The sequence below is a fragment of the Alosa sapidissima genome, chromosome 6 (assembly GCF_018492685.1).
Source record: "Alosa sapidissima isolate fAloSap1 chromosome 6, fAloSap1.pri, whole genome shotgun sequence".
Classification (NCBI taxonomy): Eukaryota; Metazoa; Chordata; class Actinopteri; order Clupeiformes; family Clupeidae; genus Alosa; species Alosa sapidissima.
The window spans coordinates 3,316,588-3,604,945 of record NC_055962.1 but is presented as its reverse complement, the minus strand read 5'-3'; the positions used below and the strand labels follow the sequence as shown (position 1 = coordinate 3,604,945).

At 43.2% G+C, this 288,358-nt stretch overlaps 7 protein-coding genes and 1 long non-coding RNA gene across 14 annotated transcripts; 4 read left to right on the top strand and 4 right to left on the bottom strand.

The window, feature by feature from the left end:
• Positions 1 to 68,919: 68,919 nt before the first annotated feature.
• Positions 68,920 to 95,191, bottom strand: LOC121711776. Its single transcript, XR_006032432.1, has 3 exons — positions 95,181 to 95,191; positions 84,966 to 84,975; positions 68,920 to 69,069 (listed from the first exon to the last, which is right to left on the bottom strand). It is a non-coding gene; the product is annotated as an uncharacterized LOC121711776 (long non-coding RNA).
• Positions 95,192 to 113,721: 18,530 nt separating this feature from the next.
• map3k7 (mitogen-activated protein kinase kinase kinase 7) lies at positions 113,722 to 129,561 on the top strand. Of its 2 annotated transcripts, XM_042095147.1 has the most exons (17): positions 113,722 to 114,476; positions 114,818 to 114,928; positions 115,100 to 115,165; positions 115,283 to 115,328; positions 115,891 to 116,029; positions 116,807 to 116,931; positions 118,899 to 119,027; positions 119,614 to 119,744; positions 119,833 to 119,914; positions 120,624 to 120,742; positions 121,567 to 121,702; positions 122,725 to 122,805; positions 125,278 to 125,342; positions 125,800 to 125,860; positions 126,365 to 126,426; positions 127,086 to 127,201; positions 127,435 to 129,561. In XM_042095147.1, the coding sequence occupies exons 1-17, from the start codon at positions 114,390 to 114,392 to the stop codon at positions 127,613 to 127,615; spliced, it is 1,737 nt and encodes a 578-aa protein (XP_041951081.1). In that variant the 5' UTR covers positions 113,722 to 114,389; the 3' UTR covers positions 127,616 to 129,561. The 2 variants fall into 2 exon arrangements, with proteins under 2 accessions (XP_041951081.1, XP_041951082.1); XM_042095148.1 differs by lacking the exon at positions 122,725 to 122,805 and having other exon boundaries at positions 113,723 to 114,476.
• Positions 129,562 to 136,922: 7,361 nt separating this feature from the next.
• Positions 136,923 to 205,518, top strand: bach2b (BTB and CNC homology 1, basic leucine zipper transcription factor 2b). Of its 3 annotated transcripts, none has more exons than XM_042095463.1 (5): positions 136,923 to 137,244; positions 181,354 to 181,608; positions 191,194 to 192,801; positions 198,518 to 198,724; positions 200,149 to 205,518. In XM_042095463.1, the coding sequence occupies exons 2-5, from the start codon at positions 181,366 to 181,368 to the stop codon at positions 200,719 to 200,721; spliced, it is 2,631 nt and encodes an 876-aa protein (XP_041951397.1). In that variant the 5' UTR covers positions 136,923 to 137,244; positions 181,354 to 181,365; the 3' UTR covers positions 200,722 to 205,518. The 3 variants fall into 3 exon arrangements, with proteins under 3 accessions (XP_041951397.1, XP_041951395.1, XP_041951396.1); XM_042095461.1 differs by lacking the exon at positions 136,923 to 137,244 and adding an exon at positions 149,436 to 149,537; XM_042095462.1 differs by lacking the exon at positions 136,923 to 137,244 and adding an exon at positions 180,396 to 180,459.
• Positions 205,519 to 207,481: 1,963 nt separating this feature from the next.
• Positions 207,482 to 208,970, bottom strand: gja10b (gap junction protein alpha 10 b). Its single transcript, XM_042095464.1, has 2 exons — positions 207,603 to 208,970; positions 207,482 to 207,520 (listed from the first exon to the last, which is right to left on the bottom strand). The coding sequence occupies exons 1-2, from the start codon at positions 208,968 to 208,970 to the stop codon at positions 207,482 to 207,484; spliced, it is 1,407 nt and encodes a 468-aa protein (XP_041951398.1).
• Positions 208,971 to 209,970: 1,000 nt separating this feature from the next.
• casp8ap2 (caspase 8 associated protein 2) lies at positions 209,971 to 220,380 on the bottom strand. Its single transcript, XM_042095662.1, has 10 exons — positions 220,245 to 220,380; positions 219,429 to 219,572; positions 219,045 to 219,140; positions 218,787 to 218,893; positions 218,229 to 218,303; positions 217,257 to 217,372; positions 214,470 to 217,108; positions 211,345 to 213,907; positions 211,079 to 211,178; positions 209,971 to 210,939 (listed from the first exon to the last, which is right to left on the bottom strand). Exons 2-10 carry the CDS (start codon positions 219,472 to 219,474, stop codon positions 210,877 to 210,879), a joined length of 5,805 nt encoding a protein of 1,934 aa, XP_041951596.1. The 5' UTR covers positions 219,475 to 219,572; positions 220,245 to 220,380; the 3' UTR covers positions 209,971 to 210,876.
• Positions 220,381 to 220,940: 560 nt separating this feature from the next.
• Positions 220,941 to 262,971, top strand: mdn1 (midasin AAA ATPase 1). Its single transcript, XM_042094236.1, has 100 exons — positions 220,941 to 221,223; positions 221,623 to 221,849; positions 221,965 to 222,189; positions 222,306 to 222,413; positions 222,813 to 223,005; positions 223,113 to 223,322; positions 223,946 to 224,077; positions 224,168 to 224,271; positions 224,378 to 224,492; positions 224,584 to 224,777; positions 227,948 to 228,029; positions 228,305 to 228,400; positions 228,486 to 228,598; positions 228,882 to 229,030; positions 229,210 to 229,270; positions 229,393 to 229,604; positions 229,794 to 229,894; positions 230,093 to 230,237; positions 230,389 to 230,485; positions 230,597 to 230,710; positions 230,854 to 231,001; positions 231,128 to 231,235; positions 231,331 to 231,482; positions 231,840 to 232,018; positions 232,128 to 232,336; positions 232,423 to 232,569; positions 232,668 to 232,809; positions 232,913 to 233,047; positions 233,334 to 233,472; positions 233,866 to 234,123; positions 234,414 to 234,552; positions 234,725 to 234,854; positions 235,053 to 235,313; positions 235,822 to 236,019; positions 236,279 to 236,487; positions 236,747 to 236,869; positions 237,208 to 237,405; positions 237,516 to 237,623; positions 238,113 to 238,301; positions 238,422 to 238,511; positions 238,604 to 238,867; positions 239,081 to 239,345; positions 239,469 to 239,628; positions 239,909 to 240,025; positions 240,337 to 240,545; positions 240,709 to 240,857; positions 241,423 to 241,622; positions 242,224 to 242,447; positions 242,705 to 242,818; positions 242,956 to 243,085; positions 243,177 to 243,283; positions 243,588 to 243,721; positions 244,021 to 244,181; positions 244,350 to 244,470; positions 244,565 to 244,778; positions 245,147 to 245,384; positions 245,588 to 245,711; positions 245,888 to 246,052; positions 246,218 to 246,432; positions 246,734 to 247,121; positions 247,288 to 247,400; positions 247,656 to 248,328; positions 248,423 to 248,584; positions 248,726 to 249,014; positions 249,137 to 249,375; positions 249,557 to 249,652; positions 249,788 to 249,882; positions 249,993 to 250,117; positions 250,253 to 250,411; positions 250,521 to 250,630; positions 250,730 to 250,803; positions 250,901 to 251,084; positions 251,307 to 251,460; positions 251,598 to 251,744; positions 251,827 to 251,953; positions 252,106 to 252,211; positions 252,599 to 252,714; positions 252,837 to 253,259; positions 253,429 to 253,652; positions 253,885 to 254,022; positions 254,358 to 254,536; positions 254,657 to 254,818; positions 255,028 to 255,304; positions 255,398 to 255,585; positions 255,688 to 255,819; positions 255,933 to 256,074; positions 256,173 to 256,480; positions 256,658 to 256,819; positions 256,962 to 257,063; positions 257,270 to 257,468; positions 258,044 to 258,208; positions 258,310 to 258,467; positions 258,648 to 258,737; positions 258,965 to 259,080; positions 259,823 to 259,997; positions 260,103 to 260,176; positions 260,482 to 260,596; positions 260,708 to 260,774; positions 261,238 to 261,380; positions 261,613 to 262,971. The coding sequence occupies exons 1-100, from the start codon at positions 221,125 to 221,127 to the stop codon at positions 261,796 to 261,798; spliced, it is 16,632 nt and encodes a 5,543-aa protein (XP_041950170.1). The 5' UTR covers positions 220,941 to 221,124; the 3' UTR covers positions 261,799 to 262,971.
• Positions 262,972 to 263,049: 78 nt separating this feature from the next.
• On the top strand, positions 263,050 to 264,047 carry lyrm2 (LYR motif containing 2). Its single transcript, XM_042094241.1, has 3 exons — positions 263,050 to 263,188; positions 263,471 to 263,611; positions 263,692 to 264,047. Exons 1-3 carry the CDS (start codon positions 263,144 to 263,146, stop codon positions 263,770 to 263,772), a joined length of 267 nt encoding a protein of 88 aa, XP_041950175.1. The 5' UTR covers positions 263,050 to 263,143; the 3' UTR covers positions 263,773 to 264,047.
• A 221-nt stretch (positions 264,048 to 264,268) lies between these two features.
• ankrd6b (ankyrin repeat domain 6b) lies at positions 264,269 to 287,497 on the bottom strand. Of its 4 annotated transcripts, none has more exons than XM_042094239.1 (16): positions 287,374 to 287,497; positions 274,745 to 275,034; positions 272,042 to 272,140; positions 270,810 to 270,908; positions 270,466 to 270,564; positions 270,225 to 270,323; positions 269,788 to 269,886; positions 269,273 to 269,371; positions 268,905 to 268,982; positions 268,499 to 268,603; positions 267,969 to 268,103; positions 267,564 to 267,737; positions 267,289 to 267,441; positions 266,915 to 267,028; positions 266,510 to 266,798; positions 264,269 to 266,191 (listed from the first exon to the last, which is right to left on the bottom strand). In XM_042094239.1, the coding sequence occupies exons 2-16, from the start codon at positions 274,868 to 274,870 to the stop codon at positions 265,593 to 265,595; spliced, it is 2,367 nt and encodes a 788-aa protein (XP_041950173.1). In that variant the 5' UTR covers positions 274,871 to 275,034; positions 287,374 to 287,497; the 3' UTR covers positions 264,269 to 265,592. The 4 variants fall into 4 exon arrangements, with proteins under 4 accessions (XP_041950173.1, XP_041950174.1, XP_041950171.1 ...); XM_042094240.1 differs by lacking the exon at positions 287,374 to 287,497 and adding an exon at positions 282,670 to 282,854; XM_042094237.1 differs by lacking the exons at positions 274,745 to 275,034; positions 287,374 to 287,497 and adding an exon at positions 271,434 to 271,786.
• Between the last annotated feature and the right edge of the window lie 861 nt (positions 287,498 to 288,358).

Here is a 288,358-nt window from a genome sequence, read left to right as displayed (position 1 = left end):
CGCCATACTCTGTCACTCCACGCCCAATTATTTTAATCCTCTGATTGCTTCACCGAGTGCCTGCTCAAAGGGCCTACATAAGCAGATAATGTCTGGAGAGTTGGAGGTGTCTGGAAATTCGCCGTGCTCAGCTGACGCTGCGGCCACATGCCTGGGCTTCCTGCCTTCGGGCTGAACCAAGCTGGCTGCCTGCAGGCCTGAACTGAGTCGCGCTTCCTAAAATAAAATGTCTGGGGATTTGGAGATGCGGTTGTCAGCACTCCGAGCGACTGGACTCCTCTGGTCTGGGAACGGCAGATTACAGGGCTGTGCGATCCCTCATTTGCAGAGCCAGTCAACTTAAGGCTTTATGAGATTTATGCTTCAGAAGTGGCACAGCAGCATCTCAGGTTTAACAGGGTTATTTGTAATGAAGAGGTCTAAAAGGTAGCAAGGACTAAGTTTTACACTTGCACTAACATGTTCTACTACACAATCTTCAACCAAAACATACCAACAATAGTGTCATCTTTTGCCAAAATCATACATTATTGTAACAAAGACATTAACGAAGTTAGTACCATAGCGATAGTGACACTGAGCAGGTAGACACCGGTGTCATTTTATTTTTAAAAATAATTTACTTTTACTCTCCAAACTATTTTCATGAGCACATAGACTTTAAAAGCAGTTACAGCATGAGCTATGGCTGCTGGAACATTTGTTAATGGCCTGTGATCCAGTCATCTGAAGCCCTCCTATTACAGTATTCAGAGCTTTACCTGAGGCAGCCACAAGACATGATGCTATCTTATTCCTTTAGCATGTGCAAGAATCTGCTTTTTCATCACAGTTTGCTGAGATTTGCAGAGAACATGCAGCGATTCATTATATACATTTGTCCCTTCACAATAGAGGAGTGAACACACATCTTTTCAGATCAAAGAAGATCCATCTTATCAGGTCTGTGGCAGACATGGAAGTGGAAACACAGTCAGGCATACATATTTTTTTCTGACATAATAGATAAACAATTCACCCATTCTAAAATGACATAACATGTTCTGACATGTTCAGAAATACTAATGATTGAGGGAAATACTTGCTACCCTTAGGGCCATTTATGTGACAGTCCTATGTAGAAGACACAATTGGTGTATTAGCAGTTTCTCTCAGGGAGAATTAGCAGTCTGCAGTTAGCTGAGAACTTAACAGTACTGCAAAAGAGGATTTGGCACGTTGTGTGTGTGTGTGTGTGTGTGTGTTTTCTTTAACAAACACATCCATGTTATGTTGCCTGATCAACTCAGACTGCTCTTCTCACCTTACTCAATATACCATGACACTGAATTTGTAATATATGGATACAGAACTGGCTTCATGGAGATAGCTGCAACAGGCGAACCAACTCTATGAAATTGATGTGCAGCTCATCGGTGGTGATAGGCAGCAACAACAGCACAATATTCCAATCAAAGCACAGAATCAGTGCCGAAGTGGATAATTAAAGGCGCTATAAGTGATGTTGGGCAACGTCAATTCTGTTGACGTTCAAACAAAGAGAGCTAACTCCCTCCCTCCCGTGCAACTGAAACTCTCCTAAACGTGCATCTCGTCGGTTATTGGCTGAAACACTGTTTGTTATGTGTTGTGGTGCAAGTTTCACGAGTTTTTTTGTTGCCGTTTGTGGAGCCTGTCTACAGAGACCGTGTTTTTTTTTTACGGTGTGTTCAGGGGACAGGCAGCTAGCCAGATAGTGAGGAGATAGTGAGTTTGCTGTATGTGACAAAAACATTTTTAGCCTAAAAAATGCATGACATCACTTAGAGCACATTAAAGGAATTATCCGGAGTAAAATGCACTTTAGATCAATTTACGGATGATTGGGAGTACATACGTTGAGTTGACATCAAAATCATGTCATTCGGATGTGTTTTGAGAAAGTTTGATTTTACCGTTTTTAGTCAAAACTCGTTAGCCTGGAAGTGACCCGGGCATGTCATTTTGCCGCTACAAAACGCTATTTTTATACCTCTCAATCAATAGGACGCAATGCAACAGGCAGCCATGCAAGTGGTGCCTTCACCTGACTTGACTTGACTTGACTTGTTTAAAATGGTCACTAGTGTCACTGTCTGTAGCATCCTTGTAGTGGATGTAGTAGATTAGCACTACAATTATTCTCACTTCCCGTTCACAGTGTGCCTGTTGAGTTCAAAGTGAAAGCATATGTGGGCTGGAGGGGCAGCAGGTGGTCTCACATATTTAGACTTGGGCTTTGGCCTGCATATTGAAGCACCTTGAGATTGCACAACATGAACAGATGTTGAGCTGTCTGCAGCAACACAGATTTCACCTCTGCATCTTCATTTACAGTATTTGTGCTGTAATAGAAACAGCCATGTCTAATGTTAGCCATCGAGCCACCTTATCTAAAGCTAGCCATCAAAGAAAAGTGAGTAAAGCTTCATCATAATAAGATGTTTCAATAAACCATTCACAAGGTGTTACTAAATGGTTAATTCAGTATATTATTCGGTAACATTAATATAATACTTACAAACAAATTATTACAAATTACAAGTAAGATTTATTGAGTTGTTTTTCAGCCCCCGAATCTGAACCATTTGTGAGCTCAAAGTGGGGCCACACATGTTTGAGCCAACACAGAAGAGAGAAAAACAGGTTGCTGCATAGAAAGTTGCCATCAATGATGAGCAACAGTAAATTCATTTGGAATTCAATTAGTTGAAAACCCTGTGTTTTCACACCTTCCTTTGGTTGCCACCTCCCCCCCCCCCCCACACACACACACACACCTCAGAATCCATCTGACAGGCTTTGGTGACTTATAGTCCCTTATAGTTCCTTAGTCCCTCATAAACCTTTCTTGAGCACATGGTTCACATCAGTGCACGTTCTGCCAGCTTGACAATCTCCCATGTCTCTGATTACTGAAAAGACTGATTGTGAATCTTTGGAGTTTAGAGGTCATGAATACACCTGAGCAGTGTTTCAGTCCCACAGACAATAGGAGTGATGAGAGGTAGGCCATTAGCTACCCCAGCCTCTGGTGCAGATCTCTGCTCTCTGATTGCTTTTTACAAAATCCATCTGAAGATGCTGCAGATGTCACCACCGTCACTAAAATGCTATTACCACTGCCTATGGACATGCTGTCAGCCATAAATATGATAGGAATTAAGTGATTAGAAATCAAGGCGCAGACTCAGGGTGTTACCGGAACAATTTGTCATTTCCAGCCAACGTGTCATTAATCTGGGAATTCTCTGTGTGAACTCACAGTGCTTCTCCGGAGGGAGACGAAAAGTAAGAAAAATAAAGGGAAACATTGGCAGGACACCCGAATCATCTGCCGCCACCCCCCCCCCCCCCCCCACAATCTGCCTGATGTTGGAGAGCAGAAAAACAGAGGATTACGCTGGACTGATAAGATCAGAGTCACTTAGTTTAACTGATAAATGTTATTATTATTATCAGAGACATCTTTTCGCAGCAGATTGAATGAAATAAGGTGGGTAGAAAAGAGGGTGACATTGAAAACCCCTCTCGCTGTCAGCCACCCCTCCTCACCCCCCCGCTTTTCATCTCCACCACTTAAACACACAATGACACTGAGGTAAATTATCGACTGTGTTCAAGATATTGTTCAAAAGTAAGTTGTTAATCACAAATGCCGTATTTGCCTTGCCTCAACTCTCCTCTGTGGCAAGTCATGTCTGAATGCGACCACAGGGGGATTCTATGAAGTTGTTTTCAATTACAAGGCAATAATAAAACATAGAATCAAGAAGGGCATACAATCGTCCCAGCTACTGTTCCTACGAATTAAACATCTTTAATTCATCATTTAATCCTCTCAGCTATTTGATTCTGCCTTTTCAACTTAATTTGTTCAAAACTCTATTAATTTCAGAATTCTCAGCCCTCTAAGAAATATGGTCCTCAGGCACCCAGCGCAAAGAGATTTGTCAGCTTGGCATGTCTGCTCTGTTTAATGTTTGTCCCACTTTCTTGTTCAACCACTACAGCCTAAAGGTGAGAGTGAGTCTGTCCAGTCATATGAATGAAGTTGAGATGCTTTTTTCTCTCTTTGAAGTCTGGATTATTTTTTTAAGGAAGACTTTAAACTTGGCCTGTACCTTCAAGGTTTAGAAGACGTCGGTTGGTGTGGTCTGTCTGGTGTCACTCTATAATTTAACAGCTGTCCTAGAGGAGCATGACCCCTTTGGTGTCCTCTCCCACAGTGAATCGACCTTCCTTTGACTCTCCAGCCAGCTGACCATGGACTGCTGAACTCCCTCTGTGCTGTCCGATGTCTCTGACCTCTGCTGTGAGATCACTTTTGGAGAGGATGGAGATTCAAGGTAAGAAATGCCTGATAGTGTGTGAGACATAATATATACTTTGTTTTACTATTGTTTGGTGTATAGTGGCATGCATATGCATCAAATAAAAAAAAACGGAAATATATTATTAACTTGAACATATGGTGCATCACACATGGACTGTATACTGTACATCTGTAGGAAGCGCCTTAAGGCCAATTCACACGATTGACAGATTTCACAACGAAACAAAACTGTTGCAGAGGCTACTTGCAGTGAATTAAACATCACCAGCTGTTACAAACCATCTCAAAAGATTTGGCATGTATTATTGCGGTGACAGTGATCTCTTCAAGTAAGAGTTGTTCCTAGATTAACGTTCTAATGTTGTTCCTGGAATAACAACTCTTTAACCAATCACTGCAATGTGATGTCATGTCTTCAATGTGAGCCTTCTCCTGCACCTAATGCCATTTTGAAATTTCCCTCCAGTAGTCCTTGCATAGTTTTGTGTAAAATAGTAGTAAAATAAAAAAGCAATGAGGAAAATCTCAGATATTAAACATATGCACGTTAGATTTTAGATTTAGCTGACTTGATTCCATGTTTATCTGTGCTAATGTTAGCTGCTAGGCTAGGGACCATACTTCTTGATAACAAAATAGTTTCTTAATATTCATTGAATATAGGCAATACATAAGCTTTTAAAAATATATATATTTTGAGGGGACCCAGTAGGTGAAGTAGCTTTGAAACTCATATAAGCAATCGTGCTACGCTAATTTGTGCTAGCTGCTAGGCTAGGGACCATATATTTAGGCTAATGAATTAGCTTTATAATAGGCTATAAAAATCAGCCAGTAGCTAGTAGGTGTGCACATTTTCAAAATGTGATTTCCGCCCCTGAATGTCACTGTTAAAATCACCGGAAAAGTGCTTCTAATTGACTTCACTTGTCTCCGTCGAAGTCCATGGGGTCACTGTGTCCATTTCTTTATGGTAATAAGCGGGATAATGTATAGAACGTTATGTAAACATTAGTGCTGTTGCAAGTTGTTACACTGGTGTGAACCCCCCGTTTCTTTAGAACGTGTGTTGCAGCAAGTTGCTGATATAAAGAATGGGTTACACTTTACTTGACAGTATCGACATAAGAGTGACATGACACTGTCATGAACGTGTCATAAACAAGTCATAAACGTTTATGACATAACGCTTCTGTCATTAAGTGTCATTCGTTTTTTGTCATAACAAGGCCTAAAACATCAGGAAGCTATAACTTAACGTCAGGTGAGATATATATTGGAATAAAGGGTAAAACTCAGATGCTGCCAAATGATTTCTTGCCTGCAGTCCTAGTCCTTTTATGTAGAATGCATAATTACATCAGGGGCTAGGACTGTGAAAGTCACAATGGCTACCAAGGGGATAATAAATGTGTTGACCTGGAGATTTAGGTTGGCCCTCATCTGGGAAGATCATCCTCTGCTCTCCAGTCTCTTATTTCCCTGTAAGATAATAAATCCATGCAGGCTTCAGCTCTAGGCTCAAAGGCAAAGTAAAAGTGGTGGCATTGTGGACTTTGGTCTGATGATCCTACCCGTGACTAATGATCACTTTTTAACAGCCTTAGACAAAAGGGTTTGGCCCTCTCCTGGACTGCATATAAAACACACTCTTCATCATTACTCTCTGTGTAGGGCGATTCTATATGAATTGTAATGTCTAGTCAATGTTTTAAGCATTCTTTTTTTTTTTACAGAAATTACATTATGGCATTCTATGGAAAATAGTGCAATGTATGGCATAGTTATTTTACCCATATCCTGGTAACTTCAGCTTTTTCAGAGAATAAGGATGTCTTACGAATGCACCATGAGGCTTCAGGGGTGGATAGACATGTATTTACCTGGAGGAAAACAGCGGGTAAGCACTAGCAGACAGTATAGCTGACAGGACAACTGCATTTCGATGGCATGTTGCAACTCAATTCCAGTAGCCCAGCAGGCCTCAGCCTGTGATGATCCGTGCTTGATCCTTGTGAGCATCTGTCTCTTGGATTGGGCAGTAGTATCACCGTCATGAGAGCATGCTTCTGAACTTTACATACCCCGCAACCCCCATCCAGTTGGACAGTGTCAGGCGCAGAAGAGGGATGACCTTCACAGAGGTGAGGTTTGATCTGCTGTAAACCTATTTTCAGTCATTTATCAGCGTGTGCACCTGGCAGACGTATGTTGCCTTAGGTTTGTTCTATGTTTTTTAAAAAAAATGTGTGAGCTGTACACACATAATATATGACCAGCGGGCCTGTGAGGCAGACAAAAAGAGACTCCATGAGGAATAGCCATAAACAATGTATATCGTCACATGCCTGGGTCCTTAAGGAACAACAAATACTCCCTTAAATTGGTCTCTAGTTCTCTTCATCGTATGCTGATTTGTACAGCCCTTTGTGCTGAGTGGTGTGTGATTTGTACAGCCCTTTGTGCTGAGTGCTGAGTAAAAATGAACAGTGTGTTCATTGACATTGACATTCACAGACTGTTTTCAAATGTTGGTAACACTACATTAAAGAGGCCCTATGCAACAATTTTAGCAAAAATGACCTTAATTATGCAGGTTGAGAGTCGTTCTGATGGTTCTACAACACTTTTTGGGTCGTTTGGTGGGTGCTTCGTCTCCCCCTAGTGCTTCTCTGCGGAAAAAACGAATATGTAAATTTCTGGTCGCGGTCCGAACACATCCGGATGTAACTTGGCAGAAATACTCGAAAATGTAGTCAAATTGTAGTTTCTAAGAAGACTGCAAAACGGACTCAGACTTGGCTTTGTTGCTGTTGAAATTGTAAGTAGCTTACCCTTGGGTGAACTGTGATTTGATAGACTCTTGAACAATGTGTTTGCTCGACCGTTTTATTGTGAGCCCTATGTGTTTAGCTTGGTTTATTGATGGCTAGTTCGTTAGCTAGTGGGGGTTTAGCGTAGCAGTCACTTGCTACCGAAGCTGCAGGGGGAGCTATGTCGTGAAAAATGCGAGCCCAAATCAGGCGAAAACCCAGAAACAGCGAAGGAATAACCAGACCTGCATAGGTCTTCTTTAAGGAAAATAACAATAATAAACAATAATGTTATATCAATGCAATATCAATGATCAATAGCCTAATGAAAATAAACAAATACCATAATATAAAAACTGTAACTCATAAGAACCATTTAATCAATTAAGTTTATGCTGAACAGATATGTCTTTAGACCCCTCTTGAAAGACCACAGGAATGGAGAGCACTGGGCAACTCATTCCACCAACGAGGAAACACTGAAGAAAAGAGTCTTGAATTTGACCTAGCGTTTATCAGGGGCGTGCAGAGACCTTTGAAGGGGCAGGGGCTCAAATTTAAAAAATGGCACATGGAACAAAATTTTCAGAAAACGTGTTAACTTTATTTAAAACTTTGCAAAGTAGTCTAATGTACTGATAAACATTTTATACATTTTCATATTTATTCATTATGTATCAAGAAGAATGGGTGTAAATAGCAGACAGAGCTGTAACACATTTTTCTCATTTCTCTCCTTGGTTCTGAAAATTCATGTAATGTAGGCCTACTGTAGCCAGGGCACAGACAGATAGGTTTTTTCAGTTTTCATTAGGCTATTGTCTACACAGAGATCATAGGCTATAAGGCTACATCTTATTGATTAAATTCAACGCTAATTTTAATAGCCTAGAAATCTAGACGCACACTGGCAGCAAATATGTTATTGCCTAGTCTGGCTTCTCAGGCTATCATTTTAATGTTTATCACAGTGAACTACCACCATTAGCAAGCTGGTGTCTTGCAGATTCACGTGCTGTGCGTGTGGCCACTGAGTGAAATGACGCGTAATGTAGCCTACTGTAAACAGAGAACGACGTGTGGAGTTGGGTTAGTTAAACAACTACAGTAGCCTATGTCGTCGGCTTATGACGATTTAGAAAAGGTTTGCCTACCCTGTTTTATGAACTAGGTCTACTAACCTAAGCTACTATAACATAGTAACCTAAACAGAATATGTTATGAACGTTCAGCCTTAGATTTTCGAAGCTGCCAGGTTATTGAAATGTATGGACCATGACATGGTTAAAACGGGTTTGATAGCCTACTTCATTAAACATGAAACAACTTTAAACATTTTATTCTCTATCTCTTAGCTGAATACTATTGCATGTTCAGATAGATAACTGCCAAGTGACCTTACCGTGCTCCCAAACGTTTCCTGCAGCACTGTGCCTGCATGCACCTTCTAAGAGTTCACTGAATGACGTCACGGATTGGTGGCCGCAAGGCATTTCAATTAACACAGAACATTTTTATTTTTGTAAATTTCTAAATTCACAAACTATTAATGAGACATTTTAGCGAATATTCACGTTGGAACTAGCGGAAGTACTACACATTTAAAAAAATAAAAAACGGGTCAAAAGGGCACTTGGACATCAAAGGGGCAAAAGGGCAGGTGCTAGATCCCCTGTAGCCCCCCTTCTCTGCACATGCCTGGCGTTTATGGCTGGTCGTAGGGTGACCACCTGCTAATAATCCCAAGGGGGGACAAGAGGTATGTTTCTGAGGGACAATGTGGGACACTGCCTGGCGCGGCCGTGCCCCCAGCTCACGGGCAGACTGACTGATAGTGGTTTACCCATTTCTAGCACATAACACCGTACATGGTATATTAATAATGCCCTCCCCTAAACATGTGTAATTGCTGATGTATCATGAATAGGCCAACCAATGTGTATTTTTTTTCTAAATAAAGATTCATAATACTTTGAACATTCAGTGAATTGACAGATGCACTTCCACTTCCACTTACGATTTACTTTAGCTAGGCCTATTTCATTTTATTTATTTCTCATTACAATTTATTCACTTTAAATAAATTATAATGTAAAGAAGGAGCTGTAAAAAACGATAAGGGGGAGGAAGGATGGTGAACTTGCATGTTAGTAAAGGCAGGCGCAGGGAAAAAAACTGTTCAGTGTTCTGGGTAGCCTAACATTTCAGCCACCACTTGGCCTAACGTAGGCTACCGCAGTGGATAACGTTAACGTTAGTGAAGGTAACGGTAACGTTAAACCTCTTTCAAGTAGGCCTATGGCTAATGAAATCTCTGATAACATCAATCCACAGCAATGAAATGTATGCTTTGAGTGGTAATGATAGGTAGATGTTTGGTAGCCTATTTGTAGGTCCTTATGATTTCCAGTGAATATAAACATCATTCAAACACTGCTCAAGTAGCTAAATTAAATGTGTGTAATTGGTCGCGTATGTAACTCTTCTCGACTTAGGCCTATACTTTGTTAAATTTAACATCCCCACAATTTAAATGAGAAAACCATGTTAACAAATTACCTTTGACGGACTTTACACCTAGGGAGAGGGGGGTGTAATTTAAATCATAACTTGTGTTACCAGAGCCCGTCTACGGATTCTCTGGTGCTACGTTTGAAACTATTCAATTTGGTGCAACCCGATACATTTTAGTAGCTCGTAAACTTCAACGTGCCAGTTTACGTTAGAATTGAGCTAAGATGGAACTTACGTGCAACCGGCTGCAGGATATAGAGCGACCAAATTTTTTTTGAGCAAGCATTGATTATGCTTGACACAGTCTCAATTTGCGGGACGCATGAATATGGCTTCAAACGCTGTGCGCACACGCTACGCGGGACGGGTGGTCACCCTAGCTGGTCGACACTACAAACGCTCATTAGAAGAGCACAGTGTCCTATAGGACAAGGTGAGAGATTTGTACTTACTGTACATGTTCCTAAAACAAGTATTTTGTTGTCACTGGAAATGGGAAAGAAACTAGATAATGTAAAGTGTAAAGGGAACCAATAGTTTGGATGGATCTGCACATGCATTTCACCCTACCTTCATCTGATAATTACAGTAATCTAAATCAGCAAGAGTCAGTACATTTAAAAAAAAAAAAAAAAAACCTTGGCATTGCACACAACCCAGGCAAGTTCCTGATACTGTAGCATTTCTGCACTGAATTACATCACCTTCTTCAGAGGTAGAAACTTAATTGGAATGTGCTGAGCTGACAAAATTATTTCTACCATCACCCCCTTCACACAGTGCAGCTGGACCAACAGGTGGTGACTCTAAGCTGCAGACACCTGTACTGCATTAGCTGCACATGAATTATGCCAGCCTGTCTGAGAAAGCTCGCCTGCCGTGGGGATTCAACTCCACCCAACGGCAAACACGGACGGTCTGCACTCAGGCACGGCAAACAGAAGAGTCTGCTGCTGATCTGCCCTCGGCCTCCTGCCACCACCCAACACAATATGGCACTGTGGAGCTCAAAATAGCCAGTGATCAGCACAAGGATGCGCCAGATAGCATTGCTTATTGAGACGTCCCTGAGCACGTTAACAGTTGTTGGTGGGGTTAGTATGTCGTCTTTTATGCTGACCAATCAAAACACACAGGGCTCTTAGAGACCCCTGTTGAAGCACAGTGCTCTTGCACACACCCCTTCAGAAGGAGTAAGCATGTTTACTATGCATCTGTGTAGAGCCTCTGTTGCACAGGGCTGTACACTCTAGGCCTCCTACACACACAGAGCTGCAATTTATGGCTGGGTATGTTGAGTTAAATGGATGGAATTTTGTGTGTCTTTTTTGCCTGAGAGGAGGGAAATGAATGGAGAAAAGTGGAGAGTCCCACAGCGCCTGTATAAATTAGTCTCTGCCTATAAATGAACAGTGGAGGAGAGGGGGGAAGTGGATTTGATTTAGTGACCTCTCTCACACACACAAACGCGCATGCACACACACACACACACACACTGAGCTTGAAGGTGCAGGAGCGTCTGTGGCTGCTCTCTTCCACCCTCTCCCTCTCTCTCTCTCTCTCTGCGGCTCTCAATTGCCCAGCTCATGGTGTGTTGGAGGGTTCAACCTGAGTCTGTATCAGTAATAAGACTAATTAGAGTCCTAGGTGAATATCATTCCAAAATCAGCATTATTATACGGTGATGATGGATGAAGCGAAAGGGTCATATGGTGCTATGGACAGTGGGAGAGTCTAGAGTCTGACGGCAACCAAGCTGAACAAATGGAATGTCTTTACCAAATGAAAGGAACACATGTGGAATTTACTGTGCATTGGACACTGTACAATACACATGATCATGGAAGGTCAGAGAGTACACACATGCCTGACCCACTGTCCCACAAACTACACTGTGGTCTATCTCTGTAAATGATAGAGATATTCAGTGTCAGTCTCACAGCGTCTGGCCTCTGTGGCAGCCTGGCCTTGTGAGGCAGATTAGTGGGTCGACCAATTGGAAGACAGCAGACAGGAACGGGTTGGGGTGGAACAGCCTTTAGAATTGAGTTCTATATGCTGGGAAAGGAGAGTGGGAGTAGAAGGGAAAGCAAATGGCCTGGGCTGAAGGCTATCAGCGGCGCTCTGTCTGGCTTCTCGTGGGGGTGGGCGGGAGACACAGACACAGTCCAGGGTTAGCGCTGTGTAGAGCTCCTTCCAACAAACCTAACCCTCCAGGTTTGGCATGCAGTGTCAACTCACCTCAGTTCCTCTATATGTATGTGTGTGCATGTGTGCATCACCTACAGTATAGTGAAGCAAAGGTTACTGATGTGTAGGGATGACTGGCCTGTTTCCCACATGGGGGAACCCAGATTCAGATGCACTCGATGTCTCATTCTGTAGATGATGAGATCAGAATTCATGCAGTGAAGTTTTCACATTTTTATCTGCAATCTGCCTACTATTGATAAAACTGATATTTGGAGAGATAAGATCATCTCAGATCAGATCATAGTAGCCAAACAGATTGTGTGCTAGTATTTGGTATTTTGCCCATTACACAGTTCTACATAGTATAACCAAAGATCCTTAAAGGAACACGCCACCCAATGTCAGTAGTAATATATGTTCTCAAGGGCGCAAGAGGCATGGGGGACGTGGGGGATATGTCCCCCGCAGTGCTGAAGAGACGGCCGTCACCCCCCTCACTTTTGATAGGTACGCTAAATAAATAATAACCTATAGGGTTTGCGCTATGTAAAACTCCCCATTAACAGCATCACATCACTAACCACAGTGGCTGGGGTCTTTTGCAAAGCACAGCATCTTTATTTGAGACAAGCTGGTAGGCTATTCGAGGCAGGCTTTTTTAATGTCTAACCTGCATTTAGACATGCGTTTCGTTTGGAGCGGCATACCGGTAGGCTATCAAAAGCATAACATTTTCGGTTTGGTTTAGGATTTAATTTACTTTTGGACTGTTGGATTATATTGCTAAATGTTGAGACTGATGGGCACTGAAATCTGGGAGATATTTGATGGTTCACTGTTATGTTTCATGCAAGTGTTGGGATTGTGACACTGAAGTGAAACAAGTGCCGCTGATTATTGAGAGACAAGGCAGCCATTCATTGAATAGGGGTTGTGCTGTAGCTTAATAGAAACCTTTTTGCGTAGCCAAGTAGGGTACAACCGGGACGATTGAAACGGGGGATGAATGAAACATTCCGGTTTTCTCCGAGTGCAACGATGATAGACAGTCATCATTTGGACAAAACATAGAGCATATTAACCTCCGTTGCTCAGCCAAATGCCTTCCTGTTACGTCCTGGTATCACGGAGTTACAGGCGATAAACGATTTTTGATGGTCACAAGTTTACTTCATTAGCGGTTTATTTTTTTAATTATTAAAGAGTGTTTTTCATTTAAATGTTTGACTTCATGCTTATTCAGTAAAGCATTTAGTGCTCTCTCCAATCCAAGACGTTCACATTGCATGTTTGTTTGTAATGGATGCAAAACAGCCTATAATGCTAAATGTCTATGGCGGGACGATTGAAACACCTGTTTCATTTGTCCCGACCAGGCAGTAAACCCCATTTATTCTAAGTCAATGCACACATATCTGTGTTTATACTATATTTTATGCAGGTGAGACATGGAAAAGCAGTTTTAGAAAGATGCAAATATATTTGGGGCTATCAGGTAGGGGGTCGAGTTTTGCCATGTTAACCTATGGAGACTGATGGCCTGTTGGTCATGAAGGACACTTATTTGGATGTGTGGTGGCTTTAACCACGTAAAAACAGAGTAAAATAACATTTTGTACTATAGAAACATTATATAATTCGAAACATGCATTATTCTAGCTATATTAATGGCATAGTGCATGCTATTTCCATAAGCGCGAGATATGCGCTTTACCATGACGGCAATGAGTTGTTAACAGACATGAACCAAGACATATAGCCCAGCAGCAATCTATCTAAAATAACACATACTGGAAGTACCATTCATGACATGTTGTCAAATATTGAAATTGTGGAAAGTTTACATAATTTAAGCTGTATGTTTCATTCGTCCCCCGTGCTGTTTCATTCGTCCCAGCCAGGAGGGACGAATGAAACAAAACGCATGTTCGACTTCTCCTTCAATAACTCTTGAACGGTTTTGTTCAGAGCTGTAAATGCAACTGTATTTGACAGAGGATAGATGTAGGTTGCTAGTGACAAAATATTAACTTTTAGTGTTTTACTATGTCTTTGTAAATTACGTTTAATTAAGAAGTGTTTAATTCGTCCCGGTTCTCTCCTAGCCTAAATTGAGTTATTGTTTAATTATGCATGATTTAGTACTTTTTATTAAATTCGTAGGCTGGAATGCCTTGAGTCGCGCAACAATTGTGTTTAAATGTAGTAGGCTTCAGCCTGGCAATTACCTCAAAAGGGGCGGCAAGAGAGTGAGCTTGAGAACGTGTGTTGAAGACCCATGGTAGGAAAACGACTTTTCTTTGCCAACCGTACTGTAGGCTATTAATCCAACCAACAATATAATAAAATATTAAGAAGAGGAATCATTGACTTAAATCGAAACAATGTCTTCTAGTGCTGGTGGACTGATGGCAATTGTTGGTATAGGCAATTGTTACCCTGTCTTATGGGAACCTGCCTTTATATGTCCGGCTATAGAATCAATCCCGGGCATAATTTGAGGATGTATGGTAGCCTATAGTCTCCTGCTCAACATGACATTAGCTGTTATGTTTATTGATAACAAACTCAACTAGCCTACTGATCAACTCGTTTTCACTAGCCTAACTATAAAATACAAGTCTATACCCAACGTTTTTGTTCTAAGACATTTATTTCAAACATAATTTCAAGACACAATTTGGATACGTCAGTTACCTTGGTGCATAGGCCTACATCCCAGAGAGCAGGCTACCACAGCCCAGAGTGATGGGCCTATAGCGTTCTTACGCGTTCAGTGTGGGGTATAAACAAGCTGAGAATTTAGCGGTGTCACGTCTGCCTGTCACAGACGTGAGGAGCTCTTTGAAGCTTGGGATAATGTGGTACAGTTACTAGAGTAGTAATTAGTAATACTAGAACAGTATTTTTTTTTTTTTTTAATAAATGCTTTGTTTTAATTCTGTTGGAACAAATAGTAGCCTAGGCTAGTAGGCTAGTCAACTTCTGTTGCAATTTTCTGCAACAGGTAACTTGTTAAGCCAATATGTTCTAATATTGCATAAATATTAACTGCAAACACAAAGTGGAGAGTTGATTTGGTTTATACCAGACAATTTAGGTATAGGCCTAACTAGGCTATTTGATCATGTAGTCTATGTTTGGATCATAGGCATGATGATTCATTCATGGCTTCATAAAATATCAACATCCCATGTGGCTTTTAGAGTATTCTACCACTGGCCCAAATAATGTGAAATAAATCTAAAATAAATAAATAAATAAAAGTACAATTGCACATAGCAAGAAGCTGGTCTGAGGGCAGATCTCGTTGTACTCATCTCACAGTTTTGACCATTTTTATCAAAAAATATTTTTGAAAACAATCAATGGTATTATCTTAATATTCTGGCAAGTTTATGGTCGAAAGTGGGCCAGAGGTGGCGAATATCTTGAAATCTGATCTCACTATGGGTTTGTGTTCACAATTTGGTCCCCCTCACTTTCAAAATATCTCCTGCGCCCCTGTATGTTCTTACCTTAACTTTCACGAGTTGAGTCATACCTCTCCCATGTCGGTACGTGCACTCAAACGCTCTGGTGCGCGGCGCGAATGTGTTAGCATGTTGCTATGCTAGCGGGCTCAGACGTAGCTATAGAGGGAGGAAGATAGCAGTAATCAAAAACATCCACGTTTTCCCTACTTAAATACAGTAGCACGAGTAGTTCATAAAAAATGTGTAAGGTCACACAACATGAAACGTGGCGATTTTCCAAGCGAATAAACAGGAGAACTACAATGTGTGGCGCAATAGCACTTGGGAGTACTTCGACGTTAGCGTAGTAATATTAATAGTTAACACCTAATTGTAGATCCTATCCACCACAGAGTTTAGAATCCATGCTTGATCGACCCCTGAGCCTCCCCCTTCCCTCTGAGCGAGAGAGAGAGGCACACACACTAGAGATGGGCTATTATTTGAACCGTAACTGCATAGCAAAACTTATCATCCATCCGCACCAAAGTTTTTTGACCAATTTTCAAAACCGCACCCGCCCGCCATCCGCTGGTTGTTTTAATGTATATGGGTGATGCGGCACTGCTGACGTGAGGCTAGAAAGCTCTTGCCTGTTCTAGAAAGACTGATCCAATGCAGCAAATATATTAAAAGGCTAAAGTCCTACATTGGTTATGTTGTAGCCTATCCCCAGAATATCAGCAGCAAACTCAGTCTCTGTCTCGCAAAACAGTCTCCAAATAAAACGCACATCGGCCTGTAGACTACAATTTTATCATTGTAATAAAAAACACAATTTGGCACATCATTTCAACATGCTGCTATCTGGCCTACTAATTAATGCCTATTGTACTTTATTTTTTGCAAAAAGAAAGAAATTCTTGATAAAATAACAAGTCATTCACATTATAGGCTACTTTACGCACTTTCATGTCAGGGTGACACTATGACAATCCTGTTCTGAAGACTCCCATTCATTTTGACTGCATGGGAAGAGAGCGCGTCTTTTTCAGACAGACAGCGCGATTCATTTTATACTAGCAGGCCGATCGGACAAACTATGGCGCCTCGATATTAAAGAAACGCCGACTCTATTCATTCTGAAAGTCCACCGCACAACAGTGCAATGTGCATGTTCACATTTTTAGTAACACCGCCAAACGTGCTTGCTTGCCTTACACATCTAAGTTTTCCGACTATTTTTCTTACCTTCTTTTTTCCGCTGTGGATGTTATTGAGCTTGTAGAAGTTTTAGCTCTGAACATCTCGCACTGCCATTGCCCAATGTAATTTCTGAGTCATATCACATTCATAATCCAGTGGTTCTCAAACTTTTTCTTTCATTCCCCACTTTGATCAAGGGGGCATTTTCGAGCCCCACCTGTCCATCATCGCTCTAAGAAAGTGCATCAAGCTTAAAATTGTCAAATTTATTGAAATAAAGACAAGTTCTAAATATGTCCTCTTATGTTAAAATTAGCTGGTGCTGCAGATATAATATAAATAAATACATAATGTGCCACTGTAAATTAAACACACATATTTCTGTTTTCCAACAACATATTAGCAAGCACAGGCCAATATTTTACAGCATTGTACAATATATTCAATGAAATACCAACATGCTGCATTAAATGGATCCATAATCCAGTCATACTGAGCACTGCTGGTTGGTAAATATTTTTGAAATAAACTGCAGGGATGTGATGTAGGCCTACTGTTTAATCAGATGTTTCAGCGATTTCACTCAGATTCTCAAAGGCATTAATACTGTTGCGATCGAGGCGCCTGTCCCATACCTCGAGTTTTTTGGTGAATGCAGTAATCTTATCTGCTAGGTGAGGTAGGTGCTTGTCTTTGCCTTGTAACTGGAGATTTAACTCATTGAGCTTTCCAAATATATCACTAAGATAGGCCAGCTTCATCAAGAAATTTTCATTAGTGAACGTGCTTGCAGATTCAAACATGCGCTCTTCCTCCAAGAAGAGGCCGACACGGAGCTCAAACACGCGCGACAGCACTTTACCTCGGGCAAGCCACCTTGCCTCGCGGTGAAACAGTAGGCTACAGCTGTGTGGTCAGCTCCCATCTCCTCGCAAAGTGCGGGGAACAGACGCGCTTTTAAGGGCTGGGTCTTGATGAAATTCACCACTCTCACAACCTTGTTCAAAATGTCATTCAGGGGGTCGTTTCTAGAAAGCATCGTTTGCTAACTTGCGTCGCAACCTTGGTAGTTCGCTCCATCGTTCTTGGATTTGGTGTTTCTAGAAAGGGTAGTTCGAACTCTCAATCGCAAACAAGGACGCAAAGTTTGGTCGTTTGAACTACTGACCCTAGGCAGTCGCACTTGTGCCGTTCCTTGGTAGTTCCTGTTGGTATCCGGAGCGCCCAACCAAAAATCACAACCGCCTAACCAAAAATTGCGAAGTGGATGTTTATCTCGTGACTCAATGATTGGTATATCCTGTAGCTTAATTTTGATTAAGACACTGACTCCCCTACTTGGCTCATTCTTGCTATTTATGTTAATTCAAGTATTGCCTTGCTTTTAGTATTATAATCTTCCCAGACCCTTATAACAGTAGTGATAAATGGTGTAGTGGCTAAAGCAGATGACTTATTATCCCAACGTTGTAGGTTCGATTTTCTTATGATGTGAGATTGTCCTCTTGCTTCTCGCTACCTGCAGGTGAACTAGTGTGACACGTAGATTAAATTGTTTTTGACTGATGTCTTGTACCTATGGTCTCTCGATGTAGAGTAACTATATACATAAATATGTATGGTCAAAACCTACTGTGTATCGTAGGCCTACTCTTACTCAGAGATGAAAAAAAGAGACAGGATGCGAACTCCGGCCGAGCGCGTAGTGCACTGATGCGTTGCCGTTAAGCCACGAGACAATTGATAACTTTTGCGATACCCAGACATTCGTCCAGGCTATATATTTTTTCCAACATAGATATTTAACACAAATAATGGCACATATTGGTCGGCTTCAGTAAAATGTTTTATATACTTGCAATTAATAGGTTTAGATTTTTGCAGATGATAATGACAATGCCAGCATTAATCACTCGGTTTAAATGAGAAAAATGTCAACATAGGCTGTGGCAGAGAATTTCTAGGGGGTGGGGTATTACACGTTGCCACTGTTTCCACCAATGATATCTATCGCTGCATCATCAACAACGTTGTTGGAACTACAGTATTCGAACGTCGGAGGTAGCGAATTGCGACACAGGTACGATGCTTTCTGGAAACAGGTGTAACAATGTCGTTGTTTGGTCGCAAGTTGCGTCGTACCATGGTGGTTGAGCAACGTCGTTGCTAACTTTTCTAGAAACGACCCCCTGGTCGGGACTAAGCTGCCTTGACACGAGCGCCTCCCTATGAATAACACAGTGCGTCCATTGCGCACTGGGTGCTACCTAGGCCTAGGCTACAGATAAAAAAATGAATAAAATACTCCTGTTTTCACGTCAGTTCGCGCCCCACCTGGAATGTCTCTGCGACCCAGTTGTGGGTCGCGACCCACAGTTTGAGAAACGCTGCCATAATCTGTCTCTCTTTCAAATGCCTATTCCCTTAATGGTAGGCTACAATTACTATGTGTTTTATATATAATATTGAAACAAAATAACCCAGTCAGTCTCATCTACGAGATGTATACACACACACACACACATTCACCTCCGTAAATAGAACCAACTTGACGTTGACTTCAACCTGTGCTAGGAAGCACCAAGAAATGATTTGCAATGGCTGACTTAATAGACTGACGATAACGACTGGCTTGTAGCAGACCCAGAACCATATTTGTTTGAACCCGAATACACAGAGGAGAAACTAGCTTTTATGGATCGTGAAAGGCAGAAAAGATGAGTGAGACGGTGAGAGAACATGGGCGAACAGCAACTGGTGGAGAGCCTGTGCTGTCGAGAATGGGATAGTGTTGCCATCGGTAGCGGGGGTCATAGATCTAGAAGACCCTGGCTGTGCCACAGAAAGCGATGCGTTTGCAGCAATGATGTGGTGTAATCCTCCGTTGAGAAATGCTGAGAGCAAACCCTTCACAATGCATGTTATAACCATGATTGTTCACAATCTGTTTTACCACTACCTGCTACTTTGCTAAGTCAGCTCAAACTAACGCCAGCAGGGCAGGTTGTCTCTATTTATGGAAATGCGTGTGTGCGATCAATCATGGATTCTAAACTCTGTGTTGGATAGGATCTACAATTAGGTGTTAATTAATATTACTACGTTAACGTCGAAGTACTCCCAAGTGCTATTGCGCCACACATTGTATTTCTCCTGTTTATTAAAATCGGCACGTTTCATGTTGTGTGACCCTACACATTTTTATCAACTATTCGTGGTACTGTATTTAAGTAGGGAAAACGTGGATGTTTTTGATTACTGCTATCTTCCTCCCTCTATAGCTACGTCTGAGCCCGCTAGCATAGCAACATGCTAACACATTCGCGCCGTGCACCAGAGCGTTTGAGTGCATGTACCGACACGGGAGAGGGATGACTCAACTCGTGAAAGTTAAGGTAAGAACATATATTACTACTGACCGTGGGTGGCGTGTTCCTCTAATATCAACCGTCTCAGGTATAACTATGGGGTAAGCCAACCCAAATCAGATGATCCATTTTAAATTGCAGATCATTCATGGCTTCTTGATATTGTGCACATGGGTTTTCAGGAAAGTATGAGAAGCATAATGTAATATTTTCCCAGGCAAAGGACTATCTGTGAATTTCACCCTTACAAACAACTACCTCTAAAACTACAATCACATCAACAGAATGCTATGAAAGCCAAAGAGAAATGAATTCCACATTAGTGTTATTGACTGTATACGTGGGTAACGCATGGGTGTGTTCAACTAAGTGATTCTAACAAAAGTACATGTATTTCAAGAGTAAGAACATTCTGCAATGAGTAGGACCTTCCCCTGTTTCTCTTCTGGGCCAACACAAAATGAACACAGTTCTTTTGGAATCAATTGGAAACAAATCCAGCCTCAGCACTGCAATTAGGCTGCTGCTGCCTGGTGAGGCACAAAGCACGAACACACATTTCCATCCTTTCAAGGAAAATGTGCTGCATGATTCATCGCTATACCTGTCACTAGTGTAAAACATTTAATCTTTTACCACCTTCCTGACCTGTTTTCAGCAAAATGAAAACCATTGTTTACAGTGAAAAAATGGACTATGCAGCTGAGAGATGTTTCCCTTTTCAAAAAGCAGTTTGCTTTTCGACATTTGAAAACATATGTATGTACTGTATACATTTTCAAAAAGTAATATTTGGAAACTTTGTCCCCAAGAATATACTCAAACACAAAGAATCATCTCATCCACAGTAAGTGTAATCTAAGCATAATTATCCTAAGCATCCTGAGAATATTCCTGAAGACTAAAACATATTACACAATTTTGAAGCCGAGGAAAACCCACATCCAGACAAACCTCAAGCATTTAGCAATACAAACATGTTAAAGCCCAGACTAAGACAAAAAACTCTCTCTCTCTCTCTCTCTCTCTCTCTTACACACACACACACACACACACACACACACACACACTAGCACTGCTTTTGTAATCTATAGAAAAGCCCTTTTTCTCTACACATTACTCTTTTAATCAATAAATATGCAGGAAATTACACAAGTGCTAATCATAGGGAACCAGAGGAGGTGTAACCTTACTCAGACCTTGATTATCCAGTTTGTCTGCATAAAGGCCATAGGCCTGTCTGAAGACTTGCCTGAAGTGGAATGAAAGGTGTGAAACTAATATCTCATCGGCCCAGATCTACTGATTACTTTTTTTTTTAAAGTTCAGCCCCTTTGTTCTTCATCTGAATAAATTTGAATAGTGTATGAGGAGGTTGCGGGTGGTAAGGTGTAAATGTGATATCTTGAGAAGAGTGACACGTTCAAGATGTTCCTGTAAATGACAGCTCCTCGCCTTTCACACTATCAGTCATCAGCCATCACATCCCCCCACCCAGCCGTTCTGCTCTTCCTCTCTCCTTCTAGAACAGGTGAAGTGAACATGGCCTGCTCCTCTCCCAGGCCTTACCTGTTGTTAAAGTGCACTTGGAGTCTTTTTATGATGTCTTTTTACTGACAGATTGGCAGGAATCATTGATGTTACAGGTGTTTTAGATGGGTGAGGCAAAACTAACTTCAGTGTTTGCTGCGAACACCCAGAGGTCAGTCTAAATCTCATTTAAAAATGGGAATGTACAAACAGGCATGCCGAGCCTTGTCTTCCTTTTCCATGCCAGCACTGACCTCCCATTTGCCCTCTGTACATTCGTCGATGATATACTTAACTGAACATAATACTGGAGATACAAAAGATAAATAGCTGTAATCCTGTTCAGCACAGTGCTGTTGTGTGCATCCCTAAATACACAAACATGCCAGTAATCACAGCTTGGATTGGTTGGCCATTGGTCAATAATGGAGTGCATGTGTGCACTGTTATATTTGTGTGGATATCGGGGCTCCAAGACTTCCATAAAGTTGGTGAGATGCCATATTTGCCCATGTTAAATCTGTGCTCACAGAATCTACAGAACAGCGCTCACAGAATCTACAGAAGGAAACCCCTGGCACCTAAAACAAAAAAACTCAGCAATGCTTTTCAACATTTTTTTTTTTTTTCTCTCCAGGACTTCTATGTGTAATCTGACACTACAGTTGATAAATAAATACATTCTTACAGTGTGGTACACTAGGTGAAAATGAAAACAAAATGTACACTAATATTATAATAGTCAGTTTCATCAGTCTCAAGTTTTAGTTATTCCAGTTCCAATTTACAAATGCAATGGAACCTGTTATGAAAAGCATGTAAAATGACTAAGACACCATGTCACTGAGCAATTCACTGAGCCAAAACAAACTGTGGGAAATTATGAAAATAAGCAACCAAAATGGGGGTTCCCATTTTCATGCCATGTAATACCCTTAATTATATCAGCTGTAGTATCTCTAATATACATATGACTTTTAAACTATCTAAAATGGATATCTATTTTTTCCTAAATATATCCATTTTATGGAGAGTGTGACACTATCCATTTCATAGAAATCCATTCACATTTCACAGAAATGTTTTATTAGAGACGGCAAAACTATTTGCATTCTACTGCTTATTCTTTTGGAGATGCAGGAAGAAACACACTAATTATAATAAATTGTGGCCTCTAACAAAGCAAATTGACAGCAAAGCCCAATTCCATTTAGTTGCTTAATCAAAAGGAGAGCAAGGGCATTTGCCAAGGCTTCACACAGCTCTAAACCACTAGGAAGCAAATAGATTAACAACAGGAGGCTATTGAATGATCACAGTGGTCAATCACAGACGTGTATTGTAATTGTCTCTCAAATAAGGTTGTGTTTGGTGAACTGGTGCTTTAAGAAGACATCTTGACAGATTTAGGAGCCGCTGGTGATTCAGCTCAACCATGCCTAGTGTCCTATGGATTTACTGAATTAGTTGCCCCCTGGAAGTTATTGTGCCTTTTTTATTGTCTTCCAGCATATCTGAGAATGAGATGGGAGATGGCAAATAAGCTAATAAATGACCCTTAAGAAAAATGTAGTGGGCAAGCCTGGTTTGATTACAACAATGAACCATATGTCATGCATATGACCTCAGCAGGGTACAACTGAAGCTTTGGCCCTTGAGTTTTATCCACTCAAGTCTAGACAGAGCAACTAAATGGGATTATATAACTTCTCGTAATTCCCTCGTACATTATTTATGTCGGCCCCTAACCATCGCTGCGTTCTTTATGACCTAGACAGAGAGCTTTGGCAGAGTGAGCAAGTGGTGGAGGTCCTTTACAGCGAAGCTCCATCATCTGAAAGAGCCACAGGTTAACTATCTATCTACAGTCTTTCATCTTAATAGCTGTTTTAGTTTTTATTATTTTTCACATCAAATGGAGGCACTATGGAAGTTGTGTTGGTTGAAGTCCAGTTAGATTTTTTTTTTTTTTTTTAAAGCCATACCAACACTTGCGTGAGTCCTGCATAAAAAGCTAACATATCCATGTCATAAACATGTCATGGCAGATGTCACACACTGTCATTAGGATGAATGGCCATCTATGTCCTGGGATGATCATAATTGGTAATTGTCAAAAAAGTATGATGACAGCTTAGGATATGACACATGCGTTATGTAACCTAAACAACAATTACAACAATGTTGCTACTGTCAGATAATGAATATATCAAATTAGTAATTTTAAACAATAACTGATGATATGACAGGGCATCTGCTATAACATGTTTATGACATGGTTATTGCTATATGTCAGTATTGGCAGGATTCAAGTCAGACTTGTCAGCTCCACTGTCATTAAGCGCTGTCAGTAATGTTACTGAAATACAGCAGTTATACGTAGTTCTGTAAGACATGAGGAACCATTCAAGCATGTTACGCAGGAGATCTCTAGAGCTACATGAGGGAGTGTTAAAATACAGCACAGAATATTCCACGGCTTTAATATTGGTATGGCATGTTTGCATTATGTTTCTGTAATTAGTGAGAAAATTAGATTGAGATTGTTTCAAAACTCTACTATGGCTTAACTGGGCCATGAGCCATCTAGTGAGAACCATATGCACTTTGTCAATGCAATAAATTATACTCCACATAGTGATTTAATAAGGACATGGTATGATATCTTGGTGCACCTTGATGAGTAACTGAAACAAAAATGAATTAGTTAATAATCAAAGTCCATTGGTGTCCCTGTGCACAAACCTTTAGTTGAACAGGTGCAGGTGAGGCAGGTAAGTATACAGTAATCCAAGAGTTAAGATCAAGAATCACCGCACCCTGATCACTATTGACTTAATATTTATTTTTTTCGCTCTGTACCTGATGAAGCACTAGGCGAAACGCGTTGTTCGTTCAAAAAATAAATATTAAGTTAATAGTAGGGCTGTCACTTTTGTGAAAAAATCCTGTTCGATTTTTGAGACATAAGTGTGAATTGAATCGATTGTAAAATCGATTTTTTATGTCTAAAGACGTTTCCATTTTCAACGGCAAATATAGGCCAATTCACAAACAACTAACAGGCATTAAAACGAACGTAAAGAGGGCACTTGTAGACGCAAGCCAGCAATATTTCTGATGATTTTCAGTTCGTGGCTGCAGGCTTCAACGTACCTGTGTCTGTGTTTACGATTAGAAATGTCAAACAAATTTCGCCTACGTAGAACTCGATTGCACAGTTTGCATAGCCTACCGCTTTGTTCTTCTCCATAGTTTGATATACCAAAAATCCGAAGTAGGCCTACTTACTGTACACATCAAACTCAAGTTATTAGGGCCTATCACTCGTCTCTCTCATGTAGCACAGGTTGATCGCGTTGTCCTCGCGTTGGCAAAACACGAGCAGCACAGCAGCTGATTGAAACAGCTGTTTTCGGTGCATAAAATTGGTGGGAATTTTCTTTTTAGCTTTCGCAATGCTTACTGCACTTCGGAATTCTTTTATATTCTTATATTCTTGTTTGTGAATTTTGTTACATCTATCCTTTGTATTTGTTTAATTAGTTTAAAATTAATAGTGTACATATTTGGTTAAAATCGATTCCCTATTTTAGTTTTCGAAACTTGTATTGTTTGGTCCAATCGATTGTGCAATCGATTTTCGAACGTAAAGTGACAGCCCTAGTTAATAGTGATCAGTGTGCGGTGATTCTTGATCTTTCACTCTTGAATTTGTTAATACTTTAATATCCCTTCACTTACAATGTAATGTGATATCCTAATGAAAGCTTTTATTACAAAAATGTGTTGCCAGAAGAACATGTTTCAGCATTATGAAACAAGTAATGAACATTGACTAGAACAGACATAACTATAATAAACATGTAACAGGTGTATATGTCTGCAGACATCCACAATATCCCCATTTAAATTAGCAAAATGAGCGAAGTAGCTAAAAGAAAAGTCAACATTGTCTTTTTAAATAGAGCAATACAATACAATAACACTTTTTGCGTGTTTTGTAGTACCTGTAACTTATAAGAATATGAACCTCTTCACGGCTAGAAACAGGAAGTGATATCACTTCAGGAAGTGACCCCCCCCCATCCCCCAAATCATCTGTTTACTCAGCCAATCATTTTACTGTAATCATTACTCTCACGCACAGAAGGCAACTATGTCCGCTCCCCTAATGAATATTTATAACCTAGTGGAAAGCAGTCTACTTTCTTCCCCTCCAGGCTCGACAATTTGGACCTCATCAATATGTATTTCCAAGGACTCCTGGAAAAGGCACTTCAGAGAAACTTCATCAAAGATTCCTTTTGTCTTTTTAACTGGTCTTACACTATAGCCCACACACCCGTTCCTTTTCTGACATCTATCAATAAATCATGCCTCCTGCAGATAGAGCTCTGATGTCTTACTCACGCTACCTGCATTACAGAAGAACTGCTGATACACATGGGATTGTTACAGTCTCAATTGTATCTGGTATACCGTATAAAAGTGAATAGAATAGGAGCATACAAGCAACATGACAAATAAGGTGTTATGAAGCCTGATATCAAGTAGTATCATATTGCCTTTCTTCACAACATAACTTATCACAGTATGAAACTCACAAAAGGAATCAACCTAGTTCTTCTTCAATTAAGTAAACTGTCTTTCCATAAACAGTAACTTTTACGTAATTGTCTACATTTTGTCTAAAAAGGCAGGGAAGACATAGAACAGCGCACAGCAATTTAAAACATAATAATTGCATTAGGCAAAGTCTACTGTTCCAGAAATGAGGTCCTCTGCCAGAAGCAGACATTTACTCAAAACATTGCTCACTTGAACTTACTGAGATAGTAAGATGAATTGAAGGTCACCATGCTTTATTGGGACCTTGGAAGTTAATAATGCATCAGTGAGCAGAGTGGCTGATGGATTGCACACCGGCCTGGGAAAAGCTCCCAGTAGTGCTCCCTAGGTCCAGGCCAGGGGATACTCCCTCCGCCATAACACCTGCAGCTCTCGCCTCAGCTGCACCACAGATGAATAATACAGTCATCTTCTTTACACTCTACAGAGGAACTAGAGGCTCCTTGGACTGCTTCCAAGAGCCAGGGAAGGACACAGGGTAGGGCGGGGTTGTTGTAGCTCCTTTGTTTGCACTTCCATTGTAACCAAAAAACTATTTCACAGCAAGCGCAACAACGGTAGCACTAACATTCATGCAGTGTTAAAATGCAAATAATTCAGAAATGTAAGGTTAGGACCCAAGTGTAATACGGTATCTTCTGAATTTACCTCTGGAAGATAAACAGATTATAGTGACTATCTAAAAGGCATGACCAAGGCTTGACCTTTTACACAGACGGTAAAAATCCAACTGAGGCATGTACCAGAAGAATGCAGCAATCTTCATGACACATTGCTACATTGCTTGTCATGTATTGGAAGTGCGAAAGCATTGCCTTTTGGCTATGCCAGGGTATGAGTCGAGATACCATAAGACACTTTGTAGAAATATGGGTTATATACACCAATCTCTACAAAAGGGATGGACAGCTTAAAAGGGGGGGTGGGGGGGGCTTTATTTGTTTGAAATTCCTGTCAGCTGTAAGCCGACAGAAGACTTCAAACACAGCTCAGTGTCTCTGTGTGTCTGTAAAGAAGGATGCATTGTCTGGATTGCCAGCTAGCTAACGGTGTTCTTGAATCTTTCATGCAATTTCACTGACACTGTGTCAGAGTTGTTTTTGTCCATGAGTTTAGCATTCAACACATTGTTTACAGAAAATGAGTAAATAAGTTAGTTACTACATGTATTTAAATTGATATTACAAGGAGAAATGCCAAAGTTAGTGGTAATTCATGTTAACACTCATTCAACTAATAATTCTCTAAGATCAGTCCCTTCATGGATGGTCTACTGAGAGTGATGAAAGCCAATACAGTTTGACCATTGTACCTTGGAAGAGACTTTAAGACGGATTACAGCACTCTGCTTATCACTGCTGAAGCCCAAAGCATTCTTGGTGTCTCTGTGGGTTTGACAAATGAGAGGGGCCAACCCTCTTATAGCTAGTTTGTCATCACAGACATGAAGAGATCTGAGCTCATCAGATAGAAGTTAAATGTCAGTGTCATGTGGGCTCTGTCTGGAGCATGCACAGAAATGTTTGTGCCATTGAGTACACCAGCTGTGCCACTGACTGCAACAGTCCAATTAACATTCGTCATGAATGTAATGATTTAATGAACATATTTGTGTAAAATGTGAATATATCATTAAGATCAGATGCCTTTTATGTCAGTTTGTTACTTAAGACCATACAGCCTTACAATGAATTTTAGGTATTAAGTCAAACAGACACTGTGATTTTGACAATATTTTGTTGTGAAATCCCCGAATCTGCCCACTTAAATAGAAATAACAATATAACGGTAAAAGACATAGTCCACTCCCAATGGATTCCTGGCATATCCGAATTTTTGTCAGATGTCTTGCACTGTGAGCAGTGGGTTAACATATCGTACAGTATGTGACTGAAACAAATGTAGTGTCTGCCCAGTTTTACAATGTAGGAAGTAGAACTGATGTCATTGTGAATAGAGAACAGCCCTATACTTCCAACCCACACAAAGAAGACATAAAATGTGTCAGAGAAAGGAGGTGATACAGGAAGCAAGATGGTATATGAAGATGTGTTGTATCAGCAATGTCAGCTAGACTATAGAAAACATAACATTCGGAATCAGTTTGTGTTGATCATATTCACTTTCTTCAAATTCAGAGCGAATACATTCTCCATTCATCAATTTGCAGTGCAAACTACATTAAATTGTTCTCAAGAGCTTTTCAATCCCATAGCGCATTAGCTACTGTAAAATCAGAGGATTCAGTCTTTCCCCTGGTGTTTTCAATGCCACCTCTTATAAGATTAGCCAGCCGTGATTTGCCTGTCAAACAGATATCTGAATGTGCACTTGGTAAATATTTTGAATCACTCCTGTCATTTAGTTACATCTGCTCTATAGAAAATATGTCATTGCAACATTGGCAGGATAAATGGGAAGAGAGAGTCTGCTCAGTTCACTGATGTTGAAGCAGTATATCAAAAGCAATGGGTATACTGTGGAGACTGTCTGATCACGTTTTTGTGACGATGTGCACAGAGGACCAGCATCACTTAGCAACAGTATTATAATAGCACATATGTGTGTGTGCTTTACACATTGTGAGGCATATAGGATAACTTAACCACTTATTTCTTATTTCACAACAGCAATTAGTAGGCTAATCATTTGGATGTGGTGTGTGGTACTTGGAACTGTCAGCAGAACTTTTACATAGTAAACTTTTGACTGTCCTGTGACTTTTTGGGTGATATAAAAGTTGGAAATAAAGGTGCTTGCAATGCATAATCCTCCCTTACATCAGCTACGACTTTACAGATGAACTAGATGGGTTTGTTTTTTTGTACAAAACTACATTTTCTGCAGACGTTTGTAAAGAAGATCAGAGTATATACTCAACATATGATCTAGCAGCAGACCGTTTCCCATGCTGAAATACTTGAGCACAAACCCCTGTTTATGCTGGCTAAGCCCTGAGGGTCATGGATGATCAAAAGCACTCAAGATGTAGTAGCACACCATGTAAACAGAGAGCTAACTCTTCTCCTCCATTTACACTGGAACATTTTCTTGATTCACAGCACTTTATTTGAGGCCAGTGATAGACATGCAGGGGCAGTAAATCGTTGTAAATCCTAGCTTGACAGAGTTGGATTTAATTGGCATTTCAAAGCGTAGACATTAACTTTACTTACCCTTTCAACAATATGTCTGGGAACTTTCAGGTGGCTGCAAGTCCTTAAATTGGTGGCAGCTAAGCTGCCACCATTTTGCACCTATAATGAGCATGCCTTTTAGCGCTACGCAATCCTGTCTGGTGAAATTTTGAAATGCATTGAGGTCCAGACTCCAACGGGCGCCACCAGTACTTCAGAGCAGATGAAAAAGTGTAAGGGATCGGATGAATCAATAGTGTTTTCCCACTCCCCGTCAACTCCCATTGTTGATGCCTTTTGGAATGCACACAAAAGGCTGGCAGTGCACAGCGTAAAAATAGCTGGCAACCTGCACAGCAACTGGAGCATCCTGAGGATAATTGTGGGAAGTGGCTGTGGAAGTGACGCCAAGATCAAATGATTAACATCCCAGAATCTGTGGCTCGTGGTGGTGGTATAATTCAAGAGGTGCCTGCTGTTTATGCTTGGGCGCAGCACGACATGAGTTTTAAATATTCTGCTGCCCACCTGTTCAAACTCAGCCAAGTCTTTCTTTTATCACTGTGGCCGAAATAGCAGGAAAGGATAGTGCCTCCGTATTAAAAACGCTTGCAGTGCCACCTCTCCTCTCTTAGTGTTCCACTTTGACCAGATCAGCAAACATTTACATTTCAATTCTACCTGTGTCTGTGTGTGTATATGTGTGTGTGTTATTGTTTTTTTTTTTACTTGTGCATTTCAGACACTATGCAAAGGGGCAGGACATCTTCCATAGCCTTAAATGTAATCTCCTGCCTGATCTCCCTAAGCCCTAAACTCTAATCACCAAGTGAACTATCACCACTCAGAACTTTGTTACTGTATACTTTCCACTCCTCAGTGTAGTCCATGGCTGGAAAGAGGGCTATGACAATGATACAGAACAGAAGACCCTAAGAACATTAGTTTCCCAACTATACATCAGAAATGCAGTAATTGTACAAAGATTCTTTGCAATATGTGTAATTTAGTTTTCAAATCAATATGGGAAAAGCACAGTATTATTCATTTGTCAAAAATATACACACCCTCTCACATAAAGCTATTGGAAAAACAAATGTTTGGGTCTTATTTCAGCTCATTAGGGCCATATCAGTGCATGTCTGAGTTCCATTTTGCAAGGTCTTCCACAGATGGGCTGGACCTGCCTATACAAGCTCCTACTCTATGTGAATAATACCTCAGTGGCTCAGCAGCTCAACAGCCAAGATGAGAGACACATTCCGTGCCGACCTACAGCTTTCCTCAGTGTACAGGAGCTTTGTAAAACATTTAGAGAAGAGCGCCATCAATTATGCATCAAAGTAATTGTTCATCAGTGGAAAGCGAGGCATACATTAACTGCTCGGTATCAGACGCCGCCCGAGAGCAACTCCATCGGAGCGAAGTCAATGCTCATCTTAAGCGGCTCTCTTCCCACGGAACAGAGGAGGGGCTGTCACAGCAACATTTCTCGCCTGAGAGCAAAGTGTTAGTATTTGCACCATGAGTAATGTGACTAGGCCCTCAAAACTCTCAGAGCCACGGTGAGGTGAGAACTTGTTAAGGCTGCATTCCGATGTGACTGGAGAAAAAGGAATATTAATGATTGCATCTCTTGATTGCTCCTTGTTTTCGCCAGAGGCAAGCACAGACACTTTCTCTTTTTGATGTGCAAGGTCTATTGTTCATGTTTCTTTTTTTTCCAACATGGAAAACTCCAGCATGTAAAGCCTATGCTAGGCTATATTCTCTTTATTGTTGCTTCAATAACCAAAATATCTTTATTTTAGTCTGTAAAATATCTTTAGTCACTGAAACAGCTGCTTAATCTAAAGCTGCAGTGGTGTTCATGATGGAATGTGTCTTGCCCCTGGTCAAAGTCTGATGATGCATCGGAGACTGTATGGGTGAGTAGGCCACAGCGTGTCGTGGCTGCAGATGGCCGCACCAGTGTGAGTCCTGGCAGTTGACTGGGCAGTGAGCATGCGTCTGTAGCCACAGTCTGCTCAATAAAGCAAAACCTCCTAAACAATCCAGCACAGGAGCTAAAACCTAGCGGCTCGTTTTAGTGTACTCGGTGAACTCTGTCTTAAAAAAGCGTCAACTTTTTCGCTACTAAACTGTGACCGTCCATTGCACTCTACATAAGTCAATTTCTCAGCAGGGGTCCCAGAACACTACACGCATGCTTTCAGGAATGAGCATCACGCCATTTCAATGATGGAGAAGTATTGACTCGATTTTCCTGTTACATCACCAAAGCACAATCTAAGGGGGATGATTGCATGGATAGACATAATTTTATCCCTGAAACAGTCATCTTTTTAAAGTCTGTAGATGTGGAGGATAAATAATGGGACAAGCAGAAGTCATGCAGTATGTGCAATATGTCAGCTTTATATGTAAATCCTGATACAACATTGCTCTAAATTTTATCTTTGTATTGCTGCACGGAAAGAGGGAAGGTCTTTAACAACGGCTATGCTATAAATGATCTGTCTATTTTCCCATTTTAATAGAATTGTGTAAGAGTCTGTAGATGTTTGTTTGTGTATGTCTGTTTATGCTTTACCTGTGTGTGTGTGTGTGTGTCTGTGTGTGTGTCTGTGTGTGTGGGAGAGAGAGAGAGAGAGAGAGGGAGGGAAGGAGAGAGAGAGGGAGAAAGAGACTTAATGGGTGAGTGTAGAAAAACACGTCTCCTTTGCATCCTTGCAGCTCATGAAATAGGAGAGGTAACGCCGGCTTTGAAGATGTCTCACAGAGAGCGATTCTTCAAACTTGTGGGAGAGGACAGGAGAAAGGGTCTGATCTCCCCTTACACTTCATTTGAGTCATTGAATGCATTCAATGGATATGTAATTGCTAAAATGGCAAGGAATAATAGGATTGCTTAGAAGTAAAATACAAAGTCAGACAATCGTAATTTAATACAGCTTTTGTGAGTGTGAGTGTGTGTGTGTGTGTGTGTGTGTGCACTTTCTCGTATTATATTTCTGCCTTTAAGATGCTCAGTTTCTCTTAGCCTAATATTGATTTGTAAATCAATCTTTTTGCCTCAAGTCCTCATCCATTGTCACTGACATAGAGCCTTTTTGTCAGACAGGCTATTTCATCTGTTCATCATGCAGACGTGTTTCACCAGAAGAGTGTCTTTGGCTATAATGTCTCATAATAAACCCTCACCGAGCTCTCTGAGCTTACATGACAAGGAGATATTTATCTTTTTTATATTTCTTTATTCATAAAATTAATAACTGATAGTTTTCTGAAATTAGACCTTCCAAAAATAAGTCTTATAACTCTTAATTAATTCACTATGGTGCATCATTTTACCATCAATCCAAAAAACCATCACTATGTTGTGTTCAATGAAACCTTTACCCTGGTTGTTATCACTGATTGGTGAACAAGCAATATTTGGAAAAATATGTCATAGTGAAATAGCTTCAATGACATCATGATTTTCATGACCTATACTGACTTATCCTGTGTACCACAACTGTATCAGATCAAAGACCATCTGTCATTAAAAAGGGGGGGGGGGTCCTAGCACAGCACATGTTGTACCACAAAAGTACAAATGGCAGAAGGTAAGAAATGCATTTCTCCTTTTGTACACAAAATGAACAGCACACGAATCAACTCAGTGCACAGTGTTTACATGTGTGTGTGTTTTGTTGGACAAAAGGCATTGTGCTCTTTCCTGATGCTGAAATAAATTCATCCATTTTGTAGTACAGAATAAATTCTGTTTATGGAATAAGGTCTATTACACTTCCACACCGTTCAGCCTGCTTACTTGGCATTGTTTGAACACATTGTAGTAAGGATGTGCAGCAGGCTGCTTGTTGGGATGCTAAAGTGATGAGTGGGATGTTTAACTACAGATGCTCCAAATGAGGAAATATACATTATGAATAAATCCCACCGCATAGCCTAGACAATGACATGCACATCCAACCTATCACGGTTATTTTCCTTTGATGAAACGAGAGAAAACAATGTTTTGAGAAATACATGTTCCCTTATGAACTTTTACTGCATGCTATTGCCACTGTCTGGAAGCACAACATGGTTTGTGTCTTAACACCTAGTCAGTGTTATCCAAACCACCAGATTGACATTAAATCTGCTAAAGGGGGAATTTTCTTTGATTTGTCTTGCTAGCAGAACAATGTAATTGTAAATGCCTTGTGATTTTAGTACTCTTGCATTATGTGGTGCCTATAATACCTATGCCACATTATGTTATTTATTTGTGATTTTAGTACTCTTTCATTATGTCGTGCCTATAATACCTATGCCATATTATGTTATTTATTTGTGATTTTAGTAATCTTGCATTATGTCGTGCCTATAATACCTATGCCATATTATGCTATTTATTTGAGCTAGTTGTTTCTTGTTTCCAAAACAACTTATCTGCCGCATTAACATATGGAACTCATTAAACATGAAATGGTGTTTTCAAAGAGCTTGTCCCCCACCTTTCCCCCATGTTTGGAGATATTTTCTTCACAGCTTGTTTTGCATCCCACGCATATATCCTAAAGCGAATCAGATTGTATCACAACTCGGTTGACTTAATCAACTTTGTGCCAAGTCTCCCTCAGACAGAAAGAATTTGCATTAATTAGACAAGCTTAGTGAGACACCAGACATTTAAAGAGAGTGCTACATTGTGAGTATATCTGAATCACACCTAGATGAAAACACAGTAAACTACTGGTCGGACCGTACTGCTTGTTAATGCCTCTTCTCATACTGTGAGAACTATGATGTAAATAATGACTATCTGAACTATTTGTGACCTCTCTGTGATTGCGTTTCAGTGGAGCGTTTCAGTTCTGCGTAAAAGGGGGAGATGTAGCGCAGTGATAATGGCACTGTGATTTCCTGAGCTTCAGAGACAGTTCAGCCTCTCTCTCCGTGAGCAGCCTGCTCTCTCTCAATCTAGCGCTTCTCAATAATTCATGTGCCTCCTGGCTGAAAGAGAACATACCTTCCAGCTACAAATTATGCACGGCTGAAACAATTAACCACCTGACAGAATGTTGAAGGACTTAATTAAGCATTTAGCATTTTATAGCACCAGCGAAAAGCTGTTCAACTGCTCAGGCTTAAGAAAGAGTTAGTCAGCAAACAGCATATCACCGTTTTTTACACGGCTCCACAACACTATCGACAATGTCCACTGTCACTAGTTCTGCGGAGTAAATAACGTTGAAAGTGATGTTGATAAGAGAAAACGAAAGCATTAGCCAGCTGGATGTGATTTTTATTCCAAATCAGATGAAAAAAGTAGAACACAATATCTTGTGGTGGCATGGGCACCTTTTCTCTCTGCAGTGTGTCTTGTCTTCATCATCCCTTTCAGCAAAACAATGAAACTGTGCTCTAGAGGGCACCTTCATCTCTCCTCATATTTCACAGGTCACACACTCTGTGATTATTCAGAACCTTTCAACCATAAGTCAATAAGTCAATACAGGCAGATAGAGTATTTTGCTATGATCAATATTGCATAACTCCTTTGGGGACAATATGGGGCTTCAATATCTGCAGCAGAATGAATAGCAGCATGTTTGACAACAACGGTGCATAAGAAATGTCAAATATATGAGCAGAGCATCAGTGTCCTATACCCTCCTTAGAAGCCACATACACTGAACCCAGAGAGCCTGTTGTTAGTTCTGTCTGACACAGACAAAAATGTTCAATGTATTCAAATGCTATTCGTGTGTCTATGTGATGTCATGAATGTGTTGGAGGGAGTGCATCTTATATACGATGAAATATATACAATAGTCACTAATGAGCACCAAACCACTTGTTTTCCTGTTCTCCACACATTGGCACCGAATGCTACTGTATGTTGCCAATACCATAAACTGCAACTGCTTCTTTTCTATATGTACTGCTCATATTCAGTGGTCTCTCAGGCATTAAGATCATTCCAGGATGGTGCTTATGGTTTTGGGTGTCACATTATTTCAGAAGAATGGGGAGGTCCCTGGTCCCTGCCTTTTCCTCTGTTCCCTTAAGCTTGTTCTTTTCAGCCTCCTAATAAGGATTGCATATGTGGAGGTCGTGTGGGTCTTGTGACCATGACCATAAAGAGAGCCAAATACTGAACGTGTCAACCGTTTCCACTCAGGATTTCCATTCCAATGGTCAACATGATGGATCTAGCTACTCACACCTGATCTAGAACTGTAGAGTCTCCACATTGTTTTGCAACTGCCAGAAAGTGTTATGCACGGCACGGCTCTGAACCACAACAAGAAACTTTTGTCAGACCCCCCCCTTCCCCCAGGTTTTGCAGGTCACCTCACTGTAAAATCACTAGTGAGACAGACACCTGCGCTGGCACAGGAGGCAGGGACGTGCTGCAGCTCACCACATACTTAGCAGAGAGAGCACATTACTCATGGCCACATGACAGCTTTGCATTATGGCTTTCACTCTGTGTGTGTGCATCACTGAGAGCTCACTTTAAGCTCAAAACATTCCTACATGAGTCCATTTACAGTTTTAGAATATATTATTGAGTTGCTCAGTTTTGGACCACCTTCTGTGCATCTCAGTTTCTCTTTTAATTAATCCCAGTTTAATATTTCTTCCATCATTTCCAAAGTTATTGGCACTGCTGTCCATTTGTAATAATGCCAATTTATCATAATGCATATAATTAAAAGGTCTGTGAAACACACACTGAGACTTGTACTGCAAATGGTAAAGAGCTTATGCATGCCATACTGAAATAACACAATGCCCTTGAACATACAGTAGGTAATTTACTGTTGAAAACATACATTTCTTCTATGCTGTATATGAAACAGACCATAATTATGTGTTCACACACTGCTCTTGTATATACTGCACTATAAAAACTACTTTTCCCATATAGGGAACCACAAACAATTTAGAACTTTTTTTCACAGAAAAATGTATGTATAACCCATAAATATGATATGATATCCTGCAGGGGAACACAGAGGGCTGTGTATCCATTTGAAGAATGTTCTGATATTTCTGTATTTCTCTTCATCATAGAAACTTGCAATGTGCTACTGTGTCGTGCTTGTTTTGCTTATGGGCTGGCTTAGGTGAGCTGTCACTCACTCTTGACTTCTTTCAAATCACACAACAAAATATTAAACAAAGAAAACATATCTTCAAACCCAATATGACTGAAAAGAATGTCATACTGTCGGGTTCCACGCATATTTAGTCCAGGCCTTCTACAGCTGTTGTTGTCACTTAATGTAGAGCTGTGAATGAGATACCAGTGTGGAGCTGCTATCTTTCAAATGAGGGACTGTGTCTCCCTGCGGTCATCTGAAACATTGAAAGGCATGCCTGATTGCACGAGGGAAAACGTTGCATGCTAATTTCACATTTGACCTTGTTGTACCACAAAAAAAGAGGAGAATGTAATGCTTTGTGACAGCTGGCGTGGAAGCAGGACTATAATAATTTGTATCACAGGACTGGAATGGCTGAGGTTTTGACATAAAGCTTCCCAGAAGTCAGTGGCGTCTGCTTACAGAAGTGAGCAGAAACTGGACCATTTGTTCTACACAGAGCACAGAGAATTGTCTGCACACTACAGCCATGCTCTGAGTGCTGATATTTTATGCATTGTGAACACAGGCTATACTCTGAAAAATTCACAAAATTGGCCTCTGTGTGTGTGTGTGTGTGTGTGTGTGTGTGTGTGTGTGTGTGTGTGTGTGTGTGTGTGTGTGTGTGTGTGTGTGTGTGTGTGTGCGTGCAGGCACCCACAAATGAGCGTGGTATCATTAGCTGAGCGTGTGTGAGTCTGTGATAAAGAGCTCTTGTGATAGTAAACCACAATTGCTAACAAGGGCCTACGTTCTGAACATACGGCAGGTTGGGGTAGAATCCTGCCGCCACAGATTTAATTCTCTATGCTGCGGCTGGGAAGCTTGTTGCTCTAAAAGGCCCTAAAGAATAAATTAAGTCATCCTCTGCTGTCTTGCTTCTTCTGTGGTAAGTGTGGTTAGGGAAGCTGAATATTTCACTGATGATGTTTGTTTACATTAAGCGATAATGCAGGGGCCAGGGAACACTTGAGACACACATTCGCACGCTCGAAGCAATTTGGGTGGCATTTACACTGAACACCTCCACTGCCTACTCCCAGCTGAGGAAGGCTGGCACTAAAGAACGACCTCTTAGGCAATTTCTCTGGGGTATTTACACTCGGGAGAGAACTGATGGATGAATTTCAGGCGCGCCTCCCATCCATCCACAGACATGTTGATGTTGTTGCTGTTGCGGGAGAAAGACTCCCTCATTACCCAGGGGAAAGTGGGGGCTTAGCTGCTTGCTCTGCTGTTTCCCACTGTAGTGGCTTCACCTCAACTGTGGCAGATGTTCCAACACTGGAGAAAAGTCCTTCATTCACCTCCACCAGGACAAACTAAACGCATTTGGAGTACATGTATAATAAATGTGAGACTGCGCAGGCTGACCAACATGCGTGCAGGAGGAGAATGGCTTGTGTCAGAGCAACAGCTGCAGCTGATTATTTTCATATCAGGTATTGTTGAGTTGGGCTTGACTGGGCTTGGTGCAGGAAGGCAGGAGGGATGAAGGATTGTTAACTGACCGGGACACTTTGTTCTCCCTCGTCTCCATTTATTCCAGGAATTTCAGTGTTGATTTATGTCACTGTGTTCAGACATTTACAGGGGATCCACAGATCCAAAGCACATTATCTGGACTTCTGCAGATTTCTGCAGCATTCACTCTTTCACGAATCTCTACCCAGGGACATGTTAGTACCTATAGTCCTATGGCCCAGATGTCTTTTTACATGGCTATCCTGGTATTGGCTGCATTCTGATAACACACTGATCAATCACAATCCTATTATTTAGTAGCTTATGAAGGCAGTCTACTTCCAGTTAAGTTTCAGTTATGTCATGTTGCTGATCTGATCAAGAATGGCCAGCAATGAAGAGGAATGACCAGGGCTGTAGTGGAGGCTAAACACAAGTAAACACAGTAATCCACCTCTCAAAATATTTTTTCAATCAATTGCAACTTTTAACATTCAAAAATCACACTGTATTATCCACATTCACAATATGTACACTCACTTGTATTGTTTAAACATTGAACCACCATCATCAAACATCTTCTGAATGCCTTTTTTAAAAATCCAATACCACATGGCGCAGTCCACCTTGCTGTGATCACAGAATTCATAGGACCACTACACCCCTGGGAAGGACTGAAGAATGTATTGGTATTTGTTGGTAGAGAGCCCATCATGAGTGAGGAGGGGGATGGGTCTGGGATGCCAGACATCACTGTTGAGCCTTCTGAAGGAGTCGTGGGCCTAATTCAAAGTTTGCTTTATTAGTGATTTTGTTTTTGATGGTAAATAGACTTGCTTATTGTCTGGCTGCTGTGGGAGATCTCCTACTGTATCTAGCACAAGGAATCCGACACCTCTCCAGCACCTGAAATAAATCCTCCATCATCCACAGCTACAGTGCAAAAATTAGATGATCAAGCTCATAGATTTCAATATGATATGACTGCACTTCACCTCGACAGCTTATTGTAAGCATGTGTATGGCATAAATGGTATTTGAGTGAAATGGAATTGTTAATTGGGATGCCTCATTTGGAATGGAACACTCCGTCCTGCCCTGCTGTGGTAGACCTTGGCATTTTACTTCTTAGATTTTGTACTTACTCCTCTCAATGAAAGCATCTTAATTAAAAAAGCAGTCTTCCATCCAGCAGACCCATAGCCTTGACAAGCAAGTGGAGAGCAAAAGATCGTAGCACATACTTTTGTTTAGCTCATTAATATTTATCAGGAGCTTGAGCGGCAAAACTGAGGAACAAGCAGAAAAGTTTTCCAAAGTTCTCTATGTATTTCTACAGCACTATAATTGGTCCTTAATGAACAGTCTCAATTCTGGCCTTACCTTGATAGGGCCAAGGCAAAATCCCTCTCCCAGCCTCCACCAGCTTTAAAGGCTGGGATAGGGACTGCAGGCCGCTGAACACCCAGTGTCTGTTAATGTATAGGTGAATGAGTCAATGAGTAAGACAAGGAAAGAAGTATGTTGCTGTGTTGTCATAAGAAAACATACAGTTCCATTTGTTACAGTCTTCAAAGGGATTTTAGTAATTTCTGTGTATCTAATCAAACGGTTCTGTTACTTTGCTACAACTACTTAAGCATATTATTCACCCTGCTCTCTGTGCTGGAAAAAATGTTTTGGGGCTGGAGGGTACTTAATATATCCTTATCAGTTTCAGACAGAGTGTCACACTTATGTAAGAGCTTCAGTGTTTCTGAAACTCTCCGAGAGGATTCGGCGGCCTCAGCATGACACTTCAATAAACAGTGTCTTATTCATTATTTATACCGCCTTAGATTCATTTCAGAACTGCTTTGCTCAGTCCTTTTGATGATTCCCTATACTGCTTGCCCTGAGCTTTTGTACTGTTCAGAAGAGAGGAGGACTGGGCTTGTTTTCTGTGAGCGGGTCCCCATAGCTCCAGAACCCACATGCCAGACTTGGGCTTGTAAACCTGTGACTAATAAAGAGATTATGTTTTAAAGGAAAAACTATGATCTGCTAGGGCTACATTTCAACACTCAACATTTCAATAAATATGGATTAACTGATGACTGTTATTCTTCTCAAATTCTCGCTGTTTTTATTTTACACTAGTCTGAAACTTTTTTTCTTGCTCTAGAAAGAAAATATAAAGAGCAGTGAGGCATAATACCATACAAAACTAGAAAATGTAATGCCAGAGGAATTACAATAGTGGATGGAAAGCTGCTGGCTTAATGTTGGTAGGGAGATTTCTGAAAAAAAAAAAACACTGAATCACTTAATCTTTGAGTTCATACAAACCCTCGTACCAAAAAACCTTGTGTGTCAAAGCGTTCTTGAGGTGTTTTTCACATTGACATTTGACCTCCAACATCATTTCACTTCACCTTCGACTCCATACAAACACTCATACCAAATTTCAGGCATGTATGTCAAGGCGTTTTTGAGATATCGTGCTCAGAGTATTCATGGACTTGACCTTTGACCTCCAACATCAACTCACTTAATCTTTGAGTCCATACAAACACTTGTACCAAATTTGAAGCATATGCGTCAAGCCGTTCTGGAGATATAATGCGCTAAGAATGAGATATGTGACTTTTATTTTGACAGACAGGAAACACTTAAACAGGATCTGTAGTTTTAGAGAGCGCCAGATTGTATGCATTAGAAGCTGAGACAGTTGAAATCACAGGTGACACCTGTGCCAGTGTTCTACAATAATTAGCCCGGGAACTTCTCTGGGAGCTTAACAAGCGCAGCTGGCTTTAGGCCATTATGACATCACAGCCATTCAAGTCTATGGGGGAAAATTGAGCTTTTTGACATTTTTAATCCCCTATTTCTCAAAAACTATAAACTTTTAAGAAAATCTGAAAAAGTAACTTGTCCAACTCCAGACTTACAAAACGGTTATTTCAACATGTCTGTACATTAAGCGGTTAGAGTCGCATTCATTCTTGAAAAGGTAAAAAGAAAAAAGGTTATAATAATAACTAGAAAAGCATTTCCTGAAAATATGATGTAAAATATCATACAGAGTAAAAACAAACTATATTGGTTGCTAAGTAGATGAGGTTTAATATAGTTGGAATGACTGAACAGTTAAATAGGTGGATACTTTAAATGGTTAAATTATTTAGGTAGATAGTTGACGATAACTGACAGTTGGAATGGCTCTAATGTTTGCAAATATGTTTACAAAGATAATAATACTAACCAAGTTACTATGCTAACTAGCATGTTAACAATGTTAAAATGTTAACTATGCTAACCATGTGACTTAGCTAACACGCTAACTATGCTAACCATGCTAACTAGCTACAGTGGGTAGGAGTCATAGTTGATGACAAGTGTTGACATAGTTGATGACAAGTTAAAAGTTGTTGATAGACAGCTAGTTTAATAGATAGTTTAATAATAGTTTAAAAGTAGATTGTTTAAAAGTTGAATGTATATAGTTTAAAAGTTCAATGTAGATAGTTTAAAAGTTGTTGATAGACAACTAGTTGAATAGATAGATAGTTTAATGATAGTTTAAAAGTAGACCATTTAAAAGTTGAATGTAAAAAGTTCAGTAGTTTAATGGGTTACATTGTTTAACAGTGGATTATTGTAGTGAGGACTTTTATTTTGAAACAGTTTTGGGCAGAGGAAACAGTTGAATAGGATGTGTAGTCTTAATTGACCCAGATTGTATGCTTAAAGCCTGAGGCTGCAGGTGGCCTGAACACCTGCCATAGGATTCTAATTGCTTAATGGCCGTATTATGATGTCACAATCGGCAATGTTAAGTCTATGGGGATTTTTAAAAAGTTTTTCTTTAATAGTTTAAAAAGTATAAAAGTTTCAAAGTTGAAAAGACATAGCAGCTTGGTCCGTTTGAAGACCTACGTTACAAAGTTTGAACGAAGTTTCTAAGTTAAACTGTTTAAGAGAAATTGCGTACGGAAAAAGTGGTAAGCGGAATAATAATAAGTTATTGTTGTTGTTGCCTTGGAAGAACAGTACAGTGCATTTTCATGCACTATAATAAGAAGAAGTTGTTGTTGTTGCCTAGGAAGAACAGTACAGTGCATTTTCATGCACTGTAATAACACACATAGCATCCAATAGGAAGCGGCTGAAGTGCCCTTGAGCAAGGCACCTAACCCCTCACTGCTTCCCGAGTGCCGCTGTTGTAGCAGGCAGCTCACTGTGTCGGGATTAGTGTGTGCTTCACCTCACTGTGTGTTCACTATGTGCTACTGTAAGTGTGTTTCACTAATTCACAGATTGGGATAAATGCAGAGACCAAATTTCCCTCACGGGATCAAAAGAGTATATATACTTACTTATACTATACCTACAGTTAGGTCCATGAGTATTTGGACAGTGACAGACACAGTTGTTGTCGTTTTGCCTCTGTGCACCACCACAATGGACGAAGAGGTGCTTGAAGTGTAGGTTTTCTAATAAGGGTTGAGCAAAAATGTCACGTTTACCATTTAGGAATTACAACCATTTGTATTTTGTATACAAAATTGTGTTACATACTAATGGACTTAACTATATTATGGGAGAAGTGGGTGGGAATGTGTACATATGTTTATGATCAAAATAGCATTTTTGGTCTGTTTTGACTTTTTCTTTATTGAGCCCAATTAGTAAGACAAATAGTGCACTATTCTGAATGGATGATGAATGACAACTCTATTCTAGTTTTGGGTTCATATACCATTCCTGGACATGTGAATAAAAGCAATAAAATAGCATACTAGGCTAATTCGGACATTATCAATATGTGCATTTTCCAAACCATTCTTAGTTATGACAATGTATCCTTTCTTATAGCCACTACTTTTAGAGAGTCTTAAAGCATTACCTTTTTTTATAAACCCGAGGCCAGTCTTTTCTGGGTGGCTGCCTGTGTTTACTGGCTCTTGGCAGCATCTCTCTGAAGAGGCCTGATGCTGCGATGGGAAGAGAGAGTGTGTGATCAAGGCTAAGAGGAAGGCTGCGGTGCCCACACTACCGCAGTAATCCTGGATCATAGAACCCGGTAAGCATCTCCCACTCAAAGTCAGGATTAAATAGCACTGAGCCAAGCCCTTTGGTAAAACATCAAGTTTTGGGCCTATTCCCCCCTGAGTATGAAGCCAAGATAGGGAAAACAGAGGTCACATCAATGTTAGTCACAACAGCCTTATTGTAAGTCTCCATCATCTCTGGCTCTCACCCATCCCATGCAAAGCAAATGAGTTCTCACATACTTCCTTCAGTGTATTGGTACAAAATACAACATGAGCAAGAAGACTTTTTGATTACATCATCATTTTTGAGAATGCACATGTGAAGGACTAACATTTACTCGAAATGGCAAAATGTTATGTTTTAGTGTGGATCTGAATGCATCACAATCATTACATAGACAGGGAAGAAAATCTAGCTGAAAGTTGTCATGGTCGCCCATTTTGCCCATTTTGGAGTACAACTTTTTGAAGCTTGATTGTGTTTACTATGCGGTTTGAAACTGCCTTGCACAACAGCGCATCTGGCCAAACCATCTATGGTGCAGCTGATAAACACTTTGGCCTAATTAAAACATGAACAAATACCTAATTTAGGCCGCAATTTGTTTCTGTCTGCTTTAAAGTGCCACTTGATGGAGAAGTTTATTAGCTCTCTCCAGTGCACCCAGCTGGAAGTAATTATGTGACTGAGGCCATTCTGTCCTGAGATTTCCCATCCACTGTCTATAGGTCTTAAACTACCTAGGCACACTTCAGATTAATAATTCAACTTGGCCCTCTCTCACCATGTTTTTTTTTTTTTTTCAAATGTTTGAAAAAACTTTGAATGTTTACCTCCCGTACATTGTACAGACAACAAAACTCTACACACTGTGTGGCACAAGCACTTGCCATGCTGATTACAGGAATGTCCAGCACAGCTATGGCTTGTGAACTGAATGTAAAGGTGAAGTTCTTACTATTACCGGTAACTGGTCTCTCACTCACTAATATGGATTTTACTAATACTGATACAAATGTGTGAACTAAATTTGAGTGAAATAAATGTAAATAAATTGTATGCATAGAAGAAGCCTTAGTTCTTTTGGGCTACTTCAAATAATGAAAATAGAGAATGACAATTAGTGTGCGCCATTTATATTTTTGTTGAGTACAGTATAATTGTAATGATGCTAATTATCTCAGCATAAGTAGTGAATAACTAGCGCCAGGCAGCACAGCACAGGGCAGTGGAACATACGCACCATGGAAAGGTTGTTATCACCTTCCACCTTTGATAAAAACCCCTGCCTGAGAATCATTGCTAATTAAGTTTTGAAGCACCCCCATTTAGGTGTCATATTTCTCCTCATTCGTTCCTTCATTTGATGCTCCTTAGTAACTCCAACTCTGAATACCTCTATTTCTGATCTAACACATTGTGATCCCATGTTCATCCATACTGCTCAGTCTCAGATCTCATTGGTTTGGAAACCAAAAAGGTCACTGTTATCTAATGGTTTGTCAAGCCTTAACAGCCTGATCAATAACCTATTTATAACTAATTCATAAACCCTTTTTAAGCGTACCCTTACTGTAAAATGGTAGCAAATATTACAAAAAGAAGAAAACGGACAAAAATATTGTGCAGTCTGAAAGTACAATAGTAAAAAAGTACACAAATCATATTCAACAAGAATTGTGCAATTGAACGATAAAAAGCCTTACCATCACCAACCTAAACACAGCTTTCATGGCAATTCATACACAATTGTCCCAAAACAATAGATCATTCCATTTCTAGTTTACTAACTCAACATTTAACATGGTGTTTCTATGGCGTGTTCCCCCCATTCTTGTATTTTCCTGACAAAGAAGCTGCTTGCTAGCCTGGCTAACACCAAACCAGTGCTCAATTGAGGATTGAGCACTGCCAGCAGTGAAATGAAATGTTATAATCTTACAGAATCCTTTTGGAAGTACAGCAAATACATCTTACGTTTAAACAAAGGTCTTAAATGCAGTTTTTTACTCAAATCCAAAGAAAATACATGTCTCATACTGAGGCAGTCAGCATGACCATTGGCTGTGTACAAAGTAGTACCAACAGTCCTCCTCTGTCTTCCATCATGTATCATGCACCAATAGGGCTACAACAATGAGTTGATTCATCTATTACTTGTCAACTATTGAATTAATCTGCAACTACTTTGGTTTGTGACTGGTCAGGGGCCCCCGGTTTGCCTCTAGTGCCCTTGTTAACAGTTTTGCTCAAAGAGTTACCCTACCGTACTGCTGAGCAGTGGTGCCAAGAATGCTAATGAGTCCTGAACAGGATACTCCCCCAGCTCCCTTTTTGCCTATGTGTCATCCCTGATGTGCCTCTGACAAGGGCTGTCCAAACCACACATGGAAATAGCTGTCACACTGTCTGCAACATGGAAAAATGCACCAAGTGTCGGGAACAAATTCAATTTATGCATTTAGAGTTATCATTATGCACACAAGGATTGGCCAGCCCAGCTCACTGGAAGCTTATGCAGAACTGAAACCAATTCATGCCAGAAAAAGAGTAGAACAGTTCTGGTACAATGACTGCATGACAACTATATAGCCTCCCATGGTATCCAGATGAGCAAAGGAGTTACATCACAATTTGATACTTTTGCATTCTTTAATTTATTGTGTGAGGTGTTCAGATGAAATAGCCACTCATTTGAATTTGCACACAAGGTGCATAGGCCTACACAGGTTTTTATTAAGAAGAGCCTGTTGAATAATGATGCAATGATGAATTCACCTTAAATTATTATTTTGTTTCTGTTTGCATGGACAATTTGCTCTGAACTGTCAACAGCAGCATACAATGGCCTAAATCACTTTCAAAATGGATAAAAACTGAATAACAGGGAAGAACTAGATATGGTGTGAAATATATTGTTAAAACAGATGATGTGCTAATTGGCAACCAACATGATGAGGTTTAATATAGTTGGAATGACTGAACAGTTAAATAGGTGGATAGTTTAAAAGGTTAAATTATTTGCCAGGTAGATGAGGTTTAATATAGTTGGAATGACTGGACAGTTAAATAGGTGGATAGTTTAAAAGGTTAAATTATTTGCTAGGTAGATGAGGTTTAATATTGGAATGACTGGGCAGTTAAATAGGTGGATAGTTTAAATGGTTAAATTATTTGCTAGGTATGAGGTTCAATATAGTTGGAATGACTGAACTAGGTAGATGAGGTTTAATATAGTTGGAATGAGTGAACAGTTAAATAGGTGGATAGTTTAAAAGGTTAAATTATTTGTTAGGTAGATGAGGTTTAATATTGGAATGACTGGGCAGTTAAATAGGTGGATAGTTTAAATGGTTAAATTATTTGCTAGGTAGATGAGGTTCAATATAGTTGGAATGACTGAACTAGGTAGATGAGGTTTAATATAGTTGGAATGACTGAACAGTTAAATAGGTGGATAGTTTAAAAGGTTAAATTATTTGTTAGGTAGATGAGGTTTAATATAGTTGGAATGACTGAACAGTAAATAGGTGGATAGTTTAAATGGTTAAATTATTAAATAGGGAATTATTGTAGTGAGGACTTTTATTTTGAAACAGTTGTGGACAGAGGAAACAGTTGAACAGGATCTTAAGAGAGCCAGATTGTGTGCTTAAAGCCTGAGACAGATGTTGCTGGAGGTGGCCGGAACCATATGGCTCTGGCCGGAACACTTGGCATAGGATTCTAAGTGCCCTATTGTGATGCCATAATCGCCAATGTTAAGTCTATGGAGACATTTTCAGTAGTTTTTAATTAATAGTTCAAAAAGTATAAAAGTTACAAATATGAAAAATATTCCACACCTGTCCTAAGTAAGACCTACGTAACGCAGTTTGAATGAAGTTTCTACGTTAAACGGTTGAAGCCGCATTAAACGCGGAAAAAGCGTTCCCTACTCCCTCATGAGAGCCCTCCGTAGCCCCAAGAGTCACCACAAAACACAATTCACTCCGTAACGGAGGGGGAGTGTGGAGGGTCCGGTATGGAAAAGGCCCAAGATGTCTGCATTCACCTGCAGGAAGTAGATTTGACATTTCCACTGCTGTAATATAACTGAAGGATGAAGGAGATTGTTGACATTTATGGTAATAGAAATACTTGTGGCCCTGCTAGTTTGATCTCATGTTTGGCTCTGTTGACTATGCATCGTTTTTGAACTGTATCAAATGATAATATGGTGGAAGACGAGCCCTCATACTCAGCAGTCTGCTCTTAAGGTGAGGAAAAAAGAGTGACATTCTCCACTCACTAGCAGACAAAGGGTGGGGGATATATAACAGGGAACATGCATGACCTGCTTTGCCCAAAACCTATCATGTCCTTCACATCAAAATATTTCAGAGAGGCACATGGAGAGAGAGGGATCGGAATAGAGAAATAGAGAGAGAGAGCGAGGGAGAGAGAGAGAGAGAGAGAGATGTAACAGGAAATGACACCTTGTCTTTTTTAACAACTTAATTTTTTGTGCACACCTTTATAGATGCATGACTAAATAGGCCTAATGAGGGCCCAATCGGATGGAAAAAAATATTTATTTTAATGTCTGAGACAGTGTATCTTTTAACTTAATCTAAACATCTTCAAGCCAAGTCATAACACCATACAGAAAAACAGCATTTGGTTGTACAAATCTGGTACAAGAAGACTATATTCACACAAGATCGGAAATGGAACTCCAGCCTATTGTTCAGCACCCCACAACATGACACAAACTAATTTAATGTCACTCTCTCCACAGACTATGAAGAGATGTTGCTGAAAGCACAACAGCTGGGATCAAAAAAGTTGATATTTAGCTACAAAGCCCAACTCAACAACAGGCAATTTACCCTCAAAAGGACTTTGCCCCAGGGAAGTTACTTTAAACAGTAGATTATGAAGTAAAAAGTAAATTAATCAAATTATGTTTTTAATAATTAAATTTCAAACAGCTTTGATCCTTAAATAATGATTATATCCTCTAAACAAGTCATGTTTTGTCCAGTGTGCTAAAACATGTGAATGGCTATATTATTCTGAGAAATGTTTTGAACTCAATTAGCTAACCTTATAAAGAGTTGATATACAGCCTGACTGGGACCATTTTTTTTCTTTATTGATGTTTCAGGGAGTCTTGATTGAGGTATCCTTTAAGATTTTCAATCTTTGCCACTTTATTCTCTTCTTGAAATCATTTATCAATGGCAATGGCTTCATTTCATGCAGGTAGGCACTGTAAGCTATGGTGACTGGTTTTGGGGCATCATCAAAGTCTTAGGCCTGAACTACACCAGTTCTGCAAGAGAAGATTTCTATTCGTGGAGCAAAAAAATAGTAGACTGGTCTTTTTTTCCAAACGTATGCTCTGCTATCACGTCTGGTGTAGCCAGCTCTATTGATTATAGTGGAAGCTAATTGCTGTAGCATACGCTCCGTGAATGGAGCGCTTCAGTTACGTGCCCGGTACAGGCTGCCTGTTAACAAGTGAAACTGTTTGCATGATGTGCAGTGCACATAGAAAACTTTTGAGTCTCAATGGCGATGATTCATCCCCAAACCCTTCCATTTGATTTGAGTACGGCAGAATACCCACGGTAATTCCTCTGGACTTCCCAGACTGTCACTTTTATAATCAAAGCCTGCCATACTCCAGACTGAGCAGTCTATTCTTTAGGAACAGTCCACATTCAAGCTCCATTAGCTCCAGGCACTGCCAAACTTCACTCTGGAAATGTGCCCTTGAGAGAGAACAACATAGAGGACATGAAATAGCAGAGGGCTTATGCCTGAAATAAGGTTGAAATCCCGTTCATTTGCGCATGTGCCTTTTGGTGTGATCAGTACATCATCTGTGTACTCCATCCATCTTACCCTACTGGTGTTTCAGAGCCACTCATGAACAATAGAGTGTGGAAGGCATTTACTGTGTGAGCACTAACTGGGTTAAATGGCCTGGTGCAGTTAATGGTGTCATCACTGTGGTAGTCAGATAGAGCAAAGGGCTCTTATGGCAATTATCCTCAGGCACACCAAAAAGCTATCATTTTAGCAGACTGAAAGTTTCAGTCAGGCCAAAAGTGGACTGATACACAATACACTCTACATAGCAATAGGATGGAAACAACAGATTAAATGCACAGTAGCATAAACGGTGCAATATGTAATATATTTAAAAAATAAAAACAAAGGTGGCCATGCAACAATATTAGTCTACCTTACAGGGCTATAGTGTCTAGCTTTGATTTGTGTTGTCGGTTTTGGAATTTCCAGATATTACCATTTTGTTACTGACTTATTAGCACAGCAATGACAATGTTGTGTGGTTATCATGACGAAAGTACCCTCTCATTACCGATCTGTAAAGTGAAGTGCTACCGCTTTTTACAATCAAAACGTCTCACCTGTTTTGTCTCTTACTGTGTCCCTCAGATGAACTGGTTTCTGATTAAACATCTCTAGCTGTGTAAGATCTGGTCAAAGGCATTCTGACAGGACATGTTCTGGTCAAGCTCTATGACTGCTCATATTGTCAAGATGGGGAGGACAGACAGAGAGAAGATGTCAGTGAGAATTCTAGGCCAGGTGTGGCTATGGCACTGGTCTAATGAGACTGCTGACTGACCATGCGTAAATAGTTCTCTAGACTAGAACACTGGACACATAGAAAAAGAATGTACTGTATCAAAAGTAACTTCAGTAGAAAGGGAAAATGAAAATGCTGGATCTCAGATGTGTGCAGAGATACAGTTGAATTAGGTAAGTAGAAATGTTATATCATAGACCATCCATGGCTTAATGATTTGTTTAATAACACTCAAATGGTTTGATTTAGGCTTTGCGGAGCGCTCCAAAGCCAGCAATGGATGTTAAGATTCAATAAATCACTTCAAGTCTTTTCCCCCATTACCATACACATTAGATCTCTAAAGTGGAGAAATGGCTGTTGGATCAAAGGGAAATGGACCTCCCACATCTATTTGATATGTCCATGGGTGCTCAAGCCCTTTAAGTGCACTTATCAAGACTACAATACATTCCCAACATATTCAGAAGCACTATGAATCAGTTCATAAAGTTCATAAATCTGATTTTGTCACATGATCACTCCGATATGTTAGAGGGAAAGCCAAGAGAGTAATTTATTTAACTTCAACAAAATTAATAAAGATATTTCCATCTAAATGCATATTTTACAGTGGCATTATCAAAACTGCTCAGTGACTACAAATGTGGGCTTTGCAATGAGTCTTTCCTCAAGGGCAGAGATGTCAGAGATAAAGATGTCTGCTTTGGAGTAATAAAGTCCTCGGAGGCCTCGTCCTCTCCAAGCGAACGATGAAAATGAGTCAGGGGAGTGAGGAATGTTAATTCTTCCCTTATAAAGAAACCAACATTGCATCAGTCGAGGAATAATTTATCACCGCTACATCTTTCATGCTCCTCACAAGTCCCATTCGCATGAAAATACTAAAGCCCAGACATAAATCTTTAGATGTGGCCTGTCATGATTTCAGCCAGAACTTGTGCCCACTGGCCGCCCTGCTGGCTATTTTGTGTATTGCTCCTGATTTCTGTTGTGTTTTGTATGACCATGTGCTCTGTTATTGGTCATGTGTTGTCTCCCCTATCCTTATTTGGTCTTTGCTTCCTGTCTCTGCTTGTTTCCTCCATGTTCTGTTCTCACCTGATCCCTTTTGTCTGTCAATTCATTAATTGTTTGCTCACCTGTCTTCACTGATTATCTGCTCTGTCATTGGTTATCTACTTAATTCTGTGTATTTGGGTTCTGTGTTGGCTTTGTGTCTTTGTCGGATCGTGATTTCTGTTTCTTCAAGACTAAGTGATTATGTATGTGTCTGAGTAAAGTCTGGATTAATTTAAGTCTTGCTTCACTGGTCGTGCATTTGGGTCCTCCTTCCTGAAATCCTGACAGTGGCCTAATGGAGCCTCCAGAACAGACATGGTGCTGCTCACAATAAAAATACTAATCCCATACAAAACGTGTTGCCATGAGATTCATGAAACCTGTCCTCCTGACAAGAGTTTAGATCTTATTGTGAAAGGCTGAGTTGATTTACTGCAAATCCACATTTGAACTACATGGTTGAAACGTCTGTGTCCAAGCGAAATCTAAGATGTATCCCAAACACACACACTGTGCTGTGGTGTGGTATTGGTGTGCGGGTGCCTGGGAGGAGATGGGCCTCAGACAGCCCTGACTGCTCATGTGTAGTGTCTGATGTCCTGACTCCCTGATGGAGGCTTCCTCTCCCGTGGCAGCAGAGAGTGCGTCCGTGCTGCCACTCCTCCTGGCCCCGTGTCTGAAGAATGGGCTTTTCATGCTCTGCTGTCCCCACACAAGGCAGCTTCACAGCTCCTCCACATCACAGGCAACCAGGCACTTCTCCTCCACACTGCGCTCTCTCAGTCTCTACACTCAAAACTAGCTTTTTTTTACTAATGTCTCACAGGAAACATTTGTAGTGAAAGGGTCAAAATGTAAAAGAAATTCATTTTTGGTCAGTCATTTTAGTACATTAAAATATAATTCACACTCATGTCTACAGAGGAATGTTTTTTGGTCGATTTGTGAGCAGATGGCTGAAGGTTTGTTTTTTCTGTAATGAGTTTGTGGCACCATGAACTTCTGCCGACATGTTTTGACATAGTGCATTTGTAAGTATTAAAGAAGCTAAAAGCTCTATCAAAAGTGTTAAACTCACGGTACTTACTATTTAACATAAGGCATCTTGTGCTGTTTAGTAATTGTGGAGGGAAAGTGAAGTGTAGTTTTGTGCTTATTTTAAGACTGATCATACAAACATATTATTATTCAGCCACAGTTTCCTGGCTGTCAAATGTGGATCCAGCTTTCATATGTTTCAGCTCTGGTAAACAATAACACCAACAAACTGTATCTATAATATACATTTCTTTCTAAATTAGGCTATACACGAGAGCAGTGACATGTTGAGCAGACAGTTCATAATAGTTTTATAAACAAAGGAAATATTCTCCTTGTCTTGTCTCAAATGTGCATTGCCTCATTATTCTGTCCAAAGTTTCAATAATGGATTCACAGAATTGTTGCATGATTTATTATGAATGATATATCTTGACAAGGTCGAGATGAAGAGTTGCCTGTTGATGCTTCCACTGTGCAGTTTAATGTGATCCATCACCATGTTGCCTCAGTATAAAAAATGCAAAACTGAAATACAAAGAAGAAAAATACAAGAAAGACAAACAGAAGGAATAGGCTTTCACTCTGGAAGCTACTTGTCAAATAGATCTGAGTGACAGATTCCAGAGGATAAAGTATCAGAGCGCACATTTCCAGGCAGAACCATTTTGCAAATCTGGCTTATCACCCAGGCATAAAGAGCTGGTGTGATGGTCTGAAGAAGTTTACTTCAGGGAGAAGTTTGATTTGAACTGCAGAGCAATATTTCAGACTAAACTTTCTGTTAAATGTGTATAAAATTACCACATTAGCCCCCCCAATTCTTTATCACATTTGACTTGCAACACATTAAGTTGTCACAAATCCACAAAGCCAAGTCTTTCTGTGGAGTAAAATAACTCTGTTTAGAATCCCATTTTGTGAGACAAGCACAGAAAATTGCATAACCATTACTTCCCCTATTCAGGCCATTTTAGAGGTCTGTCTTATGTAAACTGCCACTTTGGAGCTCCTGGAAAGGGTGCAGTAAATCTCTGACATATGAATTTCTCCCACCCATTCAGGTTGGGGAAGGATGTTCCTGTGAATAAGTCTCACCCAGAAGAGCTTCTCCAGGGCCCCTGTGCTCCGCAGGGCAGACTGATTTGAACAACCTGCCTCCACAGGGTATGGCAGGGTAGGCTGAGGTGACTGCAGTCTGATGAGAGAGGACCGCAAAGATTAAGCTATAGCAGATGGACTAACAGTGGACCGTCCATGACACACAGCATGCCCTGTCCTCCTATTCATTATGAATCAAGATTTTCTACTGGCCTTTCTCTGATCTTTTTTTTCCTCTGACTTTGCTCATTGTCCTGTCCTTTGAACTTTGACCTTGGAACTCGCTCCTCTGAACACATTCTCTTGTCCTTGTCCACCATAAAACAGTCTGCAAGGTGAAAAACACTCTCCAGCGCCTGGTCCAGGGCCCAGAGAGGTGCTGTGTCCTCAGGAGGAGGTAGTGACATCACAGTGCTTCAGTGGGCTTGCTGTAGGTCAGCAGTGACATGAGTTCACTGTGGAGCCATGTTGTGTTGTAGTCATAAAGGGTGATACCTTGGCCTCACTGTGGAGCCATGTTGTGTTGTAGTCATAAAGGGTGATACCTTGGCCTCACTGTGGAGCCATGTTGTGTTGTAGTCATAAAGGGTGATACCTTGGCCTCACTGTGGAGCCATGTACAATAAACAGTAATCTGGAATATATAGAAGCTGTACAGTGTACAAGCTTGTCTTTCGAAATCCTATAAACAGCCAGTAGGAACTTACTTAATGATTGGGGTACACAAATGACTATTACTATGCCATTACCATGTCACAGTACTGTGGTAGGGAGGTAAAGCTGACTGGTGACTTTTATCCAAAGTGGCAGGTTCGAGAATCAACATCATTACAGTGTCAGGGGTATTGGCTGAAATCTTCATGGCAATTGTTTGATACACTTTATTTTGACAATATATAATTAGGAAATTTCATCTCAGATCAAACTTTTGAGTTCTCTGACATCTATTGATTTTTTTAACATTGCTTCAATCAGATCAACCACTAATGTAGATTATAAGTAGTAGTATAATCAAATTGTTATAACATGTTATTTTGGTGTGTAACAACTTGACATTGACATTATGCGACAACAATGTTGACAAAAGCCATTTTCATAACAGCTAAAACCTGAGAGATTTAAAGTATATTTACAAGGAGAATTTTATTTTACATTTTGTATCACATCCAGGTCAAAACCTGGCAACTTACTATTTCCAATACAATATCACTGTTGCATTCATTCAAATACAAACACCAACAAATCTGCATAAATTGATTTCTGACCAAAAACTTTAGACCATTGGAACTTGGCATGGAATGGCACCTACAGGAAAAGAGCACGATACAGTATAGGACGCTCTCACTGACCTGTCTTTCAGGACCTCAGCTAGCATGAGGAAAATACAATAGCCTGGCAATTTGCCTGACAATTTAACAAATACAAAGGTGGCAATTTGTCAGTGCTATTTTTTGAAAACAGGCACACAATTACCCAGACCTTTAAAGGCGCTGAATTTCCACACCCTATTCCATATGTTCCTTGACAAGGTAATCAGTAGCTGGCTTAGCTTCAGACAGGGCAGGTCCAACTCTGTATTAATACCACAGTGTTCAAGGTTGTTTGTTCTGATACAGACGGTCCCTGCACTATTACTCCCTCAGTTCAACACTAGCTATTCGCATGAAAAATGGAGCACAGTCCAAATCTATATAAAAAATAAACAACAAATGACTTGACACTTTCACAGATTGCCATTGTACCTCAAACCAACACATTCTGCCATTTTCAGTGAACATTTGTAAATGCACCAGAGAGGCAGCTCATCAACAGAAGTAAGAGAAAACATTTAATTGCTTGATGAATTTAAAACTTTAGGTCAACTCACCACCAGACCAACACACCAAGTGTGTTTTACTGTAAACTGTAACTTTACTTTTTGTGTATGGCCAGTGGGCACAATTGACCATTACGGCCTTTGAGGGTACATTAATTAAAACACACTTAATCACACTATTCAGAACTCAAGCCTTGGGCTGTCTTTCTCCCTTTCTACATCCTAACCTGCTTTCAGTATTGTAGCACATGCCATTTTAATTTACTGTCAAAGTGATTCGAATTTTTTTTGGAGAAAACCTTGAAATTAGTCAATCATAAGAGCATAACTTATACAGAAAAAAATAGTAAGATGATTTAACATGAACTGAGCCTGAAGTGATTTGAAGTCCACCCAGTCAATCAGTAAGTGTAAGATTTTGAGAAATACCTATAATCTGTTGCGAAACATTTTCCTTGCAACCTTTTTGCCAGGCCCTGCTCTGTATGTATTTCATCTCTCATTATGGGGAAATGAGTTCTAACAGTGCGGACAGGACCCCGACGCAAAGCGGAAGTGTCTTGCTTTGTCCTGAAGGTCCATTCATGTTAATAGAATTTTCTGCAGCATTCTGAAGAGCCGTATAATAAGGGCTGATAATAAACTATGGCCAATCAGAAATGCTTGGGGTAGGAATAGACAGAAGATGTATCAGCGTAGGGGGCTTCATGGAGCAATATTGAGATTCATTGTTCTGGAGTTTCTCAGAGAAATGTGAGCGTTCATGTTTGCTTTTCCTCTAGCCTTTGGGACATTATTGTCATTATCGTCAGGCAGGCTCTGAAAACCAAGGGCAACACTAATGCAGCACAGAAATGCATATATGTTTCTGGGCTCTGTTTCTCAGCAGGATACATCCTTTCAAAGAGTCTCCCCTACAAACAATGCCGGCCCTTGGGCCTGGAGTCCAGGTTAATGGGAACTTGATATCAAGGCAACAGTGCATCGGCCAGCCGTCTCGTAATCAGGTTTCTTGGGATTGCATCTGGACCTTCAAAAGGATAGCCAGGTAGATAGCAATCTTAATCACCTGCTTTAGGAGACAGAGCCCAAGATAAGAGTGGGGATGCTGGATGTCAGATGCTTTTTTACTTGTGTGTGCCTCTACTTCTTGTGAGCTATATTTTGATGAATTGCGGGAATAATGGCATTTATTACATGAGATATTTCATTAATGTCTGATGTCTCATGGTAGGCCAGCTAGGGTCAAACCATAATGGTGTACAGTACATGCATATGGTGTGAGACATGTACAAACCACAGTGGACATGTTGGTTCCTTGGATTCTGTCACTCAATAGGCTGTCCAATTCCTTGTGCAGCCCCTGGTCATCCATCGCCTTGGTAAGTGTGATGCTCTATTCATTACCCTCCAGTGAAGCTCCATTATTCAGCTCTGGGCTCCTTCTCATTCACTCTGGTCCTCTGGTGAATGGCACTTGGCATTGTCAGCCTTCCACAGCTGGAAATCCCACTCCTGGTGCTTTTCACTTGTGTCCTGTGCTGGGAGAGAGATCTGCCCAACTCCACCTGATCAGGAGAATTCCTCTCTGTCTTTCAGCTTCAGCTATTCTCAGATCACTTTCTATCTGAGATATCGCCAGAATTCTAGCCTCCATGTCCATGTTGATGTCAAATATGTTTATTATTACTGGCAGAAACTTGAGCTTCATATAATTTACTCTAAACTGCTTTAGACTTCCCATCATTCACAATCCTCTGTTTTTGAAGAAACGGCCATAGCAGGCAACATGATTACAGCCTCCGATAGCAGCTATCTCTGTTGTCAAACATACCCTGGCTGCTCCTTTCACATGGGCTAGTTTCTCTGTTAGATCCTATTCCCCTTAACCAGCAGAAATCACAGCAGCTCCGACAGAAACATCATCCTTTTTGTCCATTTCCAAATCAAACCATCAATACACAGGGCAGTCCGATAGACCTTCATGAAACCCTCCATGTTGAAAATGGGGCTAGCTAGGGGTAGCTGCATGGTACATGACCAAGTATGTACTGTACTTGAGAGGCAAGCCCAAACACATAGATAGGTTCATGTTACTTAAATAAGAACACTGAGGAAATGTATGCCTCCATAGATAGGCAAATGTAATGTTTGAATGTGTATGGTTATGGTACTTAGCAGACGCCTTTGTCCAAAGTTAGATATAGCCTAAGGATTATATACTGTAGTAGAGACAATCTTTTCTGGGCACGATCCAGACAACATTATGAAGCCAAAGGTGTTCAGTGAACAAGACAAATGTCTTGGTACAACACAATGGCCACCCAAGCGATCTCTATTAATTATTTTGTGACCCATTGGTTTTAAACACACATTTCATGGCAAATGTCACGATGACAAATGTTAACACAGACTGGTTGGTTTGGAAATCAGCCAGGGAGGTCAGCTCAGTATCAAATGGTAGGATCTTCCTGGCAATTTTACTTTCAGTCACTGGTATGAAAGCCTGTTATAAAGACTCCATTTTGTATATCTTATGCCCTATTATTTTGTATATATTTATATCTAAAAATGTAATGATATTGCAGCACAAAGCTGAATTTTTGGGTGTAGATCATTTGCCTTTTATCCGTCTTCCTTCATCCTGTCCTAACCCCTCCTTCTAATTATTTTTGTGAAGGAAACGAGGAACAAATGATAGGAGTATGGAGGAATGAAGGAGAAACAGATATGAGAGATGAGATGTCTAGCTCTCTCTCACGCATCACTTTTAAGAGACATCAATTACTGATGATGCAGTACATCACTTTTTGGCTAGAATAAACAGACACGCAAATTGCAGAGAAGATGAACTGATACCAAAGCCTAAAAATATCATATTAAACATGGACTATTCCCACTTATTGACCCTGATAATGAGGTAATGTTTGATAGTTCTCGAGACATGAATGAATACTTATTTAAATACAATGCGTGCACTGTATTCCCCAACAGTGTTCTAAACTCAATAAAATTGCAGAGCTGTAGGCTACTCAAAGCTGCCATATTGTTCAGACACCACAAACGTTTTAAGTTCACTCAACTAGTTTCCCAGTTATTGATTATTTTGACAAGATTAGCTCTTAGTATATGAGTAGAATTGACCCCCAAACTCATTTCTTTCAAGAGTGGATTGAAATTACGTCTGACGTAATAAAGACATGCAACTTCATTGGTTAGGTTCATATCAGCATGGCAAATAACCTAATAACCTACACAAACCAACATAAACCAATAAAAAAAAATTGTAAATCCCAATGAATGGTGAATGAACTAGTCTAAAATCGATTGTGGCAGTTGTAAGTTGATACACTTTGACAGAAGACTAATTGTTTGCAAGTACTGCTGCGCACCCGGATGTAGGCAGGCAAGCTGCAAGCAATCAGTGAGATGATCCATCAATCATCATCAGGCTGCAAGCCTTAGGCCTATAGCCTCTACACAAAGGTAAGAACGCGCCTTAATGTATTGTAGGTGTACAAAGGGAGACATCTATTCTCAATATCTAGTAAAGTAACTGATTCAGTTAATGTTTGTAAAAGAGGGGGATTTAGACGTAAGGAACAGGTTATTGCTTCTAGATTGAGGATTGGTCACACGTTTTTGAACAGTACCTTATTTATTTTAGGAAAGCACCAGAGCGGCTTGTGTTCATGTCAGGAAGTTGAGACGGTGCAACATGTTTTGATTTTTTGTAGAAAATATGACTGCCAAAGACAAGAACTACTTAGAGAACTGCGAGAAATTGGTTTGGGAGAAGTATCTCTGAAAAGCATTTTAGAAATAGGGTTAAGCGGGAGGGGAAAACGCAGTTTTTTCACATTTTTAAAAGACACTGGACTATACAGTAGGATATAGTGCACTACGGTGCTAGTCCTGTAGGAGACAGCAATGCAACTTTTTGGATGCCAGCTGTCGTAAAACCCCAAAGAAGAAGAAGAAGAAGAAGAAGAATGTAGGTGTACTTTATTTATTTATTTGTGTACCGTCTTCCAGCGGGCAGACCTCAGCTAAAGTGTAGGTTATGTAAGAGAGACCTTTTGCGGGCTAGCTGCATGTTTTTAACCTGGCAATAGCCAGATGAATTTCGCTCCGCCTAGCTCCACTCATCCATCTGGAACCGATCCATTGAAGTGTTGCTTCAGAAGGCTGGGCCTAATCAAAAAATGCTTGCATATGATTGAATAAGCCACTTGTCCGTCATCTATTGACGTGCTACTTCAACCACTCACATCAAAGCCAACCCGTGACGCTAATAACAGACTCACAGTCGCTTCTACGCTATGTCACATCTATGAAACTCCCGCCCTGCGTCCTGATTGGCTAAACCATAAAGTTGGTTGGAGAAATCACTCTCAATGGAAGAGGTCCCAGATGGATGTGAGTGAAGCTAGGCGGAGCTAAGCGGAACGACATTCATCTGGCTAGGGTCAGGTTAGCATGTTTTAGCGAGTTAACTAAAGTTTGTTGTCTGAGCTGTCAGCCAGCCAGCCAGCCAGCCTGTTGCACTACTTTAGTGACAAACAGTATGGTATAGATAGATAGATAGATAGATAGATAGATAGATACTTTATTGATCCCGGATCATACAACATCATAATTACATAACATATGGCAGGGACGCATTTTTTTGTTTTAAATCTTACAGTAATGCTTTTAAATTTGTCTATGTATGTCATTGTCATCTCCACCACACTTTGTCATTTCCATCACAACACATATTTTAAGTTAAACATGTAAAAATAATACAACATACAACATTTCTGGAAAATTAATAAATGTAATATTTTGGCTGATATGTGTAATATTTGGAACAGTAGATGTTATTTTTGCTTGAAAACACACGTTTTGTTGTGTTTTGGAAATGTGTGATTGGGCAGTCGTGGCCTACTGGTTAGGGCTTCGGACTTGTAACCAGAGGGTTGCTGGTTCGAACCCCGACCAGTAGGAACGGCTGAAGTAGTACAGCGGCTAAAGGCCAGATTTTTACCTGAATCGTTCAGTTTTTGCAAAAAGCACGAAACTTGGTACAGTTATAGTACTACCCCTAGTGATCAAAAATTGAAATGGACCCCAACACATAGCGCCCCCTAGTGGCTCCTATCTTGACTTCAAATATGGCCACCAAAATATGCCCTTTTTTCTACATTTATAATGCTATGCAGCTTTTAACACATAATATGACATGTCTATAGCTATCTTTCAGCATTATGAAATACATTATGTGACAATCATGCATAATTAAAATGGCAGACATGTTGGATTTTAAGGAAGTAACCATAAATTCTGACACAGAGTCAAAAACTGTGGTGCATTTAGGCTATGTGTGAAGTTTTAACTGCGTGACTAAACCCTGCACTTGCCTGGGCTCAATCCTTCTAATTTGCCCCCTAGAGGCTGGCACGCTAGCAATGAGCCTAAAACCCATGGATGCTAGCATCTGTCAAGTCTCTTAAAGAAACATATGCTGCTTCGGTCACAGACAGAAAAGCAGTTTCAGTAGAATGACTCTTGAAAACAGACTGCATAGGGTCTAGCAGGTTGTTATGATATAGTAAGTCCAAGACTGATACATATTCCATCTTTATCCTTCTTGACTGATTTTTCACTAGTTTCACATTTGGCTTGGGTCAGTGTCACTACTGGTAGCATAAGCCAGTACCTAGAGCCTACAAAGGTTGCACAGGTATTCCAACTCCTCCAGTTGTAAGTCGCTTTGGTTAAAAATGCGTCAGCCAAATGTAATGTAATGTAGATGTCCAGCATGATGTTTTTTCCCCATTGAGATCTGATGTGTTTCATTTTTTAACCCTTTGCAGACTGTGCCGAACATTCCATTTTTTCATACTCGATGGCCTTATGGCACAAAAAGGCTTATTGTATGATTATGCTACATGACAAAAATACAATATACCCACCACTGTAATCAGGAGAAATAGCCCTTTCAAATGGTATGAAATATAATTAATACGTTTGAGGAGAACATACATAATTTTTAATAAATATCTTTAAAATTCAACCCCAAAAAACACGAAAATATCAGTTTGTCAAGATTAATCTAATTTTTCTCCCAATTTCTATTGTAGATAGAGAAAAACATAGAGTCTATGGGAGATTCACAATTTTGTCCTCTACTCAGTGATAAAAATGTGTCAATGTGTCACCTTTTGTTCAAAAGTTATGATAAATTTATTAGACCTTTGCAGACGGCACGAAACATTCCGTTTTTTCATACTTGATGCCCTTGTGACACAAAAAGGCTTATTGTGTGGCCATGCTACATGACAGAGATTAGATATACCACCATTGTGATCAGGAGAACTAGCCCTTTAAAATGGTACATATCATAGTTAATAAGTTTGAGGGTAACACACATTGTTTTTAAACAAAACCTTCAAAATTCAACATCAAAAAACGTGAAAATATCAATTTGTCAAGATGAATCTTTCTTTTCACCTAATGTCTGTTGTAGATATAGTGTGCAAAGGATAGCCAGTGTTGTGTTCTCCTCAGTGAAAAAAAAAACAGAATCAATTTATCACCTTTGGTTCAGAAGTTATGATTAATTTACTAATAACAGTAACAAGTAGAATTTTTAAAGAGTAGAATGTTTTCATTTCCTGGTTTGGCATCTGATCTAAAAATACAGATATAATGGTCATGTAAAAAAATAAGCTGTTTTACCATCAAAACAAGCTCAATATGGGATGTCTTACTGTACTCTGAAGAGGAAAAATCAATTGTGGGGAGGACAGATAAAGGCTGAAAGACAGACTAGCTGATTGTAACTGCTTCTCCGTGTGCTTCATTCTACTATGAAAACAAGAATATAGAGACACTGTCACATGTGTTAGGTTTACAAAAGGGGAAATAAATCATTTTCACCATTCATCACCAGGAACAACAACTTCAGGTAAATAACATAAACATATGTTTACAAACAATCAGTAACTATTAGAACTACAAGAATGACAAGACAACAGTATAACAAAGATCAACAAATCTTACATGGTGAACAAAACATCAATTCATACTAACATTCACACACATATATATATAAACAATTAAAACGTTAGAAGAAATTCAATACATTTAACAACCATACAGCATATAATTCGATACAATATATAATTATCGATATCATTTGCCCTACACATAAGGTGATACACTAACGCCACATTCACACCAGATCCGTGGTGTGTGCATTGTCACAGCTGTGGCATGGTTGTGTGTGTGTGCATGCGTGTGTGTGTCCATCTAAGCCTAGCAGACGATGGGGTGTAAATGCTATTGGAGTTGGTGTCTCTGTCTGTGTTGGAAGGATAGGCAAAGTGTATGCTTTCTACCTGACATGGGACTTGACCAAACTCAAAATAAAGAAATTGTCAGATAAGAAATATAGAAATTGAATTACAAATCTAACCAAACTATTATCACTATAATCCCTCTCATTATTGTTATAAGCAACACTCTTATCACAACCAGAAATGTGCTTGCGCCCAGATGGACACACACACACACACACAAACATGCTTACCCAGCTGAGGATGATGGAAGATTATCTCCTCCTGTAGCACATCATTGTCTTCTTCTTCATCCAGAAGCTACCCATCCATGTCCCATGTCCATGCCATCGTGGTCCTTGGGGTCATATTTGCCATCAGCAGTCGGCTGCTTTCACCCCAGTTGCACGTACTTCTCTCCCTCCATCTAAAATAACAAAACAAATCACAGGTCTGATAGTGAATAGGTTGTTTAGTTTTATTTTACATTACTTCCACATAATCTTAATCACCACCAACCATGACTCTTTTCACTAAAAGTATTATTGTCACTGGAGGACTCCAATATTGCTTGGAGAGGTAGCATTAGTCTCAGAGCTCACTACAGTAAGTGTTATTGCCTTGGCTAAACCATACATAGCATACCAGCTTACAAGCAAAAATTGATTTATTAACATGAGTCAGGAGATATGACAGAAAACATCTAAACAGCGTATGCATACACATACACACCGTGCATAGGCTACTGCAGTTGCGTAAAGACAAAACACCCCCTTAGAAAACTAGATGTACCGCAGAGCGGTACATAATATGACCGCCGCCCAGTCCAGCACATTTTTTCCACAAAAAGAAATCACGCTGAAAGGCCTATATGATTCTAACTGTCTCACTAAATTACATTATCCACACTCAATTCTCACTGGTATCTGCTAGACAACAAGTACCAAAACATGATTAGTTCATAGATTTCACATGTAAAATTAATTTTATACAACCCCACCTCCATCTTGCCTGTTTATAATTCTTGATTGTTTGTGTTATGTTTATGTTATGTGTGTGTGTGTGTGTGTGTGTGTGTGTGTGTGTGTGTGTGAGTGTGTGTGTGTGTGTGTGTGTGTGTGTGTGCGTGTGTGCTTGTGTTTGTGCCTGTGACATTACTGTGAATGTATGTGTGTGTGTGTGTGTATCTGTTTGTGCACATGTGTGCACATGAAATGGGTTAACATGACCCCTGGAGGCAAACATACGGAAAAAAATGGTCATCCTAGGCCCTACAGTTCTCAAGATATTCACAGAGAACTGTGTCTGCCCTACCATCCTTTCGGGGGGTCCAGTCCAGCGGGGGGGCTACAGATCAAAACGAAAAATGACGGTTCCATGCTATCCATGTGGGGGTACATGCCCACCAAGTTTCGTGTACCCCGGTCTTTCAGTGTCCCGGGAATCCTTGTTGGTGTACGTCACTAAATGTACACATAAATTATTTTATTGTAAGGCCCCCCATGAACGAAAGTACACAAAACTTGGCATGCATTCGGAGGGTGTCATAATGATCCTACACTTTTAATTTTGTGCAGTTTTGACCTTGTCAGCCAGAGATATTGTGATGAAAACACCACATTTTTTGCTTTTTAATTTTTAACTAGGTGGCGCTATACATGAAATAAGTGGTAATGGGATGGGTTGACATGCCCCCTTAAGACCAACATACATAAAAAAGATGGACCTCCTAGGCCCTTCGGTTCTCAAGATATTCACAGAAAACTGTCTCCGGCCACCTACAGGCCAGTTGGTATATAGTAACATAAATTAATTTATTGTGTGGCCCCCCATGAACGGAATTCCACAAAACTTGGCGTGCATACAGAGGGTGTCATAATGATCATACACTTCCAATTTCATGCAGTTTTGACTATGTTAGGTCACAGATACCTTCAATTACAACACCTCATTTTTACTTTTTTGTGTTTAACTAGGTGGCGCTATACATGAAATGAGTGGTTATGGAATGGGTTGACATGGCCCCTTGAGATCAACATACAAAAAAAAATGGTCCTCCTAAACCCCACGGATTTCGAGATATTCACAGAAAACTGTGTCTGCCCTACCCTCCTTTCGGGGGGTCCAGTCAAGCGGGGGGGTTACAGATCAAAACGAAAAACGATGGTTCCATGCTATCCATGTGGGGTTACATGCCCACCAAGTTTCGTGTACCCCGGTCTTTCAGTGTCCTGGGACTCATTGACGGAAATTTGGGCATGCGAAAAAGAGAAAAAAAAAAAAAAAAAAAAAAAAATCTGACTAAACCTATATGACCGCCACTTCGCTGCGCGGCGGTCATAATAATGTGTCGATGAGTAGGCTTGGGTGTATGAGCTCCCATCATAGTTAGCCACCCAAAAACCTCATAATCGTAGCAGCCAACCTTACAGCCTAAAAGCTAAACAATACTAAGACACATTTATAACAAATCTTCAGTCATGTATTGATGAAAACAGCAGTCAATGAATAAAATCCTTACGTTACACCATCGTGATCAACACAGTCTTCACGTCGGTAACGTAACATTAACGTTGTCATTCATGTCAGATGTTTCTATCTAAGTAAGCTAAGCAACTTGGCTACAAACAACTGTAAATTGTGCTATACATATTACGAAGGAATGAAAGGTTTATTTGTCAATAAAATACCGATTAGGTGTACTTGACATAAAGTTGGCAGTCATGAAGTACGGGAGTGAACTTTATCGCGACTACACGTCAAGGACATGTTGCAGCCTCTCCTGATGCTAACGTTACCTAACTTAGCTAGTTTTCTATCAGATGACAAGCAAGCAACATCGTTCAAAATAGAACAAATCGTTAAAGTTTCAGAATTAGTAGGTCTGTAATCTTGGTTGACATATAGTAGCCCCCCAAAAATGACTGAAAATGATGAGTTTACTAAAGATTACGGTGTGCTAAAATACCAGCTGTCATCAGCTGAAGTGAACACACACATGCATTATGTTACGGCCATGCATACAAGGTGTAATTACCAGCAAAAATAACTTTTAAAAACGATTTTGAAGTAATAACATGGATAAACAAGTAATAACAAGTTTAGACGACATCAAGATCAACGATGCATAGTGCTTCCTGCTGTTTTTCCTCTAGTGGAGGGAGACGTCAACTCTTGATTTTTCCTTCACGTAGTAAAAGAAATTCGCGCCACAAATCCCTTAACCAATCATATCGCCAGAAAGCCTATGATGTGACGTTTTTGAGGAAGTTTTCAGTGAGAAAATTGGTTGGGGTATGGCGGAGTTATTAGACTGAACGTCATCGGTACTGGGGTACCGAAATTAGAATGGGCCGTCTGCAAAGGGTTAAAGTGTATAATTTTTTCAGCAGTAAGAGTTAAGGTTTGCTCAGAAAGAGAAGGTAGAAATAGAATTTCTGGCTTATTTTCTTACACGGTGGCCATATTGGAATCTTACCAGATTATATTTGATGCCTCATATATTATTGAGGTTGTGATAAAATGACTTTTCAAACTTTGAAATTGTTTTTGAATGAATCTATTATGAATAACAATAGAGATGGTCTATATTTTCACATTTGGTATCCGCCATATTGGATTTCAAAATGGTCAACATCAGGTTTGTTTGTAAATCATGTCAATAGCTTCCTTGACCCTAAAAGTTAAGTGTTAGAACTTAAGACATTTTTATCTTGCTTAATTTTGAAGTTGTATCAACAATTCTATTAAGAATGGTGGCCATATTTGAATTCAAAATGGTGGCTACTAGGGGGCGCTATGTGTTGGGGTGAGGTCCATTTCAATTTTTGATCACTAGGGGTAGTAGTATAACTGTGCCAAGTTTCATGCTTTCTGCAAAAACTGAACGATTCCGGTGCTTAGCCGCTGTACTAAAGTGCCCTTGAGCAAGGCACCTAACCCCTCACTGCTCCCCGAGCGTGGCTGTAGCAGGCAGCTCACTGCATCGGGATTAGTGTGTGCTTCACCTCACTGTGTGTTCACTGTGTACTGAGTGTGTATTAGGGCAAGTTTCTAGAAAGAGTAAATAATTAACATGCAAAAAGATTTTTACTGAAAGATGTTACATTTTCTAAAAATCACCAGGTCAAAGAGTACCATAGTTGAAGAATAACCCTGCAGCAATAGCATATGTCTTATATTAACGTCAATTCCCGTTTTGTTAACACGGATAGGGCATAAAGAAAAAGGTTTGGTTCCTGTTGGTTGTCAGTTGAGGCCATGGGTCGGTAGGGAATTTTTTCCCCCAGTGGCAGTAAAGGATAGGTAGAAAATCAGTCCCTCCAGGATTTCACGAGGTTTTTTGAGACTGTTTCGACCTAAAATGCCTGGATGGAAGTTGCGGTGTTTTTAGCTGTTTCTTGTGGAGAAATTGCGGGAGGAAGTGAAAATTGCAAAAAAAAAATTTTTTTTTTTTTTTTTTTTTAAATGTAGGGCAATTAAGGTTAGTAAGACCAAAATCACACTGATAATCTTGATGCTTATTAAAAAAAGGATAATCAAAGGTAAACAGTAAGGATTACAGAAAATCAAAGTAGGCCTGCTTTATTTGTGAAAATGCTTTGACTGAGGTAATTCACAAAGCAGTATAACCTTAAATATGACCTAAAGAGATGGCATCATGTCATATGTTTCAATACATTCATATATTTTGTAATTCATATTAAGTTCATATCTTTTTAATAATTCATAGTCTGTGGCCTGCATAATTACTAATAGCCAAGTAAGTATCTAGTAATTTCATATTGATGTAAACTATTTGACTTCGACTTCTGTTTAATGTCATTACATTGGTGGTGTACGTCTAATTGACTGCCTGCCCCTTTAAGGACGTGAGTGTAGCCTAATTACATTTCTGAGTGGATTGGAAGGCTTGCATCTCACTGTGTTCGGCTACGAGTGTAAATCACTTTTTGCATAGTGCATTACGATATGTGGATGCAATTGGGAATGTCTTCTATGTCATTAGTTAAAATAAATGTTAAAAAAAACAACTCGAATGAAATCATTCTTGGATCATAGAAGAGGTACTGTAAATGTCTTGCAATTTTATTAATTTCTATGATTTTGGTAGCACTACTCAAACTAAGCCCACAAGCTAGCAAACATGACATAAGCTAAAAGGACATATCCAGGTAAACATTTGCCAATGGGTTGCATAGCCTACTCAAATGTCAGTAAACCAAGTAGGCCTTAACATAGCCTAGGTAGGTTAGCAACACCAGGTTGAGAGATGCAAGTAAGCAGATCATTAACGTTAGCCTTCTATTTATTGTCATCAAAACTGCAGAGGAACAAACACGTTAGGGCAGTCTTTGGTGTCATATGCAGAAGGTGCAGAAGTAAGTGTGCCATCTGGCTCAATATTCTGCGTGAGGGACTGTTGTGGTAGGTGAAATTTTACGGTAAAACTACGATGATTGGTCAAATTTGCAAAAAAGTTGCGGTGTTTGGACAAAATTGCGAGTGCCTTGGTAAGTGACGAAAACAATCGTCTTCGTGAACAGCTGTGCATAGGCTACTTTGTAAAAGAGAGAATACGCTCATCCATACAAGGGGTAATTAATGTAATTATAGTTCGCCTTTTATTTGTGGATTTATTTAATGTAGCCTAGACTAATTAGTGTTATTTCTTCCCCAAGCTCATAAAATAAATTTGGGTCGCACATAAATTGACAGGGTCGGTCGGAAACCGGAACCCAAGATTTTTTTTTTTTTTATGCCTAGGAGGCCAAGTTGGTATGGTGTCTTGTGTAATTCCGCTGGATTTTCTAGTAAAAAATGATTTTTTTTTTGCATATTTTGCTAGTATAGATTCTGCCTAATTTTTGGGTGCTGATTCTGAACATAATATTTACTTAACTGATTCTTTAGTTTTAAACCTGCTAATTAGCATTTGCGGCCTAAAACTGGCCTCCATAGGCAACATAGAATGGATGAATAGGGTACAAAATTTAACTCCTTGATATTCTTATGAAACTTTACTAGTTGATTGTTTATGTAGAGACAATATTTTTTTGCATTACAAGTTTTCTGAAAATATATGTTTATGCATGTAATTTAACAATATCTCATTAATTATGCACTAATTTGCATACATTTCAATTACATACATCTGAAAATTGGATAGTTAACATTGAATGTAGTCACGTTCAGGTTTGCCTTCAGGACTTTTTCTGGATTCAAAGCCTTAAAAGAATGGCTTGTTCAAGCGCCAGTCCTAGGTTATGCCGATTTCAGTCGTCCCTTTATCTTAGAGATGGATGCATGCCATGCAGGATTGGGGGCAGTTCTGTCACAGGAGAAGGATGGGTTACGGCGACCAATAGCCTATGCTAGCCGGGGCTTTCGGCCAAGTGAGAGGAACATGTCAAATTATAGTGCCATGAAACTCAAACTCCTTGCAGTCAAGTGGGCAATCACAGAAAAAAATGGCAAGTATCTCCTGGGCAACACGTTCACCGTGTACACTGACAACAATCCCCTCCAATACCTGCAGTCAGCGCTCTGGAACATTGCTGGGTTTCTCAGCTTGCCCTCTTTATTACAACATCAAATATTGTCCTGGGACAGCTAATTGCAATGCCGATACCCTTTCTAGGCTTCCCACAAGCCCCCCTGCTTCCCACAAGTCCCCCTGTCGCTTGCCATAGTCAACATGTAAGCCTCGAGTGCACCTATCCAAGACTCTTGGATAACAGAATCTTGTATGGTGGACACCATCCCTGGTCGAACCAGAAGAGACCTGAAAGTCCTGCAAGGGACTGATCCCTGTATTTCCAGATACCTGTGGTTTTGGTGACTGGGACGACCACATACCCGTTAAGACAAGTGGAGTGAACCAAGGGAAGTCCACAGTTGATAAAGCAGTGGTCCCAGATACAGGAAGTGGATGGGACCTTGTACCGAGCGATTCAGGCTTTTACTGCCAAAGGTGTTGCGAGTCGAAGTGCTCACTAGCCTACACAACAACCACGGCCATCTGGGGGTGGACAGGACCACAGATTTGATATGACAGAAGTGCTACTGGCCCCAGATGTGGTATGAGGTGCAAAAGTGGTGTTCTGAGTGTGACAACCCAAGCCAGAACCTTCTTGGGAAATATGTTAGCCACTAAGCCTTTGTAGATAATCTCCATTGACTTTACTCTCTTGGATTGGGCTAGCACAGGACAAGAGAATGTTCTGGTAGTCACAAATGTTTTCTCAAAGTTTACCCAGGCCTTTCCCACCCCTGATCAGAGAGCTTTTACCATAGCTAAGATTCTAACTGAGAGATGGTTCTATGTGTATGGCGTGCCAAGGAGAATCCACTCTGATCAGGGGCGCAGCTTTGAGGGGGAGCTGTTGAAGCACCTGTGTGACACCTACATCATAACAAAGACTAGAACCACCACTTATCATCCAGAAGGGAATGGTCAATGTGAACGTTTCAACAGGACACTTCAAGACTCGCTCGGGACCTTACCCCCTGAAAAGAAGCGTAAATGGCCCCAGTTGCTCCCTCAGCTCCTGTTCGCCTATAATACCACCGTGTACCAGTCCACACAGCACTCCCCATACGAGCTGATGTTCGGTCAGAAGCCACAGTTACCAGTTGACCACAGGGACAGTCCACCAACTGATTGGGTGGTGCAACATCAAGAGTACCTGACTTCTGTCTATGTTAGTGCTAGGAGACACTTAGAAGAGGCTGCGGCATATCGTAGGCATGGTGGTAACACTGTAGTCCTCTTCAAAGTGGTTGTATGCACATCCCACCTCACTGAGGCCAGGGGCAGGACAAAAAAGCTTATCAAGGAAAGAAGAGTAGTTGTCCGCACACTACATCATGACACATAACAATACATTTTGTTCTTCTGGGAGATTGCAGTGTGCGGTCCTGACACTGTACCCATATTACCACCTGGCACTCTAGTCTTTTTCTAGTGGGCGGTGGTAGTGTAGTAGTTAAGGAGCTGGGCTAGCGTGCAGTAGCCTGAAAGTTGTCGGTTCAATTCCCGGCTTTCACTGTTATGCCCTTGTAATATAGCTGACATACAGTATGTAAGTGACTTTGGTCAAGAAGTGTCTGCTAAATATAATGTACATGTAAACTCTTTTGCAAGAACCATTTTCACGGTCACCACAAAATCCAGGATACATGGGTGTCTACCAAGTATGAAATTGTGGAGTGTCTTGATGGAATTGGCACACACTATAAGATCAGGCTGTATGGGGAAGAGGGCCCCCTTAAGACGTTCCACTCATAATACTGCCAGACAGCATTCAAACCCCTTCCACCTCACAGTCTGTTTCACATGAGATCTCTGCCAGTGTAGCAGAAGTACATTTTCTCCCCGTCCCCTTCAGGTCTTGGCAGTAGATAGGTATGCTACCAGGATGGTGAACTTTAAAGCCAGGTGTGTATGCAGAAAGGCTGACCTGCAGCGCTGGTGCACACGCCCACCCGTGGGTGGTGATCATATACGTAGCTTCCTCTCTGGGAGAACACAGCCGGTCATTTGATATTTTCGTGGCATGGGTGTTTGTGGTTGGTGTTGTTGGAAGAACGTGGCTTTATTCTAAATTCTAAGACTTCATTGCTTCTCTCGCATGCCTGGCCTGTTGGCTGTGGATAACCGGTGGCTTTTAAAGAGAGCAAATGCACATGGTTTAGTGTCTGAGCAATGTTTTCCCTTGAGTTATTTTTTTTTTGTATTAGTTCAGGCTGTGAAAGGGCCATCCGTGGTTTGTCTGTTTGTTTGTACCTTATATTCTTTTGTTTGTTAATTTTGCCTACTGTTACTCAACTACCCATGCCTATGACACCTAGTGGTGTACTGTGTTGCCACTATTATAGATTATTTCCAAGACAAATGTATCTTCTCATTGAGTGCCAAAAACGTAAACGTAATATTACGTTTATATATTTTTTTAAAATTACGAAACTAGACACTCTAACACACCTTATATGTGATTTTGGAAACTCTGTGATGAATGGAAATGAAATATATGACTATCGTGAAACTCATGAAAACGCACAATCTGGACATTTTATCTGGACATTTTATCATAACTCGGTTGCCGCTTTGGGTCGAAGCAGTGACGCATGCACGTCAGGTCAAAACCATTTAAGTAGTGATTACTTAAAATGTTTGTTTGTCAAATTATTATGTTTCAGTTCATCAACTTCCTAAAAAAATGAGTGTGAATAACTTCTAGTTTAGAGTAGTAATTACTTAAAATGTTTGTTTGTTGAAATTATTTGTTCATTTTCTCAAAGATTTGGAGTCTTAAAAGCTTGTCTGACTAATGTAACAATAACTTAAAACATCTATTTCTCACATTATTATGACCGCCGCTAGCGAAGCTACCGAAGCGGTCATATAGGGATTGTCAAAGTTTTTTTTTTTTTTTTTTTCCCCCGTCATCTACTTCCTGAATTTTTGGTCAACGATATCCGGGACACCAAACCACCGGGGCACATGAAATTTGGTGGGTATGTAGCCCCACTAGACTTTTACGGTTTCGTCCCCGGGGGCCACTCCCCCCCCCCCCCCCGTGCTGGGCCCCCCGAACCGCAAAAAAAGCAGTTTTTCCTAAATAACTACCTGAACCGTGGCACTGAGGATGAAGAATCTTTTATGGTATGTTGGTCTCAAGGGCCCACGTCAATCTGGCCCATAATCACTCATTTGTGATTTGCACCCTCCCCCCCCCCCCCCCCCCCCCCGGTAAAAAATAAAAATGCAATATTATTCTGCTTTAATCACCCCTATCTTTAGTTAAGATGTTAAGAACTGCACCAAAATGTATGTGTATGATTGACCTGGCATTCTCTGGGGGTATGCCAAGTTTCGTAGAATTTCATCCATAGTGGGGTTTAAAAAAAATTAGGTTTTGTGTACATTTAGTGACTGTACACTCATTGGCCTGTAGATGGAGGTGCACACATATACACATGCACACAGGCACCTACATACTATCGGTATTAGAACGGCCGATACATAATTACAAATTTAGTAGCATTAAAAGAAAGTCAAAATAAATATTCATCATCATCATCATGGCTGCATCGTTGCAGTGAGACGTAATTTTATTGGAAGTTAAAAGTGGGTTGGAAAAACAATGGACGCTTCCTACAAGGACTAGTTTACCGCAGAGAACGTCTAATAAGGATAGGATGATGTTCACATGAAATGTAATTCCCATTTCTTCTTGAAGCCGAAATAAATCTGAGGATGTTTATCGGACATGCTTGGTTTTTACTGCAGGTACGTTAATCTTATAATATCAATAAGGACCTAGGTAATGTTACCGTTAGCGTTGGTTGAGTGATGGAGGCCAATTTGATTGATTGCATTTGTAGAAAACTATGAATGCGGTTATACCAAGCAAATTGATAGCAGCACTGTAATTGTATCTTTCGACTGTCATTTGTTGCACGTGCTACAAAAATCATTCTGTGCAATGGAAGATTTACCAACGTTACACCGGTCTGATACAGTTTTGCCTATACATGCGTGAGACTGAGACGCTTGTTTATTTTGTTTTAAGTGCGTGCAGGGTGTGAGAGGGGAATCGATGTGCTTTGATTCCAGCTTGGTAGCTTGTTGAATACATCACGTGATGCTATACATACAGCCACTCCCTAAAGTGACTGTGGGTGGCTTTTGGCCTGGAGCTGATGTCATCAGACGGTACCCAACCTTCTCGGGGTGTTTCGACCCTTAACCGCTACACCCTCCAGCTGGCGGTTCAGCAGTGGTGGCCAGGTCACTGCCCATCAACTCCAGGCCTCCAGCCCCACTCCTCCCTCTTAAACCACAACCAGCATGAGGCTCTCTGCTGCCTCCCCAATCCTGCGCACAGCTGTCTTCCTCTCCTTGCCAGATATGCCAAGTGCAGTGAGCACAGACCACATTGACTGTGCTGAGAACCCTCTGCACCCGACCTCCACTGGAAACAGCCATGCTTGCCAGCCTTTGTCTTTGCAGTCCATGATGAGGTCCTGGTATTTTAGGCTCTTCCTCTCATGGGCCTCCTCACAGCCTTCCTCCCAAGGCACAGTCAGTTCCACCAGGATGATTTTCTTAGCTTGCTCTGACCAGATGACGTCAGGCCTCATGGTGGTCTGGACGATGGGTGGGAAAGTGAGCTTCATCCCCAGGTCGACTGACATCTCCCACCCCTGTGCCCCCTGGAGGATGTTGGTCCTGGCTCTTTTAACAGAGGATGGCTTTTCTCCTGCCCTGACAAATTGCATTGATGGTACTTGTGGCTTGGTCGGCTGTGGTCTTCTCCTGGCCTGTTCGAAAATGTCAGCCATCACTCGGAGCACTTGGTCATGCCGCCATCTATATCTCCCCTGCGCCAGAGCGATTTGGCACCCTGCTAAAATGTGGGCCAGTGTCCCCCTCTTCCCACACAACTTGCAGAGCGGGTCCTCCCTCAAGCCCCACCTGGCTAGGTTCACTGGTGATGGGAGTGTGTCATAGACCTCAGGAGGAAGCGAACACGGAAATGTTCCAGCCTCCAGAGCTCAGTCCATGTGACCCTCCTGTTTGAGAGGTCCCAACTGGTCCATGTTCCCTGGGTTGCCAGTTCCACAGCCTTAGCCTTCCGTGTCTCTTCCTCCTGGTGACGAACTTCCGCTTGTACCATCTCCCGCCTCTGCTGGACGCTTGCCTTCCTCCACTGTGTGAAGTGAGATGTTCCCAGTCCTTGCCGACCCATGCAGACATTGCCAATGATGTCTCTCAACTCCAGGGAGCTCTCAGCTTGTCTGACTGCAGTGTCTGCTGCCCACTTACGGCCTGTTCGTGTTGTGACCCCTGCGTTGCTTACTTGCTCGTCCTTTGAGTCTCTGAGCATCATTGCCACCCTGCACTTAGCCACCTTGAACTCCTCCACCACAGAGGAAAATGGAAGTTGGAGCTGTCCTGATCGGATGTAGAGCCCAACTGCAGTGAAGCTGGGAGGAATACCCAGCCACCGCCTCAGATTCGGTTCACTTTCCTCTCCACTCCCTCCACTGCAGTCACTGGGATCTGATAGACTGTCAGCAGCCACATAAGCCTTGGTAGGAGCCCATGCTGGTATATCCAGGACTTGAACTTGCCGGGTAAGCCTGACTTGTCAATCCTCCTTAGCCACTCGTCCGCCTGATTTGCAGTGTCAGAGATGTTGTTTCTGTCACTGAGGGTGTCGTCGTACCACTTCCCCAGGCATTTAATGGGGTTCTCCCTGATTGTAGGGATCTGCTCGCCTTGGACATGCAGTTTGAAAGCCTCTGTTAGTTTCCCCCGCCTTATCACCATGTTCCGTGACTTCCTGGGCTTAAAAGCCATTCTCGCCCATGATGCTAAAGCCCCAAGAGTCTTCAGGATCCACCTTGCCTGCACATGCATTGTGGTTGTTATGGTGAGGTCATCCATGAATCCTCTCAGTGGGGGTTGTCTGCTCCCTGCTGCCGTAACTGGTCCCTTGGCCTCTGCTGCTGCTGCTGTAATCAGGAGGTTCATCCCCATGATAAACAGAATGAGGGATACTGTGCATCCTGTTACAATGCCCTTCTCCAGTGGCTGCCATGTGGTGGTGAACTTGGCAGTCTGGAACTGCAGCTTGAATGACCCCAGGTAGCTGTTGATCATCTGCCTGATCTTGTCGGGGATGTGGTACTGCTCCATAGCCTTGTTGATGAGGGAATGGGGCATGGACCCATATGCATTTGCGAGGTCCAGCCAGACAACTGTTAGGTTGCCCTTGCTCCCCCTGGCCTCCTGGATCAGATGGCTGAGGATGGTGGTGTGTTCCAGGCATCCAGAGAACCTTGGAATCCCCCCCTTCTGGATCGAGGTGTTGACGTATCCATTTGCTGTCATGTAGTTAGTTATTCTTCTCGCCAAGACTGAGAAGAAGATCTTGGCTTCTACACTCAGCAGAGAGATGGTGTGGAACTGGCCGATCGCAGAAGAGTCCTTCTCCTTTGGCACAAAGCAGCCCTCTGACACTCTCCAGGTAGTTGGTATGTTGCCCTTTGCCCAGATTGTCCGGAGGAGCTTCCAAAGTCTACGTAGTAGAAGTGGACACTTCTTGTACACTTTGTAAGGCAACCCACTTGGTCCAGGGGCTGATGCTGTCCTTGCCTTTTTCACCACCTCCACTTCCTTCCAGGTTGGTTCTCTGGTCACCAAAGGTTCTGAGGGGGGTGGCACCCTGATGATCTTTGGGTGGCTGCTCAGAAGTTCATACCTCTGTGGGTCACAGTGTGTCAACCTCAGAGCTTCTTCAACCTCCTCTTTAGAGCTGGTGAGTGTTCCTGATCTTGCTTCTCCTAATAAGGCTTTAGTAAACCTATAGGGGTCTTTGATGAACTGTGCCCTCTTTGCCCCCTTCTTCAATCTCTGCTTCCGTGTCTGCTCCGCCCTTCTCAGCCTGCGAAGCCGCTCACGAAGCCCTGATGTTAAGTCTCCAATTCCCTCTTTTTCCCCTTCGGTGGCATTCTTGAACTGCCTGGAGAGTGTCTTTATCTCTCTCAGCAAGCTCTGCATCTCCTTCTCCCTCCGATTTGGTTGCCGGACATTTGGAGCGTTGGTCTTCCTCTCCTCGACACCAAACCGCTCCTTGGCCACATTGTAGGTGATTGCCGTCATCGTTGCCATCTTCTGTTCTAGATAGATAGATAGATAGATAGATAGATACTTTATTGATCCCCAGGGGAAATTCTACCAGAGCAGTTTCAAGAATCTTACACAGATCCTCATCCAGCTGCTGCAACTCCTTGTTGCTGTTCATTTTTGGCCATTTTACTCTGTCTTTTGCAGGTTGAGGTAGCCGGGAGGCATCAGAGTTGACCACTGTGTGGTTCAAAGGCAAAGCCGTTGCCAAGAGATCTCCAGTGCTGTGGGGTGCCTCCTGACTGGGGTTCTCCTGCATCTGACGTGGTGTTGCCACCCTGTGCTGCAACAAAATTGCCTCCACACTTGGGGAGACTCTGGGGGTATTGCTCATTGTGGTCATCCGTAGCTTGATTTGGTGCCCTCTTGCGAGTGCTGTACATAGGGTTGCTAGCCTCATGCAACCATGCCAGGCTTTCCTGGAGGTCAGCTGTCTCTCCAGCGTCACTGATCTTCCTCAGTTGCCATCCAGCCTTTCCTGGACATCACTGGTTGCCCAGAATTTACTTGTTGAATACATCACGAGTCTGTGTAGTCTGTGAAATTAAAAAGCACGTGTGTGTGAAGCAGACATGTGGACTCGAGTCACATGACTTGGACTCGAGTCAGACTCGAGTCGTGATTTTAATGACTTCAGACTCGACTTGATAAAATTAGGCATGACTTGCGACTCGACTTGGACTTGAATACTATTCACTCGAGACTTAACTCGGACTTTGCCTCTTTGACTTGTAATGACTTGACATGTCTCGAGTCAAAAAATACATTTCCTGATCGTGGACCAGTCACCCCAGAGATGCTTTTTACTTCCGCGACGAAAAAAACAAAACACATAGTGGACACAAACAGGCAGAGCACAGTGATGATCAGTCAGTGCTTCTGTTACCACCACGCATCACGCACTGTGTGTAGGGCACCAAGAGACAGAGGAAGGACCAATATTAAATAAATATTATAGCTTTACTGCAAACCGATTTGCATTCTTGTTAGACAACGTTTACAATGTCAAACCAACAGCATGTTACATAAAGATGATCCTTTTCGGGTCCTCTCCATTAAGATCCAACTTCAACGTATGCTAGCCTACTCCATTTAATTGAGAATGCGTTTCAGCGCACGCACGGAAGGGACATTGTTGATGATGATTGATATCTCCTTTTAAATATAAGAAACATATAAAATGAAATCATGAAGGAAACAAAGACGAGATTAGAGGAAATTGCGGATTTATCTGGTTCTCACTAGGCTACTGTTATAAACTGTGAGAGCCAGGGCACTTTGACAAAAGCTGCGCTCACTGTGATTTGGAAAATGGACAAGAATATGAAGAGTTGTCTTTGCCTTTGTGTAATGGAACTGGTGAGTCTTGAAGTCTTCAATAATTCGTTTACATGAAGCACACGAAATGCCGATTGAAACGCATTCCACTCAGCTAGGTGGCTACTGGCTGCAGGCTCATAATTCACTTTTAATTGCAAACAGAAAATGTCTAGCAAGCATCATGTCATTACATGCTTTTATTTCCAAAGGAATGAAAGCTGTTTGTGCCAACTTAATATCATGCTTATCATTGTTAATATTGTGCTATACATGTGGCACAAACAATGTTAGAGTTTGTGGACTAGCTCTGGCCATAGCTATATTTGAATGGAGCTGGTAAAAAAGATCATTAGGAGAACGTGTGGACAGTGGCACACAATGGGCTTAAAGTGACAGTGCACCATTTACAAACGAGTTAAACAGCATCACATGTGTAGTATTTAAGAAATGAATACTTTAAAACAAAATTACTGTGTCATTATTATCATTTAAATAATATAGAAGTGTTTTACTTTTACCTTTGTGTTTTACCTTGTTACTCAGTAATTTTGTGATTTATGCTGTATTTAATAGGCCATATAAGAAGCTTAGTCTTTAGGGAGAAAATTTACTTCATTTCAAAATACGAGATTAATTAGTTTTTTTAATCGTTTGACAGCCCTAACAAAAACGTAAAATATTTAACTGCAGCAATTTACTAATTTAGCAGGCAAATCTGTGGCCTAGCACAGTGAAATGCCATCAGTCAAATTATTACTCATTCTTACAGTGGACGCTGCAATTTGGAAAAACAATATATATTTGCTGCTGTGCTGAGTGTCTTATAGCTAGATTACTCAGGTATGCTCATGCGTATATTTCACAGGTATGCGCATGCATATATCGTAAAAGCTTTCAAGACAGAACCATTGAACATATTTTAATCTGTATTTATAAAAAAAATACTGTAGATTAGATTGATGTGTTAAAATTATGATCGATAGTCTAATAATGGCATTATTAAGTGAAGAGTACCTGATGACTTGTTCAGGACTTGAAAAAGATTGGGACTTGGACTTGGACTCGACTTGGCTTTGATGTGACTTGGACTTGGACTCGACTTGCCCTTGTCTGTATTTACTTGGGACTTGACTTGGACTTGACTGCTAAGACTTGGGACTTACTTGTGACTTGCCAAACAGTGACTTGGTCCCACCTCTGGTGTGAAGTATCCAAACAATGACACCTTCATTTCATTATGGCTGCTTTAGCAACACACCTTAAGCTACTGTGTAGTGGGTCCCATTTAGAAGTGGCTACTTCATCCGCGCTTTCCTTGACTCATGGAGCTGTGTGAATTTTATTACAACTTTTCGCCACGGTATGGCAGTTTAAGTCCGCTTGATACTGTAAGGCGTAAGCCATTGGTTTCCAAAGGAGATTTTATTTGTGTCGCCAGCATAGCCTATTGACAATTTATGTTGTAAATAGGCCTACCTTATAAGCCTACCTGTAGCTTAGGGAAGCTAACAGCTTTCTATTAGGATCTAGTTTGTTAGTTACAGTTTTGTCATAACTCCCTGATGCTTTTTTGCTTTTAGAATAGCCAGAGCGTGGATATCTCAATCGGAAAATTGGACATGGACCTCAGTTACACAATGCAAGGGAACATGAACCAGCCTATATTTGCACGAACAATAACGGACAACAGCTCTTCAACTTTGGCCCGTTAAAATGTGTATGAACAGTCTAGCGACGCATTTCATCAAGGCCCATTTGGACATGTCTGTTATTTGCACCACTGGTTAGATGTAAAACAGCATTTCGTTTCAGACTACTGTTACTTAATTTGTGCATTAACAATAAAGTTTCAGACTACTGTTACTTAATTTGTGCATTGACAATAAAGTATTACATGAACTAAAGATGACTAAAATCTTATGTACAGTAGAAGAAGAAACATTCACAAAATATCCATCCATCCAAAAAAGACCTTTGTTTTTGATAGCTGTTGAAAACGGCATGGAACTGACAGAGATGTTTTTGTTTATAAATAAATAAATAAATAAATAACATTATGCTGATACCTTTTGCTTTTCCCAAATACAATGTAGCCTACAGGTGTAAGTGACCTTTCATCAATCCAGTTGCAATGGATGAACTGTGATGAACTGCCCTACTTATGATTGTTTAGAGATTTTAAAGGTTTTATAACAATGCTACATCTTCTTTGGCTATTCTACAATCTATTCACCTTTTCAGCACCAATAGGCTACTTTCTGTGCAGCCGCACACACACACTCAGGCATGCCAAACAAGCATACACAAAAATTTGAAGAGTGGGGGATGGAGTAAAATATGGAGACAAATTGAAGTGTGATTTATTTTCGCGGAACGGATGTACAGGACTGAGCGGCGGTCATATTTTGTACCGCTATGCGGTACATCTAGTTCTTTTTAATTTTTATCCTTGTCCTTAAAGATTTTGAGCATTAAAAAAGTAGTGATGGGCAAATGAAGCTTTGGTGAACCACTAAACCACAGCAGTGTGAAGCTAGCAACACTAATGAAAAAATCCAATATGGCTGCCACATGTAGATTTTTCAACATAAAAGTCCTTACCCAAACCAGTATATGTAACCAAAAAAATATTGGTTTCCTAAGGAATGTTGAAAAATGTATGTGTGGCGGCCATCTTTTTGCTTTTCAGATAGTGTCGCTAGGTTCACACTGCTGTGATTCAGTGGTTCACCAAAGCTTCATTTGGCCATCACTAAAAAAAGTCTAATTTTAAGTAGAAATTACTTAAAATATTTTTTAACATAGCTAAATATTTTGAGGTAATCAGTTTCATCAAATATTTTGAGTTCATTGAACCTGTTGGGGTTTACAGTGTGAACAAAACAGACATGAACTTTTTTTTTTAAGTCTGCATGGTAGTTCATGATAATTCCAGCATATAAAGATATTTTCTTCTATCTACTAATTTATTGTCACTAATAGATCCCTACGAACTTGTTGGAAACTTAAAGTTGATAGACATGGGAGGGAACTTTTTACAGCTTGGACCAATGATCGCACAATTCCGACTGACAACGCTTCTGCATAAAATGCTCTCACGTATCGGCTCTTTCTCCTCTCTCCTCTCTCCCCTCTCCTCGTTCTCCCCTCCTCTGGTTGCAATTAGAGAAATGAGACATCCTCGATGACGTCAAGCTTTGAACGATTTCCGGGGAATGAGCAGGAGGACCGAGGAGAGAAGCCACATGCAAATAGAGGGATGGGATGCACCTTATGTAAATGTGACAAAGCACTGTCGTGTGACAGCACTTTTAGATTTTGATTCCACTGTGTATATCACACATCTGACATACATAACATGAACTGATGCAAACAAGCACCAGCTCATTCAGGAAACACATTATACTATACTGCTGTTTTCAGCTGTTGATTTGGATTGTTAATACCAGTCTCCACCAATATCTTAATTTTGTAACTAGCAGTACAACTGCTTATTCACGGAAGCGGAGCAGGAAAAAACCTGTGATGTAGACTGGGACACCGATGTACAAAGGAGTTCTTTATCGTTTTGTGTTACCAGCTAATTGTGCTGCTCCTTTAACATGACTTCTTACAAATGAGAAAAGTGTAAGTTGAGCTATATGCAAGAAGATTCATTGTCTCCTCTTAAATGCCCCATTAGGTAGCAGCCAAAGGATTATGTGGGTCCTCATTAGTTAGCCTATTCCTCATTCTGACATGTCATCTCTTATGGGTACGTTCAGTCAAGGTTTAGTGAACTGTGTTTAAACAAGGAGCTTTAAAATGAGGAATAGATTTATGAATAATGCATGCCACCAGCTGTGTTACCTTATTTTTCTTTTGGAGTCATGAGAAAACATCCCAAGTAAAATAATAATAATAATAATAATAATAATAATAATGAAGATGACAATGATATTATTATTATTATTGTTATTGTTATTATTATTATTATTTGTATTATTATTATTATTATTATTATTATTATTATTATTATTATTAAGGGTAACAATTGTTATTATTAAGAGTATCAATTGAGAAAATACAGATGAAGTCACATAATTCTTTCTGCAAAGTCATACATGGTAGGACAACCTGGATGGAGAGAACACAAATAAAAAACAGATGTCTATATAGGAGAGAACAAAACTGACCAGATCACATTTCATTTGTAAACTTGATAATGGGAGCAAGCAGGCAGGTCTGAATCAAATGCTGGAGTTTATGTGCATCATGCACTTTTGATCCATGACAAACTCATTTAGAGTGAGCCAGTGCAGTGGGCAGGAGGAAACCCAGGTACCTTTGTGCTAAATGTAAGTAGTAAACTCGTTGAGAGTAAACATGCAGGACAGCCACAGCACCTTTACACAATGCTGCTGTGACCATGTTTGAGATGCTCAAGGTAGTACTGTACCAGTCCACCAGGACATTAACAAAGCACCTAGCTGCTCTCTAAACCTGACCTAGGTTTTCTGAGCTGTATTAACTGTACAGATGAAATGATATCTGAGCTCCACAGGTCATGAACAGCTCCTCCTCTTCCCTACGCAAGACCAGGGATGTCCACAGCACAGGACTAGTTGCCGGAGCAACCACCTACTTTGGCTGATCTGCCCCTCTTAAGGGGAAATGTATTTTGGCGTTGTTATTGTGGCTAGTTGTTCAAAATTGCTAAGGTTAAAATCACATATTTGCAGAGAACAGGAAAAACAGGTGCGAGCAGTGTAAATAAAAGTATTCTGAATGCTTTTAGTTATTGATGACAAAACCAGATTCAACATATGGAATGAGATAAGGTATGGTTAGTATCAAGATAAAGTAAGCAAGCATGAAACCTTTGTGCAACCATGCCATGGATCAGATGAGAGACATAAAGGGCACTGACCATACTTAGGTCACAGTATCTCATTTCTCCAGTCTGGCAATCACAGTATTTACATATATACCCAATCTATGAGTGCTAAGTATTCAATGAGCATCTCCTGTAATAGAAGAGGACAGCTTTTTCCCCATCTCCACTGAATGATTTGAATACATTTGTAGATATCCCTATTTGAGTCCATCGGGTTCTCCGGGTCTTTGCATTATTCCTGTCATGAATATGGACAGAGGAAACCCATTAATTACAATGATTAAAGTACTGGCTAACTAGATTGAAGTTAAGAAAATTGGGGTCAAACTGTGTTAATTTATTTCTGAGAATTCACATTTAGACTTTTCATACACAAATGATCATAGGGACCCTACTGTGCACGGAGTTTCCAATTCTAAACCTTAATTGTTACACATGAAACCTGTTTAGAAAAGGTGGACAATGACATTTCTTTCTCTTTGGAGAAATTTAGCGGAAAATATGATGCATAAAATATCAATGGCGAGCTGGGAAATGAGAGACTAGAGGCAGCGGAGCTGATAATGTCACTGTGTGATGTCTGTCAGGACAACAAAAGAATGAAACAAACAAGTGGAGAGAGGGCTGATGTGGAGACAGATGACACAGTGGTCTGTGCCAACAGCTTGTGATGTTCTTAATTGTGAGATTTCATAGTCACATTACAAACATGGGATCACAGGCTCTCCAAAGTGCATCTTACAGCCAAAATGATAATTCTTTCCTAACATGGAGAACCAATTATAAAATAACATGCTGTTTTTTTCTCTCTTGTTGTAACCATTTTTTTTTTCAAAGGCTTTATTAACACAAAGCATACACATGTAAGGCGTTCCAGAATCACACCAAAAAGCCTGGCAGACTCTCAGCCATTATGACACCCAAGATGAACCCATGCCCATTAAAGCCGGATTACAGCAACGAGGCCAAGCTTTCATGACTGGGGAATATGACAGAGAGTCGTAGTCTCGATGACATCATCTTCTATTTTTTAATTGCTATCTAGCTCCAGCACTTTTAACATGCTCCAGGCCGGCAGACCCAGGAACCCTGGGAGAAGTCAGAGTTCAGTATAAATAGATGTTACACCATTAAAGTTTAATGATTGAGAAACTTCAGTAGGCCTATTGTCTCTTTGCCTGTGGAGACTTTTGGAAGAGGGAACTCATAAGGAGGCTATAGATAAAAACAATCCTACCGACATACTGACTTTCCAAATCCAAGGATTGCCTGTTTTATAGTGTACATCCTCTGTAGTATAATATTATACCCTAGCAATAAAACTGACATGTAGCCTAAAAAATAAAAGGTTGCTAATTCCTCTGTCTATGTGCTCCATCCGTTTGTCCTCCCAACTGAATCACATTTGTCCCCTCCCACACAACTCAAGTGTCTCAGACATAAAAGACTAAGAGCAGTAATGGCTTACTGGACATCGCTATGCTTGATACCTTCAGCGATGAGCCTATTGAACCTGATATTGCTGAACATAAGTTAACCTTGCTGTCACATGAAAGTATTCCGACCTGCATGAGAGAGAATAAAAAAAGCTGGGAATGTTGAAAAAAAAACCTTGGTCATGCTCAACTGCCATTACCTCAGAGTATCAGAAATAGTGCCATCTCAGGAGTTTGAAGAAAGGCTTTTTCACAAGCCTGTTGTGCAGATTGCTCATTTGATACATTGTCCTTCTGTACTGTTGCGGTAGCTTCCATGAGACGCGTCCCCTAGAGAGGTGGGGCAGAGGCAGAAGTGGGCTATTTATCATTCCCTACCAGATATAGAGCAACCTTGGCAAGGGGTGGTAGAAGAGTTACGTAGCATACTACCCAACATGAAAGTGAGACTTATGTCTCAGTGAAGTTATGTCTCAGTGACACCAGGTACACAGGTCTATCTTTAGTGGGTCTTTAGTGGAGATATTTCAAAAGATCTTTTTGTTTTATTCTGTTGTGTCCTTTGAAACAATGACTGAACATAAGAGGTTGGTAATGCCATTTAAAACTAGATGTAACATATACTGTAGCGGTACAAAATATGACCGCCGCTCAGTCCTGTACATCCACTCAGTGAGAAAAAATCACGCTTGTCAATTTGTCTCCATCTCTCACTCCATCCCCTACTCTTTCAACTTTTGTGTTGCTTGTGTGTGTCTCTGTGTGTGTGTGTGTGTGTGTGTGTGTGTGTGTGTGTGTGCGTGTGTGTGTGTGCGTGCCTGTGTGTGCGTGCCTGTGTGTATGTGTGCGTGCCTGTGTGTATGCATGCGTGCGTGCATATGTGTGTGAGTTTGTGAGTCTGTGTGTTTGTGTGTGTGCATGTGTTTATATGTGTGTGTGTGTGCGTGCGTGCGTGAGAGAGAGACAGTGTGTGTGAGACAGTCATTCCTTGTAGCTCATCATCCTCTACCAGCAATCCTTCGCTCAACACCACCATCTACAGGCCGGTGGGTGTACAGTCACTAAGTGTACACATAAATTCCTCGGCACCACGGTTCAGGTAGCTATTTAGGAAAAACTGCTTTTTTGGAGTATTGGGGGCCCAGTACGAAATTTGCCCACCAAGTTTCATAAGGCAGGGTGTATATCGGTGTGCCAGAAATCGTTGACCAACATTTCAGGAAGTTGATGACTTTGGCAATCCCTATATGATAATTATGTAAAAACTGTCTATAGCAAAGTCCTTTTAGGCAAGTCCCTCCACTCGGCGGCCATTTGACAACGTTTTTTGAGCACTCGTCGGGCATCCATTTCGGCAGAAATGTGCGTGCGCAAGGCTTCACGACACCAATCTTGCTCCAGCGGCAAGATCACAACACATGATTGGCACGATGTCTTCACAACACACCATATGATTGGCTCAATGTATTCACATGTCAACGTTTTGCCGAGGAAGGGGTGGGATATGTGTAGACAACGGCCATATTGGCGTGACAAACTAGCACCATGCATTTCTATGAAGTATTTTTTGAGTGCTGTGTCTCCACATTAGAAAGTCTCTGTCTATAGTGTTTGTCTAGTCATTTTTGAGAGATGGTTGAAGCATGATGCATGTCTATAGCAGTGATTAGAATACAGGATGGTCCAAACTTTTGATATGAGCTTTTTTGTGCCTCCACACCTCTTCCCTTTACACTCCTCAGGAAAATAAGATCAGCTTGTAGAAGTCAAGTGCCTTATTCACCTTTTTCATCTTTTGGAGAAAATATAGAAACTGAAAAACCGAAAACCCCCAAACTAACACTCTGCTCCTCAAAGACCACCCCTTCACCCAGAGCATCTTGATAAACAGTCATATCTGGATGTATTATTTCTCTCTCGTCTTGGTTTTTTAATATTTATTTTGTCTGGCTTGGGTGCAGCCCAACCAAACTAAACTGTTAGTGCTAATGATCTTGTTTCACTAATCACCTTGTTTGATGGAGATAGGAATTATATAATGGAGACAAATTTACTTGCCTGCAATAGGCTGCCCCTTGTTTTGGTAAGTGGGTTTACACAGTCATGTTTGACATTGCTGCAATAAAATTCAGAAACATTAAAGCAGTGTACCGCAGAGAAAGTACTGGCATAATTAATATCAACTGTATTATGAATCCTCTTTAATTCGTGGATTTCTGTTCTGTTGTCAGCCTTACAGTCTCCAGTGTCTCAGTCAGAGCTTCATCCTCTGCAGTGAGCAGCACAACATGCTGACGCTTACACCCCAACATTTCCATCCACAAAGGATGCACTTGCGCTTTCAAGAATGGCTGTGTGTCAAACAGAGTTCATAGAGAGAGGTCAGTCACATGATGCGTCCTTTTATTCCCATTCATTTGGAGATGAAGTGTCTGTAGGAAAGAGTAGAAGATGCTCTGTTTTAAGGATCCATCAGACATTAGGGTTGGAATGGGCCTGAATTCCTCCATGTGGGGTTTCACTCCCATTTGGCTTAGAAGACATAAAGCCATTATGGAAGGAGGCTTTTATTAGAATCGCATGGTAGATGGGTTTTGATTGCTCTCACTTATCAAAACAGAGCACTAAACACGTCTGCACTATGAATGGCTGCATGTATGTCATAGCTCTAACATGATTTATGAACGCATACTTTCTCTGGCATTTAAACACTACAAAGGTGCTTGTATTTCTAAAATATCTTGCTTTCTTTCAATAGAAAAGAAAAAGGAACATTATCCCATTGGCCGAGGTGAAGGCATACAGTACACTCGGCCACATGTGATACCTGACAACGTTTCTACGCTGTACTTCCTCTGAGGACTGGCTAGTGAGCCATAAAGGACAGTATTCATAGAGACGGCGCGGTGTGAGGTATGCTCTTGGTGTTGTGCACCATAAATTGCAGAAGCTGACAAGACACCACCCAACCAGCAGTCAGATAAATCAAACCACACGAACAAATGGAGAAGCTGCACTAATGAGCTTCTCACAAAACATGACAAGATAAGTCACTTTGACTGTCACAGTAAGATATTAACTCTATATGAGACGGTCACTGCTGTTTTCATCCCCCAGAACCAAAAGTACAGTGGTGGAAGGAAGGAGGAGGAGGAAACAGTGGACTCCAACATATTGACAGTTAATTTAATGAGGTTAGGCAGGGAAGACCTGGAAAGACACTGCCTGAGCCTCTCTTCTAAACACTATAGAGCTGTTCTTTCAAGGTCGGGGAGACTTCATGATCCACTCTCATGCACTACGCACAAACTTTACTCCACTCTCTGATTCAGCTTAACTCCTAACAGTTCTTTCACTTTTGTACAGTTTATTCACTGCATGGAACACAAATGTCAAAACATGAATGAAAAAAAAATCCACAAAGGTGTGTTCAGAATATTATATGTGCTCGATGTCTGCCAGTGTGCTTATTCACAATGCATTATCACTCCTAACTAAGCAATACAACATGAGCACCACACACACACACACACACACACACACACACACACACACACACACACACACACACACACACACACACTCTCTCTCACACACACACACGCACACACACAGACACAAATACACACACACACACAGACACACACACACACACACACACACACACACACACACTCTCTCACACACACACACACACACACACAGACACAAATACACACACACACACAGACACACACACACACACACACACACACACACTCTCTCACACACACACACACGCACACCCACACACACACACACACACACACAGACACAAATACACACACACACACACACACACACTCTCTCACACACACACACACACACTCTCTCACACACACACACACGCACACCCACACACACACACACACACACACAGACACAAATACACACACACACAGACACACACACACACACACAAACCCCATGCTGGATTATTACCTGGCCAACCCTTTCAACAAATTGAACACACAACAGTAGAGATGTCAGTTTCCTGTCAGCTTGGCAACGTGTAGATTAATTAGCTTAGTGACCATGCTCCCACATCTAAGGCCAAGGACCTGGACCGACCCGTCTCCTTCTCAAGTGTGTGAAATGTCAATACATTCAGTGGTCAGAGCAATAGTGCAATATGCAATATCTTTCTTTCTAAAACCGCAGAGGAGGAAAGGACAGAATGTTCAGCCGTCTCTTTCCCCAGCACATGTGTAATTTGTATGCAGATAGCGGCCTCTCCTTTCAGTCATGCTTGCATGCAAATTCTCTATCCCGTCTGATGTTAAAGGAGTTGGCAAGACTCAATTCCTTGTTTATGATCACTGCTGTGGATGTGATATACCCTCACCTCTTTGGGGATTTTCCTTGACTCTGCAAGCTAATATGTTTGTCATGCTTAATGGAGCACAAAATATCTATGAGTAGACGATATTCATCTTGATCAGAGCCTTCTCTGAGAGCACCAGCAGTTACCAAACATGACCATCAGCCATGGTTATGAATTTTATGTGTCAATGTAGCTAGCTACGGCCTGTAGTTTAGCAATACATTGTACAAAGAACAAATATTTTTGCACATTGTTCAACATTCGTATGAGGCTCCGCATTTTTAAATATGTTGCAGCCCTCCAGTAATCCCTCTGTTATATCTATTGTCTCATTCTTCCCCCTTCCCATGCCCGAGCTGGCCATGGCTGTAACATGACTGATTATCTAATCACCTTTTGGCTGAAATACAGAGATAATCACATTAATCATCTCTCAGCTTGTCCTTTCTGGAACATGGGCCCATGATTCATAAGGATCCATAATGTGCTCAACAATGAATGAGGAGAAATCTGTGATGAGAGGAGAGGAGAGGATAAACAGCAAATAATGCCAGACACCTAACTAGTGGAGAGGCAAACACACTGGGATGCCTTTAAGGGTTCTGGCTTTAGAGTGCAACTGATGGATGAATGCCTTGGTTTGGATTCTCAGATAGCAAAGTGGCCAACATCCCGCTAAAGGGTTTGTATTGGACAATATCTTTTTTTAAAACCACATAATGAGCTGAGTGTGTTGTGTGTTGAATGCATGGTGTGTGTATACAGTATCTGTCCTTGTTTTAAAGAAAAGCACTTGAACAATCTCAATATCAGGAGAGAGTTGTACAGCCGATCAATACCTCTGCAGGGTCTGAACTTTGGCCCTGCTTTTTTTTCCCTCTCTGAGAGAATTCTGAGCCAAGACTTGCCTGGAGCCTGTGGCTGTCTTGGCTTCTCATCACAGCAAATCCCAATGCCAAAGATGATAAAGAGCATTTGGTGCATATGAGCTTCAGATATTGCTTTTATATGAAACAATCAATCCATGTCCAATGTTCTGGAAACAAAATAAGCACAGAAGACCTAAAAATGAGTGTGGAGAAGATCCTTATTTTGTACTTTTGTATTGTTTTGTGGAATCACATAAACGTAAGCATGGACCTTGTTTAATGTATTGCTAATGTTCTTGTGTTCATTTATGAGATTATGGTTTGCACCGTGTCCACTTTGAAAATGGATTTTTCACATTTGATAGTTCACATCTTCATCAAAATTTTAGAACATAATTTGTATAAGATCAGATGAGGTTTACAGGAGGCAGCTGAAGCTTGGCACAGCTGTAGTGCTATGATATCAGTCTCTCATCTCCAATAACTAAAATACAACCCCTGCTGTATTTTGTTATTCCCTTTCATGTCTTTGAAATAATCTCATCACTCTAATGCAGTTTTCCACATATCACATTGATTCCCATCCCCTCTGGCTTGTCAGGAAACTTCAGATGGAGATGAAAAGAGAGGAAGAATATACAGCCTTAAATATGCACTGGCCTTAAATCAGACACAGTCTAACAGCCAGAGTTCAGGGAAAGGTCAAGGCACATCCCAGCAGTGGTCAAAGGCAGACAGATGCCTACATGTGCAGCCGCACAGCTTTAAGGTGACCATAAGGAGGCGTCCTGCTGAGGCCACAGACTAACAGCAAACTAATCAACATTTGAAAAGTGAACTTGATGTCTCCAACAAGTCTCTGTAAAAGTTCTATTTGAAACAATGTTTTTTTTTTTTTTTTTGCAATGGCATCAAGTAACTATTTGCATTTAGAAGTCATTTTATTTATTTATGTAAAGGAAAGGGATTTCACATTAGAGTGATTTCATCCATTTGGGTTATGTCTAATTTAAATGTCTCTCTGACACTAACACCATTGCAAATTAACATCATCATCAATTGAAACAACAAGCAGAATGTGCAGTTAATTTAGTGCATTAAATTAAATCTGTTTTCTCATCTCTCTCTTTCTCTCCCTCTCTCTCTCTCTCTCTCTCTCTCGCTCTCTCTCTTCTGTGTGTGTTTGTAAATTTGACAGTCCCACATTGGTTGGCATTCAGAAGATCAGCTTCCAATTCCAATTCCCACCCAGATGGTGGGGTCTGGAGCGAGGGTTCAGCAGCGGAACAATGGCAACGCTGGCATAACGCTAGCGTTGAACAAGCTGAGCGTTGAACTTGGTTCAACTTTCAAAGCGCAACGCGAGCGTATTCAATTGACAAACCGTGTGTGTTGCTTAGGAACGAGATAAAACTTATTATGGTCTAAGCGTTGCGTTGCGTTGCGTTGCGTTTGCCGCTGCCGCTTGCCGCTGGCTGATGTGATCCTCGCCTAAAGGAGCATTTCACCGTTGGGAAGATGAATGTGTATTTAAATTAAGTCATTTATGTATTAGAAATGTGGAGTCATCATTGAAGTCAGTGCCTTCTTGACCGAGAAAAAGGCCTACTGGCCTACAGAAGTGGCCTACTGGTTAGCGCTTCGGACTTGTAACCGGAGGGTTGCTGGTTCGAACCCCGACCAGTAGGCACGGCTGAAGTGCCCTTGAGCAGGGCACCTAACCCCTCACTGCTCCCCGAGCGCCGCTGTTGTTGCAGGCAGCTCACTGCGCCGGGATTAGTGTGTGCTTCACCTCACTGTGTGTTCACTGTGTGCTGAGTGTGTTTCACTAATTCACGGATTGGGATAAATGCAGAGACCAAATTTCCCTCAGGGGATCAAAAGAGTATATATACTTACTTACTCATTTATTTTTGGTTCATGCGGATTAAAGCCAACAACTCCCAGAATTCCCTGCCTTTCACTGCTCTTCGCTGCCCTACCAAGCAACTCCCCCGGGATGTAGTTCTGGGCACATTTGGCTTGCAAAAAAAGTGTTAGGGCTAAAGGCAAAGTTATGCCTGAGAAAACAACAAAGCTTGCACAGGTTGCAATTAGGCAAGAATTAATCAGCGTCACAGTGCTTAAAGTCATAAATAATTCTGATATAGGAACTCAACCCAGCCAGCCTAGCAACAGAGTGAGCTAAAATCACTTGAATCAGGGGCAGTTTTGCAGATCAGTTAAAACGCTTGTGTGAAAATAGAGGACAGAAAAGACTGCACTGACTGATTAATACCTTTACTTAGAGAGAACTGTGTCAGAATCAATGGTAGATGAGTCATCTAGACATGCATGCATAATGGCCAAGTAGTAAGAAAAGGCCTCATCGGGACAGAACCTTTTTTTATTCATGAGCTATTCCAAGCATTTGTTCGATCTCTGTTTCTTTACAAAAAGGAGACTGAGAGTTACTGTGTTTATCACTCTTAACAAACTCCTAACATCCAGGGATGTAGTGGAGTTTATCCACCTCTCAAAAGAGTTTATTCTGCAGCTTTTAACATTTAAAAATCACACTGTATTATCACAATAATGCACTCATCAACACTCTAGGACATTACCACTGGTATTGTTATAAACATTGGACAATAACCACCACCATGTTCTGAATGCCTTTTTTAAAAATATGATACCGCATGGCGCAGTCCACCTCATAGATCAGATCATAGAATTCATGGTTTACCCACCTCTTATTTTACCACTACATCACTGGATGTGTCTTATTTGTAGCCTGGGAAAGCCCAGAGCAAGGAGAGTTTTACTCTTCCATCAAAGTGGCCCTACGAGACTCTGTGATCATGAGTCATCTCCACCATTTACAAAGACTCAAAGGGAATACCTAACTGAAGGTCTTTCTTTTTCTACCAGTGTTTCCCAAATCATTTCATCCCAGACTTTCCTATAGTGTTGAATCTTTATTTCTAGAGTTGATTTTTGTCATTCGTGCAGGTGAGGGCTAGCCAGGCTTCACCAGACTCACTACATTGTTTCACGTGAGTCTGGGTACTCATAATTGGTAGATGTTTCCAACCCTAGTATCGTAATGGACATGGACTTGCGTTTACCTTTGCACTCATTGGTCCAGCTTGACTAATCACACCAATCAGGGATTCCTAATGTTACTTCCTATTTCACCTGAATTTTACAAACTGATAATAATCTGCATCGGCAGTCAGAAAACAATGTATTTTGCCAGACTAGTCAAATGTAAATGTGCGTGCGGAGCCAGGCTAGGTTAGAGCATGAAAAGTGTGTGCAATATGAGTCATTCAGGCTCTGCTATTAGCTAGCCTCTGTGATGGTACTTCAGACTTTGGTTGCTACTATTCACAACTACCACCATCATTATCATCTAGTTTCCAAGGTGTGCACACAGGTAGATAGATAGATGGATATATAGATAGATACTTTAGTCATCCCGAGGGAAATATTAATAATTTAAACAGTTTAGTTAGCTGGCTAGCTAGCTAGCAGCTGGCTGAGTTTGTGTAATTTCCTGAAGTGGAAAGAGATTTTGTTCAGGCCTTAATAGATATCCTTTGTTTGAAAATAAATCGTTTCTATTCTTTCCTCTTAATTCCATGTGTTGCAACTCTCACTGGTAACTTTGTTAACTTATCCAGCAAACTATTAAAAATTCACGACTGTAACAAAACACTGCAACTCTCGCTTGCCCTCGAACTAGTCCATCTTCCTGTTTCCGCTTTGTTGCGCTCGTCTGAAAAAAAATGAATGGTGCGCTACCTCGCGCTACCTGGCTAAAATCCTGGCGCACCAGCAAGATCTACGTCATTTTGACGTCACGGTGTCGCGCTACCGGTCGGGTGCGTCGAGTATGTAGAAGCCCTTAGGCGGAACGAAATTCATCTGGCGAGAGTCAGGTTATTGGTTTTCATCTTTATGTCATCAAATTGTATACAGATAAAAATCTTGAACTTTACTGTATTTGTGTATAACATACTTGTGCAAGCAAGAAGGTCACATCACAAGGATAGTCAGCAGCGATCTAATCTCACTGATGTTGATGCTGAAGGCATGGCAAATCCAGGGAGAAATAAGCCAAGGTGTGAGTGAGACTCCAGCTGGTCCTCCCCAGTTATCGGCACTCTATGGCCTGTCGACTTAACGTGTTACAAAGTATTCATTAATGCTCCAAACTGCAGCCACTATTCTTCCATAGCCCACCACCCCCTCGCCATGGCCACTGGCTCTCTCAGGGAGAGGTGTCACTTGTCTCCTACCATGTTAGCATGCAGTCCTGTGGTCAGCGCCGGCTGGCATAATTGAACAGCTCTGCTCTTGGACTCAATTTTATTCCAACTGAAATAAGGTTGGACTCAGGGGACACTTTCAGAGGGGGAGAAAGGCGTGACACCACAGGCCTACGAGGCGAGGGGCTGGGGAAAACATCGTAGACAAACACAGAGCCAGAGCACGACACCCTTTGTAAATCTGCCACAGAACACTGAAGCAAGGCCGTTGGAATTGCTTTGTTTCATTTTTAATGTGCCAATGCTATCTTCACTTCAGTTCTAAGATCGAGCAGGCTTTAATTTGACTGCGTAAACACCTAGGCAAGCCAATCCTAAAATGCAAAAACAGCATAATTCCTCAAAGATGTGTCCTGAAAATGTACTCATCTTTACAGTGAAAGCTGTAAATGGGCCATTTGTAGTGGCCTAGATTTAAATGTACGCTATTTGGTACACAAAGCATGCCATTTTTTGTGACTGATGTCAAGGCAGAATAGAGGTTGCTGATCTAGCATTATTCACCAGAAATGTAGTGCTCATGAGCTGTGAAGAATGTGAATGTGCTGTGGGAGTCTGCTGGACATTATGACTTTCACAGTATTCTAGTTGTTGTACATTTATCCTAAGATTTAAGACAAGGAAAGAGGACTTCATGGAGATTGTGATGGGGATGGAGATTGTGATATGTATTCTACAGATCCCCAGATGGCAGACATCACCATCATTTTTTTTTTCATTTAAAGGGGATGTAAAGAGGGTCTAAAAACTGATCTAAAGGTGATTTTCACATAACATATACTCGACATTCACCTTGAGACCACAAGTCAACTAACGACAGATGGACGACTTGGGGACATTTACCGTAATGTTTGTTAATCTAAATCCATATATTCTCATACAATCAGCTGAGCTGAACATGTGTTTCATATGAAAGAACTGGTTACCCGCAACATTTTTATTGTATTGATTTATTTGGCTGACGCTTTTATCCAAAGTGACGTACATATTTCAACTGTTACACGGGCCAGTCTCTCCAGAGCAGCTCAGGGTAAAGTGCCTTGCTCAAGGCTCAAGGGCACAGCGCTGGCAGCCAGGAATTGAGCCCACAACTTGTTCTGGCTACTGCATGCAAGCCCAGCTGCTGCACCATACGCAACCACCCAGCACATTAGCCTGAAGCAGAGAACTCATCACATATGTGACAGAAACATAGTGTAATGTTTGTCATTATCGATATCAATATGATAAGCTTGATAAGCTGATGATGATAAGCTTAATTTCACAAGCTTTACAGATCATAGAAATAGATGATTATATTGTACTATATATGGTCACATATGTGTGGTTTTTATACAGTAGCATTCAAACCATAATAACACTGATTTATTCATACTTCATCATTCTGACTTTCTCTCTCTCTTTCTCTGTGTGTGTGTGTGTTCCAGAGGCTACTATAGCATTATCCTTATTGTTGGTTGTTCATCAGACTGGTCAAAGAGCCACACCACTTTTAAATGATTATGTGTTACTATTATCACCATTGTGTTCACAAGGCTTTTTATCTTGTTCACATTGTGCCCCCCATAGGAACTGTAGTGCAATTTCACTTTGATGTTGCTAGTGAGGTGAATCAGCATGAATTACCCTTGATATGTCTTTGTCATATACTGCAAGAAACAATCGCAAATGAAGCCTGAAGGCAGCACATCCTTTACTGCTCTGATATATTGTGTGAAAGATGCTGATAGGAAAATATAGACACGTGTTATCCTGTTCAAATGATCTAAACGTGTATGATCCTCGTCAGTTAAGAATTGAGATGTTGGGCTACCAGAGAGCTGAAAGGACACCCCACAATGCACTGGAGCAGTGGTTTGGAATACTTTTTTTGTCAGACACAAGATGCTACATACTCAATGTATACGAAACAATAACAACAATTAGAAGAAAAAAAAAACACTTTTTATACACAGAACCCAGGAAGGGCTCACAATGTAACATCAACAAAGTATCCACACACAAGCAGTCCATTTCTGCTTAGCTTGCACTGTGTCACAGTTTGGAGTAAGTTATTTATTTATTTTATGGAAATAACAAGAAATGCCCCGAGAGGAATGTACCAGCCACCCTCCGTATAATTGCTGCTGCCGCAGCTTGATGTGTTAATCTGCCTGTGGACCATATTTACATCTTTACTCGGTCAGGTTGATTCCCTGTCATAGCCTATGCCAACATTTTACATTTCAGTTTCTCACATATACACTATTCTCTCTCTCTCTCTCTCTCTCTCTCTCTCTCTCTCTCTCTCTCTCTCCCACTCACGCACACACGCACGCACGCCTACCCGGCCCGCACGCACGCACACAAAACATAAAAATTCAACAAAGGTTAGTTGTTTTCCATTTGGACAGGGCAGCCTAATACTAACTGCAATGCAACAGTGCCTCTTATGTTCAAAATACAACAATAAATTGTGGATTTTAGCATGGCTATAACACTATAAAAACACTCAATTATTCTAACACTTGTGTTTAATAATTAAACTTTTAAATTCTTTTTTAATAAGTATTAAAGCATGTGTTGCATTCCACAAAAATATATATTTAAATGTACTCAATGTGATATAGAATTTCAAAAGCTTCACAAGCAAGTGTTATGCATAAATAATTGCATATAAATCTGTCTCACTATTTAAAAGATGCCTGCAGAGAGAGAGATTATAATTACATGCTAATGGTTCTAGTGTAATTTCCTGTGTGTTGCATTTCAACCAACAGAACAAACTTTTGAAGAAACACTGAAAACTGTGGTGGTCAACATTGGATTATATATGTTGTACTTGAAATATGTTACGAAATAGGCTACATTTCCTTATGTCATTGTTTTGTCATGTATGTCTAATATCTTTATGTAATTTGTATGGGTGTATAAGTCCTCTAATGAACAGCAAGATTATAAACTGCTTACAAATCTCTTCTGACAACACTGTTCTCTACCTCCCTCCTTCATGATTCATACCCGGCATTAAGAAGGTACAGTAGGAGTCAGATATCTACTATTCTGTGAACTCAAGAGGTTCAACATATTGGCAGACAAAGAGCTGGAGAACTCTCCAGGCCACAGATATGTACAGTTTCAAGGTAGCAATGCACAGAGATCCTTGTGCTGTAAATATTCTGGGTGTAATGAAGTCCCTGGATATAATCTCGGCTTCATGTAGTGCTTTATATTCTATATTAATATCTGTCTCTCTGGGGGCCTTTGGCTGGATGCCCCTGTCGGACTTGGAGCAAGTGAGGAGAAGAGACTCTGGTAATGCAGACACACACACACACACACACACACACACACACACACACAAATACTTCTTTAATAATATCTCAAGTTTTTCTTGCCTTTTTCAATTAAAGTGATCGCCAGTGACCCACCAAGTTATCAAGATTCCTTTTAATTATTTCCAGTAGAGGGAAACTATAGTTGAAATTCTCTGAGCTGTGAACAATTGCCACAGCAGGACTCTCAGCTAATCCTGTTTCCAAATATGAGTCTCTAGTCAAGGTCAGTCACAAATCCGTTATTAATTTGTCCCATGACAATAACGTCATGGGGTATTCCCAGGCATCTTTCTTTAAAAGGAGCCAATCACTTGACCCAACTATTTCCAGAAATTGCTACAGTCTCCCGCCGACAGCCAATTGAATCCCTCACTCTCGTGCATCTTCTCTAATGAGAAGGCCTGTATTACCACAGTCACTAATGCTCAGCCCTGAATCATCTAGGTTGAGCCCTGTTGCAACCTAGGACACACTCATACATACAGGTAAGAAGTGAGACTGAGCATCTGAGCTGTTTCTCACACTATTGTCCTTCACAATACATTGAACCGCACTTGTTCTTATTCCTAATGCTACCCAACATATGCCATTTGACCATATAGATATATATACGTAATACTTCTGCTCTGGCTCTCTGATTATTTAGCTATAGTTTTCTATAGAACCTACAGAGTCCCATTGTTCCCAATGCATATGCATCAGTACAGTAGCTCAGTCAGCACAGCAGCTTCCACACAGACATCCTACAGCTGAACGTGCATTCCACCGGCAGCCATGACATCGCCACTTTGTCCTCTCTTCTTGCAATTACACTAAGAATTTCTCCAGCCTGTCAGAGCCAATAATGAAATGGTGAACGTTTAGCAGGCTTGACATTTCGGTGAGCCACACTGTCAGATGTTACGGTCCAACTCTGGGCGCTGGACCTCAGCCAGAGCGAAGGCAAATAAAGGGGGTTGTGAGGAGAAAACAGTCTTCCAGGGGTCTTTACACATGTTTTTAATTCATCAGTAATTTTAGACTAGACAAAGGCATGATGAACAAAAAGCCAAGGAAGGGGGGAAAGGAAAAAAAGCTTCAGGATGTGAGTAATCATATTCCCATTTATGGAGGCATAATCACAAACTAAAATCGATCCCTCCATTTATATGATGATTGTAATTCTGTCCAACAGTGACCAATTGTATTGCACTTGCCAAGTTTTAAAGGGAATGAAATACAGAAGCAAACAGAAAGCACAATCTTATTTCCAAAGCACTGTTTGCTAGTGCCACCACATGTCATTTGTGTCCATTACAAATTATGACACTTCTTGTAAATATTTCCCTGCACTGATGGTAGTAGATTACAGTTCAATCATTACAGGCTTGCTTTATAAACCTGATGTTCCAGTGATGCACTATTGAAAGCTGGCCATATGGCAGGGCTGCTTGAGCGCACTAGTTGAGTCTTCATCAATATAACTCAGGCACTCAGTGCTGCTCCTGCTGGGACACTATCTGATAAAAACCTGCATTGTTCCTCTCCACACCTGTCCTGCTGTTTACCTGTCAAATCACAAACTACATCAAAGTGATAAAAGGCAAAAGATAAAAGTTGTAGATGCGTACCAAGGTGATTTCAAGCAGTAAAGTCAGGGCCTGCAGTAAGGAGACTGCAGACCCACAACCCCACAACTGGTCAGTAAAGAAAGTGAAAAACATTCCTGTATACGGATCCTCAGAGAATGAAGGTCCTTTCATTTAGGAGGACCGAGATTTTTTCATTTATGTGAGCACACGCACACACACACACACACAGACGGACAGACAGATGGACCAGATTACAATACCCTCCGCCTCCCTAGCAGGGACAAGGATGATAATTGCACATTTTTTGCAAGTCTGTTCTGTCGCTTGTCATGCCATGCCACCCTACAATATCTCAATGTTGAAGGTGCTTTCTGGGGATCTGTAATTAAAAACAAAAAAAACAGCACAATATGCCTCCATATTTCTTCTGAGAATGTGCAGCTTGTCCTCTTCCAGTGGGCGGCTCAAGAGGAAGTCTCTGAGTGAAATAATCAATAATATTAAACAAAAAATTAAACAAATACAATAATATTAAACAAAAAAGGGCCTAAAATCTCTATAGCGTATAGCTTATAGTTACAGCATTCTGATTGTTGCAGGTGTTGCCACAATTTAAGAGAAACATGTGTCATGGTTGAAGTTACTCCTGTATAGTAATTACATTTCAAAGCAGACTTCACTAAACACATAACGCATATTTCGATTGACTCAGTCAAGTGTGCATTCACACACTGCTCCTCCTCACACTGTTAGCAACATTACCTCAGTGCAGAGACATAAACATGTTGTCTCAGTGCATCGGTCCTCTCAGAGTTTCTGTCCGTTCTCATCTCATCATCGTCTTCACAACACTGAAGTGTCTTCCAAACAGTGGCCCAGTTCATGTGAACTGCAAGGCCTTCACATGTTACAGTCTATACAGTCTTGTCTACAGCCTACACAAGTTCAACCTTTTTTCAAGCAGTCAGTTGTGAAACTGCCCCCAGAAGATCAGGCAGTCCCAGTTTATAATGAGATAATTTTAAGGAAAAAATGGGGTCTCTTACTTCAAGGTGACTACTTGAGTGGCATTTCCTTCAAAAGCTGTTGAACCCCCTTGTCTTGGGATGACCTCGATGCTGGGGGGTTTGACTGCCCTTCAGTTGGGAGAGCCCCGCTTATTAACCCACCTCCATGATTCCAACATTAATGAGTTCCTCTCTTAAAAAGCAGCAAGACCAAAGATGAACCGAATATCATCTTTCAAGTAACATGAACTGTTCAAAGTAACAATACCATAAAAAAGAAGCATAAAACAGGCTTAGTGAAAAAGAATAAATGGGAAAAAACAACATTTATTTATTAATTGGAAAGTATGTCCTGCAAATACTGTAGACACTTGCGCCACAGCTCCTGAAATTTGTCGTTGTTCCTCCTTCTGAATATGCAAATTGATTATTTATTATAAAACTCAAGGTGTTGTGCATTTTCTGACAGCTTAGGAGGCAGATCTGTGAACAGATGCATGATAAAAGGTCCAGAGTAAAACTGGTGGAAAGAGGCCGTCTCATTTTTTCATCACAAACCCTACTGCACCTTTACCACTGTTATAACTCAAACTTTGGGCATTTCTGGTGACAAAATGATGTCAAAATGATGATGGTTATTGTTTAGGCAATGGAAATACAATAGAGCAGTTATGATTCTTACCCATTCACCTTAAATATTATTTCTCTTGACTTATCAGCCTAAAGAGTAAGCCACTGTTCTGTCTCCCTAGTAAGTCACCCAGGTAGTAAGGGACTTCTACAAACAGAACTCCTATGTGAACCTTGTGACTGGCCTGAGGAGAATAAGAACGACAGAGCAACTTTTCCTGATAGCACTTTCTGCCGAGGCATTGTAGCCCAGCCTTCCTAGAACTCCTGGACTGTGGAAGTATTCCATCCTCATTATTTTTTCAGCTCAACAGCGATTGTCACTTTGCCTCTATAGAGTCCAAAATAAAACACTTGTTTTTCACCCCTGTCCTCTCTACACAGTTTCCACATTTCCGTTCTCAGTGAATGTCTTCATTACTCACAGGTGATTTCCTCGCTCTGTGTATATAAAGTAACCGTTCGTGACAGCTGAGGGAAGGGCAAAGTTGAAGCACACTCAATTGGCATGAAGCGTGAAAAAACAGACTGCAAAGTGAAAAAGCACGGCAACTGCCTCATAATATTTTTATTAAAATAAGGCTTTTTTAAGACAATGAGATGGCCTGGCCAGCTTACATTGGGTCTCCATGCCTTTGGTTTGTGTGCACTGAGGAGTGATTCTCTTTCCTAAACCTGATATAATCAATTGATTAGCATGGTGTGGCTGTGCCACTGAGTGTGACTTCACTGTTTATCTTTAGCGCTCAATGCCTTAACAGGTGGAAGAATCAGTTTAGCAGGGACAGAAGTAGAACTTGCGGGAGTAGAACTCCCATGATATAGCTGACACTTTAATTAGCATTGGTTTCAGCTGGGGTCACTAACAAAGACATCTATCTGAGGGCATTCGATATTTAATTAAATGGCTTGTGCTGTACATCTTCCTCCTCGCAACACAATTCTCTAAAAAAGCTTTTAGCCTCACTCTTGTTGCTTCTTCAGTGCAAACCTTTTAATGAGGTACACTAAGCTTCCCATTGCAGCTCATTAGACACAGTGTGTTGTTTTGTTTTCCTTTATAGTCTGTTGAATGAGTAAGAAATTAATATTGATGATGTTGTTCTTCATTTTGAATCTATTGTGAAGTATTACGGTAAAGCTCTTTACAATGTATATCCCAAATTCACAGTATACTTCACTATCAGTTGAATATTATTTGAAGCATCCATATTTATTATTTGAAGCATCACCAAAAGTTTACTTATTCCCAGGTTTTCTAACTACAAGCTACAAATTACCTGCTTACAAAGAAATGTAGACCTCTTTGCACATAGACTGCAATCAGGCATGGATTCCAGACAATGAAAAGGAGTTTGAAATGGATGTGAGAGCCCTTCCAATGCCCTTTTAAGGGCAACGGATGATGGCATGTGCCTCTTTGAATTGGAGCTCTCAGAATGTTCCAGTTCTCTCAAGAGAATTCCATAAGAGCCTGAGGCACAGGAGGTGGGTAAACCTCAGTGAGGTCTGAACACTGATAGTAGTGGGTAGTGGTCTACCACAGATATAAATGCCATGGAAATGTTATGAGCTCAATATGAATTTTGGCTGATTTCAAGAATGTTAATTACCGTCTGAGATATCTATCATTTCTACAGTTGAATTTACATCTATTTTAGTTGATAAATATAAAGAAATTCACATTTGGATGCATGAACTTTGGAATCACTGTCAGATTCTTATGACAAAAGATGGAGACAATTTGTTCAGATATTCAACACAGACTGAATATCTATTTATTTGTCATGGCACATCGAGTGGCTGTTGCATATGGTGGGCCTCTGTTTCCTACATTCCCAATATCATTTTGATGAATGTGACTGCGGACCTCTGGAGTCTGCAACTTTGACAATTACCAAAGCAAGGCAAATACACTTCTACTTCTTCTTCTTCAAAAAACAAGATCAATCATGTTTTCTTTCCCAATGCAACGGTTCACAAAGATAGTGTTTTCTTTGCCTATAGGATGAAAATAGCACTATTTGCTCCCAAATTGTTAGGCTTGATCCCCATTGGGTGCGCTGGAAACAGCAGACTAAACACAGTGTCTCCCTGGCCTCTCACGTCCTCTCCGCCAATCTCAAGGCTGCATTTACCGCCAGACTGCAGCACAGAGTGGCATAGCAGCAGTCTGCAGACCTAAAGAGCTTTCAAATAGATGGTTATGGGCAAGAGCGTTCTGGGAGTGTTCACAACTACCAGGTGTTTGACTCCATCAGCCCCAAAATGAGCTGCATACACCAGGATGAAGTCTCCCGCTATGACTCAAGACTCTTATGGCAGGCTGGGGACACGGAGGTGAGGAGAAAACCAACTGAGACAACAGACAACATTGCCAGACAACTCTACACTAATTCTGACCCTGCTCTACATGTAACTATGGCCCAGACTCATTTGACGTATCAGGAGAAATAGAAAGCTGTGAATGCATTACACGAAAGCTTCTGAAATCTGGGGGGGCAATGTGACAGATTACATTGAACACACTGGCAAATGGATGCTAAATCTGCCAGAAAATGGCATTTTGGCACGTGCTGTATAATCTGTATAATATGAGTTAGACATTTATTAGATTATTTCAGCATGGTAGCAGTGTATCACAGGTAACCAATAATTGGAATGGATGCAGGCTTGACCATCCTTAGATCTACAAGATTGCCATTTGATGAAGGATGATCTGAACTACTGAGCAGCCATACTAAATGCCCATGAAATCATATTTGTAAATATCATGGTATTCTTACCTCTGGAGAGGTAGAGTACTTTCAAACTGAAATTGGATTCTACCTGTCAGCATATAATGTCAAGGGAATGATAATTCATTTGTATACTTTTTGTAACAACAATGTGAAACTGAATATAATATCTACTGAAGCCATATTTCTAGCACAAATTTCATGCTAGTATGTAGGAGAAGCAGTGTTCATCAACAAGCAATCAAACATGTTCCTATTCAGTGTCAATAGTGTATCAGGCACAACCACCCAGTTCTGAATATGATATGGTTTTGGCAGGTTGCTCAGGCAATTTACAATTGTCTTGGGCACTTGTTATCTAAAATCTGTATGAATGATGGTAACTCTAATGCACTGAGTAAGCAAACACTCAAAACACTCAAAATACAACGCATCAGATTTCTGTTGACATGTAGTCCATTTTCCCCTTTATTTTTGATTTTCTACTACAGACCTAATGGAATGCTTGCTCCACTCTTTCTATAATCTAAATAATTCATACAGTGTACACTATTGGGCAAAAGGTTGAGCAATTAAAATCTGATCAACAATTTTGTAATCAATAAGCAAAGCAAGAGTAATCCCTCCATATTTAACACCCGACCCATGAAATCTAATGGTAATTAATCCTTTAATATGTGGTAGGGATGGTATAATTGCTTCCCATGGCCACTACAGTCTGCCACGTCTGACTTCAGAAAAGAGCATCATATTTGTGGCATTTCGTACTCTGTGTAGCACAGACACAGGCCATCTCTTGTAATTATACGTGCAGCACATGCAGTATTTCTGCTCCCACTGAGTTTTGGAGCCACTACAGCATGTGGGATTCCCCCGTGGCTAAATTAATTAAACGATGTGGCCTGTTTTGGTTCAGAACACCCCTCCCACCACCACCACCAACCTTGAAAAAAAGAACACAAGTAATCTATTTCCTTGGCCAAAGCCATTTTGAAGACGGACATTTGTAAATGGATTTCTGTCTGTGTATTTTTGTTACAAAAACATCTGATAAAAGATGTGCAAATGGCTGGCCCCACTCAATCTTTTGCCAGTTATCTCAGAGAGCTGTTTATTTTCTGTTCAACTGAATGTCTGTTTTTTTTGTCAATCATGAAAAGGAATACTGCACAGATCTCCATCTCTTGTCACCTAAATCCTGATTAGTATAGTCAAATGATAAGAGTCTAACAAAGTCATGCAAAGTGGATATAATCATTCATGAGGATTAGTTAACCCAATATTAAGAGCACTTGAGCAGACACAAAACAAATCTTTAAAATTCTAAGGAAGATGCTTGGATTATATCAGTAGTCTCCTTATAATAATGGTTTAGATTCCTCCTTTTAATCCGTATAAGTCTTCATTTGTAAGTGATTAAATAGGAATCTGTTTAAGTAATTATATTATTTTTATCTCCTAGGACCAACACCTGGACATTGTGGTTCTACTCCTCTCGCTCAGTCTGTCAAGATGCTGTCAAATTACCTCTCTCCTCTGAGATATAAAAAAACCCCTCTGTAACTGTGTCTTTCCTTTTGTTGCTACTTCTGCAACCCGGAGGAAACAAAGGCAGAAATATTTTTTTTGCAGATTTAATCCTTGGTGTTCTTGCCTGTATTTGATCTAATCCCTTCTTAGCTTTCGTCTCTCCCAACAGTTTATGCCTTGTCAACCCCTCTTCTCATACGGACACAGGGCCCTATCGCACCCTGCACATAGCACGACGCAAGGCTTGTTCTTATCTTACACCTAATTCAGTGATTAATTTTTCGCCATGCACTCTACTTTACGTCCAGGGGTGTGTCAATTAACAAAATAGGTGTGGTCTGGCAGATGATCCAAAAATCGCTAACTTACACCCTCTAAAAATCATAACTGACCAAAAAAAGTCTGGTCTAAAGCGGAAAGCGCATATAAAGCACAGCTGACACACTGTCTTGAGATGTAAGCTGCCCTTAGCAACAAGTTCCAAATAACTCCTCTGCAGAATAAATATCCTTATGAATTTGATTCAGTCATTCGAACATTAGGCTATTGGGGCTGTGTTGCTTTTTACAGGCTATGTTTTCGATTGGAAATCCTTGTCAGTCAATAGTGAAAGTAAATAACTGTGTAGAACTGTTTTGTCGTTGCCTATGAGACCACAGTGAAGTTAGTTTCACTTTGCCTATGAGTTCAAATAATAGGCGAGTGAATGTAGCTATACTCTGCTAGTCAAACACAGGTTTTAGTAAAGCAAGGTTTAGTGGAATCCCTGTGCTGCAAACATCAAACATCAAATTTCAAATGTGCTGACTGGCGAAATACAGACGCGCTGTTCATTGTTGCGCTGATTGCTGTTAAAGGGAATGAAAGATGTCACTCATTGGCTTAAAGGATGTAACGCCCAAAACACACTCATGATAAGAACAACACTTCAGAACAATGCGACAGGCCTCTGATCACAAAATCATGTGATCACAATTTAATACTAATTAAGCATAGGGCTTTAATTAGGATACTCAGTGTTTTATATGGTATACAACCATAAAGGTGTTCATGAAACATGACTAAATGTCAGCATGACAAATGCAAATGCAAAACCACTGCAACCCAGAGAAAGCCCTTACACGGCTGCAACACTGAGGAATACCAGGTCCAACACTGCAAAGTGTCAATGCTATAGGTCAATCAAGCAACCTATGGGGGATATATTTTAATATAAACTTCACCATGTATAGCTGTCATGAGAAAACATGTGGATTGATTCTATTTGCAAGGGTCAGAGGTGCTATGAATTTGAACAATTCCATCAGTGCCACAATAAATGCCTTTGGGCTTGATTATGTTCCCTGAACTGTATAGCTCAGCACATATCCAGATTAATGGGTATAAGAATGATCCAAATGTATAAATCACAATATTTGTAGAACTTCTGTTCAGGGTGCAATTTAATTTAAATGGTGGAGCAATGCATTATCAAAATCTCTGGCCATCCCTGCCACCAGTTGTAATTGTGCAAGTCATGAAACAGTGGTTTAAGTCTTTCAATCAAAAGCTGTAAACTGCAATTGATTGACTCAACTTAATGTGCAATGTGATGTCCCCTCTTATGTCCAAGGACTCTGCTGTTGGGCGAATCCTGAAGCACACTGGGATTCTGCCAGGCACATTGATAACCTAGCACTAAACAGACAATGATACATCACCACCTATCACAGAGAGGGCAGGATGTCCCCAGCAGCACAGCAACCTGAGGGATGGCATTCCCTTTCATTAGCCATGCAAGGCAAGTCTCACAGGCAAAGGCAGCTGCAGTGCTGTACTGATTCTATTGTACAACTGTTCAGAATTCTGTTGTCTCCTGTCAATTTAGTGCTCTTTAACTTAATAGTTTATGGAGCTAAATTTGTCTCAATAATATTTGTATATGCGCAGAGGGGGATCCACAAATATTTCTTGATTTGCATGTGTGTTTTGATATCTACAAATAAAAAAATCATATTTGTAACTCGTATATTGATTTTTACAAATATAGATGTGCATTTGTAAATAAAATGCCATTTGTAAAACCGAAAAATTTCTTCTTCGCTTTCCAAATTTACGTGTTTTTGAGACGTTCTTCACATGAAAGTCACACAAATCCACACGTAAATAGGCCTACTTTAATTCACCGGCACACAGAAATCGCAATCCAGTAGATGGCGACATCCACAAATATTTCTTGACTTGCATTCGTGTTTTGACATCAACAAATAAAAAAATCATATTTGTAACTTGTAAATTGGTTTTGCTATACATATATCTATATCTATACACACTTATACCTTTTCTTAATATAGAAAATATCTGCCTTAGCCACTCATAACATTTATTTTTAGAGAATGCATTTTCTGCAATATTGTAAGGTGATAATATTATCTGTCCCTCATGTTTATTTGTAGACACCAAGGCAGAAACACTCCTGGGAGCTAAGCTCAGCGACTTCTCTTGTCTTAAATTAAATTCATGGTTCTAATCTAATCTTAAAACAACATTCACAACACTCCAAACAGTCACGAGGATCTACTTGAGTATATCCATGGTGCTAGCTACACCCTCTAAATCAATTAATCATCTTCCAGGTTTCGCTAATGTGATTGAACCTGTGTAATGAAAAATTTCAAGCTAATACAATTTACATTGAATAAAGTAGGCTTAAAAATGTGAGAAAGTGTTCTACACCGAATCTACAGCAGGTTCCAAGTCTGGTCAGCTCAGCAAGTAGCCCGGCCTCTCTGTTTCAGTCTGTTAAATCAGTTCATACAAAAAGGTAAAGATCAGTGGAATGAATGACAGAAATGAAAACTCTGCTCTAGAGCATCTTTGACAGTAAAAATATTCACCACCCTTAAAGGGAAGAATTGGCCATTTCATATCTCTAACAGCTCAGCATTATCTGCCAAATCTTTCATGCACCCAACCAAAATACACTGCACAGTGCAGGATAGCAGTCTGTTCCACACTTCAGTTGTGTTTCCTGTGGTTTGGTGGTACCAAAAAACTCACACGTGTGAGATCTGACAGGTGCTCTGAAAAGTGGCATCTATGTTTTTACACAGATCCAAAATGTACATGATGGTCTCACAAAACATGCATCTTAGTGAGGTAATAAATAAGCTATACTTGCCATTCTGATGCTGGCATAAAAATAAATATCAGTTTCCTTTATTGCTATCCATTGTCAGTAAAAACTTGTTTCTAAAGAGTCTTCTCTTAAAAGAAGATTATTTAGATATAAAGATTATATTCATCATCTGAGTAAATGCCAAAACGCTGGAATTAAAACTTGTAGTACCATTGAATAAAGTAGATCAATGCATTTTCAACCCTGGACCCTGGACTGTATTTTACTAGAGGTGACTTTTGCATGTATCATTCAAATGCAATATTCCTGATGGTGTACCATGAAAGCTACACACGAATAAGATGAATATGCCAAAGAGCAGTGTTTAACATCAGAGTCAAGATTCCAGAAATCTTTCATTTTCTATTGGATGTTGTATTTCTGGAAGATCAACAAAATCCTTTGGATTTACGTCCTATAAGCACCACTAGCAAATGAATTCACCTTGCCAAATGTGCCATACCAAGAGAGTTGGGGGAAATAACTTTATTTGAGATATGACATCTGTCTCTCAAGCAGCAGACTTCTCATTACAGGCAGTTTCTTTGACTGGCTTCTCAGACATCAGCTGTCACAGTTCATCAGCCATACCAAGGTGAGGGCAAAATAAACAGCTGCCATCTCATTCACACACCAGCACACTGAAAACAGAGACACACATAAACATTGACAATAGTTTCCTACTCTGAGATAGACCTCTCTCAATACAGGTTCAGACAGCCATTAATTTTGTAAAAATGAGTCAATGTTATAAATATATATGCAACAGAGTGTATTTTAGCAGTTGGACACCAAAAATAAGTTTTGGTAAATAATAAAATACACATTTAGAGTGTATTAAGTTAACCAAAGAACAAAGAAAGGATTATGTCACCTTCGGTACAGACCTACACCTCCAGTGCTCGGGCCCTAATTACATCCTTACTCCTACCTTACATCCTACCTTTCAGAACTATGTACAATTGTGCATGATATTCTAAAAGCATGATAGAATGTTCATATATGCATAATATGCCGGAAAGGGGGTTGTCTTTGAGACTCTTTACTTCAGTAATTTCTGGTATACTGGGCTCCCACCTGTCTCAGACTCCCAACAATGCCTTCAAAGCATCCTGGAAGCATGGAGAGGAAAAGCCTGGGCTTTGCTCAAACATTGCAGCAGAATTCAGTGGTCAGGCACTGAACTGGGGGCTAAAGGGTGGTCATAATCCTCCTAAATCCTCAGGAGCCTGGATACCTGACCCAGTGGCTCTGAAAAGAATTTGGCTTCCTGGATGGCAAAGATTTTTTTTTCTCTCACGGTGGCTATCATAACCGAAAACAGCTCACAGACTCCCCCCAACTTGTCCAGCTATGTTATCACTTACAAAGAGAGCGAGTCCTGCTGATAGTGAGAAGAGAAATCACTAATAACAAGAGCATCCTTGATCCTGGCATGGCTGGTCCCTTGCAGCAGCTCTATTCCCCTCATCGCAGTGTGTCAGCTGAGAGCTGCAGACACAGGTGTGCAGCACCATTCTTATCCACAGCCACTCCATCCCAGACTTCTTTTTAAATAAGTATTTCATTTAGCTCATAGTTACTGTCATCGAGATCCACGATGGGCCCTCATAATGAAGAATGTCCCATTGCCTGGGTGACCTGCCAGTGGCCACAAAATGTGAGGGGGGTGTCAGCAGAGAGAATTATATACTGTGCACTACATTTGCACTGGGTTGATTGATAAACAGGTGAATAAGAGGTGAATCAAATGTGTGTGTGGTGTGTGGGGGGTTTAGGGTCGTTTTTCTAAATAAAATCATATTCCTCAAATCCTTAAGACAAAAGCATGCAAATAAAGTATAAAGTTTAAATGGGCAATATAATGTTACATTATATAAGTGAAGTCTGATACCAATGACTTGAATTAACTTTAGCAGGCTAATGTTAAGTTTTGTCGGATATTATCATTATTTTTATAATAATTATTTTTGTATCTTCCATAGGAAATGTAGTTCACACATCGTCCCACAACTTAAAAACAGCAACAAAAGGCCCCCAGCTCCTTCTGCACTTTGTTTATATGCTTCTCTGACATGATCTTCTCTGACCGATGAGTTAGCTGTGATTTGTTGGAAGATTGATCAATCTATCTAACTTGACCAAGACATGGTTTCACCAACAGATCTGAGGTAGACCTATAATACTTAGAATCATGTTTCAGCAAAAGTGGGAGTGTTAAAACATCTGTATCCCCAGCAGTTGCAATGCCCATGGAAGGGAGGATGACTAAATGTGAATAGTACTGCACAATAATGTTAAGATATACACCTTGTTTCACTTATAGCTTAGATACCTTTGCGTAATAAAGGCTGCAGCCTAATCTAGATATGATTTCACTGACATCATGCACTGACTTGGAAAATGCAGCCCCTTGGATTGTACTGTACCTGAACAGTAGAATTATAAGCAGTAACTCTAGCATTATCCAGACCTCAGTGTCTGACTCACAGCAGAGACTTTCTCATGATCTAATCCTCTGTGAATTTTAAATTATGCCCACATATCACTGTGCCAAGTGTGCAGTTTCAGCCTTTATGTCACAGACACATTGAGTAATTTCTTCTTACGATGATCCACAAAAAAAACTTGAAAATAAAGCACAGGCTTGTTTAGTCATATAAAGAGTGTTCACACAAATGGGTCCCAATGGCAAGGTTTAAGTGAAATAATCTCCAGCACTGGACACTGTCTTTCTACCATAAATCACTTTCGAAATGATTGATTCCCTTTGAAATGAGATATAGGTACCCAGCAATAAATTCATGGAAAGAAGAAAGAAAATAAGCAAAGCTCAAAAGCACATATTACTGAGGATATTCCACAGACACACTTCCTGAATGTTGCTGATAATGGTGAAAGCCAGGCCCTTATCCTGTGACATTACTCAGCAACCTTGGCTCTACACTGCACTACACCTCACTACCTTCTACACTGTTTCAAATGGTGGACAAAAATCCGGGCCAGTAGCACCTTATTTTCATCAAAATTGCACAGGCTATATGCCATAACATATGTGACTGAAAATTAATTGTTTATTCATGAGAAACAGCTTTGTAAGCCACACCAACAGGTTTTAAGAACATGGTCATGGAATAGCATGCAGAGGGGAAACAATTAATTTGTGACCTTAAGCAAATTGTTCTGAAAAACAAAAGCACTACTGTGATTTGTCCACTACATGGAAAACAAGTCACGCTATTGCATGAGGTATATATTATTTAGGCCTAAAGATGAAGCGGACAACATCCCAGACTCAGTTATATGGGAAACACTGGGCCATCACTACAGTTCCTTCAGCTTACTTGTTCAGCACTTCCTCTCCAGCATGATGTCTCGGGGCCAGGACTGAACAATCTGGAAAGGTCACTCTCAGCTGGTCTCCTTGCACACCAGCCATTCTGGGCAACAGAGCACCAATCACCTGCTGTGTTGAGAAAGAGCGGTTTTGTCACCCGTCGGTCAGAAGAAGCAGTCACATTTAAATTAGCTTTGTGGCACAGAAAGGTCTAGATAAACAAAATAATTGATTATTTCCATGCTAAGTAAAAACTGTAGTAATTTCTGTTTCATGTTACATAATGGTTCTTATCTTATCACAGCATAATACCTTCTGTGGGTCATAAGTGCATAAAGCAATGTTAGCCTAATCCTCATCAGGCATATTTCCTTAGCTGATCTGATTTGTTTTGTCTGTCATACAAATTCAGTGTAAGCCAATAGAGTGTTTAGATACACTTGAAATGATTTAACTGCACAGTCACTAATATCCATGTCTACTTGCAGCACTGGGAATTGTTCTGTTTAGGTAAATGGATCTGCTGAATATTTGCAAGAGCCCCCCCCCCCCCCCAACACCCCCTACGTTAGTCTTGTGTGGGGCATATATATCAATAATGTTAACGCCATGGCACCTTAAAGCCATAAACGCAAGACTAATGTTTGTCAGCTGCACAAGTGCTAAGCAATCAATCGTATAACATATTAACATATTACAGGAAAAGGATTGTTTCCTTTCTGAGAGAGTGCTGATTCTAGCATAAGGATATTAATGAATTTATTCTAATTGTGAGAGCCCTGCAAATACACAAATACCGAAGACACATTTTGCAGTTTCAACCCATTACTTAATCATTGTGAAGGCGCTGGAGCAGTCCCAAAGGAGAAGCAAAGATAGCAAGTGCTGCTGAAAGTGCACCAGCATCACCCAGTGGTAAGAGCACAAACAACAGCCTCTGAAGTCTTGCTTTGCACAACAAACCGTGCATGTGTTTTTTATTTATGTTCCAAAAACATACATCAGCCTTCAAAGCATTGCAGTGATCGAGTAAGTGATATGAATGATGCAATCTACAGCCACATTGATATGCAAATAGGTATGCATTATGGGATTATGAGTCTTATTTTTATATATCTGTTAATCATAACCACACCACACGCCTGTCTCTAATATCTACACACAGTCAAACAGAATATTCATATGTTTACAATGGGCTGGAATATAGGGTGCAGCCCCAGGCAGCAGGGTGTAAAAGCAAATGATGCGCCGAGAACAGAGGTCCCCAACCATATGCCTATTTTCATACTTCCTGCAAATGGCCGGTAGAACATTTTAATGAGCCTTTCAGCTTGGTGATTAGAACAATTATTGAGCAGGGATTTGAAGGGTGCCTGCATCCTTACAATTCAATACACTCTAGCTTGCCATTGTACAGCCTCATTACTTGCAGGAGGGTGATTGAAGAGAAAACTATTATTCAAATATGGGTGTTTATGGTGCCACAACATGATAACAAAAAAATCAGTGTATTTTCTTGACGACAGATACATGTCTTTCAAGCCATGAATACACAAGGTATCACACAGACATTTTGTTCTCAATTGCTACTGTGTGATGAATTTCATCTCATACTGAGTTCAAATCACTTGGCTACACAGAGTAAGTCTGAATTAACCTCACGCTTGCAGAGTTGTCTATCGGTGATAGCTTATACTCCTTCCAAACCATATTTCTAATAAGCTCTATAAAACATGAAGCTGGACAACAGTGCAACGCAAAGAGCTGCCATAGATCAACACGCAGACAAATGGTGTCCAAAACATCTTTGAGTAGAGTTAAAAAACATCTTTGAGTAGAGTAAAAAAAAACATCTTTGAGTAGAGTTAAAAAAAACATCTTTCAGTAGAGTTAAAAAAAAAACATATTTGAGTAGAGTTAGCAGCAACATCAGTATGCAGCCCAAATCTCAAGCAGTAATGGACTCTTGTGAGTCACCTGTTTGTAGTCTTTTTAATACAGGCTAACTCACTTTTGTCTTATTGTCCACATAATTCTGTATGTTTGCAATAGTTGTTAATTGCTATGAAACTGTACAGAAATCTATGCACAGACTGAGCTTTTTTTCTACAATAGGCTTACACATTGGTGGTCTGCTGTTATTTAGCACAGATCATAAGTCACAGAGTTTCCTTACTGTTGCCAACAGAACTCTTTAATTTCAAAGTTTTTGTTAAAGCAGCTGGGGCAAGGAGGCTATGGTGTGCTGCCCTATAGCAACTGTGATACTGCACTGCTGCTGAGTGCAGTCTGTTGTGAAAACACAAATCCAAGTCCTGTTATTTTCTGATGGTTTAAAATAAAACATATCATCATAATCATCATCATAAAACATAATCAACATATTACCAGACCGCAAACTGTAACAATCTGAGTGATCTAGGCTACTGCTTTTGGGTATAGGCCTACAACAGGGTCATCGACTCAGACTGTCCACTATCCTCAATGCAAAGTTATATATTTTCATTATATATTCAACAAAAGTGATTTAGCTTTATCAAAATATAGCATTTGCAAAAGTATGTGAACCCACAGTTAATTTCTTGTAGCACCTCTTTTTGCACTACTTCAACCAAACGTCTTCTGTACCTTAACTAGTGTCTCGCATCTGAGACTTTTTGCCTACTCCGCTTTGCAGAACTCAGCCAGTCGAGAGAGGTCGGAGGGACACCTGGCATGTAGGCTACTGCCCGCTTCAGACCTAGCCAAAACATTTCTATTGAACTGAGCTCTGGACTTTGATTAGGCCAATCCAGGGTATGAATTTTCTTTATCTTAAGCCATTCCTTGATCATTTTGCTTGAATGCTTATAGGGTCATTGTCCTGTTGTAAAATGTGTTTCCTTCCTAGCTTCATCTCCCTAACTGACATGAGATTCAGATCAAGAATTTGTTGATAGGCCTGAGAATTCATGGTTTCCTGGATCATATGGAGTCGTCCAGGTCCAGAGGCAAAAGCAGCCCCATCCCTCCATATTTCCACTAATGGTTGCTCAAACCCTTTCCAAAGGAAGTCTGTTTCATTAATATGCTTAATTGATTTCAGCACACAAATATGTTTTATATTATTTACCTACTTGCCTTTAACAATGCAGCTGGGGTTAACTTACTTACATACATTAATTCCATGTTTCATGATTTTTTGGCTTCTCACAAAATTCCCTCTAAACAAGTCCATGCATCTGATACATATACACACCTGACAGTTCATATTTAAAAACTGGTGACGATAAAATAAGAAAATCATGATAAAACAACAGAAAACTCCAAACTGTTCAAGGGGTTCACACACTTTCAAGCAGCACTAGGCTACAGTATATCTAGGCCAATAATACTAGGCATATCTCTATTAGGCTAATGATTCTGGTGTCGTCTTTGCATTTTAACAGGTCTAGGCTAGGCCTACTTGGTTTGAGGCAACTGTGCTGTGACAATTTGGTATTTAAAAGGCCTAATTACCCCTAATAAATACCCATAATTACGGAAATCATTTTTATCATGGAAATTGGTCAGACAATCATAAAAAATAACCTGGTTTAAAAAAAGTAGGCCTATTCAATTGAGTAATCTGGGAAACTATTTGTGATACTATTGTTTGGGCAAAGTTGATTATCTGCAACAAACCTTTCACTTTGTCTTGACTTGATATTTGATCGCATATCTGAGGCAATGCTGACACTGAGCTGGAGGGGCAGAATTCAAGGGGACACGCACTTCCTGGAGCTGCTACAGTCGTTGCGGGGGAAAAAAACAAAGTAACCAATGGAAGACGTGACTTTAAAGTTGTAACCCGTTCTCAAATGGAGCGAAAATGGTTTTTGTCTCTTACGGACTATTTAGATACGTTGTTATCGCAAATGTAAGATCAATTATACCCCATGTCACAAGCGACTAAGCTTATGAGGGACGAACAGTCTACGGCGAGGGACTGTTACTTCATCCCTAGGCTGTAGCAAGCTATCTAGCTAATGTAACCAGGCCAGCAAGCGGCCTAACGTAGTGGCTCCAACGTTAGCTAGCTCCTTGTTTCTGTTACCCATTGTATGCTTTGTGTCAACGGTTAAAGTTTGTCTAAGCAATACTGGCTCGCCTGGGCATAGCAAAGTCTGTGGAGTCTACTCTACTACAGGTCTCGCGTCGAGATAACATTATGTGTCTTGCTTGTTAGCCGTCAAGATATTTGGGCTGACAGACCAGAGTAGCTAACTAGCTAACTAGCCTGTGGCTGTAGAGTTCGTAAAGTTACATATTTCTTTCGAGAAACTGTAACGTTGCATACCTGTAGTTATCGGTAACACCTGTGAATGCTTAGCGTTCTTTAGATCAGATTATTTTTGTTATTGAAATTACAATCATACGTTTTAATGAATTGCTAGCGTAGTAGCTAGCAATGTCTGTTCCTTCTGCCGATATGATTGAAACACCACCTGGATATCCTTTTGAAGAAATCGATTATGGGGATATTGAAGTTGAAGAGGTGAGTGTCTTTGTTCATTGAGGTAGGTTAGCCAGCTACACCTCTCCTACACCGTCAGATCTCCCGCAGAGACCCAAACATTTCCCCTTGTAAGCAATGATAAACGTTGGTTTGCCAACAACGTCTGTTGTAACTTGCAGCCAAAAACTGTTTCTCTGGATAATCTTGCTGCGCAGTTTACAGTGTTTACTGTTGCTGTTTTCCTATAGAGTAAAATTGTATCATATTCTAATATCCTCACTACTATCAGTACAACCAGTGACAATATATTTCCAGTAAGTAATGAAATACAGTTGTGCAGTGATCTATGTGCATACTTTACAACAACTCTTTATTCACAGGTGGTGGGCCGAGGTGCCTTTGGTGTTGTTTGTAAAGCCAAGTGGAGAGGCAAAGATGTCGCAATCAAAACGATAGAGAGTGAATCTGAGAGGAAAGCCTTTCAAGTGGAGGTAACTGTCCCCATTAAAGTGGTAAAAAGGGTGATGACCTTTGAAAGTCTAATTAACAATCCACAGTGCCCATATCTTTTCACCTACACATCATTAAGTGAAAGTAGTTGTTTATTGTTTGTTTTAAATGGGGTAGGATGTTGTGGAAATGTTCCATGTTTTGTCTCATAGTTGCGGCAGCTCTCTCGTGTGAACCATCCCAACATTGTGAAGTTGTATGGCTCATGTAACAACCCAGTAAGTACAGAAGCATGGTGCGCAGCACAACTTTGCACGTCAGTTTGGTTGGAAGGAGCTGTTTATGTATGATGCATTGGCCCCACACTAAAATAATCCCATTTTATCTGCTCTAAGGTATGTCTGGTAATGGAATATGCAGAGGGGGGCTCTCTGTATAATGGTGAGTTCCTCACTTTTTGTGGTGATTAGCCTACCTGCTGTTTGGGTTGGAAATTGTCCAGTTTGAGTCAATAATGGGTTGTTAAGGCAGCTACTTACTTCTCAAATTTCTGAGGTAGATTTTTGTCCAAGGTGAGGGTAATCCTTAGGTTCTACACTTTTCCACCTTTAAATGTATGCTTCAGTTGTAACCCAGTGTTATGTATTTGAGTCCCTTAGACATTTTCTGCATGAGTATACACAAACTGAAGAAGTTTTCTGTTTGATATAGCTTAAATATTGATGCATATGTTCAGTGTTAAAGTGTTTGATTGTCTTGTACACTCTTGTACACTTTACGCTGTGATTGTCTGTGGTTATGGTTCTCCAGTGTACACATGTGTTTATAAGCACCTTTCTGTGTGATTATGCCCGTATGTAAATTGAGGTGAATCTGTGAGTGTGGACATGTGATTGTTGCTATGAGCTGTCTTCTGTGGGTTGTGTTTGTTTGGTTACACCAGTGTGTGTGTGTGTGAGCGAGAATATCTGATTGTGTTAGTGACTGCACTCTCTGTTCACAGTGCTGCATGGTGCCGAACCCCTCCCCCATTACACGGCCTCCCATGCCATGAGCTGGTGTTTACAGTGCTCCCAGGGAGTCTCCTATCTACATGGCATGAAACCAAAGGCTCTCATTCACAGGGACCTCAAGCCACCCAAGTACGCTCTTCACCTCCGTATCTCTGCTAGCCCAGCACTCTTTCCCTTCCTCCTCCCCTGAGCTCTGTCACTCTACACTCTCTCCCTTTGTGGAGGCTATGTGTCACTACATGTGTCCTCCCTTACTCTGCTTCCCTCTGTCCCATGTGTTACTCTGCACTTCTGCCATTAAAAGCAGGGCCAATTTTGGCTTTATTATTTTCTGCCAAAAGAAATGAAATAGTGGGCTATTATGCTATCTACGTTTTAGAATATTTTAGCGTAGCATATAGAATAGTCTACTCACTTTTACCTCTACTTTCCTAATATAAGGATCTTGAAAGAAGTTTTGTGTATGTTTGCTCTGCTGTTTCCCCTTCATGTCTTGTGCCATTTGAGTGGGAAGAATTGTGTGGTTTATTGTGTGCCACAAACAGACTTGTTGAGTGTGGCTGCAGAGGGTTATTTATTAGGCTCAAATGATGAAAAGTCCCTGGCAGTGCACTGTGGGACTGACCAGCTGGTCTGTTTCCTAGAGACCTGACCTCGAGTTCCTGGGAAGAACTGGGGCACGATAGCCTGGCACAACAGTGTGTTGACTCTGATGTCCACAACCTTCATGTTGTCCCTCTCTCTCTTACTTTAAATACCATTTCACAAGGGTTATTTGCATTGTTTGCTAAATGGATCGAGTAAATATAGATGCTCTGTATCAAAAACGCTAATATATGAAACAGGTCTCCAAAGTGGGGATGTTGTTTGACTAATGTGTTTGTTGTTTGTTTGTTTCCTCCGTAGCCTCCTCCTGGTAGCTCATGGCACGGTGCTGAAGATCTGTGACTTTGGAACAGCGTGTGACATTCAGACACATATGACTAACAATAAAGGCAGCGCAGCGTGGATGGCACCCGAGGTGTTTGAAGGCAAGTATTGGAAACATGTCAAGCATGTAAAAATGATTTCAGACTATCGCTGTCAGGGTCCTGTCAGCCTACTCAGCCTTTGGGGACACTTTCACAGACAAGCTAATCAGACACATTTTCCATCGCTGCTCCCAGACAGTCACCACCAACCACAAAACTGAACTGCTGGTCCTCCCAGCTAAACCTACTATACATAATCACATCAACATCAAAATTGAACCTACCAGGGCTGCAAGAAATTTAGGAGTCATGCTCGACAACCAACTAACCTTCTCCGATCATGTTGCCTCGGTCGCCTGTTCGTGCCGTTTCGCACTCTACAACATACGGAAAATCAGGACTTACCTGACTCAATATGCTACCCAACTCCTGGTACAGGCCATAGTCATCTCACGACTTGACTACTGTAACGCCCTTCTGACAGGTCTCCCAGCCTGCACAGTGAGACCCCTTCAGATGATCCAGAACGCGGCAGCGCGCCTGGTCTACAACCAACCCGAAAGGGCACGTTACCCCGCTGCTCATCTAGCTACACTGGCTACCTATGGCTGCCCGCATCAAATTCACATTTCTAACACTTGCCTGCAAAGTAGTCTCCGGTTCTGCTCCCACCTACTTGAATGCCCTCATACAGGCCTATGCTACCTACCTGAGAGCTCCTCAGACGAACAACGTCTAGCTCTGCCACTGGTACGCTCAGGCCAATCCAAACTTTTCTCATCTGTTGTTCCTCACTGGTGGAACATACTACCAGCTCCTACTAGGGCAGGGACATCCCTCTCCATCTTCAAAAGACCCAGCTCTTCAGAGAATATCTCCTCTCGAAGCACTACTTACAACTAGCCTTGCTAATTCTAGCACTTATCACCTGACTAGAACTAAAACCTGACTGTTTAAAAACAGCACTCACTGATGCACTAACTTGCCCTTATTGTAGTCTACCTTTTTAAATAGTTTTAAATTGTTCTAGAATTGTTGGGAAAATTGTTTTTAAAAAGCTTTAAACTATTTACCATGTTGTAAGTCGCTTTGGTTAAAAATGCGTCAGCCAAATGTAATGTAACCACCATACTTGAAAGCTTATATTGTATGGTTTGCATCAGTTAGCTTGATAAAACCATCATGTTCCTATATTCCATGTGACTTCAGAGATGGCTTAATTGGTATGTGAGTATGTGAAGAATGTTCTCTTGTTTGACTTTAGTGTTGGGTACTTCCTTGTATTTTACTTTAGTCGTTGAACCTATGAGAACAAATCAGATGTTCAAGAGACTCTAGATGAGATTTAGATGTGATTGCATTCTGCAGTAATTGCAAAGTTTCTTCTCAAAGATAAATGAAAGGCAAATGAGACTCCTGCTTTTCATTTTTTCCCTCATTTAAGCTGTTAATGTTGTGCAATTTAAAAAATGAGCCTAGACACCCTCCCCTGTCAACAGGTTAAGTGGAAATGTAAATGAAGAGTTAGTCATTATCTTGTTTGTGTGGGAAGGAGCAGGGCTCCCACACAATTACACATCCTATTTGTCCCTGATCCCAAACTGCTCGCTGCTCATTTGCATCACTTGCAACAACAGTTTATCAAAGGCCTTGTGTGCTGCCTCTCAGAAGGTGCTTGTGTGCGATACAGTTTAATTTCACAATAATGCGGCGCGCTAGTTTACCAGGCGCTGCTTGAGGAAATGACCTCCTTGTTTTCTTTACGCCTGTTCAGAAGGTGCAGACGAGATAAAAGGGCCTCTGCCTCCCCTGGAAGTGTCTCTCGCTCACTCACTCCGCATCTCCCCCCTCTTCATCTTAAAAGTGCCACAGAGAGATGCTTTATGCCATCACATGGCTGTGCCAAGAGCAGCCTCTGCTTCATTTTGAAGGGTCTACTGGGTACTTTGTGTGTGTGTGTGTGTGTGATTGAGTGTGAGTGTTTTTCTATGAGCAACCATGACTAGCTCTGGTCTTTGTGTGTGCAGGCAGTAATTACAGTGAGAAGTGTGACGTGTTCAGCTGGGGCATCATCCTCTGGGAGGTCATCACTCGCCGGAAGCCCTTTGATGAGATAGGAGGCCCAGCCTTCCGCATCATGTGGGCCGTCCACAACGGTGAGTGAGGCACAAAGGAGGGCGGGGTTATGACTCTGACTGGCAGTACCTGAAAAGATGTGGACAAATGATTAAAGGTGCCATGTGTAAGAATTGAGGTAAAAATATCCAAAAAATGAGCTACACGCATCAAAAGAATGAGATGAAATAAGGGCGATAATGTCATTAAAAAAATGACAAGGTATAGTGCTGCAGAGATATCAACCTGAATTAGCATGCTAAATTACTAGCCACAGCCCGACAGGTGTCATAATTCCAGTTTCGGCCATGGGAGGCGGTATGCGGGCAACATAACCGCCAGCCAAAATGCAATACACGTGTCTTGGTTATTACTCTAGGGTAGACCAACTCCCTTTCTGGAGGTATACTGCCCCCATCTTTTATGGAATGTGGAGTATGAATTGATTTTTTGGCGGACATTACACATGGCACCTTTTAAACATAAATCTAGTGGGCAAACAACATAGTTTTACACAATGTGTAGCACACATTTGTGTTGTAATATTTTCAGATGGTAGTGGTTTGGGTTTTGTAAAATGTATTTTGAAAATCTGAAATCTGTTGTGGGTTTATGTTTGGTTGGCAGGCACACGCCCACCACTTATCAAGAACCTGCCCAAGCCCATCGAGAGTCTGATGACCCGCTGCTGGTCCAAAGACCCGTCCCAGCGGCCCTCCATGGAGGAGATAGTGAAGATCATGGTCCACCTGATGAAGGTACACACTTGACATGGCCTGCTGTTCCATCTCTGCATGTGTCCTCCAACAAAGCCCTGAGTGTCTCACGCTCTGCTCTAATTGCCAGTACTTTCCACGAGCTGATGAGCCCCTGCAGTACCCATACCAGTATTCAGATGAAGGCCAGAGCAACTCCGCCACCAGCACAGGTACTCTTTACACCTCACAGCACAGACCTGCTGCTGAGAGACTAACCCTTTCATTAGTGATGGTTCCTCACGTTACACATCACAACATTACACACTATGTGCACACATGTGCAGGCCAATGTTTCATAGATTTGTTTGATAATTTTTGTTTTTGTTTTTTTTTGAAAATTTTTTGTGGTAATGACTGTGACTAGTTCAGATCCGTGGTAGGCGTCACATGACCGCGGTAATGTGGTTGCCGTCCTAGCCCTGCAATACCATTGAGAATAAAAGAAATGCCTTATTGTTCATTGTTCATGGCTATAGCTAGTGGTGGAGCAGCAGTTGTAATAGAAATGTTTCTGCTGATGCAAGCTGTCCTAGTGGTCTAGCAGCAAGTTGCTGATTTTCTGGTAGTTGCAGCTGCCCGTCTACTCTAAGATTTATGAAACTGCCTTAAGTTTGTAAAAACAAGTTAGTCCTTTCCACCAAAAGCTCTTTTCCAAATGCATGCATATTTTACACCAATACCAACACCAATGGATGAATGAAAAAACACTGCACTGTCCCACACTTTACCGCCTCAAAAAACAAAATTAAATCCCAGAAGGACATGCCCCTGGTCCTCCTTACTTGAGTTGCATTCACTTCTGTTTTGGGGGAGAGCTTCGAGCCAAACAAACTTCACATTTGATTTTGACAGCAGATGTTTTTCTCTGTGCGATCTCAGGCTACACCTGCACCAGCACCAGCAACAAGAGTGACAACAATATGGAACACAGCAACTCTCCAGGGAGCAATGACACCATCAAGATCATGGAGACAAAGTTTGCACCCTACAAACCAAAGGTAGCATAGAATTTGTCCTCATCTTAAAAATTGCAGAGATCCTCCCCATTTTTCTCCCCTTTATACAGTCCTCTGCACTGTGTGTATCAGGGGTTAGACTGTCCACTGTAAAGGATGGCACAGGCGCTCCTCAGGATGAGGATTGTGTTGACCATCAAAGATTTAAATGTGTATTGAACATTAGGACAGAACTGTGACGCAGTGGTAAATATTACGAGAAACTATGATTAATCTGACTCCATAAAATTAAGAAATTGACCTCAAATAATTACCAAGTAGTTTAGCAACTATAGCAGAGTAGGGGCATGGCCTACGAGAAGAGATGTAATGGTGGGTAAATTAACAATGTATTACCAGTAAATCATAAAGATAGATGTGACCAATATCACTTAAACTGGTGTAGGTACTGTATGTCAATTGCTGGCTTTACAAGATGATCTAACGGGGATTAGAAAGTAAAAGTCAATTAACCGACTCCACAATTTTCTGCTTCAATCTGCCAACATTTCTCCAGGCCAGTTGAGAGGCTTCACAGATTATTGGGTTGTTTGGGATGGCCACTGAGTTCACTTGATTGCCTGTCTACTGAAACTCATCTAATGGGGTACAAAAATCTGTCTGCAACATGTGGCCGATATGATCGTTTTTTCCCTTTAGTGAATGGCAATGGTGTGGAATAACAAAAGATATATTTATATAAAAAGTGCAAGTACATTTTGGGTCGTCTTTGGATCATTCTGGCAGCTAGGTTACCCAGCACACAAGACCAAAGGAAATTCAGTCATGTTTCGTATCACTGTGATGACATTTGCTCTACTTGCCAGCCGGACCCCTTGCGGAGCCTGCCCCTGTCCAGGGGGGGCAGTGTGGAGAGCCTTTCCGGGAGAACACAGTGCCTGCCTTCCTCCGACAGCAAGAGAATGAGCGCTGACCTCTCAGAGAATGCCTTTTCTCCTGCAGGTAACATTATGTACACACACACAGAGACCGTATGGTGTACACCATATACAATATAAACCCCTATACACCGCCATACTGATGCAAATATATATATATATAAAAACATGTTTTTTTTGTTTTTGCCACTATAACAATTTGGGATGTTCTGCTGTAATATAATACCTCTCTCATGTCTGTCTGAGACAGGCTGAGGTAGGTTATAGTGCTGCGTCTCTGCTTATGTAACCTCACGTCTTATTCTGTTCTTTTATGTGTAAGAGGGGATGCCTCTCTGAATGTTAACATTGAGGCTTACAGGCAGGCCTATGCAAACGTTATGTCAATCAGTTCATCGGCACAGATTTTAAAGAGTCTCCACGTAAAAGCTTCCCATTTTCCTAACCAACCTTATACAGAAATGTGCTTATGCTGAAATTAAAAACAGCGGTGGTCCGCTCATCAAATTGTCTTGAAAATGTCTGCCCGCTTTGAAAAATTAATTCATGTTTTAATTTAATTCTTCAATACTTTTCCAATACATGTAACTTCATTGCCACTAATTGTGTTTTATTCTTTTCTGTCTAGTAATTAATAATGTATAGCCAGCTACAAATTCTCACCACCACTTAATGTTTGCAATAACTGGTAACTTCATTTCATATGTGGTGTTCAATCCTTCCAAACCCGTTGATCAGGTCAGTATGCAGGTGGTGTCCAGTTAGAGCTGCATTTTGGCTTCACTCCTCACGGTCCTCATCTGAGCAGCGTTGTCTCCTGACCGCATGTCCGCAGGCCTCCTGTGCCCCTGCTGTCGCAGTCACGCTCACTCTGCCAGCTGCTGTGCATGTCTGCTCTGCATGTCCCCCCAGTGCTTGTGGGGATTGGGGGATTGGGGTGGGTGGGTGGATGGATGGATGGGGGCAAAGGTTCGGAGGACTTGTGGAGGGGGAAACTGCCCCTCCTGCAAGCTTGTGGGCCCTGTTTCTGTGTAGTCTGCATGCCTGTGTACGCAGCTCTGTGTGTGTGTATGTGTATTTTTGCAGCACGCCCCCAGTATAAACGAGGTCACCGTAAAACGGCATCGTTTGGCACCATTCTTGATGTCCCCAAGATCGTCGTCACAGGTACCAGCAGTGTGCACCACCGCCCAGCTTCCTGGTGCCTGGATAGTTGACACTTAAACTCAATCAGAAGGTTGCTTTGACCTATGAGTCCAGTGTCTGTTACTCCAGGACAGAAAACGTCAAGCCACGGCCGATCACTGCAGGGGCTTGACCAGAGAAATCCCAACCTGCTTTGTGGTTTCTCGTCAGTCACCTCTAGCATCAGCCTATCTTTTTGCTGGATTTGTTGTACATTTGTGTCAAGCCTGGAGTAACACTCACATTGTTGTTCTCTGTTCCTCTCTTGTGTGGTGCATTGATGAGCTTCATTCTGTGCTTGCATCTTACGTCATCCTCCAGCCTCAAGGTTCTGATCACCAGAGTTCAGACATGAGATGATGTATCCAAGTCACTTTCATCCAAAAGAAAATTTACCCCCCCCCCCCCCAAATTATCCTCCATTGTATATTTCATATATAGATATCTGTACTTGATCATAAGTCAAGGTTATATCCAAGAAAAGCGGAATTCCGAAGTTGCTAGCATAAATTATGTTCCTATACCCACCGGCACGCAGATGTGCACCTTAGCAACTCTGCTCAGTTTCTCCATGACTGGACTCGGGATCTGGGGGCGCGAGGTGACGTGGATGTGGCCTGATGAACTCATTAGCCAGCCTGTGGGCCTGTCCTGTCTGTGTTGCTTTGCTGCTGTCGGTGGAGGAGAGCGGTGCCGGGGCTTCTGGGTCGTCCTTGTCCCTCATGTGGAAAGGACACGGTGGAGGCTTAGCCTTGCGTTCATTAGCTTAGCCAAAAGCCATTTTGATTAATTTCCCTCACATTTAGGGTCACTGCTATTCTTACCCGGTGTAAGCAGACAGAAGGAAATGGGGACAGTCAGCAAGAGCTGGGGGAAAGAGCCCATGTTGTATTTGGAACATAGCTGCATGAAACATGTCCTGCATGGTACTAAATGTTTTATGTCCAGGGGAGGCTAATGAAATGGGTGTCCCGTTGGTGTTGCCATTCCGGTTCGTGCATGAGCTCGCCTGTATGTCCTTATATGTGCTGCTCACTCACATCTTTATTAATTCAACATGAGTTAGTGTGCAGGTGACGACGCGTATTTGCCAAGCTCTAGTGCTGAAACATTATTCATTTGATGTTTATATAGATAGCATAACAGTCCTCTCGTTCTCACTACATGACCGTTTCGTACCTCATGCAAAATGAGAAACACTATGAGTGATTAACACGATTGTCGATGTGTTCAACACCAAATTCGTTTAGGAAGATCTACTTGATTGTACTGACAGCCACAGTCTATGCCACAGTACGAGTCCATACATTGCAGGCAACACACAAACATACAAGTCGAATGAGGTTCGGTGCTGTTTTACCAAAAGACATGACTATTTTAATTTGGTAACCGTGGCTCATGATTTGCAGCATCAGGTGGGACTGTACTGTTTCTCAACCTATTACACAATATACATATTTGTTAATATTTATCATTTTATATTAAATTTAATTTTATATCAATGTTTATCATTTGTAATTTTATATTAACTTTCCAACCCCTATCTGTCAAACTAAGTGCCCCAAAAGTAAATAAAACGTTCAGCATTCAGTACTAAACAATTTTTCAGTATATAGTAAAAATGTTCAATTTGGTTGAAATTCTTTACAGGCTGCATTTCAGATGTCCCAAGCAAGGGAGCATTGTAATTCCAAGCCAGTGCTTGAATTTACACTCATAAAATCAGGGCTGTAAAGCTTTCCTTTATCCGCTTCTAGCTATTTGTGCGTTCCACTACCAGGTGGACATCCCAATGTTTCTCCTTCCCTCCCAGCTGATTGTTAGCAGAGTATGAAGTAGAGCCAGGAGTTGTCTTCTGCTTGTGTCCGTGTCCCACCCACACTGGCAGGTCCCTGAAATAGTTCTCCTCCCTAGAGCAGTTCCCCAGTGTCTGCCCAACACACACACCTCCCCCCCCAGCCCCTCAGAAGAGAAGAGAAAATAAGGTGTGACAGAAGCTGGCCAAAGTGTGCCAGCTTAACTGTCTATGTAGAAGTTGTGGTATGTGGTGCTGTTTCTGTGTGTGTGTGTGTTTCTGTGTGTGTGTGTGTGTGTGTGTGTGTGTGTGTGTGTGTGTGTGTTGGGATATAAGGGGAGGGTGTGGGTCACATTATGGCCACATTAGAGCACATGTCAGCGAGTGGCCAGTTAAGTCTGTGCAGCTGTCCCCACGTCAGTGTCTGGACCCACAGAGGCTTGCCCTGTGATGGGGCAGGCACACAACACAACTCAATCAACATTACAGCGGACTACGCTGCTCTTCTCTTTTTCTCTCCATTCTCTCTCTCTCTCTCTCTCCACCTCTCTCACTCCCTCTCTGTCTTTCTCTCTTTCTCTGAACCCATCCTCCCTGTTTCCCTGTCTATCTCACTGTCTCTTTGTTTTTTTCTTTTCTGTCTGTCCTCTTTCTCGTAGCTACCTGTGAGCCCCAGAGACGCAGATCTGTGCAGGACCTCCCAGCTGTCGTCACCGAGTCTCAGGTAAGACTCCCCCATCAAACACACATACGCACAAAATACTGAAGAGACGGACAGAAGAATCTTTTCTCTTTGACAACACACAAGTGCCACTCGCTGCTATAGATTTTTGTAAGGGCACATAATTTATGTCTCATTACAAAACAGCTCTTGTACACTGATCTTTTGTTTACTGGGTTTAGCTATTTTTGGATATGTCTACAAACCATGTTGATGATTTCCTGATAGAATATGGACCTTTTCTTTCCTTGCTTTGTGGTTGTTGTCTGCCTGCATAGCATGGGTGACACACTGCACTTTTCTGGGCTACAACTGCTGTTGTAAAACACACTCCCAAGAATGTGTGACCTCAGTGAAGATGTCTGAGACCAAGCCCATGACGTGCGTGCGTGTGTGTGTGTGCACTTGTGTGTGTGCACTTGTGTGTGTGTGTGTGTGTGTGTGTGTGTGTGTCTTACAGGGGAGTAGAAGCAGCAGCAGGTCTTCCAGCCCCAGTGTGAGGATCACTCCAGACAAGACAGGCAAGGCTGCCACTGTTCACATCACTCCTCATCATCACAAGAGCTTTCCTGTCAATAATGCAATCACTGTTCAACTCCACCTACTGAGATAATGACTACTCTATACTAATATATGTAAACACCATAAATGGGGACACAAAAAGCCAAACTATTTGCCTTCCATAAATCTGGCTTAAGGATACTGCAGAATATGACTCTTTGACCCTTACGCAGAGGGACATCTCTTGGTGCCTTTGAGGGAGAGTATGTTCATCTTGGGGTGAAATATAATGAGCATAATATTGAATCCAACATTTTCAGCTTTGGCTCTGTTTTCGTAGGGAATTGGCTAGCCGTATCCACTGAATTGCAGACATTGCATAAGCCTCATCAATGATTTAAAGCTCTTGCTTTCTGTCGGTGTGAAGGGTTATTTCTGTCGAATCCTGTCATCTCTGTTGATAAAAAGGCTTGAGTTTGCTTGCAGCAAGCCTTGATCAAAACAAACTGCTCTTGTATCCACAGATACCAACGGCTCAGACAACTCCATTCCCATGGCATATTTGACTCTAGACCACCAGCTGCAGGTACGGCCTGTTTCCAGCATCCTGCTGAAGATCCATAGTGTAGGCTGCATGCACAATAAAGGATCCATAGTGTAGGCTGCATGCACAATATAAGATCCATAGAGTAGGCTGCATGCACAATATAAGATCCATAGAGTAGGCTGCATGCACAATATAAGATCCATAGAGTAGGCTGCATGCACAATAAAAGTATTGTAAGTATCTGTATCTAGGCCCTAGCCGTGGCGCGGCTGGCTGGGGCGCCGGTGACCCGGGTTTAGTTCCCGCCCCGTGGTCCTTTCCGGATCCCGCCCCGACTCTCTCTCTCCCGCTCACTTCCTGTCGCTCTCCACTGTCCTGTCGCATTGAAGGCATGGAAGCCCAAAAAATATACTTAAAAAAAAAAAAAAAAAGTATCTGTATCAAAGTCTGCAATAGTCTTAATTTGGGTAAAAAAATATACATTTTGTTGACTCCGATGAAGAATGATGCATGCCATACATAGAACAGTCATTTAAAGAATTAAAAACATACTTTCCGATAACTGTTGGCGTAGAGATATGAGCTTATTGGTAATCCTTTTCTGGAGTGTGTATTTTTACCACATTAGGCTGATTCTGATCATTAGTATAAATCCTCTGTGAACTCAGCCAGTGGTTTGATGATGTGGTTATTTGCAGCCCCTGGCTCCATGTCCCAACTCTAAAGAATCCATGGCTGTGTTCGAGCAGCACTGCAAAATGGCACAGGAGTACTTGAAAGTCCAGACCGAAATTGCCTTGCTGATACAGAGAAAGTAAGTCAATCTTCATTATCAGATACAATTATAGAAGTGTGAAGATTGACATCGATATGTTTTGAGATACTCAAAAGCTTTGCTTTCTCTATACATCTTTGTAATTGTCGTGCGATGGACCCACTGTCACTTGAAGCTCTTTGATGATTTCCTTTGCAGATAAAGCATAAAGGAACGAATAAGATGGCTAATCTCTTTTGTTTGTGTGTGGTGTCCTACTTGGCTTCATGTAGGAAAGAGCTGATCGCTGAACTGGACCAGGATGAGAAGGACCAGCAGAACACGTCCCGTCTGGTGCAGGAGCATAAGAAGCTGCTGGAGGAGAACAAGTCCCTGTCCACCTACTACCAGAAGTGCAAGAAGCAGCTGGAGCTGATCCGCGCACAGCAGCAGAAGAGGCAGGGCACGTCCTGATGGGCAGCCCACCGCCGCCCTCGGAGCTCACGCTACCCAATCATATGAGCTGCATCACACACTCACTCACACACACACACACACTCGCCTACACAGACAGTATGCCCAAAGCCCTCTCCTTGTGTTTGGGATTAGATCTAGTCAAGTGTCAAAGCCCTCCCAACGTGACTGCTAACTTTGTTCCCAGCGTTCTGCATTACAGTGGAGCTAGTCCACCCTCCGTTGTACTTTTAAGGAGAGCTGCAGTCTGCTCCATCCGTGCATGCTACATGAGCGCATCTCCCGGGTCAGGACACGTCAAAGGAACTGGGCACGTTTTGCACCCTGGACTCAGCGGTCGGCGTGAGTTTCGTTAGGGGTCTCTCCAAAGTTTCCAAGACCAAACGATTAGGCCTTGCTCCATTTGCCCATTTGAGCCTTTTACGCGTGAGGTGCCTGTCTGTGTGTGTGTGTGTGTGTGTGTGTGTGTGTGTGTGTCTGTCTGTTTTTGTGAGTGTCTTTGTCTTTGTCTTTGTGTGTGTGTGTGGCACACGTTTGTAGTGCAGACAAATGCTGGATAAATGGGTTCTCCATAGAGGTCAGCATGTATATGTGTTTATTCAACAATTGTCTGCTGAATGGCTCATCCACTTTGTACAGGAGACCTATTCCTATCATCCCCTGCTCCAACACTACTACATTGCTAGTCCTCTATAGTGCTATAGTATTTGTACTGTACTACTATAGTCCTCATGAATGTGAAAGAAGAAATGGCAAATGAAATTTAACTTCAACAGTGGAACTGATAACGGATCACATTTTATTTGTTAATTTAAACCCTACTTGTATTGGGAACTTACACCAAATATGTCATGTGACCTTTTAAAAGTGCATCCATTACCACTTTTGACCAAAAGAAAGTATTGACAGTGTTGCGGGATGCATATTGATATATTGCACATCACTCCACCAGGGTTTTTGCTAAGGAAGAGTCTCGGTCTGGTCTCAAAAAAGGATGCAATATTTATAACCTGCTTTTAGCTTTCTTTTAGTCTGTATTTGCTGGTGTTGAAAGGACAGTCCTGAGTGGATTGTTGCTTATTGTACCTGCTTAAGAGGAGAAAAGAAATATTTCTGTTCTTTTGTTTTTTTTTTCTCTCAACATGTTAATCATGACTTCAGTATTCTTCTTTAGTCTTTTTTTTTTTATCCCATAGACGAATTTGTATAATAATGTAAACACTGACTCCACCGTAGAGCTTTGTTTTTCATGGATCTGGTCGTTTGTGTACGGATCATGTCTCCCCCCCTCTCTGTTTGTAAGTATTTTTAGTTCACATGTTGCCTTAGAGTTGAATTGTTTGCATTTTAACTGATCTGTTGCTTTAACACGACATGAATCATGTGCACCTCACTTTGATCATATGTGTTGCATAAATTGCAGTTGTGGGCCATAAGGATGAAATCTGAAAATTTTCTGTTCAGAATTATGTTCTCAAGTGTGCAGCAGAAATGATGAAGGCACAACTCTGGTCGGCCCTCTCAGAGCGCATGTGGTAAATTGCCTTTAGCTTGTCATGCCATCACTTCACTCGTCTCTGTGGATGAGTGATCTCTGAGGAGAGATGCAACCCAGCCATTTATTCTCTCAGTGCTGACACAGTCATTCTCCCTCAGATGTTTTGCACAATCAAAAGGTTGTTCTCAACAAAGATAAGGGTCGCTAATCTTGTTCATGCTCAGATGTGAAATGACGGAACTGTGCTGAGGAGCGATGGGAAGTTGTCAGTTTGTTGTTAACCACACGGCTGGAGAAGTGGCTGTCCCCTATATTCTTTCACATGTTCAATAACTGTACTGTAAATAGCTAAGAAATTCGATTTCTTAAAGATGATGGGCAAGGGATTATGCAAGTGAAGATCACAACATGCAATAAAATGGAACAGGTGGACATGGGCTTAGCTTAAGTTCTTTGTGGTTTGTGTGTTCTGTTTGAGTTGTGTGTGTGTTGCATGTAATGATGAGTGACTAAATGCCTTATTCAGAGGAAGGGAAATGGACACATTAGGAAAGCACATCTCCTGAACGCCTGCAGTGTTTCTGAACTTGAATGAACTGAACAAATACTTGTTCAAGATAAAGAACGAGTCAAAACAATCACACATTTTTAATAATCTGTGTAGTGTATGTCTGCTTTGGTTGTGTAGGCTATTCGTTTTTTAAGAGACAAACAATTATTGGGTCCTTCCACTTTGGTCTAGTGAAGTGGGCGGGTCTTGCTATAGCGCGGATTTCTACAGAGCAGTCATACAGAAAGCTACCAGCAGGTGGCGCAACTGCTCCTGCTTCGTTCTGCACAGGCAAGATGAATGAGACTTGATCTCCGCAGACAAAGAAAATGATTCTGACCTCAACCGGTGACAATAAAGCCATGGGTGATAAATGTTTTTGTTGCTTGTTATTTAAAAACTGCAGCAAATATATAGCTACAGCACACCTGAATCTGTGCTTCAAATATGTAATGTTGTGAGGGAGTGTTTTCATCTTTAAATGTTAATTAATTTCAAGAGAATAGTGTTTCATTTAGGTATATTATCCATATTTTCTTCATGATGTGTTTGAAGTTGAATCTTTGTCAAACTGCTAGTAATCCCATAATTGGGATTTACTAATTCTCCACCTTCCCCAATAGGTAAACTACAATGGGCTGAACGGACACATTCAAACTGGGCTAAGAAAGCTATAAAAATGGAGTCAAATGCAGATGTATTTTTACAGGTGTTTTTGTTATAAAATAAAGGTGGTGATTTAGACTAAGTGTAAGAGCTGTTACAGATGTATGATCTGTGTATGTTAATGACTATGTTGTTAATGTCATTGTGGTTTTGCATAATATGCCCAAAGCCCATGGTTTTTGTCCTTATTTAAAGCCTGGTTGCCACTTGTGGAGACAAGAAGCATCATTCATCTTTTGCTGGAAAGAAAAGTTCACTTGAAATGTACATCAGATTTTTATTGTGGTAACCATGGAAACTGCCAGGAAATGGTGGAGATGTTGCAGTTTTTAGTAATGGACTGAATTTGGGTCATAATATCTTCTTATTGGTCTATAAATTGCACAGTGTTCCAGTTATATATTCCATTAATCAGAATGAATCCCAGGCCAGCTTGGAAGGTGGCTGTGGGCTATTATATCAAAACTGGTTTATCTTTTCTAGATGATATCCTTCACCCTTCAGAATTATGTGATGGTTTTCCCTATTTTAATGAAAAACTAAACTTAAAGTGCACTGTAAAAAACATTACAATCACTTTATCTTGTTTTATACTGTCCATATTAAATTATTATTTGTGTGGGCACTGTATTGTCAAATAAGAGGGTAAAATCTCATTCTAAATTTAGATTTCTTGAATTTCCCCTGGGGATCAGTAAAGTATCTATCTATCTATCTATCTAGATTGAGGTTAGCACTAATGTGAATATTATGCATAAGTATGAGTGTATTGGTTTCACTGAAATAATCATCCTTCCTCCTAGTTCTTAAGATTGGTTAAATTAATTAAAGAAATTTGCTATTTTTGAAGTGTCACTTTCACACCTTTAGAAATGCAAGTGAGAAACTACATCAATTAACCATGCATTTTTCTCCCAATTAAATATACCACCAGAAGCTCTCCTTTTTTCTGTGGAAGGCCTCTTATAATCAGGCCCCAACCATGTAATATTTGTTTGTACCTTTGATCTCATAGCTGGAAATTGTCTGTGCATCCTCAGTTATCAGCTTGTGTTGTAGAAATAAGGCCTGTTAATAAGGGGTTAGAGAAGAAGGCTGAAGACTTTTATCTAGACAATGAGCTGCTCATCACTCCTGCTTGCAACAAAATGAGCTGAAGATTGCTTAAAATGCAGACAGCAAGGCAAGCTCTGCAGAAACACCCAGGGGCCCCCTCAGGATGGCTGATGAAAGACAAGTTAACAGCCTGTTGTCACCATACATCCTGAGAGCGCTCTTGCTTTAAACACGCCACCAGGCACATATGCAGCAATTCTCTGCTGCCCTGTAGACTGTATGGTGTGGATGCCTCCATGTGTGTGATCATGCCCTGTAGACTGTATGGTGTGGATAAGTAGGTAAGTAGTACAGTGGAGGCACACGTTACTGAATTTTATACTGACGTTACTAAATAACCTACTGGTATACAGGAACTCCAGCTATATATATATATTAGCTGCAAACAGCGATGAGGGGGCCAAGCAGCCCAGCAGGGCATAGTTGCCATGGAAACTTCATGTAATTATGTCAAAGGCATGGCTGTATGGGCTGGTTTAGTTTAATGGTAAGTTTAATGTCAGTTGACTAAAGATTGGCCAAGATACGCATTCACTTCCTGTTTGAATGATTCACAAATGAATTCCATAGGCTGTAAAAAAAGTGTTTTGAAAATGATTCCATTAGGAAATTTGGTGAAGATTTGACAATGTGAAAACTTTTTTTTTTATATGAAACCCAACATATCCGAGATATCACCAGACACAATAACCCATTTTAGAAGGCCAATATTTTAAAAGGTATTAAGAAAACACATTTGCTCATTGTCACACCCCCAGTGGTAATGCTAGAACGCTTGAGGCACAGACATGAAATTTTGTAAAAGGAACCATGGGGCTTGACCCCAGTCAGTGTGCCAAATTCCACAACTTTCTACCATATGGTTCAAGGGGCTGCCTTAGACTCCAATAGCAGACTTGCTGCGTGTCCCCAAAATCATTTTGTGCTCTAAGCAGCAAAAGACATACCAGCAGTATTTTTATGTTATTATGAGTTATGTGGAATTAAGTAAATGTGGTTCATGTTTCACTGAAATGTCTAAAAATTCTGATTTGTTAATTGGCGTACTGAAGCTACCGTACGTACGGGAAAAGCTCCTGCTCACTGCCTCTGCTTCCTCCTCACCTGGTCTGCAATAAGACATTTTGCAGCAGTGCATATGTAGTATCATTGTGACCCATGTGTCACATTTCATGAAAGTCTCATTCATACAATGTGAGCAATATGATGCATGAAGATTATTCCATATATTCTATAACATTTCAACTTTATTGTAATTGGGCAGCAGAGTACAAGTACAGAGACAATGAAATGCAGTTTGCGTCTAACCAGAAGTGCAAAAAACTAAACCAAGTTCTTAAATGTCTTTTTGAAGAGACTGGAACTACACTACTCTATTTGTAAAAAAACAAACCTCAGTCAAGCTGTGATTTATTTGTTCATTTGTTCAATTCATTTCTCCTGAAGATTCTGAAGAGGGACCCTGTTTCTTGTTGAAAAATCACATGCATTGTGCCCTTGTTTTCACACTCAACTCTAACATCCTAAAAAAAACATCACAGTGCAAAACAAAATGTTATACATACACAGAGAAGGCAAGGGAGGGCTGTGTAGAGAGCGGTACTGTGCGACAGGCTGTTATTATGGGCCATATGACTGACAGCAAGTGGGCGAAAAGGTAATTGCTGAAGTATGCTTGTGGTGACGGGGGCCCTCAGTGGAGCGGATGTATGACAGACTAAGGCATGCAGAGAGAGAGAGAGAGCACAAAAGTGATGATTCATCTGTCACACCCTGTTCCTCTCTGTTTGTTTGTGCGTCCTGTAGACAGAGCCCTTCAACAAGCTACCGTGTCATGCCGATGGTCTGTCTCCAGTCATCTCTGCCTCTGCCTCAAAAACAACACGAGTGATGCAGTGCGCCACAGCTTTTATTTCCCATCGACTTCACACAGCCCAGACGCGTCCACGGAGTATCTTTCACTAGAAAAGCCACAAAGATATGCTGATGGCCTGCAATGGGGGGGAAATGATTCAAAGATCTTACGTCTTCAGCTCGGTGTTCATTTGTCAACGGCTAACAATTCCATCACTTTTCATCTCGCCAGCCAGAAATGACACAGCAGCGGTTGGAACTGGCTGTAAACAAACAGCCGTGTTGTTGTTCGACTGGTTTGTGTTGAGTGCAACATGTGGGTGATTGAGGGATAGACTTGTGCCAAAACAAAGCTAGGTTTGACACCAGTCTGAACTTTGCAACCTCATGTAACCGCCTCCACACTCAAACACCCACACTTGTCCACACTTGACAAATGTGGAATAACAGCATGTCAGCTAAATGAGTTCTGCCTTTTATTCAGTCTAAGTCAAAAAGTCTCTTTAAAGTAGGGTGATGCAAACACCTCATTACCGTCAGGAGTGCAGGTAAGTCTTGTCAGTTGCATGAGACACACAGCACATCCTGTATTGAACATGCCCTGAAGAGGTTGTCAAAGATTGAGGAGGAGACACTGCTCCTGACCTGTGTACAATGATAGCCGCAAGCAGACCTTTCAGTAGTTCATCTAATATGTCCATCTGTGTCCATGTTTTGGGGATGCCTTCAGTATTTTAGCTGCATGTGTGTAACCATTCATCTGTGCAAGAGTTTGAGTTATTCTGTTTAAAACCGAAGTTGCTGGAGACTGTGGCAAGCTTGGCTGTGAATGGTGGTTAGAGCGATCCCTGGAGCGCTGGACGAGCCACAGTAATTGACGTAATCAAGGTATTTGGCTTTGTAGCTTGAGCTTGCTGAGAGCAGACTAAGGGAGCATTTACGTCTTTGTGCCTCTGCCTGGGCTTGTTGGTTTTCTTAGCCAGCAGAAATCATGGATGTTCTCTGGCACAGTGTGTCTTTGCTGTGACCGCAAAAGCAATTAATCACTGAGGAATGAGTCATCCGCTTGACTATGACTCCTTGACCGACTGTGCATTCATCTCATGCAGAGCTTGTTTTGGTTTGACACCAAATGCTATTGACATGAGTCACCCTTTTACAGCACTGGCTAAGTTGTAGTCCTGCGTTTTTATCAAAGTAATGGATCTTAAATGTCCTCACTCTAAACCGAACACAAACAAACATGCACAGTAACTATATACAAGACACATCTTTCAAGAAGAGATTTGAAAATAAATGTACAGTGTGGCACAAATAGAAGTAAGTAAGGGTCCTTACTTTAAAAAGGTTACAATGGTATGTGCTTTTGCACTCTTACTTGCAGCTTCAAAGGTCAGTATGGTATGCACAGTGGAAATTCTGTGCACCAAACTCGTCTTATCTCTCACCTGGTCGTCAAGTCAGCATTCTGCATAGATGAACTGCAGTGAATATACATCTGTATCTGTACCATAAACTTGTGCATGTCCCAACGTGAAGAATGACTTGCTCCAGGAGTTGTCATCTCAGTGACTCATACGCCCCACCTTCCACCATGTACCTTTGAGAAGCCATGCACCACTTAATGAAAGATTACAGTGTCTGCTCAGCATGGCAAGCTGAGCTATCTGAGAGAATGAGCGTATATGCAATAGTTCCATTCAGATCTCAGCTTGAGCCCACAGTCCCCTCTCTTCTCTCTCCTCTCTCCCCTCTCCTCTCTCTCTCCTCTGTCTCTGCACTGGAAAACCCAAACAGCAGACATGGCACATGCTGTTTGTATTAGCTCTAATTAGACTTCCGGGCATAAAACTTGTGTTTGTCCGCGTTGTGGTCAGGAAAGCTAGACTGTGCGATTCCCACTGTAGACGCACACCCTTGGCCTAGCCCCACTCCACCACCCAGCCTCAAGCAGACCCTCTGAGAGCCTTAGGGGAAAGGTCATGGAGTGCAGGAATGCCACAAAAGCTGCTGAGCTGTGTGTGTGAGTGTGTGTGAGTGTGTGTGTGTGTGTGTGTGTGTGTGAGAGAGAGAGAGAGAGAGAGAGAGAGAGAGATAGAGAGAGAATGAAAGAGAGAGAGAGAGAGGTGGGGGGCGAGTTTGTGTCTATTCATGTCTACAGAGAGACTCAAAATGTGATTAATTCTCCTCTATTGCAGGATTGTCCTAATCAGTGGAGAGATTTGAGAATCAACGCCTGACATCATGACATGAACTTGTGTCGGTGCTCAATGTAAAAGGTCCACACAGGTTCCGTTTATAAGATTTATTCTATTCTCGGATTACTTTCATCCGCCCATGTTGTTAACTTTCTTGGTATGACCTGTTTATATTGTGCACAGCTGCTTATATGTGTAAGGGGTATGTTACAGACATCAGGGGTTACTGTAACATTCAAGGACAGTTGAACTTAGAGATGACAAATGCAAACTTTGCAGACGTTTTGGAAAAAGCAGATGGTTTCACAGCAACCCCAGAAATGTGAAGGAGTTCTTCAAGTTGAACCGATACTGTTGGCCACAGTCTAGTTTATATTCCAGTACAGAGATTAAGGGAGTTTTACATTCATTGTGGCCATGAAAGACTTGAATTATATGTTTCATAATTTGTAATTATGACAAATGTGTTGGAATGGAGAGGTGTGAGTCATGGTCTTTTAGATGTTTACATGATTATATGGCACTCCTCCAGAGAAAACGGTCTTTTCACAAACATGTTCATTTCCAGTATGATGACTGACATTTCTAGTTTGCTGCCATTCATATGATTTCCACAGTAGAAAGGAGAGTTGCTTTCTAAGAACACAAATTAGACACTATTGGGTAAAGACAGGGTCTGCAACAGCATGATAATTGATAATCACATGCAAACCCCCCAAGGGAGGAATTATACATGAAAAATTAAAGTATTTCCAGCCAAGCCTCGCTTGTACAAACAGTATGCAGGCTGGTTGAGAAAAGTAAGCTCTCCACAGTTCATGTTGTATATCTCAATACCTTAAGCTATCTCTGTGCACATATGTATTTCATACACATTAGGCTACCTAAGAGGGAATATCCTGTAAACTGGGATTTGCATGTCATCAATAAGTGTGTGCTGTCTTAGACATGTGCACTTAAAGAAGCAGAAGAAGAAAAAGGAGAGGAAAATAAAGAAGACACAACAAAGAAAACAATAACAATGTAATAATAATCATAATAATAATTATTATTATTATGATTATGATTATGATTATTATTATTATTATTATTATGCGTTAATAAATACATTTTAACAAGGACCTAGATAAAAGCATTGTCAAAAACAGTCTGTATGAAATGTTTTTCAACTGCTTGTGTTGTCCCTAAAAGTCCGGTAGGCCTAGGCTATATTGCATTAGTCATAGCGCGCGGGGCCACTACACTGCTCATCAGCAAACTATTCTGCCTCTGAAGCTGCTGAGCAGCTGAAGTGTGGCGCGCAGTGCGCGTTCTCGTTATGGCAATTCACCAACTCCAGCTGCGGACATTTTTTGAGTAGCTGCCTGACCGCCGGAGGCACCAACGCAATCTTTACCGCGTAATGTTGTGAATGAGGGAGAGATGACGTCAGTGCGCGAATGTCAACAATGTAGCGATTGAGAGTAGGCGTTCCATTCGAGTGTAACAAACAGCGAAGACGGAGCAGCACGCTGAACTGGATCACCACACACACTGACATTAGCTGGAGAAGAACAACAGTTTTATAACCACAAACTTCCTTTCCCCCTCCAAAAAAAGAGAAATAGCTGCACAGTGTATCGCAAACGTGATTTCCCTGCAGCCCGGGGGCTTTAGGAAACTGCAAGGAAGTCATCATGTGAAAAACATTTATTTGCTAAACGGACAAAAGGGCTGGATTACAAGGGGAAAAAAACGAAAGTTTAAGGTGAGCTGCATGCATAACCTAACATTTGTGTTGAAACGATTTCTGTGCCGCTTAATTGTACAATTTATTGGCTGCTCTCACTCGCGTAAATGTGCGATTTGTAATGTCAGTCAACGGTGCCCCAAAACTTGCTTGGAGAGCTATTATAATGCTAATGCTATAGATTTTGATAGTTGGGTTTTGCGTAAATATCTAATGGACTTCGAAACAACATGCTTGTTTCCGTTCTGAAACAAAACGTGTTTGTGTTTGTTGTCGGCGTGAATATCACACACGGTTTGAGAACGTTACGTTAGGATGCCACATCCTGTTATGCTGTTAGTGGCAATCGTGTGCGCTCCCTTTGAGTGTTTTGCAAGTTGGATGCATTGAGATCCCGGAGGAGGAGTCGCGTCGTAGTGTGGGGGTCAGGCATGGCTCTTGTTTTCAGTGAGATAAAAGAAGCTGTCACTTGCAGAGGCCTTGACCGATCAAGGGGGCCATGGCAAAGGCAAAGAGCCCCATATCCCAAATCACTTGAAGATTGTCATGAATGTAAGCGGAGATGAATTGCATATATGAATAATGTTCTTAATGACACGTGGAATTTGAATTTGAGCTACTCGATCTATTGGCGTGTATTTGAAAGTGATTAAAATAATATTTTCGATTATAGTTTCAGTGGTCCCCATTTATATGGAAGTGTATTTCTATTTGATTGGCTACGTTTCAACAACCATTTGCTGAGACTTCCAACGTGAATACTAACCCAGTAATCCTTGAGAGTAAAACAGTTCGTTTGAATGTAGCATCGTGGAGGAGAGGGAGAGCGCGGATGGGTCATAGCGCAACGCCAAACCTGCCAATGGTCATAGCAGCCCTTGCTTTAGCCCACAATCCGCCAATTAATCCACGTAAAATCAGCAAAAAATATTTGCTGTGTAAGGAACTGGAGCCTTATTTGGTCCAGCAGCCAATGCAAACGCCTCGATAGCCTAAGGGTGCCATTTAAAGAACTAGAGTCCTTATTTCATTGATACCTCTCCTATGTACCCTCATTTCTTTCTAAATAAACATTGTTGTTTGCGAAGCCTATATTAACTTGCGTATTTGTTGACCAAATCTAAGCATTTGCCTTAATTCAGCAGTACTTATCTTGTGACAATAAATGATAGGATACGTAGCGGTTTTAGAGCGTGTTCGTTCAAGTGGTTATATCCTCTTGGTGAAGATTGCCGTCGTTGTAAATGTTTTATTACAATACAGTGTGAAAGTTTGTATAATTGTCTGGGAGGGTTGGGCTAATGAGTGCATTTTGGTTGGTGAGTAGTGGGGCACATGTATGTATGTGAGCATATTTTGTAATGAATGACTTGGCTAAATGCTTTGTCTTGGAATCACCACTGCTGCCTGTCCACATGAACATAAATGCATAGTTCTTCGCCCACATATTCGCTCTCCAAATATAAACCAACCGCGTAAAATGCACATTTCTGTCATTAAGAAATCATTGCTGTCTATTGTGTTACAGACTAGGCTATGTTGTGAATATGCTTCTGTGAATATGCTTCTGCCATATGACATGATCATGACAGGACCTTTGTCTTTGCAAATATAATTTAACACTTTGACTCTATAGTGCATGTGACAGTCTGTTTCGTCGAGGATTGAAATGGAATTTCTAAAATATTCGCGCTCCTGCTCTGAATGATGCTGTCATTTCAAATGCGGTGATACAGCAGTTTGTGCAGGAACATCAACTGCACCTTGTAGAGAGCTAGAGTGAGACAGACATTCCTTTGTCTAATGCTGATGAGGACGGAACTGAGCCGCCAATTTCGTGCTTTCTCATCGATGATGAAATATGACATGAATATGCACAAACAATCACCAGGCATTGTCTGGAAACAAATGGTCAGATATATTGGGTGTAATTGACGGGAAAAAACTATTTTCATATGGGTTGGCTTTTTCAACTGTCATCCCTCTTTCATCACTGTTGTGTTGTTTTGCGCTACCGATTGTAAAAGGAAAAGGAAATACTTTCGTAAAATCCTACAAAATAATGGGCTACCGGCCGATGTTTTAGAGTTGGGTGTCGCTATAGGTTCATTATGTAGACTAATAGTTCAAATAAGTCTCGATGTAGTAACTATACATGCTTGGTCTCATGCTGCAGATCAGACGCCATTGTTTTATACGTTAAGCGCCAATGCCTATACATTTGACTCATGTGCACGGTGATCATCATATCCCCATATATGAGAGCCGAGCGCAAGCTCTTGCGGAAAATGTATTTATTTGCCGATACATTTCCTCCACGAAAGCTTCATTTTAAGTTACCTTTAATATAGTAAATTATTATAGTGTTTTGATGGAGCTTTGTCATAGCATGACGCGGGAGAGCTGGATTTCGGTGACGCATAGGTTTTTCTCATCGCTAGCTGTTGACAAAACCTTTATAAAGCATGGGCAATGTAGAACAAAGCATGAGCTTATGAAATTGAATGTTTAAATCGGTAACACCCGTTAGAATATCGGCAGATGTACAAACTACCTATAATAGATTTATTTTATTCTATTTTTTTATATATTGAAATAAAAATATACATTTTGTTTAGTTTGTGAACATGGATGTGTTTGTGTTATTTTAGAATAAGCATTTGATGGTAACCGGACAGTCATTTAAAACTAGTTAAAGTCTAATGTAATTTATTTCCATAGACTATAGTAGTTTCCATTCATAATCAAGTTGTCCTGTAAATCAATTAATCAATTGAATCAATCTCATAATCATAGAAATGATTACCAAACATGTCAAGTCTACTCATCTTTTTTCCCCCAAGCGGAAACACAATGAAAGGAATTGATAAATAGAGATTTGCAGGCCACCTATGGATGCCATTGTCTCGGTGAGATGGCAAAAAAAAAAAAGATGTTTTGGATACCAGTGTGCTCAGATGTTGAAGGGTAATGAACATCATTTTGGCCCATTTGAATAACCCCACCAGTGAAACCTCTACATTTCTAATAAGAGCCTCGGGTATAAAAACATGTTCCCATAGCTCTCCCACGTCAGCACAAAGGCATGCTTGACACGGCTCCAGTGTGTGTGTGAGGCAAAGAGGGGAGCCTCTGCTGGGAGGGGAGCTGAGATCCTGAAGGTTCAGGCAAGCCTTTTGTTTTCCCACTCCACTTTCAGTGTCTTAGGCACTGCTGATGCTTGCTGGCATTATCGGTCACTGTGGGAAATCAAACAGGCATTATCGCGCCAGGACCAGCTCTGTGGCTGCACAAAGACAAAAAAAAAAAAGAGAAAAGTCGGTCCTCAAAGCAGCCATGTACAGTAAATTGAAAATGAGCCAAAAATAATCTCCATGAAAAATGCCAAGGGCTCGGAGAGAAAAGGCTGATGCTGTTGTGAGAGAAAAGGGGGGGAAGGCTGATGCTGTTGTGCTGTGCTATTTCAATTCTTCTTCCTCGCCTTCCTTTATTGTTTCCTCAGCCAGAGTAGAAATCTCCCATTAGTGGTGCGAGATGATCTGCTATCATTATCCACAGGAGCAACTCCATCGGCTCAGAGGGCTCAGAGCCCTGTAGGACTGAGTCAGCTCCCTGGCTGAGCAGCAACCCGCACACACACACACACACGCACACACACACGCACACACACGCAAACACACACACACACACACACACATACACACACACACAGCGAGTGCTCATTAGAAGCCCATCCTGTGGTCATCCATTACTTTTTAATTGTGTAAAAAAAACTTTAAGAAGGCATTGGCACAGTAAGTTCTGTACATATGGTCTAAATTGTGCCCTTAGAGCAGGAACAACAACAGCACCACTAGGATGGCTGTGTTACACGGGCATCACCATCATCTGTGAAAAAGAGGAGAAGCCAGAGCAAGCACTTTGTGAAGTGTCACATATGATACCTCCCCCTCTGTTTGAGGCACATCACCCTTCGTTCTGCTAAAAGATTTCTTTAGGAGCTAATCTTGACAGGAAGAGCTAGACATGTTGTTGTGCTAAGGGGCGATATAGCATGTGCCTTGTTGTGCTAAGGGGCGATATAGCATGTGCCTTGAAGTGAGCTCTTCCTCCCAGAGGTGCCTAAGCTGAGCAGCGTGGTAAACACAGCGCAGCTGCTGTTTAGACACAGTGAACCCCGCTCACAAAGCTGGCCAGACCAGGAGGGCTCTGGAAACACAGGCGGCCCAGCCAAGGAGAAGCACTCAGCCTCCTCAAGTATCACTTCTAGAGTGGAGGCCCTCTCTGGCTAGCCATGACACAGAGCAATATCATATGAAGACATTTGTGTCCTCTCGTCTGAGTTTCATGTTCAATTATGCCATCTTCACCACCCTGACATTTGAGGAAGTGTAATGTGTTTGTTATGAAATGTGTAGGTTTTCACTGAACATTCTTTAACTTGTGTAATGTATGTGTGATGGTATTTTCACTGTTCCCCAATCAGAGGGTAATGAATGATAAACTTAAAGCATTTTCATCCCATTTATGATTAACATAGTGAATTGGGATGCGATAGCTACAGTATGTCTGATTACAGCCAGCACATTCAATGTGTGTGGTCCCTTTTTGTTGTGATGTGTGCAACGAACGCAAAGACCTTTTTTAAGCATCTTCTGGGAAAATGGCGTTGCAGGAACCACATCAAGTGCGTTGGCTGCCCGTGCTATGTTCAGTTCCTGTCTGCCATATCCAGCTGTCGATGCTTTACTATTTCATTCTAGAAGACTTTAGAAATTCTGATTGTTTTCATATGTCATTAGATGCTTTTCAAAAGCCTTTCAAAGTCACTTAGAGCATTCTCCTTAGGGGATTAAAGACTATGCCTAGGCCATAAGGCTTCCACGTGCTCTTGTCGGATCGCTACTGGCAAGGTACAGGTGCATATCTCAGTGTATTAAAATGTGTGGTGAAATTGAATAGTTACAGTAAAAGTAATAGCAGAACCACCACATACAAATCACCTCATTTTTGTTGAATATGGGGGCTTTTTCTGTCTGAGTTCATAAATAAATAAAAAAGATTGGGAGACTGAAATTGGACTCACGCCATCTGTCCCTGTTACTCCGCACTTGCTGAGTCAGCTGTGGAGCTCAACTCCATTGACTGCAATCCCACCTTTCTACTCTAACTGCAGAGCTTTAAATTAATTATTAATAATTTAACTCATGATTTGGGATTTATTTGTAAAGAAGTTGTTTAGTTTTAAGCAGAATGAAGCTTGCAACTAAAGCAGTTCTCTGAAGAGTTTTTCGCCCTGTGACAGTAACAAACCACCATGACACGTGGTCTGAGTTGGGGTTGCAGAATCATGCAGTGATCAGCAATCTCCAATACTGGAATGCAGTGTCAAGACTTTCCTCTTCATCATGCTGTCAGATCTGTCTGTCTGTCTGTCTGTGTTCTTCTTCTTGTTTCTACTACTACCACTACTACTACTACTACTACCACCACTATTACTACTACTGCTACTACTACCACCACTATTACTACTACTGCTACTACTACTGTACTAACTTGCTACTAAGTTACTTATTGTTCTTCTCCATATTCCTTTATCTTTGTCTCTTTTTTAATCAATCCCTGTAAATGTTTGTTGATGTGACCTATGTGGCATGAGCAGTGCTGTTCCTCCAGCAAAGGGGCTGGTAAGCAAGACAGCAGGATGACTGTATGTGGGACAAGGAAGGCTCGAGGCAGTGCACCCCTCATCACATGCACACACAAACACACAGAGAGAGAGAGAGAGAGAGAGAGAGAGACATGGACATACAAACTTGAGTACAGACCTAAGGAAACCTGCAAGCAAGTGCTTGGGTGTCACTGGCTTCAGTCGGTACAGATGACTCACTTACAGAGCTGCATGTCAATATTGGGTTCAGTCTAAATATAACCTACACAGTCTGTGGGTTACAGAGGCAGAGATCATTACAGCCAGTGTTGGAAAATAGATGTTGTCCATCATGTTGATGAAAAAAGGAAAGTATGTTGCTGCTGGGTGTTAATGAAAACTAACAAGAGGTATAGAGCTCCACAAATTCAAAATATTGATGGAAGAGTATGGTTATATGTTTATGTTTATGGTATTTTGCATAAGTGTTTGTCAAAAGTGACTTACAGTATAAACACTACATTGTTAGTTTAAATACATTTTTACAGTTAATGAATGATAGTTGTGTTCCTTCAGGGTGCTGTCACTTTTTCAGTTAAAAGATTTAGAAATAAAAAAATTTCAGGTAATTCTTTTTTCTTTCACTTAAGATGCGTCACAGCAACACTTTGTTGAGGCCTATCCCAGGTGAACATACCACAGCCATGCAGTCAGTGTCTCCAGGCTAGTCTGTCTGCCAGAGAATTACTTCAAAATGTTGAAGTCAAGAATTTCAATTCTTGGTATTTCTGTACCTTGGCAATCAACGGTATCACCGTATTCCTCTCGTTTATGCCAACAATAATTCTTTCCCAAAAATATGGACGTTTTTCCATGCTCCTGAAGCCATATTGGATTACAGAGTTTGGTATTGCTCGGCTGTAATTTAAAACAGTATTGGTCAAAAGCCTGAATGAACAGAGTCCCAGGTTTGCTTAAGAGCCTGATGTTTCCTGCCAAGGTCATTTTCTTTTCCCCTTTCCCAGTTTTTTCTTTCCAAAGGGGATGGGAAAGAAGGAGTAGCAGTCAGTCAAGTACACGAGAGTGGAAGGTATTTAAAACAATCAGCGGATTCCTAGTAAGAGGGTGAGATCATTGTTTTACAGAAAGGCAGGGGGAAGGGAGGGCACAAGGAAAGGACTGAGAGAGCGAGAGAGGGGGGGGGGGGGGTGAGCAAGAGCTAGGATGACCCCATGGCAGGCTGATGTTGTCATTTTGCCAGAAAATGGGCAGAATGAACTCTGAGGTAACACATTTAGTTCTCTAAAGTCAGAACTCTGAGGTAACACATTTAGCTCTCTCTGAAGTCAGAACTCTGCCTAGATGGAATTCTTGTTGGATTTATTTGTATAGCCTTGTACACCAGTGATGTTTACTGGAAATAAAATTAAAAAATGTGCATAATGAATGATGTCAACACTGAGCATATGAAAAACATCAGTGGAAGTTGAATGCTTCATGAATAATGATGAAAACTAACAAGCTCTTTCTCCAGACAGAATAAACAAGCCACTACTGTCACTTGTTTACAGTATAAGGTACAATTGTATGTGAATGTTGCTTTTTATCTTAAATAGATCATATAAAAATGTATTTTAAAGGCCTTTTGGAATAGTTGATTATATACAATAATATATTTATACAATAATATATTTCAGTGATTTTGTGAATGTAAGTCTTATGAATGGATCAAGGTAAAAAAAAAACAGTGGTGTAGACTATAAAATATCGTTGAATTTTGATAATTGTTTGTGCAATTAGAAGCAATGGGTCGTGAAAGTGAAAAACAAGTACAATGTGTGGTTTTGCTAGTTGCAGCTGAGAATGGGTTGAGAGTTCTTATGTTGTGAGTGTGGGAGTACGTGTGGTGTGCACACGTTCATGCGTGTGTATGCGTGTGTGTGGGTGTGTGGGTGTCTGTATTTTGATGTGGCTGGAATGGGGGTGGGGTGGGTGGTTTGAATCCTGTGAGACTTGCACAGGTGGTGGAGAGGAAAGGAAAGGTGGGCGTGGAGGAGCAGGGGCATATTGCCCACTTCCTGTATCTTAGCAGTAATGTATGCTAACCTGTTGGCTCAATAAAAGATCAACAGCTTTTTACTGTTGCACGTGAGACTCTCATTGGTTGATGCACATAAGATGTGGTTTACAGAGATTTTTTTTCCATTTTCTCAACAGCAAAATGTAACAGCTTAACAACCAAGAATTGCTCTAAATTATTCAAACAGTGCATCAGTTACTTCCAGAAAAGTTGTTAGAGGTGTATTTTTAGGGCAGGGACTGCTGAATTCCAACCTAAAATGGTCACACTACCCACTAGGGCCATTTACATTTTGTTGGGAGAAACACCTGTTTTAATGTACAGGCTGTTATATATTTAAATCTTCGTACATGCATATAATAAATCTGTCCAGGCGTTGGAATGGATGGAAAACATTATGCATGGTGTTGCAAAATCCTGCTTTTCAGTTTCACGTTTGGTACATTTCTAGTGTTGCAGAAGCTTTTCCAAAACATGGCAGTGGTTATTTGAATGGGTACCTAGCGGAAATGAGGTGCAAGCACTTCTTCAAAACTGCTTAATGCCGTTTCCTGAACTGCTGGAAGTCTTTGCAGTTTCTGAATGGACTCCCACATGTTGTCGGTCCGGCTCCATTTTAGCTGGAGGGAGGGCAGGAGATTTATCTCTTAATTGATAGGGGAGAGAGTACACAGCACACTGTCTGACCTAGACAGCTTTATGTACCTGCAGTCATGTGAGGGCCATCTATTCTATGTTTCGGTGGTTGGGTCATGAAGGACAAGGGCTTCAGGGTCACTGAGTGCATTTCAACCATCTCAGAGATTTTCAAAACCAGCAGTTTTTTAGGGAAGATTCTTAATGTAATACAGCTGATCCCTTTTATAGGAATTCACATTTTTAATTTATTGATGAGCTTTTTCCTTTTATTTGGACAACACATTCTTTCCAGTCAGCTATTTCTTAATGGAGTTATGCAGCTTTAGTTGCTGTTGTCCCTGTTCAGTGGAATCACGGAAATTCTGGCTCATATCAAAATGTTCCACCATGAAATGCGCAGGAAACTTAGTTTGAGCCATTTTAAAGCAGGTCTTGGCATTCTGTCATTCAATTCTATACCTAATGCTAATCTTAAAACATGCTATTCTTCAAATCAAGTAACCTAATGTTATGGACACCTTATTATGGTTGCCCACCTGGATGGAGCATGACAAATATATTTTCTTTAAGACACTTAAAACCATATGCACAACAATGTCTCCAGAACACAATTGGGAAAATATCCTATAATTTATTATCTCAAGTTAATGAAATGTAATCCACTGGCTCAAATAGGTCAGAGATTATTTAGACACATTGTTTGTTTACAAAGACAACACATCCTGCAAACCCGCCATGACCTTTCTTTGAGTGTTGAAATGACAAAAAGGGGAAAAACTTGTTCAGACAACTCAATGGTATTGCTACAGGTATTTTTGTTGAGGGGCATAAATCATGTTGACCAGACGATGGTGGTGCTTGGTGATGCTTGGATGGTTGCATGCTTGTATATAACTAATATCATTTAACTAAATTACATTTTTACCAAATTGTTAACATATAAGTCTTTATTTTTAAAATAAAGTTTTGCTTATCATGTGAAGCATGTGTGATATATGATTTTTAAAATATTATTTTTACTAAAAATGTGTAATTATAATCCATACAATTTAATCATAATCATAAAATAAAAGAAATAATTACAGAAAGATATTGCTATCCATTCACAAGGATCAAAACAACACCAACTATAGTTAAAAAACTGCTAGATTTACTTGATTTACTATGATGAAATGGTAACACTTTATAATAACTACACACAATTCATTATTTATTAAGCCTTTGTTATTTATTAGTTAATGGTTTGTTCATCATTAGTAATTTCTAATTTATCATCAGTAAAGCATTTTTTCACACAGTTATAAATAGTTTGTTCATAGTAAATAAGCCTATATCTTAAATATGTTTATACATTATTGTTAATACTTTATGCAATAATATGTTTTTGATTAAGAATAGAGGTCTTTATTGTCCACTACTGTGGAAATTCGTCTTTGGCCTCACAAACATGTAACACACACAAGCAAGACTACACAACAGGTACAACATAAAGCAGACACATTTCCATTATTTAACAGTTGTTACATACACATGCACTAATGATCAGTTAGGGTGAGGATACATATTTTATAAACAACTTCCTAATACTATAATTAATAATTAACTCAGGAGTTACAAGTGGTTAGTTAATGATATTTTGTGAGCTCATCTAAAGTGAGGACGTTTTATGCCTTGCAACACATTTACAAATGAGTTATAAAGTTTACACTTGCATTTATTCATTTAGCCGACACTTTCACCCAAAGCAACTTACACGTGTCAATGAAATTAAAGGGCAAGGCCACATTGGTTGAACCCCCAACTTTATGGGTTACTGCATGTTAACCCGGCTCCCTATCCACTACACTACCTCTGCCCAGTGGTATTACAACAGTCAATTCAAAAATATAATATAGATATGCGTGTTTACTATGAACAAACCATTTTTAACTGTGTGTAAACATGATTTACAGAGGAGAATTAATGTAGGAATAATGCTTTACAAATGAAGAATACAGCATTTAGGTGGGCCAAGGTAGTGTAGTGGATAAGGAGCTGGACTAGCATGAAAAGTTGGGGGTTCGATTCCCGGTGTATATTATTGCATAATTTAAGTATTAACAATAATTCATAAACATATTTTAGAAATAGGCTTATTTACTATGAACAAACCATTTATAACTGTGTATACAAATACTTTATTTATGAGAATTAACATAGGAACAATGCTTTACAAATGATGAACAAAGCATTTTGTAATAGTTTGCAACTGGTTTATAATAAGAAAATGATTTCATTATAAGTGGTTGTTTCATTACTTATTATAAAGTAAATTATTTTACTTATTTTACTAATTTACTTATTATAAAGTATAAATCATGTACTTACAAACATATTTTTTGGATAGGCTTATTTACTATGAACAAACCATTTATAATTGTGTGAACAAATGCTTTACTGATGATAAATTATGTATGAACAAGAAATTACTAATGATGAACAAACCATTAACTAATAAGTAACAAAGGCTTAATAAATGATGAATTGTGTGTAGTTATTATAAAGTGTTACAGATGAAATTAATGAAATGTCTAGAATAAGTCCAGTATTTCCCTTTCGGTTTACAAAATTGATTCATGCCGTGGTTACCCAATTTGATCAAGTAATTTCAATGAAATTGAAGTTTACATGAAATATTCATGTAATTCCAATGTCATTGTGTTATACAGATGCATGTACTGAAAGTAGGCTTTCAGATAGTATTGCAACATCAATGTTAAAGGAAGATCATTTTGATATTAAAGACTTCAAGATGAAGTCTTAAAATGAAAGATGCTGAATATGTTGTGCCACAGTATTCAGAAGCCTTAAAATTCATTGAAGTTGAAAACGTGCCATGGAGCCACTGATGCGTTGTGCATGCTCAATATCTACCACACTCATGGTTCATCTCAAACTTTCAAGATTCCAAATCTTCCAAATTCTCAGTTCCAAACTCAGTATTTTTCCAAAGGCTCATAGGAACACAATGAAATGGTAACACCAAGGTATCCCATGGGTCCTTTTCCCTAACTGGTATGCTTCACAATGATCTTACATGATTCTATTGGATAAATTAATTGCTGTGGCAAAATATGTCAGTTCAACACAATAACATTGTATTTGAAAGAATACATGAGTTTGTTTAATTTCATGTTTTGTGGTTTAGTATCTGTGACAAAAGCTCTTTTCCATTTCCTTCCCAGTATGTTTACCTTACGCGATTCAATTAGAAACATGGAATGCTCGATTAGAATGACTATTTGAACACAATAAGGTTGTGTTTCATTAAAAACTAAACTGTAATTGTAATTGTAACGTAATATGGTTTGATAAATTGGACAGCCCTGTGTTTTTGACAGTGTGGTTGTTGAGGTGGCAACCATTTTGTAAATTGTGTCAATGAATAGTCTTTTAAGGAATTTATTACAGCTTGAGTACAGCCTAAGTGGATCTGATAGATGAAAGATATTTGATCATACTGTATGTTCATCATTTAAGGGAAACAGAGGCTAGATGTATCACCATGCACATAAATGTAAACCCTGTTTTAGCTCACAGGTTAAATTTCTTTTTGGTGGTGATAGCAGATAATCGGCGATTTTTTGTGTGTCTTTTGTGTGCTGAGACTGTGGCAGAGAGTATTGTTAGAAAATGAAATAGAGGAAGTAGGGGTACGTGTGCTGGGTTCCTAAGGCGTGGTGATTGAGAACCTTGTGCCAGTGATGCAGCAGAGCCTTCCTGTTTGAGGGAGTCCAAAACACCCCCACCCCAATAAACTGCCAATCACATAGTGGAGCTGCTTGTGTACCTGCACATGCGTAGCAATCCCACACGTTCTTTGGAGTCACAAAGCATGCTAGAGCTGCCGGCTCTGACATTTAGGCATCACTCACTCCCTGTCACAAAATGGACCAGATAACTGTGAGTGCTATTCTTTCATTCCAATTGAAATGTACTTTTCACGCCTTCGACCTCATGCTGTCTTTGTAAATTGTTAATAAAATGTGACTTTATGAGCCCTGAAGTGGATAAAGTGCTGTAGTCAGATGCACATTATAATGTCTATTGTATGATTCTTCAAGTTGTTTTGTCTGGGCCTTGTCTGACGGGATAAAAAACTGCCTTGTGACATGCAAGTACTTCTCACTGAAGGATTTCATCTCTGAACATTTACTTTTTAGTGTATTTCCACTTATAAATATTTTACGAAGGAAATCAAGCTTCCTTTGTAACTTCCTCTGCAGGTGGTCGCATTTGTCATATTAACGCTGTAAGGGGTGAATAATTTAGAGATGGAACATAATAATATCTCAGTAGGCCTAGATCTTAATCGGCTACTTTTGCCAGTTTAGACTCTTCAATAGTTTATCCTTATCCACTTCAAAGAGTTTAATCTTGTAACCCAAGCATTGAATTTTTGCTGCCTGAGATCCAAATCCAGAAATAACTGCCAATTGAACTGAAACACAGTCAGTATTTCTTTTCAGAGACTTTCATGTAAAAGCTGGACTCTTGGGATTTCTCTATGAATGGTTTCACGTGGACAGTGTATGTATATAAAGTCAAGACTCATATCCCCTTCTTCATTAGTAGCCTATTAAGAGCACAAAAGAAAGCTCTGTCTGGCTGTCGTTAGTCTCATAGTCAAAGTCTGTGGCTTAGGGTTAATACTGGAGCTTAATGCCTCCATAGCTGGTATAGTAGACGTGTGGAGGCTCAGCTGTGACCGTGTAGAAGAAAGCACTCTGTGTAGGACCGGTCAAAAGTGCAGGGACTGGACGAATTCTGGATCACTGTTGTTTTTTTTTTTTTATTGTCTGATTTCAAATCAGTCTTGGGTTGTTTGTATTGATTTGGGTCCCACACTAAAGATCCTGCTCCTGATCTGAGCATTAGAAGTAACTTAGTAACCTTAGATAATGTGCTGTGTCGACCTACACATGTGATGAAGATCTGACACAGCTACCATCACAACTGAGCATGCTGACAATTAAACATGAATTGAATATATGGCCTAATTTGTGCATCTTAATATCATTTGAAGAAAATAAAAAATAAATTACTTTCTAATACCACTCCAGTAAATTAGACATTAATGAGTTATATATATATATATATATATATATATATATATATATATATATATATATATATATATATATATATTTTAAAAACAAACAAAAAAATGCTGATGAATTAAAAAGAGCAAAATGAGTGAAGGAATATGGACTCCAGCAGTTTGTCCGTCCTGAGTTAACCTCACTGATGGCCTCCATCTGGCAGGAGATTCCTTTATTGCTTATGAGCCATGTGATTCCAACGCCTGTCTGATACGCCAGACATGGCATGCCTTTTGACTTGTTTGAATCTCAGCAACTGCATGAACTGTACAGGCAGTCTACGCAGTTGGACTCCCATGATGCACCTCTTGGTTTTTCTGCATGCGGGGAGCGCAGTGAAAGAGGCCATTGTCTCTGTCTCTCTGAGGCATGTTGCATGCACTTATAACTCTGAGTGGGAAGACATTCTGTCCATTATACGTGTGGAATGTCTTTGAATAAATGGATTGAGTAGTAAGCTGTCTTCAAATGTGTGTACAGTGTAAGACATCTATTATCTCACAAACATACTAATCATTTAAAAAAGAATTTGTTTTGGAAGAAATAGTTTGTCATAATAGAAGAGGTGATCATTGGTGCATGTGCTGAATGTGTTTAAGGGTTTGAAAAGATACATATACGTTTTGATGTGTTTTCGCAGGGACAAAAGCATTGGGTTCTCATTAAAACGGACTAAGATGATCTGCTGTATTTCTCATTTTCTCCCATGTCTTGAAGAAAAGGCTTTTTATAAAGCATGAGTCAGTCTTCCTCGTTTGTGGGCCTGAGAATAACTAGAACTATAAAGGACCACCTCCAGAGCATGATTCACATGCCTGATCCATTGAATCAAGTCTTCCGCCAAATCCCTGAGAAAAAGGAAAACAAGTGGCATTCAGGTCTCTCTTTTGCTCGGGGCCTTTCTCCCCAGTGAAAAGCCATTGATTGATTATGCCACACAAGGAAAGAGTTCCTCTTCTCCAGCAGGGATTCTCCGTGTATGATGTAATGTTTTGATGTTCACAAAACTTGTGAAATCACTATTACAAAAAGGACACAGTGAATGTTTTTTTTATATGCAAATGCAAAGTTACTGCTGTTGCGTTTCTTTTTTTTTTTTCAGCAAGTGCTACAGTCACATTCTGTGGCTTATAAAACACAGGATTTTGTAATAGCATGTGGTATTTATAATTTAGTCAAGAAGTGTATTCACATTTCAAAATGTGTTATACACACTGTTGACATGTTCACTGCCTTGCCCTTTTGGACATTTCTAATGTACACATTCAGCTAATGGTACCCAGGTGGCGTGTTGGTCCTGTAGAATAGGAGGGAGATGACAGCATCTTGTTGGGGTGCGGTAATAAGTGTGTTGTGGTCGCTTGAGTCCGTGCTTTCTCCACAGGGCTGTAAAATGAGCGCAGTGCATGGAGGTCATAAAACCCCTTTCGCATCCGTCTGGCTAAGGCCTATTTTTAACCATGCTGTATCACATATCGCCTCTCGCCATTTCTGTCTTTTGTTAGGTGAGAGGAGGATATTTCCAGGGTGCGCTCAGGTAGCCTGCAAGAGCAGATGAGCTCTGCCACATGCTGCAGGAAGTTTTTGATTGGGTTGGTGATTTCAGCCCCTCTCTGTGTGTGTGTGTGGGAGGAGGGGGGGGGGATTGCAGGTGGATGGTACACCTGTGCTGGACGCAGAATGTAAAGGGCTGCAGGTCAGAGGTAGGCTTATCCTCAGCAGCTCCATGGACCACAGGTAGGCCGCTGCCCTTCTCCCACAGCTGCCGTCAAGAGTCCAGATAGGAACCAGATGGCAGACTGGAACACCCGTGCAGACCTCTTAAGAGCCAAACATATGGTAAACAGTTAAAAACTATTTTAAAGGAACACCAAGCAGCATAGCTAGCAATAGCTGCATATGTGCTAGCGCAGGCCTATGCTCAGAAAGAGTTACACTGATTATAGTGACTTGGTGTCAGACTGTCCGCAGTTCTTTCCTGGCTTCTATATGTCTCAGTGCTTTTGTTTGGGTTGGAGTTATTTTCACTCCAGTATAGCAGCAGCACTGAGACTAGGTTATTATGTCCTGCAATGAATGTGAAAAAAAGGCGTGAGTGCGTGAAGGAGTCAGTGAGTGTGGGAGATGAGTGGAAGCAAAGGAATTCCCACTCAGCCCGCCACTTGGATTCATTTGTATTCTCCAGCCCAGCCACCACCCCCCCCCCCCCTTTTTCCTTGTCCATTCTCTCTCACGGTTGGGAAAGGGGGAAGCTTGTTTCTGGAATGTGGGTCTGTGAACCGTGCCTGGCATTAGAACATCTTTGTTCCCAAAAAGGGGGTCTGCTGCGGAGACGCAGTGGTCAGTTATCGGGGAGCAGGGGGTGGGGGTGAGAGTGGGGTTGGGGGTGGAGGGTGGAGGGGGGGGGGCTGCTGGGTTCATTCATCTGCCTGTCATGGGCCCCCACTTTCTTTTATTTTTAGCCAAATCCATCAGGGCTGACAAGCGGGTAATGTGAGCCAGTGCGAGGGCAGTGCTCCAGGTTCCCCCCTCCACAAAGTCATTCTTCTCCTCCCTCCCTAGGAAGGCTGTGGACTTAGCCCTACTCCAGGCACAGGGATTTGTTGAGTCATGTGAGATCATGTACACAGAGACACTAGCAGAGTGCGATGAGGGGGCTCTCGGGGCCAAATGGGATGGGCATGTAGAGTGTGTGTGTGGTGGGAGGGTGGGGGGTGTTGAGGGCCGGGGTGGGACAGGGGTTGTGAAATCTGCTCGCAGGCTGGGAGACGGTGGAACGCTCCCCAGTGAGCCTTGTATAAGGTAATGTCTGGTGAGCATGCAGGGGTGGGACGTGTGCAGAGATTTATTTTAACACACTGCTGGTGAGGGGCGGGCGGGAGGGCATGGCAAGCCAGCACGCCTCGGGAGCACAGTGCAGCGTCGGACAAGACAGGACTTTCTATTAGCCTAAACCAGAGCCGCTGAAAATCCACACAAAGAGGCAAGTCTGAGTCCTCGTTTAACCCCATTAACCTGCATGATCAGAATATGCGATTGCTTCTCACCGGGCGGTAAAGCAGCTACGGATGGATTGCCATCCAGTCAGGATCATAGTGGTTGGAGTAATCCCCCTGACACCAGCATGTTTTTAGTTCTGTGCCCAGTTGACCAATATGGATTTAACATGTCAGTTTGGCATTAGCATGTGCAGTTGTGTATTTGGCTAATACCCCAAAGGTGTTTTTTAATGCCATGTGACAGGTTGTCTAGTGTCACATTGCTATGGAGTGTTGGAACACTGGCATGCAGGTATCATGTTGTTTTGAAAACCACACTCGCTTGTGTTTGGGTTGTTAGTTTATATATGACTCAGCATTTATGGCTTTGCTCTTCCCCCCCACCCACCTTTAATGTATAGACAGACTGTGGCACTGTGCTCTGGTATGATCGAATATAAGAGAGAATGTGGAAAAGTACTAGACAGCAACTATGTAAAGCCCAGAGGTCCAGACAGGAAGGTTCTTATGGGAGTTGCACTTGAATGCCCTATCCTACCGGTGATATCCATGCTCCAGACACAGCCTGGCAGTTCTGGGTTTGACAGGGAAGGAGTGTCTGTTCTTTAATAGTGAGATTACCGTGCGTTACCGTGTGGGTGGAGTAGGCCGTCCTGGAGGAGGAAGTGTGAGAGACAGCTGCAGCCCTGAGAGATCCCAATGTGTCCACACACACTTTACCTCTGCCGTGCTGGATAGTAGTTCTCAATGACAACATCACTGCACGTGTGCTCAGGTCATTCACCTCCTGGGCTGCAGGGCTGGACACAGTGGAGAGCAGAAGTCCACAGGTGGATCTGACCCTGACAACATCTTGAGTTCATTGATTAATATGTCAGTCCTCTCTGTATATTCATATTTTGTGACTCTTTAATGAGATGGTAAAATATATGCAAGAAAGGTGATAATACAAGGTTCACCAGTGTTGTAGGTATTAATATAGAGTAAAATACCCCTATAGATAAAACAACCGTATAGAGTAAAACAACCCTCAGGAGAATAGTGAACTGTCAAGGTTGTTAGTGCGCTCAAAATGTCTGGTATGTTTGTGTGGTATTGCAACACATTGTGAGTGGCAGTGGAATGTGTTTTTAGATCCTGAGATGTTTGGAGCCATGTTGAGTGCAGAGTTTGGGGTGGGCATGCTTAAACCTACTTCCCTCCAGGTGATCCCACCAGTCCAGCCCAGCAGAGCATTGTGGAGGTCAAGGTCAGAATGAAGGAATTTAGGTGATAGATTGCCAGATGCATATCTGAAGTGCCTTCTGATATAGCACCCATTATTTTTATTTAAAGCAGGGATATAAATTATATCAAAGGGATATTCTTCTATTGCATTGTGTCTCCCTCATTCTCTTTGCCTGTGCTTTATCTCTCTCTCTCTCTCTGTGTATGTGTGTGTGTGTTGTTTGATATCTAACCATGTTCCACGTGTGCGCCACAAACCTATGAAGTATTAGGCTCTTAACATACAAAAGTGCTTTCCACTGACAGAAACGTTTGCAGCCTGTCCAAGTCTCATTATAGTGCATCAGTTCTCATTGTAATTAGTTTCAGGACAATAGTGTGTTTGCAGGGGGAGATCATTGTCTGTGACCCCAGGGCAAAGATTGCATACATTGCACCATATTCACTCCACTCCACTCTTCCCCGGTCTGATAAGATATTATAAAGAACACATATATTCCAAGACACTGGGCTGTCAGATGATTGCACCATCTGCCATTACTGTATGTAGCACGTTTTCTCTCCCGTTCTGTGAGTTGTGGGTGTGCAATACAGCAGATTGCAGGCGTATGGCCTCCTATGTGCCTCCATCCACTCACACTTCAGTATGTGTTTTTGGGCCCCTGCCACTCGCTTCTATGTATTGATTTTATCTTTATGGCTCCATTAGATATTGTCAGACACAGGGTAATGTGAGATGTGTATTGTTAATGCTCTGTTTACTTAGTATCAGTGAGCAGGACGGGCAACAGAGAGTGGTTCTGTATATGAATGCATCATATGATAAGCAAGGATACGTACAGTATATGCATGTATGGCATGAATGCAGTTCTAATCACTGCGTTGAGATAAACATTCCTACATGCATTTTTCATGAAGACATTTTAGCAAGGTTGTATAATAAACCAAAGAACCTTTGTATAAAGCTCAGATGCAGCAATTTGTTTTTCTGCCAAGTGGTCATGCAGCAAGACAGTAAAGACAATGTTCCTATGAAGCTGTGGGGACTCATTAAAGTGCCATTTGAAATGCTTGCACCAAAACTGAAATACACAAACTCATCACAAGATTCTTATTAAGCTCTCATGTTGCGGTAATTGCTCTTGTGAAATAAATAAAGCATGACCTACAATCTTCCACACAGCAGTCCACAGTAATACTCCAGCTCTGACACTAACATTACCTAGAAATCTAGTCCACTGAACTAGCCTAGCGCAGTCTCCATTTGCTACAGTGTTGCTGTTGCTACATACTGCATGTTGTTACAGTGCACTGAGTGTCTCTCAGCGTACCCACATGCTCCATCCCCACACCACAAGGGTGTTTCTCAGGGCCATTGTGTCCAACGTAAGAGCTGGAAGGATCATTGCACAGCCACAGCTCAGTGATCCACCCCAGCACATGGCCTAGTGCAAGTTTGTCCTCTCCGCTTAATCATGTCGTGCACCCTGCTTCTGCTGAAAACACCTTCTGATGCATGTGAATTCCTGCTCTTCCTTGGCCACCAATTTCTCAAAGGGTTCCTGTGGGAAAGGCACTTGTGGAGCCGTGGTGTGAAGGGGCTAATGCTCAAGGGACACGGACATCAGCAGGAGACTGAGTGAGGAGGCAGAGAGGACGTCCAAAACGATGTGGGGGAAACAAGCTCATTTGATTTGATGGTACTTGTTAACTACACGTCCTCTCATCTAGGCCTACTTTAAGTTAGGTCACTGTTCCTTTTGATTGAATTCCAGCTCTTGATCTGAATACTCATCGCCATGGCAACCATAATGTGGGGCATTTGCCAATGGACTACTTAAGAATTCTCCAGACTATTCCACCAAGACCGTCACACTGTCAGTGATCCCCCCAGTCCTCTCCCATGTTAGCCCTTTTGAGCAGTTATTTTAGAAACCCTGGTTCCATTGTTAAATTAGACACTTGAAAGCTTTAAAGGACTATGCGCTCTTGCAAATGAGGGCTGTGTTCATCAGGGCTCTTTAGTGGCAGTGAAGTGTCTCTGGACTTGCACAGGCATCTGAATTACATTGTCCTCACGTTTTTGCTTTTGAATGACTCCTCAAAAAGTCTTTGAAATGAGCACCATCAGTGCAGACGTGGAGCCCTCCCTGAAGCACTGCTTATTTCAAATTGGAAAGCGTCCTCTGAATCGTAAGCTCGGCTTGATGACAACACAGTTCTAATCACCACCTCCTGAGTTTGGCCTGATTTACCATGAGTGAGCTGAATATCACTGTGCTTATTCAAGGACCTTATGTCCTTCAAGCCTCACGGCTCTTATCACTAAGCACCACCTTGAAGTTAGAAGAGTAGTGTGGCATGCTCGCAGACGCGGCTTAAGTAGTCATGACAAAAATGTCATCCTCTCCTGTGAGGTAAATCAGCGCTTGACAGAAGGACTTGTCAACCTCGCGCAAACCAGTTTTCAGCTTCCAGCCCCTCGAAGTGTCGAGCCGTGCCCACATTTACAGTAGTGCAAAACAACCTTTCAAAAGATCTGCTAACCCATCTGGCTGAGGTGATTAGCAGAAGCCTAGACAGATGGCGTCGCGGCCAGATTCCCCATCGCTTCAGGGGTGTATTAATCTGCATATAGTACCTCTGACAAGCCGGTTTGGTTCACATTATCATATTGGCATGATGTCTCACTAACTATGACTCAAAGGCAATGGTTCAGGAGGGAAAAGCGCTTTCCTCTTCTCCTCCCTCCCCCTCTCAAACAGGCCTGGTCTGAAATATCACACAGTTCAGTCCTCATTTCCTGCTGTGGAGCGAGCGAGCGCGAGCGTCTCAGGCCCTCAGGATGTTTTTGTTAAGGACGAGGCAGAGGGAGGTTCGCAGCCGTCCCCCTCTTGTGGGGTAGATGGAATAAGCTGCTGCCTGTGGACGGCGTGGAGTCTGGAAATGTTGACACACCAGAGGCGCGCGCGCACGAGAGAGAGAGGGAGAGAGAGAGGGAGAGGGAGAGGGGGGGAGAGAGAGAGAGCCCAGAAAGGCCAGGAATCCCCCAGAGCAGAGGCAGCAGGGCGGGAGTCGGAGTCGGAGCCTGAGCTGAGGAATGCGCAGAGCTGAGGAGTCACTTATTTACTAGCTGAACTCACTGAACCTGGCCTGAGTCAGCGGCTTCAAAGCAGCTCACTATATGGCGAGCGAGATGTCCGTCTCCTAGCCCCTGTACACACTCCTTGCTCGTTCCCCTTTGCCCTCCCCCCCCCCCTCCCCCCACCAACACACACATACACACACACACACACACACACGCACACCACCTCCCTCTCTCTCTTTCCCCATACCCCACCTTCTCCACTGATTGAGTCTCAAGCTGCCGTCATCCTATTGGTCCGGCAGCTTGCCCACTGTCAAAACAACCCTGCCCCCCAACACACACTCGCACAGAAACTGACCCCCCTTCCCCTGCCCTCTAGTCAGAGCCGAGGTCAAGATGAACATATGTTAGAAATGGATGATGAAATAGGAACATGTGAACGGACTGGAGGTGGTCGTAAAATACTGGACTTGGCAGAAGTGAGTGAGGGGACAATGGTAACCAAAGGACGTTCCGAAATGGAGCACGGCGCAGGACATTTTTGCACTTTGTATTCCGATATGTGTGTAGCCCCACCCATCCCCCACCTACTCTTTTTTAAACAGGATAATCTGGTCCTTGACCTTCTCAGACACTCCTCTTACTGCATGTCTGAAATGGTCCGTTGATCCTCAGTGAGCACGGCCACAGAGCTGGTGTATTTACCATCAGATCCATGCCAGTGTTTCCCTGCCTAAGTGTGTAAGCTTGGAAATTGGCAGCCGCATTGTGTTTGCTGTTTCATGTTTAGTTAAATGCCATGTGAAAGATTGTTGTTTACATAAGCACATTCCTAAACGTAGCATTTAAGGTACATATATCTAAGCTTCACTTCTTGGAACAGCCAAGGGTATAACCAAGGATTAGAAAAGTAACAAATATGGAACGGTTGACAGAAAGCAAAACTGAAATTTCCTCTTGTTGACTGGCAGAAACCTGTGTATTGTATTAGTAATCCCATCTTCATATTAATCACTCTGATGTGAAAGTAAAGTCACGGTGTATGATCTGTGTCATTTGGCATATACATATGACACTGATTCAGACTACTGATTACAGGAATTGTGAGCATTTTAAATAAACCTATTTTGATTACAAGCCTTTATGTGGGAGAAAACTAGTAAATTGATTGCAGAGTCAAAACATGTCACAGCGTGTGCACTGAAGGTTACAACAAGATGTCCCATACACTATATCCTACTATAGCAATCACTTTGCAACACCCAGGCTGTGTCACACACATTCTTGCACAACAGGTTGTTGTGAAGCAGATGTATAGATACATGTCTTGGCAGAGGAGCAGTATAAGGTTTTAATATATATTATGACTCATATGCTTCCACTAGATTTAATGTCAGGGTTTGTTACAGTCATTAAACCTCTGAGGAGTTACAGAGTCTGGTATGATGTGGCATGAGATGATAATTGCACAGGGGAAGTCCGTATAGGCATGCTGAGGGGACATCAGGGCCTTGAGAAATAGTTGGTCCCCCTCATTCAATTTTGCTCTTTGATCTTAGATCATTCAATTTTCACTATGGCTGAAGATTACATTATTTATCTTTCAAATGTACCCTGACAATGGATCAAATATGATGGTGTAGTTCTCATTGAAATCCTTAGCAAACTATCATGGATGTGTTAAGCATTCAATAGTTCCTAGAAATAGTTTTGTTTTGCTTTTATTTTTATTTTGTGTGAGGGTGTGCGTTTGTGTACGTACACACGCACGCGCACATCCACCCTTTGGAAAGTAGGCCAGGGACTGACCGAGGTAAAGAATGAGGCAGCAGTTTAGCGGCGGGTCCCAGGGAGAAGCAGTCTCCAGCTACAGGAAGCTTGTTGCAGGGGAGACGTTAAACACCGAGTTCCTGTTTGACATCTGTTTCCACCGAGCCGAGCAGACCAAGCCTCTCGCTGGCAGCCAGCTCTCTGCCTCTGCAGGAGGAGCACGGCTCTGTCAAGGAAAAAAGGAGAAGAGCACTCTTTTTTTTCTTTCCTTTCTCTCTCTTTTTTTTCTGTTCAGTTTAACTGCTCCATGACCCCTTCCTACCCCCACACACAACCCCACACACCTCCGCACCACAAACCAACAAAAATTCTGATGACGCTCATATCACTCGAGTCTGTGCCCAGAAAAACAAAACACCGAGATAAAATCAGGCAAGACAGGTTCTTACACATACTGCTAGGCTGCCAGACGTAGTGGCCCGAGGCTTGTGAATAATTAACCAGATGTATATTTAGAGAGAGAACATGCCACAGTTGCCATCTCTTTCACATGCAATTGTTTGTCAAAACTGATTAATTTTAGCAGAGAAGTCTTCCAAATTTCCAATACAGTTCAACATAAACTTCAAACTAATTGAAGTATTTGATTCAACAACATTACCCCTCTGTGCCCAAAACAGTTTTTTTTTGTATTGTACAGTAGTGCGTCATATCGCTGTAATTGGAGTTATTAAAGTGTCATTGAAAAATGAATGAATGCAGCATTTGTTCCAGAGTATTACACCGTCTGCATGTCTTTAAAAACAGCGATCAGATCAGAGATGTCATTAGTACTGCTCTCATTATTTTGCCAGCAGTACTGTAATATGACACTGTCTTCGGATGTCTGTTAGTATTGTGGAGTGAGGTCAAGGTGTTTCTCTGCAATGACTTGGTAATCTACTCCGTGAGAAATTGTAACTTGATGTATTTTCCAAAGACTGCAAAAAGAAAGCTAAATTTCATGGGTTTTCCGATCCTTACTGAGTTTCAGATGACGTCAGAGGTGCATGAGATGGACGCATTGTGGTCTGCTTGTTTGTCCTTTCTCAGGTGGCATGGCTATGTGCAGTCTCTTATTTGTTTTTTCCGTTATCAGGGCGTCCAGTGGGAATCTCTCCTCTTGCTTTTCGGGTGTCCCCTGTGCAGGTCTGTCAGGGCATCCAGCGGCCTATTTTTAGCCTCACTCACACAGATAGTATGACTTTCCAAATAGGAGAGGACCAGTTATGCACGTACTACACCTTACTTGCCATGAAACTGGAGACCGAGCCTGCGTTTGAGACCGAGCCTGCGTTTGAAGGATCCGAAGCACCCGCTGGAGGCAGCAGTGATGTCAGAGGTTGGCTGTAAGGGGACACGAGTGGGTGACACAGCCTGGGCACCGGGCCAGCAGGCAGGGGGAGAGGCAGGCCACAGCATTCCCATATCTCAGCCTCATAGGTGTCACATGTTTGTCTGCTGGACAAATAGATTTGTGCAGCCGAGAAGTGCTGTATGCCCTCTCTGGCTATATCCCTTTCAGCACATGCACTGGGACTTAGTGAACTTCACTATTTTGATATGTTACATGGTTCTAATTTGCTTTCTGTCTGTCTGTTTTGTAGCAAACACTGTCTCAGAGAAATGCATTTTGGTCAAGTTCTATGTGAAGCCTCTCCAGCCAAGCCTTGTCTCCTCAGAGCACAGGAGGAGTTCAGCTCTGAGAACCACCCATCAGCAGCAGAGCAAACATTTTTGAAATGTCACCCAGTTACTCATCATTAGATCACTCAAGCCCTGTAAATGCTTTCATGTTTAAAGCATGCACTTTTTCCCCACACATTTTTCAAATCAAATTTTCTGAAGTTGTTATGATGTTAGAGACCCTGCAGATTTTTCCTTCACGGAAACACTGAGGGCAATCACAGCCCACATTTCCACTTAGGGTTTTTATTATTCATTAAACGTTACTGTGAGTGATTCAGACTTTCCATGTATGAGGCATATGCAAGAGGAGGACTTCTTTGTCTGTGAGTAATAACAGAGTAATTAACTTCTCTTGCTTGTATGGCACAAGGATCCATATTTTTACTGTGAAGTATCAGCTGTTGACTCATACTTTGTCATATTAATTGCAGCACTCATATATTGTGGAAAGGTGTGAGAGAGTCAGTGTAAATGAACATATTGTAGTAGCCCTCTTTTCTGCTTTAGTCTGCAGAAATGCTTGCCCATCTTCCAAACGGATCATTGTTGTGCATATTGCATGTTCATATGGTGAGGGATATGTGGTCCCAGTTGCAGCAGCATGCAAGCAGTTCCGAGGTGCCGTTGTTGCTGACACACTCTCACCTCTCACTCACAGCCCGGGCCTTATTACTAAGACTCTCTAATAGAGTGGTCCACTTCTGGGACTGCTGCCCAAGTGCAACAGCACAGAGAGAGGGAGGCTCGGTGAGAGTCCAAATAGTCTCTGGAGACATAAACAATGGAGAGAGAGAGAGAGAGAGAGAGAGAGAGAGAGAGAGGAGGACGGGAAGAGCAAGACGAGTAAGAGTGGTTGACACACACATTGCAGGAGAGTGAGGTGCGAGCGGTAGCCACAAAGGACATGAAGCGCTCATGTTGTGTTGAGGCCCCACAGAGCCGCCATCTGGCCAATCAATAGTGCGGATGATGTGGAGATGACATCAATACCAGGCGCAGGGCCCTCCCAGCACTATTGTGCTTCCGAGTCCCAACCCCACCGCACCACCGCACCCCCGCACCACCACCCCCGGTGCTCGCCCCCTCCACCCTCTCTGTTGCCCACCGCCGGCCCGCTCAGAGCGGCCGAGAGAGACAGAGAGGCATTGACCAAAGAGCGCAGCGTGGCGCAGCACAGCTCATGCAGGCCTCTGTGCATTGTTGTTTGGCCTGTCGTTATCACAGTGACCTCATGGGCCAGGCAGTCCTTACCTGCCCCTCATCAGCTGGGGAGGCCCAGAGGAAGGGCCCGAGGCAGCGCCGGACCGGCCCGCTCATTCCACAAGCATTAAAACACGGTGATTAGGGGAGGCTGCTGACATCAACCGATTGTTTGTGAGTCTCCGGTGTTTCGTTTTTATTGACTCGTGAAAGAAAGGTTTGGAACTTTGTTTCGCCCGGGCCTTTTCAGAAGGAGAAATTTAATGCTCCCTTTCGGGTCTGAATCAGTTGACTAGTTGACTGGTGAACTATTTACAAGTCTCGAGCTCTGAGTTACTGCAGCAAGGTTGTGGAATTTTTTTCCTTTTTTTTTTTCAAGTTAATCAGAATCCAAAATGATTTGAAGAAACAAGGAGCAGAGATAGCAGCAGGTGAAGGTATGAATGTTGCCAGTACTGACTCACCGATGCTCAGGCCCCTTGTCCAACCATGTCCTGACAGAGCCCAGAGCACAGGCCTGCAGAGCTGATGATAGACAGTGACTAAAGAGGAAGACCCCAAAAGACCTGAAACATCTGCTCACAGACAGGAGATAAATCGCACACATACAGCCAGCGCTGAGTTGGGATTACTTTAAGAATGTCTGCTCTGTCATGAGGTATTTCAATGTTGAGGAGCCATTCTCTTGTCGAATGGACGCTATAAAAACAATGGAGCCGGCCTGCTTCTCTCTCCGCCGCGCCGACAAAAGCCCCCTTTCATGTCCCCATATTATTCTGATTTCTTCCCGGCTGCCCTCTCCTGCCGACTCACGCAGCTCGGCCTGAGGAGCATGACTAAGCTGACCTGTTGGCTTCAAACCGCGGTGGGCTCGTAGGGCCGCCCCAGGCTTGATGAATGGCTTCAATTTCACCGAGACTCACATGGCAACAATAAGCTAATAAAGGAGCCTCTCCACTGTCTATCCCTCGCCTAGTCCGCAGCGCTCTCTCACACACCCGCCGTCCCTCTCTTGCCCTCTCTCTCTTCCTGACTTTATCTCTGCTTGCCTCCTATGCACGATGCAGATCAGGGGGGCGTAAGAAGGAGCCGAGCAGAGACACTGATATTGACTCTGTGCAGATCCTCACTCTGCAGGGGTTAGATTGAGAGACTGGCCCTCCCTGCTTTTCCAGGGCCAAAATTGTCTGATTGAAAGAAAGAGCAGTAAGCTCCAAAGAATTTGGAATTCAGCCAACTATGCAGCCTGTGCTGTGGCAATACCCAACAGAGCACATTGTGCTGAAATCAACTCCATTACAGTCTGGTTTTTTTTTCCTCGGAGGGAACTTCTCTCCTCTTTGTGTTAGCGGCCAGTTTTGGAGGTGGTCAGAAGTAAGGTGCTCTGCCGAGGAGTAGGAGTCAAAGGCACAGCGTGCCAGTAATCCTCCAGCGCTCAGCCCCAAACACTGCATCTGCACATCGTGCTGGAGATCTCCAGGCACAGGGTGGAGGAGCTCACCTCAGCCACTACAGGGTGGAGGAGCTCACCTCAGCCACTACAGGTTGGATGGTGAGCATCAGTCACCTTGGCTACTGCGGGGTTGGAGGGCGAGGACTCGCGCTGGCCCTGGCTGCGCTGCGAGACCTCGGGGCAGCAGCTGTGTGGAGAAGAGAGGGAATTGCTAATAAGCGCAGCCCCGTCCTCCGCCACGCCCTCTTCATCACACACGCATCCATTTGAATGAGCCGGGGATGCCCGTTCTAATTGGAGACGCTTTGAAGTGCCGCACGTTTCCCTCAGCCTCTCGACGTGGCACCCGACGCTCCACAATACACTTCCGTCCCTTTCATCTGCAACCAATTAATTTGGTGTGTGAAATAGAATTTCAAAGAATGTGTTCATGTCAGGAATTTCTCCTCATGAAATTGATATTATTTGAAGCTTTCTAATAATAACACTGAGCATTTCATGTTTACAAAATGACATGAAATCCTCAGTATAACAATGTATTCAAAAGCTGATATATATACTTAATGTATATAAATCAAACCAATGTTTGATTTATATATACGTGAAACATATCAAATGATGGTTATCTACTGATCATTGGTTTGTTCCACAGTAATTAATGTTAGTTAGAATGGGAGAGGAGCTAGTCTAGGGACAGTATGTCATTTAGGAGCTGTTCGGTGAATGGAGCGCTGTACTGTTGAAGCCATGCCTCACATCTGAGACTGTGCCATTAACATTGTGGAACATTCAGTGAGTCACTCCTGGCACTGTCTGCACAATGATGACTCAGTGGGAAGCACTTTATATGAGACATTTTAGAGAATTCTTTGTTGTGTGTGTGTGTGTGTGTGTGTGTGTGTGTGTGTGTGTGTGTGTGTGTGTGTGTGTGTGCGAGAGAGAGATAAAGAGAGAGAGAGAGAGAAAGAGAGAGAGAGGGAGGGTGGGGGGAGAAACAGAGAAAGAGCAGATGAAATGATGGAAGTCGCTGTGCAGGATTTTATGCATCAGTAAATCCACACATACAGTGTCTCCTCACCCATGTCTGCACGCAGGCTATTTCTGGCCCAATCTAGAAGAGTGCGTTCTCACGGCTGCAGCGCTGCCTCCGCCTGCCCTGGCCTGCTCATGAGAGCCCTTTGAACTGGGGCGCTGCTCCTCACTAGTGGCGGGAAGCCTCCTTCTGCCACCAGCTCTCCCCTCGAGTTCAACTGCACAGCTGCCCCCAGCGCTGCTCCCTCCCCCTGCCAACTCCGCACTCTCCCCCCGCACACAAGGGAGTGCTAGTGTGTTTAGGGATGGGCTCAGCAAGACAGCCATAAATCAAAACAATATGTCCGCTGGACTTCTGCTTTTTATTGTTTTGTTTTTCGTGGCAAAAACAGGGAAAGTATGTCTCTCTGTTTCTCTCTCTCTCTCTCTTTCTCTGTGTTTTTCTCTCTCTTTCTCTCTGTGTTTCTCTCTCATGCTCTCTCTCTCTTTTTTTTCTCTCTCTTTCTTTCTCTCTCTCTCTCTCTCTCTCTGTGTGTGTGTGTGTGTGTGTGTGTGTGTGTGTGTGTGTGGAATGTGAGGTGGGGCACCTGTGCATCTCTGAGTCAGCTTCAGGAGAGGTGGGGGGATGTGTTGGATCCCAGCGCGTCTGTCTCAGTGTGAGGCTGGTGCGCACATCAGCATGTTCTCCTCATGCGACCCGGCCGTTTCAGGCTGCATGAGTCACCGTGGCGGTGGCTGTGGCGGCGGCTCCGTCATGCACCTCTCCTGCTCACGCAGCGCAGCGCTCGGCCTCACACGCAGGGGGCACCCTGCTCTCTCACACAGCTGCTCCTCTGCACTGGTCACCACCTACTGGTGGACACAAGCACCTCGCCAGCGATAGGCTGACCTCTTTCTTCTCTGGAAGGTGTGGGCTCACACACACACACACACACACACACACACACACACACACACTCCCTGAAACTCTCCAAAAGGAGGCCATACTGGTCTGCTCCATGATGAAGGGAACAAGAGAAGAGGACTCAGTAGAGACACAACACAACTCTCTCTCTACAATATGCCACCTACAGGGACATTAATAGGAAGGTACATCTATGCCATTTATTTCATCTATCTTCAGGGCTATGTGTTTGCAATGTGTGTGTGTGTTGGTCACGTACCCTATATAGCCCGGACTAGTAATCAATCCTCAGCAGGGGTCATATTAGGTCTGTACAGAGAAACATATTGAACAGGAGCACTGGCCATATGGAAGCAGCAGCAGAAGTCTGTGGAATCCATCACTGCTTTTCCCCAGTGCAGAGTAGGAGCAATGGTTTTCTATTACCTGTTCACAGCAAGGCACAGGCACACTGTCCATTAATCTGCTGTGAGTATTCTGCTACCTCCTTTCTCTTTCTCTCTCTCTCTTTTTCTCTCTTTGTCTCACTTTCTTCCACTTCTTCCTTTCTCTCTCTCTCTCTCTCTCTCTCCCTCACACCCTCTTTTCTCCCTCTTTTACCTGTGAGCAATGCTGCTCAGCATGGGATTTCCATGGGACAGATTGGGTGGAATGTGCTCCATTCATCAAGGCCAGACTGTATAAATCACAGGGCATTTTAATGCATCCCCACAAGCTGCCTCCTCAGCTGCGCGTGCTGTGACCTCCCACACGGGAGAGCTGAGTGGGGCTGTCCTCACTGGGCTTAACAGCAAGCACTTTGCACATTGTCTCTGTCACATCAACTGTCTCAGGGTGTGTGTGTGTGTGTATGTGTGTGTGTGTGTGTGTGTGTGTGTGTGTGTGTGTGTGTGTGAGAGAGAGTGTGTGTCCTTATTGGTATGTTTTAGGTGTTTTTTTTTCAGTTGTGTGTTTGTGAGTGTGAGTTTGTGTTTTTTTTTTTTCAGTTTGTGTTCAGTTGTGTGCTTGTGTTTGTGTGTGTGTGAGTTTGTGTTTTTTTTCAGTTTGTGTTCAGTTGTGTGTTTGTGTTTGTGTGTGCATGTTGGCGTCAAATCTTTTTTTCCTTTCCATGTGCGCAGCACCTGTGGGTCTCTGTGGGTGTTTGTGGTGTGGAGCTGTGATGTGTGAGGACGCCGGCCCATCGCGAGGCTCCTCTGGCTGACTCACCAGTGTGCCGCCGCTCTGAAGGGCATCTCTGTCCTCGCGTCTCCTTAGCCAGAACTGTAGGTCCCACACAAGTCTGCATGTGTTTGTCCTCAGGCCTCATATTGGTGTGTGTGTGTGTGTGTGTGTGTGTAGATGTTTTTGTGTGTTTGTGTGGGAGTTTGTGCTGTGAGACGATGAGAGGGGCTTGTTTTTAATAAAGGCCGTAATTACCATAAGCGATGTGTTATGTGGGAATCCTCATCCCACTCCAGTGTAGAGCAGGCAGATTAGACGGCTCTCGAGTGCGTCCCTGTGGCTTCAGCTACCAGTGGGGTTTAATAGAGGCCATGGCCTGCAGCCCCACCGACACCACAGAGTCAGGAAAACCTCTCATTCAGGACAAGATATTTTTGAAACAGCTGACCTCCCTGTCTACATGCTAGATTACCAGCTTCACTTTGGACTCCGTAATCATCCCCTATATGGTCAAAGGAAAGATGGTCAAATATTTACAAGTCTAAATGTAATACTATTCCTAACCTAAACAATGTTATGTTCTCTCAACCACCGAGGTACCACTAATCTTAGCGTGCATTTTTTACCTTGAAATCATGCTGTCTGAAGGCTGCCTATAACTACAGTTTATACAAAGAAAAGCGTAAAACACCTTTAAACAAAACCCTTTTCTCCAATCTGTGTAGTCTGGGCTGTTACAAATCCATTGAAGTATAAGACGTCTAAAAATAGCCAGGGCGGGAGGGGGGTTAGTGGGATTTACTACGCCGCCTGAGCCGTAAACAAACAAGCGTGGTGCAGTGTGCTGCTCTGCTCTGCTCTGCGCTGCGCTGTCCTGTCCTGTCCGCCTGTGGCAGAGGGCCTCGTTAGTGGCTTGTGGGAGTTTGACCTCGGTCAGGGAGCGGTGGCGGGGATGAGAAGGCAGCGGCGTGGAGCTCGCTGGGCGGAGTCTGGCACAGGCAGCCGGCCAGTGTGTGGGAGTGCTGGCCCCGGTCAGATTAGCCTGGCTAGAGCGCTCAGGACCAGGCTTCTGCAAGTCCAAGTCCCGCTACAGGCACCCACCCGGCCTTTCCAAGAAACACAAAAGCGTCTGTCTGCGGACTGCAGACATGTCATTTCATGCTGTCCGCTTTTCTCCTTCACAAATAGCACCAGCCTGCGCTCGCCTCTCTTCCCCTCCCCCTGAACTGCCTGACTCTCCCTATCCAGCAGGACACTGTGCGTCAGGCGGTGAGGAAAGGCCACCTCAGTCTGCCCTCTGGAGCGCTGTCTCAGTAGCCGCGTTTGCCCTGATCGTGCGGAAGCCACAGCTCCACAGTAGCGGCCACTCACACACATGTGGATGGGCAGCCTTCCCAACCCCAGCCTCACATCCTCAGCCATTAGTCATCTGCGTGTCTGCTTGGGAACCGAGGAATGTGTAGGGGGGCCTCCATTAAAACGTGCCCCCTCATCCACCCTCCTCATCCACCCTCCTGGTGACTGGTGTGACCCAGCGTGCCGCGTGGGGCTTTTGTGACAGGGCTTTTCCCCTGATGTCAGCTAGCGTGCAAAGCTCCAAGCCACTGCTCTCCTGGCCACCCACCTCTGGCTTGCTGAACGCTCTCATTAGAGTGTGCACATTATCAGAGCACTCCTGCCCCAGGAGTCACTGTGAAATTGTCAAAATGTTCACCCTCCATCCACCCTCAGCCTCCAGCGAGCGCATGGAGAAGAGCCCTTTTTAGGAGGGGAAAGCTTTCATTTTGATTTAGGACAGAAGCTTTCATCAGGCTTTCATGAGGCTTTTCTCCGATTGATGTAAGTGTCAAACAATCTGCCATTTTAGGTGACATAGGGGGGCTCTTTTACTCTTGGTAATAATTTGATTGTTAAAGACTTCTCTCTCTCTCTCTCTCTCTCTTTTTCTCTCTCTCTCTCTCTCTCTCTCTCTGTACTGTATGCTGCAGTAGATGTGTCTGTAAAAGGGCTTTGGTGGATCAGAATGAAGTCATTCTGCTCTGTACTCTGTGAACTACTGAGTCACTGAAAATCCCAGCCTGTAATTAAAGACTTTCATAATACTTTTACAGAAACAGTATGAATGACTAACATTACCTGACAGACACTCACTTCCACCACAGTCCATTGTCATCATTTAGCTGAACATGTTGTGTCAAAGTTTGTACAGATCATGTTGACAATAGAAATATTTCCATGGTGTCTATGTTCTCATTGTTTCTCTTCTGGATTTTTTATTTGCTTTACTGATGTGTTATTGATAGGTCAAAGAAGGTGTCCTTCACTAAATGAATTCATGGAGAGACAAATCATTCTTGTACACTTGTGCCGTTGTGTCACAAATGTGTTCTCTCAAGAGGCTGCTGCTAATCTCTATTGTTCTGCAGTCTGGAACTTGTTAAGATTCAGTGTTTTAATCAAGAGAAAATCTATATTCAGTGAAATATTCATTGATTCCTTTTGAATAAAGATTGGAACTGTGTCATCTTGTTAGTGTCCCTGCATAATGACACAGGCACTAGATACGGCTGTCTGGGAGGACCAGCGCTGATATCTGTGTGTGTAACCTGGAAAGTGAAAATGTCTTCCCCTCAAGTGTATTCTGAGGAAGCAGTACTCTTAAGCCGTCTTCACTGAGCATATAGAATATGGTGACACTGGTTCCACTTTCTGTCAGTGAAATCAGGCATTAAAGCATGCAAGTTTCACTTTGAGTTAACTTTAGTAGTTTGTTGTTTGTCACCGGGATGCAGAGCTAGAGTTCAGTAAGGTGACAGCAGCAGGAAAGAAGCTTCCTCTGAACCTGCTGGTTCAGGTGCGGAGAGACCTGTAACGCCTCCCGGAGGGGAGTGGGATGAACAGTCTGGTTGGGGTGAGAACAATCTTTGATGATGAAGCATCACTTGCCCTCGATGGCCTCGATGGAGGTGAGTGAGGAACCAGTGATGCGTTGAGCAGGTTTCACCACCCTCTGCAGTGCTTTCCGCTCGGCGATGGCTTGCGTGAGGCAGCTCACCTACTCGTGTGACGTGAGCGTGTCCCCTCCCTCAGAGTGTTTCCACTGGGGTTGCAGTGGGGTGTGAGCAGCACTGTCAGAAGACTTTGCTTTCTCCTCTTCGTTTGAGTCATCAGTGGTGCTGCTTCTAGCCGCTAACCGCAACACAGTCCTACTCATTCTCTCTGCATGGACCTGGTTACTTGTCTGCTGGGATTTAGGACCGTAAGACACCCTGCTGTCTGTCAAATAGGTTTGCATTCCTCACTACTCAGAAGAAAAGCTCACTCTTTCTCTGGACCTTCACTGAGGTGGCGGTGATCTGTTCCTGGTGCCACAAAATGCAATACCATCAGCCAGATATACATAACCAACCACACACACACACACACACACACACACACACACACACACACACACAGATAGTCATGCAGACTGCTCTCTCACCTCTCTTCCCAAATTAGCCCTTCACACTTTGTCACTTTGCCGGCCAGCTCATCTGATCTGCTGCTGGGGGCCGTGCTCTCAAAGAGGAACCTGGAGCCACTCAGCTGACCTGGTCAAGGATCACAGCCAGGAATATTTCATAAAGAACAGACCATGACTACCCATCGGGCAGTCCTACAGTCAAAGTTTTTCTCTTAGACACATCTAATTGGACGATGATCAATTGTTCCAAATTAATTGTGATTGAAGTGTGTTATTGAAGAAGTGTTTAAATGTTAGTCACCTGTGATGAAATATCAATGAAAAACTCCAGACATCCAGGCTTGTTTAATAGGTCTCTAATGACATTTTCTGGACAGTTGTCAAATTTCTTTCTTTTTTTGGGGGGGGGGGTTGCCTTTTATTGATAGAGGTGAAGAGTGACATGAAGCAAGCGGGAGAGGAGTTGGGAAAGAGACTCTGTGGGATCAGGAAATGACCAGGGTTGGACTCAAACCCGGGTCCCCGTCTGGCACCTGGACCCAAGGTGGTATGGACGCTGTAACCTGTTGCGCCACAGCGCCCTCAAATGAATGCATTTCTAATACTCAAAGGGCCGGCTACATTTTTTTTTAGAATGCGTCTTGGGTGATGGATCACATGGTCAGCCAAAACACAACACAGTTTACACATGTATACAGACACTGACCACTTGTGTTTAGATTCCTGTATTGTGTTTAGATTCATGTATTACATTCATTAGAACTCCCATTGTCCAATCAGAGACACATTAGAACAAATTAGTGTTTACACTATAAAAGATATGGGGGTCAAATGCATCTCAGAGCATCTCAACAAGTGGTTTGTGTGATCAGATCACAATGTATCTTGCTGATTGTTTACACTTGTATTTCAAACAGACCACTTGTGATCGGATCACAAGACACATTTTAAAAACAAATGTAAACGGGTCAAAATTGCTCAAGAGTAGATAGAAGAATATTGTTACTGCTAACTGGGAGTCAGAATATTCAGGTACAGTATATCGTAATGCGATACAGGCTTTCAAAAGAATAATTTTGTTGGCTTCTGAACTTTATAGAGAATTCATACATAATATAAAAACATAATATAATATTCATACATAATATAAAAAAATCTTGTTTTATATTGTTATAATATATTATAACAATATAAAACAAGATGTTATAACAAAGGTTGTAGCATACAGGCAGGACTCAGAGGGCGTCTGCTCATCACTGCATGCAATCAGTCTGTCCCTACTAATTTTAAGGATGCATACAAGGTCTTGTGTACTTATCTTGTACTGCAAATGAAAGTGTACTCCTAGCTGCTAGTACAGGGCACATGTGCCCAATATGCTGTTGACTTGCTATTTTTCTGCGCTACATTTCAGTTGAACTATGTGTCTTTGGTGTTAAACATAAAAGCTAGCTTTCTTTGTCTGATCTGTTACAGTACATCATGTGGGCATACATTTGGAGGAATTTGTTTGCAGTCTTTTTAAGTGTGTCTATCTCAATACCCCTGAGCTGCAATTCATTCGATTTTTGCAACGTGTGCATACAGATGCATTATCAGACTATCTAATGCAGACAGAGAGCAGCTCACAGTGTGGAGGCTTGATGTTGGTGGTTTAATGTGTCACCTCTTTCCTATGGGGAGTTTTTCCTTTAGCTGCAGTTTCCTGTGGTGTTGTGCACTTGTGTGTAGAGAGAATGACACTTGATTCCCTGGTGTGTTTGCTTGTTTGTTTGATCATGATTGTTTGCTCAATCTCAGCCTTTGCTGATGATCCCCGCTGATTAATAAGCAAGTAATGCTGGCTGGCCTTTAAACCTTGCCTCGTGCTCTGTTCTGTATCACCTCCAGTTACAATCAAGACCTCCATTTTGTCCATAAAAATGTTTATCTTCTTCAGTCCTCATTTGCAGTGGTTTACATGGAAGGCTCACTGTGAGGCTGTGAGAGAGACTCTTTTACTTTCAGGTGAACTCAACCAGAGCCAGGAAGAATTTGCTTGAGGTAGAGATTACAGTTGTTGACTACTCTCTGACAGGACTTTCCTGTCAATATTTTCTTAAAGGCTTACACTGAGAAAAGACCTGCTGTTCCCTTTTGAGACTGAGATGTCAGGCTGGCTGCCTTTCAGCAATGTGGATCACATGAATGGAACTTGTCTAGTTTCAGAATTCACTGTTCTGTTCTGTCATGTTTAACACTTTTTTAAACATTTGTTTCATGAGGAAAAGAAACGATCTGACCGAATGAAATAGCATTGTGACCTGCAAAGACACGAGCAGTTGCACACTTTCTGCACAGTCGGACTCCTTTATTTACGTTTGGAGCAACAGGAGGCTGAGCTATAGATAACCTCCAGTGTTTCTGTCACATGTCCCGACGGTTACCATATAAGACCACGCAATGACTCACCCAGCTTTCTGACCTGCAGTGTGGGAAGTCATGATTCATGCAAGCTGCATTTAATCACACAGGACCTAAAAATACACTGGCATCCTGTACCCCTGCACCCGCACCCCTCCACCCACCCCACACACACACACCCACACAGACACACGCGCGCACAAACACACACCGACACACACACACACACAGAAGTGTTCCTCAGTGTGTTCACTCTACAATCCTAAAGGGCCTCCCGGTGTGCTTTGTGCTTGGTGATCCTCCTGCCACTGGAATGTCACTACCTTGCTCCGACCGGGCGGCGGGTGACAGAATGCTGGGCTCAGCTGAGGCATCACTCTGGTAATGGCGTGTTTGGTCTGTGCTGTTGTAGGGGCATTCCATCTGTGAATCAGCCTCAGTGCTTGTGTTTCTTACAGGAAGTGTGCTGAATAGTCTGCAGTGTACTGCTTTCTTTTCGCTATCAGAAAAAGGGAACATCTTAAAGAAAGTTTGTTCATGCAGAAATCTGAAAATCTTTCAGAACTGTGAACTCTGTCCATGTGATTTATAGAAACGCTATGCTGACATGAGCATATCTGTGATTTGTTTAAAGATTTGTTCAGATTTTAGTCTTGCATGTAGATGGCATTTGATATACGTTGGTGTAGGAAATGTGTAGTATTTTTCAGTAGTTGCAAATCCTGATGGGATATGTGCTGCTCTTTCCCTGGTGTATCATTAGCACTGAGTGACGTAAAGCTTATGGCTTCTACTCATCACCATTCTGAATGCCAGTTAATTAGGAAGAAACGAAGCATATTCATTTTTTTTTTGTAAAAGCAAGTAAGCGAGTAATACTGTACATGATCATGTCATATGTAATCATACATGTCTCCTGCATTAAGAAATAAGATCATATATTTTCATTCCAATATCAGAGGTGGCAATATTGGTAGTTTAACAATATGCATGAAAGTATGCACATCAAGCTAATCTCTTTTTTAAAAGTCAAGTGAAGGTGGTTTATCACTGTCTGCTGCAGTGCAGACCACAGCAGCTGTGATTGATCCTAATGTTGGCATGATTCAGACCATCTAATCCCTGGTGTTTTAAGAGATTCATGCTCTCCGCACTCTGGCCATGTCTCATACCTACATTTTCAATTATGAGCATGTCACCCCACATGGCAGCCATGAATATTTAAAGCTGCCTCAGCACAGCTCGTGAAAAATGATGATAAGCTTTTTTTTGCTCTCTCTCTTTCTCTCTCTCTCGCCATCTTTCTTTCTTTCTCTCTCTCTCTCTCTCTCTCTTTCTTGCTCTCATTCTCTCTGTCTCTCTCTATCACTGTCTTGTGCCATCTCTGTCTCTCTTGCCTTTTCCACTCTTTGAGATCGAAGTGCAGGCAGACAACGGTATTGATTACTGTGACGACAGGCTCCAGGCTCTGGATCCATTTGTCAATGGAGTTGGTCTTAATGAACCCAGGCACATCCTGACCTTGTTCACCTCCTCCTGCAGCCTTTACCTTGAACCTTTTATTTTCTCATCCAATTTGTCAGGACTGGGCTTTGTACACTTTGGTTTGTCCCATTTATGCTGAACTTTACATTTTGCAAGTGATATTGAAATTTCAGGTTTAAGAGGTTTTAAGCGAGTTAAAAACGTTGTCTCATTAAAGCCAAAATAGTGGTTGGTTTCAGTAGTGAAACAGTGCTGTGTGTCCGTGGAGCTCCAGGCACGTGGAGGTTGACGCATAACAAAGTGGCTCTGTGTGGCCAGAGCAGAGCGCTGAGACACAGCAGCAGGGAGCAGCCTCTGACGCATCTGGAGCCCTGATCTCACAATCAATATCAGCATCTCATTCACCTCCTGAAAGCCAGACTGTCCTGTCTTATCTTGGCCACCGAGAGACACTGCTCTCAGCCACTGATGTCACTGTCCTGTCTGCCTCCTCTGATAGTCAGCTGGAAAGCCCCGCTCATGAATCACATCTGTCCTTGCTTCCCTTTGATCTGTCTGCTCTCTCTCTCTCTCTCTCTCTCACTCTCACTCTCACTCTGTCTCTCCCTCTCTCACTCTGTCTCTCTCTTTCACTTTGTCTCTTTGTCTCTCTCAGTGTATCGCTCTCTCTGCCTCTGTCTCTCTCACGCATCTAGTCGAGCATCTCTCTCATGTGCATTTGTGAATCAATTTGTGCAGTAATCTCGAAAGAAACAAAAATACGCTATGACAGGAATGACTAAATGAAAGCCAATTTTGGTTTTTGCACTTTCACAAAACAGCCCTATCCACATTTGACATCATCAAGGCTCTGTAGGGTGTTTTTTTCACTTAGCCACACAGTGCAGCAGGCTATCTCATTTCATAAGATACACTTATCCGTCATATGCATGATGATATTTTGATGATACAAATTAGATAGCATCAAGAAATGAAAGCTCTCTGGCTAGCATGAATTTATCAAATATTCTTCCATATTCAGTTACCTTTGACACTGATTATTTTATTACACACATTTTCTAAAAGATAGTGGGGCATCAACTAACTGGCTAAATGCATATTGTCAGGATTTTTCAAATAAGGTATGTCGAGTGAACCACTGTTATGCACACACACACACACACACACACACACACACACACACACACACACACACACACACACACACACACGCACACACACACCTAATTGTTTTTGCTTCCAACTTAACCATGGACCACAAACATTTCTGAGTGTGGAAAAGTCCTATTAAGTCCAGGTCTTGGATTCTGTTTCCTAAAGACAGCCCTTCGCTTTTACCCACCCACTATTCCCATTCTTAACTAAGCTCATTTGGTTAGCTGTAGAATTCAGAATCAGTGCAGGATATTTGAGTTGTAATTTAAAATAAAAAGTTATTCAAGATGCTGATGCATTACATTGTAATCAATCAACAATGAAATCCTTCTTGTATTCCAGAAAAGCAAAGTTTTAAAGTTGTGTATCTAGACTGACTTGCCATAAAATATGTGTTATGGGGGATACACATTCTTGTGCACAGGGTGAAGTGTAGGGGTGTAACTAGCTGATAGAGAAATAAAATGAAACCTTTTTATTGTAAACTACTAAATCATAACTAATCCCATCGTTAAGGACAATCATGTACAATCTTTTTTATGTTGTAAGTCTTTATAAAGATCAAACCAAACTCGAACCATGAGTGTGAGGTTTTCTCTTGCTATGCCTCGGCCTCCTGTGCCATGATTCATTTTGGCCCAACAGCCCACTGGTTACTTGATACCATAATTAGGAGGGAGGCCATGGAAAGAATAATTGTAAATATTTGGCTTTATGTGTTTTGCTCTAATTGTGTGCTGCTACACTGTTATTGTTCAATTTACACATTTCCTGCTACTTGCCTTCAGCTCAGATCTGCATATGCTTGACATATCTCTAAGGGTATTTGAAGTATCTGAAAGACATGCAAAATAATATACTACCACCACCACCACTACTACTACTACTATTACTACTACTACTAATAATACTACTACTAATAATAATAATTTTGAATATGTTTTTGCAAGAATAACATACAAATGTCCATGTACTGGATCCTCGTCCTCTATGTCTGAATGCTTTTTTTTCCCAAGTGATGGCTCTATGGAACAACGGGATTAGTCATAGAGCCCAGTGATTAATGCCCAGTGGAGCTTAAACGTAATGAGCCATTAAGTCTGATTCTGTGTCAGTGCATCAGAGGGAAATGTCTCCCTACATGCTAGACTGGAGGTTTCAGTCACAGGACGCCAAGGCGGCTCAAGAGCCAATCTGGCAAATCTGTTAGTGTCCCACCAAGCCTCTCTGTGTAAAAATAGTCCCCTCTCACATGAGGCTGTCAGCAGGGTAACGCCTGTTCAGTAACGTGTGGTAACACATTCACTTCTCCGCCGCTGCACCCGCACTCCAAAACACCCCGCGCATTAACACCTCAGCATCGAGGAGGTGGAGCGCCGAGGTGGAGCGCCAGGGTGGAGCGTGGAGGCGCTCAGCGGGTGGAGTTAGCTATGATGTCATGTCAGTCCTGTGGGCCGTCAGGCCTTTGTTCTGTCACCGATCCCATCCGTCAGACAGCATGCACGCGGCGACCACCCCCCACCCCAACGCAACGCAACGCTCCAGTTATCCCCCCCCTCCCACACACACACACACTCTGGAGTCGCTGCGCCGCTGGCGCTGCTCAAGTGTAAGGGGGCCACGATGTCTGCGCTGGGCAGTATGGCGAGGATGAGTCATAAGGCTTGTTGTCTGACTACTGGCTGAATCAGTGGTGTGGGGCGGTTGGGTGTCAGTGCTGTGAGGGTCACCCTTTTTGATGTGTGTGTGTGTGCGCGTGTGTGTGTGTGTGTGTGTGTGTGTGTGTGTGTGTATGTTTAGTCCAGTTACTAGACACGGCCCAGCCCCTGTGACATTTGAGGTCGCTGGCAGTAGTGCACTGGAATGCTGCACTAGCATTTCGAGCAGAAATGAAATGGCTTTTGATCACCCAGAGAGACACTTCAGCAGTCATGTCTTGCCACGCTGTAGTCGAAGTATAGGAAGTAAACATACCTAACTCTTAAGCTCTCTTTGCACTGGGATTGCAGAGGGTTTCAGGGCAGCCGCTGCTAGTCCGTGACTGTGTACTCAAGCATTCAGAGCGGGAGAGGCTCCAGCCTGTGGCCAGGATTGGGAGCCAAGCGGTGGAACATTTTCATTCTAATCATGGCCTCTCAGGCCGCTCCGCTGCTCGCCTCTCTTTCCCCCTCTCTCTGAGAAGGAAGGCAGCGCGAGCCCCGAAGCCCCAGACAAATGGAGCGCTATCTGTCAGTGGTGTGGGAAACTCATCACAATGCCTCGCATTTGATCTGTGTAGGAGTGCTCGTCACAAAGCCGGTTAGCTGTTTCCGTTTGCAGGAGGAGGCAAAGACGAGTTGCCCTCGAAACAAAAAAGAAAAGAAGTGGAGAGAAAAAAAAAAACCTGTCTCGTTGCATCCCTCAGCAATTCCAATCAGAGCCCAACCAGAAACTAGTCATTTGTGGTGTGTGTGTGTGTGTGTGTGTGTGTCTGTGTGTGTGTGTGTGTGTGTGTGTGTGTGTGTGTGTGTGTGTGTGCGTGTATTTGTGCATGTGTGTAATCCTTGCATTTTTGGACTCAGTAGAAAAACAGGCAAGGAACAAGCAAAGCAACAAGCACATTCCTACCCAGAAATAGGCGTTTTGTGTTTGGATGGTTATGATCCATGCAACCACATCTGGAATATCTGACGAGGGCCACAGCAAAATGTTTGCGAGAGAAAAAAACAAGGAAGCAACAGTAATTGGAGTGGCCTCTCAGACAGGGGTTGTGGATGTCTGGAGTGAAAGCATCCAGGGCACTAACTCTCTAAGCCACACAGCTGCCATCTTTTCCCAGGACAAAGCCACCAAGACCAGAGCACTGTTTTGCCTTCTTGTTCTCTCTCTCTCTCTCTCTCTCCCCCTCCTTCTCTTGATCACTGTCTCGGTTGCCCTGTGTCCAATCAGAGGATTCTTTTGCTTGGAAAGAGAAAAGATAAAAAACGTGCTCTTCCAAATATTACTGTGATTGGGCACGACTGTCTGATGCAGGAGTCTTCCCCTCTGTGTAGCACTGCAGAAAACCAACCAGAGTGTCCCTCAGTCCAGGGCACATAGACCTGATACACGGCCCAGTCAAGGCCCACTAGAATGCACTTAACACAAGAATCAAACCGTCAATCACAGCCTTATCAGCTGATTGAATCAAGTGAGCGGTCTTTCCAGGCTAGTCAGGCATCAGCATGTGTTGTGTGTCGACTCAGGGTAGCTTGTGAGTGTACTCCTCAGACTCAGGGGCATCAGCGTGTGTTGTGTGTTGTGTGTTGTGTGTTGTGTGTCGACTCAGGGTAGCTTGTGAGTGTACTCCTCAGACTCAGGGCTCAGAGGCATCAGCGTGTGTTGTGTGTTGTGTGTTGTGTGTTGTGTGTTGTGTGTTGTGTGTCGACTCAGGGTAGCTTGTGAGTGTACTCCTCAGACTCAGGGCTCAGAGGCATCAGCGTGTGTTGTGTGTTGTGTGTTGTGTGTTGTGTGTTGTGTGTTGTGTGTTGACTCAGGGTAGCTTGTGAGTGCACTCCTCAGACTCAGGGCTCAGAGGCATCAGCGTGTGTTGTGTGTTGTGTGTTGTGTGTTGTGTGTTGTGTGTTGACTCAGGGTAGCTTGTGAGTGCACTCCTCAGACTCAGGGCTCAGAGGCGCTGGTGAGTAGGAGAGGAAGAGCTCACCTGTGGCCTGGCAGCCTCCCTCTTTAGCATTCAACACTTTCCATTTGCAGAGGAGGGTTTCCACTGGGCAGGCAGCCCTTTAGACGCTCCCGCTGAGGCCCCTCTTGTGTGCGTGCGTGCATGTGTGCGTGCGTGCGTGCATGCGTGTGTGTCTGTGTGTGTGTGTGTCTGTGTGTGTGTGTGTCTGTGTGTGTGTCTGTGTGTGTGTGTGTCTGTGTGTGTATGTGTGTGTGTGTGTGTGTGTGTGTGTGTGTGAGCTATGATCCCAGACAGGGCGCCCACATGTCAGGCAGGAGGGCTGCTGTTCAGGGCCGTGCTATCAGGGGAGGAGGTGTGGTGAGACTGGGATGTGTGTACACCAGGCAGGGACAAATAGATTTGGCAAGATGGTAAACAGACCCTTAGACAGATTTATCATTTCATTTTTTATGTGCTAAATGTGATGTGTCTGTTGGGAATGGAGTCAACCCACTCATCCTTCACTGCAAAGTAGACTGGCAGGAAAGGCCATTATATCTCTCTCTCTCTCTCTCTCTCTCTCTCTCTCTCTCTCTCTCTCTCTCTCTCTCTCTCTCTTACTCACACACACCAGTGGAAAATGCTATGCTGGCTAGCTTAAATAAGCTGAATAAATACATTTAAATATATCGTAGGAACTGTTTAGTCATGTATTCAAGATGCATAGCTGTTGTAAATATGATATTCTCCCACGGATCAGATGTTTCGTGAATGTATCGGCTTAGGCTGGAGCGTTAATCTGAATGTGGGTGTGCACATGCATATTCATTTCTGAATGAAGCTTTTGACATATTTTCAAGCCATGTGCATGTTTGTCCTGTATTCTATAGTCACGCTTCTCAGATTCGGAGGTCCACTTCATTTTGATTGTCAGCTACTGTCACCACCAAGTGGCCTTTAAATAACACAATGGATTAAACACGATGAGATGCCCCATGATTAAGAGACTCCAATGGTCTGTAAACATGTGGAGTGAGTGTTTTCATAAGCAGTGCCTATCAAACATTTAACACACTACCTACACAAAAGCTTCTGATGGAAAAATGCACAGATGACACATGCATGGATTTCTGGTTAACAAATACAGTGACATTTAATGTGACCTTGTCCATTGCAAACTACTCGTAAATGCATATCTTTACCATAATGATATGGCTGTATCTTTACCTGAGCATCTGTCTGCAGTGTCTAAATGCAATTGTGTGTTTTGTGTGTTTTTTGTGTGTTTTTGAGTGTATGTCTTGCCTGTGTTTAAACATGCAGAGGGGTGACTGACGTGCTGTGTCAGAGCTGGGTTAAAGTTTGCTGAGGGTGTTTGTGGTTTTACTTGTCTCAGCCTGCGTGGATGTATGTATGTGTGGGAATACATGGTTATCACTTGCCTTTTGCTGTGTGTGTGTGTGTGCGTGTGTGTGTGGGTGCATGTGTGTGTGTGTGTGTGGGTGTGTGGGTGCATGTGTGTGTGTGTGTGTGGGTGGGTGTGTGGGTGCATGTGTGTGTATGCTTGCGCGTGGTGTAAAGGACGGAGTGCAGATATGTGAGTGTGGGAGTTTTTTTTAAATAAATAATTTATTTATGCTGGAAGAATCAAAACCCACAAAAAGGCAGTCACCCTAAATGTTCTATGGTTCTATGCAACTGGGACAAAGCCTGCGACAAACAGTGAACATATGACTGTGACTATGGCTGGTGTGTGATTATATTTATAAATATACTGAAAGTGTTAGAATATGATTATTCGTGTGTGTGTGTGTGTGTGTGTGTGTGTGTGTGTGTGTGTGTGTGTGTGTGTGAATTCCTTCTGATACCCTGAGTTTACTGACCAACACGGTGCGTCTGTTCTGTCCAGGGTGTGAGCGGAATGTCCGTGGATGAAAAGCCTGAAGCCCCGATGTACGTGTATGAGTCGACGGTTCATTGTACCAATATCCTCCTGTGCCTCAACGACCAGCGCAAGCAGGACATCCTGTGCGATGTGACCGTCCTGGTGGAGGGGAAGGAGTTCCGTGGGCACCGGGCCGTGCTGGCCGCCTGCAGCGAGTACTTCCTCCAGGCGCTGCTGGGACAAGCCGACAATGAGCTGGTGCTCAGCCTTCCCGACGAGGTATGGTCAGACGCATGACCAGGCACAACATCACAAACATCCACGTACACGCCTGAACTACCACTTACACATTCACACACACGCACACACACACACACACACACACACACACACACACACACACACACACACACACACACACACACATACACACACACACACACACACACACATACACATACACACACACACACACACACACACACACATACACATACACACACACACACACACACACACACACACACAAATAGGCACATTATTTTCTCTATCTTTTTTGTTTAGCTCTATGTCTAAAAAGCTGTTAGTATTGTTTGAAAAAGTGTGACTAATGTTGTCCATTTAAACAAGCTCATTTTCAATACTACTACAAGAAGTGAAACAGAGAGTGAGATCAGTGTTAAGGATAGGAAGAAGCTTCTGGTAGCGTTTGTGTGTGTGTGTGTGTGTATGTGTGTGTGGGTGTGTGCGTGGGCTCTGTGGTTTACACCAGCAGAGCCTCTTTCTTCTCCTCCTGCACGGCTTTGCTGGTTTGACGTGGTGTGCATTTGCCCACATGGCTGCAAGAGTGTCTGCTCTTCAGCGAACTCCTCCGTCACCTTCTCAACCACATGCTGACATGCATACGCACACACCGACGCACACACGCGCACAGAGATGTTCACACGTACAAAGAGAGACCCACTCCGAACTCAAATACACACATATTGTGTGGCCATTGGTACCTCAAAACACACACACAGATGCCCCATACCCTTCTTACACACATGCACACAGGTGTATACTTGTAAGTGGGCCATGCATTGCGTAAGTGGGATGTAACAGCAGGAGACTGGACTCCAGGTCCTGGGGAGCATACATTAATCACAGCCTGTCTGTTCTCCACACAGCATAGACAGAGAGATCTCCCCACTCCTCCTCCCCCTCCTCTTCCTCCTCCTCCTCCTCCTCTTCCTCCTCCTCCTCCTCTTCCAACAGACACAAGTGTAATGGAAAGGAAAAGGAGCCACACGTTCCGCTCTCATCCTCAGTCAACTGGAGCATTACATGTCTGCCTCCTGCTCATGAGCCGCAACCCCAGAGGACTGTTCACCCCCCCCCAAAAAAAAAAGAGGAGTGAGTTGAGCAATTGCTCATCTCATTCACTCGTCTCTCTGATGAATTATGCATGCATTCCTCTGCTCTCAGGTGCTAGTGTGAACTGCGCAGACGGTGGCATCTCACACTGAGACAAGTGAAAGCCTAGAGTGCGCATCTGTGCTTTGGAAAGATGAGGGAGAAGGTGTCACTCTGCTCACACATGCAGCGCGAATAACAATCTCTCTCTCTCTCTCTCTCCCTCTCTATCTCCCTCTCTATCTCCCTCTCTTTCTCTCTCTCTCTCACCCGAGACACTTAAATGAGGTTGTCACAAATTTAGCTTACATGCAGGAAGAGTGCAATGTGAGATTATCACATTTTGCTGTCCTATGATAGCATGGACTTGTGTGATGTCATGTAATGAGCCCCTCCCACTCCCCACACTCCCTGTCTGTCTTGTTCTGTAAGAGAGATCAATGAGGCCGTTTGGGTTGTGCCACGGACAGAAAGAGGAACTGAGTGTAGATGAGGGCTGAGATTATTTCACACATACATGTGATGTATGTACGCAGCACAACACAGGGTAATGGTGAGGCGCTCTGTTTGTCTCTGTGTAGGAGATGTAAACAGCTTTTCTCTCTTTTTTTCTGCTGCTTCTAGCCCTCTCTCACACACCTCTGTACATGTCTTCACATATCAGAGAACATTAGTGAAGTGTGTATCATCCTGCTTGTGTTCCATTTCTCCATCGCCCTCCTCTGCCTCTTTCTCTTTCTCTCTCCCTTACTGTACCACTGTGGAGGAGGGAGCGCTGGTGGGCTGGGGTGTGTGTGTGTGTGGGGGGGGGGGGGGGGGGGCATATAAAGCGTGGTGTGTGTGTGTGGGGGGGGCAAATAGAGCGTGGTGTGTGTGTGGGGGGCATATAGAGCGTGGTGTGGGGGGGGGGGGGGCATATAGAGCGCAGATAGCGCAGCCTCAGCCCAGCAGAGCTCATTATCAGCAGCATGTCTCCGCTCCAGGCTCAGCCTGCCGTCCTCCGCTGCACACCGCGCTGCCACCTATGTGCAACAAAGGACACCAGAGATGTGTGTGTGTGTGTGTGTGTGAAAGAGAGAGAGAGAGAGAGAGAGAGAGAGAGAGAGAGAAGAGAGGGAGGGGGGGCAGAGCGATGGAAAGAGGGAAGAGGTAGGGGTTTGATCTGTGCTGGCAGTCGGAGGGAAAAGCGCACTGCAGATGAAACGTGAAACAAAGACCGCACCCCCGTCCCCCCCCCACCCGCCCATTCTCGCCCCTCTCCCACACCCCCTCCCAGATGACCTTGTTATTCTCAAGTCGCAGGGGCCGCAGTGGGTTAGTGACATCATCTATTTTATGCCGGGCTCGTCGCAGCCAGCCAGGGAGCTGCTTAATCAGGCCTTTGTTACCAATCAGATCATGAAATAGAACACAAAATGCCTTGTTTTCCTCTCACACAAAGAGGCAGGAAACAGTGTATTGGCATTTGTAAGTGCTGGTGGAAGAGCAGAGAGATCTCTCTTCGCATGAGTGCTGTCTCAGCCCTCAATCTCCTCTCTCTGCCTCTCTGTCTCTCTCTCTCTCTCTCTCTCCCTTTCTCACTCTCCTCTTTCTCTTTTTGTTCCTGAGAAATGCGCAGAAAGGAAGGATTTGCGAGGATCATTTTGCATATATTATCGGGGTGGCCTTTTCATTGAGATGTATGTAAACAAGAAGCACTTCAAAGGAACTTCGCGAGGCCACTGGTTAAAGGGGGGGGGGGGGGCATGTGTGTGTGTGTGTGTGTGTGTGTGTGTGTGTGTGTGAGCCTGCTGGGGGGAGGGTGAGACAACGCTGGGTGGTTTTTACTCACACAGGGTCTGGTGAAATCTGCATGGATCCGATCATGGGCTCACACCCTTTTAACGCACATGATGAAACTGTGTGTAAGCGCTACAGTGTGTCTGACTCCATGGCTGCCCTGATCGGCGCAGGCTAGTGGTGACCTACTTGGCACATGGGCTGTTTTTCCTTCCTCCTCCCCGTTAGATATAGACATGATGTGGTGCAAACAATGCTATGTGGGACCAGTGCGTGCAGAGGTACGTGCACCAGTCCTTTTCTGACCGCCTTCTCTGACCGCATTAGCCAAACTCAATGGGAGGAATAAGAAGGATTAGTGACCACACACACTCATGCGTCTTACAAGTTACCCCTGTCATGCTGAGCACATGGTACTTACACCTTTACTTTAGGAGTGCTGCCATTAAATATGAGCCATATGGTATGTTTAATGGCCCAAAATGTTAATTACACAATAAGGAAAATTAGTCATTAAGTGCATCATAATACACAGTTCCTCTCTTATTTTCTACAGGTTTAACAGATCAAACACACATCTATGTAATTGTTCATTACATATTCCATGACTTGCCTCCCTGATTCCCTTTGTTTGGTAGCCTGGGTTTAGCAGGTCTGCGGTTAGTCTGCAGAGTGATTGATTCCAGCACTATGGCCATGGAGGAGTGCCGCAGGATGGGGAGGTGGAACCCCAGTGGGCAGCGGCTACTCCCACCCTCCGCTTCACTCGGTCAGAACATGCCTGGCCATTGATGTATCAGCCGTGGGCCTTCCCTGAGACCTCAAACCACCTCCTGTTCCGCTCCACTCCCAGCTCTCCCCAGGCCCTACGGACGCACCGCACCGCACCGCACCGCACGTAGCAACAGCAGCCATGTTTCAACACCACTGCCACGTGTCTCCATTCACTGTTGACACTGGCCTTTTACAGACATGTGGAAAGGCTACTCAGGGAGAGAGAAGTGGGCAGGGAGAGGATAAATTGGAGCGAGAGCAGACAGACAGGAGAGAGAGTGACAGGAGAAAAAGAGAGAGAGAGAGAGAGAGAGAGAGAGAGTTGAAGTGTGTTGGTGCACATTGTAGCTAATAGGTGCCGTGTCTCCGCCTAGGAAGACTGTTGATTAGGTCGGGACCTGCTGAGGGCAGACTAATCCCGGTGATTGCAGCCGAGCGGAAAGCGAGCGGCAGCAGGCCGACACAAACACCCAGCCGCAGCCGGCCCACTCTCACACATTTACAGCTTATTAGACAGATGGCGGGAGCCCGCCACTTCAGCCCCCTCCACCCCTCCACCCCTTCACCCCTCCACCCCTCCACCCCTCCACCCCTTCACCCCTTCACCCCCTCGCTCCCTCGCTCGCTGGAGGTGGGGGAGGGGTGGAGGAAGGTCGGGTGAAGAGGAGGAGGATGGGGGCGGGAACTTGGCCATGCGTTGTCACAGTCCGCCTGCTGGTGGTGGTGCTCACTTCTGGGCTCGGAATGGAAAGGGTGTCCAGGGGGGGTCAGCCACTATTACCTGACACACACTTATGGTGCTCAGATCACGGCTCCTGGGTAGTACTCCCCAGAGTAACTGTGATGGGGGATCCTCTCTGTCATCCAATTGGAGTTACAGTGTACACACACACACACACACACACACACACACACACACACACACAAGCTGTAAAGCTGCCTGTTAGTCTGGAGCCGACAGCAAACATGGGGCCACCTGCTCTCTGCGTTCCTTATCTACGCTTGAAAGGGCCTCTCAAACACGGCAGCGCATTTTACGGCGTGATTGTTTCACCTCCGCGCCCAGAGCGACACACTGCAGGGGTCATCAGCGTGGAGAGTCCTTAGCGTGAAGACGGGAGGGTCATGTCCTGGGCCGTGTCTAGCCGTGGACAGTAAGCCCATTCTGAGCGGATTACACACCACTGTATCTCATGTAATCTATTACTACAGCCAGCTTTTACTCTCCTCATGGCCACGCAACATAGCACCATGTTGTGTGCTCACTCACACACACCACCTCACTCACACACACCACACACACCACACACACCACACCACACCATACCACACCACACATACCACACCACACCATACACCCCACCACACCTCACCACACCACACCATACCACACACCACCACACACACCCCACCACACCACACCACACACCACACACACCACACCACACCACACCACACACACCACACCATACCACACCTCACCACAGACACCCCACCACACCCCATTACATCACACCACACCACACCACACCTCCCCACACCACACCTCACACACCCCACCACACCTCACACACCACACCACACCTCACCACACCACACCATACCACACACCACCACACACACCCCACCACACCACACCACACCACCACACACCACACACACCACACCACACCACACACACCACACCATACCACACATCACCACAGACACCCCACCACACCCCATTACATCACACCACCCCACACCACCACACACCACACCTCACCACATCACACCACACCATACCACACACACCACACACATCACACCACGCAGCACCACACCACCACACCCCACACCACCCCACACAGCACAGCACAGCACATCACAACACAACACAACACACCACAACACAGCACAGCACAGCACAGCACAGCACAGCACAGCACAGCACAGCACAGCACAGCACAACACAACACAACACAACACAACACAACACAACACAACACAGCACAGCACAGCACAGCACAGCACAGCACAGCACAGCACAGCACAGCACAGCACAGCACAGCACAGCACAGCACAGCACAACACAGCACAGCACAGCACAACTCACTTCTGGCTTCAAGTGCTTGGTGCAACATGAAATTCATAACTTGTTGTCTAAAAAATGCACTAGATCAGGTTGGATATAATGTGGAACATGCAAAAATCTCCCCCCGTTGCATCTTGATGTCAATCCAAATGGTAGAATTCCGTCACGCACAGAGCGGTGACCCTTGGCTCCGCTTAGTGAGCCTGTGAAAGCCGAGGTAAATGTCAGGTTAGTCAGCAGATTTGGGATGGTGGCGAGTGTATGCAAGCGTGCTGGTGTGTGTGTGTGTGCGTGTGTGTGTGTGTGTGTGTGTTTTCCCAGTGTGCTGTTGGAGAGGGAGCCCCATTGTCATGCGATTTCACCTCATTAAGATGCATGACATGCAGGAATTTACCAGAGTGCATTTGCATAAATTAGCCGTCTCCAGCGCGGGAGGAAGTGAAAGGGCTCAGGTTCCACGAGGGAGACAGGCAGCAGGGAGGGTGGACGAGGCGCCAGAGCCAGGGGAGAGGGGGGGGGGGGGGTGGACAGAGGGAGGGGGGTTTATAACCTGTTTACGCAGGGAGCGGGTTTTAGGGGGTCAATTTCCCAAATGTTTGAGTTGACAAGCCATGTGATGTGCCTGTCAAGTCATTTCCTGTGCTGTAATAATACGCAGTCTGTGTAGCCACGGAGCATTAGCAGGCCAGGTCTAGAAGCAGGCATTAGCATAAAATGGCCCAGATCTGTCACTTTGATTAATATGTCCCTTTGTCCTCACTCCTCACAATAAGCGCTGCTAACGGCTGAAGCGCTTCATATGTCAAACGATAGCCGCTAATGACTTGCTATTCCGCTGTGTTTTTTTCTTCTTCTTCTGTTTCCTTCATAATCTGATTTAGCTTTTCTGATTTATGATCTTCCGTAGTTTTTGCTCAGACATTTTTACGATTTTTCTTCACCGTCCCCAACTCTTTACGCTCCTCACTTCCGCCCTCGTTATTATTTCACTTTCTTAAAATATCACTCTTTCATTCTCTTCCTGTCTGTCTGCCGTTCTCTCCCTCCCTCTCACACATTCTCTCTTTCTCTCTTACATCCTGGCTGATGTTCATTAAGCTGTTGTGCTGCGGGGAGAGACACTGGAGTAATCACACATGGCGCAGAGCAGCCATAAAGATGCACTCCTGCAGGCAGCAGCTGCTGATGCAAGCTGAAAATAGATGCCAAGTGCACTCAGCACTTTTGCTCCGGCAGGCAGCCGGTCTGTTTATCAGCGCCGAACCATCCCAGCCTACCCCACCCCATCCCACCACAGCCCACCCCAGCCCACCACAGCCCAGCCCACCACAGCCCAGCCTAGCCCTGCCCAGGCCGCCCACAGACTCCTCCCCCCTGTAAGCCTGTGAGCTCTCACACCTCCACAGACGGCGTCTGTTTAGAGCTGGCCGCTGCGTGTCGGGCAGCGTATAAATACAGGCTCCCAGGATGACCCAGGAAGTTTGTCCACTGGCCCCAGGCCAGTCTCTCCCGTCTCTCTTTCTCTCTCCTCCTCTCCCTCTCTCTCTCTGTGTCAGTCTCTTTCTCTCTCCTCCTCTCCCTCTCTCTCTCTGTGTCAGTCTCTTTCTCTCTCCTCCTCTCCCTCTCTATCTCTGTGTCAGTCTCTTTCTCTCTCTCCCTCTCTGTCTCTGTGTCAGTCTGCTTCTGCTTCTCTCTCATTCTCTGTGCGTTTGCTTAGCAGCAGTCTGAGCGCAGGGCTCTGCAGTCAAGCCCAGCCTCGTATGCAGCAGCTAAACAGAGTCAGTCAATGCCTCTCCCCTCCCCCCAATACATGCACACACACACACACACACACACACACACACACACACTCCATCCCCCACAGAGATTACGAGTCAGCAGCTTCCTCTCAGCAGTGACTGATTGGTTCTGTTGTGCTGCAGGCAGGCTGTGAAGCCCTATAGAGAGATTTTCCAAGATGCCTGCGCTGGAGAGTGCACCCAGAGCAGACACACACACACACACACACACACACACACACACACACACACACACACACACGGCCACCCAGACTCTCAGGCCATTAGGGTCAGAGTCAGGCCGCAGCAGTCTACAGCCAACACTCGTCTTGTCCCCTTGAATGAGCCAAACAAAAGCAGCTAAATGCGTTCTGACATGTGAACACATGTTCTGTCCCCTCTCTTGTCATGCTTGTGCATTTTAGTAACCATTATTGTCAAACGCTCAAGCATTACGCAGAAAACAATCCAGCCATTCCTACAAGATCATGTTTAATTATTATTATTATTATTATTATTATTATTATCATTATTATTATTATTATTAACTTTTGGGGTCATTCTAGAGATTAGACATGACTCATGTGACTGAAGGTTGGAGCACTGGGTTGCGTAACCCCTGGATGACAAACTAGCTCCCATCTCCGCACTGTGAATGTGCACTTGTAGAATGACTCAAGGGACCTCGGGCTTGTTTTTCTCTCTATATTTGTGTTGTGCTGTGTGCGTGGACCGGTTGTTTTTCCAAATGGAAAAATCCACAATTCTCAGTGTGTGTGTTTTTGTGTGTGTTGCCCGATTTTGAGGGGGGAAATCCTGTTTAACTAGCAGGGTGCCTGGCATAGTCTCAATATGAGTCGGCAGCGACCGCCACCGCCACTGCTTTTGTGAGGCTGCGAGAGAGAATATCATCACACTCAAGGAAATTCATCTTGTGCTATTCGCCCTCCAACAAAAGACGCGAAACAATCAGTAAACATGGGCTGTTTCCCTGCTCATTAAAATCACATTGTTCCCCTGGCTCCCTCCATTGGTGGCCACCAGTTAAGGCGCGCTGAGAAAACCTTACATCACTCAGCCTCTGAGTGGGGGCTTTGTCAAGCAAACAATACAGGCCCAGATCAGAGATATGTTTTTCTGAGAGTACCTAGCACATTGTGGGTGAAAGCGTGTTTGTGTAGCGTCTTTCTTGCCAGCAGCGTGTGAATCATCGGGCTGTGGCCATCGGGCAGTGCCAACCGGGCGGGCAGTGCGGTCGGCCATCGCAGTGAGGTGGCTTTGTTAGCCGCGCGGCCTGGAGCTCTCAGTCAGCAGCATCTCACACACGCCCGGCTCTGGAAATTCCACATGGCAGTGTGAAACAGAGGGCCAGCTCTCTCTCTCTCTCTCTCCTCTTCACTCCTCTCTCTCTCCCTTAAACTCTCGCTTTTGCTTCGCTAATAGCTTCAGAGGGCCGGCAAAGCTTCTGCAGGCTCAGGAGTTTACCTAATTATCCAGCATTAAGTCCAAATAGAAAAGCGGTCCCCCCTCCCCCTCCCACCCATCCTTCCCTTTCCCCTAGTGGGCTCCTCACGGCTGACACAGGGATAATCCGGGAGACTTAGAAACCATTAGGCTTTCCTTGCACCTCACCTTGAAGTGGGGAATGCATGGGCCTAGGCCAAGAGGGAATCTCATATACAGATTTGACATGTGGGACAGATTTCGCCTACAGAGCCTCCGCCTCACTGTTGTGTTTGCCCTCTAACATGCCGGGTGACCAGTCCCAGCCATCCGTCCGGCCGTGGCACAGGGGACAGACAGTGTCGGGCCGGCGGCTGGAATGTCAGAGGGGGTTATTGTTATGAAAATGGGCTGGACACACAACCCATCAGCAGCCCATAGTGCTGTGTTTTATTTACTGCTCTATAGAATGTTGGGTGCTGACCCGATAAAAGATTAACTGGTACTTTACAGTGTTTGTTGACGGTCATTAGAGCTGTCGGGTTGTCTCAGCACACTCCAAGTGCTCGGAACAATGGCAGTGCTGATGGTAATGCTGGCAATTTCCCTGTTTTTTCGCAGGTCACTGCCAGGGGATTCGCCCCATTGTTGCAGTTTGCCTACACTGCTAAGCTGTTACTCAGCAGAGAAAACATCCAGGAGGTCATCCGTTGTGCCGAATTCCTGCGCATGCACAACCTGGAGGACTCCTGCTTTCGCTTCCTGGAGGCTCAGCTGCGCAGCGAGGAGGGCGGCGTGCTGCTCTGCGGCAAGGCGGCGCCCGAGGGCGAGCGCTCGGAGGACGAGAGCATGCAGTCCGAGTCCTCCTCGGTGTCGTCCAAGGCCGGCGGCGGCGGCGGCGGCGGCGCCGTGTCCGTGTCGACGTCCCCGAGGTCCAGGCGGCGCGGCGAGGCCCTCAACTCCCTGCGGCGGCCGGACGACGACGACAGGCTGGCGACGGCGGCAGTGGCGGTCGTCGGGGACTTCGCCGACGGGCGGCTGGACTTTGACAGGCACCACGGCTCCTCGGACCTCCCGCGCTGCCCCAAGTACAGGAAGTACCAGTGGGCCTGCAACAAGCACAATAACGACACCTCCTCATCACACACCAGTACCTCAGGTTTTCCAAGCACATTCAAGGAGAGCGCCGTCGTCATTGGGGGCTCCATTCGGCCCGCGCTGACCCAGATCAAGGTGGAGCCGCGGGGGGAGGAGGAGGTGACCGTCCCGTGCCTGTCCGGCGACGAGCAGGAGGAGAGAGAACACGACGGCCTGGTGGAGATGGAGCTGGACGGCCGGGGACACAGCCCCATTGGCCTGGAGCGGCCCAACAGCAGCAAGTCCCCCAGCTGCATCCGGGCGCTCTTCAAGAGGAGCAGCGAGCTGCCCGGCCTGACCAGCCCTTCCCCGCAGCTATTCGCCAACAGGCTGGTCAGTGCCCAAGACAAAGGAACCACTCAGGGAGACCACAAAAATGAGTACAGGCCTTTTGCAGGGGAGCTGGGCGTGCCGGTCACCTTGCCCAAGGAGGTGGACGGTTTCCCGGCGGGGCTGTCGCTGAAGTCGGCGTCCTGCGACGGCGTCTGCAAGCAGGAGACGGAACTGGACCGCCGCAGCGTCATCTTCTCGTCCTCGGGTGCCTGCGAGCGGCTGGGTGCCCCGGCACACTCCTACCCCGGGGGAAACTCGCTGGACAAGGAGCTGGCTGGGGGGGAGCACACGCCAAAGGGCCTGTGGGCCGGCGCCAGCCAGTCGCTCCCCATCTCCCAGAGCTGCGCCGCCTCCACCACCGCCAACGCCACCGCTGCCACCGAGCCCCCGCTGCTCTGCCGCCCGAGGCCCAACACCAGCTGCCCCGTGCCAATCAAGGTGTGCCCGCGCTCGCCGCCCCCCGAGACCCGCACGCGCACCTCCAGCTCCTGCTCGTCCTACTCGTACGCCGAGGACGGCAGCGGCGGCTCGCCCTGCAGCCTGCCCCAGTTCGAGTTCTCCTCCTCGCCCTGCTCCAACGTCACCCGCTGCCTGACCGCTGACCAGCCGGAGCCCAGCGCCGGCGCCGACTCGCTCTTCGGCCAGGTGCGGCCCAAGATCAAGTGCGAGCAGTCGTACGGCACCAACTCCAGCGACGAGTCGGGCTCCTTCTCCGAGGGAGACAGCGAATCCTGCCATGTCCAGGAGCAAGGACCAGAGGTGAGTGGGCTTCCCCCTTGTACACGCTTATTCTGCACATAAATCTGTCACCATGAAGGGAAAAGGTGTGGCCCACGCTCTTATGCTCTCCATACAGGCTGGAGCAGTAAACTAAAACCCACAGTGATAAACAAAACATAAATCAGCCCTGCTCCTTAACACCACTGGAGACCAGGACAGGCCAGGGCAGGACAGGGCAGGGCAGGGCAGTGAGCAGATGGACCTGAGAGCTGCCCATCTCTCTGCCTTGCTGTGGAGATATGTGTTTTAATGAGCGCACATAGGAGAGGCCATATGATCATGTGTGCAGCAAGCCATCCGTGGCGGCTCCAGAGACACAGCAGCAGCATCATGGAGGAAGGGGGGGCGGTGTCGGAGCCGTGCACTCTGATTGGCTGACGCTGTGCACTTGTTAAGGCAGCCTTCACACAAGCTCATCTCTGTGGGGATTCTCTCGGGCAGGAGCTTGATCTGAAGCCCCCCTCCTCCTCCTCTGCTCTATCTCTCTCTCTCTCTCTCTCTCTCTCTCTCTCCCTCTCTCGTCTTTCGCTTAGCCAACTGCATAAATGAGAGATATGGAGAGAGATGTAGACAGTCAGGAAATGACTGAGATGAATAGGCTCAGGCTTTTGTTTGCTTTCCTGTCAGGAAAGTACATTCGCTACTCAGCGCGACGCCGACAAGATAGCTTAATCAGACATCCTTAACTGGTCGGAGATGCGGCCGGTTGTAATGTGGACACCCTGGTCAGACCTGGTGGTGGCAGGGCAGCACCGCTCTCTTTGTCCACACGAGTGGATCAGCAATCCTCTCATTATCCCATAATCCACCTGGCCAGACAGTCAAAGGAGGACTGTGGTTTACTTTAACATTAAGTGGGAGAGAGTGTGTCTTATTATTAGCATTAGTATTAGTAGTAGCCATTAAGTAATCAATTTTTATACAAATGGATGTGTGTAATCCTGTGAATTCCAAAGCACTTACAGTGTAATCAAATCTAATGATGCCACTTAGCCACAAGTGTATTTGATCCACTGAAAATAAACAAGCTCACACAGTTTGCAGAATGAAACCTCGGATTACTACTGCTAGGGGCTTGAGAAAAAGCAAAAGAAAGGGGGGGGGGGGGGGTTGCCATGGCAATGGAATTCATAGATCTCCCCATTTTGCCAGTATGTGCAACATGACAGGGCTGAGTGTGAGTGCCGTCACATTGCAACAGAAGCAGAGCAGCACAATGCGCCGCCTGTGCGCTTGGGTGTAATTATGACCTCTATGGTGTCTGCAGGCACCCCAACACCCTAAGCTCACGTCTGCTGTGCCTCTGATTTATGCTCCTCTCAATAGGTGCTGCACAAGAGGCCATACATTACCATGGCTTGATCTACAGCTTTACATGACTGTGCTCCAAACATTCCTGTCATGTTGTCATCATTCTTCTCTCATGCACCGTGCTGTGCAGCATTCTATGAAGCATATAGGGCTTTTTATTATTATTTAACGAGGTAAAACCTACACAATTAAAACATCCTACATAACGCAGGTACAGCCTATCACTAGAATGACTGCCTGACTGAAGCTTTTGATTATTGCCTACAAATATATTAAGAAAGCCACTTTTTCTTAATATACTTCAAAGTCTGATTGGTTTTCCTTGAAACCAATCATAATAACTAAAGGCTTTCTGTGAAAGTGTGACATCAATATTGCCATGTCTCTTTCACTGTATAATTTCCAAAATGCCACCTCATGCTCATGCTTCCTGGGGTAGTCTTGCCCCTCTCTCTTTCCCCTTCAGTGAGCTGAGTAGAAATAAACATGGCGCTTATGGAAGAGGGTTTGCAGTGCCTCTGTGTGTTTGCACAGCAAATGGTAAGCTCATTCAGAGAGAGCCAGTGATATAAATAGCAGTCAGCCCAGCACTGGAAACAATGAATTCTGCTGAGGAAGGAAGTTGTTAAACTGTAGGCTAATCTCACCAAGGATGTAGTCATTTAAGGTACCTTGAGTCACACAAGGTCTTTTGCCTGCACTCCCACTTGCAAGACTCTTGCAGGGAGCAGAACAGTTATAAAAAATCCGTCACAATACCAACCTGTTTCGTTACAGCTCATTCATAAATTCCAGCGTGGTTCACCATACCAATGCTCATAATCTGGTTATGTTGGATGGCCAGTAAAACAAGTCTGCATACACAAATATAATTTCTCATTTTTTAATGGTGGGTAACTACATGTTTATAAAATCCAAGATGAATGGAGGTGTTCCAGTGCCTGTATCTCCACCATCATCACTGATATAATTCTCTCATGCATACAGAGTCCAATTAGAGCCCTTATACAAATTTGTCTGGCAAAGACATTGATCTCCAGCAAGTGACTAGAGGTGTTGCATTTTGTCAGATCATCCTCTTCGCACTCCGAAATATGAAACATTAACCTCTTAGTGCACGTGTTACTCGCAGGAAATGGTAATGCATCAAATACCAATTCCGCTCCGCGAGTTCCGATTCTGAGGGCCGTGTAGTGTTTTCGGTATGAAACATTTGTGGTCTAAATATTATTTGTCAGACACAAGTTGGTTAAGTGAAAGAACAAATGCATACTACCCATCATCCGACCGCATAGAAACCTATAGCTCGAATGTTTCCTCATTTGAATGGCCAATAGAGTAAAGAATGAAGCACGAAATACTAGCGAACAGAATTGGTTCATTTGTGAGTAGCACTTGAGCAGCACCAAATGACTATTACTCGTTCACAACCATAGGGACTTCCCTCCTATACGGTGTCTTATAGACTCTTTGACATCCAACAGATCCTTATACACAGCGATGCCTAGCAGTCAGACTGAGGAACAGCTTGACTGACTGCATGAGGTATCCAGCAGGGTCCAGTGGGAGTTGACTTGCCTCCAGAACTGCAAGCAGACAACCTCACTGTTCCATGAGGGGAGAGTCTGCTGTCCACCCCTCCCCGCTACATGCACGGTCCTCCCAAAGCCCTTAGCCACAGCAGTAGGCACTCTCAACAGAATGCATTAAACAGATTGGAAGACAAAGATAAACGGCATTGCTAATATCACTCATTCTGGAGCACTGGAGTTGGTCCAGGCAATGCTGTAGGAATTGCAAACTCTTACTGTGTGTGTGATACAATGTCATATGCCGTGGACAGAGAATATTTCTTGTGAAACAAAACATGACACCTGATGTTCCCTCAGGTGTGGGGACCAGTAGGTGACACTGGCTAATATAATCGGGTCACTTGCTCTCAGTAACCTAGAACTGGTCACCTCCACCAGTTAGCCTGCTCCACGCCCACCAACAGCCCAGCCAACAGCATGTGCGTGTGGGAATGGAACAGCCATTCTGCTCCCTGTAACAGATGAGCCCTACTTTTCAGACTAGACCCATTTGCAGGATAATGACCCATAGAGAGGAAGTGTGTGTGTGTGTGTTTGTGTGTGTTTGTGTGTGTGTTTGTGTGTGTGTGTGTGTGTGTGTGTGTGTGTGTGTGTGTGTGTGTGTGTGTGTGTGTGTGTGTGTGTGTGTGTGTGTGGTTGTGTGGAGGAGCAGGGGAAAAGTGTAACCAGTGAGAGAATTCAGTACAGGCAGGCGGGGTCTGAATTTATGACTGCCATCGGTGTTCACTCTGTCATCCCAGCCTTGTTACTAGAGTGGTTTTCCTGGTGGAACAACTAAATATAGACATCCCCTCTCACATACAGTGCTCAGGGGGGGGGGGGGGGGAGCAGGTGAGTTAGGGAGGGAGCTACTATCAAGGTCGCTGTATTCTGCATCTTTCCCGCCTGACAGCGTGCCGTCAATGAAAAATGTCCTCTCATAGATTAACCAGAGCATGCAGCCAATAATGCCCCCTTGTTCTGTCACCTGATCAAAATGACATGTTCAGCCTTGTGTGTTGCGAGCTGCTCTCTCTCCTAATTGATGTTGTGTGCAGGAGGCTAATGCGGAGAGGACCCCGGTCTAGGCCAGTCAGACTGAAGCCACTTTTGGCCATCTGTGCTGCTGGAGGCAGAAGCTCAGCCCATGACTTATTCATGTGTCTGCATACAGATGTGGAGCAGAGCTGGGGCACAGTGCAGGGGGTGGGGGGGGCATCAGAGAGAGAGAGAGAGAGAGAGAGAGAGAGAGAGAAAGAGAGAGGGAGAGAGAGAGGAAGAGAGAGAGAGAGAGCTCCACAGAGCCCCTTTTTTGCATGCAGCATAGCACCTTATTCATCATTAAGTATCTCAGGACAGGAGTGCTGATCCAGGATCAACTCTGCCATAATGTATTAGGCAAGGATGTGAACATTTAAATTGTATGGATGTGTGTGTGTGTGTGTGTGTGTGTGTGTGTGTGTGTGTGTGTGTGTGTGTGTGTGTGTGTGTGTGTGTGTGTGTGTGTGTGTGTGTGTGTGTGTGACTGTCTGAGTCAAAGAACCTTGCTAGCAGCAGATTTCTCATGGGGTTCTGTCAGTAAGGGTGACTTTAATACTCAGAAATAGAACATGTCTATTGATGGGGGAAAGGTCTTGACAGCCACACAGCATCCTCAGCTGTATAAGGAAGCAACATTTGGAGCCTTGTTTTCAGTTCAATCAGCATTTACTGTACCTGTGGAGACTGTACGTGTGAGAGGCACAAATGGTAGCCGGTATCATACATATTAATCAAGCTGAAGGGGAGTCCCTTGAAGCAGGAGTACAGCAGTGTGAGAGATCCGCTTACTGTCTGATGTCTGCTGGGCTTAGCTCTCTGCGCTCTCAGGTGTTTAGGGCCTTGATGGAGGTGAGCCTCCCTGGGGATCCTCTGGCCCTGCCGGAGCAGGTGGAGAGAAAAAAAGCGCACGTGGGAAGGGGGGCGCCATCTTGCTCACGCTTGACTTTGTTCTTCAGCGATCGGCAGCTAAGAAAAGAGAGAGTGGGAGAGAGAGAGAGAGAGAGAGGAAGGCCTCTCATTTCACCCCAGCTCTCTAGATGTGTGCTATCTCTTTGTTATTCACCCTCTCCAGCCATACTCTCTCTCTCTCTCTCCCTCTCTCTCTCTCTCCCTCCCTCCCTGAAGCAATGGTTCCCTGGTGCATGTAGATATGGCTGGGGTATCAGCGTGTTGTGTGGGGGTATCAGAACGCGTGCCACCACCAGGGGGAATGTGCTGTTCAAAAAGAGGAGACAAAAAGGAGACAAATGTGCATCTTTTAGATAATGTCACCAAACCTTGGATTAGTCATTATGGCCTCCTAAACAAGGCCACCAAGCTCTACTGTTCCTCGTCTTTATCCAGACCTCACTAAGTACACCAATGCTTCTGTAATTGTCAAGAGGGAGTGTGTATGTAAAAAGACAGTAAAAGATAAAGATAATTGCCCATGTCAGATTTATGAGCAGACTGTGAACCTTCTGTATGTTGGCACTGTGGATTTGCATACCTAAACCCCCGAGCAATCAGCGCTGCCACAGAAAAGTGAGTGTGGCAGCCTCTGTCGCTCTTTCCCTCTTCAAAACGGCTGCTGTCAAATGGGCAGATGGTGATGTTCGCTTTCCCTTCACCTTTATTCCCCTGCACCTTTGAGACTGATCGTTGGAGGGGAAGACAAAGTGATCGCAGCCTCCTCTACAGAAGTCTGTGTGCACCATCTAGTGGCAGATTTAGGATACACATGACAACATTGAACATGTCTCTCCATTTATCACTTTTCTTTCTCCTTACAGATCAAGCTTCCCTTCCCTGTCGATCAAATCACAAATCTTCCAAGGAATGACTTCCAAATGATGGTAAAAATGCACAAACTGACCTCAGAACAGCTGGAGTTCATCCACGACGTCCGGCGCCGGAGCAAGAACCGTATAGCAGCTCAGCGCTGTCGTAAGAGGAAGCTGGACTGCATCTTAAACTTGGAGTGTGAGATCCGTAAACTGGTATGACAACATTGTTCACCCTCTCAATACATTATCTATACAAATTAAATGTACACAAACCAGAGCTGTAACTGCAACATATAGAATTTCAGGAATGAGGTGTCACACCAGTTTTACCTGACAAATCTAAACACAGCCACACAGCCATGAGAACCAGCGAAGAATCCATTATTTAAATTATACTTGCTTGAAAGGAAAATGTCTACAGCCTTTAGAGCACTGAGAAAAGCTAGATATGCCAATTCGATATTCTCTACCATTGTCCCCTTCACTTTTCACTTTTCACACACATGTCTCATTCATTTTCAGTTCTATTAACTATGTAACATCATAGATGGTCAAAGGTGTCCCATGCATTTTCAAGGCTATAGGTGGCATGATATGGACTTCAGCTAAAGGACTACCCAGTATAATTGGCTCTTTGGTGTAGTGTCATGGTGTAGTCACAGGCTGGCTAATTTAGGAGTCACACAGTCATACACTTGCGCTCTGTAGCCCCCCTTAGACGAGCGCTCACCGCCTCCCGCCTAGTTTCCATGGCAGCACCACAGGCTGCTGCTTGGGGCCGCCTGCTGTTTCCGCGCTGGCGTGACAGAGCGCGCTGCTCTTTGATGTGCCGCGTCACCACTGCTCCGCTCGCTCGCCACACAGAGCTGGCAGGCGGCGCTTTGAAGTCTGCCAGCATCCCGATATCATCTCGTGCTTCTCTCAACGGAGATGCAGCACACAGATGAGCTGGCGGCTCCTGATGCCTGACAGCCCAGGACTCCTCGCTACACCACACTCTCTACGCACGGTGGCTTGAAGCCTCTCACCAGAGGGCCCCCACGTCTCTCAGCACCAAAGTGTCAAGCTAAAAGCAAATTGTTCAAAAATAGCAGCCATGCAGAATGTTTTTGGTCTAGAGCGTGTTTTGTGAACTGGGCCTGACATGTCACGGGGGAGTGATTCTGTGACAGGAGATGTTTCTACAGAGGCGTGCCCATGTGATGTGTTGTGGGCACACAGCTCTAACATGAACTATATAACACCATCAATCCCTGTTACTTTGCCATTGTCATATGCTTGTTGATGTCGCAGTGAAAGTAGGCTACAGTGGATGTGTGTGAACCCACATTGTGTCCATGTTCCTCCAAGTGTCTTCAGTGAAATCCTGATCAAAAAGTAGTTACATTTTAAACATCCAGATAGTAATAACAATAGATAGAGGAACATGTTGTAGTGTGGAGTGATATGAATCCCATCGAATTGGCTTATAGTATAAGATCATTCCTTGTCTACTATCTATCTATCTATCTATCTATCTATCTATCTATCTATCTATCTATCTATCTATCTATGTCATTGTTTGAATGTGTATGTGTGTGCATTGTGCGTTGTGCGTGCTGATGTTTGTGCATGTGTGTTGCTGTTTGTCTGCTCAGGTCTGTGAGAAGGAGAAGCTGCTGACGGAGCGTAACCAGCTGAAGGCCTGCATGGGAGAGCTGTGGGAGAACTTCTCCTGCCTGTCTCAGGAAGTCTACAAGGACGTGCAGCTGAGCCCCGAGCAGGTGCACCGCTACTGCCCCAGCCTCCGGCCTGCCAACGCCACGCCCAACTCCACCCCCACCCCCAACACCACTGCCAGCAACAGCAACAGCAACAGCAGCAGCAGCAGCACCGCCACCACGGCCACCGGCCCCCCTGCCTCCACCAGCATCGACCTCACCACCAACTCCCGCTCCGCCACCCCTGAGCCCCAGTTCCACAAGTCGCCGGGGCCCTCGGAAGGCGGGCCGGGCCCGGCCCAGTGGTGTCTGGCGACCGGCAACGGTGCCGATGGGCTGGTGGGGAACGGGAGGGAGGGTCCAGACTCCATCACCAAGGCAGCTGTAGCCTTCCACGAGTCAGGGCTGTCGTCATCGGAACAGTGCAACCAGACGGTGACAGTAGACTTCTGTCAAGAAATGACTGATAAATGTACCACCGAAGAACAGCCCAGGAAGGACTCTTCCTAGTGCTGCTGGGAATCTGTCTTTTGTTTTGTTTTGTCAATTTTTTTATTTAGTTAAATGAGTTTTTGACAGACCCTTTTTGAAAAGGGTTGTTACAATGGTCAGCCTCTGCCAGTGTTCTTATTTGAAACATTTATTTTGTTTTGTTAGTATTTATGTCTTTTATTGTCTTTGAAAGGTTGACACTACAGTTGTCTTAACTGCAGCAATACTGTTGTCCAGGTTTTTCTCTATTCTAACCATAACAGAATGGTTGCGAATTCTCACACAGCTCTCACAACGGTGCTACACCTTTCCCCGCCAATGACCTCCGCAGGGGCAATGCTGCTTTTGATGTATTACAGTCCATTCAAAGCAGGGATGGGCACAGACCGCATCTCAAACTCAAACCTCTATGGACCTAGCAGCAGCTGTCTCTCTCTCTATCTATCCCTCTCTCTCTCTGTCTTTCTACCCCCTCTCTCTATCTCTCTATTTCTCTATCTATCTATCTATCTGTCTATCTGTCTCCTTCTCCAACCTGTATCTATGTCCTCCTTTCTTCTATCTTCCCTCCTCTCTCTTTGACCTTCTCATTCTCTCAGTGGCCCTTGTCACACAATTCAAACTCAGGAAGTATTCTGAATGTTCAATATTATTCATGAAAAAAGGATACAGATTCTGTACATGAAAGATTCTTTTTGCAGCATCTCAGCTGTAAATGTTCATATGCAAAAACGTCTTCTGCGTCGCTCATTTTTACTGTTTCTGTACTGCAACACTTTTATGTACAGATGGTTGTATCTAAACATTCCTCCTTTGCCTTCTACAGCACTGAAATGAACGAAAATGACTCAAAAGACAGAACGAATTGACATGAGGTTGAATAGCTATGTCCCAACACATCAGCAATACCCTTGTATTTGGATGTTTTTAATGGTAATGTATAAGTGCTTGCTTAGCAGAAAGTGTGGTGTATATAGTATGGAGCATGGTGGCTGTCAGTAATGTTGTACAGGTCAAGGTTTAGCCGTTTCGTTTCTCTCTGGGGTTATATCAAGCACCTTTTTACCAAGGAAATCATTCTGCTCTGCTGTTTCCTGTCTAAAGTGAAATCCCCATGAAGGTGGGTGTTCTTGAACTCAGGAAATCAGCCTGTCACAAGCATGCACTCGAGTGCACCCACTGATGTATTTAGATACACATGCACACACACACACACACGCGCGTACATGCGCACATTCACACACTCACACACTGTCACCATCACTGCAACCGGATGCACATACCCCCCATGGCCACACGTTTAATTGATCAGGCCCCTTGGATGTTGATGAGGACTGTGTAAAAAGTTTGTATATAATCCATGACTCAGGCGGTGTCGGTGTAAACCTGGTTGACAACCTCTTTAAATGTGAAGAGTCACAGCCTTTCTGTGTTTTTATCAGTATTTAAAGATTGAATGGTGAAACCCTCAGCCACTTTTTACTTTATTTTCTTCAGTTTTATGTTTTGATGTCAAGGGTTGTGGATACTTTTTATCTAGCAGAGGGACTCATAGTTTGATATGGCATTTTAAAGTAGTCACAAATAGTGGTGTGAGACACTTGCTCTATTGTCTGCTCTTAGTGCTGCCCCTCTCTCTCTTTAGCACCATGCATTGCACTCAAAACCTGCTAGCACTTCACAACAGGGAGATTTCTGTTTTAGAACCTTGACAAAGTCTAAAAATGCAGCACTTACATTGGCACTTAAAAGTGCTCCTCTAAAACAAATGATTTAAATTAGATTTACCCGAAGACTAGCAAAATATTACAAGATACAACCAGCTCTATTATAACAGAGAAGGAATAGAAACGCATTATGAGGGAGTGTTCTGACTGTTATTTTATTGATAATAATCTAATAAGCTAATGGAGAATTCTATTAAGTATGTGAACACAGCTGAAGGTGTATGGAGTGTTAGATAGCTATGAAACAGTCCTATGTTTGCCCTTATTGTACATTTAGTAGAGATATATTCCTGGTGGGATTGCATGCTGCTTGTATATTTTATATAGTTTGTCTTGTTTCTGTTTGCCTCTGGGCGTAGGTATTTCTCAGCTAACTCCCATAATCCCGACGTACCTCTTCTTCAATGATCAAAGACCATTTGTCCTCAAAGCCTATATTTGTTTGACAAAATTCTTTATCATCAGGCAAATCATATTTAAATCCCCCCAGCACAAATGTGCACCAGTGCGATTTTACTACCTTTAATAGTGTTGATCAATGCAGGTGCATGTAAGTGCCAATGACCACCTTCACACCCCTATTGATACCACTCCACTATACCCTTTCAGTGTTGACTAAGTAAAAAAATGCTTGAGCTTTTAACCCCAAGAGCTTTTAAATAGCAGTAGTTGGTTGAGTATGTACGTCTGTTGGTGTGTATTTGTGAATCAGACAGTCCAAAGAATTTTCCTTGGACCCCATTACTAATGCTCCCCTAACACATGCACGTGCACTCAAGTTAATGCACAAGCTTACACACATACACACATACACACACACATACACACACACACACACACACACACACACACACACACACACACACACACACACACACACACACACACACGAAAACATGCACACAATCACAAATTAAAATACATGTTGGACAAAATCTGCTCAGTTAGAAAGTTGAAGTCTAGAGCTATTGTAATTGCTAGTAATAATTGTTGTTTTCAGTGTGGTTCTTATTTTTCTCTTCTGCTTTTCTTGGTGTAAGATTCTCTTTATGCCATTACAATGTAAAATATATACCATTTCAAAAGAATTGTACACAGGTACCAAACAAAGAAGTTAAAGCTAGATGGGTCCAAGTGGACATTGGTGTAAACATATGCAAGTCATCCCTATAAAGTTACCTTTTACTTTATTGTACAAAGTAAATGTGGAAGAGCCAGTTCCACAAGACAAGCACACAATGAGTACTCTTCGGATAATGTCTTTGTCTACCTTACAGTTTGGATTGAAAATGTTGCTTTTCTAAAGTCGTTCATAAGCAGAAAAATCTCAAGTGATGTCTGTTCTCCTATTAGTGCTCTATGCGTTGCGTTGTTTGGATAGCGGAGAGTGCAGAGCTTATTTCTGGATTGTATCTTCTGCTCTTCTCTGTTGTTTTGCTCTGTTGAAAGTGCTTCTGTAAGCACACAAGCAAATGATTACTGCACGTGGAGTCAGGATGCAGTGACTGTAGCTGTCACAGCACGCCTGTCTCTGTCTCAGCGGTGAACAGTGGTCATCTCCTGGGTCATCAAAAACCCATGCATCAAATAAGCTTTTTTGCAATCATTTCAGTCACTCATAAACTAAACAAGTCAACTCACCAAGGTTTTTTTTTTCCATAATCACAGTTGCTCTTGTAAATTGTCTCAGGGTGCCAACAGGTTCTTCTTTCTCCATTTAGAAGCTAGTTTAGAGTCTGTATGCTACTAGCTAGTTTGTGTTGTTTTGTTTCTATGTTTTGACTTTTTAAAATACTTGCTTATGTCTGTGTATATAGATTTCTGAGAGGCTTTTTTTTTAAGTATCTTCAATGCAAAACACAACCTTTTTTAAGTTACACCCCAACAAGGGCTGTAGACTCTTAAAATCTTTTGGGATACTTCACTTAATAATGAAATGTTTTCTATGGTAATTGACAGAAGCTAAGCTTTTAAACCTTGTGATTTGGCTGGACTATAGGAAATGCATTTTAAACTGATTACTTTCTCATGTGGATAATGGCTTCCATATTTGACCAAGATTCATGGTCTGTGTCGCAAAGTAAACGTACAAAGATGTACAAAGCCCTCTAACATTTTTTATAAGCTTTTAATATCTATGTAAATCTGTTTGTTTGTTTTTGGCTGCTTCTCTGAAACATTTACACTGGCTCTCCAAAGGTTCCTCTTTTCACAGATGATGAAATCTTGCCTTTTACACAATTTGCTCAACTTTATAAGATGATGGTGTCCAGACTGAATACAAAGGAGATCATTTTGAGAAGTAAAAGAAAAGCAAAATGTTTACAAAAAGGTGTCACGTCACGTTTATGGAATTGTCCATGTACATAAAAAAAATGCTAGCTTCAATTTGATGGATAGGGTAGTGTTTTTTTTTTTTCAAATTTTCAACAGAAAACTGAAATGAAAGAAAAATACCCGTTCATATGTGTTCCCTTAAGTCATCTTCTCAACTAATGGGGATGTGTCAGAGTTACATGGATATAAGTGCACCTCCAATATTTGCCTTAGAACTTGCAGAGGCCATAATTCACATTCAAGTGAAGTGAGTGTATGCAGGGGCCGTCGCCCCCCATCCCTGGGTCAACAGAGCGGACTTTGTCACACTTATCTACCTGTGAAATCCTTCATACCTCTCATAACTGGTCAATGACTGTATCAGCAAACTGCATCAGGTGTTTTTCTACATGCTTTTTACACAAATTATATGGATTATTGTATTAGGTAGGTTTTGGTGCATCATTTTTAATGTAATAGCTCTTCAGCACGTAGTCACAGTTGTGTTATTCTCTCGTTTTCTAGGAGACTGTTTTGTGTTAATATTGTCAATTTGAGATAGCTGTAATTTGCTTATTCTCTACTAAGAGTTTTTACCTTTTTAATTTCTAAAGGCTACATGACCCTAATGAATTAAATGACTTAACAACCATTGTACATATGGTATTGTGCAAAACTCATTTTCATGCATTTCAATTGCTAGTGTTATATAAATGACAGATTTTTGTCTAGACACCATTTCTGTTTATGAAATAAAGAAACATATCATGTACATTGTTTTGTGTCCAATATCTGTGTGGGTAGTATACATTTGCATACCAGACATAACATAATGACTCATTGACATTAATGTAATTCAGGCCAAATGAATTCCTATTGATGGACAGTGATTGAAATTAGTGAAAGCATCAGTCGTTTGTCCTCTGGCAAGTTTCAGACATGAAATTAACTCTGCGACCAGACACAGGTCTGCCATACAGGCAACCATATATTTGTTTTAACCAACAGTCAGGAGTTCTCTCTAAAACTAGTGAGCTATCTACCAAAAATATATACAGGCCTACAACAATCTTGCACCAGGAACAGGCCTGTTGGCACTCATAAAGCTTGGTAACATGCAGATTGGTGTATTGTGGTGATCTACAGTAGTTGGAGAAGGCATGTGAAAGCTTTTCTTACACTGTCACTGTGTAGAGCTGCCGAGTGCACAGGGTGGGCAGTGGGGATAAAAGAAAGCTGTATTTATTTGTCCTTCACCAACAGCAAATCTTTTTTTTAACATTATTTGTCATTTAACAGATGCATTACTTATTTCAGGGACAGTCCCTCTAAAGGCACACAATGTAAGAATTGGTCTTTATACCCATGTTGTTAATTTCAGCATACTAATCATTTAGGGCTAAAGCCGTACATCAAAACCTGATAAGGGTTCCTGCATGATAGAAGAAAGTTACATATTGCAGAGGTTCTCAAACATTTGGTGCCAAGGTTCCCTGGGGTTAGACATTGCTTTAAATTGCCCCTGAGCACCGCACTGTTCTGGGATTATAGGCCTAAATCTTTTTCCTGCAAGATATTTCATCAAAACAGATAATAAACATAGCATTAACAATGAATAAATGACTAGTCTTCATAAAAGCATAACATTTTATTTTAAAAGCAATAAGGAAAGAGCAATTGACATCATGAGGGTACGTAATAGCAATGAGTCTGCTTGACTATCACATAACTCAGACCAAGGGGCCCCTCCTGACCCTTTATCAGCATATGCTAATGTGAATTCAAAAGGTCAGTCTCTGAATAGTATTTTCTGAGAACTATAAAGCCATTTGCAATCGAGCTGTGGAAGATGCTATGTCATTTGTACATGAGAGAGTTCTTTCAGTGATCTTCTTTCAGTAAGATTCAGTGATAATAGAATTTATAACTGAGTTGTAGTGCCAGTTTGTATCAAAATCCTCTAATTGAATATCCATGAAGTTTGTGTTACAATGTCCATTTGGTTGGAAACAGCTGGGGGGCAGACACTCACTCAGATAAAAACACTATAAAAAGAAATGAAGTAAAAAAGAAAACAAGAGAGAAAAAACGTGTAACCTCTTGATAAATTTCACATTTGACATAAGGCCTTGCCATTCAAACCTGGAACTTCATTGAATATTAAAAGCCTTTCCAAAGGAAAAAAAAAAGAAAATGGATATTTTCTACATTGCAAAAATAGCACAATATGAACAAAGGCCTTACCAATTATCAATTGATACATGTCATTAAGTTCACCATAATATTTAGTTTGTTTTCAGATTACATTTAAAACACAACTAGATGACAATGAGCAAAAGTGCTCATGTGATTTATTAGTTATGAAAATTAATTGTTTTTGGGAACTCTCTAAATGAATTCTTTGATAATTACAACAATTTCAGAGCTTTTTGAACCCAATACTTTATGTGCAAACCTCACAAATTATTAATAAATTAGTAAATTATAAAAGGTATAGTACAGCATTGAAACACATTGCTAGTACACACATTCTAAAATGTGTATTAGAGTACATGCAAAATTGACCAGCATTACGTAATTCACTCTACAAACCGTAGCTTCATCACAGCACAGATTTAGCTGCTCATGCAGAGCAAATATGTCAATAATTATGCAATTAAGCAAAGGGGGAGCGCGGCTTGCTGCTGGCATCTGCGGAGAGCCCAGTCGGCTGTGTCTGCTGCCCCAGTTCCAGCTCATTTTTTCATGATTGAAGACAGTTCCAGAATCATACTCTGAAAACACAGAACAGCTATTAGAGCACTGGTCACAAACCTGCAGACATACAGAAAAGTAGCCCTGGATTTCTGTACTTGCCATTGACATTCTTCTTCCGCTGGCAGGGGGTGGTGTGGCTGGTGGACTCTCCCCCTCAGCAATGCGTTTGGCCTCGGCGTCAGAGCCTGCGTTGGAGTCCGGGCTGTCGGACGGACTGTCGGAGAGGCCGCGGGACATGAAGCTGGCCTTCCTTGCTGTGGGATAGTTGGTGCTGTCTGGAGAGTCGCTCAGGTCCTCGCTCAGGTTGTTGTTGCAGATGCTGACTCGGCTCTGCTTGCGCATGGCCCGTGGCTGTGGCGCCACGTTTCTCGGGGGCGCCGACCCCTTGGGCCCGTTGGAATCCTCGCTGCTGCATGACACTTGCCGAGTGTCGAGGGTGAGACGGCGCTCTGTGGCACCTAGTTGTCGCAGGGCGGGGAGGTCAGCCTGACTGGGCAGACGATTCGGCCGGCCATGATCAGAGCCATTGGTGATATCATTGTTGTTCACCTCCTGATTAGGCCGAGGAAGTCCAAAGGATTGAGGGTCCACTTGACCATCTGGCATGACTGCACAGGTTGCATGGGTAAGATGTATCAGTTTTTGAGGAGAGGAGTTGGTCAGGACACAGACCTGTTGGACCATTGAGTTTTTCTTAGACCTGCATAATATGCTGTCCTCATCCAGCCCTTTGCCACCGTGTATGCTCTGTTTAATCTTTTTCACCCCAAGGTGAAATATCTCTAGGAGATTTAGAAACAGAGAAACGCCTGCAATGACCAACATGAAGATCATGAAAATGTTTTTCTCAGTTGGCCTCGATACGAAGCAATCCACACTGTTTGGGCAGGGTAACCTCTCACACTTGTACAATGGATCCAGACCGATGCCATAAAGGACATACTGCCCAATGATGAAGCCAACCTCAACAACTGATCTAGTCAAGATATGGAAAACATATGTGCGCAGTAGTGAGCCCCGGAGTGGCGCCTTCCTCACCTTCTTCTGCTCCTCCAGCTTCCTCAGCTCCCTCTCCACCCGCTTGTGCTCCTCCCCGAGACCCTCCGTCATCTCCATCTCCAGCTTCAGCAGGGCTTTCTTCTTGTGCCGCTCCTTATCCAGGGTGCGCAGGCGATACAAGGCGTGCCCCATGTACACCAGAGAGGGGGACGACACAAAAATGATCTGCAGCACCCAGTATCTTATCATGGATATTGGGAAGGCTTGGTCATAGCACACATTTTTGCACCCAGGCTGTTCTGTGTTGCAAACAAATTCACTCTGCTCATCGTCCCAAACGTCCTCAGCGGCCACGCCAAGCACAAGCATTCGGAAGATAAAGAGGATGGTCAGCCAAATTTTCCCCACAATAGTGGAATGGATGTGGACCTCTTCTAAGATGCTCCCCAGCAGATTCCAATCCCCCATCGTCTTTGTCACATATCCTAGACATTACAATTCAACACTGTGTTCATAAATAAATCACAATATTTATATTGTGTAAACTTAATGCGCTTAATGAATCCCACATTGTACACCCAGTAAACATTTTGAATTAATCCAAATGAGAATGATGAACTTACTTCAAAGATGTATGAATGCTCTTCTATGTCCGAAGAATCTGAACATAATAAACATTAACTTAACACTCTGGAAGAAATTCTGACATATTCCACTTGCATGAAAGAGAAGATCCTCCTCTTGACATCTCTGGTGAATGAAGTTAGAGTCTGTTGCACAGCAAACTCATAAAATGCATTCATCGATCCTCCAGTGACTGGACAATGGCCTAAAGCAAGTGTGCTACGCAACTGTTGACAGCGGTGGACTGAAAATAACATGTTAGTAACAATGCCAACAACCCCTGTGGCCCAAGTCTAGACATCAATAAACCATGTGCAAAGCCTGCTTTGTTACTGGACATGTTTAGGTAAGCAAACAATGTTATGTTAATTACTTTTATGTGATATTTCTAATACTTGCTTGTTTGTTGACACATGCAAAATGCAAAGAATCTCTATATTGTAACATCCAGACCAGAAGTGCAGACAAAAGAATCAATGAGACATGTCGATTTCAAAGTCAAATGTTTGGTGTGCCATTTTAGGTTTTGCTGGTCACTCAGTCTATGACATAACAGGAAAATAAAGCAATGCACAAAAGTCTTTTTTTTAACTGCAGGTAATTCCTGCATACTTGAAAGTCACAACATTTGTTTCAATTGTTTTCCCACACTGTTCATTTTCATCATGAAACTTCAGAGGGTAGGGTGAAAAATCTGTATGTAACAGCAAGTGTCTATGTGGAGGAGAGACACAATCAGGGTTACCTGAGGTTAACAACGCTTCTGGCTGTGACCCAAATACTCATTCTCCCCTGAATGGCCAAAGTAATGGGATAGTGCATAATACAGTCGCCACACCTCCAGTGTAAATAAATAACCTTTAATTAAAAAGAAAAAAGGATCTTGCAAAAATGTACATCATATACAGTTAGACCTTAAGGCTGGGATTCTGTAAGAAATATTCTCATAGTGCAATCCCACTAATGTCTGTCATTAGTAAATTAAATCAACGTCCAAAGCAAACAAAGGACAAAATGATTACACTATATACAACAAAACAATCATTATATACACTCCAACAATCAAACAGGCACTTGAAATTCACAAGAATGTCTCAAAATCTTTCAAGCAACGGATAACTTGAGCTGAACAATGCTTTAAACAGTCCTGTCTATTTATGGTGATCTTAATGTACTTTATTTAGTCTGCAAAATGTACCTGTCACCTGTGCTTCAAGATAAAATAACCTTTAGAGTTATTGATTACTAGTTCACTAATACGGTCATCAGTGTTTTAGATTGATCACTTGATACATGACAACAAAAGAGGAATTTATCTCTGCACATCAATCTATACATGGAGTTGATATTGAAAAAGGTGACCAAGCAAATATCTTATTACCTTTCTTACACTGACACAGAAATAAAAAACAGCTGTACACTTTATGTCCACAGCTCTTGGGCTACTGTAAGAGTCAGTTCCAGTGAAATGTAGGTTAAAAATGGGAAATAAATACGAGTAAAAGTCCAGCAGCAAAAATCACTCCTGTTTGCAATTAGTCTTCACCACAGATCAATAGTTTTTTTGCACAACAGACAAAAAAAGTGTCTGATTAATCTGAAAGTGCCATCTCCTGTTGAGTGGCATCCATTTGTAATATTTGCTATAACTAAAAAGAAAATGGCCTACAGCCACACACACACACTTCAGCTACAGCATCAGAGGTGCAAGCTCCATGCTGAACAGTCCAATGTCTCATTGCTCAATGTCTCAACACTCCATCTTTTCTTTCTTCTTGAAGAGCTTCATCAGCTGGGCAAACCTCTCTGCAATCTATGAAATGAGAGACACAGAGAACAAAATACATTAATGTCGGGTATTGGCACAAAACCTATGGACACCAACATGTCTCTGATACACAGCCACAAAAGCACTCAAATAGAAAATATGTTTGCAGAGTGTAGGGAAATACCTGAGAAGGTGATTTGTTCATCTTTTCTGATAAAGCAGAGAAAGTATCCCTGGATGGTCCTTTCATCTTTAATGCAACAAGAATGTCGCGATCTTCATCCCTGTCAAAACCAAAAACAATTTCCTTAACTTAAGATCTTTAAGATGTGAAACAATGGTGGCCCATTTGCCAAAAATAAACACAAATAATCACCATAAAACACAATCAACATTTTTTAAACCACAAATGTAAATTTGATCATACACAAGTGAATGAGTAAACCTCACCTGGTCCACGTCACCACCACCTCGCCACGTTTCTTGATCACGTTCTTAGCAGAGAGGCTTTGGGGAGAGTGCTGAGGAGATGGGGCTGGGGGCTTGCTTCTTTCCTTCACTGAGGACTTCAACTCCCGTTCTGTGTTACTCTTTGACTTCTTCTTATGTTTTTTCTTGTGATGTCTATCTGGGATCGTTTCTGCTTTTGCCTTTTTTGCTTTTGGCTCTGTATGATGCTTTTTCCTTTTTCTTTTCATCTGGCCATCGTTGCCACTCTCCTGAGGTCCACCGATCGCCTCATCCTTAGATGCAGACTCACTTGCATCAGCTTCGCTTTGCTGAACTTCAGTTGGCACAACAGACATCTCTGCCAAATTTACATTCAACTCTGTGCCTGGTAAACTACAACGGTCACCTTTGTCAGATGCCGTGGCTATTTCTGGTGGTGGGCATTCAAATGTACTTTTATCCAAAGGCAATTCTTCAGACGTCCCATCATTTGTCACTTGTTCTGTGTGGCGGACAGGACCTTCGACAGTGATGGTAGGCTGGCTTGCTGGACTCTCCTCTGAATCGGAGCTGACACCCTGAGCAGCTGAGGGAGTGGGGACTAGAGCACTAACTGTGGATGTATGCCTTATTTTTACAATAAAGTGATCGTTGGACCTCTCAGTCACCACTGCTTGCATAGGCACATGAGGCTTGAACTGGAAGAGTTTTGGTTCTGTGCTGTCCCAGGTATGTCCAGCACTGGACTCACAGCTGGAAGGATCCGTGTCAAGCGACAGATGAATGTCGTGCTCCGTGGCGTCCTCGCCATCAAGAACAGCATCCTCACTAAAATGAGCATTTCGGACCTCATCTGGAGTAGACAGCAGCTCCTCATTCACTGGGTGCAGAAAGCTCAGATGGCTGTCTGTTTTCAGAGGTGAAGGAATGGTAAGAGAGACAGCCAAGTCTTCAGCCAAAATGGAATACATTCTTTGCGAACTCACAGCAGCTGGTTGAGATGCTCTACTAGAAACAGGACTGGAAGGAATCTCCAAGAGGCAACTTTCATCTAACACTGCAGGATTTAGGGGCATCTGAACTTTGGGAGTGGGCGAGAGTAATTTGCATGGAGAGATGGAGGCCCATGCTGCCATAAGCTTGGAAGGTGTACCAAACTTGGAGGGACTAATCATTCCTGTTAGGAAAGTTCTTTCAGAAGAGTGCTCTTTTTTGGGTGTTCCTAAAAGCCAGTTTTGATTGTCTCCCATTGAAACACTGCTTTCAAGTAGATCTGAACCTTGTAGGAGACTCTTAAAAATATCTCCCATCTGAGAATCTGAGACCAAATTAAATGTTAAGCTTGATGCTTGTTGTTCAGTAAGGATTTCAAACTCAGACTTGTCCAGAATTGACCCAGAGTGAGACAGTCTACGAACATAGGTGTTAACTCTGTCCACTGACTTGTCAGTGGGCATTCTTTCAGATGTAGGATGTGCAATCTCTTTAATGGATCCAGATGCACCTGGGTCTTCACTGGTTTCCTCACTATTCATCCTCAGATTTTTTCCTCTACTGCCGAGTCCAGTTTTGTAGGCTGGCTGCCGAAGAGGGCATGGAGTCGATATCATTGGGGCTTCTTTAGTTTTCACTACGGAGACCTCCTCTTGCTGCCTCTTTGCTGTAGTCACACTTCTTGAAGGAGACTTTGCTTGAGGCTTTTTTACTTTAGCCTTTTTAACAGGATTATCAATATGATCCGTCCGTGAAGGCTGTTTGCTATCTAACGGCTTGGATACACTTTGAAGGGTCATCTGTATTTCCTTAAATAAAAAGTCAAGTTGCCCATCCACAAAAGACCACAACTTTGACTTTAAGTTGTCAGAGTTTTGCTCAAAGATTCGATTGACAATTCCATTGTTAGTCACTTTGTTCATTACATTAATAATGATCTTTTTCAGCTTGGCTTTAACATCACTCTCTTCGCCACACATGTTCTTCAAATTTAAACTACTGACCAAATCTGTAAAAGACAAGTTAGACATTTCCATGACCGAGTTGAAGGTCTTCATGGGGAAGTTTTTGTGAAGCTTCATATATTTTTTTCTCAGCTGGGACCGGATTACTTTGAACATGTTCATGATTTCCTCCAGAGTGGTGGTTGAAGGTGGCAAAGTTTTGGGGTCAGGTGGCGGAACTGTTTTAAAGCGCCTTTTACAGGTAGGGCTTTTGTTCACAACGGTCACTGTGGTCTTACGACCAGAGTTTGGTTGTAAATCCACAGACCTTTTCTGAGAAGCCCCTTTCGTAAGGCTTCGAGTCCGAGGGCTTTGTTGAGTTTTCATGGTTGTAGACTTCTTGCACTCTTTAGGGGTCTTGGGACTTTTTGCAGTCACTGGGGCTTCATCACTTTCACATTCGCTGACAATCTCACCTTCCTCAAGTTCCTCTTGTTTGCTGTTGCCAACAGTGGCAGCTGCAGAATCTTCTTCAGCAGTCGTGGAGCAGTTGGTTTTTTGATTTTCTTTATTCACATCCACAACTCTTGAGCTGGTATCTGGTGTCAGGGTGGCATTCAGGAAATCTTAACAGCAAGATAAGGAAATGTTAGTGTGCAAAAAATGTCCATTTGAATTTCTTTATAACTGGGTCATTCTGTGTCAAATCAGACAAAATCTAGGAAAATGGTTGCTGCACCGTCTCAGATTTTGCTCAAAGTTTGTCTACCTAATGTTTAGGTCCCAAAACTAAGACCTGTAAAATATTTTTGTTAAATTTAAATATTTTGTATCATTTTACACTCTCAGAAATGCCTCATCTTGGAGGCCATATTTGGGCATTAATAGTTATAATTAATTTGGGCATTAAGTATTATTCCTAGCCTGTCCAAACATTGTAGGGTGGAAGACCGATTGGACCATTAAGGCCCTAGATATGGAAGAAAGTGGTGATCTTGAAGGTCTTGTAAACTCATTTTTTTATCCACGTGGCACCAATAACTATTTTATCTGTAAATACAATACTTTATTAATGTTGAGCCAATATTTGGCTCTGCAACAAATCCACATGAAGATATTAAGGATAAAACAAGGTGTGATTGCATTTTCTGGTAATGTTCATAGGACTGAGAGGGTTTGATCGCTTACCTTTACTAAGACTTTTGATATATGGCTGCTTCTCAGGAGGTGGGGGCTGTACTTTCTTCACCTGACGAACTGGACTTGTAAGAGGACTGATGGCTTCGGGAATGAGTTTGATACTTTTAAGAGTGAGCATCATCGAATCCTCATCTTGGGGAAGTACAATGGAGCTGGATGGTTCTGTGCTATGCTCTGTATCCTCTGTGGAATCTGGTTCACAGTCCTTTGCTTGTTGAGCAGGGGTTTCATCTGAGCTGACAACTACTTTTTCTTGCAATACCAAGTCCTTTTTTGTAGTGCTACTCACATTAGGTACTTCATTCAACTGCTCTTTCAATGGACTACAAGAAGTCATATGTTCTGCACTTTCGATTTCCATTTTTGAAACTTCTGGAACATCTAAGCGAACTGTACAACTGCTAGGGCATGAGTGGGGCGTCTCCAAGTTAACAGTGCTAGATACAGATTCCATATCAACACAGCTTTTAACAGGTGTTGTTTCTTTGTCCCTATTCATTTGTGAAGTCAATGCGGTAAATGGCTCATGTTGTAACACACCAGAACGTAGAGAGGACGTTGTCCTGGTATCTGATGTTTTCTCTTCACCATTCTTTGCTGAATTTCCAGTAAATGTGAAAACCATTGGCTCCGCAGCGTCTATATGATCCTTTTCAGTGTCCAAAGAACTTTCAATAACTGCATCCTCAACCATAGTAACAGAAGTGACCATATCATTTTCTGTTATGGCTGCTGAGTTAGTTGTGGTCAAATTCATAGAATTAGAAATGTCACGGCTCTCTTTATGTGGAATTAAGTGTGATACTTTGGTCTCAGTGGTTGCTACAACCTGCTGATCGACTGCAGGAATGGGCCTACTACATTCTACATCGTCCTTCTCATTACCTGCCTCTAACGAGTCGTTTTCTGGACTGGATTTGACTGGCATCTCAATCACATCTGGCACAGGGTTTTCCCTTTCCTGTGTGGAGGTTTTGCTGCAGCACTCAGGGTCCCTTGATGGAATTAGGGACACTGGCATTTTCTCTTGAACATGGATTTCTTCGACAGATTCCTCAAGTTCATCTATGACATAAAACTCTTCACCTGTATCAAGGGGATTAGTCCTTTCTAACGATGATGGAGAACATACTCCATCTTTCACTGATTCACTGTTTGGTGGCTTACACTCAGTTGGTTGATTAGGCTTCTTTACAGGTGACAGTGTGAGATTGAGAGTTTCCATAAAAGATAATTTTCTGTTGGGACTGTTGTCATCAGTGGCTCTTCCATCCATGACCACTTCTTCCGACATTGCATCTTTTGCCTGACATGTGTTGTGATCCTTTTTTCTCTTCCCTTCATCATCACTGGTGTGTTCAGAAGAATTAAGTTTCATTTCCATGTGTCCTTTCTTGGTAGTCTGCTTGGTTCCATCACTTTCCCTGACAGTCTTTTTGTTAGAAAGGAGGAAGACCCCTTCATTTTCTTTTATAACAGGCGTATGTGTGCATGTGTTCAATTCTGACCTTGAATTTTCTTTTGTTTTTTTGTCTGTTGTGTCCACTGGCTTTTCTGTAGGTTGTTTCCTTACACCTTCACCTTTTTTCAATTGGTCTTGCTTGTGAGGGAAGTCTTGGTGATATTCAGATCTGTCAGGGTACGTGCAGGCTCTACCTTCTCTGCCATCAAGCTTTCTCTCTGGAACTCTATCCCCGGTCTTCTTCTCACTCTTACTAGTCGACTCTCGGTTCCGCCGTGACCTTTCCTTCTCTGTCTTGCGTTCATGCTCTCTGCTTCGGTCTGCTCTGGCGCTTCTACTGTCTCTACTGGCACATTCTTTCCACCGCTCATCTATTTTGTGATAGCCCTTTGTTGGACTTTTTTCTCTCCTGTGCCGAGATGAGACTCTGGAACTTTCAGAGCGGACGGTATGCCGTGACTTATGACTGCCACTAGAACTTTCCGTTTCTCTAGAACCCCTACTTCTTTCCAAAAAAAGGTCTTCTGAATTGTCTTTAGATGATCCTTTGGTCATTTGAGAAGATATAGTATGATGCGGAGGTGGACTTTTGTGTCTTTGAGATTTTGAGCCTTTGAGATCTTTGGATTTACCTGAGGTCAACATGTCTGAAGTTGAATGATTATGTTGTATTTTACTGGGCCTGGAAGAATGTTCACTGTGATTCTGGTCTGACTCAGTGGATGATGATGTCTTCTGTGAGTCCTTCTTTAATTCTTTGTTGTTTTGACCTCTGCCATCTGCTGAAGATGAGGCTGTGATCGTTGGATCAGATCTTCCATGACCCAGCAAATGTTGAGACACAGGTTCATGCTTATTTCCATATTCCAAAGCATCTGAGGTACTGCTGTGATTGTCAACTGGCTCATCAATACGGTCACGGAGTACAACACTTGCATCCTTTGCTCTTGGCAATTCTGTAATGGCGAGTTGTGGTGAAGATGTCTGCACAGGTGTGAATGAACTGTGATTTGCCAAAACCTTCTCATGAAAGTTCCTCCTTTCATAATGTGGTTCACAGACAGGTGCAGGACCCTCATATCCTTTACAACCTGCTCTGGTAGTAGCTCGACTCAGGAGTTGGTTAGAACTAGGCCGATGGAATATCAGACCAGAGTTTCCAGTTCTGCAGGGAACAAGACCACAGAAGACACAAAACTTCAGATATACTAGGAAAACAATAATTATGATACTAATCACATTTTATCACACAAAGGACCATTTTATTAAAACAAGATTGATTGCGGGTATGTTTATATATGGAGCATACTTGCCTTTCACTGAGTCTATTTATCTCTGCATCCTTGCGTCCAATCTCACCTCTGGCTGTTTTGATAAGTGCACATATATTCTTCTTCAGAAGTGTATTCTCCGTTTGCAAGCTCCCATTCTTGAAAATAATGTAATAATGTAATAGCATAAGCATAGGACATAAATAAATATTAGGGGAGAGACAATCAATTCACTTCAGTTTGCAAAATGAGATTCAGGTAGCTCATTTATCTCCGGTAAAGCGTTAACGGTGTTATAACAGCATTTCTGCTATATTCAGCTCCTAACATCTTCACGTCAAAAATAACAATTTGAACAAATGCATAAATCCTTTTTTACTGTAACATGCTGATTCTCTAGGTGCAAGACCCAACCAGGTCTGTGCAGACACTAATTACATTAACAATAGTGGCAGGTTCAAACACACCTGGCTCCACCGGAAACAAACAAGCTCACAGAGAGTCTTTCGTGCACGTAGCCTATTAGGGCTGCAACAAAGGATCATTTTGATCGATTTTGTTGATTAATCTATTGATTATTTTATCGATTAATCAAGTAGTTGTTTAGTCTATTAAAATACTGGAAAATGGTGTAAGAATATGCTCTCAAATGCCTTGATAGTCCACATGCAAAATATATTTTGTTCACAGTCATGGAGGAGTATGTGAAGCGTAAAATATTTACATTTTACATCATTATAAAAGCAAGGTTTACTTTTACAATATTTAACTACCTGTAAAAGGTTTTTGAGTCCTGATGGGCACAAATGATTATATAATGTAATGCAAATCATAATATTAACAGGTCCTAACTACTTTGAAAGAATCATACCAACATATCTATTGCTATTGTTGTTATCAAATTAGGAAATATCTTGCCATTCACATACCATGTTCACTATGTGTTCATGTTTTGATTGTCTCAAGGTCTTTGACAACATGTCTTATTTTACTGTATTTTCTGGTATTACCAACCTGTGATTCCAGCTGCTGCAACTTCTGGATCAATTCTTTGAGTTGACTTTGTGACTCTTCAAATTTAGTCTTCATCTGCAATGAAAAACTCTAAACTCTCAAATATTCCACATACAACCATACAGAGTGTGCCATTCAGCTGTACGAGTGGAAATTATCTACTTATCTACTGTTCTATTAAATAAATGATTTAAGTAATCAAACATAAATACACACTTTTACTAATTAGCCAGATGTACCAGATAGCATGGATGAAAAAAACAAGATGCTTAGAACTACAGATCTAGAATGTAATTATATTGTTTCAGTTGTTTCGTTTGTCTCAATGAGATTACTCAATGAATCAGATCCTAAATACCCAACATACATACATATGTGCATTTTTGTTAAGAGTATGTTAAGAGTATGAATGCTGGTTTAATTTCAATATCTTGAAAAAGCCCTACTTTACATGTACATATATAGACAAGCAAAACCTACAAAGCATAATTACTTTCTAGATCTATACAGAGATTAAATGATGAATACAATGCTTTTTGTTAAAAAAATGTTTCAAACCTCATTGTAAGATGCCTCTTTCTTTAGATGTTCCTCTACAATAATTTCCTCAAACAAGTCCATAGATTCACTCTGCTTTGGAGAAACTGAGGATCTGCATGCCTTTCCTAAAACAGCACCAAGAAACACTTAAATTTCATTGAAATGGAAAGCATTAACTGAATTTAGTGAGGATCATTCCTCATATAGCAAGACACAGAACATACATAATGCACAAGTATGCACAAGTATGCACTGCATTAAGCCATGAGTACTTACCTGTATTTCCATTCTTCTCATCTGGACTATCCTGAAGGTCTGCATAAATATCCACTGAATCTTCCTCATTGTACACAAAGGTTTCAGATGCAGAATCTGTTTCAGAAGCAGATCATCTTCTATCACAAAACTGCACACCTTTCATTTTCATGCAAATTCTGTTTCATAATATTATTACATAGGTTCAAATACATTTCTAAAATGACAATGAGCTATCCAATGGTTTTAGTACAAATAGACAGAGTTGATGATTTGCAGGTCGTCTTGTCAATACAATTACTATTCTGGAGTTAAGAAAACAATTATAGAACAATTGGCATACCTATTGTCATTCACATACAAAACATTTATGACCACCATATATTTAAGAATGATTTGACCTACCAGAATGCCAGGTGTGACCAGGCATGGTCTCTGTGACTTCATCCATGATCACTTAGGTCTATGCACTCCCACACATGGATTTGCAAGGATAGGCTCTCTAAGATATAACATGAGGGATCTGTGCAGCTCCCAAGGTATCTATAGCTGTGGGTTTAGATAACATTTCACACATTAAAATTCAACTGAATTATCTTTCTTTTTTGCAATTCAGCTGTTTCTTAAAGCACTTCCCATCTTTTTGATTCAACCTTTTACATTCAAGCTTTTGTTTTTTTCATGTGTTTGTTTACATTCATATGCATGACCATTTCCACTGTTTTTATTTATTTATCATTACCTTTGGCTGTAGTGCTACTTAATATTAGAATAAGTATGCCTACATACAATGATTACACATAACTGACTAGAAAATGGTAAAAAATTACGAACTGCTAAGTGCAGCTAATCAACTGCTAGCTCAATAGCTATATATACAGCCAGAACCAGTAACCTATAGCCTGGATGGATGGATACATGGATGTCTGTCTATAATGCTATAATGCTCATTAAACGATAAGTCAAGCATTACCAACAACTGCCACAATAATTGTACAGCAAACTACGTTAACACTGTCCCTCACAAGAAAGCAAACTGGTCAAACGGGTAGCTAAGTTGCCGTTAACAGTATGTTTCCTTGGGTTATGCAGCCAGCTAGCCAGCAACATCTTGCATTTCTCATGTAAATTACAATTTTGTCTCTAAAACTTATCATTTTATATTTGCAGCAAACCCCCTAAGGTTGAGGTAAGACTGTCATATAAGCTTGTTGTACATACCATGAGAAAATGTCCAAGAACTCTCAAAGAATGCACCCAGAAATGTCGCGCCAACTTCACCCATACCAACACAATACAGGAAGTTACGACAATTTCCCGCGGTATCTCTGGGAAAGTTCATTGCATCTTCCGGTGCTTTGTGCTAGGGTTGTTTGCAGTAGGTTGAATATGGGTGTTTGAGGACAGTAGAAACCTTTGATGGGTTAATCTGAAATTGTTCATGCCATGATACCTCTAAATCGTCAAATACTGAATGTGCATTAACATTTCAAACACCACTGGGTTGCATTTTATTTATGCAGCAGGAGCGTTTAACCCGTTCAGGTTCGATATCATGTATCCAGTTGTATGCAAATAACGTTATTACTCGCAATTCATAATGGATGTGTGGCTTGAGCGTTCATGGTCCCATATCTTCAGGCCATACCACGCACCCCGTAGATGACATCAGTGTATTCCCTAGAACTCTTAAATATACAGCGTCCCTATTAATTTTGTGATTTTGGCAAAAGGCCTACCGTGATATTACTTTTTCAATTGTTACGGATTGTAAAATTAAGAGCAGATATTTTATATTTGACGGTTGTACTGTGGGGGAGGGATATAGCTGTGCTTGTGTTGGGGTGGTGGTGGGGGGTGTCGCATCAATGGACGTAATGAAAGCGACAAAATACTGACCCGGAAGTATTTCTTTTATCTACTCACATGTGGACTGCGATTTTTAACACTGACGGGAACGTGCTTACTGTGTTGTGATACAACCAGGATAGACAAGCAAGTGATGAAGCCCACGATGCCCTAATCATAGAATTATATTCATTACACAAGATAGCATTTCGACAGCCGTTAATTTCTGTATTTACTGCATGTAATCGTTTGTATGATGGAAAATTTAGAACTGAGCCTGTCATCATTGGGTACAATCTCCAGGCATATTGAGAAAAGTCACAACGAACTCAGCAAGTATTTGGCTAAGCAGGTAAGATTGTGGTCGTATTTAGCTACACTAGACTTATAGTTGTAGCTTTATTTACCTTTCGACAAGCAGATAAAGAGTGTAACATAACTGTAATTGAATAGTCAACCATGTTAATTATTCATAGCTTTTTCAATGGCTTTTCTTGAACTTCAAGCTGGGGACATGCACTAAAACACAATCGAAGCAACGATGGCTGTAGTTTTGACTTTTATCAACTTAAATACCCTCTGATGCCTGTCGTAATCGAAAGATTATCACGGATATGTATTCGTTCGCCATATAGCACACCAGCAATAAACTGTACATTTACTTTTTGTAAAATTTCACGTGGATTGTTATAATGTCTGCAGACATGTAGTGGGTACTGTAAGTACGATTGATCTGTTTGCTTCTACTTAGATATGGAGCCAGCAGGACAGGCAGTGCATTTTGGGGTGTTTAGCTCAGCTCCTGTTAGAAAAAGAGTACACACTGCTGATTGCTCGTCACTTGCGGCCTTTGATTCTGGATCTGTTGGAGAGGAATGCCGAGAGAGTGAAGGCAGATGGCCGGCTGAATCATGATTTACATGAACGTTTATGTGTGGCTCTCAGCAAACTGCTGAACTTCAGTCCTGACGCACAAGCGTGAGTATAGTGGCTGTGTGTAAAGTGCAGAGCACTTCTACTAATACCCTATGGTTGGTCTATTGTGTCAGTGTCAACATAAATTGTGTGTTGTGCTATTACAATGCTTTAATAGGTTTGCTACAAGATATTTCAGCACCGCACCCCCAGTTTTTCAAAGGCTTTACTTCACAAGTGAGGAGTCATCATCTATCCAATATGGTCCCCGACGGATGAAGTTGCGGGACTTAATGGGGGCCACCCTGCATTTCCTGCAAAGTGACTGTGCCAAGTACAGAGTCCTTTGGGACTGGAGCGCTTGTGTGTCTCAGCTGTTCACCAGTGATGTAATGGTCCGCTGGTAAGGGCATTTTGGATGCTGCGTTTTTTTCAGCATTGTACATTTGATTAAGAGCTGCTGTGTTTTAATTGAATGTGAGACTGATTATAAAGCGTGTATTGTTTTCAATATTACAGTTACACCGCACAGTGCCTAGCCTTGGTGTCCCACATGACAGACAATCAGAAAACTATCTTCCTGCGAAAGGTCTTGTCAAGTGAAGAGATTCTCCATCTTAAAATGAAGTATGTTTCCCATTTGTTCTTTCACAGTCACTATTGATACCAGATCTTACTGTACACTTCACACAATGACTCATCTTCTCCAGCCCTGCCTCTAGATTACATTTACTGTAACGCCTCATGTGTCTGAACATACAGATAGGTGCATTAGCCCCATATATTAGATCTCTCCCTCTGTTTAACATTATGCTAACTGTGTACTGCGTGCTATTCAGATTGTGCTTCTGTCTGTTTGTTTGACAGTATAATACAATGATGAATTAGGACACGCATTACTTAAACTCTATTATTCTATCACAAGTCTTGATGTTATTTATTATTCAAATGTATGTGTGTCATTTTGATAAATCTTATTATATGTTTGAAGTGAAACTGAAGTTAGTACCATCTGTTTCCCCACAGGTCACTTGAGGAGACACAACAGCTGGAAGTAGAAAAAGGCCTTGTGTTGGCTAATCAAGGCTCTGTTATGTGGCGCAAAGAAAAGACTAATCGATACACCCGGGGCCAAGTCGTATCTGAGGACCTTTCCCAGAATGTTGTGGCTGTCTGTGGAGTGGTGTTGCCCAAGATGAAACAACTAAATGAAGAGCCGGTATGATGGTCTAATTCATGTAGTCTTTTATTGTTTAGAAAAGAGCTGGGCATTCTGTGTCTTTTTGGTGAATGTCTTTTAAGATGTAGTCTTTTCCTTTACTCCAGACATTTTTGAAGGATTTGGTTCTGGTGGATTCAACTTGTCGGAACCTGCGGAGACTTGCTATTGCAGTAGCTTCACAGAAAGCTGTGCTGTTAGAAGGTCCCATTGGATGCGGTAAAACCACCCTTGTGGAATACCTTGCTGCTGTGACTGGGCATGTGAAATCCCCTGAAATTCTCAAAGTTCAATTGGGAGATCAAACAGATAGCAAGGTAAAGTTCTGTTTCAGATATAGTATGTAACTCCTCAAATTGTGGCTTAGATCATGTAAATGTAAATGTAAATCAGGTTTCTAGGTCAAGGATACTTGCGTATACAAGGAATTTGGTCTCTGCATTTATCCCATCCGTGAATTAGTGAACACACAGAGCACACAGTGAACACACAGTGAGGTGAAGCACACACTAACCCAGAGCAGTGAGCTGCCTTGCTACAGCGGCGCTCGGGGGAGCAGTGAAGGGTTAGGTGCCTTGCTCAAGGGCACTTCAGCCGTTCCTACTGGTCGGGGATCGAACCCTTCGGTTCCAAGCCCGAAGCCCTAACCAGTAGGCCACAGCTGCCCCCATCATCATAGCTGTAGTCCCCAGTGCCTAATTTTTTTTATTCAGCTAATTAAAAAAGCCCCTAAGCAATCAAACAAAGAAATAAATGCTGTTCCATGTCAGGAAATCATCAGTAGAATCATAGGGATGTTGACCTCCATATGAAAAAAATGAGCTGTCATGAAAAATTACAGATGTGTCAGGTTTTGAGCACCGTATAAATGTTGCATGATTCATCAAGACATGATATGTCAGCGTTTTGCTTAATTTGTATTTCAAACATCCTTTTGCAGATGTTGCTTGGTATGTACCGATGCACAGATGTCCCTGGGAAGTTTGTGTGGCAGCCTGGCTCTCTGACACAAGCTGTATCTAAGGGCTACTGGATCCTGCTGGAGGATATTGACCATGCTCCTCTTGATGTGGTGGGTTGGACTCTGGATTGATAAACATTGTTCTGTAAATTGTAAGATGTTACTTTGGCTAAATACAGTATTTATATTTTGGCTTTCTAGATATCGGTACTACTTCCTTTAATGGAAAACAGGAAGTTGACAATTCCAGGACGTGAGGATTGTATTCAGGTGGCTCCTGGCTTTCAGTTCATTGCAACAAGAAGGTAAGAAAAGAATAACCTTGTTGCATGTGTTTGACATCAGCCTGATTTACTGCAACACCTTGTGACTGTAATGCTCTTTGACTCATCCTGTTGTGTTCCTGTGTAGGATGTTCTTCAGTGGTGGAAGCTGGCATAGGCCACAGAGCACACACGCAGCACTGTTGGACAAATACTGGACCAAATTGCAGATTGGAAATATGCCCAGAGAAGAACTCAAACAGGCAAGTGTCTTGTGGATTTCATAGAGACACAGCTGTGTTTCTGGATGTCAATAATGCTTAAATTCACACATTTCTATTATTTCCTTTGCAGGTTTTGTTAAAGCGGTACCCGAGCTTGACAGTGGTGGTGGATCGCCTACTGGACATTTACTGCCAGCTGACCGGAGACAGACACACCAGCGCAGCCTCGGCTCTAGCCGGCCCCAGTGTCCAGGCTCCGGAAGCGGAGCAGCACAGGCTAGATGATGGAGCTGCAGCGCTGGAGGGGAGGGGACTCTCTCTGAGGTACTGTGGACATGAGCAGCATGCGGAGGCCATGTGTTCTCACTCACTATGTGTCATTTGGAGTTGGAGACTATTTCTGTCTGAGTGGAGTGGTGGTTCAGAAGAATAGGTTTAGGAGCATGAGGTGCAGCTACTTCATGTAGTGTCTGTTCTTCTATAGGTTGTTTCATGTTCTCATTGGTTCCCTGCATTTCTGGTGTTTGTATACTCTTATTACTTCATGTCTTTGCATTTCATACAAGACACAATAAATCCATCAATGTTATATTGGATCATGAGCCACAATCAAAGTCATGCACATTAATTGTACAGCTTATATGGCCCTCTGTCCATGTGCCAAGTTGTGAGTGTACCCATTGGAAGTTCAGCAGTGAGTTAGTCGTAGGGGGTGCAGTTTAAATAGGGGTTGCCCGTCAACTGGCCAAATTGCCCTTGAGCGTGTTGTCAGCTTTCCATCGGCTTTTGCTGCTGTCAATACAGCCATTGATTAGACCATCCTCTGTATAGGATCTGAACCTTTGGTGAAGGGTGTCACACCAGGGCAAAAGTATTAGATAACAGGATTATAGCCACAAAGGGGTTCAAAGGGGTTGCAGTGAATAGTGGATTTTACTTGAAATGCACTGGTGTTTCAATCTTTTTCATATATATTTAGCCATAATAAGGCCATCCTTAAAAATATTTTTGTTTGCAGTAACAGCCAAAAAAAATTAAAAATGGGTCGGTAGGTAGGTCAATATTTTTTTTTTCAAGATTCAAAGTAAAAAAAAAAGTTCAGTTTTGGTCATGGTGATTACCTAGGAATGAATTTACATAAATGTGCATATCGTGACGTAACTGACTGGGTCTTCAACCCGTGCCTTCAGGCGCACCATTGCAAACCTCATTCTGATGCAGGTTATATAGACCAGCCTTTCTCAAACGTCTTTGACCTGAGGCCCGGTCATGGCAGACTTTTGGGTCATAGGGCTCATCTACATGTACCCAGAAAGAAGGCTACAATAGCTCTTGGCCACGTTATATTGAAATTTGACTATACAATACTCAATGCTATACAGTCTCTGCTCTGTTTCTAAGGAAGTTCCAAAAAACAACGTCGTTCTATTAAGTTTCGTTAAATAAATAAATAGCCTTCCAACAGGTTGAAGCGGAGCTTTGATACCAACGTTATCGATTAGTTTCAGTTTCTCTCGCGCAGACGCGCATTGAATGAATGCTCATACCACCACTTAATTGTAGGGCTCCATGTTTAATGACATCGATAGCAGAAACGTTTGTTTTCTTTTTTCGTCGATCCGCGGTTTCTTGATCAACTGCGCAGCAAATTATCAGATGAAGCACCGGGCCTAATTTCACTCCACGACTCCGCGGACCAGCAGTCTCCATGTTGCGGACCCATATTTTGAGAAATGCTGAATAGACCACAACCAATTTCAATACTCCGACACGGTCACCGCTAGACTAGGGGGAGAAGGGATGAGAAAAGATCTGGCCACAGTTCTTCCAGAACTTCGTAACAGCGTTATCAGTTTGTGTGAATGAAACGAAGTGACATGCGTAAAACCAATGGTGTAGAGATTACGCCACAGGTTTTTTTTTTTAAGTGAGCCACGTTTGCATGTAGGTAATTTATATTCACAATACTTGGGCCTACTAAAAGAACTATTATTTTATTGCATTTGTATTGGTTGTTTAGAGTAAAAAAAAAAAAACAATCGGTCGGTATTAACGCAAGTTTACAACCGGCAAGTCGGTCGGACTAAAAGGGGAAAAAAATAAATATTTGGGTCGGTTCTAAATTGACAGGGTCGGTCGGGTTACGGCAAACGAAAATATTTTTAAGGATGGCCTAATTCTTAAGCATAGTAATAATACACTGTGCTGTATATGTAACCATTAACTCCAGTAGAGACAAAAATGGATTAAAAGTAGTAGGAATGTAATAATTGGACGATATGACCATATGTCATAACATTTAAATAGAATACACAGCTGGCTATTTTATTAGGGTGTACATTCAGACTTTTTTCTGACGTGTATTGGTCCTAAAATGATACAAAAACATTTTCTTCTCATGTTTTCTCACATGGAACGAGTTTGATTAATTGGGCCTGTTTACATGTTTTTAGAATGCGTCTTGGGTTATCCCATCACAAGTGGTCAGCCAAGACACAATGCAGTTTACAAGCATTGAAGGTGTATAGCCTGCGATGTTGCTGACCACTTATGTTTAGATTCCACTATTGCTACATTTATCGGTTCACAATGTCTGTTGGTGATTACACCTAGAGTTCAAACCCGCTAAATCCGTCTCACCACTTTTCTTTTAAATGAGCATTTTTTATCAGACTGATAGGTTTTTGCCAATAAATAGATTTTTCAGACCAGGAAGAGAGTGATATTTAGCGGGTTTTGAACTCACCATTATTATCTCATTTTTGACGGAGGTGGCGTTTAGAGGCTTTTGAACTCTTCACTTGTATTTAAAACTGACCACTTGTGATCAGACCACCCAAGACACTTTGAAAAACAAATGTAAACGGGGTCAATGTGTACACGTTCTGTTGGAACAGATATGCATTTGTGGATGCACTAGTGTAGCTGAAAAAATCAATACAGGGGATTTCCTGTGCATGCAGTGATGGTATAGGCAGTAAAACTGCCTGCCGATTAGCTGTGCATTATACTGTAGGTCATCCAGATAGTTCTCTCATTTACATATTGACTTATAAAGAACGCATTGAAATAATGCATGACTCCAATCCTGATTTCTGAATTGTTAATGTGGCAAATGCACTTTTTCCATTTTGCATAATATAAACAGTAAGACATTTATATTCCCTTTCCCTATCTATAGACACTTTAGAAGTATTTTTGTTGAAAATAGTGTTTCCTGTTTGACATTGTTATTCCTTCAAGTCTTGACGGACATCTTCTAATGTGAATGATCAATTTTTTTGTGATGGACATTAATCATCAGTGTAGATGACGTGTTCACAAAAATGCTGGGACTACTGGTGCCTTCTTTTGAAGGGCTTCCTTCGTGGAATGGCTAAATAAAATGGCAACTTTTTTTGTACATATTTTTTGTACATCACTCCATGTGATTGGTATGGATGTTGTGAAATGCAGTTGTCTGATTTTGGTATCCCCCCACCCCCAATCACCAGAGATCTACTGAAGTGGTGTGAGAGGATCTTCCACAACTTTGACAACTCATCATCTGCCACTGCACAGAAGGTCTTCTTGGAGGTAAACTACTTGTGTAGAGTGTCATAGAACTGTGTTGGTGTGAACTCCGCCTTACCTGTAACCCAATCATGAATATGAATATGAAATGGATTTATGGTCGCCATCCACACCTATTCTAAATATTTGCAGTGCGATGGTTTGAGATAACGGTGAACACTGTACGTTTAGGATGGGCTGAGGCAGGATATGCTTTTTTTAATGACATATGGGATTCGCTCAGCTGGGGCTGATGTTCTGTTAAGCTGGCATGTGTCTGTAATGTGCTAATGTTCTAGGCTCTGGACTGCTTCACTGCCATGCTATCCAAACCTGAGAGCAAACTGAGGATGGCTGAGGTCATCGGCAGCAAGCTCAACATCTCCAGAGAAAAGGTACGGCCCAAACGAGTGAGGATGCCACCAAGCTGCTCTCTGTTGTGATGTTGTTGAGAGTGACCCATCTAATGACCCCCTCCAGGCCCAGCACTTCTGCCAGATGTACCAACCGGGCATCAGCCTGACCGAGCTTGAGGTGACTGTGGGCAGGACCACACTAGATCGGAAGCAGAGTGAGGTGGTTCGACTCACTGTGTAAGTATGGCTGGCCACTGCTTCTCTTGTCATCTCCCCCTACAAGTCCAAAGTGCGCTGGGAAGTTCACACAGTATTTATTTGCCTTTTGTCTCACTGGGAAAATGGCACTCTACTGCTAAATCGAATACACACTGAATGGCCCACTTACTGCAGTGTAATGCAATAGCAACAACAACAGTCAAGCAAATTATTCTCCAGCTCTCAGTGGACCTGTCTGATGGCAAGTGTTTATGTTCACTGCTAAGGATCTGTTCAACTCCTCTGCTCTGTATGTGTACAGAGAGAATCAGACGTTTGCTGCCACACGGCCCTCATCTGTGCTGCTGGAGCAACTGGCCGTGTGTGTGTCCAAGGGGGAGCCCATCCTGCTGGTAGGAGAGACGGGCACGGGCAAGACCTCCACTGTGCAATATCTGGCAGGCCTGACCGGTGAGGCGCTCCACAGACTGCTCTCTGGGCAAACCTCCTTTGCTCACCTTGTTGTCCTTCACAGGAAATTGGACTACACTTGCAAAAAACGTTCTTGCTACTCTTTCTAACATTTTCTCTCTCTCTCTCTCTCTCTCTCTCTCTCTCTCTCTCTCTCACACTCTCTCACTCTCTTTCAGGGCACCGATTGCGGGTTGTGAACATGAATCAGCAGAGTGATACAGCCGACCTTTTAGGAGGGTATGTGTTGACATCCTCTGATGTTAGTGGGCTCACTGAAAAGACTGTGGAGCCAGCTTTCTGTCCAGCTGTGTAGTGTGGACTGTGAGTGCCCTGCTAAAGAGTTCACTGTTGGCTTGCAGGTATAAGCCAGTGGACCACAAGCTGATTCTGCTGCCCCTGCGTGAGGCGTTTGAGGACCTGTTTGCTCAGACCTACTCCCGTAAGCAGAACCTGACCTTCCTGGGCCACGTGCAGACGTGCTTCAGGAGCAAGCGCTGGCAAGACCTGCTCAAGCTCATGGACCACGTGTGCAAGTCCGCCCTCACCAAGGAACTGCATGACAAGCCTAATGGTACCACATCCACGTCCACATCTAACACACACACACACACACACACACACACACACCTACCTACTTGACCTCTCTATTTTTGAAAAAGAATAATGTAATGAACCTGTTGCTACAGTGAGCTCAATAACCTGTTGGAGACTAAACTACGGAATACTGTGTGTGTGTGTGTGTGTGTGTGTGTGTGTGTAGCCTTGTTGCAGGAGCAGTGGGAGGCGTTGTCCCAGAGGCTGGTTCAGACACAGGAGCAGATCAGAGTGTGTGAATCTGCTCTGGTGTTTGCCTTTGTGGAGGTACAGTTGAATGATCAATCTTCCCAAACCTCATGTGATGTTCATCTGTTTTGTCCCAAGTTCTTTCAATAATGTTGTTTTTGTAGTTGTGGTGTCTATTTTGAAGGAAGCTGTTGAGTATGCGTTGCAAGTCAAACTGGAATGAGTGGATGTGTGTGTGAAACTGGTCCATTAGTGGAGGTGATTTTGTGTCCACAGGGTACGCTGGCCCAGGCCGTGAAGAGAGGAGAGTGGGTTCTGCTGGACGAGATCAATCTGGCCGCAGCCGAGACTCTGGAGTGTTTGAGTGGCCTGCTGGAGGGGAGCACCGGCTCTCTGGTGCTCCTCGACCGCGGCGACACCGGTTAGTCCACCCGCACCCCTGTGTCCGTCTCTGAACGTCTGTGTTCTATTGTTGACCCATATGAGGAATTGTGTGTGTTTTTGGGGTTGGTCATTCAGAGTGATCGCATCAGTGTGAAAGTTGCCTTCGTGTTTATTTTTCTGGTGTCCAGAGCCTTTGGTGCGGCACCCAGACTTCCGGCTGTTTGCCTGCATGAACCCTGCCACTGACGTGGGCAAGAGAAACCTCCCCCTTGGCATCAGGAACCGGTGAGTCCCCAGGGCCACTGAGCCCAGCACACACCGTTTCAGATTATGGCACAGGTTATGTTTTTGTGGGGCTGCTTTTTAATGTTGCGGTGGCACTTGTTTATCCTTCAGGTTCACTGAGCTGTTTGTAGAGGAGCTGGAAAATGAAGCAGACTTGCGCATCCTTGTAGCAGATTACCTGAAAGGCCTTAACATGAGCAAGAGTGTCATCAACGGAATCATAAGGTCTGCTCCCTCTCTATGATCAAAACAAAAGCTCTTTTAGATCATCAAAAAAAGCATTGCCTTGTTGCAAACATTATTGCACAAACTAGTGTAGACACTATGTGTAACATTGTGTTTTGTGTTTGTGGTCATTTTCTTTTTAGCTTTTACCTCACAGTCCGTAAGGAGGCCCATACTCACCTGGTGGACGGTACCGGTCACAAGCCACACTACAGTTTGCGCACACTCTGCCGAGCTCTCAAGTATGCTGCTGCCAACCCCTGCTACAGCGTCCAGCGCTCCCTCTATGAGGTGAGAGAGAGGAGAGAGCACCCCCCCCCACACACACACACTTCACAGATTCAGATGTTGGAGTGAGTGTAGGATGGCGAGCAGGAGATTGGCTCTGTCTTATGTGTTCTCTCTCGTGTCCCCCAGGGCTTCTGTTTGAGTTTCCTGACACAGTTGGACCGCTGCTCCCATCCACTGGTGCAGAAACTGGTGTGTCAGCATATCCTCGGGGGAAATGTGAAGTGTTTGAAACAGGTATTTACACTGATTCAACTGCAGCAAAGGCAAAGAGAATTCTGTCTGGCGAAATTTTGGAAATAATTGTTTGATTTGTGTGTTTTCCCCTCCAGCCAATCCCAGAGCCCAAAGACCGCCGCTGTGTGTCCATAGAGGACTACTGGTTGGCTCAGGGGGAGATGGAGCCGGCAGTGGACCCTTACTACATCCACACTCCAGCGGTCAAGCTCAACCTGCGCGACTTGGCCCGAGTGGTGTCTGCTGGGTAGGAACTGTCCAGTGTCCTCACTCACTCACTAGTGTTTCTCCCATGACGCTGCTTATTCCCTCATCTCTCAGCTGCTGACTGATTATTTGAGGGTCTTCAGGCTTAAATAACCTTAACTGCGTATGTGAAGACTAAAGAGCCAGATATAAAACAGCTTGGTGTTTTAATGGTTATTGGATTCTAATTGGATATGAATATTTGATTGAAATATGTCTCCTCAATTAAAAATACTCTGAATATACACAATAAGGCATAATATGAAGATCATAAAAAGACCTTTTATATTATGCCTTATTGTGTATATTCATTATTCTGATATTCATATATAGATATATATGTTAATCTCTCTCTTAGATCCCATCCGGTGCTGATCCAGGGGGAGACATCTGTGGGAAAGACGAGTCTCATCAAGTGGCTGGCAGCTGCCACAGGGAACCAGTGTGTGAGGATCAACAACCACGAGCACACGGACATCCAGGAGTACCTGGGCTGCTACTCCTCAGACAACGGTGGCAAGCTCATCTTCAGAGAGGGTAAGGCCTCTCCACCCCTCACACTTTCATTATGGAGAATAACCTTTTCAAATGGTGGTGTCTGTTTCAATCTTCAAGCTCATTTGTTTTATGTTCCTCTGGACTGTAGGTGTTCTGATTGATGCCATGCGGAAGGGCTACTGGATCATTCTGGACGAGCTGAATCTGGCCCCCACTGATGTTTTGGAGGCTCTCAATCGTTTGCTGGATGACAACAGGGAGCTCTTTGTGGCCGAGACACAAGAAGTAGTAAAAGCTCATCCCAGGTTCATGCTGTTTGCCACTCAGAATCCTCCCGGGCTCTACGGCGGCCGCAAGGTATTGGAACATAAGACGTGATTTCCTTCGGAATATGTGGACTCAAGAAAATCAGGTTGACTCATTCAGTTCTATGCCAATTTCAGATGCTGTCGAGGGCCTTTAGGAATCGCTTTGTTGAGCTCCATTTTGACGAGCTGCCAAGTGCTGAGTTGGAGACCATCCTGCACAGGAGGTGTAGCCTCCCCCCGTCTTACTGCACCAAGCTGGTCAACGTCATGCAAGAGCTCCAGGTTCGGCCAACGGCAACTTCAACTCGCTGTTTTTGTCTCCACTGCTTCATTGAGGTGTTTGAGGGTAACTGAGTGTGTGTGTGTGTGTGTGTATCTAGTCGTTCCGCAGGGGCTCCAGTGTGTTTGCGGGGAAGCATGGTTTCATCACTCTGAGGGACCTGTTTCGATGGGCCGAGCGATACCGGCTTGAAGAGCAGACTGAGGCCTCCCGAGACTGGCAGCAGCTCCTAGCTGATGATGGTATGGAGAACTGTAAAGCCTAAATATTCACATACACACTCATTGTCACACTGCACGGTATGCCTGAGTCTCATCTGAGTTTTGTTTGTTTGTTTTTTCTCAGGATTCATGCTGTTATCCGGACGAGTCCGAAAGCCAGAGGAAGCACAGACCATTCAGAACATTCTAGAAAAGCATTTTAAGAGGAAAGTGAATCCAGACGTCCTGTTCTCACATGGGCCAGTCATCACCCAGTTCAGTGAGTGCACATTTTACAAGCTATGCTGCCTGTATGAAATGCTCTGGGGTATATTGTCAAAGTAGTGAATGGACAGTGCGCGTGCGTGTGTGTGCATGCGTGCGCGTGCGTGTGTGTGTGTGCGTGCGTGTGCGTGTGTGTCGCCACCATTGGCCTTGTTTTCACTGTGCAGTAGCAAGTATTGAGTGTGAAGTAAGTGAATGTTGTTAATGCCTGCTGTGCCTAAATAACTACCTTGACGGGTGATGAGCCTGTTCTAAGCACCGGCCCTTGTTGTCCTACGCAGGTCCGTTAATCGACAGCATAGCAGGAGTTCCTGAGGAGTTTGGCCACGTGGTCTGGACTCAGGGCATGAGAAGGCTGGCGGTGCTCGTGGGTCGAGCGCTGCGGTTTCGCGAGTCTGTTTTGCTGGTGGGAGACACGGGGTAAGACTGACCTTTCTTAACACTGTAATCGGTAAAGGCATCTAATGTAGTTGTGTTTTGAAGAGTCCAGTGAACCACAAAGTGACCCCTTAAATGTGACTGTTTACTCTGCAGTGTTTGTTTCTGTTTAAACGACTTAACTACTGGATTGGCATGGCTTGGTTCAGTGAAATGGAGGAACAGGGATACTTTAATGACTGCTTGTTTGTAATTGTAAATCTTCTAAAATCAGGAAGGGAGGTATAGTAGCGTAGCTCCCATCATTTAAATCATTGTCAATAGCAGAGCAAATGTGCATGTGTAGATACATATAATTATACAGATGAGATGTCAGGGGGTGTTATAAGTCCGCAGTCAGCCCCATCATTTCATTTCACTGCTTTTCCCTTCCAGCTGTGGAAAGACCACAATCTGCCAGCTGTTTGCTGCTCTGGCCAGCCAGAGGTTTTTCTCTGTGAACTGCCACTTACACATGGAGACGTCCGACTTCCTGGGTGGGCTCCGTCCGGTCCGCCACGCAGGGGGACACGAGGACGGCCGTCTGTTTGAGTGGCACGATGGACCTCTGGTCAGGGCCATGAGGGAGGAGGGCGTGTTCCTCATGGATGAGATCTCCCTCGCTGACGACTCCGTCCTGGAACGACTCAACAGGTGGGCAGCCACTGACACACTGCACTCATGTCCAGTCCCATCGGCAACACACAGGCCATACGCTCCACGCCGCTCCTGTTCCCACACTGGACCATGCGCACTGGCACACAGACACAAAGTAGACGCTGAACTGACCTTGTGTTGTGTGTGTGCGTCCCCAGTGTGTTGGAGACGGAGAAGAGCTGACTCTTTGTGTTGTTGTGTGTGTGCGTCCCCAGTGTGTTGGAGACGGAGAAGGAGAAGAGCTGACTCTTTGTGTTGTGTGTGTGTGTGTGTGTGTGCGTCCCCAGTGTGTTGGAGACGGAGAAGGTGCTGGTGCTGGCGGAGAAGGGCAGCGGTGACGATGACGACGTGGAGCTGATCACCGCAGGGCCTCGCTTCCGTCTGGTGGCCACCATGAACCCTGGAGGAGATTTTGGGAAGAAAGAGGTGAGTTCTGAGCAAATGGACACTCGGCGCAGTTTTCACCACATTGCAGTGTAAATATACCTTTGTGTCCATATTGCTTTCCAGTTGTTGACCAGTGTATCAGGTCATAAATGACCTTTAGTGTTGAGTCCTGTTTGACACGCCTGCCCTGTGTTCTCTTTGTGCCCCTTAGCTCTCTCCTGCTTTGAGGAACAGGTTCACAGAGATCTGGTGCCCCCAGTCTAACAGTCGTGCAGACCTCGTGCAGATAATCCAGCACAATCTACGCTCTGGCCTGTCTCTGGATGAACATGACCATCAAGGTAAGGGACGCCTCTTTTGTTACATGTATTGCAGCTTATTTCTATGGTTTTGTTAGATCATTGGAGTAAATGCTAATGTCAGAGTAACACCATGCGGTACATTTTCACTGGATCTATTTGCAGTGTTCTACATGTACAGTGGGCTGAAAGCCATAACATGCCTGTCAATCAGAGTTTGTTATTCTTCTGTGCATACAGGGAAAGACATTGCTGAGCTCATGTTAGACTTCATCGACTGGCTGACCAATCAGGACTTTGGGCGACGCTGCATCTTGAGTGTGCGGGACATCCTGTCCTGGGTCAACTTCCTGAACCAGGTGTGTGAGCGTGACGCAGACGGCTTCATGACCATGGGGGACGATGAGGAGGAGGAGGAGGTGGAGTGGGACCTTCGTCTCAACACGGTCACAGCGTTCATCCATGCTGCCTGCCTGGTCTATGTGGATGGAATTGGCTCAGGTGGGTGAAGGGAAAGATCAAATCAGGCCCCTATGTTTGAATTTGTAATTTATCACTTTGTGAAGCAACCTTGGGTTATATTCCAGATATTGGAGTGGCTTTACTTAATTGAAAACATTTTTGAGTAATGCTACCCCAAACAGTATTGTGCTCTCCTCAGGTTACGTTTAGAATTATCTCAGAACCTACTATCCATGCAGAAATGAGAAATTCTGTGAAATACTGTGATGTTACTGGTATTCTTTGGACTGCGAAAGATGTTGGTACAGGTCAAATATGAATATTTACATTGACTGGAATAGAGATGCTCATTTGATTAAACTCGGTTTCTGTCGTGAGATATTTCAGGGTCTGTCATATAACGAAGTCAGCAGTATTAATATTTGATATTAAGCCTGTATGTCAATATGAGGCTGAGGTTTTGAGATGATGAGGTTTTCCTGTTGTGCAGGGGAAAGATGGTACTAACTCAAACGTCATTGTTTGGCTACTGTTCTGCTCGTGACAGGTACCACTGTGTCAGCTGCGGAGAGTTGCCTGGCAACGCGGCAGGCCTGCATGGGCTTCCTGAAGCAGAGACTGAGCAGAGAGACTACGCTGGATGCTGAGATGCAGGAGACCCTCAGGATCTACGACACCAGCCTCCGCCGCGAGCCCACCTGGGGAGAGGACTTCTTTGGCATCGAGCCTTTTTACATCCCTATTGGTGCGGCCGCAGTGCCACGACCGATTAAAGACATGTTTTAAGCATCTATGTTCACATTTCAATGCAAAAAAGAAGGCAGTTAACAAAATGAAGGAAAAATAACTTTCATTTAAATACACATTTTCAGCTGAAACAGTCACTATATTTTGCCACCAGCAGGCTTCAGATTTCTTCATCTTTGAGACCTAAGATGACTTATTGTGTGTATTTACATTTGGTTATAAATGCACCCTGTTAAAACCAAACCCTTGCCTGTCAGGTCCGGAGAGTGAGAGCAGGAATCTGACCGACTACACGCTGGCGGCGGGCACCACGGCCATGAACGCCCAGAGACTCCTGCGGGCGCTGAAGCTGCAGAGGCCCATCCTGCTGGAGGGCTCCCCTGGCGTGGGCAAGACCAGCCTGGTGGCAGCGCTGGCCAAAGCCTCAGGGAACCGCCTCATCCGGATCAACTTGTCTGAGCAAACAGTATGTCTCAGATCCCCCAGGACACACTCTAAAAAGTCATACTACGACATTGTTTTTCTGTCTAAGTGTGACGCAGTCAGTCATTCATTGACAACATTCCCTGATTCTCCGATGTGCCTCTTTTGAATTGGATTGAATTAAATGCTGGTTGTAGTAGCTTAAAATGAATAGACTTTGTTGACTGTCAACTTGCTTAATACATGTTCTGATGGGCCTTTGTGATGGGTGTTCTAATGGGTGATTTTCTTGTCTCTTGCAGGATGTGACTGACTTGTTTGGGACAGATCTGCCTGTGGAAGGAGGCAAAGGGGGAGAGTTTGCATGGAGAGATGGCCCTCTGCTGGCAGCTCTGAAGGCTGGCCACTGGATTGTCCTAGATGAGGTTTGGACATGTTGCTCCACTGCTGTTATGGCACATAATCATTTGAGTGGCTCTACACCATGGTCATATTTTGTCTATGTTCTAATTTGAAAGAAAAATATGTTGTTTTTAAGCTTTAGGTTGTCAGTTTCACTTTTATCGAACTAAGGGAAGAATCTATTACCATATTTAAAACTGACAGTTATTGTGACAAATTAAGGCGAATGGTTAAAAAAGTTCCAAAGCCCTGAACTTGTTCCTGCAGATTAGTAAAGAGCCTTCTAAGCTCTGATTGGGTCCTCTGTGTTCTTATGAAGACTGTTAGCATCTCTTGACTGTGTGATCTGTGACCTGTGCAGCTGAATCTGGCCTCCCAGTCGGTGCTCGAGGGACTGAATGCCTGCTTCGACCACCGAGCGGAAATCAACATCCCCGAGCTGGGCATGAGGTTCCAGGTGCAGCACGAGAAGACCAAAATCTTCGCCTGCCAGAATCCCTTCACGCAGGGCGGCGGGCGCAAGGGCCTCCCAAAGTCCTTCCTCAACAGGTTCACCCAGGTGGGCAGCACGACCAGTGGTACTCCGAACGGTCAATGGGCTGATACTCATGTTATACATACAGCATATGTAATTATGTTATTTATTTCGAATGTGCTTTTCCTCTGCAGGTATACGTGGATCAGCAAAGCAGTGAAGACATGGAATTTATCGGGAGTTCCATCTTCCCAGGGATCGATAAACAAATAATCTCTAAAATGGTTCAGTTCAGCAACCGGGTAAGTGGAGATGTCCTTTCCTGCCATATTCAATGGAGAGAGCTCTGCTGAAATACTTTTTTTTCCATTTGATTGGTTCTCTATGTGTTAGGTAACCAGGCCTGAAGTTGGCATGAACCCAGAGCTGTCAAATCGCATTGTGCCCACTGCCACTATGGCACTAAAATAAGCTTACCAATACTGACCGCACTGCCTGGACACACCAGCCTCAAAAGCATAGGTTGTGTTGCAGTCCTCATAACCCCGTTATGAGACATTTTTTCTAGTTAACACCAGTCCAGGATGAGCGCAGAAGGTCTGGAGAGGTAGTTTTAGCCATCGGTACCCGTGCCCTGCAATGTGTTAGAAAACGACAAAGTCTGTCTTTTCAGTCTCTATGTGTTCTCCTTCTGTGCTTCTCCTAATCTTTTCCACCATCGTGTGTTAGCCTGATGAATAATCATGGAGACCTCATGGAATCTGTTGTCCCCCCTTTGCTGCCCCTTTCAGCTGGTGCAAGAGGTCACTGTGGAGAGGAGGTGGGGTCAGAGGGGCGGACCGTGGGAGTTCAACGTGCGTGACATCTTCCGCTGGTGTCAGCTAATGCAGGCTGACCAGTCACCGGGCTTCTTTAACCCTGGGCAGCACGTGGGCTTGGTCTACGCTGACCGGATGAGGACTGAGGCAGACAAGGCCCAGGTGACCACCTCACACAGCATGATGCACCACATCTGGCCATGTTTGTGTCCAGCTATATGCGGAGTCTGTGTTGTGCTCTGTGTGGAATGTGCTAAGGTGTGTGTTGAATGTTGTGTCCAGGTGCTGGCTACGTTCAGAAAGGTGTTTGGTGCAGAGTTTGAGCCCTACACTGGCTCACGACAGTTTCACATAACGCCGCTCAATCTGCAGGTCTGGTAGTCACCTCGCCACCTTTCACACCTCCTCTATGTCTGAAGTCTCCTGGAGAGCAATGCAGCTGACCTGTCCATCTCCTCCCTCAGGTGGGCTTCTCTGTGCTCACGCGCAGCGGGGGAGCCCCTGTGGCCCTGGACCCTCCCCTGTCCATCACGCACCACGCCCTGCGGCCCCTGGAGTCCCTCATGAAGTGCGTGGAGCGCAGCTGGATGGCCATCCTGGTGGGCCCCACGGCCAGTGGCAAGACCAGCCTGGTGCAGCTCCTGGCCCTGCTGACTGGACATCGGCTGCGTGTCATGGCCATGAACAGCGCTATGGACACCACCGAGCTGCTGGGAGGCTTTGAACAGGTCAGTCACCGTATGACCGGGTCAAAGATAGGGTCTCTGTTTCCTTCCATATTCAGTACATAAACATAATGGACATAATGTGAAGTAATAGTAATACATATATAATGGGTGTTTGTGTGTGTGTGTAATACATTATGTTTATATATTACACATACATATTATACACATAGTGTGTTCCATGAGATTTTATGAGCCTGTCTTCTACCTGCACAGGTGGACATCATCCGACCCTGGCAACAGGTCCTGGAGAGTGTGGACTATGTGGTTGCCATGGTGATACGGCGGGGGTTGATGTCACTGGACGGAGCAGTGCAGGACACTGAATTCCTCCTGAGCACGTGGGGGGCTTTCCGCCGCTGGCTAAAGGAGGAGGGGCTTGACCGCACAGAGGGAACGGTCAGCTTTGAGGCGCTCAACAAACTGGAGGTCATCATTGTCCTGTTGCAGAAGCTCAACACCAAACTTAAGGTCTTCATAGGTAGGTTAACAAAGTACCCCCTTAACCTGAAGAAGCATGAAACACAAATAGATGGTGATTGTAGTTGAGCGTGTGGTGCTGATGGTTGGTGACTTTGCTGTGCTGTCCTGTGCTGTGATGCAGACATGTCCAAGCTGCAGATGGACTTCACTCTGCTGAAGGAGCGCCTGGCGCAGATGCAGGACGGTTGGAGTCACGGGGGCTTCGAGTGGCTGGACGGCATGCTGGTGCAGGCCCTGCAGGCTGGGGACTGGCTGCTGATGGACAACGTCAACTTCTGCAGGTCAGAACGCGCGGACGCGCCCTCTGCTAACGGCAGGCATGGGGCTCCCATTTCAGGCACAACAGCCTGAACAGAGTCACCTAGATGTTGGGAAATAACTCTGACAATACTTCATTGTGACTGATGTTGTTTACCCTCTGTGCCTTAAATGAATGCTAGAATCTTCTATCCTTAGTGCTTATGTTAAAATCATTGTGGGAAAATCATTAATGGGAAGAGTGGATATCGGCTTGGAAGTGGTCATTAATAATGTAATGTGTATTGTTGTGTTGTTGTGTAGTGCGTCAGTGCTGGACCGTCTGAACGCACTGCTGGAGCCGGGTGGCTCCCTGACCATTAATGAGAGAGGAGTTATAGACGGCACCACCCCCAGCATCTCTCCACACCCTAACTTCAGGTACAGCTGTGTGCTGTTGTTGGGTTCAGGGCATCATGAACGCCATTTGTCAGAGGGCACAGATTTCATTCTTTGTTAACTAACAGCAAGCCTAAGAGTCTTTTTAATGCTTTTTAATATTATTCTCTGTCTCGTTTTATGCATATCCAAATGTGAAGAAATAAGAACTGACTGACCATGTAGATGCCACTACTTCCTTAAAATATATCAAGAGCACTACCTGCACTTTTAGAGAAAGGGCACCATGATTCTCAATAGTGCTAATAAGGTTGAATGCAACATTCTTATGTGTTTTAATGTGTCTCACTCAGGTTGTTTCTGGCGATGGATCCCATTCATGGGGAGATCTCCAGAGCGATGAGGAACCGGGGAGTTGAGATCTACATCCCTGGCGAGCATGAGGCACTGTGCTGGGATACCATGGACCTGAAGACCCTCCTGAACACCACAGGGGTCATCGGAGACTGTGTGTGTGACCTGCTCATGTCCATCCATGCTGAGATCAAAGCCACTATCTGGGGTAAGCTCTGAGCTCCGGCGCTGATTCAGATCTCTCCTGTGATCCTTTGGGATCTGGTCTGGTATGGATTGTGACTGTCTTCAGTCTGAAGATGTGTTGATGTTGAATGGTTTCTTCAGTCTGAAGATGTGTTGATGTTGATGTTGAACGGTTTCTGTCCCAGACTCACCGGCGTCCTCAGTCTCGTCTCTGTTCCACGCCGCCACCCTGCTGTCCAGCCAGCTGCAGCGAGGAGTGGACCTGCCCAGCGCTCTGCTCCAGGCCTGCGGAGAGGCCTACTCCCTCAGCCAGCGCACCACTGCTAGCCAGAAGGTACCGCACCACAACACACAACCTCTATAGACATCAGCACTGAGCAAGTTAGTGTTGGATAGTATAACCTCAGAAAGCAACAGAACGAAACCACTGATGCTTCACTGTACCACATATCTTCTGCATAAGAGGGAAGAGGCAAGATGTTGGTGGGCACAAACTCTTTGTGATTTTTCTTTATTCTGTGCATTTGAAAACTGAAGAAAGTATAGAATGTCTGATAACTCTCAACAAAAAGTTATTGTGTGCACATCCCACCTTCTGGCAGGTGCAGGACAAAAAAAACCTACTCAAGTGAAAAAATATATAATGTCCGCAACACTGCTTTTGATTCCCATATATTTAATGTACAAAAGGCAAAATAGTTACGCGGCCCCTGGTGCCTTTTGTACATTAAATATATGGGAGTCAAAAACAGTGTTGCGGACATTATATATTTTTTCACTTGATGTCTGATAACTCTCCAATGGCCAAATTAATGCCTTAGCACAGTAGTCTGGATCTGTCCCCTGGCATAACGTATATAAGCGAGCTAACCCTGCCCTTCCTGGCTGTCCTTCTCCAGCTGGCTCAGGAGGTGATCGAGCGGCAGCTGTCAGTGCTGGACACGGAGGACTGGGGGAACGGGCTGCTGTGTGCTGGAGTCTGGCCGGACAGGGTGCCCACAGCGCTCTTCTCCACCGAGGACTCGTGCTTCTCCAACGTGCTGAGGGACGGACAGGTCCTGTCCTTCTGCCTCAACTCCCTCAGCCTGCAGGGCAAGAGGTGAGAAACACACTCTACTGCAGTCTAGAGCTACCAGTAGCTCCCCACCTATTTCTAAGTAGCTCTCCAAAAGGTTTGAGGAAGATGCTCATAAATCTGATAACTCAGTCACTTGGGAAACATGTTAAAATTGAAATCAAATTCACAGTCTACAAAGACAGAAGGTACATGAGTTGACAGGATAAAAAAAAAAAAAATACAAATCTTATTCAGCGGTTTTGGGTGGAGTTAAGCTATGTTAATACATGGCATGTTACTACTAATATAAAAGCTCTCGGCCATGTCCATTTTGTTAAAGTAGCTCTCTGAGGAAAAAAGGTTGGAGACCTCTGGTCTAGAGCAACAGAATGCAGCTTTTTTTCACTGTTTCTTTATATTTGTGAGTGGGTTGCTAGATTAAGAGAAAAAAGTTTTGTTCCTTTAAATCGATATATGTGGTGATATTCATGGATGTCAGAGGGTGGTTTTGCTGCATCTCTACCATTTTGTGAGAGTTCTGTAAAGTCAGAGTGCTCAATGGTTTTAACTATGGATGTGGAGTTCAACCATACTTTGTTCAGGTGGTATGACTTAAATGACCAAAAGTGCGGCTCTTGTTCAGGAGTCGACCACTCAGCCTGCCTGACCTCCAGAGAGCAATGCAGATTGGAGTGCTGCATGAGGGTCAAGTCTTCACAGGCAGTGTTGCCGACGTGGGTGCTGTGGACGCCATACATCTGTTGTCCACGGCAGTTCGGATCCTGACGGAGAGAGCCTCCCACAGCGACTGGATCCTCCGAACCACCTGGCTCTCACACCTCACCAAGAGCTTCAAACATGCACCAGGTAAGCTTTTCAGTCTAGCAGTGTTCTGCACACTTCTCACACTTGAAGAATCTTTGGATTATATGTATAGCATCTTGATTTTATTTTGTTGATACATTTGGAATTCAACACTTCACAAGGTCTTCTTCACTTCACTGAGATTCAGCACTTCCCAGGGCTTGGTTTAGTGTGTTGATAAACTGGTGTTTGGTTAGTAACCCCAGCTGCTGCATCTAAGCCAGCGTTGGTGGGCATTCATATGGATTCTCTCTGCTCAGATGCGGTGTTGCTGCAGTTGGAGGCGGGGAACCGGGCCCTGAAAGCTGTGTTCAGCAGTAAGCTTGCCGTCAAGGGCAAGAGCCTCACAGAGCTGCTGCAGCCACACAGCACAGGTATGGACGCCCACACACACTCCCACACACCAGGCGTCATCTGGATGTCTAATGAGGAGCATGTTTTACATGTGATCTGTGTCATCTGGAGGTCTAATGAGGACATGTTTGACCTGTGATCTGTGTCTCCTCCGCAGATGACCACAGGATCATGGTGGATATGCGTTGGAACAAACAGTACCTGGACATCCTGGCCAACACATGTAATTTTGAGGATGAGGAAAGATACATGGAGTTCATGGATGCTCTGAATGCTGTAGCAAACAGGTATGGACCATGTGCCTCTGCTCTGCTGTGCTGGACCCAAACTGTTAACATGGAAAAGCAGATCTTGAGTATTTGGTCTGTGTGACCTCAGGATAATCCTACTGATGGACAGAGAGGAGAGGGCCGCCATCGGAGCCATGGCAGGAAACTCATCTCCACACAACAGTGCTCTGAGACTGGCCACAGCCTACTCCAAAGGTATGTTTATGTCCACACAACAGTGCTCTGAGACTGGCCACAGCCTACTCCAAAGGTATGTTTCTGTCTCCTCTAGGGACCATTGAGTCCAGCTGTTTTCAGTGAGTGATTATTAGTTATGTGTTAGGCCATCAATGCTGCTGTTAAAGATGTTAATGATGGCCCCAGCCGAGGCGCAACTGGCTGGGGCACCTGCACTGTACACCGGTGACACGAGTTCGATTCATAAAGGCATAAAAACCCCCAAAAATATACTTAAAAAAAAAAAAGATGTTAATGATGGTAATGTGATCATCTACTGCAGGCACCATGGACATCAGCCACCTGCCCCACCCCGTGCTGGTCCACCTGCGCTCCTTCTTTGACCTGTGGGACTCCTTTGTGCTGCAGGCCCTCCAGACCGGCCAGCCATACATCTCTGATCACCTCATGTTTGAGGTTTGTGTTTCAAGCTGCTTAGAATAGCACACACTCGCGCACACACACACATGCACGCACACAAACACACACACACACACACACACACACACACACACACACACACACATATCATGTGTATCACATACATAAATCGGCTGGAGTTATTTAGGCTTTCAGAGCAAAAGCAAACTGCATAGACCACATCATTCTCTATTGCAAGGGCGTTGTCCACTCCTCCGCTTTGTCCAGACTCACGTCTCAGCTCAGGCCCTGCCCATGAGGCACGTCTTCAGTACGCTCTCTCTGCTTGTCCACAGATCCTGCAGCTGCTGCAGTGGAGGGATCGCTTCTGGCACGTGTGTAACTCGCTGGCGGCGGACACGCGCGGAGTGTGTGTGCTGTCTCTGCACTGGCAGTGGGTCCACAAACACCTCATCGTCCGACTTCCCCAGCTCCTCATGGGCGACGGAAACTATGAGTGAGGAGACCAATGATTTAGTTTCTTTCCAGCATTGTGAATCAGACTAATGATCATATAATTGCTCTAACCACAAGACGCTGTGTTCTCTGAGGTTTTGTTAATGTTTAATGGTGCTCTTTTCAAACATTCTTTTAAAAGTGTATATTTTTTGTGTGTGTGAACCAGTGGTCAGCAGGAGATGCAGGCAATCTCCACAGCCATCCAGAACACCCTGTCGAGCTCCGCCTCTGTGGCTTCTGCCATGAAAGGCATTCAGAAGACCTTAGGAAAACCACTGCCATTCAAGGTACCGGACACTACAAGCCACACCTCCGTGCTACTGACTGTTTGGGAACAGGCATTAGAAACATGAGTTTTCTTTTTCCCCTCCTTGTGTCCAGCTGGACGCTGTAGCCGAGTGTGCCTCTCGCCTGCGGGTCCTCACCAAGGCCTTAAACGTGGAGGATCTGCGGCTGGACAGCACGTCGTCACTATGGAGACAGGAAATGGCTCGTCTTCAGGGGGCTGTGTTGGGGCTGGACTCCAAGGAGAGTTTACTGGAAGCGTTAGGCCTGGTCCTAAAGGCAAACCACCAGTTGGAACCCCAGCAATCAGGTACGATCCACAGTGATCAGTATGCAGACTATGAGCCCAAACCTTGCCCTTAGTGATCGGCTCTCTTATTTACTCTCTTGAGACCTTGGGACTTTTGATAATTGATAGATGCTCCTGTAGCAGAATTAAAGCTGTGACCACTCACTGTAGGATAGTAGCTTTTCAGGAGCAGTGTTGGGGGCCATGTCCTACCCAAAGATCAGCTGACTCCAGATCAGGCTTTACCTTGATAAAGTGTAGATCCAGGGTTAGATCCTTTTGAGGGTCAAGTGTGTGTTGTCAGTGCTGTCTTGGTGCTGGTAAGAACACTGTTGTTGCTGCTGGTGATGATTGAGCCTACTGTAACTAAAACTTGTATTGTGTTGTAGGTGTGCTGGAGAGGCTGGTGTCCTGTGTGGAACAGCAGCAGAGTCACTTGGCCTCCTGTGGTGTGCTGGACTGTAGCTCCGAGGCGCGGCACGAAGAGGACAGCGCTGCCCCACCCTGCCGAGAGGTCCTCCAGCAGCTGGCGCGCCGGGCGCAGCTCTGGCCAGTCCTGGAGCAGTTGGCCATGCTCAACCAGCTGAGGGTCACTGCAGACCTGCTGCAACTCTCAATCTCACCTGGGTACACAAACACAGTCTTCACTTCCACCATGCCTTCTGTAGAGCAGTAGCCTGGTATTAAATGAATAGCTGCTGAATGTTTTGAGTCAGAAAATGAAGAGCAAAGTCAGAATAAGTCCTGGGCTTGATGGAGAAACGTTATGGAGTAGTTCACAGTAGCAGAAGAGGCCAAACGTGTTCTTGAAAGCCTGTGCTGCTTTGCAGGGATGGCGAGACGGTGAATGCTGTACGCAGTGGCGTGTCCCAGCACCTCCGCTTCTGTCTCCAGTCCACGCCAATCAACATCCGGCAGCTCCATCCACTGTGGTTCCTGCTGAGCAGTGAACGGGTAAGTCCTCCACAGTAGGCCTCTGTGGCTTGGCTCTGTAGATGAAGGAAGACTAGTTTGATATTTTACTCCCATATGTTTATTTATTTTTCACCTTGCTTCACTTTTGTTTTTCACAATTGTAACGAGAACGACTCATGGCTTGAAATGTGTATTTTTTGTAATTCCTCTCCCAGCCTGTGGAGGCGCTGCAGTTTGTGTGGTGTGAGTTGCTGTCTGAGGTCCTGGTGGCCTTCTGGAGTAGCAGTGTAACCACTAACCCGGAGCGCTGGCTAAAGTGGAACCCCCTGAGCCCTGATGAGCAGAAGACCACCCGCTCACTACTGAGTCCATCTGATTCGGTAAGAGTGTGTGTGCATGTACATGCTTATTAGGAGACTCGACAGGTTCTTTCTTGATGTCTTTGTGGATTCCCTCAAGTTTATTTTTGAATTTGATGGCTTCATTTTGTAAAATTGTATGCTGTATAGCTGAATTTAAAACTGTTTAAACGCCATTACCCACAGGGCCCAGGAATGCTGAGTCGAGCAGTTTGGTCCAAATGCATGCTGGGTATCTTGAGCAGCAACGAATCAGGTTGCCGGTGGGACCCCACAGGGACATCCTTCCTGTCGTCATCTCGAGTCACACTGGGAGAATGGAGGGAGAGGACGTGTCAGCTGCAGGACCTTCGGGCCGTCTTATGGGACAGCATGGCTCTCCCAGCCCTGGCTGAATTCAGGTGCTCACTAAACACAGCAGGCAGAAATCAATATTACCCATATAGAATCCCCATCACAGAACCAAAGCATGTAGTTGCAAATGATCAGGATTGAGAGGAATTGACCCATCTAGCAAAAAAATAATAATTTACAGTATATATCAGATACAGCATATCATTGCATTATGTAAACAAACATTTGAAGACATAGTGTACTGTTTAGTTTCTACCTTCATCTCCCCCATGACGCACATCTTTTCATTCTCTGACTCTCTGTGTGCTTCTCTTCCTCATATGTTCTCTGTCTCCTTCTCTACTTCAGGAGAACGGACTGCAGGCTGCAGGGGCTGGTGCTGCGCAGGCAGCTGCACTCTCTGTCTGACCTGCTGCCTCCAGGCCTGCAGGAGAGCTACGCTGAGAGCTGCGAGAACCTCACGGAGGGGTCAGAGCCGGTCACCGCTGCCCAGGAGGTTCAGACGGCCCTGAGAGAGGGCCTCCCCGAAAACCTGCTCCCCGAGGGCTTCCTGGACACCCTCATCACCTGCATGCAGCAGCTGGTGCAGAACCAGGTCCACAGCTCGGTCCAGCTGGCGTGGTCCGGAGTGTTCTGGGTGAACATGGGTCTTCTGCAGATCCAGTTGTGGACGCCTCAGACCATTTTTGACCCTGCTGTGAAACGGGCTTACAAGCTCAGCTATGCCAAAGAGGAGGTGAGCCAGCTCATACAGATACAGCCAGCATTCCTAATAGTCTCCTGCTGAAATAGCAACTCAAGCATAAACTGCACTTACAGCAAAATCAGACTGGATATTTAGTCTACAGTGAGTTTGTGCATTCCAAATGAACAAGACTAAATACCAGCTCCTCTTTCCCCAGTTGGCGCTGCTACAGGAGGAGTGGAGAGGACGCAGCTTGTCCTCTCAGCTCCTGACAGGAGTGGGGATTGAAGAAAGTAGCACCACAGATGGCTTCCAGCACCCCCGTATCAGGTAAACACCTCCATCTCACTGCCCTGGTAGTTAACCTCACCTCAGCCAGTGGCAAACGGAGTAGAGCACAGAGATGACCTGAAGATGTCATTTAAAGGAGCACAGTTTAGAATATCATGGCTGGCTGTCTCTACAATGAGATTTAGCACCATGGTTGCCTCTGTGTTGTGTGTAGGTGAGTTGGTGCAATTTGGTGCTGCTTCTTGCTCAGTGTTGCTCTGCCCTGTGTGTTGTCTGTGTGTTGTCTGTGTGTAGGTACCTGTGGATCCGCATGCAGCAGGTGAACGAGCAGATCTCTGAGCTGTCCAGGAAGCAGGCGTGCCGGCCCAGCGAGCCGCAGTACGGCCGCCTCTACCAGGAGCTCCAGCACTACCTCTGCAGCATCGGTCAGCCGGCCGCCGTCCGGGACCTGCTGTCCCACCTGCTGAAGGCCCTGCAAGGCCCGGGGCCCAAGTCCCGCATGGGCATCCAGAGCCTGCTGAAGGAGGAGGCCGTGTGGCAGGCCTCGCAGCAGCGCTTTGCCCAGAGGCTGGCCGAGGAGTACCCGCTCTACCCGGACGTGGTGGGGCCACTGCGGGCGGCTATCCTGCAGATCCAGCATGGCATGAGGCTGGTGGCGTCGCAGGTGTCCAGCTCGCTCACCTCTCTGCCAGGGCTGCCCAAGCTGGTGTCCTGTCTGCTGGCCTTCCCCTCGCTGGGCAGCGCCCTGCCGTCCTACCTGGCCTGCGCCGACTTCCTGTGCTCCAGGGCCAGCATGGACGTGCTGAGAGGCCTGGGCAAGCTGCTGCCGCAGGGGGAAGTGGCGGCACGCTGGGTCCCTGACCCCTCCACCCTGCTGCTCAACGCACTGCTCTATGTCCAGTGTCACACTCTGTCCACCGGCCAGTTGGGGCCCGAGGCGCGCAAGCTCTTCAGGCATATCTGTCAGGTATGGTTACTTACGTGCGTGTCCAGTGTGTCGGTCACTTGCTCCTGTGTGTGTGTGTGTGTGTGTGCTTAGTGCTGCTGTGCTCCCTCGGCAGGCCCTGGTGAACGAGTGGGACGAGCAGGAGAGGCGAGCGCGGGAGAAGGAGCAGATGGAGGCCAGCCTGTACCGCAGCCGGAGCAAGCAGCACGGGAGCAACCTCACGGAGGACGAGCAGGAGGAAAGGGAGTTCAGGCGGGCCTTCCCAACCTTCCAGAAGGTACCGTGTCATGTAGTAAATCGCAAGGCCTATTCACACACTCAGAACCTTTTGAGTGACATTTACAACAGCAGCATATTGCATTTACTATATAGTGCTTTTTTTTAAATTATTTTGGCATAATGTCCTGTGCCTCTGTAGGACTTTGCTGACATCGTGTGTGAGCCCAGTCTGGAGGCGCCAGTGGAGGAGGTGGAGGAGGTGGAGGAGGCGGACGGCCAACCTGGCGAGAGTGGGAGTGGCCTCCTGTCAGCCGCCTGCCTGCAGACCGTGGTGCAGGTCCACCAGAGGCTGTGTCTGACCCATGCCCACTCACTGTGGTACCAAAGCAGCACCAAGGTCGCTGACCCATGCAAGGATTACATCAGCGCTCTGGTCTCCTCCTATCAAATCGCAGCTCCTGTGATCTCACGCTTCTACCATCTTATAGGTAGGTCAGACTATGCTGTCTGTGTGGTGCTGTTCAGCTGACTGCAGATTCAGGCAGTTGTATGGACTCTTTGGCATAGTTTCAGCAGTGTGGTGAATTGCTCTTTCTGTCATCTCTACCAGATGCGGAGATGGACCCACAGCTCCTGGGCACCAAGCTGCTGCTGTGCTGCCTTCTCCAGAACACGGTGCGGGGCGCCGGGCCCTCCAGTAGCCTGAGCCTGCAGGTGGACGGGCCCTACGACTTCTACCAGCAGCCCAACATGAGCCAGGCCCGTCTGTGCCTGCCTGTGCTGGAGCAGCTAGCCCAGGCTGTCCGACACCGGCTGGAGGAGTGGCCTGAGCATCCCGCCCTCATGCAGGTATGTCCATCATCATCATCATCGTCATGGGCAACAGGAGATGCATCTGAATAAGCAACAGAGTAGTGATGTCAATTAGAAGCCGAAACATCTCCATCATTGACTCACTATTGCACACTATGTGTTGTTTGCCAGTGATTACCTTGGTGTGACCTTATGTGTCTTCTCTTGGTCCCGACAGCTCACGTTGGTGATGGAGCGCATCCAGAGCTTCAGCTTGTCCAGCCCACTGGCCAAGTTCCTCAACGGCCTGGAGATCTTACTCACCAAAGCCCAGGTGAGAACGTGTGCAGTCTGTGCGTGGGTCCGGTGCCAATGTCAAGTGCTTTGAGTGGACTTGTGCGTCTGGAGTATGTGTTCTCTCTGTCTGCTTGGCCTAACTTTGTTGGTTTCAACCCTCTCAACCCCCCAGGACTGGGAAAGCAACGCCAGTCGCTCTGTGACCTTGAAGAGGGAGTTGGAGTCCGTCACGCAGCTCATCATTCAGTGGCGCAAGCTTGAGCTGAGGTAAGACCTTCGAGTTCACAACTCTCTTCCCACATCATATACTTGCTTTTGAAATGTTGGAAATGAGAAAGGATTGATGTTGATTTCCTCTTTTGATGATTTTGCTGTAGCTGTTGGTCCAGCAGCCTTGACAATGCCATGAAGCGGCATGCTGAGAAGTCTGTCAAGCACTGGTTCTCCATCCACCAGATGCTGGAGAGATTCCTTCTGGAGCAAAGAATGGAGACCCACACTGGTAGGAGCTTCCTGTGCACTGTGTTGCCCTCAACCTGCTCTTGGGTCATAGTATGCAGACAAATAAATGTGAACTGAAGTTTGAATTGCCTTTTGAATCGTGTGTGTGTGTGTGTGTGTGTATGTCCATCTGTAGTGGGTGATGCTGGAGGAGTCGAGCTGTCTCTGGCATCCGTGGCGTCCACCCTGCAGGCCTTCGTAGAGGGTTCCAGTCTGGGCGAGTTCCACACGCGTCTGGCCATGCTGCTCAGCTTCCACTGCCACCTTCTGCTGGCCCCTCCGCAGGACGGACAAGGTCAGTGGGACCAGCACGTCTGTCCTCAATCACGCGTGTGCTGCTAGCCTTGTGTCGTGTGTTGTATTGTTGAAGCTGTAATGTGTCTGTGGTTGATGTGCTCTTTCAGATGCGTTGTGCAGCCTCCTGTGGAATCTGTACAAGTACTACTCTCAGTTCTCAGAGAGTGTGCAGGCCAAACTCACACAGCTGCGCAAGCCCATTGAGAAAGAGCTCAAGGCAAGTCATGCATCTGTGCGACCCACCCAATATTAGTTATCTATCTAGTTTAGATACAGTTTATCCAAATTTGCTTATTCTGTTTTCTCACTACTTCAGGATTTTGTCAAGATCTCCAAGTGGAATGATGTGAGTTTCTGGTCAATTAAGCAGTCTGTGGAAAAGACTCATCGGTGAGCTCCATTCATCAGTAGATCATGAAAGTGGAAAATCAAAATTTATTTGTTTTAATTGATCATTCTAATGTTTTTTTTTTATTGCCATTTTCAGGATCCTCTTCAAGTTTGTGAAGAAGTTTGAGGCTGCCCTCGGTCAGCCCTGTGCCCCCTCACTGGTGGAGCAGGGCAGCAGTGCCAGCGCTGATAGTGTCGATGCCAACCCTGAGGAGACGCCCTTGCTGCGGGTGCACCAGGCTCTCAAAAGTGCCCTCCCTGGGAAAGGCCGAAACCTGCAGGTTGGTTCAGCTGGAGTTAAAGACCAGAAAAAAGACCAAAGACCCGTCTGTTGGACAGAGTGAACGAAAACGTCTGACATCTGCTGTTAAGTAGTTTGTAAACGGCTATCAATACAACCGGAAACAGTAAAAGCTAGATTGATGATAGTTTCTAAACACTGGTGTGTGTGTGTGTGTGTGTGTGTGTGTGTGTGTGTGTGTGTGTGTGTGTGTGTGTAACAGAGTGATGTCCCAGAGGAGAGTGCCTCGGGGCTGGAGCCCACCTCTCTGCAGGGCCGTCTGCCCCTCCTCATCAGGAGGATGAGGAAGATGTGCGTGCAGCTGGTGAAGAAGAGTGCCATGCCTGACCTGTCCGAGGACCTGGACCAGTTCACGGGTAAGAGCGCAGCTGATGGGATAAATCCACTCCACCCACCCCAGTGATTTCAGAATATCCAGACACATACACAAGACCTGGCATTAGTAGCATTAGTAAATCCATAACATGCGAAATCTCTGGGTTGTTTGTTGCAGCTGAGATCATCTCCAACGTGCGGGACCTGCAGAGCCTTACTGTGGATGTGTCGGCCGAGAAGGACCGGCAGAAGTCCGAGGTCAAGCACATCCTGCAACAGAAGCAGCGAGGACTCTCTGACCTCTTCAAGATGCTGGCTCAGATTGGTGAGTCCACCCCACTGGTCAGATAGGGGACGGATAACACTTGAGTGAGGAAAGTTTTTGACATTAACGTGTCTCTCTACAGGTCTGTCGTTCCGGAAGGGTCTGACGTGGAACCGCACAGCTGATCCAGAGGAGATGTTGTGTCTCCAGCCGCTAGAACTGTCCACTGCTCTGTCCACAGTGAAGACCGATGTCCAGACAGAGAAGACGTGAGTCACACTACAACCTAACATTTATTTCTTCAATCTCACCACGTTGTTGTGTGATTTGAGTTCATTTTATTGTGCTATACCTTTACAAGACACTTGAGATGTTCAACATACTTCCCTCTCCATGCATGGCACTAATTCATCTCTTTCAGGTTATTTTCTGAGATGACAAATGCTTGGGAAGGATGTCAGAAGTACTTCTATCGCTCTTGGGCTAGGAGAACAGCCTTACACACTGCTCTTCAGAGTGCTGCCAAGGTGAGGGACTGAGATGCTCCAGAGACAGATTACATCAGAAACCAGACATAGTGACCGCACCTCTACTCATTTCTTGCCTGTGGTCAGTTACAGCTGTTGTGTAACATCAGGAGAAATGGACTTCCTGAGTGAGGGCAGGGAAGTGAATAAGAGTGTTTTAGATTAGACATCTTTCATAGTATCATCCATTAAACCACCTAGCTTTAGGCTAAGGGGCTCTTTCAAAGCTCATCTCTACTCAGGGTTTTGTTCTTTACAAGGAAGCTGTTTTAGTGCTCCGTTCCGGCCCTTTGTTTTATTTGAAATGGATTTGTTGCATATTTGGGTTATATCAGAAACCGAGTGCAAATGTCTGACTGCCTGACTAAAACCTTAATGGCTTTGCAGGAGCTGGGTTTGGGGAACATTGAGCGATGTAGGGGTTTCTCATCCCACCTGTTCAAGCTGCTGCTCAGACAGAGGAGACGCTTGGCCAAACTCACTGAAAACTGGGTCCATCTCAGGTAGGAATCAAACACTTTCAGAGTAGACCCAAACTCCTCATTCATCAGCTTAACCATTCCAGCAGATATTGGCTGATTTTGTGGTTGTATTCAACGCTCCCATGTTGTTGCCAATGCTACAGGCGTCTCATTGATGGCGTCCAAGAGCTCCAGTCCCAGCTGGCGGACAGCAGCCCGCTGGACGACGCCGTCCTGCCCCCGCAGCAGCCCCTGCACCTGTGGTTGCTGCGCGCCCAGACACTGGCCTCGCAGTGCTGCCTGGCCCTCCAGCAGCTGGGCCTGGTGCTCCAGTGCTGCCCCGAGGGGCCGCCCAGGCCTGGACAGCAGCAGAGCGAGGGCCTGGGGGAGCCCGAAGAGCCCACGCTCCGGCAGGCCTCTCCCCTGGACGCCAACCGCCAGCCCCCTGGGTGCCTGATGAGGAGGGGCGAGGAGGCCTGGAGCCTGCTGATGCAGAAGGTGGAGCACATGCAGGTGGAGAGCCGGGCTGTGAAGGAGCAGCTGGACAGCATCACGCAGCAGAACTCCGAGTGGGCTCTGCACACCTGGTCAGTGGGCACACAGACATCAGTCTTCAGGAACGATACTAGTACTTCATGATTGTCATAATCAGGTTTTTTTTTTTCAGAGAATGTTATAGTTTTAGTAATAGTTTTTAAAGTGTTTTTTTTTACACTCATTAAAGTTTCGCTTGTAACCTGTGGCTGGTTGTTGCAGGGGCCACTTCACGCTCTGCTGCTCGGTGCTGGATCGGTTGGGGGCTGTGGTGGCGCAGATGCCCAAGGTGGAGCAGCTTTTCACCCCCGTGGAGGCATTTGGCCACCACGCCCAGCCGGCACTGATCAAGGGTCTGCACTGTGTGAGGGAGGAGGTGGAGTCCAGCCTGACGGAGTTCACCACCTGGAAAACGCAGCTTCTCTCTCTGGGCCACTCCCAGGCCGGTACGTTGTAGGCCTCGTCACTGGCATAGTCGTTAATGACCAGTGTGCGTTTGCGCAAGAAGTGTGGTCCAGCATTTTAAAAACCCAATGATTCTTAAAAAGCTTTTAAGCTCTAATAAGTTTATGAGTCAGTAGATTATTCGTGCACCACTGCCACTGTCACGTCACTGCCACTGTCAAGTGCATCTTGTGGCTGGCATGATATCACGATCAGTCCTCATCTGTCCCACAGATTTCCCCCAGATGTTCTCCTCGGAGTTCTCTGAGCAGCTGGAGCAGGCCATCAACACGGTGCTGTGCGCCGTCCAGAATCTGGTGAAGAGGAGGGAAGCACAGCAGCAGGATGACCAGCAGTCTGAGAGCAAACAAGGTGCCTGGACCCTCTGGACCCTCTGCTCACAGTCAGAAGCAAAGAACCAGAATGGGCCACATAGAGTTAACTAACCTGGACTCAAAGAGCTTCCCTGCCAGGGTTTATAGACAAACTCTAACCGAGTTATTTTTAGTAGGAGACAATAATATGAATGTAACATTTGTGTGAAGTGGAAACGTATAGTAGTTTGTGTGAAGTGGAAACGTATAGTAGTTTGTGTGAAGTGGAAACGTATAGTAGTTTGTGTGAAGTGGGAACTGACCTGGTCTGACCTGCAACTGTTGTATTGTGGCTCTGTGCTGAGGAGTTGTTTTGATGTGTGCTGGCCTCAGGGAGTGATGAGGAGTTGGCTGAGGACCTGCTCAAGCCAGGGCACCTGAACCGACTGCTGGATGAGGATCTGGGTGCAGAGGTGTTGTGCCTGGCGCTGCCAGAGGTCAGTGCGGTGGTGGAACAGCTGCAGGAGACTATTCGGGTTTACAGAGACTCCTGTCCACCTCAGAAACTACAGGTACACAATTCAGGCGATTTTTCTGTATAATCCTTATTTAAAACCCATACCAGTCAATCATCAATAACACAAAACAATCTGTGTGTGTGTGTGTGTGTGTGTGTGCGCGTGTGTGCACAGGAGCTGAGTGAAGCCTGCAGGTTGCTGGTACGCCTGGAGCCCATGCTGGGCGTGTACTCTGAGCTGGTGCGCTTCTACCTGGCGGTGTGTCTGGGGACGCACAGAAGCACTGGGAAGCTCCTCTCCGTGCTGGCCAGCATCTTCACTGAGCTCGCTCAAAAGGTACAGCGCTGAAGAAACCTGCCTCAAGCCAAATCCAGCCGTGTTTATGCGGTATGGCATGGAAATACCTGTAACTGCCAGCCAACTGTGTGTGTGTGTGTGTGTGTGTGTGTATGTGTCTGTAGGTGTGTGTGTGTGTCTGTATGTGTATGTGTGCAGTCTAATGCTGTGTTTTGACCATGGGTGTGCTTGTGCCTGTGCTGCTGCAGGGCTTCTGCCTGCCTCAGGAGCTGATGGACGGTGGGGACGGCGAGGGTGCTACGGAGTTCCACGACTACGAGGGAGGCGGAATTGGCGAGGGCCAGGGCGTGAAGGACGTCAGCGACAAGATCGAGAACGAGGAGCAGGTGGAGGACACCTTCCAGCAAGGTCAGGAGAAGAAGGAGGAGGAGGAGCAGAAAGGAAACATCAAGGAGGAGGACAACGCCATCGAGATGTCCGAGGACTTTGATGGAAAGATGCATGACGGCGAGGACAGGGAACCAGGTAAGAAGAAGCGTGTTTGCAGGGTAACCGGTCAAGAATCAGTGTGGGTTTCCTGTTCTTGACCAATTTGGGGTATTTCTCTTTTGTGTACAGGGGAAGATGAAGAGGAGTCGGACAATGAGGAAGAGGAGGAGTTGGATAAGAAGATGGGCGACCTGGGTGAGGGTAAAACAGACACTCTGGATGAGAGAATGTGGGGGGAGGATGATGATGACGATGATGATGATGACGACCAAGAGGGCAGCGACCGAGAGGAAGAGTCAGGTCCAGGAATGGATCAGGTATGTTTTCAGCTGGAACTATAGCATGTTGTCCAGTCAAGGCTTTGGATCTTTGTTCATTTGACAAGGGCACTTAAACTCTGTTTGTGGATTCATCTACAGGGGGAGTCAGAGCTTGTTGCAAAGGATGACAACCAGGGTGCAAGTGATGGCAATAAAGACAAGAAGCAGGACCCAGAACAGGTCCCAGATGAGGAGGAAGGGAAGGAGAAGATCCATGAGCAAATGGATGAGGTTTAGCTCATTTGCTTAAGTCATTTCCCTTCCATCCAATCCAAATGAATCTGTTGGTCCTTGTGAGATATTAAATTACTAATGGTGTGTCTTCTTTTTCCGTTTGTGTTCAGCGGGAATTTGATGAAAATGAAGTGGACCCATATCATGGCAAGCAGAATAAAAATGCAGAGCCAGAGGCCATGGAGCTGCCTGAGGAGCTGAAGCTGGATGAAGAAGATCAAGGTGGAGAGGATGATGGCGGAGAGGGAGATGGTAAGCGACGCCTCACCACCACAGTGTGTGAGCTCTTATAATCCATCTCAACATCTCAAGCCCTATGTACTGAAATCCCTGATCTTGTGTCCCATCAGAGGAGAACCCCTTTGATATTGAGGACAAGCCCATGGACCTGGAGGAAAAGGAGGGGGCGGAGAAAGAGGGAGATGAGGAGGGTGGGGAGGAGGGGGAGGAGGTGGCAGAGGAGCAGCAGGAGGGCCAAGGGGAGGAAGAGGGTGCTGACGAGAGCTCCGCTGATGGGGAGGAGAAGATTAAGGAGGAGGAGAACGACCCCATGCCCGACGAGAACGCTGAGGACCAAGGGCCTGAGGAGGAGAAAGACCAAGGTCCTGAAGCAAGAAAGGAGAAGGAGCAGGCTACTCCATCTGGCCCCAATCCTAAGGTTGGCTCCATCTTTCCTCAGTGTAAAAGAAGTTTTCATCTCAGATGGTTTTGATTTTATTTCAGAAGAGCTATGTACATAATTGCACATCAAACATCACAGCCATACATATTAAGATGGGGAGGTAAGTAGGAGGTGGGTTAGTAAACAAATTGACATGTATTTGTTTATGTGAAGGAGGAAGAGGAGGAGGATGGTGCTGAAGAGGATGAGAATAAACCAGAGGAGAGCAAGAGGAGAGAACATGACACTGATGGCCAGACAGGGGACGAGAACGTCCAGAGCGAGACCGCTGTGGAGCTGGCAGGAGCCGCATCTGAGAGAGACCAAGCCAAAGAGGTGTGTATATGAGTGTCTTAGCCTCTGTGTGTGTGTGTGTGTGTGTGTGTGTGTGTGTGTGTGTGTGTGTGTGTGTGTGAGTGAGAGAGAGAGAGAGACCCGTGTGTGGGTAGATCTAGCCTCACATCTGTGTTTGTCACAGGAGCATGGGAGTGGGGCAGCAGATGCCAGTCAGTCTGAGGGACACGACTCCAAGCTGATGGCTCAAGTCTCTGCTCTCAAACAAAGCCAGAAAAAGACACAGGTGAGCCTTCCGGTCAGCTGCGAATTAAGGTCCATGTCAATTAGACTCTATATTTACCGCCTTTTTCTGCATACACAGTGCTTTGTAAATTGAGGTCAAAGTTTGCTTAAGTTGGTCCTGTTTAAAGTAGTTTTATGAAAGAATTCACATCCATCCACATCGAAGCACATTTCCTCACTCTGTAACATTTCCTTATGATTTGTCAGAGTTTTAAACGGAAGCCTGGGCAAGCAGACAATGAGCGCTCAATGGGGGATTATAACGAACGCATCAACAAACGTCTGCGGACCGTGGACAACCGAGACGAGCGCATGCAGGACGGCAGCAATCCCAACAACCAGCAGGAATCTGATCTCTATGAGCACATCAAGCAGGGAGAACAGGACTACGACGCACAGACCTACGGTAAGAGCCAGAAGATGAGAACTTCCTCTCCTCTCTCACACCTCCCCCAGTAATCAGACCAAGGCATGCCCATCAGCTGCTGTGCAGACCGTAGACTACCCTGGGATGTAATTTTCTTCAACTAGGGATGTTTGATTTTCAGTTTTGTTCTGTGCTTTGGTTAGAAAATGATGTCTTGAGTGATGGGGCTGCACAGACCTAATCACAAAACCTACTAATAATCATGCAGTTACTTTTGTCACATTTCTGACTTATATTCATGTCATCCTCCTTGACTGTGCCACTTCTGGTTGGTGGGTGTGCATAGTGCGTAAGGGGCACAGAAATTCTGATTGGTCAGTTGGGGTGCTGTGCTTCTTGTGCACTGGGCGTGCTCACCAAAAAGGTGTGGCACAAATTAAAGAGACATTTTGAATATTGAACTGGATCAATTCATTGACATTAAAAAATCATATCATATTAATATACATTAAAAAATAGCAATTCGATATTTTTCCCAAATCTAACAGGATATAGATGAGTTTGATTGAAAGGATCTTGGCACCCATGTTTGTCCTTTGTGTGTTTGACTGCAGATGTGGCTAGTGCTGACCAGCAGAAGCCAGCTGGTACCCAGCCCAAGCCTGATGAAGAGGAGGACATCGCCATGGATACAGAGGAGCAGGAGGAAGACTTCCAGAAAGTGAAGGCCGAGGATCTGAAACCTGAGCAGCTGGAGTCAGCTAAAGCTAGGCGGAAAGGTACTGCTGGACATCCTCAGCTTGCCCACATGTGGACACATATCACGACTACAACTCGGTCCGAGTGTGCAGCAGTGTGACCTGTGTCTTCACTTTGACAGGTTTGGACAGTGGCGAGCTGGAAGCCCAGAGGCTGGGAGAGGAGGAAGAGGAGGAGAACAGGCCACAGGGCAGGAGGGGAAGTGATGAAGAGCGTCCCGAGAGGAGCATGGAGTCCACTATCCACACGGTCCCTGAACTCCTAGCAGACACACTGCAGGTATGCTCACTTGCCCCACAGCAGCCTAGAATACAGATATTGTGCAGTATGTGATCTTTATGTATTGTGTGTGTGCTAGACAAAAAGGTAAAGTGACATCTGTGTGTGTGTGTGTGTGTGTGTGTGTGTGTGTGTGTGTGTGTGTGTGTGTGTGTGTGTGTGTGTGTGTGTGTGTGTCAGCTTCAGTTGAGGGACCCGGAGGAGTTGAGGCGGGAGATGGAGCAGCAGCTGGAGGCGTGGCAGAAGCAGCCCCCTGGAGCCCCAGAGGAGGTACTGCACTCCCACACACTGTCTGCACTCAGGATGGAGGCAGAACTACTGCACACACTTCCCGCACAGCAGTCCACCGATCCATCTTTGGAAGCCCTCAGATGCACCAATAGGCCTTAGGCTCAGTGGTCATCACTCGATCTGCTTATGTAATCAGCTTCCTGACTGTGAGCGGTTGGTGGCTGGATGTCTGTGTTGATGGGCATGTGGGCATGTCTGTGTTGCAGGAGAGCATGGCTGCCGCCATGTGGCACCAGTACCAGGGCCTGACCGGTGGCCTGTCCCAGCAGCTGTGCGAGCAGCTCCGACTCATCCTGGAGCCCACACAGGCAGCCAAGCTGAAGTGAGTGCCTCCACTAACCCTTTGGCACATAGACAGACACATTTAAGACAACTCCGCAGGAGTCAGTGAATGGCTCGCACAGAGGCACTAAAGGTTAAGGTTTCACGATTGTAGTTTAGTGTGTTGTGTCATGATCATTCACAAGATCAACGTTTCCTTCACTCTGAATCAGAGACTTGTTTCTAACCATCTTAATACAATCTGAACCCTAATTATGCAGGTAATTGCCAGTGAAAAGGAGAACACTGGCAAATAAAGTGACCTTTGGAAAATACTTAACTGGACCTCTGTTGTCCAGAGTTTGTCTGGAGTGTAGGAATACTAGCCAGCAACTATTCATAAGCTATGTGCAATGTGACCTTAATCTTGTCCGTCATTTGAGGTCTTTAAAGCTTTACTGTATATTAAGTACAGTATCTGTGATTTTATTGTATAGCTTGCATATCTGTGATCATTTTATATTAACCATTTTCACACAAGTGCAAAAACGATCCAAAAGCATGTGTTTTTAAGAGATAACGTACTGAGTTGTAGAACACAAGAACAGTTTCCCTCCCTTCCATGATGGAAGTAGCTGACTGAGTGTATTACAGGACCTGGGATGCCACTGAAATACTCTAATACTCAGTCTGATATTTATTTAACTCTGCCATCACTCGTGGGTACTGTGGGTGCAGTGTTTTTTCAGTAATGTTATGTCTTTCATGTTCTCAACATCACTGCTATTTCACTGTTGTCATAGGGGAGACTTTCGCACTGGGAAAAGGCTGAACATGCGTAAGGTCATACCCTACATTGCCAGCCAGTTCCGTAAAGATAAAATCTGGTTGCGAAGGACCAAACCCAGCAAGAGAGAGTATCAGATCTGTCTGGCTGTGGATGACTCCTCCAGCATGATTGATAACCACTCCAAACAGGTATTACGTGCTGTGCCACCCAAAGTCATAGGAATGCTTTTTGAGGTGAACTCCATGTTTCTGAATTCTCACAACGGTCTCTTTTGTGCCTCCTGTGTACTGCAGCTGGCGTTCGAGTCCCTCTCAGTGATTGTGAACGCTCTTACACTGCTGGAGGCTGGACAGGTGTCTGTCTGCAGGTGTGTCATGAAATCCAGCTTTCATATTTGTGGATATTTTTAACAGGTTCAATATACCATGCTTTGGAAGTCATCTGAGTCACTTCACTTCAATTCTTTCGGTTGAAAGACTAGAACTGTAAACTAGAACTGTGTGCCCCATATGACTTTGATCACACTCTACTTTACTACTGTACACCTGTACATCCCTTCCCTACTAACAGCCAAAAATCTCTTCCCTACATAAACAGCCAAACATAGAGGGGAAGCCAGTCCCTTTGAACTTAGCAAAGGTGCTAATAATGTCACTTTCTTCCATCTTCTAGCTTTGGGGAGACGGTACAACTGCTGCATCCTTTTGGCCAACAGTTTAATGACCAGTCAGGGGCCAGAATACTGCGACTCTGTCAGTTTCAGCAGAAGAAGACCAGGATAGCACAGGTGACTTACTCCGTCATTTTACCATCCACATACTTGTTTCTATTTGCTATACTCATGCTTACATACTGGAAAGAGTCACAAGTCAACCAGAATTATTGCTTTTTGTTGTAGTTTTTGGAGACTTCAGCCAATATGTTTGTGGCAGCAAAACGACAGCCCCTGGGCTTCACAAGCACAGGTACGGTAAATTCATTCTCTCGTAGCTGGCTGACTCACTGCTTGAACCCTACTGTAAAGCTTGCTCTGTTGTCACTGTGCTACAGAGGTCAAAAAGGGTCGGCTGTGGGCATATCTGAAATCTAACAAACATGGCCTCAGAGTGCCAGTGGGTACAGCTAAGGAAACACAGTTCCCTTCTTCTCTGAGGTAGTGAATAGTTCTGACTTGGGCACCAGAGGGAAACAGAGCCTTTACCTTTTGTTTGATGGTAGCACAGATGCAGCTATCAGATTCTTCATCTGTTCAGTCAGCTTCAGAGGTCTGTAACTAGACTCCGTGATGTGCTGTGGGCCAACACGTACTGAGTAAACTCTTTGTGCGTGTGTGTGCGTGTGTGCGTGTGTGTGCGTGTGTGTGTGTGTGTGTGTGTGTGTGTGTGTGTGTGTGTGTGTGTGTGTGTGTGTGTGTGTGTGCACGCGCAGAAACAGCCCAGCTCCTGCTGATTGTGTCAGACGGTAGAGGGCTCTTTCTAGAGGGGAAAGAGAAGGTGATGGCGGCGGTGCAAGCTGCTCGCAGTGCCAATATCTTTGTCATATTTGTGGTGCTGGACAACCCCAACTCAAGGGTAAGCAAGACCTTTGCTTTTATCCAGTCAAGTCTCTCAACACAAAGTTCTGCTAATTACATTGACCAGAATAGAGCTGAGCTTAACAGCTCCTTTAGTCCCTTTTTAGATAACAGTACTCGATGTTCTCTCATCACTCTCTCCATCTGTTGTTTGAAGTTCTTGTCAATTTCACTTTAAGCCTACTGTCTCATAGCAAATCTTTTTGTGTGCTGTACTGGTATTCCCAAAGGATTCCATTTTGGACATCAAAGTCCCCATCTTCAAGGGCCCAGGAGAGATGCCAGAGATCCGCTCCTACATGGAGGAGTTCCCCTTCCCTTTCTATGTCATCCTGCGTGATGTGAACGCCTTGCCAGAGACGCTGAGCGATGCACTCAGGCAGTGGTTTGAACTTGTTACGGCAACTGACCAGTAGGTCGCAGGGAAGCCATTTTGATATTGCAGGGGCCACATACAAACTGCACAAAGCCACACTGCTGCTACCAGCCTCCCGAACACAGAAACGAAGAACTCACACAGACCTGCTGCTGTACATGTGCCTTTTCTTTCTGAATTTTACTCTTATTTTGATAGCTAGTTGTTTGATAGCAATGTTCGCTCTTCTCATCCTTGCCATGAGGAGAGATGGACTCAGGAGAGCCGAGATCTTTGTTTGTTTGTTTATGTTTGTGAAAATCATTGCTCAACCTTGCACGACTTTTTACAGAAATCAAATGAAAATGTGACTCCCTTCATTGTAAAACACTTCGATGTGACTGTACGGACAGGCTGAAATACCTCTTCCCCCTGCAGTATTTCAGATCCATTGTCACGTCCTCATTCTACACAAATGTGAACACAAACATGGACATGGATCATCAAGTATGGGTGGCACTGCCAGCATTGTTTATCTTATCATGTCAAAAAGAAATGCATGTCAACACAGTCCTCTCGATACCTTCAATTATTCCAAAAAAAATGTGCCTTGAAGGAAAATCAGCTTTTAATTTCAACACTGCAGATGAAGCAAGGTTTTTTTTTCTTTAAAAAACAATATCACCCTGATTATCTCCCATCTGCCTGGACCTTTGGAATTACATCCTGATTTTGAATTACCAAAGGGGTCTCCACTAAATAATAACATATCAGTTCTCTCGCTCGCTCTCTCTCTCTCTCTCTCTCTGTCCCTTTCTTTCTTGATTTAAGTTTACACACAAATTGTAATATGGATATGTGTATGTATGTGTGTGTATGTATGTATGTATGTATGTATGTCTGTCCAACCACACTGAGAACATGTAAGGTACTGACCTGTCATTCAGCGTCAATTTTGTGTCATATCCTGTCTAGATACAATATCTAGATACAATATATTGAGGGTCACTCTTGTCAAATGAAAGTGAGTTAGGAGTTGCTTGTTTTCTTAGAGTAACGATGTAGAAGGATTTATTAATTCTGTGGTATATCTGTATTATTAGCTAGTGCTAGCTAACTGAACATAAATTATTTTCCATGTCATCTCTCCTTCCACTCATAAAATTCTTCCATCTCGGTTCAGTATTACAGAATTATAATGGTTACAATAAATTTTGGGCCTGTGTTTTCATTAGTCTGACTGTGACTCATTGTTTCGACCATGCACAATTTCACTCCTGTCCGGAGGAGGGCGCTTCACGCTCTATCCCAGTAACGTGACAGCAATGTTATGGAACTCGTGTAGGTAGCCCCTGCTCAGGACTTTAACCCTTTTACGGTCTATGCTTCAACCAAACTAACAAGAAATGACCACCTCAAGGTTACCACCGGCGGCGTTCACACTGAAGCAGGTGAGCGGTTACACAGAATATACATTGTCGCCAATTTTGCTACACTGTAAATTACGCATGGAACATTGCCACAGCTAGCATTAGCAGTCGGCTAATAACACCTTGCACACACTGCTTGTGACTAAAAGGAACTGGCAATGTCAGCAGTTGCCAGCGTTCTTTTATTGAGATTGTACGTCTGGAAATTCGGTAGTTATCTGCTGTCGTTGCCAGTTCTGCAACCGTCTGCAGCTCGTGCTAATCGTAGTTGGCTGGTTAATGTAGCTTTTTCTATTGTCTCAGTTCTTGCAGAGACAGAAAGTGCTTGGTCTGTATAGGAATATGTTAAAGACTATACGAGAAGTACCAGACGAGGGAGACCGCAAGTATCTAAGGGACTGGGCGAGGGAAGAGTTCAAAAGAAATAAAAATGCCACAAACCAGGTTTGTACCTCTTGAATATTAATTCATCTATAAAATTGTCACCAAGCAGTGTGTCATGTGTCATGTTTGGAACTTTACAGGATGCCATACGAATGATGATAACACAGGCAAACATGCATCTGGAGGACCTTCGCAAATCACTTGCTCTTGCCAAAAGTTAGCCCAGTAACACCCCGAGGTGTACGAACAGTAAATCTAGGACTGACCAAGTTAGTGTTTTGCCTATGGGCTGTTGACCTGCTGCCACACAGATCCCATTGACTAAGAGTCTGTGATGTCACTCTGCCTCATGCACAAGTGTCCCACAATATAATTTTTATACTTCCAGTGTAAAGGCGATGAAGGGCAATGCAGGTCAGTTGATCGATGTCTTTAATGTTTTACATGTGATGCAGGTGCTACAGTAAAGTAAATGCAAATAAAGAAATAGCTCATGTGTGGTTGTTTATTTTTTCCTCAAGGGGCTTCATAGGCTACTCTGCTGCTTGCTGTTCAAGTTGAAAGCTTCTGTTGTAGTAGACTAGTTGGATTTTAGTGCTTGGAAGTTGCCGTAACCTATACAGCATGATCAGTGTTAATGAACATTACAATTAAATTAATATGGAGATGGTTGTTGAAGTAGTGTTTAAAAGAAATCAGTCAACAATGTGTTTGTTATTTTATAAAAACTGTAATTCATTGTGAGTTTAATAATACAGAAAATATCCATTCCCACATGAATACCGGTATACAGACAATGACAGAAACATGGCATATCTTCTAGATCAGGGGTCTCCAACAGGTAGCTTGCAAGCTCCCCACCGGTTTCTAAGTAGCTCTCCAAAAGGTTTAAGGAAGATGCTCATAAATGTGATAACCCAATCACTTGGGAAACATGTTAAAATTTCTATGAAATCAAATTCACAGTCTACAAAGAGAGAAGGTACATGAGTTGAAAGGAACCTTTAAAAAGCATACAAATCTTATTCAGCGGTTTTGGGTGGAGATCAGCTATGTCAATACATGGCATGTTACTACTAATATAAAAGCTCTCGGCCATGTCCATTTTGTCAAAGTAGCTCTTTTGTCAAAGGTTCGAGACCCCTGTTCTAGATGGTTCTTAATGCTAACACTATAGCACTTTTGTGTAACATGCAGGCAAGACTGTATTGGGTCGCAACTTAAGATTTTGATGAAAGTCCTATGGTTAAGTGTTGGTCACAAAACAGGAGGTTATATGTGACAGAACCTCTAGTTGTCTAACTTATCCAAACATTTAAAAAGTCAAGTTTATTCAGTTAAGACACTGTCATGTTGGCTGCCTCCACTTAGAAATCTACAGAACAGTTCCAGGGTTTTCATTGTGAAACTGGAGCATGAACACAAGAACAATTGGGCATGTCTGAAAGTAACCATTAAGGGGTCAAGAAAAAACAATAGCACTTTCTATGAATAGTAACATGCACAGTGGTCATAGCAAACTTATATTAAGATTTAGGTGAAAAGATGGGTAGCTACTTGTAAACATCTCCCAATATGAACACTTCATTTAATACATATTTCTTGTGTACATAAATTGTCCTTTATAGTTTCCGAAATCTACCTTTAGACTGTCAAATAATAATAAATTCACTCAACAGTAAAAGCTTAAGTGAGTGAGCCGGCATGATATAACTGTGCTGCACTGGAGGATTTACTGACAAATACTGTATGTACAAACAATATGTCCTTATCTGGAGTGTCAGTGTCTTTATAGCTGTCTGACATAGCCGATCATAGTTATCAAGCCATCCTTTTCATATTTGACATATTATAGCCATTTAAGGCCTACATAAATTGTTTTTGCCTTCAAAGAAATTTGACAATTGATATTAAGCCACTCTGGATCTAGGCTAGAGGTGTCCTTCCATACACTACTTTTTTTTTTTTGCTGAACTGGAAGTATAGACAGTTCTTTGAGAAGTTCATGAATGGTGTTAAGTCAGTCAATCTCCTGTGAATGCTAACTTTCCCCTTGTTTATTAGTTCTTAATATCTGCAGCTCTTCCTCCAGGTAGCTAATGCGTTCAATGAGGGCTGCGCGGTCTGCTTGCGCCCTCTGATCGGCCTGCCATCGAGCCTCCTGGATCTTCCTCTCATACCAGCGCTCCAGCTGCGAGGACACAGCCTCAAAGAAGTACTGGGTCACCTCCAACGCATGCATGTTGTCCCGTTCCTGTGCAAAAGTGGGCTCTGATGGTCGGTCCCCAAACACTTCAAGTGTCTGGGCCGCATCAGCAGGACTTGGCACCGCACACCTCTTGGCTTTCGACCTGCCTCGGCCGTGTCGCTTGTAGATGCGGCTAGCGTTACGGCCCCGCTCGGGTTCTGGCCGGCTGCTGGACCGGCGCTCTGTGGCCGGGGAGAGGCTGCTGGCCCGAGCGGAGCTGCGACTGGGTCCGGGCCCCGGCTCTAGCTGGTCCGCCTCCTGCACTTCCGGATGTGGCCTCCGGGGGTCAGCCGAGACTAGCGAGCGCTCCTTGCGGCGTACAACCCGAGGAGATGAGGGGAGGGACTTGTTTTGATATTGAGATGAGGACTCAGGTAGGGGCTGCTTTTCATCTGTTAAAAAATCATAAGCAGACCAAACATTCATTCCATAGAAACAGACAACAGAGTTAATTGCAATTGTAGCAAATTTCACATTATGAACAAAAAGGAAATGTAACAACACAGAGTACACATGGTGACGATGATCTATTTTGGTTAGATTCCCTTATTTACCCCAAAGGAAGTAAGAGAATAATGCACAAGGATTATGTAAGGGTTATATAACCCCTATCTGCATGAGCAGAGATGCAGCGAGGCTTGCAGCATGAGCTGCCTGTGAGTGAAATGAACCAGAAGGTCGGAGCTGAACTCAGATGGTTTCTATCGTACCTGGAGAACTGTCCACCTGAACCACAAAGTAATGTTTGGGCGAGGCCTCTTCAGTAGGAGCAGCAGGATGAGCGTTACGGTCACCCTCGTTGGAGCCAGGCGGGGTTGTGCCGGCCAGGCAGTGGGCACTTCCTCTGGACAGGGTGGGCAACCGTTCGGACTCTGCCTCACAGAGGGTGTCGGCCAGGGAGGAGGATCTGCGCAGCTTCCCGTCCCCAGTGAAGCGCTTCTCCATACTCTGGATCTTTGACAAGCACCAGCTCTTCAGCTCATTCATAACTAATGCCTGCTTGAAAAAGAGCAAAACTAAAAAGTTCAGACTGTGGTCATGTTAAAGGACATCATTAGCTCCCCGTGCACAGACAGTGCTACCTGTCTCTGTTCCCAGTGCACAGACAGTGCTACCTGTCTCTTTTCTCCTTCTAGCCGTTCCATCACAGCTCTCTGGTCAAGTCGATGTAGACACTCAGTTCTCTCCGCAGATACTCTCTCCGTGGTCATCTTATCCAACGCTCGGATCTGAAAGGGTAAGCAGGAGTTACAAAACTGTTCTCAGCACAAAAACATTGCAGCTATCTTGGTTAGACTCATCCAGCAGTTTATAGTGCAGTATCATCCTACAACATGGACCTTAACACATAGAAAATGAGACAAAATATACAACCACCAACACGTAAAATAATGAAGAAAAACTAAAATAATACAAATAAACAATGTACAATAAAACAATGATAAGAAGGTAAGCTGAAGCTGAGCATCAAACGCGTGGTTGTGCCCACCTGGTGCTTGCTTTTGCGGTCCAGCTGACCCATCTTGGTGTTCATGCGCTCCTGCATGGTGTGCAGTTCTGACTTCATCTCCTCTTTGGTGGCCTCCAGCTGGTTCTCCAGCTTGTTGATGAGGGGTTCACAACGGCAGCCATTCAGAGGGGCCTGGCACGAGGACACAACCGTGAGCACTAGTCCTGCGCTTTGAGCAGCCCACAACAAAGGCCACAAACAGCCAGACCGGCAGCAGACAGAGGGTGTTTGAATGAGGCGTGTGTTATACATACCTGCATGATTTTGCCATCCTTGCCGCGGTAGAGGGTGTACAGCTGGTAGGCCTTGTAATTATGAGGTGGGGGCAGGGGAGCCTGGGGGGAGGTGCCCCTCACCTTGCCCCTCTTCTTCTGGGCAGGATCACCACGTTTATTCTCACGGCGGGTCAGAGGTTCCGACAGGGAGGGCTGCAAATACACACCCCTTGACTCACAGTCCTTTACAGTTTGACCGTAAGGGTAATATAGAGGCTAGCTCAAACCTAGCCTCTATATTCTCTTGCTCAAACTATAGGCTAAAGTGATCTGCTTAGGATTATTTATTTTCTGAAAAGACCCTAAATGTCTTAGTGTGTGTGTGTGAGAGAGAGTGTGTGCGTGTGTGTGTGCTGGAGAGCCCCGTTTGAGCGTATGACTTGCCTTCTCTTTCAGCTTCTTGTTCCTGCCCCTCCTCGTGGCAGCTTCGGGAGTCTCTGGAGGGTTGTTTTTTGTCTCTCTGCATTTGCGCACCACCTGGTCACTACTATGTGTGTCATCAGCTGCTGATACACTTTCCTGTGGGAAACAACTACACATATGAAATCGTCAAGGCCTACCAGAGCAGATTCAACGCATCAGTGGCATTATTGAGTTAGCTTTCATTATTAAATCAGTGTCTGGAAAAAACTGTTAGCAAGATCAGACAGTCTTCCACAGCACACAGGCCACAGTGTCTTTGAGCTGCTGAAAGCTTTACTGGGACCTGTCCTATCAGATGGCCTTCACACCACAGTGAGCATGGGAACCATGTCTTCCCTCAGGAAGAGTACTACCACCATGGAGAATAGGTCTGGACACCTGCTTTCTCTTCAAAGTCAAATATCTCTTTTTAATTTAACATGAAAAGAGCACACGGACCTGGTGGGTCCAAAGTTTGACTATGAGGCCTCCTCTGTTCTCTTTGCGCTTACCTTACTGGGCAGCATTTCATCCCGCGGGACTGACTGTGCTCGCCGCTCGGCCTTTAGCTTATCTCGACGCTTCCTCACGCTCCTGCCACGAGTGAAACTCTGAACCTGAGTAATGGAGGATCAGAGGGAGAGGCTGTACATTCCTGTGTTCTCCAGAGACAGTGTTGGATCAGCAGGGGGAACCTTTTGTTATTTTCAATCTCACAAGAACTAGACCAACTCATATCTGTGTGTGCTGGGGTTAAGCAGCCACTTAGACATGCCAATACTAGTCTAGTCAAATGACATGTTTTTATCAGTAGAATAACAATGTTCTATACATAATGCATGCATTATTAATACTGCAAGCACACATGCACATGCTATTTCCATTTGTGTTAAAGGTGTGATAGCAGACTGAGCTCACCTGAGGGGCCTTGGTAAGTAGCAGAGCCACTTCTGGGTTATTGTGTTCTCGTGCCTGCTCCAACGCAGTCTCACCTGCCTGTCACCAAAAAAAGGCAAAATTGCATGAGCTGATCTAAGTTAGGAGCTCGCATTTATGTGATGTCAGAAGAAGTGACACGTTTCAATATAAATGTCAAGATTGTGTTCTTTCCCTCCTTAAATCCTGCCAACAAAATGTCCCATAGAACGAAATGAGTGGCGACCCATTACCATGGAGTCATCTCTGACACGGATGAGCGGCAACGTTAGGAGTCGTTAACTGAGCCGATGCCAGAGCATGGCTTTTACTGAGCGTCAGAAGTGTAGTGCGCCGCCCGAGGCACTCACGTTGTTGCGAAGGCTGCTGTCTGTCCCCGCCTCCAGAAGCAGGCGCACTGTCTTCTTGTGGTTCAGCGCAGCTGCTACATGCAGCGCTGTGTCCCCTGCCTGAGAAGCCAGACATCTGTCACACACACACACCCATCCCAGGGACACCGTCCCTCATACGTAACACAACGCTCTCTCCGATATCTCCACCAGCATGTGCAGCTTCACAAATGTAAAGGCACTCTCATGAAAATAGTGAGGAACTAGGGACGCATGCAGGAAGCTGCTTTACAATTCCAATTTTGTGTAGGGGAGAAAAGACTACTGGCAATTGGTCTGCCATGTCAATTTTGTACATATTGATAGAACTAGTACAGTGAATGTTTGCAAATATCACAAATGTACAACATGTCACATTCATACTCTGCCATTCAGTGGTAGTGGTCTAGCTACACTTTAAGTTGGCTTTATCTGTAAGGTCTCAGTCAGAAGTAGAAATATATTATAAGTAAATATATGCTTTCATTGGCACCGACCTGATTTTTCTCATTCACAGAGCAAAATGCACCCAGGAGGATCCTGATCATGGACACATGGTTGTAGCGCGCTGCAACATGCAGACACGTGTCCCCTACCTGAGGAGAAAAGGCGTAAATAGCACACATACTGGGCGCTCTCTAAGCGCTAAGATGCTAAGGATTCATTGCACCGCATTGGCACTCGCTTGCATGAGGCAACTGGATCAGAGGCTTATTTTTGGCTGTGTACATGTGTGTGTGTTCCCTCTTCACAGGAACTAGTGAGCCATGAAGCGACGCTGTGTTTAAAAATGCACAGTGCACTTTCATAATTAAGAGGTCTGCTACACCATGCAAAAGCTGCTCCAGTAGTTGCAGACCCTGAAAGTCTTTTTGTCAGCCGTGGGGCTGTAGCTTGTCAGAGGATGGAGGAGGACTCAGATGTGGAGACTTACACTGTTCCTGCTGTCTGGTCTGGAGCCTCCGAGCAGCAGCACTTTGGAGCTCTGGGCATGGCCATTCTGACAGGCCAGGTGGAGAGCCGTGTTCCCTGCCTGACACCAACAAAAAAAAGGAAGTGCTGATTTCTGGACCTGATGACTTCCGGAAGTACAACCCAAAATGAACATGACTGCTGAGAGAGCTGTAACTCATGGCTCAAGGTTAAAATAAAAAAGGGGTTGAGTCTTACTCTACCTTGTTCTTGGCATGAACATTGGCTCCAGCTTTGACCAGCAATTTGACAGACTGACTGAACCCATGCCATGACACTTCATGCAGTGCAGTATTACCATCCTACAGAGGAAAACAGAAATGTAGAATGCTAGAAATGTTACTTTGATTGTCCAAAGCTTGTCAAATCAATATGAAATGCATGCAATTAAGCATACAGTAGGTCTCAGCCACATTGGGAAGTACAATTTTCTGCCATAGAAAAGCCAATATTCCCACAGTCTTTCTCTCGCATAACTCACACAACAGGAAAAGGGTATCCTATTAAAAAGGCCTAAAAAAAACGAGTGTTGATTACTGGTGTTTACCTTATCTTGTCTGTCCAAAGCACACCCTTCCTGAACCAGAGCAGAAATGACATCACTATTTCCCACCACAGCTGCTCGTTGTAAGGCTGTCTGATTGCCCTGTCAACAACAGCCACATGAGATACAGTTTAAGTTCAACAGCAGCAAGTATCTCAATGCTGCTCCATGTCAATCCTTTGTTATTGTGTAAATATGTTAAACATGCTGTTGAAGAGATTTCTGAAAAATCTTGGAAATAGGCAATGAAGAAGATGAGTATTCAATCACGTAAATGTTGACATTTTATTGGAAATGAAAGTTTGCAAGTGGAGAACAGGCTAAAAAGGAAGCTCTGGTCAAAGAGCACCTTCAAATGCAGCTGTGGAATTAATCCTTGCAAGCAAAGAAACTCCAGGCCAGCACACCTTAAGCAGACCAACATGTGTGTCAACAACCTGTGTGAGACTAATGGACAGCCACTGAGTTATGACCAGGAGGAGAGGCCATTCCCATCTAGATAAGCAGCTTGTGAAGCAGCCAGAGAGCTCGGAAGCAGCCGGAGAGGATAGAGTAGGGGGTGGAAGGGGGGGTGTGGGGGATGGGCAGGGGTCAGAACCACACAGGGCGCACAGTGGCTTCTCTAACCTCCTCCTCCCTCTCTGGTCGTCCAGGCTCTCTCCCAGCCCTGCTCCACTGCCGCCTCTCCTCCTCCTGCTGCTGCTGCTGCTGCTCCGACTGCCTGTCCAGCTCCTCTCTGGCCCTGGCTGTGCCCTCCCGTCGGGCCTCCGCAGGCCCACTACTCTCTGACCGCGAGCTCATGATGGACCAGGTGGACAGGACCTGGGCTAGCCACTTATTACGGACGTGTGCTGATGGAGAGGACAGGGCTTCCCCACACAGATGAGAGCCCAGAGAGGGGCCACTGGACGCCTCTAGCTCACAGTCAAAATAGTCCCACTCCAGACCACTTGAGGTCATTATTCGACTATTCAGATTGTCTACAGGAGAGGAAAGGGGGCAGGGGGGAGAAAGTGTTTGGTGATATGTTGTTTCCTACTACAGAAAAACTAAATCAGTCATTACACTTATTGGAATTAAAATACTTGTAAAATGTGTTGCAAGTTGAAAAGGCCTATAATGCATAAGCAGTGATTGCTCTACAAGCCAATGTTAGTTTAAGAGGTTGAAGCGGAGCAAAGACAGATGGTAGATGAAATGAAACATGAGAGGCCTGAGCAGTAAGCAGCACTTACATCGTCCTCGATGTCCAAATCACAGCCAGCCTTCAGCAGAATGCGCACCACCTCGATGTGGCCCTTGTAGGCGGCCAGGTGCAAGGGAGTTCGGCCATACTGCGAGACACAGGAAAGAGACTATTGTATCATCACACACATGAAGCAGGATTACATGCACTCAGTCACATCCATACCCTGCGCTGGCCAACGGGCAGTCATTTGGATGGACAGTGGACCTTTGGACCTCACTGGCTCACCACCACATGGCAATGCTGTGGCACCGCCCAGGGCAATCTGTCATAGACGAGACTCCATTTGTCTAATGAGATCTGAGTAAACAATCAAATGTTTAATCCATGATTTAAAACAGGCACAGGCCAGCTTGGCAGTACTATGCATAAACACACCCTCTCTCCCTCTCTTTCCCTCTCTCACACACACACACACATGTGCACACAAACATACACACACATTAACACAGGGTAAACCTCTCTCCTCTCTCAGCAATGCACAGGTCAAGAGGCCAGGGAGAGCAGCAGCAGAGAAGGAGATTCTTGTGTTAGGGTACTGGTCAGTCTTACTCACCACAGCATAAGGGATTTATGGATTAGCAGTGCAGCATGGGAACCCTGTATCTGTGATTCTGAATGTAGAGCAGTAGAACAACACTGTTGTTTTTTATTGCAGTCTGCAGACAGACAAGTCTCACCCTTAGATTAAACATGCAATCATACATTTCACTCTGCTGGTCAAGACCTGTATTCAGTTCAGAGCAGCAGTAGCTTTCAACTGGAAATTGACTCTGCTGACAGTTTGTTGCTTCTTGTCTGCTGCTTACAACGCCCATTCCATCGTACCATACAGTATTCACTTTCATTATTCTCCTAATTGGAATGCTGCCATGAATCCACACTGTGAGTTGGTCTCCATTACACCTGTGTCTTTTGGACTCATTTGATCTTGAAAACGGCCTCATGGCCAACCAGGACGCACAGGCCTCAGCCTGGAGAGCAGATTGCCATTTAAAGGTGTGGCCACACAACATTCACATGCATGCAGTCATGCAGGAGGTCGGGTTTCTCTTGGCACAGCACCGCTTGGAGGGATGCCATGGCAACATTTTAGGTGAAAGCCACTCAAATGGGTGGGAGTCAACAGTCTCCAAGGTTACCAGTGAGTCCATTTCATTCAATGTGGCCTGGTTTAGCCCATAATATTCTGGCTGAGCTCTTAACTCTCTCTGACCCCTCTCTCCAAAGCCACTTACAGTGTTTCACTCACACAAACATCATACTTTATCTTTAACCGTTACTCTCTCCAGCCACCCTAAACAAACTCTGAAACTCAATCCGTATACTCAAAGATTAAGGGTTTATCATGTATTCTCATTGAAATACATGAACTATTACAGACTTAAGCATCACCAAAATACAGCTGGACAAAGGCTAAAGGCTAAATCCTAAATCACAAAGTCGGGTAAAATCTGATAACACTGAGGAAACTATAAATACAACTACAACAGCAGTAAAAACATCTAAGCATTTTGAAAAGACACCTGACCACAACTATGTATATTTAAATCATATACAGTATTCAGCTCAGCGGCTTAAATTAATGATGATGAATTTAAAATCATTGCTTTAAGCTGTTAAAGAGATACCACCATGACCATGATGCAGAGACACAACTGTGACTTACAGTATATTATAGGCTGGTACATTTCCTCAACCACTCTTGTCTGTATGCCTGCTTGTGCTTCCATAAATCTTTTGATACATGTAATATGTTCTGAGGAGTATGGTAGCATTACAACTCTTTCCTTAAAATAAAATTCAACCAAGATGTTCTTATATTTGTGGTTCTACTAGGCCATTTTAAACATTGTGGTGCAAAAGTCTCTAAAAGCCACCATTATACATAATGCCACATAACAATTTTAGACAACTCAGAATGCTTAATAAACTATGTGTTCAACATGACTTCATATAAGCACATCACAGATTGTTGTGTGTTGTGTATTCACTTAAAATATTTTCACAATATTCATATGACAAACTTATTAAACTATTTTCACGGCTCTTGTGTGCCTGTTCTATACACATTTAGGGGTAGGACACTGTGTTACTGCCACAATGTATTTAACCATGCTCAACAATGAATAATACACATTTCTTCCCAACTGAAGTAGCACATTACTTTTTTACAAGCTACATCATAGCAGAGCCACCTTCCCACGAGGGCAGAAGGTAAACGCATGCATGTGCTGCAGACAGAGGCGAGGCAAAGCATCATTGTGGAAGTACTGCGGAGCTGAGCGGAGTTCCAATAGACAGCACACATGTGTCATTTCTCCCCTCTCTTCTACAACCAGCCCCTCCTGTAGAGGGCCTCAATTCCCTTTCTATTAGTTATTTATCACATAAGGCTTCTTGTTTGTTTTACCATCTCAGTTACTGGGACATCCACAGCATGATAAACTAGGCCGAGATAAGAATCAAAAGAGCTGGTAAGGAATGAGCCCCAGTGAGATTATCAGCGGTGGCCTTTGACACGCTCCTTATCAGACATCAGGCACAGGCGGATGAACAACACTGTTACCCCAGCTTGGCATTCAAAACAAGATGACTTCTCTGTGAAATACAGATGTGCTGGAATCCCATTCCATATCAACAATGGCTACACACAGGATGGTTTCCCAGTGTTCAATTGACCCCTACTCACCTTTGTAACAGCAACTTTGGCCCCCTTGTTGATGAGCTGGACCACATTGTCAGCCTGGCCCTTGTGTGAGGCTACGAGGAGGCGCTCCGAAAGTGCAAGGACCGCAGCAGCATCCTGCTGGCTCATGGAGCAGCGAGGGAGGGCCTCTCCTGACACTGGGCCGTGGGACGTCTAACTCATGACCGACTCAGGGAGAAGAGACGGCGAGAAACGGAGGTTTGGACGAGGGGTGGACGCTGACACTGCTGTGTGACACACCCACAGTCCCACTCGCATGTCCTCCTCTGGGCCTGCAGAGGAACAGGAAGCACATGTGGTCATTACGGCCAGTGGACTCACAGACCACTCTGCCAAACAGGAAGAGGAGGACAAGTGAAGGAAGAAATGGGTGGGTATTTAAAAAGGGATGTCATCATTTAAATGCTGCCCACGAGGCTAGAATTAAAAAAAAAAGAATATATGATGACTGATACATTTGCATATGGTTTGTGGTTTCGAAACACGTAAGGCAAATGGAGCTTAGGTGCTATTGAGTTGCACAGGTGCCGTTGGGCAGAATTAGACACAAAAAGTTGCCTAACTCATAAATCAAGATCCAACCACAGACAGTTGATAGGGACTAACGCAGTTACCTGTGAGTGTCAGAGCAACCGCAGGCTAGATGAGTCATAGGAAGAAGGCTGTCTTTCTAAAGTGCTTCAGCTGACTGTACTGCCATTACAAGACATCAATGTGTTCAGTTGTCAAGCCTGTCAGTCTTCCCATTGAAGCAGATAAGCAGACCCAAACACCCTCTCACACACGCTTGGCCCACTAAATTCCTTTGGTATAATAACAGGAAGCTATTAATGCACTTGTGAAAAGTTGCTTTCCCGCTGCATGTTGAGGCTCTGGAGGTAGTATCCTCCTAGTACATATCACATTACCAACACTCCTTTCTCTTTTTTCTTCTGGTAATACCTCTTAGCAAAATTTATTTCTTTTAGAAATGTGATGTAGTACCTTAATTAAATAAAAGTATTACACTTTTCTACTATAACCATAATATGAAAAATGAAAGAAAAAAAACATCACTTTCAGAAAAACTCTTTAGTCACTCTTGTCTTTCAGACCAGGCTTCAGATAGTATGTGGTGGTGATGTGTAAACGACTTGTTCTGCACCTGTTCTCTTGTTTGTCCTCATTGTTAATGCTGCTCTTATAAGGCTTAAATGGAGAGCCCAGTAAAAGGCCCTAATTTGGGAACAGCAAGAATCTCAATTCACTGTTTGCTCCGCTGAACCTCAATGAACAAACGTCCTCCTTTCAGCACAGAGCAAAAGTGAGCTGGCATTAGGATTCAGAACTCATGTTGGTCTGTATGTGTGGGGAGGGGATTTCTAAATACCACCTGTGACAGCTTCCTTTGAAGGGTTATCTCAGAGATTCAGGCTCTGCAGCAGCTCTAGATCATATGTTGGCAGATAAGGCTAGAAAACCCATCTGCTTTGACAGGGTTGGAACCCTGCATACCACTACAATCCCTCCAGACCGGCAACAGAGGGTCAACAGTATATTACAGAGATGTGTAGATATTGATGAGCATATTTCCTAAGTTTCAGTAGTTGATGTGCAGATATTGATGAGCATATTTACTATGTTTCAGGAGCTGATGTGCAGATATTGATGAACATATTTCCTATGTTTCAGGAGCTGTGTGTTGCGCTCAATGTTGACCCATTCCTGCATCAAGGTGGTACTGGCAGCACTGCCTTTTGAATATGTTCAATGATTTGATTCTAGCGTGGAAGGGTCAGCCTCTGTTAAAGGCCTGGTTCTCATCAGTGAGCTCAACCAGAATTCCTCTCAAGCCCAGGCTCCTCCAAGAGCACTGTCTGGCCCCAATTAATAGGATTAGCATGGGAGACTGCTGCTGTATAATACAGTGCCTAGATTATGGTTGGGATCCCCAGGGGTACCTCTAATCCTGGGCTATCTGATCTGGCCAAAGCTGTGAGGTGACAGTGCTTTGAAATGGCCCTCACCATGTGCCTACATCTTGTCTCTCATTCTAACTTGCTCCTACATGCTTAGTGGCAGGTGTCTTCCTCCATTTCGTTAGATGTCATATCTAGGAACACAGAGGTAGGTGACCAGGTGAAGGTTAGTTTCTAAGGAAAAGTTCAAATTTCCTCTATCATTCAGGATACGCACACAAAGATGACACCAAGAGCCTCACAGATTATGCAATATAATATTTAAAGATTATTCATGCTGCATATTACTGTTTGCTGGGGGGTGGAGGTTCTAGAAGTGACAACATCATATACAGCAACAACGGTTTGAAGTTGTGCTGGTCTGGCCCAATAGGAATAAGCGACTATCTCAGAGTCAAGGAATGCATTATACAGTCAGTATTGAACTAAAGCTTGTCCCAAATATCTGCCCCAGAAATCGCAATTAGATATTTTCCCTAAATCATTCAGTCCTACTGAATTCACACAGAGTTTGAGTCTGAATTCACACTGTTTTTATATCAACATCACATATGCAAGGAGTAGGCCTTACCTGCTAATCAGATCAAACAGCTCACAAAACGCACACCTCTCAAAACTTGCAGTACTAAAGCTTTCTAAAAAGCTAAATATTTTGAAATGCTGAGCTCCAATCTGACCTTAACATTTACTCAGAAGGCAAAAAGCCCACTGTGACCCATTTTCATGTAAACACTTATTGTTCAGCCTAAATCTGGTAAGGAAGAAGTGTGCTGACTGAGAACAGCTCTTGAGGCACTTGGGCAGTGCAGTCACAAATGCAGTAATGAGCAAGAGACAGCTTGGAGGAAACCAAGGGAACATTAAAACACAGATGAGTAAACAAAATACTACATCATATTATCCAGGTACCAGAAAAAAACTGAATTCAATATTTCAGTACATAATATGCATTTTCTAAACCTATTCATCAAAGAAAACCTATGCAAAGAAAATCTGCGTCAGTGTATTCCTGAAATGATCCAATAGGCCTATTTGTGAGTCTACTTCTTTAATTTTACGACACTACATTTGACATGAAGTTTGCAAATCTGAAAATACATATCTGATATTAGAACAGCATGGAGACAGTATTTTATTGACTTTCAGGAAGGTATTATTCATCCACGAGACAGTAATTACTAATGATGGTTTGTGCTTAAAAAAAATCGTCCCTTGCATCCATGAACTCGTGAATGCATACTACGTTTAGCAACAGAAGCTATGTGAGTGGAATAAGTGCAAAATGTTCAATGCTAACAATTGAAAGACTCCCTCCTGCCAGCAGATAAATGAATGAGATTAAGTAGGGACATTCTTTGCCCCCTCTGCATTCTTAAGGAATCTCCATAAGAGGTCTGTTCAGTCAGACAGAAACACACAAAAGCAAGCAGAGCAGCAGTGGAGCGCAGCTAGGCAACAAGTCTTTTGTGAAAAGCTTTCAAGAACGCAGAAGGACTGTTAAAGCACACACACCACACACACATCGACGTACACACAACACCAAGCTTCCTTGCCCCACCCCCAACACATGCACTTTTTTTAAACAGAAAGATGAAAATATTTTTTAAAAAGAGTACTTTGAGAAATAACATGGACCCATAATCATTTCCACTGATATATGCTATTGTGTGTTTCTCTTGGGCCTTAAAAGATAACAAACTGTGGTGAAGTATACTGAACTTATTTCTCAACAAATCATGACTGCAGGCCCCAATAATTTTTGCATGGCCCTCTTCATCCACAGCACTAGTTTGTGAATGTACTATCTCACACACACATACTATAAATACAGTAGTAGATTACAACTAACAGTAGCCTCAAACTGAATATTTCACTTTAAGAGCTCTGTGTGTAAAGTGGAAAATGCTTGCCCGCAGTTGTTTATAAACAAGAAAGAGCTCCCCTGAGAAGATGCTTCAACATTTGGCACCTGGCACCGCAGATAAAAGGGTGTGTCATGGTCTGTGTTTACAAGCACCTGAGACTAGGCAACAAAACCGTATAGAAATGAAGAGTTTGGTTTCAAAACACTATATCCTCCATAAATCATTTTTTTACATTTTGTTTTCTAAGTAATTTCAATAGAACTGTAATTGGGTATAGTTATTTGATTTATCTTTACCCAATCAAAATCTGCAATTTTATTGATATTACATGAAATACACAATTAAATAACATTACTTTTTAATGTATTTAAAAATGGAGATATAACACTTTGGAACCAAACTCTTCAAGCAACGCTTAGCAACAAACAACTACAAACATAGGCTGTCATCCTAGTCAAATATGACTAATCATGAAGTGTGCTTTTTTTTTCAATCATACATCATCACTGTTTGAGTGCACTTGCCACAAACATGCTGCACAGATCACTAATGCCATGAAATAAAGAGGAATTAACCTCTTCGGGAGCAGATGCCACAGTTTTGCTTACGTAACACTATGATAATAACTCATCTGAGGGGCACACAGAGGGTTATGTAAGGATCCATCTCCAGCTACACGTCCCCAGGAGTTGGAGGGCAGATTTGAATTTTCAGTCTGAGAGGCAGCTGTATCAGTTGAAGAAATTAGCAGTTTAGCTGATAGCCGATTGCTTAGACAAGTACTTTTACCAAAATACGGCTTTTGCCAGAAACAGCATCTTGTGGTGTTGGGAGGTCTAATGTTTGTGGTGTGTGCAGAGACACACACACACAATAAAAAAATACTAATTTTCTCATCCACTTCCCTTTGTGAACTAAGGGGGCTTGCAGTGTAGATTGAAGACCAGCTACATTCCCAACAAGAAATCAGCTTTCTGATTGGACAGCCATGAGCGAGGCGCCTACCTCTGGATTAATTCAACTCAACCATCTGTCTTTCTATACCTAGAGGATAAGGTCAAAAACCTGATTAAATCAAAACTTAGGCCCTTCAGTTAATCCTACTATCTATTCAAACACTCGTGACCTCTTCCCTTAAACTGCTGGATCAAGAGACTTGTAATATCTGTGAGTTTGACTGGACTGACGACACATCAGTAGTCCATTCATGAATAGGTGTCCTTCAAAATGAGGAATTCTAAGTGAACAGGTTCTGGTGGGTATATTGATGGCAATCATTTTTCTTGCAGAGGCCTTAGGGTCTGAATGAGTCGTTCAGGTCAGACTGAGGTCAAAGGAGAGTAGCCTGTTACCTCAACTTGGATTTATAGTCCTTCAGCTAGACTGAGTGACCATAAAGATTTGGAATGAAGAATGTAAAGTAATCCTCGCTGATGTTTACAGGATAGTATAATCAGCTTTACACATCCTTTGAAATCTGATGGGGAGGGGAAACTAGTGGTAGAATTACTGTTTGGAGTTTGTAACAGTTATAAGAATTTTCATTATCGTTTTTATTCCTTAACTGATGTTTTGTAATAGTTTTGTAATGTTTTGTAATAGTTTTGTAATGTTTTGTAATAGTTTTGTAATGTTTTGTAATAGTTTTGTAATGTTTTGTAATAGTTTTGTAATGTTTTGTAACACTTGGGGTCAATTATTTGTTTTAGAAATGCTGTGCAACAAGATGGGCACAGTACTTAAATATTTTGTGGTTGGCAGAAGCCACACCAGTGTACAGCATGAATAATAAATGTAGGTTTTGAGTGTATTGTCTATGATCACTAAACAGCACCGAGCCCTCGTAGTGAAAAGGGCCTTCCTACGACTGAAGCTCCAACCAGGAATCTCTCCAGACTTGGCCTGGTTCCAAATGGGAAACACAGCGTTCACACACACACACACACACACTATCACACAGGATAAAGGGTGCTCTGGGGGAAGGGGGAAGCAGCCTTGCCACCCAGTCTCTGCTGTGAGAAAAATGAAAGTTTCTGCCAAGGGGGATGAACAATCTGCTTTGTTCAGACTCAACACTTCAAGGTGTCTCTTTTCTATAACCCTCTAGGCTCTAACTGCCACAGGCAGCACATTATTGTCCATCCTTTTACAAGTATTCAATATCTCCTACTTGAACTGCACATTTCATAATATTATCAGACTTACAAATCTGGAAAAAATAGAAATAGAATAGAAACTATAAATAGATAATGTGTCAGAGCACAACAGATCAACGTAACGCTAAAGGGCAATGAAATGAAGGATGCATCTTGTGTCTTGTTTTTTCACTTTCCCTTTTAATCTAAAGAAAAAAAAACATACATCACTATGTAACATACTTTACTCCAAAAAACACTCTGATTTTATTTGGTTTAGTTTCCCTTCCCCCTACTTTGAAGAAGACGTAATATCTGTGGATTAAGCTTTGTCTCATCATTTGAGGCCACATGTGGCCCGCATATCTGGTTTCTGGATCTTTTCTAAGTGTTTAATGGATCCGCTGCCCCAGACATCCATTATGCCACAAACAACCATCACACACACCTGGCTCCCCTTGCAACTCCTGCCCTGTAGACACACACACACACACACACATAACCACTTAACACATCAAGAGTCTACAGGGGATTCTAGATGACCCTCAAAGAGAGCATTATCACTGTCTCACCAAATAACATTGCCATGTGCATAATGGATATTTACATGAGATAATTGAGTCTCATTTAAAAGGTTTGTCTGTCTACCTCACCTGTTGTTTCCACTAGCCTATTATGTGAGTTTGTCTGATGTACAAACACTATGTGAGTATACTAATAGTAAATAGGGCTCCCATATTTGGTCTGAGTTATGTCATTTCACTCATCATGTGCATCTAATTCCACCAATCATAAAAGTATACCACATTTCACTCTGTAGGGTGTGCTTCAAGCATAAAAAGGGCTTTTACTGCTAAATCAGATCTGTAAGGATCAGTATAGACCAGAAGCCTACTCAAAATAAAGCTATGCAAGTGTGGATTTTGCTCACTCTCACACATAGCTCATACATGCTTCCCATATAAATACTGACCAACAGCTAAGGCTGGGGAAAGATATGATTTATGTTCTGAGTTACACTCTAATTTCAGAAATCAAATGAGTCCTCTTGGATGCAGAATTTACAAAGCTCCAGAGAATAATTGCCCTTTAACATGATAGTTACACTCAACCTGTAATTGGCCTACTTGTAAGACTAGTAAAATCATTTGTCACATTCCAAACACAGCCCTTACTATCCTTTTCATGTGTCTTAATTTAGGCATGAGAGTGAATGTGGTAAAAACAAACACTTGCTTTGTCTATGAAACATCTATGAAACAGAGTGCAACTTCAAGTAGCATCCCCACATCAGTTTGGTGATAATGCATGACTGTTTACAGTAGCCTAGGCTAGTTAATATTTCTTCAAGACATTATATGAATCTATTAATAAATATAATAAAATCACAGTGAAATTAAGCGACATTTGCTATGTTAAAATAGCAAAAGACTAATATTTTCAAAATAATAAGCTACTCGTGGTGATGAGACACCACAACAGGGCTATCAGGTGGTGGTTATTATGATGATAACGTTAACTTCTGATGGAAGATAACCCCAAACTCAGACGGTTCAGTCATTTCAATGACTTCAATTACATCAACCGTAGGATCTAGCAATAGCCTAGTGTGGCATTTTAAACATCTCTCTATTTTTTTAAGCCTACTCTTGCCGATATAACCAACGACGAACAACAACAACCAGCTATCCCAACCAGCTCTCAAATGACAAAGAAAATGGTATTGTACCGGGTATAAAAAGGCTTTTTAAACTGCCACGCTGCTTGAAAACTGCCTCTGGTCTGCGGCGTTCTCTGAAGTTTTACGCACTAAGCGAGCGAGCTGTTTTCATAATCATCAAATCAGGCTGCCTTACTTGTCCGTCCATTCTGGTCGATTAGTAACATAGGCTAATCATTTCATTCATTCAGTAAAGAAAAACTGGTTAGCCTATCAACAGATTACTTACAGGGGCAGACGGATCAGCAAATTCGATATCCTCTTAGTTTCTCCAAACAGCGTGGGGAAAGTAATAGAGATTAGAAGATTATGTACCCAAGAAGCCTGGATCTGTTAAAACATACACAGTACTGAAATAGGAGTCCGGAACACTGAGTGTGTCCTGCGTTTCTGACCGCACTGATACATGAATTGAGAGATGGGTCGCCTGCCGTCAGGGTAGCATACTTCAGGGGCCAAGCCATTACGCTCATAAATCTGTCAGGCTTTCCCAACTAGCTTACTGTAGCCTAACATCTGAAAACAGCACAGCCCACCTTCTAAAGCCTTTAGACTAAAGGCTACATTGCTAGCATTTTCAACCAACAATCATTGACAGTGTGATAATGGACAATGTGTGATGATTACAGAACAAGTTATAGGACTAAGCAAACCGCAAAGATTGCGGTAACACTTTATTTTAATGTGTCGCTGTTACAGTGTACCTACCTAATTAGGTACAGTGGTACAACCTGTGTAACAACATACTATCAGGTACTATCATTGTACTTGCATTATGTATTTGTGGGTACCTACATATAGTTGTTACATTGTAATACTTAGTGCTTTTACAAAACTTTGCCAATTTGCCTAAATTTTCATCGAACAACATGACACATTAAAATAAAGTGTTACCGGCTATTCTATTCCATTTCTGTGACTGGGTGAATTGGCAGGAATGAACTACTGGCTTTTACACCAATTTTATGTTGCACTGAGTGATTTTGCTTTCTTAGCTCTCCATTCTAGGCTTTGAATGTATATATTAAGCTATGGGCTACCTGGTTACTATTTCCTTCATACAGGAAATGATTGAGATGTGTGTCAGCTTTTGTTGTTCAGACCTGGTCCATTTAACACAAAAGAAATTAAAGGTTTTCTTTCTTTGAGAATTCAATATTATGTTATAGCTATTTCCTTTTCCTGAATGACTTAACAGGCATTTTTGATGCACACAGAAATTACTTTTGTTTCCTCATCAAGCATCTGTCTGCCTCCAAGGAGGGGCCAGGTTAAGGGGTCTATGGGTGTGTCCTTCCGCAAATCTGGTTGTTTTAGACCTCACAGTAAGCTTAGTCACATGCTGACAAATGAAGACAAGACAATAGCTCCCTAATGTAATGTGCAACTGAAAAGAGATGTGTATTACATTAAGTTAGTGAGCATAGAAAACTCCCACCTGTCAAAGTCTGTGTCTACATGAAGGTTAAAATGTATCAAATTATCAAATGTATTGTAAAATGTGGCCTCGATGATGTATACCCTGTATGTATGTGTGTGTGTGTGTGTGTGTGTGTGTGTGTGTGTGTGTGTGTGTGTGTGTTGTGTGTGTGTGTGTGTGTGTGTGTGTATAATTCCATGATGTTGTCATCCCTTCATGAACTGCAGAAAAGACCTTTCTTGTGAGGTTTCAGGGCGTGAAACTGAGACATCTCAATAGAATGGTGTTGACACGTTTCTTGTCTAAGCCCACTCTTTTCTGGATTCAGGTTACTTCTCTACACATCTAAGGCTGGACATTCCAGTCAAAAGATATGGGGTGCGAGGAAGTGAACCACAAATATAGATTTGGAAAAATGCATGTCAGGGAGATACTCTGAACATGCAATACTGCAACAGTTTAATAACTGGCTTAAGAGCTCCATGCTGACACAGAAAGACATTTAAACAAGAAAAAGGAACTGGGAATCTTCTCACATACCAGAAAAGACCAGAGAATGACCAGAGCAAATGACTCATGAGACATGATCCATGTCAGATTGGATTTCACCTGCCAAGACTAGGGAGGGAAAGAGGCATTTTCTGACAGTAGTTGTTGAAATGCTGTGCTCCATGGGACTAAATGTGTGAAGGTGTGTGTTACCTTTGCCTATCTGTAAGAATACAGCCTATAAGGAATTACGACCTTTGACCCTTGGCCTCAGGCTAGTAATATGAACTCTGAATTGGCCCCACATCAGCATTACATATTATAGCCATGGCCTTCAATTTACAGCTCAGGGTAACACATCAACTGTAATAAACATCAACGTCCCAATGATTAAAAGAATGGGTATAGGTCCATTCCAGTGCATTAAAATACTTATACAAACATGTGTGATATTATACAGAGAATGGAGCAGAACATTAATGTTGGAGTCTTTCCAAAACTGGTGTATCTAACCACCAAACATAATGTATTTACACTACATAGAATACATAAACTATAGTCAAACAAATCATTTATGCATTCTAGTCTAGGGGAATTGCCTCTGTACAAAATTGTATAGACCTAAGCAATCAGAGCAGCGAAGTATGTGAATCAGCCAAAACAAATGAAATGCCGTAATCACTGTTCTGTTAAAGTTATTGTGCATATCATGCACAACAGACACAATAGCGAAATCCAGCGATTGAAAATCAACTGAAGCGTGTTCAGGTGACGTGAATGACTATACTGTCCATCATCTGTCCATCATCGTATAAAGCCTGCCCAAACGATTTGATTGACCCAAACACCTCTGGTTCAGACATAGAGGCTTCTCAATGGACCAAGTCCAGACCAAACTTAAACCGGTTAAACTCAGGCTGTCTTCCACTTGATGTGTTAAAGTGCAGTCATATGACCTTTTGAAAATAAAGACGGTCCAACCATGTTTGTCACAGAAAAAAAACATTACATCACTCTCAACATTTAACATGTTTTTGTACTTATGTTGATTTAACCTGTCCATATTACTCCTCATTACACCATATGCCTTAAACACAACATATTATCTCCTGTGCCTTTACACAATGCCATGCTGCAGTCTCTCTATACCACCACAGTCAGTAATGACACCCACTATACATTTGCAAAGCATTTGAAGGATACCTATGTAATAGGCTACTGGGGAGGCTACTGGGAAGACTTGTCCCTGTCTTTTGGGGAGTATGTCTGCCTACCATACTTCAACCATCACAGGGTGTCCCAACAACGCTGAGGAAAAGGAATATTCCAAACGTCCTCATTCCACTTGTACATTACATTATGTGGCATGGAAGAATGTCTCCACAACTGGCCTAAAATGCAGGTCAGCTAGGAAATATGCACTCTGACCAGACCACATCACCAAAGACAAATACTTGCTGCTATGGCTGTCAAATCATACAAAAAACAGTGTCAGGCTGTACACGGATAAAGGTGATTTCACAATCATAAAATCACAGACAGGATCACAGATTCAGGTAGGCTAGTGAAAACAGACTGATGTGAAAACACAAAAGTTGCAGGGAGTTTACGGGATTGTGAGGACATACATGTGTGTTGGAGGTTTTTACGTCCTCTCATGTAACTAAAATGAGAATGCTCTCTGGGACTAGTCAGAATTACTTTAGCCTTACTTTCAGGCCTACTTTTGGACTGATATTGTAGGCTATTTTCCGATTTACAGAGAAACCAAATAGTCACTGGTGTGTTAACCCCCTTCTCATCTTGGGATGTCTGGGTGTCTTTGTGGCTTAGTTATACTATTTCTAACTTCTTCTGATCATAAATCAATCTTTTGACATGTAATATTTCTCAACCACACCCAGTCTCACACTGCAGAATGCAATACTTATTTTTTCACAGTTCAAGTGAGATCCAAGACCTACTACGAACAAATTGCTAATCTCATTAAAACTAAATTCTGGAGCCCAATAGGCTACACAAAATATTCTTGGCATATTGCTAACTAATGAATGAAAGCCCTAAACCAATGTTGCATCAATTGCTTCATCACAAGAAAAAAAAAACTAATCAGGATTTTAGAGTGCTGAAGTCAACAATAGGATCCTTCACATACGTTACTGAACGTTCCAAATGTTCAGTATTCCAGCATGACTACTGTATGCTTCTTGCCAGGGACAGGGGCATTCCTTTTGAAGATAAGTGATAAGCCATGTTCCGAAAAGTCATGGCACATCCCAGTAAAACAAACACACACACACACACACACCACACACACACACACACACCACACACACACACACACACACACACACACACACACACACACACACACCTTCAATTTCAAGAAATGTTAGAGGTCATCAACTCAACATCAACACAAATAATAGCTGAACAATATTCGGTTAAACACTGTCCTTGCCTTTAAGCACTTCCATTTTCCTGGCTTTATAGAACCACATGAGACCTAGTTATGACTTCAGATGCAGAAATCAGTCGCCCTTAAACAAGTTTCAGCTTTAAAGAAAGAATCGAGGTGTCAGATGAAAATAGTTTACGCCTATAATGAAATGTCAATAATACTGCTAAGCAATAAACATTTTAGTGGATTCCTTCTCCAATATTTGATGCCTTTCAAACACAGATTGGCTACTCAAGAAAGAGCCCTGTCCTGTCCTCACTTCCAACGCGCAGATAACGATGTTTTTATGTTTTCTAACTTGGATGATATCCGCCCACATGAGACTTGACTATAGTCAAAACATAAAATACTTTATACCAAAAGTGCAAACGGAACACTGCGTCTAAACTCTGATAACACCTCATCACTTCGATTTCTTAGCTGCGTAACGCCTTCGTAACCCATGTGGGGAAAGCGTTAAAATGCTGTGATGTCCATAACAACCTCTCTAAGTAGCTAACAAGTTGCTCCGTAGCCTATATGTGTTTAAAGTAGTCTAACCTGCTGACAAAAACACAACCTACCTCGGTGTTGAGAAGTGATCTGTAGACGTTTATGAAATGAAACTTAACACGGTATTTTATAAACCTCGCCGGACCACAAACATGTCAAAACAGAAGGCAACAGCCTGTGTGTTTTCAGATGTTCGATTTTGGTCTCTCAGCGCCATCAAATGGTCAGTATTGTTGTTTCATGGTGGTAGTTGTCCCGATAAGGGGCTTTTTCTTAATGCATTTTTTTCTACCTACATAATCCTACATTTTTATTAAATATCATGTATTTTATAGTGGTGTTGGTTCAATATCATCTGTTAACTCTTTTTGATTTAGTCCATGTACAAATGGTTGTTAAAAGAGACAGTGTAAGTGGTCATTATTCTCTAAGATGCCTTCCATTAATATTGTTAAGCATTAACCAAAAATAAAAGGAAATAATAGTAAGAAAAAACAGGATCAAGCTTTTATTTTTTCTGCAGATGTGTCATTCAATGTGAAATCAACCGGTGCCTCCACTCGCCCCCCTAACATTTTCTGTATTTACTGATATTGTGTGCCTCTACATCTCGAAGGACGACCTGCAAAGTTATACCTAATTCTGAGTATTTCTATGGGATGTTGTTTTTACCACAATTTCAGAAAAGTGGTCGTATGCCATTTTGGCAACTTGCCTTATCTCAGTACCTAGCTACTTCAGAGTCAATCATGAATTTTGGTGTGCAAACAGTTCACACGTTACAATGTCATTCATGACACTTGACAACAGTCATCTGTCACTTGTCAAATGGTGATGGCCTACACTTGGGGGAAATAATAACAAATGTCCCAGAAATCAGCAACCTATGTGGTTGAAAATGTATTATCACCCGGAGAGAAGAAATAATCTTTTCTGATTGGCTGGTGGGGTGGCTATTAATTCTGAATAACAGGACACCGTTCCATCAATGCTTATAGAATGGTAACTATAACAACCATAGTAGGACGACTGTTGCAGCGCTCTAGAATGTTCGCA

Excerpts from the sequence above, each read along its gene's own strand:
- map3k7 (XM_042095147.1), top strand. The coding sequence starts at position 114,390 with ATGTCTGTTCCTTCTGCCGATATGATTGAAACACCACCTGGATATCCT. Across the intron at positions 122,806-125,277 it reads CCCCAAGATCGTCGTCACAG|CTACCTGTGAGCCCCAGAGA; the intron begins GTACCAGCAGTG and ends TCTTTCTCGTAG. Across the intron at positions 127,202-127,434 it reads GCCTTGCTGATACAGAGAAA|GAAAGAGCTGATCGCTGAAC; the intron begins GTAAGTCAATCT and ends GGCTTCATGTAG.
- bach2b (XM_042095461.1), top strand. Across the intron at positions 181,609-191,193 it reads TGCTCAGCCTTCCCGACGAG|GTCACTGCCAGGGGATTCGC; the intron begins GTATGGTCAGAC and ends GTTTTTTCGCAG. Across the intron at positions 192,802-198,517 it reads TCCAGGAGCAAGGACCAGAG|ATCAAGCTTCCCTTCCCTGT; the intron begins GTGAGTGGGCTT and ends TTCTCCTTACAG.
- gja10b (XM_042095464.1), bottom strand. The coding sequence starts at position 208,970 with ATGGGGGATTGGAATCTGCTGGGGAGCATCTTAGAAGAGGTCCACATC. Across the intron at positions 207,521-207,602 it reads GCGGAAGAAGAATGTCAATG|AGTATGATTCTGGAACTGTC; the intron begins GCAAGTACAGAA and ends CTGTGTTTTCAG.
- casp8ap2 (XM_042095662.1), bottom strand. The coding sequence starts at position 219,474 with ATGGATGAAGTCACAGAGACCATGCCTGGTCACACCTGGCATTCTG. Across the intron at positions 218,304-218,786 it reads AAGAGGCATCTTACAATGAG|ATGAAGACTAAATTTGAAGA; the intron begins GTTTGAAACATT and ends TTTTCATTGCAG. Across the intron at positions 213,908-214,469 it reads TATCAAAAGTCTTAGTAAAG|ATTTCCTGAATGCCACCCTG; the intron begins GTAAGCGATCAA and ends CTTGCTGTTAAG.
- mdn1 (XM_042094236.1), top strand. The coding sequence starts at position 221,125 with ATGATGGAAAATTTAGAACTGAGCCTGTCATCATTGGGTACAATCTCC. Across the intron at positions 230,486-230,596 it reads CCCCTTGGCATCAGGAACCG|GTTCACTGAGCTGTTTGTAG; the intron begins GTGAGTCCCCAG and ends TTTATCCTTCAG. Across the intron at positions 238,302-238,421 it reads CTGAGGCAGACAAGGCCCAG|GTGCTGGCTACGTTCAGAAA; the intron begins GTGACCACCTCA and ends TGTTGTGTCCAG.
- lyrm2 (XM_042094241.1), top strand. The coding sequence starts at position 263,144 with ATGACCACCTCAAGGTTACCACCGGCGGCGTTCACACTGAAGCAG. Across the intron at positions 263,189-263,470 it reads CGGCGTTCACACTGAAGCAG|TTCTTGCAGAGACAGAAAGT; the intron begins GTGAGCGGTTAC and ends CTATTGTCTCAG. Across the intron at positions 263,612-263,691 it reads ATAAAAATGCCACAAACCAG|GATGCCATACGAATGATGAT; the intron begins GTTTGTACCTCT and ends GGAACTTTACAG.
- ankrd6b (XM_042094237.1), bottom strand. The coding sequence starts at position 271,766 with ATGACCTCAAGTGGTCTGGAGTGGGACTATTTTGACTGTGAGCTAGAG. Across the intron at positions 268,104-268,498 it reads ATGAAATGCTGCCCAGTAAG|GAAAGTGTATCAGCAGCTGA; the intron begins GTAAGCGCAAAG and ends TGTTTCCCACAG. Across the intron at positions 266,192-266,509 it reads TCAGGTGGACAGTTCTCCAG|ATGAAAAGCAGCCCCTACCT; the intron begins GTACGATAGAAA and ends ATTTTTTAACAG.